Raw genomic sequence first — 288,358 nt, 5'->3', positions numbered from 1 at the left:
GCTTATTAAAGTGCTGTTGCTAACTTCAAAATTAAAAGTTCTTAAGACTGAGGCTTATAAAGTAAATGAACACATTGTTGCCTGTAGTAAATTCTAAAAGGTGAGTCGGTTTCTTGCAATTTTGTCAACATTGTGTTTCGCTGTAGTAAAAGTGAGAAAGCTGCAGTTGTGAAACGTTACATTCTCATGTTTGCTAAGTGTTTGTCTCTCTTGTGTATTAGAAGTGGATATTAATAATAATGTTATAAAGACCATTCACTTTGTGTAAACCCTGAAAGTAATAGTGTGTTTCGGTATCTGTTATAATTTTGAAAATAGTTTCTGCTGCTCTAACTGTTAGTTTCAACCTTACCGTAAACGTATGTATGTGTCAGAGTTCATTGCACTCACGTGTGACAAAGTATAGGTTGTGTTTATTCGTTAAAATTACTAATAACTATTCTCTTGAACGAGAATGTTTATCATTCTCTTGCCTAGTTAGGCTGGCGACCATTTTCTTTATTCATTAAACAGTGCAGATAGGCAAAATTCCGTTTGTTACTGTTCAAATATTTACGTAATTCTGACTTTCATTTCCGATAAGCACCTCCGTTAGGAACAACACGGTCAACATAACAAAATTCCTTTCAGAGGGTAACACTGCTCTGTTGCTTTATGCCATAATTGCTATAACAAAATAATTCTGTTTTACAAATTGCCTTTAGTTTTGAGGTTATGGTATAGCAGTAGCAGACAGGAGTGTTATACGTGGCGCCGCGTGACAGGACGTTGTTCAGCTTGCACCTACAGTTTTTTTTTCCTTTATTGTTATTTTCAAACCTGGGTACAGGCAGGCCAGCAGCAGCATGCTACGCCGCTCTTCGGCCTCAGATAGACACACAAGATATAAAGGAGGACATCGAGAGATAAAACAGGGTGGACATAGAAACGGAGACAAGCACTATATAAAACACGTGGAGCCGTTCACGGGCGTAGAGTCCAAGGTAACAGTTGTTCAAACACTTGTACAGAGACGAAAATTATCACACGTGAACAGAGGTGCACAAAAAGAATAATATATAAACACTAAAGCACAAAACGACGATACACACAGAACATGAGGCGTAGATCTCCGGCGCGCGAATGTTCACTAACCGTGTACGAGTCCGGGGACCTGCCAAGAAAGGTGGAGGGGGGGTGGGAGAGGGAGACGGAGAGGGGAGGGCAGATGCCAAGGGCAGGGTAGATGGGTGGAAGGGAGGAATGGGGAGGGGAAGCCCGGGGGATGAGGGGAGGATGGAGGAGACAGGGGAAAAGGAAAGAGAAGGGAAGGGAAGAGAAAGGAGGGGGGGTGCCGAAAGGAAAGGACACAGGAAGTGAGGGGGAGGATCAAAGTTGGTAGGAGGGGTAGATGGACGGGAGGAGGACATCATCAGGGAGGGGGAGCTGGCGGAAGCCACCTCGGGAGAGGGTAAGGAGGGTGGAGAGATGGAGACCGGGTGGGACGTAGGAATACAGGCGCGGCAGCGGGCGGGGGTGGGAGAGGATCGGGGACACAAGCGGGTGAGGAGGATCAAGTTTACGGGAGGTGTACAGGATTCGCATCCTTTCAAGGAAAAGGAGGAGGTGGGGGAAGGGGATGAGATCATACAGGATCCGCGTGGGGGAGGGGAGACGGATGCGATAGGCAAGGCGGAGAGCATGGCGTTCAAGGATTTGGAGGGATTTGTAAAAGGTAGGGGGGGCGGAGATCCAGGCCGGATGGGCGTAACAAAGGATAGGGCAGATGAGGGATTTATAGGTGTGGAGGATTGTGGAGGGGTCCAGACCCCACGTACGGTCGGAAAGGAGCTTGAGGAGACGGAGGCGGGAACGTGCCTTGGCTAGGATTGTCCGGAGGTGGGGAGTCCAGGAGAGGCGACGGTCGAGGGTGACGCCAAGGTACTTAAGGGTGGGAGTGAGGGCGATAGGACGGCCATAGATGGTGAGATAGAAATCAAGGAGGCGGAAGGAGGGGGTGGTTTTGCCTACAATGATCGCCTGGGTTTTGGAGGGATTGCACCTACAGACGGAAAAAATTATAAGTAGTTAGCATTTTACAAACATAGAGTGAACATAAAACGTCCAGCGGCACGAACCTGTACATTACTTGACAGAACTGGTAGTGAAAGTTCAGTTTAAATTAAAAATAAAAGGTATCAGTACTTAATAATAGCTAAAATGGACAGGAGACTAGAAATAAATCTAGACATGCGAGAGCAGAATGCAACCGAGAGCAGTTCAGGCAGCACACCAACAGATGGCATGACGCGCGAGTTAAATTACGTACGTTATCACGCAGACGTTAATAAACAGATCGAAGCTATGTGTGTAGCGCGTACTAAGCAGGACAATGTAGGCGATGTTGTCGAAGACAGTGGCTATGCTGATGAATCGAGGGATATGTTTGAATCACCAAAAACTGAAAGGGCTGTAGGACTTGAACACGAAAATGCAGTTGAAACACAAAGTGAAAAGACACCAGATGTGACTGATTTGTTAAAAATGTTGTATGCACAAATTACAGCACTGGGGCAATAAAATGTAGAACAAAGACAGCTAATTACAGCACTGGGGCAACAAAATGTAGAACAAAGACAGCTAATTGCAGCACAGGGGCAACAAAACACTGCACAAAATGACAATATTAATGCACAAATCGCAGCATTGGGGCAACAAAGTAAACAAATCGAAATGCAGGGTACCAGACTTAGTAAACAAATTGAAGAAGTCAACTCAAGGGTAGGAACAGTGAGTAATGAAATCAAAACTATTAAAAGCGAAATTACTGTCATCAATGGCAATATTGCCAATGTACAAGGACAAATTGATGATATTAACGAAAGATTTGACTCTGAAGTAATTAAAATTCAAGATCAAATAGAACCCTTAGTCTGTACTAAGGTTGACGAAAAGGTATTCGGTATTAAATCCGAAATACAAACCGAATGTAACGCGGAATTTGCACAGATTAAACAATCTGTAACAGAAACAAGCAGAGCTCTAACCAAACAGATTCTTACTTGCGAAAAGAAGTGTGAACATAACACTTCACAAATCCAAGGCAAAATGTATGACTTGGAAAGAAAAATACAAACCGGACCTACACATTTTACTAAAAAAATGCCTTTCAGTAAAATATTAGAGGGCGAGGAAAAATTCGACCCTGCGAAGAGACATAACGGCTGGCACCCCCTAGACTTTGTAAAGAATTGCGAAAGAAATTTTCCTGAATATTTGTCTGACCAGTAAAAAATTAATGTTGTAATTAGTGCACTAATGGGAGAAGCAAAAAGGTGGGGGTTGAATCTTGATACTAACCAGATGTCTTTTGAAACCTTTAAACAAAAATTTATTGACGAATACTGGTCAGAACAAAAACAAGACCAGTTGTGGCGTGAGTTTTTAATGGCCAGGTTGTATGACATCAGGGGTAGACAAACCATGAAAGAGTTTTGCGAATCATGGTACAGAAAACTGATAAATCTGAAGGCTAGGAGAACTGAAGCCGAGATCGTCTGGGTTCTTTGGCAGAAACTGCCTGAGGATTCGAAACGATATGTTGGGAGTACCCACAGAAGTTTTTCTGCGTTCTTGGAAAGGGTAGAGGATGAAGGTCACTGGCGAAGAAATCGCGTGCCCCGTCCCCATAATAACAACAATCATTCGCGAGAAAGTAATGACCAAGCTGAACGACATGAAAATGAAAGATATCGTGTAAACGCGATTCAAAGAGGTCGTGCGAGAGGCAGGGAAAACTATACTACGCGCGGTAGATGATACATGGCACGGAATTTCCAAAATAGAGACGAAATGGAAAACTGAAAACCGCGTGTATTACGGGCCGGATTCACGCGGAAACTGGTTTTGGGCCCAAAGAAAAGATGTCAAATAATAGATTCGAGAAGGAAAGATGCAAAATACGGGGCAGGAAGGTTAAGGACGCGCCTATGAAAGACGGGCGCGGAGTGATACATAGTGGTGTTCCCAGTGCGAAGTCACGTGACCGTTCGTGCTCGGGCCAGCGGTTGCCGGAGCAGCGTACATTGCACTTGGCAGCACACACAAATGGCAGACGTCAGAACAAGATGGCTGCCGTAGAGAGAAACAGAAGAGGCGGGATCGGACACTTCCGTTGGCCGGTTTCAGTAGTAGATGAATGTAGAAATGAAAATAAAGTTAATATGCCATAGGATAAAGATAACTCAGTATCGGAATCGTGCGAAAATACTTTATTAAAGAATGGAAGGAAGACAGAAAAGGCGAGTGAAAAGGGGAATAATGGTACTGTTAATGATGTATATGAGGTAAAAGACGTAGATGTGGGGGAGGTTATGATAAATAAAAAGGAAAGGAAGGTAGAATACGCCACGCAAAAGACGTGTGCACAATTAATAATAGGTGAAAATGTCGTAGAGGAAGACGTTAGTAAACATGGCATTATAAGCAGTGCAGACGAAATTGTTGTTGATGGAAAGGTGTTCTATGATTCTAATGCAGAAGGGTCTAGTAGGAATTTCGCACGATTGTCTGAAACTGATAGTAAGGAAGAAAATGAAATGAAGGTTATCGAAGTATATGACGATTATACTAAGTATGAAGTTAAGGCTGAAATCGTTCAAAGTGATACAACAGAAGTGCCTGAGTCTCCAAACGATATATATTGTGTAGAAAATGAGTCAAATAACGAAGTGGCTGAAGCATCTAGTGATAATCTGCCTCACTGTTTAAAAGTTGCTTTCCTGCTAGAATCTGATGACGAAAATGAAATCAGTGATAGTTCAGACGATGAAGGATATATGAATACAGATAAGCATGAATATACTAACTTCCCTTATTGTTCAAAAGTCACGTACTTAAGTGAATCTGGTGATGAGGAAGAGAGTAGTGATGACTCCAGTGAAGATGAATTTTCAGGTGTAGATGAAAGTGAGTATACTTTTACTGAAAGAGGGTATGAAAAAATTAGTAACATTTTACCAAAGCAAGATACAGAAAGTGGAACTGGGTCTAAATCGGAGAGATCACTTAGTAATGTTGCACAGGGGCATGATATGCATGTACCTCCTGATAACACTGTACTAGGGCAAACTTTAATAAATGTTTTAACTGAGTGTGAATTACAGGAACAAAAAGGACCATCTGATAAAATAATAGCAGAGCAGGAGATGTTGTACCTTGCTAAAGACTTTGAAATTCCAAAAACTAAAAAGCCACCTGATGAAACAAAACGTTGGCAAGATCTGAATAACTTAGTGAAAGATGTAGAAAATAGGAGGCCTAAAAAGCCACCAGACGTAGTAACTATTTTATGAACCATAAAAGACTGCCATGTTAATAAAGAGACTGGGGGCAGGGTGCTGTATTTGTAAATATGTTGTTAATTTAATGCATGACTTTATTATTATTATTATATCTGAGTGTTACCTGAAAAAGAATTATTGTTCTGTTGATCTTGAGGCCTGTGGGAGGTTGTTGCTTAGTTACTGTAGTGTACTGTTTGACTTTGCTTAGGAACTGTTTATTTTCAATTGAATACTTACTGTTGCCAGTCTAATTATGAAGACTGGGCCATGTAGTGTGAGAAACCTGAAAACTTCATGAATAATGATGATTATGGTAACTTAACAAGAGTGCAAACAACTCCACAAGATAATAATTTATTTCTAATATACTTAAAGACCAGAAAGGGCTTATGTTTGCACTATATTGTGTATTTAAAATTACATGTCCTCAAATGAGGTTTGTTAACCCTCAGGGGGCAATGCACTCTTTGCATTGTCAGGTGCCTGACGAGCACCAGGGACTCGAGTCGTTGCCAGCACTACTTCCGTTTCTTTTCGTGCTGCCAACCTTCCTCTTCATCATTCAGAACTTTTACTATCTTCTTTCCTTCTTCTCTATCAGAACAAATTGAATAGTGTTGAAGTAATATAAGATACTGTGTATTGTTTGTGGACAAGTAAATGAATAATTAAATTGGGTACACTAGAAAATGTCCAAGAATAATGAAAGAGAAATATGGATGAGAAAAGGTAAGAATATTGAAAAGAAAAGGTAAATGAATGCCATAATATGACTGAATGTAAATGTTTTTTTTTTCTGAAAATAGCGTTAATTATGATATTGAAAAACTGTATATGTGTTTAAAACTGAGGAGATAAACCTGACTAATGTCTGGAAAGTAGATGTGAGGTATGTGTCTAGTGCCAGCAAAAGGGTTGGCAGAAATCACTTGCAATAGGATATGAAATTATTGTCCTGATCTTGATGTATGTAATGAACTAACTGTGTGTGAAAAAGCAATGGTAAAAGAGTAGTAAGAAATTCTTAATTCTGACCTGATCCCAAGTATGACATCAAAATTTTTTCTTGATTAATGTGTGTGTTACCTGATGTTGTCATTTGAAAAGAAATGATTTTGTTGCCAGTGTCTAATTACTGTTTCAAAGTTACAAGTTTCACATTTTATACCATTAATGTAAATTTTATCAAAGATGTGACATAATGATGAAAAACTCAAAGATGATGACAATAAACTGCTCAAAAATATGTTGATGGGCAGAAAAACAAGACAAAAGAATAAAAATGTTGTGGTCCTGAAGCTAAGGACTACAAAATATGCTGTGTGAGCAGTAGCCAAAGGATTTGCCATTGTGGGGCAAGAAGTTGATATTTGGCACGAACTGCCAAACCTAGAGGATGGGGCAGTGTGTCAATTTAAAAATGTGTCTTTTAGTGTTCTTTGTCTAAATTGTGTTTTTGTGTCTAAATGTGTATGTACAAAGACTGCTAAACCAATAATGGGCAGAATGAATAATATGGACTGCTAGTGCTGAGGCAAGCAGTGAACTAAGTTAGGTTTTTTGAGCAATATGTTATGAACTGACTATTCTTATTGAAGTCAGCGAAAAGTTATTATAAAATACTCTATATATGCATTCTTATTTAAATGGATGTAGATGTTTTGATACTAGGTTTTTTGAAATAAGTTTTGGACTGTCTTGTTTTAAAACACAGCAGTGATGATTAAAGATAGGCTCTGAATATGTTAGTGTGTTTTTGTGCAACAAACATTTTGGACTGCTATTAATGAAGAGCAGCTTTAAAGTTAAAAATTTTGAGACAAAAACCTTGAGTAGGTAATTTTGTGTTTAAGGAATCAGTTGGAAAAAGTTCTCATAGCTGTTTTGTGTAAATATTTGTACATATGTGGATGCAAACTGATATTTTCAATATTTCATTAATTGCTGAACCTTGTAAAATGTACTGTGATCATAAATATGCTTGTGTGTCTGTGAATATTTACTTTCTTTAAAAACATTGAAAGACAAATTCTGCTTTGTTAAGTTAAAATGTTCTGTGCTATTGTATTTGTGTTTATTCTTTTATTTTATTTTGAAGGCTATATCTTTTCTACTAATATGCAGATTTATTTTGTGTACTGATTGCCTATTAAGTGAACTGTGTATGTATGAAATGAACATGCTTAAAGATATTTAGTGTAATGATGAAAATTAGTTTCCTTAAACCAGTGTGAAATTGAAAATTGCTTTAGATGTCTTATTTTGAAAATATTTTGGAAGAATGGTATGAAATTTCTTGTGTATATACTGTATGTTTGTAATGTGTTTTTTTTTCTCCCAACTGAAGTTGGATGGAATAATTTTTTTTGCAGCGAACACCACTTAGGTGTTATTGATGTTTCCTTGAAGTATCCCTTACTGGAAACTTCAATGAAACATGGGGCATGTGTAACACCACAGCTCTTATGCTGTATGGATTTATTTTGTTTTTTTGCTTTATTTAATGTTACATTGTTGATCGTCTGTAAATGTGTTTGAATCGATAACATAAAATTGTGTACTCTTTTCTTTGTTAAAACTTTGATGTCGTGGTTTGTTTCAATGCAAAGTAGTGTATCTGTAATTTAAAATCTTTGTCCCATTTGGAGGGAACAAAACTTTCTGTATATGATTGTAATTTTGTGTGAATAATTTTTTGTAGAAGTGTCAATATGTGAAAATGTTCTGTTTTATTTAATGTATTTGGTTGCTGTTATGTAAATTGCTGATCCTCTCTTAGGGCTCTTAGTTATTCTGTATGTAAAAGGTGTAGTGGTTCCCCTCGGGAACGGAACTGTGTAGCGTGCGCAAATTGTGGTTGGCTTAGGTAGAAAAGGTGGAACTGATAGTCAGTCGGAGACGAGCCAGCAGTCGGAGATGAGCTACGAGTCCGTGCACTGCCATTATAAAGGTGCATATTGTGCTGATTCAGAGAGAGGCTTTTCCTGCTTCTTTCCAAGGCCTCGGATGGATGGATAAATAGCTGGAACTATTCTGGAGTTTGTATCTATCATCGCCACCAAGAAATGACAGAGTCCAGCAATTCTGCCTACAATTCCACCTACCAACATGCAGTTGCTACCACATTGCGCAATCACTGTAACGTAATACTATAATGATGTACAGTGAAGGATCAGCTTAATGGATGTGTTATTGCTCAAATATGAGGTAATTTATATCTGAATTTATGCACCTATCTTGATTTCTCTCCTCATCATAACACATCTCAGGTTCCTTTCTGTTTGAGCTAAAGTGATATCTGAGTGTCCTTACTTAAAGAAATTAAAGCCTAGAGTTTTGCTAATTAATGCCTCTTGAACTTATTAAAAAGAAAGTCAAAGTTAATGTGGCAATAGAGTGAGTTAAAGTTAATGATGCTTGCTGAAACTAATTTTCCTAGTAAAACTGCTTATTAAAGTGCTGTTGCTAACTTCAAAATTAAAAGTTCTTAAGACTGAGGCTTATAAAGTAAATGAACACATTGTTGCCTGTAGTAAATTCTAAAAGGTGAGTCGGTTTCTTGCAATTTTGTCAACATTGTGTTTCGCTGTAGTAAAAGTGAGAAAGCTGCAGTTGTGAAACGTTACATTCTCATGTTTGCTAAGTGTTTGTCTCTCTTGTGTATTAGAAGTGGATATTAATAATAATGTTATAAAGACCATTCACTTTGTGTAAACCCTGAAAGTAATAGTGTGTTTCGGTATCTGTTATAATTTTGAAAATAGTTTCTGCTGCTCTAACTGTTAGTTTCAACCTTACCGTAAACGTATGTATGTGTCAGAGTTCATTGCACTCACGTGTGACAAAGTATAGGTTGTGTTTATTCGTTAAAATTACTAATAACTATTTTCTCTTGAACGAGAATGTTTATCATTCTCTTGCCTAGTTAGGCTGGCGACCATTTTCTTTATTCATTAAACAGTGCAGATAGGCAAAATTCCGTTTGCTACTGTTCAAATATTTACGTAATTCTGACTTTCATTTCCGATAAGCCACCTCCGTTAGGAACAACACGATCAACATAACAAAATTCCTTTCAGAGGGTAACACTGCTCTGTTGCTTTATGACATAATTGCTATAACAAAATAATTCTGTTTTACAAATTGCCTTTAGTTTTGAGGTTATGGTATAGCAGTAGCAGACAGGAGTGTTATACACGCCTGATTTTGAGGTAGTTACGGACGCTTATCGTAACGAGATTGTTCTAACTTCATCATTGGTTTTTATAGTATTTACGTCACGCAGTCATAATAATAAAATGGAAGGCTCAGTTCACGATTATTGAAGTAAATGTGACGAAGAATTGTTCTGTAATTTACGACGCAAACGAAAGTGCTAGGCTCAGAATCCATGCAATACCTTACGACCTAACTTCCAAATTATTTTATCCATCTTCAGCAACTGTTGTCATACACACTGAAGCGCCAAAGAAACAGGTATAGGCATGTATTTTCAAATACAGAGCTATGTAAACAGGCAGAATACGACGCTGCGATCGGCAACTCCTATACAAGAGAAAAGTGTGTGGAACAGTTGTTAGATCGGTTGCTATTACTGCAATGGCAGCTTATCAAGATTTAAGTGGGTTTCATCGTGGTGTCATAGTCGGCGCACGAGCGATGGGACGCAGCATCTCCGAGGTAACCATGAAGTGGCGACTTTCCCGTACGAGCAAATCACGAGTGTACCGTGAATATCAGGAATCCGGTAAAACATCAAATCTCCGACATCGCTGCAGCCAGAGAAAGATCCTGCAAGAGCGGGACCAACGACGACTGAAGAGAATCTTTCAACGTGACACAAGTGCTACTCTGACGCTACAACGCAGTCCTTGCTATGAATTTTTTCGCTTACCTAACACATGAAACTGATTGTATACGATGTGTTGTCTGGTGTAAAGATGTATTGTAAATACTATGTTTAAATTATGTAATATTCAACACTGGCAAGTCAGGGCGTATTTAGTTAACGTTGAAGTCAAGAGAGATTGTCTTGTCGTGCCGCTGGGTGCGGGAGCGCGCCAGCGGGCACTAGTAGCAGTGACGCCGTGCTCGGAGTAACGAGTACAGGCGAGAGCTGCTGGTCCTAGCTGTGTTACGTCTAACGGCTGGTGTGTGGATCTAAGCACGACGGGAAAGTAATGGTCGGCATATCTGGAAGCATGGCCGAGCAAGTTATGGCACAGTGCTGAAGAAACGAGGGCTTAAATGTGAAGCGCACTGTGGGCCCAAGTCGCAACAGGAAAAGCCCGCTGCCACATTGTGTCGCTGCCGTGGACTTCCGCCGATCCACCGACGACTGTGCTTTTCTCTGAAGCTGAACAATTAATAACAAGCACTTTATAATCGAAGTGTTGCAGTTACATTCCACCCGACAATAACACCAAGTAGGTTCCTTCCGATCATTACCTTACTGAACCGAGTGTGCCATGCCATTGTCAAGAGAAAATATGTTGATTATCAAATTATATGCATAGACGGTGATGAGTAAATTTCAGACTGGGTATCGTAGTTAATTGTTGCACTTAATAAGCTTACGCCGACCGTAGTAACTTAATAATAGACTGAAGTAATGAATTTGATTATTAAGATTTATTTCAATGCATATTCAGCTGAAGTTAGTTCAGGGATATTTCATAAAACTATAAAGCTTATTCCGCCTGACAGTTCCCCAATAAATGAATTATTATCATTAAAAACATAGTTAATCAATTATTGGCAATATATTTCATTATCAGTAGATTAAACTGCGCAAAGTACCCAATTTGAAAGACTGAATGACAGTCCATTATTCAAAATCTCGATAGATAATAATAATTATCTGACTTGTGAGCATTGCACTTAGCTGACAAATTATGAACAAAATAATTATCAAAATACTTATTAAAAGTTAACCATTAATGTTTAAGTGTAGTTAGATTGTTAGTGTGTAGTTAGATTGTTATGACATTATTTTATATGACTGCAGAACCTGACACAGCACTTACGTAAATGTTCCCGTTCCACCTGCTGCTCTACAAACAGGAAAACTTTACTTTTGACACATTTATTCACGTACTTAACAGTACTGTCGCTCATCGGTTGAGCTGGCGACCGATTTTTTAATTGCTTTTACAACTTAATCATTTCTTTCGGCTGAATTTCCACTGGCAAAATTTCTAAATTTATTTCCAAATTATTTCCAATATTTCATTAACCGATCGTTATTGAATGAAATTACCCATTCAATAACGCTCAAGTTATAACGTGTCCTGTTTCCCGCGGAATAATCATTATTTACTTCGGATTCGGATACCTTATCCCGACGCGGGTCAAAATTCATAATTCATGGTGATTGTCAACTTGTAATTTCGCGAATCCCGGGAAGCAGGGGGGTGTTATACGTCGCGACCGCGGGACAGGACATCTCCAATCTTGGAATTATCCAGCTGCCCGAACCTAGCAAAATTAGAATTCTTTAAAAAACTAAAAAATTATCAATGGAAAATTTGACTGAATAATATTTGAATGTTAAACTCGACAATGCAAGTGGAACGGAAACTACAAAGGCCTGAGTCAGGCTCAGCCTTGTTTGATGCTGAAATGAGTAACGATAATGGGCTTGGTAGCTCAACTAATGCAGAAGATATGAGCCATGTAGTAATAAAGCAAGAAATCAATGACTCATATCAAGAAAATTATGAAAATAAGTTTACTGAGGATAATAATATTAATGAAGTTGTGACAGGTATGAAACACGTACCAGGTGTTCAAATGGTTCAAATGGCTCTGAGCACTAAGGGTCTTAACTGCTGACGTCATCAGTCCCCTAGAACTTAGAACTACTGAAACCTAACTAACCTAAGGACATCACACACATCCATGCCCGAGGCAGGATTCGAACCTGCGACCGTAGCGGTCGCGCGGTTCCAGACTGAAGCAAGCGCCTAGAACCGCTCGGCCACTCCGGCCGGCCGTACCAGGTGTGACGGACATTGTTGCGCAACCAGTAACAAATACTGGATGTAATTTGGAATCTAATAATTGGGATAAATTATTTCAGATGATAAGTTCGATGAAATGTGAAATGCATAATAAGATGGGTTTGATGAAAACTGAAATGAAAAATGTTCTGAACGGTGTGAATAGTAATATGGGTCTGTTGAAATGTGAACTGGGTGGGCAAATTAAAACTTTGGCTACGAAAATGGACTAAAAATTAACCGAAAAAGTTAATGATTTAGAAAGTAAATTTGATAATATGATGGAAGCATTAAAGAAGGCAGTCAGCAATGAAATTAAAAAGCAAAGAGAGGAATTGTATGACGCGGTTAGCAGTAGGCTTGTGGGCGATGTCAATTCAATACGTAATGATCTGAAGGAAAAGTAAACCAGGAAATTAAAGTGGTCACTGACGAAGAAGCGAAAATCCGAAACGAACTAGATCGGTCAGTCAGTACTTTGAAGGGACAGATCGTGAAGGTTCAGGATGAAACAGAAAATAAATTAAATGAGACGGTAATCACAATTAATACAGAAATACAGGATATAACGCGATCGTTAGAGGTCGGCGTGAACCACAAACTCGTAGAGTTTAAAAATACAGAGGTAGAGAGTTTGAGGTCCGAAACCAATAGAATCAAACAGCAAGTGAAAAACATAGAAAATGTAAAAAAATTTGACGCCTACGTTTGCGTTGGGTGGGGCATACGCTAGCCATGTGACTTTTGAAATCGAGAAATTCGATCCGAAAGGAGGGGTCCACCCCGTTATATTCACGGACGCGCGCAGGAAAATAATTCCGTCCGCGTTACCAGAAGAAGACAGGATTAGAATTGCGAGAACTAAATTAATCTGAGACGCGAGTAGCTGAGTCGTCCATGTAGCGGATAATTGTGGGACATTGGAGGAATTTATAATTAAGTTCGAAGATAAATACTGGTCTGCGGATAAGCAGAACGAAGTTTTGCAACAACTTGCTTCTCCTTACCGGCTAAGCAAAGATGCAAACATGAAGTCATACCGTGAAGACGTATTCAAAAAAGTCGAGTACGTTCAGGGACGGATGTCGGAAAAATGTATGCTGACGATACTACGCGGAAAATTACCGTGGAGTGTCCGAGGCTACTTAATGAATGAAAATAGTAAAACAGCCTTTTTGAAGAAAGTTGGTGACATTGACGTGTGCTGCCGAGACGGTGACAATCTGTTCCACGGCGGTCAAAATAATCAGAGTAGGAACAATTACAACAGTCACCAAAATAACGAAAGGCGTAATGAATATGAGGTGAGATTTACTCGAGTAGAGCGAGGTAGGAGAGGAACGGGTGGAAGCCACAACGGGCAACGTTTTGGTCGCCGTTGTCCGGAAAACGAACAGCCGCAACAGTGACGGGGCAGACTGGTGCGGGTGGCGGCGCGCGGCCCCCACCCAAGAAACACTGCAACTGTTTGAGCGGCGAGAACACAGACAAACGCGAGCGAGTTTACGTTAAGAAAGCAAAAATATGGAAAACAAACAGAGGTCAGGTACGGCGCGTACGGAAAGTACGGTGGCGCCGGCGAGAGGTCAGTGCCCGGTCGGAATGGCGCATGTTGATCAAGTGGGGCAATTAGGCAATGAAGGGGGAAGGCTACTACAAATGAGCGAAATGTATGAAGGTGAAGAATGGAAAAGGGATAGAAAACGTGGAAGAAATGAAGTTAATAAGAATAAAATGGATAATAGTGATGAGACAATTTACGTTAGTAATGATGAAGGGGCACGTGGCGTGCTGGTAGGTGAAACTAGTAGGAATGCCGTTTCCGAGACAGCCGAATTCGACGGATCTGAACTTACTGCTGAGTGCCGTTCACTGAAGAGCGAAGGTGCAAGTTCTGACCGCGACATGAGTTTGGTGCGCGAAACAAGCGATTACAGCGTATACGAGGTCAAAGCTGATGTGATGAACCCAGGTAATAATATTAGTGAGAGTAAACGCGCCAAACGGTTCAATACAGATGACGTAAAGCATATTTTGCGTCAAACGAAAAAAAATAGTAGGGGAAGACCCAAAAAAATCCCAGATAAAATAATTGAGAGAAACGATGCTTCATGGAGTGATTTCGAAGTTGAAAAAAGTTTATTGTGGGAAGAGAAAAGTAAGGAAGCAAAAACTTGTGACCAGTTAATGATACCTAGTAAAGTATACGGTATGGAAGTTCAAGTTTTGATTGACAGTGGCAGCCAGATTAGTGTAATTTCGTCGTCATTTTACGAATGGAATAAGGCCGTAACGGAGGTTGTAGAAATGCCTGTTACGGGAATAAAAGTGATAGGTGCTACAGGTGTCTGTAAAAAACCAATTAAGACGCAGGTTCTGATGCAATTTCGTATTAAGGATGTTGCATGGAACATGATATTTTAGTAGTACCGCAATTAAGCACAGAGATGATTGTAGGCATGGATTGGATAACGAAGTATAAAGTGATTATAGATTGTGACAGAAAGATTATGATGTGTTTGGTAGGAGAGTTTAAATTAGAAATGAGTTTTGATGATGCTGATCAGGAAATTGACATTAACGAGACGAGATTGAACGTAATTACATTACCAATGAATGAAGGTCTGAGTGGAAGGTGAGAGTGTTATCATGTTAGGAATATAAACATGATATCGCCGTCTGACGTCGAATTTGCAGCGATCGTCGAAAATATTTCGGGTGTCACTAACGAACAGAAAATTCAGTTATATGATATTCTAATTAACAACAAAGAAGTATTCTCGGATAAACCACGTCGCGTGCGGGATTTTGAATATACGAGTAATATCGATACGATTCCCCACGAGCCGTTTTCTGGGCCGGTTTATCAGGTGCCGACAGCTCGGAGGGAAGCGGTGCGGAAAGAAATAAACCGCATGCAAGAGTGGGGCATTACTGAACGTTCTAAGAGCCAATATAATAACTCGCTCGTTTTGGTCAATAAGGAAGACAATAGCGTCAGGATTGTGATCGATGCCCGCGAACTTAACAAAGTAGTGAAGCGTGAGACGGACCGTCCGGAGAGTTTAGATGATGTGTTGCAGAAATTTCATAATCCACGGTACATGACAATCCTCGATATGACCGCTGGATACTGGCAGATAACCCCGAAGAGGAATCACGGAAATTGACACAAGTCCTATTTGCAGGAAAGTGTTATCAGTATAAAGTTATCCCCTTCGGATTGAACACGTCTGTGTCGCTGTTTATCCGAGCGCTCGACAGTGTACTGGCAAATAAAACTGAGTTACCGGATTACAATCTATGTTGACGACCTGCTGATAGCGACGTCATCATGGGAAGAACATTGCGAGCTCTTGAAGTACTTCGAGCATTAAGACGCGGATGGATGGAGTTGAAATTAAAGAAGTGCGAGTTTGTGAAGAAGGAAATTATTTTTAGGCCATATTATAACAACTTCAGGAATAACCAAAGATCCGAAAAAATTGGAGGCGATAAGAAATTGTCCACCACCGAGAACCAAAAAACAATTACAATCTTTCCTAGGTCTTTGCAATTTTTATCGTAAATATGTTGAAAGGCAAGCGTTCAATGATCCCGATTTGTGCGACTTGTTAAAGAAAAACAGTGCCTTTGTTTGGACCGAGAAGTGTCAAAGAGCTTTTGATAGATTGAAAGATGAGCTTGTGAAGGAAATAGTACTGTATCACCCGGATTTAGCAATGCCATTTCACATGGGGACAGACTCGTGTGATTATGGCATTGCGGTGCACATTTTCCAAGAAGTAGGAGAAGGCGATGGCAAGGAGTATTGCTTTTGCGAGCAGGAACTTGACTAAATACGAAAGAAATTATACCGTTTCAGAGGAAGAGGCGATAGCCATTGTTTGGGGATTTAAAAAATTTAAAGGCTTTTTATGGGGGCGCAAGGTGATTGTGCACACTGACCATAAAGCTTTGACGTTTCCAAAAACGTGTCGTTTATTACACGGCCAGTTGAAAAGATGGCCGTTGTACATCCAAAAATTTGAAGTCGAAATTTGTCATGTGAAGGGAGTAGACAATTGCGTAGCTGACGCATTGTCAAGGTTACCGTGTGATCCCGGAGAAGTAATAGATAAAGGTAGTACGGAAGGTGTGTTTCAAATTATGTATTTCAAAGACGTGGAAGGTAAAAAGATGGTAGAGAATCTCTGTAAAAATATGCGACATTATCAGAATGAAGACGAGTGTCTGAAATTGGTAAAAACAGGTTACGACGCAAAAGATGAGAAAGGTGAGAAGTTGAGGAAATATTGTAAGATATATAAGGGTATTTTATATTCACGAAAGAATACAGAAAGATAGGAGTGGCGTGTCAGATGGCCAAGTAAATAGCGGGTGATCAAAAAGTCAGTATAAATTTGAAAACTGAATAAACCACGGAATAATGTAGATAGAGAGGTACAAATTGACACACATACTTGGAATGAATGGGGTTTTATTAGAACCAAAAACATAAAAAAGTTCAAAAAATGTCCGACAGATGGCGCTTGATCTGATCAGAAGAGCAATAATTAGCATAACAAAGTAAGACAAAGCAAAGATGATGTTCTTTACAGGAAATGCTCAATATGTCCACCATCATTCCTCAACAATAGCTGTAGTCGAGGAATAATGTTGTGAACAGCACTGTAAAGCATGTCCGGAGTTATGGTGAGGCATTGGTGTCGGATGTTGTCTTTCAGCGGCCCTAGAGATGTCGGTCGATCACGATACACTTGCGACTTCAGGTAACCCCAAAGCCAATAATCGCACGGACTGAGGTCTGGGGACCTGGGAGGCCGAGCATGACGAAAGTGGTGGCTGAGCACACGATAGTCACCAAACGACACGCGCAAGAGATCTCTCACGTGTCTAGCAATATGGGGTGGTTCTAATAAATCCCCATGTCATTCCAAGAATGTGTGTCAATTTTTACCTCTCTATCTACGTTATTCCGTGGTTTATTAAGTTTTCAAATTTATACTGACTTTTTGATCACCTGGTATGTGTGCGAAGTAATTGACTATTTCCACTTAGCGTTTGGTCATTGCGGGGCAAAGAAATGTGTTGACAAAATATTAGAGTCCATTAGCTTCGATAATATGAGTAGGAAGGTGGCTGGCAGAATCCGTACTTGTGACCGATGTAGCTGCAGTTTATGGCGGGTCATGGCCCATCGAACATAGGCCGATGTGAGGTGGAGGTTACACCATTAAGTTAAGTAACGGTTTAAACTTTGTACATATGTACTGTTAGTGTTTTCCTTTTTTACGTTTATAAATGTATAGCTATAGTGTTCTTTTAATCATTGACAAAGGTCTTCTTAGGCACTTGTGGATTTTATTGTTCTGAAGAAGGTGTAGTTATCTACGCCGAAACCTAGGTTAACACTAGGTGTTTTTTTGCAATCGAGGCGGGTTTCTAGTTTTTTAATATATTAACCAACGATTGCTGATGCGCTGCGATGTTGAAGGTTCTTCGATGACAGAAGGTAAAAGTAACGAATGCAACCAGTCGCGGCGCTATGCAAAGTATTCAACCGAAGGATAATTTGGAAATTCTAGCAACGGACATTTACGGTCCTTTAACGAAGACATCTGGTAATTTAGCATACATTTTGGTCGTGTCTGGTCGTGTTAGACACGTTTTCAAAATTTGTAAATGTATATACTTTTTGTAAGGCTACGGCCAAGGCAGTATTCAGTAAATTCAGTGAGGATTATTTCGTGAAGATAGGTGTACCGAAGGCGATATTGTCCGATAACGGACTGCAATTTATTTCCAAAATTTGGAAAGAGGAGTAGAGGTTATTACCTATCGGCATATCACCCCTCCAGTAACCCTTCGAAGCGGTATATGCGAGAATTAGGACGATACTTCCGAACGTACTGCCACAACAACCACAAAGCCTGGGGCAGGTATGTAGAGGATGTTGAAAGGATTATGAATACATTATCTCATGAAAGTACAGGGTTCACACCAGAGGAAATTATGTTGGGTGTTAAATCCAAGAGTATAATAGAGGAAATATTTGATTTTACACCCAGAAAAGATGTAGACATTATTCAGAAGAAAGAAATGGCGAGAGAAAAGATGAAGAAACGTGCTGAGGCTAGGATTAAGAGGCACGATGAGAATCTGAAGCCATCAAAATTTAAAGTAGGAGACAAAGTCGTAGTGAAGACTCACGAAAAATCGAGTGAAGTCGACGATGAAATAGCGAAGTTTAAATTTGTTTATAAGGGGCGGTTAGAATTGAAGGTATTCCCCATCCTAACGCTTTCTACTTAATGTAGCCACAGTGAGGCAAAAGGTTAGGAGTGATGAACATAATAGAATTGAAGCTCTATCAGAGCAGAAATGATTAAATTTCTTGAGTTGATGTATTCATACACTGTTTGATTGAGAATGGCTGAAGTCATTGATGTGGTATGAAAAGTATGTGCGTATATAATGGACACTAATGTAAATAGTATAGTAATGAACATGATAATTAGGTTTTATTTACTAGCTATAGGATATATTTTGTGATTTGTAAAGTAAAATGAAAAATGACGTCTAAAGTAATTAATATTAAGAGTGTACACTGTGTATTGTCAGTAAATGCCAGTGGACTAAGACTGTTTATTTACGTTACAGGTTGATATATATATTAAAGTGGACAGTAATTAAAGTGCAGGAAATGATAATGGTGAAAATATTGGACGTGGATAACATGTGGGCACCCAAAAGATAAAAGTTCTGTAACAGAAGGAGTGCACAAGGCAGTGCACCAGCAATGTCATTTTCGTTGCTAACGGAGATTGAGAGAAGTGTTGGGCATACAACACCGACTAGAACAAATGTGTGTGCAAATTATACAAGTGCAAATACGTGTGTTGTAATTCTGGTTAATTTCAGGTGGACACAGTTATGTTCAGGCTGTGTGAGTTATTTAATATGTTCTTTGCTGTAGTGCTAATTTTTATCGTTGTTGAATGGATACAGGTATGCACAGGCTGTGTGAGTTAGTTAGTATGTTCTTTTGTTGTTTACGTGATAATTGGTTAAAACGGACACGGTTATGCTCAGGCTGTGTGAGCTAATTAATATGTGTTTTTGCTTAGTGCCACTATAGTTGCGTTTAGGTATGGACACAGATGGTATATGCTGTGTGAGCTAATTAGTAGGGTTTATTCTCTGGTTGTGGAACAATCTTACCATTTAATTTGTAAGTAGGCTGTTTATGTTTTCTTTATGTAAGTTTGCTGTTTATGTTTTCCTATTGGCAACGTTACATAGCGCTCTGTATGAAAATCACTGGCTGTGCTGTGTGCAGTCTGTGGCTAGTTTGCATAGTTGTCTGCCATTGTAGAGTGGCAGCTGGATGTGAACAGCGCATAGCATTGCGCAGTTGGAGGTGAGCCGCCAGCAGTGGTGGATATAGGGAGAGAGATGGCGGAATTTTGTAATTTGACATGAGCTGCTACATATATATTATGATTATTAAGGTAAATACAGTGTTTGTTCTCTATTAAAATCTTTCATTTGCTAACTATCCCTATCAGTAGTTAGTGCCTTCAGTAGTTTGAATCTTCTATTTAGCTGGCAGTAGTGGCGCTCGCTGTATTGCAGTAGTTCCAGTAACGAAGATTTTTGTGAGGTAAGTGATTTGTGAAAGGTATAGGTTAAAGTTAGTCAGGGCCATTGTTTTGTAGGGATTATTGAAAGTCAGATTGCGTTGCGCTAAAAAACATTGTGTGTCAGGTTAAGCACAGTCGTGTATAAATTGTTCTAAGGGGACGTTTCATATGTCGACCCTTAGCCTAGGATACCTCACTGGAATCTTCTGATTTTTTTCTTGCAGTTTGTGTATTTAGTGTAGCTTTTGTTTATTGCTAGTGCGTAATAGTAGAGAGAATCTCCTTTGTAGTTGCAGTCTTTCATTGTTGTACAGTAAAACAGTTGTGGCATGCATGTAGCTTTGCGCCAAGTATTTCGCTGCTGCAATTAACTAGATATTATTTTCAGTGCTACGTTAATGTGTTCTCTTATTTTTGCTATTCAAATTGTACTTTTCTGTGTTATCGTGTGAAATATTGTGACAATAATGGCGTGTGAAAAACGTAACACTCGGCTCCAAAGTAAACTAAGAAATGACAGTGAAGACGAAAGCAGTGTGTTGGCCCCACTATGTAATGAGTTAACTAATGTTCAAAGTAGTAATTTGATAACTGTGCATAGGGAAATGGAGCGGGCGTCAAACAATGGCGTAGACAGTCAAACAGGTAGTGAACAGGGAAGCATTATCGATCGATCGGTCGGCAACAGCTCGCCTCAGGAATCCGAAATGATAGGACACAATTTTGCAAATACTGTAGATTCAGGTTTTGCGTCCTCACCGTTTTCTCAAATGAGTCAAGACACATTTTCTGCTTGTCCAAATGTGAATGTTGCCGGTGAAAATGCACTGCCAAAAAGCATAGAGAAACAGATTCCAGACACTAATACATTATTATTGCAATTAATGCAACAAATGGGACAAAATCTTCAAAAGTTAGACACAATGGAACAGAATCTTCTAAAGTTAGACACAATGGAACAAAATCAGAGACAAACACAGCAAAAGCTTCAAAAGTTAGACACAATGGAACAAAATCAGAGACAAACACAGCAAAAGCTTCAAAAGTTAGACACAATGGAACAAAATCTTCGGAAGTTAGACACCACACTTGAGCAAACACGTGAAGATTTAACTACTGAGTTACATAACATTGAATCGAAATGTCAAAAGGTCTGTAATGACGTAAAAACACAAATTTGTGAGCATTTTCAGCCTATTTTTTCGCGGCATGAAAATGCATTACAGAATCACGAAGCAGCCATAAAAGAGCTGCAAACCATTGTTCATGAAAATCATGAGACCTTGTGGGCTAAATTTGACTCAGTTGCATCTACCGATTCGGTTACGCAACTTGCAAAAACTCAGGAAAACTTAAAGGACACAGTAGATTCGATTTCAACACAAATGGACACTCTGAAGCTTGGTTCAGAAAAACACACTGAGGAAATGTGTTCATTATCAGAGAAAGTAGTTGAACTTTCGGATCAGCTAAATAATTTATCTACGAAGGTAGATGATAATCTGAATGACGCAAAACCGGTAGTCTTTAATAACACAGAAGAGAGCGAACAAATTAGGAAACTGAAACAAAATCTGAATCAAATTGATACGCAACACCAAAGAGAAATCCGGGAAGTACAAGATCAGCTGACACAGGTAATACAAGAATTACGTATTTCAGAGGACACTCGCGCTCCAATACGGGAAGAGGGACATAGAAATACGGAACAGCCACAAAATAATAACACAGGGCATTTCGGAAGTTATGAAAGAAATTGGCAATGTGCACCGAATTTTGAGATCGAGCCGCCGACACGACGTAACAATGACCGACATGCTACTCGCCGACACGATGATTTTGACTATAAGCTGTTCATTACTACACGTAAATTCAAAACATTTAAGAATTCTGGCAACGACATTCATCCACAAGCATGGCTCCATCAATTCTCTCATTGTTTTCCTCCCAACTGGTCATTGGAGCACAGGTTAGAATATATGTGTGGCTACTTGGAGAATGAACCAGCTGTAAGAATGCGATCGGTCATTCACGATTGCCACAGTGAAGGAGAATTTTACCATGCCTTCCTCTCAGCATATTGGTCTCAAGCCACACAAGACCGCGTAAAACATAGCATCATAATGATGAACACTTCGAACAATCTGAATTTTCCAGTCTTGTGAAATATTTTGAAGACATGTTGCACAAGAATCAATACCTGTCAAACCCATACAGCCCCTCAGAACTCATCCGCATTTGCTTAATCAAACTGCCTGAACATTTACGGCATATTATTTTAGCAGGACGTTGCAAAGACGACATTGAAGCTTTTCAGGGACTCTTACAAGAATTAGAAATTGACACAGACAGTCGCGGGATGCGAAAACGGGAAAACAATCACTACAGGGCACATCCGTCACAATTCCGTGACGACAGAAATAATAACTGGACACGACAAGGCTATTCTCACCACACAAATCGTGACCAAAATAGACACCACCCGTATGACAACCGTTGGCAGAGTAGTAATAGTTACAGAGAAAGATCGCATTTCCGTAGTAATGAATATGACAGAGATAACCATAGAAACAGACAATATGGTAATCAGAACTATTATTATGAAGGGAGACAGAATAATTTCAGACGCAACAGTTCAGCGCGCAGTTACGATTCCGTGAGAAATTCTCCACCACATGACCGACAAACAAGAAACTATGTAAACTACCGACAAAACGACAGACGTGAATTTCATCAGAACTGGCGGGTTTCTAACAGAGCTGGGCCCTCTGGGCAAGGCGAATTTGTGGAAGTTAGGCCTCCTAATCCCAGTAACGGCGCGCGCCAACAAAGAAACAGACAATGACTCACACCGCAGGCAGCCGCGTGCGGCCGCTGGCTCAGGGAAAAATAACATTGACGCTAACCTTGAGCAAAGTTCCAGTATTCTTTACGGACGAATACCGCATGATAATTGCGTTGAAGTTGAAACTCTGCGTACTAGGAAGAGTAAAGGTTTACACCACATTTCTCATGTAAAACCATTTATTGACAGGTAATCTGCTTTTTAACTTAGTCTTTGCAATTTTCACTTCACGCTACTTGTACAATTTGTCACACTGAGAAACTGTTAACATGCAACAATGTTTGAAGTTAAATATCCAGTCGAGAACCAAGAGAAATTATTTAAACAGAAATTACGAATGCATTGTTATTGCGAACAGACGACACAGTGTAATTGTGTGTGTACATTCTTGCTTGTTAGTTGCACGATTAGAACATTTACCAGTACTGCTAATGAGATTTTAATGCAACATTTTGGTTTACTTGAAAATACATTTGGGATTTAAAGTACTTTATGTGAGATTAAAGATGACTTAGTATTTGGTTTCTTTGACAGCTACACGGTTATATTACGACACTACTAATGTGTGACACAATTTACATTGTTGCTTTTGCGGTGTTTCTGTTTTATATCTGCACAGTTTTTCTGTATTATTCTGGAAAGTAAAACATGTTTTAGTAGTAACGTTTGTGGTACAGCTACAATGAGACAGCATTTTCCGTAGGACAACAATATGTTACAGCACAGTACTTTCCTCATCACGGCAATAAGCATAATAACTAAGTTATCTATACGCAAAGCATTTCACTTTTGTGTATCATGAGGTAAGTACATTGACTTCTGCAGAACTTAGCTTTTGGAGGACAATAACTACGACACTTCCCAGAGATTATCTTACAGCAAGACGCATATTTAGCGCTACAGGACACGTATTTGAGTGATTAATTTTGTACTTAAAACATTTATTTTTAAAGATTTTTGAATTACAAAGAAAGTTTTTCGTAATACATTTCATTCCATTGCTGTAATCTGTAACACCTGAGGGTATAATTACAATAATCCTCAGGGGGGTACACGCCTACTTTGTGTATCATGTGTTTGGCAAGCACAAGGAGCCCTAGCTAATATGGTATTTGCTTATACAACTTTACACATCGGTACCATATTTCTCTAACACATAAATTACACAGCTATCTGATCATTTAACTGAGAGAGACAAACCTTTTTACTACGTCAGTGACAGATGTTTACGCAATTACACAGTTTGGTAACTTACGAAATTGTATTTTGTCTGTACTGTGTGAACTGTTCATATTTTTTCGGAACCATTGTGATACTATGAGAGCCTTGACTGATGTATTTGGTATGGGATCATGATTTTTAAAGTACGTTTGAGGTAGATGACACTAATGACATGAGTAGAGAATTTTCTTTAGGTTTTGAAATTATTGCAGAAAGCTACGACGATTTTGAGATTTGACTGAGGTGTTATGATGTTATTTTTACGACTACGATATGTATTATGCTGTTGAGGTATGTTTATGTCAATAAGATGATGCTACCATATATGAGGAAGGTGATTACCTGTTTATATGTATATGATTAATGAATAGAAGATAGGGACTCTTGACTTATGAAAAAGGATGTTGGAAACCAAGAATCGTACTTTAAGAGTTATGAAATGTGTGTAAATGCGTGAATGTATCACAATGCCGGCGAAAATTTTTTGGACACTGTTATATTCATAGGATTTTGTTTCTACACATTTGCAACGGAAATTCTCGACCTGTGAAATTTTTGTATGAGACTGTCACTGTAGCGGAAACTACTGTAGTAAATATTTCCGTAAGAAAGTTAAGTGACCACATGCACGTGCGTCGTGGGCACACAGCTGTGTCAGACACCTGGAGAACAAGCCATTAGGGTGTGCCTTTCATCGCTAATGCGACACGCTCGTTACTTGAAAACATATGATTTTTGTAATGCGTTGTGGGCACACAGCTGTGTCAAACACCTGGAGAACAAGCCATTAGGGTGTGCCTTTCATCGCTAATGCGACACGCTCGTTACTTGAAAACATATGATTACTCGCACTTTGTGCTAATTACTGAAATGCTTATGAATTGATGGGAAATATTCGTACATCTGCACACCTGATTATGACAAGTGTCTTTCTACGAGAGTTGAGAGCAATTAACTTATGAAATGAAATGTCACATGACTACTGAATGATATTTTTATGCTTTGGTTTGCGTAATTGCTTATTTCATTTGATATCTGGTTTCCAGCTGTGTTGCAGCATTGCTTTTATAAAATGAAATGCATTTGCTAATGTGAACACTTTCTGTCAACAGATCTATTAAATAATTATTTTATGATCCACATTCTTTAAAAAAGGAGCACTTGGAAAGGAAAGAACAATAAGAAGGAACTAGCAACAGTAACACATAATTTTCTTTTCTAGTACATGGTAATATTTTTTTACAATAAGTTGTTGTGGTGCACCACTTTAATTACATAGACATTAAGATGTGAATATGCATTTCCCTTGTCTGCATTGTTGTTTTTACTGTAATATTTTTTCTGCTTGAGCTATGTCACATTTAGGTATAAGTTGCTGCTGTTTGCCAGGCATAGTGTTATTGAATTTGACTTTGTATTATTCTGTTAAGCCAGTTTTACTAATGCTTTAGTTTTCTTGTTTGCTGCACAGTGCCTTATATTAGTTGTAATATTGCAATTGCTTTGCCAATTTGAATTTTTTTGTCATTGATGTTTGTGTTAATCGTTTTGCGCTGCTGCATTGCCTCGTCCCGTAGTTTAGCATCTGAGCTCTGTAGATTTAAGTTAGCTTAAGAAGGGATGTCATGTTTAGGTATAAGTTGCTGCTGTTTGCCAGGCATAGTGTTACTGAATTGGACTTCGTGTTACTCTTCTAAGCTAGTTTTTCTTGTTTCCTGCACAGTGCCTTATATTAGTTGTAATATTGCACTTGCTTTGCTAATTTATGCTGCTAGCTTTGCCAATTTGCATTTTTTGTCATTTCTGTTTGTGTTGATTTGTTGTGATGCTGCATTGCCTCGTCCCTTGGTATATATATCTGAGCTCAGTAGATTTAAGTTAGCTTAAGAGGGGGTAGACCATAAGAAACTAACTATGATGAATTGGAAGAAATGCATTAAGAAGCTATAAGAAAATAGTTTGGCCAAAAAAGTAGTGCACAGTGGAGAAAATCTATTTTTGAAAGAGGATGTGAACAGAATACAGAAAGCATGCTTGGATAGGATTTTTTTGGTGGAAACAAAGGTTGAAATAAGATGAAAGATGCACGGAATGAAGTTTTGGGGTGGACTGCAGTACCAAATGTTACACTGAAAACAAACCCTGTCCTTTCCTTTTGTGTTATCCCACTATGTGTTTATGTACCCTTGTGTAGTTGTTTTCTTCCTTTCTCTGTGTAGTTTCATAGAATTTTTCTTCTTCTAATATTCACTATGATGAGGAATACTATTATCCTCAAATATAATTGGCATTAATAGTATGTTATTTACTTTGTAAAGATCTTAGACATTATTTATTCTGTTTTGTTTTAATGCTCATGTGTAAAGTTGATGTTTCAAAAGTTATTCTGATCGTTTATGTATTTACTTATGTCATAATTCCTGTAACACTGATGTATATGTATATTTCTATTCTGTTGTAAAGCCTGTACTACAAATGTTATCTGTATTGTTATGTTTTTAATGATGTTTTCTGTATCTTTGTAATTGTATTCTCATGTTATAAAATTGTAATTGTCACCAGTTCATGATATTATTAACTTGTAAGCATTCATTTCACTGCACACATTTCTGTTGGTCGTAGTATATGGACAATATGTGAGAAGTTGGGACTGTTAGTGTTGGCACGTGTGTTAATAATTCAGCAAGGGACTGGATAACAGCATTGCTGGTTCTAAGGACAATTCCAAAAACTTTGTGAGTGCACAAGTGGTGGTTCTGGACTTGCTCTATTCTCTGCAAGACTCTTCAATGGTGATTGTGCACCTGCACAGTTGCAACAGATGGCTGCTGGCCATCTCTACAAGGACTACAGTGGGTCTGCATCTTTGATGGCCCACCAAAACCATTGTCTCTACAAGGACTACAGTGGGTCTGCATCTCTGGTGGCCCACCAATACCAATACTCTCTACCAGGACTGCAGTGGGTCTGCTCTGTGATGACCTACCTACCAATCTTCTTCAACACGTCGACTGACTCTGCTGTGGGTTTGCTCCATTGTGGCGCATTACCTGTCAGCATGTCAAGAGTCAGCACTGTCTTTCTGTTGGAAGGACAACACTACTTCTTCAAGACTGCATGGACATCCACTACTTCCGTGTGCATTGCCTTTTATTGCTCAGACTTTGATAAAAGAAACGGCAGTTTTACTGTGGTGAATGATCAGGACTGTCTCTATGGACTGTGAGAAAGTTTTAGCTTCTGACCAACATTGTATCAATAATTGTGTGCATTTGATTTCTTTGTTCTTGTAATTGTGAAAAAAATTTAACAAATATGTATTGGCCACTGCCCAAAAATATTATGTAAAATTTTTTGTGGGGAGCATGGGGGCTATGTAAGTAGGCTGTTTATGTTTTCTTTATGTAAGTTTGCTGTTTATGTTTTCCTATTGGCAACGTTACGTAGCGCTCTGTATGAAAATCACTGGCTGTGCTGTGTGCAGTCTGTGGCTAGTTTGCATTGTTGTCTGCCATTGTAGAGTGGCAGCTGGATGTGAACAGCGCATAGCATTGCGCAGTTGGAGGTGAGCCGCCAGCAGTGGTGGATATAGGGAGAGAGATGGCGGAATTTTGTAATTTGACATGAGCTGCTACATATATATTATGATTATTAAGGTAAATACAGTGTTTGTTCTCTATTAAAATCTTTCATTTGCTAACTATCCCTATCAGTAGTTAGTGCCTTCAGTAGTTTGAATCTTCTATTTAGCTGGCAGTAGTGGCGCTCGCTGTATTGCAGTAGTTCCAGTAACGAAGATTTTTGTGAGGTAAGTGATTTGTGAAAGGTATAGGTTAAAGTTAGTCAGGGCCATTGTTTTGTAGGGATTATTGAAAGTCAGATTGCGCTGCGCTAAAAAACATTGTGTGTCAGGTTAAGCACAGTCGTGTATAAATTGTTCTAAGGGGACGTTTCAAATTAATATGAAGTGATGATAAATTACTGTACCCACAATATTTACTATTGTTTATTGTACTATGCAGCTAATTGCTGTACTACAGAAATTTCAAATGGTGTACAAAATAATGTACAAGGAAAATAGTTAATGTAAAGGATGTTTTTTAATAATTATGTATACAAAGGTATTGAATGTCAAATGTGTCATAGGCTAAGTTTTACGGAAAGAGTGAGTAACTACTGTAATTTTATGTAATGTTTTGAAGTATTTTGAACGCGCAAGGGCTGGTTGTTCCGCTCTGGACGTTTCGTTGAGTCTATATCTGCTGATAAAGATCACCGAAACGTGGAGCATATCTGACGCTACAACGCTGTCCTTGCTATGAATTTTTTCGCTTACCTAACACATGAAACTGTTTGTATACGATGTGTTGTCTAGTGTAAAGATGTATTGTGAATACTATGTTTAAATTATGTAATATTCAACAGTGGCAAGTCAGGGCATATTCAGTTAACGTTGAAGTCAAGAGAGATTGTTTTGTCGTGCCGCTGGGTGCGGGAGCGCGCCAGCGGGCAGTAGTAGCAGTGACGCCGTGCTCGGAGTAACAAGTACAGCCGAGGCCTGCTGGTCCTAGCTGTGTTACGTCTAACGGCTGGTGTGTGGGTCTAAGCACGACGGGAAAGTAATGGTCGGCATATCTGGAAGCATGGCCGGGCAAGTTATTATGGATTAATGGGCACAGTGCTGAAGAAACGAGGGCTTAAATGTGAAGCGCACTGTGGGCCCGAGTCGCAACAGGAAAAGCCCGCTGCCACATTGTGTCGCCGCCGTGGACTTCCGCCGATCCACCGACAACCAGGGAAGTAAGATCTACGTAATTTTCGTAGGATAAAGTTGTAGAAGGCTTGCCAGTGACTGTGCTTTTCTCTGCAGTTGAACAACTAATAATAAGCACTTTATAATCGAAGTGTTGCAGTTACATTCCACCCGACAATAACACCAAGTAGGTTCCTTCCGATTCTTACCTTACTGAACCGAGTGTGTCATGCCATTGTCAAATGGCAATATGTTAATTATCAAATTATATGCATAGACGGTGATGAGGAAATTTCAGACTGGGTATCGTAGTTAATTGTTGCACTTACGCCAGCCGTAGTAACTTAATAATAGACTGAAGTAATAAATTTGATTATTAAGATTTATTTCAATGCATATTCAGCTGAAGTTAGTTCAAGGATATTTCATGAAACTATAAAGCTTATTCCACCTGACAGTGCCCCAATTAATGGATTATTATCGTTCAAAACATAGTTAATCAATTATTGGCAATATATTTCATTATCAGTAGATTAAACTGCGCAAAGTACCTAATTTGAAAGACAGAATGACAGTCCATTATTCAAAACCTCGATAGATAATTATCTGACTTGTCAGCATTACACTTAGCTGACAAATTATGAACAAAATAATTATCAAAATACTTATTAAAAGTTAACCATTAATGTTTAAGTGTAGTTAGATTGTTATGACATTATTTTATATGACTGCAGAGCCTGACACAGCACTTACGTAAATGTTCCCGTTCCACCTGCTGCTCTACAAACCGGTAAACTTTATTTTTGACACAATTATTCACGTACTTAACAGTACAGTCGCTCATCGGTTGAGCTGGCGACCGATTTTTTAATTGATTTTACAACTTAATCATTCCTTTCGGCAAAATTTCCACTGGTAAAATTTCTAAATTTATTTCCAAATTAATTCCATTATTTCGTTTACCGATCGTTGTTGAATGAAATTACCCATTCAATAACGCTCAAGTTATAACGTGTCCTGTTTCCCGCGGAATAATCATTATTTACTTCGGATTCGGATGCCTTATCCCGACGCGGGTCAAAATTCATAATTCACGGTCATTGTTAACTTGTAATTTCGCAAATGCCGGGAAGCAGGGGGGATGTTATAGTCTGAATCTATTTTGACGATCGGCAGTGAAGATAAATGGCAGACTTATTGCAGGAGAATATCGTTGTCTTTAGCGAAAAACGGGGTATAGTGAAAGGCTACGTGTAATTTAGAAGTGTACCCACACAGTACATATTGCCAAAGTTTTTATCCTATACCTTGGCGACTTCGAAGATCCATCCATGAAGAATTGCAACGAATATTGGATTGGAAGTTGACTGAGCCATCAACAAGCCCATACTATAGTCATTTATTCGTTGTCCCTAAACCAGACGGCAATGGAGTCAAAGTTCGACTAGTTTTGGACGCAAGACTGATAGATAAGATCATAGTTGAAACATCCTGGCAGATTAAAAATGTTTGACGGACTGAGACTAGAACTCTGGACCTGTTGTCTTTCATGGGCAAGTGCTGTACCGTCTCATCTAGCCAAGCAGGACTCACGACCCGCTCCAGAGTGAAAATCTCATTCTGGAAGATTATTGTTCCTGTCCTCAGTCATCCAGATAATATTGATGGGCTTATACAGAAGTTTCATGGCAAAAAATTATTTTCGACTGGTGATCTTAGAAGTTCTTACTGGCAGATAATGCCAAGTCCTGAATCGAGGAAGTACACAGCATTTGGTTATACAGAGAGAAGCTATCATTTTAAGGTTCTTCCATTTCGCCTGAATGTTAGCTCTGATGTGTTTATCCAGGCATTGGATGCCGCTTTAGGACCTGAACTGCAAATTCAACTTGGGAAGAACACATTAACCTCTTGGCCAGAGTCATAAATGCATTTAGTAAAGCAGGCGTGACAGCTAACCTGCGAAAATCTCATTTTGCACTCGAACGGATCTGTTTCGTCGGGCATATAACAGACAATAAGGGAACAATGCCGGATTCAGCGAAGGTGAGCGCCATCAAGGATTTTCCCACACCATAAAACAAGAAGCAGTTAAAACCTTGCATAGGAATGGCGACCTTCTATAGGCGATTTTTAAATAAACAGGTGATGAATGCAGAGCCCTTACACCAGCTTCTACGAGAAAAACGTACCGTGGAGATGGACAAATGACTCTGAAGTTCCAGCTTATCAAAGACGCTCTTGCGGATGCAAAATTGTTACACCACCCGGATATGACTTTGTAGTTTGTTTTGATGACTGATTCATAGAGCGTTGATTTAGGTTGCTGTTTGTTTCAAATCAAGGACATCAATAATCAACCAACGTTCTGTCCCATTGGTTACGCAAGTCGCTTGTTGTCATGTTGCGACCGCTCCTACACAACCACAGAATTGGAAGCTTTGGTGGCTGTGTGGGTGTTTCGAAAATTCCACTGTTACTTGTTTGGAGCACTCACTACCGTGTACTTCGATCATCAAGCTCCCACATTCTTGCAACAAGCCAAACTACATCAAGCTCGTCTATCACGCTGGACTTTACATGAATATAATGTCAGAGGTATATACATAAAAGGACAACGTAACCAGGCCGTAGACGCTTTATCTAGACTACCTGAAGATTTGGAGAACATTAGCACAGAGGAAGATGAGGAAAAGCAACATAGGAACTTGCTGATGCAAGATTTGGAATCCAGGAGGTATTATTTACACATGTGTAGTAACCTATCTGTCCTCCAGCAACGAGATGGTCATTGGCCTATAATTTTCAATAAACTGAGCCAGCCAGACCAAGGGCAGCTCCGTAGTCGATACTGTTTTGTTCTACAGGAGGTCTGATACTTCAGATAAATGGTGTGTATGTATACCAGAAGATTACGTGGAAAAGCTCACACTGCACACTCACTATGTTTGCGGACAGTTTGGTGTACTTAAATGTTCAAGCAAGATAGGTAGCTATTGTTACTTTCCGAATATTAGGAGAAGAGTTCTGCAGGTTTTGAAGAAATGCCAAGTTTGTCAGCCGACTACGCCTTATAACAACGGTACACAAGATGAGATGCACTCCATCATTCCACATAAGCCCTGAGATCTAATCTCTGAGGACATCTCTGGGCCAGTTCCGCGGGCAAGAGGAGGTAATAAATACATAGTGGGAATTTTGGATACATTTCTAAGTATGTAATGTTGTATCCAATTCGATCAGACACCACCAAATCCGTTATCAAGGAATTGTTTTCTGATTTTATTCTGTCTGTTGGGAATCCAAGAAGGATTGTAACGGGACAAAGCAACGATTTGCACGTGTTTTACTTGGAAGAAGGCTTTACAGGAAGCAGATATTACAGATGTCAAAACGTCATTTACAACCCCGGCGCAAGTCCAATCGAACGTGTATTTAGAGTGTTCAATCGTTTTATGAGAACCTACTGCTAAACGAAGCAATCCAAGTGGACTCATCTCTCGCAAGAATTCACTACAATCGTAAATAACCTACCGCATACAGCTACCGGTTATACCCCGGAAGAATTACTCGTAAATACCGAAGAAAATAATGAGTGGGTGCAAGCATTACCGAAGATACCACGAAACAGGATCTCACGAGAAGAAAGGATTAGTGATACTTACCTCAACATAAAAGAGAAAGTTGTTATGAGGAAGAAGGAACACGACGATGGAGTAAAGGGAAAACAATATTATAATGCTGGAGGTTTAGTGTACATATATATATATATATATATATATATATATATATATATATATATATATATATCCAGAAAAGAGATCTTAGAACTACTTAAACCTAACTAACCTGAGGACATCACACACATCCATGCTCGAGGCAGGATTCGAACCTGCGACCGTAGCGGTCACGCGGTTCCAGACTGAAGCGCCTAGAACCACTCGACCACAGCGGCCGGCCAGAAGCTTGCGAGAAATATATAAAACACAATACATAATGTTACAGAACAATTACATGTGTATAATAATAATAAAATTTTCAAGTTTTACCTTTGCAGTCAAACAGCAACAATGTTCCCATCTGTGAGGGCAGGTAAAACTTGAAAATATTATTAGGTACATGTACTTGTTCTGTGACATTATGTGTTGCGTATTATCGCGATTACTGTGTCTCATGCCAACTATTCACTGTTCTGGGCAGTATTCTTCGGAATTGTGTGAAATCACCTTCAGCGATATAAAGACAGTGCACTTCGCTCCTGTGAGTTGTTTGAGGCCTGTGTCTTATCTGACAATGAAGTTTCAATGGAAGTGTTGTCGATTGACAATGATGTTGCTTTTGTGGTGTTAGACAGACTTGTGTTATTATGCAAAGACAGTGATCTATCCTGCTCAGTCGCTAGCACACAAGTGACTGTTTGCACCAATCTTGTCTGAGGAGTTCTAGTGTCATTTTTGAATGTAGCTGTGGTGTGGATAACGTATCTGGTGTTGCCATGATACCTCAGTGCACATTGTTTCCACCGTGCTGTGACTTTTTTTTTGTTTTGTTACACACTCTGGAGTGCAAGTACAAATACGAACCGAAGGACTGTTTAGACACAGGAGCAAATTGGGTAGAGTTGAACGCTAACCGGTTTTCCTTCAGATATGTGCTGTAGTTAGCCGTTTTGTCCTTGCTCATTCTTTTGTGCCTTGTACGTAGTGGGAACTTCTATCTTTGCGCTGTGAGGCCTTAGTGGTTCCATCCCAGCCTCCAGTGCTTCGCAACCAACCACCTGACCAGCCATCACCACCGACCGCCAGTCCATCCCGTTGTCTTGCAGATTCCCACCATTCTTCTGTACCATCGGCATCGCACCGTCGACATCGTACCATTATCACCGCAACGTCGACATAATATCCAGAACACGATTGTCTGTTAAATAAATCTTGTATTGTGTGAGTAACTCCGTTTTCAAAAACTCTAAAGAGTTCTGGGAACATTTAAACGATTTTCTACTTTTTTTTGTTCCATACATACTGAGTAACATTTTTTCCCCAATATTCATGCTGAAAACCAATATGTTTGATTCAAAGTTCTGGTATTTTCTGCTAAATATGATAATAACTACAGATCTGGTGAGGCCCACTGGGGAGTTCTGATCTCCATCTTCCTCCGCCAACAGCACCCGGATGGGTGGGTCTCATTCCCATTGCAAAATCCATTCCCGAAAGGGTTAGTATGATTATTTATACTAGTTGGTAATGAGAGTTGACTGTGACATCACGTACGATTCAATAATTTATGTCTTATGCTCATGTTAATATTTTAGAAGAAACGTTTTCATGACCACAAGAAGGATCACGTGATGTCCATACGTAATGTAATATGACTGTAATATTCCGGCTGCGAGTACAAGTGATGACGCGCAACCATAATTGAGACGATAACGCTCTTTGCTGTGAATAAAAACCATGTGGCTTTTTGCAATGTTTGGAGATAAGAAATGCCGATTGGACACTGTGCTTTTTTTCTTTTTTTTAGGGCAGATAAGTATGCGTGTAGACGTAACTTGAAGTGCAGAGGTCAACTTGTAATCGCAATTGTCAAGAGTAAAAAAAATTCTATTATGAAGAAGAAGGTAAATACCATCATTCGGTGTTGGATCCCCGGACCTTCATAAAAACTGTTAGTGTGTTTAACAGTACAGTGTAAAGCGATTTCTTCGCAAATTAACAGTACTGGGCGAATCTGCTACTATCATGGTCCGAACGACGGGCAATATTTCGCCGCCAGGTTGTGTGTTCAAGACGTCTTCTAAGCGACCAGTTTGTTAGTCAGAAGATAACACGCTGCCACTGTTGTCCAACCTTCTCATTCTGAAAGTGTTTCCAGAAAATCTTAACGGCGGCTGTGAGTACTTTAGCTGGCAAGGGAGACGGAGTCTTCATCGCGAGTAGTAGCAGTTTTCTTCGGTTTTGTCCGGCGTACTCTGAGAACCAGAGAATCGAAAACCTCCGACCGCCAATTCGTCCTATACCTAACCCGTTTCCTCATTACAGCAGCCATGAAGAAAGCATAATCATCTAAAATCAGTTTTTTGCACAGATTTTATTCTTAGACAGATAAAAAGGTTTAGAAAGTATGCGTCTAGGCAAAAAAAAGATCTAAAAGAGTTTAAATGTAGTACCTTCCTTATCATTACATTACAGTCAAGTAACTGACGCTTGCTCCTCAAACACAGAATTAAGTTTCTTATCTCCTGAGATTAACGATTATTCTATTACATTTAATTTTTATTTGCTTTAATATTGCGGTCAGTCTAACTTTTGCAATCACATTTGCTATAGATAAAAACTTATGACCAAATACTCTTTGACATAATAAGAGGCCGTAATTGCACAAAAGGTATACTTCATTTTTTACACAGGAAATCTGTTTATCCCTCACATGCGTAACATTCTAGAAACATTGCACCTTGCCCGTACTTCAGATATCTGCAGCGTGCTGTGATAAAGGTAATGGACATCTCCTGACTTTTGGCTTGTTTATTTGCTAACTGCACAAGTCACCTGACGATTGATAAGCAACATGGTTCACAGGAAACTACGTTAATCCTATCTGTTCTACACTGAAGAACAAAAGAAACTTGGACACCTGCCTAATATTGTGTAGGGCCCCCTCGAGGATGTTAGAAGAGCCGCAACACGACGTGGCATGGACTCGACTAATGTCTGAAGTAGTGCTGGAGGGAACTGACACCATGAATCCTACAGGGCTGTCCATAAATCCGTGAGAGTACGAGGAGTGGTCATCTCTTCTGAACGGCACGATGCAAGGCTTCCAAGATATGCTCAATAATGTACACTTCTGGGGAGTTTGGTGGCCAGAGGAAGTTTTTAAAAGTCAGAAGAGTGTTCCTGGAGCCACTCTGTAGCAGTTCTGGACGTTTAGGGTTTTGCATTGTCCTGCTGGAATTGCCCAAGTCCATCAACTTGCACAATGGATGTGAACGGGTGCAGGTGACCAGACATAATGTTTTCTTACGTGGCACCTGTCACAGTCTTATCTAGTAGACATATCAGGTGTCCCATATCGCTCAAACTGCACACGCCCCACACCATTACAGAGCCTCCACCAGCTTGAACAGTCCCCTGCTGACATGCAGGCTCCATGGTTTCATATGACTGTCACCATACATGTACATGTCCATCCGCTCGATACTATTTGAAATGAGACTCGTCCGACCAGGCAACAGGTTCATAGTCATCAACAGTCCAATGTCGGTGTTGAAGGGCCGAGGCATGGTGTAAAGCTATGTGTCACGCTGTCATCCAGGGTACACGAGTGGGCCCTCGGCTTCGAAAGCCCATATCGATGATGTTTCGTCGAATGGTTCACACGCTGACACTTGTTGATGGCCCAGCATCGAAATCTGCAGCAATCTGCGGAAGGGTTGCACTCTTGTCACGTTGAACGTTACCCTTCAGTCGTCGTTCGTACCATTCTTGCAGGATATTTTCCGGCCGCAGTGACGTCAGAGAATTGAGCTTTTAGAGGATTCCTGATATTCATGGTACACTCGAGGAACGGTCATAAGGGAAAATCCCCACTTCATCGCTATCTCGAAGATGCTGTGTGTCATGGCTCGTACGCTGCACTGTTCTCCGGAAAAAGATCCTGCAAGAATGGGACCTACAGGGTAACCACTGTTACTGTCCAACTTCCACGTATGTGTCCGTGTGACAAACAGGACCTAAAACTAGTGCCACTGAGTAAGTAACCTGAACCTAAAACACCTTCTGTTCAAATGGTTCAAATGGCTCTGAGCACTATAGGACTCAACATCTTAGGTCATAAGTCCCCTAGAACTAAGAACTACTTAAACCTAACTAACCTAAGGACATCACACACACCCATGCCCGAGGCAGGATTCGAACCTGCGACCGTAGCAGTCCCGCGGTTCCGGACTGCAGTGCCAGAACCGCTAGACCACCGCAGCCGGCTAACAACTTCTCTGTCTGTTAATGGATCGTTCACATGTGCATCATCAATGTAGTGTATTTTGCAACACGTAATCTTGCAGCAGTGCAGCCCAGTAATATCTACTTACATCATGCCTTTCCTCAGACATCACGTACAAGGTGTCACGGGAGAGGTGGTCAGTATTCGAGAACGTGACAGGAACGATCACTTGAAGCAAACAAATCTAGTCAACATGGGCTATAAAATGCTTTCCTTAACAGATATTAGCAAATCTTCATCCTAGATGCTATGAATCAAATCTCTTGTAGTGCGATCTCTTAGCTTTCGGTATTTTGATCGGTGCTAGTATCGACCACATTAAGAAAAATTCTCCAGCAATCATTGGATTTAACGTGCATGCTAAGGTATGACCACTCGTCCATCTGAGCTACTGTGAAACGCACCACTTTCAACGAAGAAGTGCTCATAATTTGAACTATCCATTTCAGAGCACATGTTTATGGACTTTTGTTTGTATGCTCAATAATAAAAAAAACACCCCGTCTTCAGGCCACAAGTGGCCCATCGGGACCATCCGACCTTCAGTTGAGGATGCGGATAGGAGGGGCGTGTGGTCACCACACCGCTCTCCCCACTTTTATGGTGGTTTTCTTTCACCGGAGCCGCTACTATTCGGTCGAATAGCTCCTCAATTGGCATCACGAGGCTGAATGCACCCCGAAAAATGGCAACAGTTTATGGCATCAGGATGGTCACCCATCCATTTTCCGGCCAAGCCCGACAGCGCTTAACTTCGGCGATCTCACGGGAACCGGTGTATCCACTGCGGCAAGCCCGTTGCCTGCTAAATAATACCTCCTCCCAAAATAAGGAGGAGCAAAGAGGTCATAGTACAAGAAATTTGTTTCGCACTGTCGAGCATGTAGAAGTGCTCGTAACTCTTAGATATGCATTTTAGAAACGTTGTTTACTAGACCTGTACTTTGGATGACCGTTCCTATCATATCCGTAACAACCGGCGATTTCTCCTCGCACACGACATATATTTCGCAGCTCCGTCACTGTGAAGTTTACGAATAACTTTGTGTACCACCCAGCAACGAACAGCATATAATAATTTCTTCTGGAAGCCGAGAGAATACTGAAATGTAAATAAAGCATACTCTTTCTTCGTCGCCACAAGACCATCGACGCGCCATGTTTCGACTGAAAACTGTGTCGTCCCTCATCTACAATGCCAGTTTCAATAACCACAGTTACCCAGAATGAAGTCTTGCTCTGCAACGACATGTGCGCCGATGTGAAGCGTCCTGTCTGTCTAAAACGGTGTGCTAGACTGGGACCTGAATCTGGGACTCTTCGTTGACAGCGCCCTACCGATTTAGCTACGCAAGGGTGACTCATGACCCCTCGCCTCACCTCTACTTCCCCCCAGTACCGCAACCCCCACGTTCGAGTCTGTGTCCGGCACGCAGTTCTAAACTACCAGGACATTGCCAACTCACGACACTTCAAACATTGCGTGAACTGCTCTGTCCGTTTGCAGACTTCGTGTAGGCCATTTTTAGGTTTCTCAAAATTGAAGTTCCGCTGCCACCATTTTGACTCCTTAATTTCGCATTTATAAATGTTCTCCTCACTTTTCTGTAAGCTATGCACTGCCTAGTTTCGTGACCAAGTATCAGTGGCACACATGCTGCCACAGGATAAATAAGTATATAAATACAAGTAAGCAAATACACGGCTGCAGGGCGAATGTTGAACTGTAAAGCATCCTGTTTCAGTTCTCGCAACGTAAAAGATTCACGGTTTTCCAATTAAACAATGCAATTTACGGAGGTACTCCACTGAACCCTCACGTGTGTTCCTCAGCACCTTCCATGTGACATAAAACAACGGATCTGTTTACCACACTGTAGGTACGATAACCTTTCACGTCGGCAAAGTCCCATTCTTAACTTATAATATTACACGTTTCAAGCCTCGCCAACCTCGGATGTTTTACTGCAGAACGCATGAATGATTTCGGCCCAGTATTGTAAGGAACACTTTTACACATTAACACCTTCAGTTTGTTCTGTGATCATTGAAGTGAGCAATAAAAATAAAGACCATTCCGATTTTGTTAACACAACTGCGACAAATAATTTTCAAGGTACACCATGCCCCATTATTAATGAAAATGTTAGTCCTGACCAACATCATTATGATTATTCAGCTCGCTTACTTTGATTTACAGTAGAACCATCAGCTACCGTGCTGCAAGGAACAGTAGCCTAAAACAGTCTGCTGTGTTTGTTGAGTAAACTTTGAGTTATGTAGTGCAAACAAACCACGTTTTGCTTCAGTTCCTATATTGTCAGTGACACGTGACTTTCCAGGTGGACAATATATTCACTAATTACAGTGTTTCACTTCTCAACCTCCATGTATGTTCCTCAGCTACCTGACTATTAAAATTGTACCACCTCGCGAGAAGAAAGATGTATGGCGGGGTTAACTTAAAATAAATTCAGTTCGTTGCTAATCAAACAATGAATATTCTTCTCACTGTTCAACCCGTTTTCCACAACCATTTCTGACAGGTGCTGAACCTTTTTGGGTACCATTATAAAGGGATCAGTGACCTACTGTAAGTTGGTGTAGATAGCTAAGGGATACAGGGATACTTGAAGGGCAAAGCGAGTATGAAGCATATTGTGCTATTGTACCTGAAACTTCAGTGAACTTGACTCTAGCTGTACAATCCACCATTTATAAAGTTATTCTTCAAAATCCCGCCAAAGTTCCTCAGCGCCTGTGCTGATCTGTACAGAATCAGCATGAGGTACCAAGCTGTAGTTAAAAATAACATAGAAGAACTCTTGTTTTCTAGGAGAATATTCAATAATGGCGAAGCATAACGTTTAAGCTTAACATTGCTCCATTACTTACTCACTACTATACTCTTCTAATTTTAGTTACTATACCATGGTTAACAAGTTTTTCCAACTGAACAATGCACTGTTGATTACTTACGGTAATATTCAGCTCAGTCGTATGCCTCGTTACCCAGTTTCATTATAGTGACACACAGGTCCAGATTACAGGAGGAGGAGATTGGTGTTTAACGTCCCGTCGACAACGAGGTCATTAGAGACGGAGGGCAAGCTCGGGTGAGGGAAGGATGGGGAAGGAAATCGGCCGTGCCCTTTCAAAGGAACCATCCCGGCATTTGCCTGAAGCGATTTAGGGAAATCACGGAAAACCTAAATCAGGATGGCCGGAGACGGGATTGAACCGTCGTCCTCCCGAATGCGAGTCCAGTGTGCTAACCACTGCGCCACCTCGCTCGGTCCAGATTACAGTATCGTGTTGTAAGGAACAGTGGCCTACAACAGTCTGTGGAGTTCGTTGAGAGAATGATGACGTGAGCAGCGTGAGGAAGACCACATTGTTTCAATGTTTTCGAAATTACTGAGAGAGAATATTCCAACTGGATAATGCCCATTCCTTGCTAGTGCAGTTATTCACAACAGTCTGTCCTTACATTCCACAGTATCACTACAGTGAGACACACGTTCTGCTTTCGATGTCATGTTGACTGGAATAGTAACTTAAATATGGTTGTTCCGAGAACATTAAAGTGAACAGCGTGAACCAACCACAATATGCTTCCATTTTATAGCTTCTGCATATCTATTTGTCAGGAACATTTTAATATTTGTTACGAATTGAGGAACAGTGTGACTCTGTCTAATGTGATAACTAGTGAAACAGAAAATCAGTGGTATGGAATACAAGACTGTTATTCCTACGAACTGTTACTCTGGAGAAAACCAGTGACAATGCAGACTTGATATAATGTTCTACGAAACAGTGTATTTGTATCTGTAAGTCTTACAGTTTGGTGTATACATATAAGAGACACTGCGGCAGCGTCTCTCTCCACGACTTTCTCTCTCTGGCGCTCTTTCTCCGTCTCTGTCGTCGTATAAGATGGCTCCGCGTCTTCCAGGTCTGTACGACTGTACAGTTCGATATTAATTGTGAAATACATTTTTGACTTGAACTGCTATGTAACGCCTTCATTTCGAGGTCGTAATCGCCCTGTGTCAAATAACGAAGCGTTTGCACCACTACCAGCACGCTAGCAGTCGAGACAACGTAGCATCGTATGAGCTACCACACAGCCGCCATTACGCGGCAAATTAGAACTGTAATGCTTTTATTTACAGCTGCACAACTGCTCGCACAATTAGGGTGACATTTCTATTTCACAGGAGCCTGTGTACCTGGAGGGGATTTTATTTACATCGAAACAGCCAGATGTACACAATAAAAAGATTGTTTTTTCAGCTGGCCTGGGTACGAACCAACAAATACATAATTTAAAGTCATGTTATAAAGGAAAGGTGTGGGAATGTGCACTGGTAAACCATTATACCTAAAACCCACGCCGTCTACTGGCCCCAAGGAGCCCATCGGTACCATCCGGCCGCCGTGTCATCCTCAGCTGAGCATAGGAGGGGCGTGTGGTCAGCACACCGCTCTCCCCGCTTTGATGATGGTTTCCTTTGACCGGAGGCGCTACTGTTCGGTCGAGTAGCTCCTCAATTGGCATCACGAGGCTGAGTGCATCCCGGGAAATGGCACTGGTGCATGGCTGCCGGATGGTCACCCATCCAAGTGCCTGCCACGCCCGGCAGCGCTTAACTTCGGTGACCTGACCGGAACCTGTGTATCCACTGCGGCGAGGCCGTTGCCGGTAAACCATTACACTGAGAAGCTTTTACAGTGATAGTCATTTGCAGTGGCATAGTGGATTGTGTGATGCGAAAATAGACGTAGTTACATACGCTTTATCGTCAAGAGATTTTTTTTTCCCTTGGTCATCGCTTATAACAGTATTGACGCCACGCACTCACAACAATTTCGTGCAAGACCTAGTTCAGTATTATTAAAGTAAATGTGCCTCAGAACTGTCTGTCATTTACGCCGCAATCGAAACTGATAGGCTCAGAACCCATGCAATATTTTGCGAACTGATTTCCAAACAATACCTGCATTTATTAAAAAATATCAGCATTTAACAACAAAAAACGTAAATAATTTTCGAAATCGAGACACCACAGTTTGCAGAATATTAGTCAGACAGGATCGGCCAGTTGGATAATGCTTCAAATCGTACTTATGGTGTAATTCGACTCGTCCTCTGCTTCCTTAATGCAACACGTTGTATCACATTTGGATATCCTGCTGCTGGTAACATTTGAACGAAATAACTACATGGTAGTTGAAAAAATATTGTAGCGAGTAGCAGAAACGAAGTGCATCCCGATTTCTGATTCTGTGACGTGAGACATGATCTTCTAGCGCGAAAATGCCACTTCCTTTATATCTTCTATTAACTGAGCTCCATATTTCTCTGGGTCCCTCAGCTTCCTTATGGTGAGATTCAGTGCCCCACCTTTGTTTAATGTTGTGGGTGACAGTGGCATAAAAATACGTTTACGTCTGTTGAAGATGTGGGCGTATAAAACAAATTAATTCTGATGCCGTTCTTACAACTTGTGATATAATCTCGGAGCTTACAGTGTCCCAGTCCTTACTTACGCCAAGAATCAGGTTAGCACTTTCATCATTATCCTCAGTTCTATTACAGTGTCAATCGATAACGCAGTTGTGTACCATGTTGCGGTGAGAAGTGGCATAGAATGCTCAAAGTGTTTGTTGAGGAAACGTTGAAGTGAAGGAAATAAATCAAGCCTTCTCGGTTTGGGTTCACAGAACATTTGTTGGCCATGACCTTACAGAGGAAAAATCCCACAACCCTCACTTTCACTCTAATTTAGCTCAGTCCTTCGAAATGGTTCAAATGGCTCTGAGCACTATGGGACTTAGCAGCTGAGATCATCAGTCCCCTAGAACTTAGAACTACTTAAACCTAACTAACCTAAGGACATCACAAACATCCATGCCCGTTGCAGGATTCGAACCTGCGACCGTACCGGCCGCGCGGTTCCAGACTGCAGCGCCTAGAACCGCTTGGCCAGCTCAGTCCTTCCTTATGGTCCCCAGAATCTCTGTGTTTGTTGCAGCAAGACTGAAATCAGAAGAATATGGCAATCCCATTCTGCTTCCGATTCTACATTGTCAGTTAGATATGCTCTTCTAGCTGGACATTATCCCAATTATTAATTACGCTGCCATTGAGTCTAATCCTACCTCACAAGTTCTGCTTCCTTATAGTGATATGCAATACCATATTTTCTATAGTGTTGTGGAAAACAGTGACATAAAACATTCTCTGTGTTCAGAGAACAATGAAGTCAGCATGATGAACCAAGCCCATTCTGCTTCCACATCAACGAGTTACATGATCATTCAGTTGGAAAGTGCCACATTCCTTACCTACGTTGTAATTAAGATGAGTAGCTTCTTATGTTCCTCAGTTTGCTATCTGTGACTTACCATACCTAATTTGGGTATCGTCTTCAAGGGAAATATGGCAGAAAATAGATACAGTGTTTGTTCAGGAAACATCGAAGTGAGCTGTTTTTACATCATTAGCTAGATGTGAACTTCCAGATAGCGGTGTCCCATTCCTTATTTATGCTAAAATTTAATTCAGTACTTCATGTTCCTCAGCTTCGTAACGGTGACACACAAAATGGCATCTGAATACAGTGTTGAGAGAGCAATTCCTTGGTGTTTGTAGAGGAAGCATTAGAGTGAGCAGTATTAAACAAGAACATTCTACTTCCACTTCTATGTCAGTAGTTACACATGACCTTCCATCTGGACAATGCCCCGTTTCTTAGCTGGACTGTTATTCACCTCAGCCCCTTATGTATCTCAACAGTCTCAAGTGGCACCCTCAGTCTTCCCAAGTTACCCTCACCCATCTCACAGTGACTGTCACTCCTGCAAAGTGACCCTTAGTCCTCCCAAAGTGACCCTAACTCCTCCAAAAGTGACCCTCAACTGTCCAAAAGTGACCCTCACAACTTCTACAGCTGACACCACTCCTGCCTCAGTGACCCTCTCAAAAAGACCCCCACTATTGTCAGTGCAATTCTTACTCTTCCCAAACTGACTCTGACTCATATAAACTTACATTTATACTCTGCAAACGACTGTGAAGGGCAAGGAGTGGGTACATACACCGTACCAGTTGCTAGGACTTTCTCCAATTCCATTCACATGTGGGAGTGTGTGAAGAATGGTTGGATAAGTGCCTGTATGTGAACAGCAGTTAGTCTAAACTTGTCTGCGTCATCTCTTTGAGAGCAATACATACTGGGTTGTAACGTATCCCTAGATTCATGGTCTGAGGTTGGTTCTACAGACTTCCTAAATGTGTTGTAATGGGATATTTTGTGTCTCCTCCAAAAGTGACCCACACTCAGAGTAATCCTTAGTGCCTCACAAAGCATGCAGAATGGAAAATCTCTGGGCTGATTTAATGGGTGTGGCATTCCAATGGAGCCAATTCGACTATAAGGTTATCGCCTATGTCGAGGCTCCAAACTTTAGTGACTGTTTGCTTTCTGTATTACTGAAAAGGTTTCATGGTGCCTGTTAATTAAAAACCTCATTTGGGTCCTACGTAGAGCTGGTCCCCTCAGACTGCGCCCCCCACGCCAGCCCGCTTCTGCTGCCAGGATCGCAGCCAGTGTGAGGAGGTGGCCTGACCCCACACCAGTGTGAGGAGGTGGAAAACTGAATAAATGAGTAAACAATTGATTAGCCAATCAGTGGTTAAAACCAGTCAGGTGTACAATCTCTAGTCTTGAAGGAATACAAAAGTCTGTGGGATGCAACCTGCCTGCGATGCTGCTTTTACCAGGACATGAGTCAGATGTAGTCTTCCAACAAAACAATGCTGCGCTATTGCCAAACCTCCTTAGAGGCTCCACTCTTATAAAATATCCTAATTTTCGTTATCAGTGGCATATGGGCCCCATAATAGTTAATATATTACAAGGAAGTTTATTGTAAAATAATTACCAGTTTTTGTAATGATCTGAAACATCTTATTCTGCTTGGCTGCCAATCACCCACCTCCAGTGAGACACGGACTTTCAACACGACCACACCCCTCACTTACTTCGTTACGCAGCAATGTTCTCCAAGGCATTCCATAGCTCACCTGACAATTCTACAAAGGACGAAATTATGTTAGCTTGTTGCGGTGTACCATCACCTAAAATTTTGCTGAAATACTTCAGAGGAGACACCAATGTGTACCATTGACATAGATTGTTGCAGTGCTGCTCCCACAACACGAATGGAACACGAACATCCAACGGGACCACGAGCTATTACCAACTATTCACCTTAGAACCTCAAAAGGACCTTAAGTGTATCCACCATCGACATTGTGGTCCATAACAAGCGATATGTATCAAGGAATGATTACCAAAAATAAATTTCATTGTAGTTTAATGAACTCCCAGTTATTTAGCATACACATTACCAGTGAAACTTTCAACACGACAACACCCCTCATTCACTTACACCATTGTATAGTGTTAGTGTTCAAGGTGTTACTTACCTCAGCTCACCAAAACACAGTATACCAATGCTGCTCTTATCTTCTGGTGTACTATGACCCAAAATAATCGCTGCAGTATCTTGAAGGAATGCAGTAGTGTGTAGGGTTAGCTGATGTTCCCAGAACATGAATGGAACGTTTATTTCCTGCAGGACAACTCCCCTTTAATCTCCTTACAAACTGGATTTCCCCATATATTCCCAAGCTTCGTTACAGGTGACCTCCAGGACTCTGCTGGGTGGCAAGTTATGGGAAACTGTAACGCGTAGGTCGCCTAGTGACTGGCGTTTAAAAAATATTTTATTTTTTATTTTTTAATATCCTCCTGTAACGTTCCAGAGGAATTCACTGCGGTGCATGTGCAGTGTAGGAGAGGCACTCGTAACACTTTTGCACAATATCCATGTCTACTGTTGGTGAAAGTGATTACCGACACGACATTTGCAGCTTACAGCACCCACTAGTTTATTACTCGACCGTGCACTGTCTCTACCGTTCTACTCGCTCTCAGGTTCGCTCATGTTTTCTACTCAGTACTTTCTTGCCGCCAGAAGTATCCCCCCACAACATCGCTCTGCAAGCAGCCGCACCTTGGGCCCAGGTCAACGCCTCGCATTGCACTGTGTGATGAAATACGTGTCACATTTCTGGAGTACCTGTGACGATTAAGCAGAGTAAACAAGATATAAAATCGATCAGTACGATGAGTGACGGTTCTTAGCTTTTTGATCTCCGCCCTGACACGTCATCATTCAGTACTCGAGACGCGAGATTAAGCTGACCCACGCTGGCGCCACCAGGTAGACGGGTCGCGGCCTGTGGGGGAGCGCTACTGCAGCGGGGGCGGCGCCCGCACAGCGGCGTCCCTCCAGTGGCGCCACTTTGTTTGTGAGCCTCTAGGGCGACAGCCGCAGTTACAGGAATACTCGCACGAATATTCACAACACATGTCTATATATAATACCAGACAAATTGTCCTCACCTGCAACAACAAGCGTTTCTTCTAGTTTTGCCCAAGAAACCTGACTATTAAAATTCTGCTACTAGCATCACACCGGAAAATCTAAAATCTGGGAGACTAATTGTGTTCTTCTTAGTTTTAAATTGAGGTGTTGACACAGGAAATAATTTAAGTCTCAAAGAAATCGAAAACATCTTTATTTCCGTAAAACATGGAACACCCAAGCCACTGCCACGGTGAACCCAGTAAGCGCCTAGACGGAATACACCACTCGACATTAAAATTGCTACACTAAGAAGAAATGCAGATGGTGAAGGGGTATTCATTGGAGAAATATATTATACTAGAACTGCTATGTGATTACATTTTCACGCAATTTTGGTGCATAGATCCTGAGAAATCAGTACCCAGAACAACCACCTCTGGCCGTAATAACGGCCTTGATATGCATGGACATTGAGTCAAACAGAGCTCGGATGGCGTGTACAGGTACAGCTGCCCGTGCAGCTTCAACACGATACCACAGTTCATCGAGACTAGTGACTGGCGTATTGTGACGAGCCAGTTGCTCGGCCGCCATTGACCAGACGTTTTCAATTGGTGAGAGATCTGGAGAATATGCTGGCCAGGGCAGCAGTCGAACATTTTCTGTATCCAGAAAGGCCCGTACAGGACGTGCAACATGTGGTCACGCATTTTCCTGCTGAAATGTAGGGTTTCGCAGGGGTCAATGAAGGGTAGAGCGACTGGTCGTAACACATCTGAAATGTAACGTCCACTGTTCAAAGTGCTGTCAATGCGAACAAGAGGTGACCGAGGCGTGTAACCGATGGCACCCTATACCATCACGCAGGGTGATACGCCAATATGGCGATGATGAATACACGCTTCCAATGTGCGTTCACCGCGATGTCGCCAAACACGGATGCGACCATCACGATGCTGTAAACAGAACCTGGATTCATCCGAATACATAACGTTTTGCCATTCGTGTACCCAGGTTCGTCGTAGAGTACACCATCGCTGGCACTCCTCTCTGTGATGCAGCGTCAAGGGTAACCGCAGCCACGGTCTCCGAGCTGATAGTCCATGCTGCTGCAAACGTCGTCGAATTGTTCGTGCAAATGGTTGTTGTGTAGCAAACGTCCCCATCTGTTGACTCAGGGATCGAGACGTGGCTGCACGATCCGTTACAGCCGTGCGGATAAGATGCCTGTCATCTCGACTGCTAGTGATACGAGGCCGTTGGAATCCAACACGGCGTTCTGTATTACCCTCCTGAACCGACCGATTCCATGTTCTGCTAACAGTCACAGGATCTCGGCCAACGTGAGCAGCAATGTCGCGATATGATAAATCGTAATCGCGATAGGCTGCAGTCCGGCCTTTATCAAACTCGGAAACGTGATGGTACGCATTTCTCCTCCTTACACGAGGCATCACAACAACGTTTCACCAGGCAACGCAAGTACGTGGTATCAAGTAACATTCCACCAGTGCGGACGGTATTTGCTTCGTGATACATTACCCGTGTTACAATGAACCGTTTACCAAATAATGTGGAAAAGGCGATACCGTGTTGATCTATGGCTATTGTGATCAAAATGCCCAACCGGCGTGTGGTTTGTATGCTGCTCGGTATCCAGGACGACATCCAAGTGTCCGGACCGTTCACCGGATAGTTACGTTATTTAAGGAAACAGGAAGTGTTCAGCCACATAAGAAACGTCAACCACGACCTACAACAAATCATGATGCCCAAGTAGGTGTTTTAGCTGCTGTCGCGGCTAATCCGTACGTCAGTAGCAGACAAATTGAGACAGAATCGGGAATCTCAAAAACGTCGGTGTTGAGAATGCTGCATCAACATTGATGGCACCCGTACCTTATTTCTATGCACCACGAATTGCATGGCGACGACTTTGAACGTCGTGTACAGTTCTACCACTGGGCACAAGAGAAATTACGGGACGATGACAGATTTTTTGCACGCGTTCTATTTACCGACAAAGTGTCATTCACCAACAGCAGTAACGTAAACCGGCATAATATACACTATAGGGCAACGGAAAATTCACGATGGCTGCGACAAGTGGAACATCAGCGACCTTGGCGGGTTAATGTATAGTGCGACAATATGGGAGGAAGGATAATTGGCCTACATTTTATCGATAGGAATCAAAATGGTGCAATGTATGCTGATTTCCTACATAATGTTCTACCGATGTTACTACAAGATGTTTCACTGGATGACAGAATGGCGATGTACTCCTAACATGACGGATGTCCAGGACATAGGTCGCGTGCGGTTGAAGCGGTATTGAATAGGATACTTCATGACAGATGGGTTGGTCGTCGAAGCACCATACCGTGTCCCGCACGTTCACCGGATCTGACGTCCCAAGATTTCTTTCTGTGGGGAAAGTTGAAGGATATTTGCTATCGTGATCCACGCCTTACAATATGCGTCACCGCATTGCCAGTGCATGTGCGAACATTACGGAAGGCGAACTACTCGCTGTTGAGAGGAATGTCGTTACACGTATTGCCAAATGCATTGAGGTTGACGGACATCATTTTGAGCACTTATTGCATTAATGTGGTATTTACAGGTAATCACGCTGTAACAGCATGCGTTCTGAGAAATGATACGTTTACAAAGGTACAATAATCACATTGTAACAACCGAAATAAAATGTTCAAATGTACCTACGTTCTGTATTTTAATTTAAAAAACTTACCTGGTACCAACTGTTTGTCTAAAATTGTGAGCCACACGTTTGTGACTATTACAGCGCCATCTATCACAAAGCGAAAAGAGTGGTCCAACTAAAACATTCATATTTCTTTACGTACTACACGAATATGAAAAAAAAATGGGTGTTCCTATTTAGAAAAACGCAGTTGATATCCGTTTGACCCATGACAGCGCCATGTAGCGGGCCAACCATAGCGCCATCTGGCTTGCACTTCCAAGCTAGACGAGTTTCGCTCTTTGTAGTTTTTTCGTTTGATGCTTATTTCGTGAGATATGTGGCCCGGTCACGATCAATGGACCACCCTGTATATTGTGAATGGCAACGGTCCTACGACACTCACCTGTGGCACAGCTAAAATCACTCATACTTCGGAAGACTTCTCTCCATTGACAATGTCATGCTGCGTTTTGTCATCTAGGAACTCTTCAATCCAATCACACAATCGGTCTGATAGTCCATATTCTCTTACTTTATTCATTAAACAACTGTTTGGAACTGTATCAAACGCCTTGCAGAAGTTAAGAAACACGGCATCTACCTGGGAACCCATGTCTACAGCTCTCTGAGTCCCGTGGACGAATAGCGCGAGCTGGGTTTCACACGATCGTCTTTTTCGAAACCCATGCTGATTCCTAAAGAGTAGATTTCTAGTCTCCAAGAAAGTCATTGTACTCGAACGTAATACGTTCTGAGGTGTGGGGTTGGTCTGTTATTCTGCACAACAGATTAATCTGAGATGCACCCTTTACCCTGTGGCTCCTGCAAGATGCAATTTCCATCCCAACACCACTACAGAAGTCAGAGAGACGCTCCTAACGTCCTAAAGAGAAATGCCTGAAAAAGTTTCAGAAATAAATATCATCTGGAGTCGTCCGCTGTAAGGACATGATACAAAAATTCACAAAATTTCTTACATAACTAGTGGGATACTGGAGTAGTGCTAGTTAATGCAAGAAAAACATGAAACTAACGAATATTATTATTTATTTTTCAAAAATTCTGAACATTCACAATGGCACTTTTAGTTATTAATTGAACACCCTGGTTCTTTTCAGAATGTGAAGTTACCTCTCAAGGATAGGATTCGCTAATGAAATTTCTATACAGAGTTTAATATGGTTGTTGACTTGGCAGAATGGCTGAGAGGCGCGCCTACTCAACTTGAATAATTATCCTTTAGAATGTTGCTAGGTAGGGTCTCGGCTGTCGCGTGTGAAATGCAGTGTAGTGTACTGTTGTGGAGGAAATATGGGGCTCCCAATAGCAGTAGCGCACAATACCGTAAGCTGCGATGACTGCTGTCTGCGCCGCTCGCTGCTGACAAATAAGATAACTCTTGTTCTAAGGATTCCTATTCGCCCCTAGTCTAACTATTGGCGTGGTACACCGGTCAGATTACCAGTCCACCATGATGCCACTCAAAATTCGCTCGCAGGCATTTAACTATAACTCTGTCCGTTCACACCGCACAAGTGTGTCGGCCAATGCAGTGAACAACGCTTAATCGCAAGGACTCAATATAGAGTCGCACTTCGATTCGCTCTCGACAGAGGTGCTCTCCCAGTGAAGTACTGAGGAGAGACTTGTTCCTCGCTCCAAGAGCGACAGCGGAACAGCGCCTCTCCACGCCAGACATGAAGGGGTATATCTTTCGGTCTCTTCCATTGCTCCTGCAGCTCAAGGCATCAGAAATATCGTCTGCCAATCAGCATTGCTCTTCTAAAACGGGAGAATGACGTTTCGTTTAAGGCGACCAATCTGGAAATCTGTAGTATCGGCGTTTGGCGTTTGCTGTCTCGCTGTGAAAATCTCTGAAACTGCGTGCTATGTGTAAAGAATGCGTAGGCTGGCCGCTCCCACACAATGTAGCGGAATTTGCTTTTAAGCCGAACACGGGGTGGTTCCCCCCTTCCACTCGGGCGCTACGCGGGCGGTCACTGGCCGACATGGGCTGGGTCGTTGTCTGAAGGGACTGGCGTCCCGTTGTGCGGTTTCTCTCCTGAACTAAAAGCTTTTGTGACTGTCGTGTCTGGAATGTATGTGGAAACGCCAGCCTCGAGTATCTGAACCATTTGTTAATTGCGTATCGTTTACATGAATTCATACAACATTGACTTTATCTTATCCACTTTGGGTCCGAGTGAAGCGTCTTGATGTGCGGAATATGATTGTGAGGGCGGAATATGTAAGCAATGAGACCACGACGTCTTACAACGTGTTCCAAAATTCTACAACTGATCGATGTTAGAGATATAGGTCTATAGTTCTGCACATCTGTTCGACGTCCCGTCTTGAAAACGGGGATGACCTGTGTCCTTTTCCAATCCTTTGGAACGTTACGCTATTCTAGAGACCTACAGTACACCACTGCAGGAAGCGACAAGTTCCTTCGCGTACTCTGTGTAAAATCAAGACTGTATCCTTACCATTTAGAGCGGATTCAATACTTTCGAGAAAGAGGTGATGGTGAAAGATTGAACTTTTGTCGCTGGCTAATTGCAAATCACCGAGCAATCGGATTAACAATGTCTTCTGGTGAAGCTACCTTGAGTCGATATAGTATCAATGTCTCACATCCGTGGTCAGATGAAAACCATAACGGCTTTGTGGAGAAATATTTTGAAGTACGGTTTTCTGCAGAAGTGTGGTTTGCTGTGGTAGACAACCAGCTGACTGGCCCTGTCGTGTTGCCGCACCGTCTTAAAGGAAAATCGGCTTGCAGGAGTGTTCTGAGAGGTTGCTCCGCCTGTGAGGACGGGTGTGCTGTGCCAGCATGTCGGCACCCCTGTCTGCTGAGATGTCAGCTAAACCTGGCATTTCCTGAACAATGGATTGGTACAAATTGTCATTTTCCTCAGTCACCAAGGTTCGGAGAGCACATCCCTTTATGTTTATTGCCTATAGGGGGTGTTGAAAGGCGGAGTCTAGAGGTTTAGAATTAAGACACAACACGAGCTGATCGTTTGCTTTATCAGAAGCGCTAGCAAAGAACCCTACCAGGGTCTCAAAACAGCTATGCACACGCTATGCCGGGAGGATTCTAAATTGCTTTGAATTCAGAGGTGGAATTTGCGAATGGCAACATTGAGCTTAAACAGATGGCTTTGCTTCAGACCTTCAGTGAGTATTGCGTTGGCTTTCATTCCAATAGCTGTGGCTCTGAAACAGTAAGACTTGCAGACGCGTTATATGGAATGTTTTATTCGCAACAGTCGCTGGTAACACCTACTAAAACACTTACTATCCCCACTGAAGATCCAGTACGCATTGCACGTAAGTTTCGTGCATCTGTCCCTGACAGAGGCTGAGAAACAAGCTAGCAATGGCAACACGGTGCACTGTATTCTCGCCGCCGTTTTGATTTCCACAGTTCGTGCTTTCAGCTGACCCAGGGCAGTGAGCGGCGGGTCGTTGCTGGGACCGCCATCTGTGGCAGGGGCCACTCCCCCACACGGGAGGGGGACATCGGTGTTTATCGCCCCGTCGATAGCTAGGTCACTAGAGACGGGGCACAGGTGCGGATAGGGAAAGATGGCGAAGAAAATCAGCCATATCCTTTCAAAGGAAACATCCCGGCGTTTGTCAATAGGGAAATCACGGGAATCCTAAATTAGTATGGCCAGACACAGGTTCGAACTGTCATCCTCCAAAATGTGAGTCCAGTGTGCTAACCATTGTGCAAAGTTAAAAAGACTTCTGTAAAGCACATTTTTCACATATAGCGTAACACACGAACGAAAGTATTCGAAGACGCATTAAATTATTTAATCATGTATTGTTTCCCAGTTAAGTCTTCTCGCCTGTAATCGTTCACGGAGGACGTACAGAAATATGGAATCCTAACTATCTCGTCGCATTTCAAGGACTCTCCAGACAGCAGGTAATCTTATCGCTGGAGGCTCCAGATAGCGACAGTCCATCGGCGTCAGGTATCTGCTGACAGAACGCTTCTTTATCGAGCCGCCGGCAGTTTGCAGCCCAGCCTGTAGGACCGCCGGGCCGTTGTCCGAGTGTCGGCCTCCCCTGCAGGACTCCCCACAGTGGCTCCCCGCCGTGCCGCCTCCTGGCCACGCCCCCCTGCTGCCGGCTGTTTGTAGTTGTTTAACTAAAGACTAATGTCGAGAGCTGAATGAGTGCATGTAATAAAGATATTAAAGGACTGAGAAACTGATATCTAATTTAAACAAATTTAAATAAATTTAAACAAATTTAGAAATTTAAAGATATTTTTACAAATTTAAACAAATTTACAGAAATTACATTCGAATTAAATGAGGAGCCTCTAGTAGGGGCGACACCGTACCAACTCCGCTCAGCAAAATTTTCCAAGAGGATTGTCAACACAATTGATGGTGGTACTGCTTGTAATTGTTTAAATAAAGACTTATGTCCAGTTGCTAGGAAGAGGTGACTTAGGTTAGTGTAGGTAGCCCGAGTGCCGTTTCTTCCGCAGCGTTATCTTGCGTTGGCAGAGGTAGCCCAATTGACCTATCCCCCCATGGAAATGGTAACTCCCGGCCAGTTCCTAGGACGATGTGACTTAGGATGGTAGAGGTAGTCCAACTCCACTGTCTTCCCGCCATCTTGAATGACGTCAGTCGCGTCAGCAGCTGACGTCACGGGATGTCACGAACTTGCGTCACAGTCGCCATCTTGGATAACGGTGATGGCGGCCCTTGGGGTAACCTACTTTCTGGCGACTCTCTCCTTGTCCCATTATTCAGAATTTCTTTCGATTCGGTCTGCAGCGTTGCATTTGGTGCTGCAATATTTTACTATAAGCTGTCATATGCAGTACAAATAATGTGTTGGGTAAATTTTGTTAAAATCTCTTGAGAGCCATATACATTGCACTTGTGTCAATCCCGATGGATTTGTTATTTTAACGATTGTTTAATATATTAAAAAAATGGAAAGTTTCCACTCACCAGTAGTCACTCACGAAGAGAGCGAGCCACTGCTGTGTCTGGAGCGCCACCTGACGGCGGTCGAGTCGTTAAGCCCCTGGCCAGTGACCGCGCCGCTGCCGGTACACACCCACACCTGGAGCAGACACATGCTGTTTGACAATGCACGCTGCACTTGTATTGATGTTCTAAAGTATTTGGCACGTATTACACACGTACATTACTCTATTTGTAATATATTTAATGTTAGAACTTTTCATTTTGTGATTTAATGAAATACTGTGCATTCTATCGATATTTTCTGCTGCTCAGAAAAATATTTAGTAATATGTGAGAACAACTCTATATCCCATATCTTTACTTGTTACCTCATGACGGCTCCGATGGTAGCACTTAACCGAAACGTGTTATCGAAATAACAAATAATAAACGATGGTGAAGACATAAAAATGTTATTTATTTCTGTATGATTATGACCGATGAGTTTTGCAAAGACGTCATGTCTGCTGTTTGCATTAGCGCCTGTCACGTGACCACAGGCAGTACTTCCAACATGGCCGACATACACATTTCCTTCCCTCGTCATGCTCTTATTTACGGACTCCAGTAGATCCAGCAGTAAATCTGCTCGGGATTTAACAACAGGGATGCTAATACGGAATCGATGGCTTCAGGAGGTCTATTGTCAACGCCACGCAGGATGTAATGGCCCCATACGTCTAGCGCCTGAGAGGAGTTTGCTCTTTTCTCCAAAAGGGTACAGAAAAGTCACCAACCATGCCTGAGCTAGGAAACAGGCTAATTAGCAGCAAGCCAAGTATCCATACAGACGGCTACGTGTCAAGTGGGCGGGGCCCTACGGCCTGATCTCAAAGACTGCCTTCCCTTATCTAATTACAAAAGGTTTTAACTCGACTAGAACAATTACTACACTACAGGCATTCATTATTTACAATACCCACCATTAAAAACTACCTAAGGATAAACATACTTCATTACTTGTATGTTGACTTCGGCATATCCCTAGATTTCGCCAGATGAGCAAGACTTCCCCCTCCACCATTGCTTACATCTGTAACCTTCCTAGTCACAAACACTACTAAACCCAGACCAAAGGATGACCGACTCGAACCAGAGGCCGGCGACGTCCCCCCTGGCGTAAAACACAGGACAACGTCGCTTCCTCCTCACACACACACACACCTGGCTTTTCTCTCCCATCTGTCGCCATGCCGCAGCACTTCCCTCTGGTGCATCTGGTGATCGTGGCCTCAAATATTCTCTGTTAAATCATTCCATTAGAACTATTGACAGCCTTGGGAGAGCCAGTCCTGACAAAACTCTACCATCTGGTGAGCAAAATGTATGAGACAGGCGAAATACCCTCAGACTTCAAGACGAATATAATAATTCCAATCCCAATGAACGCAGGCGTTGACAGATGAGAAAATTACCGAACTGTCAGTTTAATAAGTCACGGCTGCAAAATACTAACGCGAATTCTGTACAGAGGAATGGAAAAACTGGTAGAAGCCGATCTCAGGGAAGATCAGTTTGGATTCCGTAGAAATATGGGAACACGTGAGGCAATACTGGCCCTACGACTTATCTTAGAAGCTAGATTAAGAAAAGGCAAACCTACGTTTCTAGCATTTGTAGACTTGGATAAAGCTTTTGACAATGTTGACTGGAATAATCTCTTTCAAATTCTAAAGGTGGCAGGGGTAAAATACAGGGAGCGAAAGGCTATTTACAATTTGTACAGAAACCAGATGGCAGTTATAAGAGTAGAGGGACATGAAAGGGAAGCAGTGGTTGGGAAGGAATTGAGACAGGGTTGTAGCCTCTCCCCGATGTTATTCAATCTGTATATTGAGCAAGCAGTAAAGGAAACGAAAGAAAAATTTGGAATAGGTATTAAAATCCATGGAGAAGAAATAAAAACTTTAAGGTTCGCAGATGACATTTTAATTCTGTCAGAGACAGCAAAGGATTTGGAAGAGCAGTTGAACGGAATGGGCAGTGTCTTGAAAGAAGGATATAAGATGAACATCAACAAAAGCAAAACGAGAATAATGGAATGTAGTCGAATTAAGTCGGGTGATGCTGAGGGAATTAGATTAGGAAATGAGACACTTAAAGTAGTAAATGAGTTTTGCTATTTGGGGAGCAAAGTAACTGATGATGGTCGAAGTAGAGAGGATATAAAATGTAGACTGGCAATGGCAAGGAAAGCGTTTCTGAAGAAGAGAAATTTGTTAACATCGAGTGTAGATTTAAATGTCTGGAAGTCGTTTCTGAAAGTATTTGTATGGAGTGTAGCCATGTATGGAAGTGAAACATGGACGATAATTAGTTTGGACAAGAAAAGAATAGAAGCTTTTGAAATGTGGTGCTGCAGAAGAATGCTGAAGATTAGATGGGTAGATCGGGTAACTAATGTGTGGAAGTACTGAATAGGATTGGGGAGAAGAGGAGTTTGTGGCACAACTTGACAAGAAGAAGGGATCGGTTGGTAGGACATGTTGTGAGGCATCAAGGGATCACCAATTTAGTGTTGGAGGACAGCGTGGAGGATAAAAATCGTAGAGGGAGACCAGGAGATGAATACACTAAACAGATTCAAAAGGAAGTAGGCTGCAGTACGTATTGGGAGATGAAGAAGCTTGCACAGGATAGAGTAGCATGGAGAGCTGCACCAAACCAGTCTCAGGACTGAAGACCACAAAAACAACAAAATCATTTACCCTCTTAATCTGTTTTTCATCACGCAAGCCTTCCTATATATCTTACCCTGTTATGATTTACCTCTCCTCGAAGACAACTTGTGTCCTGGGCGTCCCAACGTGACATGCTCAGGGATGTATATTTCTGCTCTCAGTCATTACAACTGGTATAATTGTCTCGACTCTTTTCAGCCAATATATGACCCCACGGTGGTCAAATCAACTATGCACATCATGGTTAACAAAGAAAAACACTCAACTCTAAAAATACCATACTAATTATCATAACAATTATAAAAATTTAAAAAGTCAAGAATGCTGAAATTTCTTCAAAAGCTTTATAGCTTTATGAAGGTGCTTTATTCGTAAGCACCAGTTTAACGTTAGCACGGATGCATCTTCAGCTTTACAATGGTTGTCTTATCATAATGTACATGGGCAGTTATGGGGTCCCAGCCTCCAGGAAGTTATCCATGTTAAGAGTCAAACCTCACTGAGTACACCCCATAAGATGCTTGTCAAAATATAGAAAGCGCGACAGCTGAATGAGCCAGGCCAGATAGTGTCCCACAGAATATACTAGAGGTTTTGGTACACACAGGCTGTATAACACCAATGTAACTAATAGTTTAAACCCTATGTCATACGCATACCTCCAGCGTATTGCTAATAGGACGATGTGGTAAGCAGCTCGTGGAGGCTACCGATACATGCACAGTGTCTCTGAACTGAGGTGGCCCTTCCCAGAAAGTTGTTCCTTAAGCCCATTATTACCGCGACCTGGTCTGCAGATGAGGTACCGAACGCTCCACCTGACCTGATGACAGTATCCCTGTGTCCTCAGCAACTGCTGACGGATTGACCAGTCTGAGTCTGTGGTTCTGGACTGTTATTTGGTTTATTGATGGAGAATGGAATCGTATTTTCTAATACACCAGGTGGAGTAAAAGGTTATGATCACCATTTAAATGTATTTGAAGATGAACTTTTTTTCAAACCACTTTATGCCATTCCAATAACGAAAAACGCGGAAGTTCAGAAGCATATCGTCAAAATGCTTGAGTGATGAGTAACAGAACGTAGCAATAGTCCATATAACAACTCCTTGGTTCACGTAGGTCAGAAAGACGGTAGTGTACATGTAGTTATCGACGCTAGGGCATTAAATAGGAATGTAAAAAGACAGACAGGTCGTCCTAAAGGTCTGGTCAAACTTCTCTAAAAATGTGATGAGATCAGTATGTGAGCAGTCTTGGTTTAACTGCTGGCTATTGGCAGACAGCGTTAGACGAGATGGGCACTGTACCTGCAACAATACGACGTAGAGGTCAAATACGTAAAAGGCGCTGAAAAGTGTATGCCTGGTGCATTATCACAGTTACCCGAAAATGCAGAGATACTAAATAAAGTGGTAGAGAATGATGTTACATTCAGGATTAGCTACGTCAGAGACGTGGAACGTAAAAAACTAATAAGAAATGCTTGTAAGAACAAATGTCGATCAAGCATTCAAATTGGTAAAGATCAAATTCGACGATGCTGGTGCCACTAATATTAGGACTTGATACAGAATATATAAAGAGGTATTGTACTTACAGAAGGCAGCCATCCCAGGAGTATGGCGAGTATGTTGGACTGGGCAATTTATAGAAGAAACTATAGATTACTTTCATTTGGTCTATGGACATTGCGGAGCCAAAAAGTGTGTAGAAAAATTGTTAAAATGCATCGCTTTCAATAATCTCGTAAGGAGAGTGTCACAAACAATAAATTTGTGTGATATATGGCAGAGAGCAAAAGAGACAAATGCCACAAGCAGAGGTCTTATGCCGACTATTGAACCCAATGATGTGTTGAATATAGTCGCAATATTTTGGTGGTGGTGGAACTTTTCTCAAAATTTATCAAACTGTATCCATTGACGAAGGTAACAATAAGAGCTGTATATAATATACTGTTTCTCTACTATTTTCCGAATGTAGGTAAACCGAAATTTAGTTTATGCATATAACCACATACCACGTGTGAAGTAATTCAGCGGAGAGGTATATGCGAGAGATTGGTTATTTATGTCGAACTTACTTGCACAAAAACCGCTGAGCACATCGAAAGTACGTAACTTAATCGAAGGAGATAATGAACACATTAAACGGTGAAAGTATGAGATTCACTCCTGAGGAAATTTTGAAATAAGGGAAAAAGTGATTGGTGGGAAAATTATTAGTTTCCCCCTTGTGAAGAGTTGACAATGGACAAGAAGAAAGAATTACTGAGAAACAAGACGGCAAAGTAATCTGAGAAACGATTTGTTGACATGACGAAAACTTAAAGCTTCTAAAATTTAAAGTAGGCAATTTGGTTATCATGAAAGCTTACGACAAATCTAGTGAGATTAACCATGAGATAAAAAAATTTAAGTTTGTGTATAATGAATCAAACAGGATAGCAAATATACCATACATCAATGCTTATTACTTAGAATACCTGAGATCAAAAATGTGTTTTGGTATTTGGAATGTGAGCGATTTGAAAAGGCATGAACCAAGGGATCAAAATGACAATGGTCAGATGTAAAATATGGTCTTGAAATAAAGAAGTAGAAATAGTACAAAATCAGTATACAAGGTGGTCCATTGATAGTGACCGGGTTAAATATCTCACGATATAATCGTCAAACGAAAAAAACTACAAAGAACGAAACTTGTCTAGATTGAAGGAGGAAACCAGACGGCGCTATGTTTGACCCGCTAGATGGCGCTGCCATAAGTCAAACCTATATCAACTGCGTTTTTTTAAATGGCAACCCCCATTTTTAATCACATATTCGTGAGGTACGTAAAGAAATATGAATGTTTTAGTTGGACCACTTTTTTAGCTTTGTGATAGATGGCGCTGTAATAGTCACAAACGTATAAGTACGTAGTATCACGTAACATTTCGCCAATGTGGACGGTATTTCCTTCGTGATACATTACCCGTGTATGGACTGTTTACCATTTGCCGAAAAGGTCGATATCGTGTTGATGTATGGCTATTGTGATCAAAATGCCCAACGGGCGTGTGTTATGTATGCTGCTCGGTATCCTGGACGACATCATCCAAAGGTCCGGACCGTTCTCCGAATAGTTACGTTATTTAAGGAAACAGGAAGTGTTCAGCCACATGTGAAACGTCAACCACGACCTGTAACAAATGATGATGCCCAAGTAGGTGTTTTAGCTGCTGTCGCGGCTAATCCGCACATCAGTAGCAGACAAATTGCGCGAGAATCGGGAATCTCAAAAACGTCGAAGTTGAGAATGCTACATCAACATCGATTGCACTCGTGCCATATTTCTATGCACCTGGAATTGCATGCCGACGACTTTGAACATCGTGTATAATTCTGCCACTGGGCACGATGACACACGTTTTGCACGCGTTCTATTCAGTGACAAAGCGTCATTCACCAACAGCGGTAACGTAAACCAGCATAATATGCACTATTGGGCAACGGAAAATCCACGATGGCTGCGACAAGTGGAACATCAGCGACCTTGGCGGGTTAATGTATGGTGCGGCATTATGGGAGGAAGGATAATTGGCCCCCATTTTATCGATGGCAATCTAAATGGTGCAATGTACGCTGATTTCCTACATAATGTTCTACCGATGTTACTACAAGATGTTTCACTGGATGACAGAACGGCGATGTAGTTCCCGGAATATGGATGTCCGGCACATAGCTCGCGTGCGATTGAAGCGGTATTGAATAGCGTATTTCGCGACAGGTGAATCGGTCGCCGAAGCACCATACCATGGCCCGCACGTTCACCGGATCTGACGTCCCCGGATTTCTTTCTGTGGGAAAGTTGGAGGATATTTGCTATCGTGGTCCACTGACAACGCCTGACAACATGCGGTAGCGCATTGTCAATGCATGTGCGAACATTACGGAAGGCGAACTACTCGCTGTTGAGAGGAATGTCGTTACACGTATTGGCAATTGCATTGAGGTTGACAGTCATAATTTTTAGCATTTATTGCATTAATGTGGTATTTACAGGTAAACACGCTGTAACAGCATGCGTTCTCACAAATGGTAAGTTCACAAAGATGAATGTATCACAACGGAACAACCGAAATAAAATGTAGAAACGTAGCTACGTTCTGTATTTTAATTTTAAAAAAAACTACCTGTTACTAACTGAGCGTCTACAATTGTGAAGCATATGTTTGTGACTATTACAGCATCATCTATCACAAAGCGAAACAAGTGGTCCAAGGTGAATGTATCACATTGGAACAAATTCAGGGAGACCAAATGTTATATAGTAGACATGTTTTAAGCTTCTATGATGGAGCCTTAGAAACAAAGTAAAACACTAAGCTGTAAGTTGTGAGAAAGGACTCACAATGAATTGATAAAGTGGAAGTCATGAGGAATGAAGAAGAACTCACTTAGTTGTCCATAAACGTAATGAAAGAAATGAAAATGTAGTCCGCAAGAGACGCTCCACGGCACACTGCTGTCTATGGTGCACTGACCTCTTTACTGTTCTGTTTCAATAACTTTTACACATGTATGGTGTAGTTGGTAGACGTATTAGTGCTCAGTAGTAAGTACAAAATAGTAACCTATAAATAAGTGTTGAGTCAGTGGTGAACTTGGCAAGGGTCGTTTCTGAAAGCAAATGATACACAATTTATATTGTGATAAATGTATACTATACGGCTACCAAATTTTGAATTAAAACTGAAAATGTGTTGTCGAATAGGTATGTGTTGGTTTTAATGAGAAAAATAATTTTATTATGTAAAAAGAATGGATGAAAATGGGGAAGAAATGGCTTTAAATATTTTTCTTATTTACTCTTTCAGTACGAACTTGGTTGTAGAAGCCCTTTTTTTTACGTGTGGTAATAAAAATTCATTTAGACAGAATTAAGCACATTTAAAATTACGTGAACTTTAGCAATCCTCTCATGCTGATAAATTCAAACCAACTGACTAATAACATTTATGACTTTGAAAATTATTTAAATTAATTTTTTTTACGTATTTCGGCCTTGACACATATTTTCTAGATGCAGTGGGTTTTTTAAATATCTACTGAATTCTTCCCGGCAATAGCTACGGAACACGAGACTGTCTCTGTTAGCATAAAATGGTTAAATATTGCCAAGCCGACCTGAACGTTTAATTATCATTGACAAAACACACTTCTCTATACCTTTAAGTTATTTGCTTTAGAAATTGAAAGAACCAACAGATTAACAACTTCAACTTTAATTATCCGCCTATGAATGCACAAATGTAAAACCAGTAATAAATTCAGTCAGCCTCAGGATCGCTGTAACAGCAAAATATCTCATAATTCACTTCTAATTTTACCTGCTCCCGATTTACGGATTTGGTTAATTTTATAGCAGAACAATTTTTTAAATGTGCCGCCGCTGCAAATCGTTCGGTCGCGGCACAGCCCAGAAACACCAACGATAATCGCTAAAAATGCTGAAAATTCTTTAAAGAAATATTATAGATGACATGGGAAAGCTAATTTACATAAGTAATACACAATTTTGATAAATTATAATGTATTTAGACCATAACAGTAATTAAAATTACATACCTTTATAAAACACAATTTATATTGTGATAAATGTATACTATATGGGTACCAAATTTTGAATTAAAACTGAATATGTGTTGTAGAATAGGTGTTTCCTTTATGTGTTGGTGTAAGGTAAACTTTGTTTTCCAATGTGTAGTATCCTGAAGGAAAACCTATAATTTTTTTGAAGTACATTATATGAGTTCATCCTTTTAGGACGATTCAGTGAAATGTGGTCCGTATGTGGTGCTATAGTTAAATTCAAATTTAAATATCTAAATAATTTTTATTTAAACAGTATCGAATGAAAATCGACTCTGTAAACTCATCGATTTTATATGAAAGGTCACTGTTAAGGAAACCTCTATAACTAGTCAAGATGAAAAATTGTTATTTCTGTGATAAATGTTCGTTGGAAGGAGAGTGTATTTTGTGAAAACATTAATAATTTAATGGAAAATAAAATATGGAAATTAATATAATTTATAAATAATCTAACTGTAACATTCTAAGTGTATTAAGAAATTATTTAATTCAAACAAGCTGAAATCATAAAAGTAGGAAACGCGCTGTGAGTTTTCGACCGTCAGTCTTTTGGATGACATTTGCGTGAACGGCGAAGGGGATGAACATAACGGGAAAAAAATGTTCAATTGTGTGTGTGTTCCTAAGGTACCAAACTGTTGAGGTCATCGCTCGGTACACTTACACACTGCTTGAGCTGATTCAAACTGACTTACACTAAAAACAACACACACACACACATTCCCGAGGGCGGACTGGAACCTCCGGCGGGAGGGGCCGCGCAATCCATGGCATGGCGCCTCAAACCGCGCGGCCACCCCACGCGGCAGTCGAGCCTTCGCAGCCATGTCTGGCGACGTGAGGCTTCAACAGCAAAATTCCGGTGCGAAAGTGCTTAATGTTTATTGTGGCAGTGGCCTACAGGTCCAGAAGTTGTTTCCAGTTTATTTGGTGTCGGGCAGCAAGAATATCCAGCTTGTATTATATGATGGAATATGGACTCAAAGATACAGCAAGTTAACGTGGCTACTGCATGTGCGTGGTAGTTATAAATTAATTCCATCACTGGAGACGTGAAGAGCCGATCCGAAGTTCCATTCAGCAAGCAACAGCTTCAGCACCAGTACGACTGAAGCCAGCAATGGCTCAAAAAATGGTTCGAATGGCTCTGAGCACTATGGAACTTAACTTCTGAGGTCATCAGTCCCCTAGAACTTAGAACTACTTAAACCTAACTAACCTAAGGACATCACACACATCCATGCCCGAGGCAGAAATCGAACCTGCGATCGCAGCAGTCTGTAGGGCCTAAAACCGCTCGGCCACTCCAGCCGGCAAGCCAGCAATGCAAGACATTTTCGTATTAACCGTATTTAGCAGCGTATCAGGATGTTACAGTCAAACCCATAGTTTGCCAGAGTTGTAATATAGTATTGTCAAAAGTATTTGTTAGAATCTTTGTCTCAAAGTCATATATCGATCCAAAGCTCCCTGTCCACGTTGTTACATATAAATCTTGTGCCATACTGTAAGGCCAAAAGACCGGAATTAATTAATTTTGATATTACGACAATCTTTCTGTGTCATATAAAAGTAATTTCCAATAATTATTGTTTACCTTCGTTTTGTAGAGTAGTAAGTGTGGTCGACCTGGTATGTCATTGTAAAGTTCAATTTTATGAGATTTGTTACGTTTAAATTCGCTTTAGCAGAATTTTAACTTTATGCAATTATTGAGAGTAAAGATGGCAGGCATTAAGTTGCGTGAGGTAACCTTAGTCGGTCTCCATCTTGTTTCCCTGAAAAATAGTTGCCACAAAAGTAATTAACGTGAATTAACTTTTGGCCACCCAAGAACATAAACTGAAAGAGGGTTTGTAAACTGCTCGTTCAGAGTTGGCGACCATAACGATGTTTGTACACATGGCTGTTCTTCCAGTGGACCTGTCGTATGGTAAGGCTACACAGCAGTAAGCCGCGTGCTGCGGGGGTGCCGTATAAAGGCCGTATAAAGCGTTGTGTGTGTGCTGATTGGTGTGGCGGATCAATTCTGAAAATCGAGCCCCATTGTCCACACCTCGCTTTGGAGCGAAATCATAGGTATGTGCCTTGGTAGTTATAGTGTTCTGTTAGGTGCAAATGGCTCTGAGCACTATGGGACTTAACATCAGAGGTCATCAGTCCCCTAGAACTTAGAACTACCTAAACCTAACTAACCTAAGGATATCACATACATCCATGCCCGAGGCAGGATTCGAACCTGCGACCGTACCAGTCGCTCGGTTCCGGACTGAAACGCCTAGAACCGCTCGGCCACCGGTGCCGGCAGTCCGGCAGTTACGAAACACGTGGCAAAATTTTTGTTAGAGATTGTTGTTAATGTTAGTAAAAACAATGTAACGTTGTGCAGTATTAATGAAAATGCTCTACTGGGAGAAGTAAAAGCTGTACTTTTCTGAGAAGTGACAGGCCCCGATGGGCAGCGCTTGTCGGGGGGGGAGGGGGGGGGGCAAAGTGGCGACAGGGTTCGATTTCCGTAGCGCGGTCAACGCCTTATTCTCGTTTCTGCGCATTATTAATTCCATTTTAAACAATATTAGCGGATAACATGGCTAAATATTGTCACGTTCATAGTTAGAAACTATTCCTTTCCCTGCTGCGCAAAGTTAAGAAACGCTGCGATTACAAGCGGTTCGGACATTTAAAATACAAAGGCGAATTGGTCACACGTGGAATCGGCTGGTTCGGTTACAAACTCATCAAAAGATTGAAAGCAATTAAAAATCAATTTACATTAGATATCTGTAAGGAGCGAAAATTGGCAATTGACCCTAAATAATGAAAAGTGTCAGATCATTCACATGAGTGATAAAAGGAATTCGTTAAACTTCAGTTCCACGACAAATCAGTAAAAATCTAAAGTCCGTAATTCAACTAAATACCAAGGAGATACAATTAGGAATTACTTAAATTGGAAAGACCGCATAGAAAATGTTGTGGACAAGACGAACCAAAGACTGCGTTATATTGGCAGAGTAATTAGAAGATGCAACAGATCCAGTAAAAAGACTTCCTACACACTTGTCTTGTTCGTCCTCTTTCGCAGTACTTCTGCGTGGTGTGGGATCCTTACCAGATGGGATTAACGGAGTAAGTCGAGAAAGTTGAAAGAGGGTCAGCACGTTTTGTATTATCGAGTAATACAGCAGAGAGTGTCATAGACACGAATCTGGATTTGGCGCGGACAGCAGTAAAACAAAGGCGTTTCTCGTTGCGGCGGGATCTTCTCATGGAATTTCAGTCACCAACTTTTTCCTCCAAATCCGAAAAAATTTTTGCTGGCGCCGACCTACATAGGGAGAAATGAACATTATAATAAAATAAGGGAAATCAGAGCTCACACATAAAGATGTAAGATTTCGTTTTTTCCACACACAGTTCGAGAACCGATTAATAGAGGCACTTATCTGTGATTCTCTGAGTGGCCATGTAGATGTAGATTTAGATGTAGATACTTCGTGGTGAAGAGCGTATTAGCCTTGGAGCGTAAAAGTTTTACGTTGCTAACAAGTGAACTGAAATGGCCATATCGATATTACCGCACTGTCATCGTAATGTAATCTTATTTCGTTGTACACATATAGCTATAATCTGATCTTCTTTACTGCACGACACACTGCAGACACCAGATGGCGAATTCTATATTGCTGAATAGTGGCTTATCAGATCACGTTGAGCCTTTTTTATGTATTTTCTTGATCATTATAACAAAGTTAGCTAAATCTGTCACTGTCACACTCTCACTTTTTGTGTATTTCACTGTCTTCGCTTGTGCATGAGCGTCACGTACAAGTGTGTAAAGATCTCAGTGATTCGAAATACAAGTCCAGGCAAACTGACTCTAAAGTAGTTTAGCACAAAAAAGAGCTGTTGCACCCAGACTGATGTATCGGAATAAATGGTATGGGAACGGGGAGATGGTATCAAACTGTATTCGCTACTACTAACTTAAAAAATTTCCAAGCATAAAACCTAAAATTGTTTTCCTCTTACTAAAATGAAACAAAGGACTCTTTTATTCCGGACTGTTTTCGTTATTTCCCAGACACTGATCTCTCTGACTAATTTTTCGTTTATACTGCTGATTGTTGGAAATGAACACTGCTTTGCGGGAAACTGTTTGTTACGACATAATAGGAATGGCGTTTGTTTTACGCTATTAAAATACATGTGTTCCTTTTGTGGGACTTGGGAGATCTATTTATTGTTATAAACTATAGGCCATTGGATTCCACTTCGGAATATCAGCTAATTGTGTGTACCACACACAGTCCGGTGCCCGATTTTCTGGTTGTGGCCGTCATTAACGGCAGATGTGTAGAGGTTGTAGCACAAGGGGCGACCGAGAAGTTTCCATTAGAAGGCTATACAGTCCAGAGTCGGTACGCCATTCAGGCAAAACCGCCGTGAGCACTGAGGCACCAGGTTGAAGACACCCGTCTGGTAAAACGCCAGGTCGTGCAGTCCGAAAATGCCTGCTGCACATCCTCTTGCGACAGGAATAGTCGGCCCTTCAAGGGCCTTTTTTTAAGGGACTGGCGGCGTGATGACAGCGTGGGGAGGGACCTGAACTACAGTACGGCTGCCCAACTGTCTCCCACGAGTCGTAGTGCAGGGAGCTGGCCTCCCAGATGAGACCGGAGTCTCGTGTGGAATCGCGACCACCACGGAACTTGGCGCACCATTCCACAGGGGGGTTTCCCACAGACATGCTGACCCGTACGCATTCTTCATTCTCCGACGGACGTCTACTGGCGATTCTCCTTCGGCAGCCAGGAAGAGAGAATGACAGCACGTTGGTTCTGTTTCGACGCCTTTCATAATAACATCTCCATAGTTCCCGTTTCCGCATATACAGCACGCACTTTGGAAAGACACGAATACCACATGGATCCCTTGGATATATGTCGGTGCTTACATTCCTGAAATGGAGTGTTGCGCTACGTTGCATGTACACTGCAACGGTGTTCTCACTCTGAAACTTTTGGATCGCCCCTTATAGTTTAGACGATTGTTTTCGTTGCAACATATCCTTATAGACTGAAAACAGTTCACAAGAGTTTTCTGCCGAACGATTATTTTGTAAGCCACTTCTTTCGTGTATGAACAAAGTCCATTCACATTGTTTGCACTGAAACTCAGCTAGGCATCTGCTTTCCCTACAGAACATCTTATGTCAGAATCCCATCTCTGGGTGGTTATTGCCGGCTGTTCGTCGTATTTACTCTCTCAGCCTGTGTATCGCTACTAGCGTAATCGAACACTAATTGACTTAACCACCTGCTAACGTGTAACACGTTATATTCGGCGCCAGTCCGTTCACCAGACTTCCTTAAAACAGACGACACTTGCGACGGCGTGCTGGACAGCAACCAGTCGACGAGGACGAGGGACGCCGTCTGTGTCAGTGTCATTACTGTCGGCAGTCAACAAGTTGACTTTGCTGCCACCGTAACTTGATCATAGCTGTGTGCTGCACTCGCGATTTCGCGTAATAACTTTGTGAAAAAAACGGTTTAAAAAATTGTGTCTGCAGTTTTCTAGCTTATTTCCCATTGGTTATCCATGTCCTTTGCGCCAACTGTTGATTTAGTTCACTTGTGCTTGTACGACATTGAAAAGAAAACTCAGGGGAAAGAGGGAGGGCGCAACTCGTTTGGACGTTAGTAAGTAGTGTGGTATTGTCCCGCTGGAATATGATACCTTGGCAACGATACAGAAAGAATATGAATGGGCCTCACTCCTGAACTCATGTCAAAACTTCCGCAAAGTGCCATGAACTGAGGAAAACTAGCCAGATGGAAGACCAGTTCCCTTTACTGTTCTCGGAACACAAACCTCATTGACATTATTCACAAGGTTCACTTCAGTGTTCCCTCAGTACAAGCAACGTTTCTTTTAGAACACTTTCCTTACAACGTAATATCAGAGGGCGACTATGTATGACACAGTAGGAATGGTTGAGTTGAATAATGTCGTTGGTAAGGAATGGGCCTTTGTCCAGCTGGAAGTTCATGACTTAAAAATGTTGTACGTTGTATGAACAGAGTATAAGCAATCCTTAATCATCACATTAATACTACCTGAACACTGCCATAGCACTGTTGGCAGTAAAGTGCTGTCATCAGCATGAGCCTATTTTTATGTGTGTTGTCATCTTACAGCTGACAAAACTGAGCTTGTTATATTTCGCTCACATCAGCATCAGGACCAACATGTCCTTATCTCCAGGCTAGCTCCAGGATCAGCATCGGTCCACGTGTTGACGCCGTGGAGGGGGAGAACCCTCCATCCCAGCAACCCCGCTCGCCAGCCAGTGGTGTGCAGTTTTTAACTTGCGCGCGAGTTGTCTTATGGTGTCTGGCATGAAGCAGTATAATAACGTCGTGTGACGAGGGCCTCCCGTCGGGTAGATCGTTCGCCTGGTGCAAGTCTTTCGATTTGACGCCAATTCGGCGTCTTGCGCGTCGATGGGTATGCAATGATGATGATTACCCACAGCCTTTAGTCGACTGCAGTTTACACATGCGGGACACGTCTGCACGTGCTTTTGTGTGAGTGAGAGCGGACCCTTGTTCACGAGTGCATGCTATCGCCGCTCGTTCGCACGTAATGCTTACAACTCAGGATATGATGCACCCCCCCTCTCCCCCCCCCCCCTCCTACACCCTGCTGCCTGACCCGAGCTCACCCCTGCTCAGCAGCCAACTGCACGCAAAGCGGTAGAGAATCTGTGATCTGGCGACGTCACGCACAGTTTTGTATGTAAGAGACTTGTTGCGGGACATCATAAGTAGCAAAGCATTAATGTTTAAACGATGACACTACGTCACACACATGTGCCACGTCAAAGTCCACAACTGCTCACGTAAGACGCATAATGTCGTCATTCCATTACTGCATGTACGTCTGGGTCCCACGTGTTCAATTGACGAGACACCTTCGTTGAGCAAAGAAGAATTTGACAAGACTCTTTGACGTAAACATCTGTCAGAGAAACGTACTCACAGCTTTCTGCATGAAGACTGGATGGGCACGATAGCGGAGGAGCATACGACCTAGCTATGCGCCAGAATGGCTGGAAGGTGCATCACGCGATTGATTGGTTGGGTGGTTGTTTTGGGGAAGGAGACCAGACATCGAGGTCATCGGTCTCATCGGATTAGGGAGAGAGGGGGAAGGAAGTCGGCCGTGCCCTTTGAAAGGAACCATCCCGGCATTTGCCTGGAGCTATTTAGGGAAATCACTCGATTGAGTCCACCTCAACAATATGCTGTGTGTGTTGCAATTGTTTACCATCTTGCACCACACAATATGCGTAGGCAATCACGGTAAATAGTCACTATCTTTCCTCTTTTTTTCAGTTTTATTGACCAACTACGATCACGTTAACAACTTCAGTTCCTCTCCTTCCGTTGTTGTTGTTTCCTGTTTCTCCAGTACTCCCTCATTATCTCCCCACCAAGTATCTTCCTTTCTTCTGTCCATGACGTTCCCGATTTTTTATTTCTTCTCCTTTGAAAGCCTTCCAAATTTGGTATTTTATTTTTAAAACGGTTTCTTTCTGCTATTTCTGATTCCTCGATGTTGTTTCTGTCAAGGTCTTTCCTTACTTCTGTAATCCATGCTACTGACGATTTCTTCTTCCAGAAATATAGGAGTATTTGTTTTGTTCGCCTATTTCCATCTATTAGGTAGAGATGTCCAAAAAAGGTTAATCTGCGTTTGGCCATTACAGCAGAGATTTTCTCTGCATTTTTATAGAACTGCTCATTACTTCTTACTTTACAACCATCTGCAGTTTTTATTGCACCCATCATTCTTTCCAGCACCCCTAATCTGTCCATCTTACAGTTCATCGTTAAGCATTCAAATCCATATAAACATTCTGCTCATACCACAGTGGTGTAGTGTCTTAGTTCTGTTTTTCCTAGCTATACATTTATTGTTGTAAATATTTTTGGTAAAACCATATGCTCTCTCCATTTTGCTAATTCTTACATCTACTGCACATTTTTCTAGTCCATTCTGTTTTATAGTCTCTCCAAATAATTAAATTTATTTACTTACACTATTTTATCTATTTGTGTTTCTATGAATTTGGCGCATTTTTTATATTTGTCTTGTATTTTGTTTTTTTCAACTGAAACTTTTAGACCACTTCTGTTTGCTATTTTTTCCAGAAGGTTGATCTGAATAACTGCTTCTGTCAGGTTTTCTGAAAGTATTGCTAAATCATCCGCAAAAGCCAAGCAGTTTACCTTAGTTCCATTTGTTTTCCTTCCCAGACTTATTGGTTCAATTTTGTGATTTTTTTTAGCTCCAAATTCCAGATCCTTACAATTTATTCTAGAACACAATTAAACAGTAAAGCTGATAAACCATCACCTTGCGTAACACCAGTTTTTATTTCAAATGGCTGAGACACTTCTCCCATAAATTTGCTAATTTTGATTTAACACCAAATTCTCTAATAACGTTATCTATTGTTTCTCTGTGTATACAATCAAATGCTTTCTTGAAGTCAATAAATGACACTGTTATTGGTTTCCTGGTTAACATTCTATGGCGAATTATTGACTATAACTTAAAAATTTCTTCTGCACAGGATCTTCTCTTTCGAAAATCACCCTCATATTCTGCCAGTTGTTTGTCTAAAGTATGTACCACTCTGTGTAAGAGTATTTTTGATAATATTTTGTATGCCACTGGCAGAAGTTACACTGCTCTGTAATTATTGATAGTTTGTTTGTCTTCATGTTTATCTAACGGTTGGATTAATGCTGTTTTCCATTCAACTGGAATTTTTTCTGTTTTCCATATGTTCTCAAGAAGCAGTTGCAGATCCTTTATGAGTTTTGGTTCTGACCACTTCACCCTAATTCTGCTGTAGTGGAGTCTTCACCACTTGCTTTATTGTTACTGAGTGTTTTGATGGTTTCATGAATTTCTAACTCTGTTGGTGGGAAATCATCCTCTAGATTTTGAGGTGTCACTGGAAATTCAAATTTATCTGTTGAAACTGGATAGCTTAACAGCTTTCCAAAAAATTTTGTTAAATTTCACAATTTTCTTTGTTCTTTAATCCCATTTTGCCATTTTTATCTTTGAAACAAATAGTTGGTACCTGATATCCTTGAAGTATGTGTTTAAATGTTTGGTAGAAATTTCTAGTATCATTTTTGGTGAAAGTTTCTTCTATTTCAATAAGCTGAGAATTTTCAAAGTTTCTTTTGAGTTTCCAGATTATTTTTGTTCTTTCTTTTCTTTGTTGTCTGAATTGTTCAGGGACCTCCTCTTTTTTCGTACGTCTCCATTTTTGAGTTCTTTGTATCAGTGCTTCTTCACACTCCTCATTCCACCATGTCTTCTTTTTATTATTGGCCAATCTGAAAGTTTTCTCTGCTGCTTGAGTTATTTGCATCTGGAGTTCACTCCGATCACCTTCTTCACTTGTCTCAATTTCTTCTCTAAATTTTTCTATATTTTCCTTTGTAATATTGGCTGTAGTCGTATTGTATCCCATCACTTTCTTAGTCGCTTTTTTGCATTAGATGGGAGAAATTTTATTGTAATGTTAGAGAGATAATTATCCGAGTAGAATTCGTCATTTCTGACTATTTTAACATTCATAATTTCCGTGATAAACCTTTTAGATATCGCTATCTGATCCAGTCGAAATTCTCCTAGGTTTGGATTTGGGTGTCTCCAAGTTTATGCTTCTCTTGGTAGTTTGCGGAAATGTGTGGACATGAGTTTTAACTGGAACATTTCACACATACCGATCAGTCTTTCACGATATAACTACGTTTCTATGTCCTTATACTCGGGGTTTTTTGTGCCATTGCAGCGTTAGTGTCGGTCTTCGCAGCAGAATCATGACGAATATTGTAAATAAATGCGTCCTACTCCCTTGCAGTTCTTAAACTTTAAATGTAGAGCGCCGCGCACGGCTCAAAGAATCTGGCTCTGAGGCACGCATCAGCCACGCAATGCGACATTGATTACGTCATCGTTACAGACGAGACTTCAGCACGCCGGCTAGAATACCATCCTATATGTGTTAACCACTCGTCCACCGACACAGGTAACTGTAAATTCAGTACCAAACATAATATTAATGAGAGTAAAGGTTGCGAACGTCGTAAATATTTACAGCGATCAGTAAACAGTTAACTTACTTGCGGCAGAAACGTCAAAGTGTGAGGACATCAACACGCATATCAAGACTCCCTGGTGCAAGGGGGTGTAAGTTTTAACGCTTGGGGCATAGACGAAACAAAAAGCGAGCTTAGCTAACTTGCCTCACAGATTCCAGAAGCAACCACCTGGCATGGACATAACGTTGTCCTCACACTAACAGGTGTAAGCATGTCAGTGCCGGTATGCTACCGCACTGGGAGCTCTGCCCAGTGGTAGCATTTGAAGTCCGTCGCGTTTGTAACATCGGAGCAACGTCACACGAGGACGAACGGCGCCGACTCGGCGGTACGTCAGTGCAGATTTCGGCCTCGTTCCACAGTTACGTCCACTCACTGTCGGTGGTGCTGAGTGGTCGTACGTTCCGTGTAGGGGAGTTCCCTGGAACAGTCAAGCCACGGAACAACATAGAGAGCACATATCTACATGAGCAGACTCTTAAGACTCTAACATATACGAGTTACACAATACAGCGTGAGTTAGAATATCGACTAAGGTGGCAATCATATGTTTACCGGTTCTGTCAGATATTGTGGAGCAATCTGCTATAGTTATTTCGACAAACTGTCCCGCTGTTGGAAGGAACCATAGCTCAAGTCGACGATGCATGCTGTGCATCGACGGAGGTGGAGATGTATAATTCAACTGTACCAGATGTGGGCATAGGAACGACGGTCTTATTTATGTATGTTTGTATCTCCAGCTATATGTGAGAGTATAAAAAGTTTGGGAGCCACTCATTTGTTATCTTATTCCTCTATAAAATCCCCTGCACCCTAATGTAGGCGAACAGTTACCACCATGACCGAGAGGACGTCATAAACTCAACGAAAGGCTCTTGTAGTAGGCGGCTGGTCCTGCAGTGGTGATGCTGGAAGCCGTAAGGAGAACGCAAATGGCCCATTGCTTCCCAGTAACATGGTGCTTTATTTATCAGGTCCTCAGTTGCGGGTGTTAACACATCCTGAGGGTGTCTCCTTCGAGCATGCATATATTTTTGCAGGAAATTTTGGTATAGCACTGAAGGAATAATATACCAGACGTTCAGGAAAAGCAGTAATATTACACCGTCTGAATAAGCAAAGCCAGTTAGTGAATCCGCGTTTGACGACATGGCAGAGGAAAATCAGGATGATATCCAAGGACATTTCTGCTTTGGCAGCCATATTTTATTTGAGCCAAACAATACTCAAGGATACAGGTGCAAGTGGACTGGAATAATGCAGACCTTATTGTCGCTTTCAAACAACACAATATGAATATAAATCGTATTTACCAAGCAGCCGTAGGAGCCGAATTGTCATTCAGTGAATTCGTCACCACATGTGTAGGCAGCTGGAGTTGTAGACAATAACAGGAAATTCAGTGAGAGCTGATACAGACGAAAATTCATGAGAGTGCGCACAAAAGACAGTGTATCGAAACGTGACTCTATCAGTATATTGTGGATTATGGACAAATCTGGGCGTGTTGTACACTGGTTTGGAGGATGCAAAGCACATAGTCTACATGCTGACAGAAAAATGGAAGCAGTCAGCGCTAAGTTAATGGAAATGGAAATTATCATTGAAGTTAGTGGCTAGAAGTGGCGTGGAGTTGAATTCTAGAGTACAGAAACACGAGCTACGTGTCAAAGAGAAAACTGAAGAAGTCAACGCGAAACTAACAGACACACGTGCGTGTGCCAAGGCGATAGCTAAAACTCCTGACTGCAATTATCAGCAATAATCTTAAGAATTGTGTGACATCTCAGACACAGGAATGGTTTGGCATACAGCAGCAAGTCATCAACAACGCGTAAAGTTATTGAAGTGCGTAAGGTTATTCGATGAAATTACGATTGTTGAAGTTACGACAGCTGCAACTGGATCCATCTCTCGCTGACACGTGATACTTAAGAAAGCAACCTCGTTAGAGGCACTTAAGAGTTTGATTCAAATAGGTAAGAGAAATTGTTGACTGCTTAAGTGAAGGCGTGGTTTGTCTCTTTGGACTCCGGTCGTGGATTAAGCGTTTACGTGCGCGACCTTTGTCCAGGGGGCCTGTGTAGGCACTCTCCCATTTTTGTCAGTTATAGGCGACGTATTTTACTCATCCTTCACAATTTCCTTTGTTAACAAAATGAAATGTTTAAGTTCAGTATTATTTCAATACAAAGAGGTGTCGCAGACTGTTTCGGTCTACGCAAGCCACTACAAGGTGTTGTCAGCTCTCTTCTGGGCTCTCTTGCTGCTCTTAGTGTTTCGCTCTTGTTGCTAATTTACGGTTACTGCTTTTATTTCTGGCGTTTTAATTGAGAATGCAGTAAAAGTTTTATTTATCTGTGCTGTATAAAGAAAGTATTGCAAATGCAAAAGAGTTTACTTTAAACAGTGTACTTCCTTTAACAAAAGACTTCCCCGCGCCAAGTCGGCGTTAATTACATCCTAGGAAATAATTATTTCTCAAAGTTGAAACTATGGAGAGAGAGAGAGAGAGAGAGAGAGAGAGAGAGAGAGAGAGAGAGAAATATTAATTAACTGTTTATTAAAGAAAAATCATTAAGAAGTAACTTTCAACTAAATAGCCTGTGAGTGTTCAGAATTTTTTAGTGTGAACAGTTTGCTACGAACCTCAAAGATATTAATGGTGACAGTCGGACGTTAACTTTAAAGTTCAATACCACGCAGATAACAAAATCTCTGCTCAAATTTTACGTGAGCTAAACGAAACTTTTTCTGATACTTAATTAAATCATGATTCAGGGCCTTGCATGTCAGAAAAGACTAGAGTTTGAAACCTTCCCGTCTCCTCTGTATCTCTCTTTTCTTACGCAACCTTCCCTTTTACAATAAGCTATGAAATATTCCCTTAGGATTTCTACCTCTTGTTTAGTAATAACAAATGAAATCTTCCCTTTGAAATTTATTCTCTTTCTCAATCTTCGTGTTCTAATTTAATTGCAGCTTATTAAAAGTGATTTTCTGATTATTTCGACGAAACATAGAATGTGTCGTCGTGGCCCTCAGTCGTTACCTGCAGTAACCCAAAACTGTTCCTCACCTTTTTTTACTGTTACTGGATCGCCATCTGACTGCTACATCGAACTGCGACACGAATATACTTACTCTGGTTTACTATACTCTGTTGGCTGCTGGTGGGCTGTCATAATAAGTGGCTGTATTCAATACCAAAGCTGACTTCTTTAATTAATTTGAGTGAAGTTACGTAGTTCATAATTAAACTTTTTCTTGACAACAATTAAATTTTGCGAGGTTTTACGTTGATGGTTTTTGGGATGGATTATAATCAGTTAATGCAATAGTGCTGGCAAAAATTAATTATATTCTGAATGAAATGGTTTTACAAACGTACAAATGGGACTTACTTTTTACAATAATCTTACAACTAGCACTGTGCAAACATACCTTCAGTAGTCTCGAGTTTCCCCAAAAAGTAATTCAATAATATTAGTTCCTCTTACGATAATAGTTAGTTGATGTCTCTGTACATCCGTTTATAATCCTCCTGTAAATCATAGCTGGTGGCTGGCAGGCACACTGCTCCTCTCAACCTCTCGCTTCAGACCTGCTACCGACTCGCTTCACTGCTCGCTTACTACTGACTTCCTACGAACGCTAAAGTGCGGTCTCTCCCGCCAACAATGCTTTCTGGTGCAGACAACACCTGCTACCATTACAAAATATTTCCCGCTCTTTTCTTAAAATGTATCCATCTGCGGTCTCTCCCGCGCTTTTTAAAATTATATCAATGATGTGCAGTCTCTCTTGCCAACAACACTTTGGTGCTGACATTCCCTGCTACCAAAATTATTTCCAACATGACAAATATTAATTATTCCTACTTAATCCTGTTAATAAAATATAAACATCTTTCATAAATTATGGTTTGACAATAGACAACAGAAATATACACGTCTTACATGTTTAAAATCATAAAATTATTTAACTGAATCTTCACGCACGCCATCCTGAATAATCGACGCAGTCCGTTATGCACGGTGGTCCATTGACTGTGACCGCGCCACATATCTCACGAAATAAGTATCAAACGAAAAAACTACAAAGTACGAAACTGGTCTAGCTTGAAGGGGGAAACCAGATGGCGCTATGGTTGGCTCGCTAGATGGCACTGCCATAGGTCAAACGGATATCAACCGCGTTTTTTTTAAATAGGAACCCCCATTTTTATTACATATTCGTATAGTACGTACAGAAATATGAATGTTTTAATTGTTCCACTTTTTTCGCTTTGTGGTAGATCGCGCTGTAATAGTCACAAACGTATTAGTACGTGGTATCACGTAACATTCCACCAATGCGGACGGCATTTGCTTCGTGATACATAAACCGTGTTAAAATGGACCGTTTACCAATTGCGGAAAAGGTCGATATCGTGTTGATGTATGGCTATTGTGATCAAAATGCCCAACGGGCGTGTGCTATGTATGCTGCTCGGTATCCTGGATGACATCATCCAAGTGTCCGGACCGTTCGCCGGATAGTTACGCTATTTAAGGAAACAGGAAGTGTTCAGCCACATGTGAAACGTCAACCACGACCCGCAACAAATCATGATGCCCAAGTAGATGTTTTAGCTGCTGTCGCGGCTAATCCGCACATCAGTAGCAGACAAATTGCGCGAGAATCGGGAATCTCAAAAACGTCGGCGTTGAGAATGCTCCATCAACATCGATTGCACCCGTACCATATTTCTATGCACCAGGAATTGCATGGCGACGACTTTGAACGTCGTGTACACTTCTGCCACTGGGTACAAGAGAAATTACGGGACGATGACAGGTTTTTTGCACGCGTTTTATTTAGCGACGAAGCGTCATTCACCAACAGCCGTAACGTAAACCTGCATAATATGCACTATTGGCAACGGAAAATCCACGATGGCTGCGACAAGTGGAACATCAGCGACCTTGGCGGGTTAATGTATGGTGCGGCATTATGGGAGGAAGGATAATTGCCCCCATTTTATCGATGGCAATCTAAATGGTGCAATGTATGCTGATTTCCTACATAATGTTCTACCGATGTTACTACAAGATGTTTCACTGCATGACAGAACGGCGATGTACTTCCCAGAATACGGATGTCCGACACATAGCTCGCGTGCGGTTGAAGCCGTATTGAATAGCGTATTTCGTGACAGGTGGGTTGGTCGCCGAAGCACCATACCATGGCCCGCACGTTCACCGGATCTGACGTCCCCGGATTTCTTTCTGTTGGGAAAGTTGGAGGATATTTGCTATCGTGGTCCACCGACAACGCCTGACAACATGCGTCAGCGCATTGTCAATGCATGTGCGAACATTACGGAAGGCGAACTACTCGCTGTTGAGAGGAATGTCGTTACACGTATTGCCAAATGCATTGAGGTTGACGGACATCATTTTGAGCATTTATTGCATTAATGTGGTATTTACCAGTAATCACGCTGTAACAGCATGCGTTCTCAGAAATGATAAGTTCACAAAGGTACACGTATCACATTGGAACAACCGAAAAATAATGTTCAAACGTACCTACGTTCTGTATTTTAATTTAAAAAACCTACCTGTTACCAACTGTTCGTCTAAAATTGTGAGCCATATGTTTGTGACTATTACAGCGCCATCAATCACAAAGCGAAAAAAGTGGTCCAACTAAAACATTCATATTTCTTTACGTACTACACGAATATGTAATCAAAAATGTGGGTTCCTATTTTTAAAAAAACGCAGTCGATATCCGTTTGACCTATGGCAGCGCCATCTAGCGGGCCAACCATAGTGCCATCTGGCTTCCCCCTTCGAGCTAGACAAGTTTCGTTCTTTGTAGTTTTTTCGTATGAGGCTTATTTGGTGAGATATTGGGGCCGGTCACTATCAATGGACCACCCTGTATATCGATATTTTTATGGAACAGATATGAATATATTGATATTTTATCAGCAGCCCTACCTAATACGTGCGACAGGCCACATTTCCGTGGAACGAGGTACACACCAGGGTTTCGGAGACCTACTTCGTTTCCAACATTACATTGCTGTTTAGGTAAGAACTAGTGTTCGTGTGGCACTATTACTACGCAAAGCTTTAGAAAACACTATTCAAAACAAGAATCGAAGAACAACTTAGTAGTTTTCTGACCCACGGGTTGATTCTATTAGTACTGTACATGAACACATCCTTAATTTGCTATTCTGTAAGCAATAATTTTAATTGATCAAGTTTGAAAACTTTAAAAAAAATAGATTTAAGGTCCTAAGACCTTTAATCCTTACACTCAACATTGTTAAAGAAAAGAATTGACATTTTACACTTTTTTTTTTCGAGGAAATGATTTTGTCTAGGTTTGGTACAATATTCCAGGAGACTGCGAACCTCAATGAATTAGTCAAATTTTTATCGCTAAGGACTGAACGGATCTTACCTTAACCAAGCTTTAAAAGGGAGAAAAAGCGCTCACAGATATACGTGGAACCAAAAATAGAGAGAACTTTGACCTCTTGCTTGTGCAAAATGGCATACTTCTTTCGTGGAAAAGGCTGTAAAAGTCATCCAAGGCTTTACACGGAGGAAAGGCGTCCTTCAGACGGATATCGCACTGCAGGTCAATCAGCTCTAGTTGAAACACTTGTGAGACGCCCTCTGCCCTAAGGGAAAACGGGCGAACAAATATATCTAAGCCCGGTTGAAACTCACATATCTCCAAAAATTTGTTTTCAGGCTCTTGTTGTAATTCGCAAATGATCTGAACATAATCTGAAAAATCCGCATCTTCTATAGCGCGGTCTAATGAAGGGAAATGTCCACGTCTCCTTGTGCAACTGTTTTTCCCGCAAAATAGATTTTTTCTGAAATGCTTCAATCGTCTACACTACATTAACCACAGAGTGATTTTCTCCTTGCAGTGAAATGTTCAAAGTATTTAAATGAACAGTTAGGTCGCTGAAAGAAACCAAATTCGCCACCCCCTTAGGATAACGAAGTTATTCTTCTGGACGTCCTTTCATTTCAAAAAAGGTATTGATTTTGCCCGTCAAGGAGCAAAACGGATGAACCACTTTCCCTCTGGTCAGCCATCTTACTTCGGGGTGGATATCCGGGTATCAGCCAGAAATTCTTCGAATTGGCGATGTGTGAATCCATGCGAGCGAAGATAATTAACCATCCGAACAACTGGGACCATAAGATTTTTTATGTTGACAGTCTTAGCAGAAAGTGCCTCCCGGTGTATCAGACAACAGATTGCCACGAATAAGAAACAGACGACTTCAGCCATTTTTGACCTGACGTAACCAAGGAATCCAGTGCGTATCCCTCGTAGCGCTGGGGCTTGTTGCATTGGTCAGGCGTCCCCGTTTCAAACCCATTGACTCGAACATGCTTTCCACGGCTAGAAAAATTACAAAATTCGTGGTTGTGTCTTTTAATGGAATAAGGTCGAGAAATTCTTCGGTGACACGCAGATTGTCGTCGACACCCCGAATTAATATGACGAGCGGAGATATGTCCGCAACGTCCGTAGACTCGTCAAAAGCGATAGAAAATGAAAGGAAGTTTGCCGCTCTCTCCATTAATTGCTGCTCCATATCTGAGGCCATATCTGCGACTCGGCGAGCAACAGTTTGAGGCGAGAGAGTTTTTTTTTTTTTTCAAATTATTCCGTGACGCCTGCTGGACAAATACAAGCCGCCAAGTCGACCAGGCAGTCCTTGATGACATTCCCAGCCGCAAAGGGTTTCCCTACTTTCGCAATCATCAGTGAGCACTTGTAACTTGGACGCAAACTTTGCCCACCTGTTTCCTGCTCCTACCACGGCAGAAAAAACCTTACAGTTAATTTTGTTCAATCCTGTTTTTAGAACACTTTTATCATTTTACCAATTAATTGTTTCATTCGTTGAAACCCAAATAAAAAAACTAACAAAAAGAGATTGGTTTTAGGTGCGTTTTCCCCAAGTTCCTCGGAAAAGCAGTCATAGACGCTAGCAAGGACAGCGAAATGTGATTTATCTATTGGAGTATTTGTGTTTTGATTAATTGAAAAATAGATCAGACTACAACACATGTTTTCCTATCCACGTCTGTGCTGCGCGATTGAATACAACCTAAATATAAAAATTAACCGAAAAGAAATGTTACTTGTTGCTGGTAGTCTGATATTCGACAACTGGTACATTGCTAAGTGACAATTCAGATTATAAGATGTAGTTTTATTTATCATCTTTATAAATAATAAAGAGTCATACGATAGGAAGCACTTCCTTCACTGTAATGCTGTTTTAAATTTTCTTTCAGTTCTTCGAGCTCTGGCTGGCGTTCCTCTTGCCACAAATTTTCGAACTGATCTTTCTGACAGGTATTAAAGTGCAGTTCAGTCGAGTACTTTTTTAAATACATGAGGTCTGATGACATGCTAAACATTTTGCATGGTTTTCGACAGCAGTACAGAAGAAATTAATTCCCCAGTCGGCTTTGAGTAGTGCGCACGCGCCGCTCATCACTTTTTTTGTCTGCTGCTGTCGACCACCCACCTCGACCCACTGTAGCCTTACGTCTGTTGACTAAAGGACTTGCGTCGTGTCAGTGCTTTTGACCGCTGCTGGCGCGGAGGTCTAAGAGCGCGTACAGCGGCCGCGGGCGCTAGCGCCCCAGGGCCGCAGTTTGGACGAGCCTGACTTGGAGGATCTTGCTACAAAACGTTTTCAAAAAAATTCCCTTTTCTAAATAGCTTTCAAATATCTTGATGGAACAATATTTTTGAAGAGACGTTATTTCTTGTACTGAAGAACAGCATCGAATGCCACAATTCAGTTAATCGCTATGTAAATATGTTTTTCAAAATCACAAAAAGCGCCATTGTTATTTTGTGAGTACCAGGAGCTCGATGGTTAACGAAAAAGTCCAATTTTTGAGCTCGAAGTGCTCAGTAAACCTGACAAGAAATATCTTTGAGCGCTCTGAGCTCGAAAATAACGGAAAGTTTCAGAGATGGTCTCAGGGTAAACCACTTTTCAAACTGTTCTCTGTCATTTCTCTCTATTTCTCTGAATTTCACACGCGTGTCGTGAGCCAGGATGCAGCCAGGGTATGGGGACCGCGCATGATGGGGCCCGGCTGCCACACGCCGCCTCGCCTCCAGCATACGGCCAGTCCGACCCAGGCTACACACATACGTGCATCGCTTCTGTGTCCCGGTGTCTTTGGCCATGCACGCGTGTCACATAGGAGTGGGTAACGCTTTAGCTATTCGCGATGTAACCGCACGAAAACAATTTCTCAAGTCCTGGAGTACAACCAAGACGTGCTGGAACCTGACAAATAATTATATAGATCATAAATACTATGGAAATGTGGAAAGATTTTCAAAGCTTCCCGATTGCGATGAACTGCAATGGTAAATATCCGTACAGACAAATTAAAATCGATGTCGTCTCTCTGAAATGTAACAAAAGACACTAGACTGGACTGGTTTACTTACTTCCAAGATATCGGATTATGTGAATTACCTTCCATTAGTTCTAGTCGGCCAGTGTGGCTGTGCGGTTCTAGGCGCTTCAGTCTGGAACCGCGTAACCGCTACGGTCGCAGGTTCGAATCCTGGCTCGGGCATGGATGTGTGTGATGTCCTTAGGTTAGTTAGGTGTAACTAGTTCTAAGTTGTAGCACAAAACCAGCCCGTGACGCTGCTTACACGACGACATGAGTCGGACGTAGTCTTCCAGCAAGACAACACAGCGCTGCTCCCAAACGCCCTCACACGCTCCTCTCTTATATATTATCCAAAGTTTCGTAGGCAATGACATACAGGCCACATGATAGTTAATGTGTTACAAGGAATTTTGTTCTAAAATGTTGTTGTTGTTGTGGTCTTCAGTGCTGAGACTGGTTTGATACACTTATCCATGCTACTCTATCCTGTGCAATCTTCCTACTGCAACCTACATCCTTCTGAATCTGCTTAGTGTATTCATCTCTTGGTCTCCCTCTACGATTTTTACCCTCCACACTGCCCTCCAATACTAAATTGGTGATCCCTTCATGCCTCAGAACATGTCCTACCAACCGTCCCCTTCTTCTAGTCAAGTTGTGCCACAAATTCCTCTTGTCCCCAGTTCTGTTTAGTACCTCCTCATTCGCTACTTGATCTAGCCATTTAATCTTCAGCATTCTTCTGTATGTTCTAAATAATTTCCAGTTTTCCTAATGAACATAAACGTCTCACTATGGCATATAAAATCTTCCTGCTTGGCTGCCAGTCACACACCCGCACTGAGACAGCCACTTTCAACACGTCCACGCTGAGTGGCAGAGTTGAATGACAACGTAAGCGAGAAATTACGCATTGTCCTCCTGGAATATCATGTCCCAATAATGTTGTAAAAACAAAGGGACGGTTAGCCTTATAATGCAACACACTCAAAGTGCCGTTAGTAACCACCAGAGATCACTTTAGGTTACTGTCCCCTCCTGCCTCATACCTACAGTTTGCCTTGCATGTCACAGCAAGGGAGCTGAGAAACATACGTGAGGGTTGAAGAACGGTAATTTGTAACTAAAGAATGGGTTGTAATCCTGCTTTATTATATGCTGCTGATGCTGTAGTAACTCAAAGAGAATTCGCTATACTTATATTGTTCACTGTTCACTCAGATATTTCGAAACGCTGTTTTAGATTACTGTACACAGGAGTAATGGAGGTGAGGAACACGATAACGATCGAGAATAGCTATGTGGTAAGTTACGAGTGGGGTATCGTGCAGCTGGATCCTTGTGTGGTCAGTGATGGTGTCAGAATGGAAGTAAAGTACACTTACCCTGGACACCTCATTGTCCCCTTACAGAACAGAAGACTTTGTGCCAGATTACTGTTCGCTGCAGTATGGTAACCGCAGCTGCTCCAGTGTGTCACAGCAAAGGAGGTGAGGAACAGGTGTGGGGGCTGAAAGGAGTAACGAGGGAAGCGTGGTCCAGCTGGAAGATGACGCGCCACTGACTGACGTATGGACGTCAGGTCTGCCACCACACCACGTTATGTGTGCTGCAGAATGTTTCCTCCGGACAGCTGCGCGACGTCATCAGGAGGTGGCGGCTGGCTACAGCTGGCAAGTAGCAACTGCCCACATCCACACAGCGATGGTCTGAATTGTGTGAATTCTGTACGAAAAGTGAATACAGAGACTGAGCTTTTTTTTCCAATTGATTACTACCTGCATCTGGATCCAAGGTATATCGTTCTGCATTCCGAGTCTAATGATGATTTTTGTGGTTGATGAGCTATTAATATCATCCTTATACACTACTGACCATTAAAATTGCTACACCACGAAGATGACGTGCTACAGGCGCGAAATTTAACCGACAAGAAGAAGATGCTGTGATATGCAAATGATTAGATTTTCAGAGCATTCACACAAGGTTGGCGCCGGCGGCGACACCTACAATGTGCTGACATGAGGAGAGTTTCCAACCGATTTCTCATACACAAACAGCAGCTGACCGGCGTTGCCTGGTGAAACATTGTTGCGATGCCTCGTGTAAGGAGGAGAAATGCGTACCATCACGTTTCCGACTTTGATAAAGGTGGCATTGTAGCCTATTACGATTGCGGTTTACCATACCGCGACATTGCTGCTCACGTTGGTCGAGATCCAATGACTGTTAGCAGAATATGAAATCGGTGGGTTCAGGAGGGTCATTCGGAACGCCATGCTGGATCCCAACGGCCTCGTATCACTAGCAGTCGAGATGACAGGCATCTTATCCGCACAGCTGTAACGGATCCTGCAGCCACGCCTTGATCCCTGAGTCAACACATGGGGACGCTTGCAAGACAACAACCATCTGCTCGAACAGTTCGACGACGTTTGCAGCAGCATGAACTATCAGCTCGGAGACCGTGGCTGTGGTTACCCTTGACGCTGCATCACAGACAGGAGCGCCTGCGATGGTGTACTCGACGACGAACCTGGGTGCACGAATGGCAAAACGTCATTTTTTCGGATGAATCCAGGTTCTGTTTCAGCATCACGATGGTCGCATCCGTGTTTGGCGACATCGCGGTGAACGCACATTGGAAGCGTGTATTCGTCATCGCCATACTGACGTATCACCCGGTGTGATGGTATGGGGTGTCATCGGTTACACTTCTCGGTCACCTCTAGTTCGCATTGACGGCACTTTGAACAGTGGACGTTACATTTCAGATGTGTTACGAGCCGTGGCTCTAACCTTCTTTCGATCCCTGCGACACCCTACATTTGAGCAGGATAATACACGACCGAATGTTGCAGGTTCTGTACGGGCCTTTCTGGATAAAGAAAATGTTCGACTGCTGCCCTGGTCAGCACATTCTCCAGATCTGTCACCAATTGAAAACGTCTGGTCAATGGTGGCCGAGCAAATGACTCATCACAATACGCCAGTCACTACTTTCAATGAACTGTGGTATCGTGTTGAAGCTGCATGGGCAGCTGTACCTGTACACGCCATCCAAGCTCTGTTTGACTCAATGCCCAGGCGTATCAAGGCCGTTATTAGGGACACAGGTAGTTGTTCTGGGTACTGATTTCTCAGGATCTATGCACCCAAGTTGCATGAAAATGTAATCACATGTGAGTTCTATTATATTTGTCCAATGAATACCCGTTTATCATCTGCATTTCTTCTTGGTGTAGCAATTTTAATGGCCAGTAGTGTACTTCTAAGTCTGAAAGCTTTCTATGATTTAAAGTTGAGATTGCTTCTAAGTGATCAGAGTTTCTCTCTTCAAAGATGATTAAAAGGACTAATAATTGAAATTTAAGTTTAATGTTAACAAGAACCGTTTAAAAGAACGTAATCTGGCAAAATTCATTAATTTATTCTTTTATTTAAGAATGTTAGTGAATTTCTGGCCTTGTGTATGTATATCTCTTGGCTACTGCATTGCAGCATCGAAAAAGTGTTTCATTTTCTATTTATACGCCATATTTTTACATTAAAACAATGTTGTTAATGATATTCAGGTATCTGAAAAGTGTATTAGAGATTTTAGCAGTTAGAGTGGAAACGAGGTTACACAGTTCATTATCGTGTTGTATACGTCCATTACTCTTTCGATTACCGGTCTACTAATCTCCACATAAAACGAAACGAAGTAAATGCTTCAAAGTTTTCACCTGACTGAATTTTACTATTTCACAAGAACAAAGATTTTCTCTGTACGTGTAGGGACTGACACCTTCAGAATGAGTAGGGCAGACTGTTTTGTGTACATAATTGTAATTATAGTTGATTAATTCAGAAGCAGATTATGTGCACTAGGTTTGGCGACTGTTTTGATTTATTATTTGATTTTCCATTGGAATAAGAATAATAGTCAACCTTACTTTCAGCTAATGAATAGTTATGAACCATTATCCCAGGTAACCAATCAAAGCTGAACTTAGTAATTACAGTTATTTTACCTAAGTCTCGACAAAGACAGAACAATAAATTACCATTTTGGCCATTAGTTGCGTACTTTCTGAAATCGTTTTGTTCCAAATAACTTGCAACTGCCGCCATACCGAATTACTCTGTGTACATAATCACAGCGAAACTTAAGTAGGCCTAAGTGGTCGGGCTACAGCCAGGCTGCTGTCAGGTCTGTCCCCGTGCTGGGGACTCAGCTTCCAGTTCGGCGTGCAGCAGAGCCACAGCTGGAACGCCCACGCGGCCAGAGCTCTGCTGGAGAGGGAGGCCACGCTGCTGGCCCCTCCCCCCTCCCCCTGCCCGTATTGTCTTCTGCCGTACGAGGCTTGAAAAACGGGGGCGCAGAAACTGCTTACAAGCAGCACCTGTTAACTTGTGCAGCGACGTGTCTGGCCCGGGGCGTCTTTGTAATAGAGATTACTGCTGCTCTGCTCCCATTGGCACTCGAGGATTTACACCTGCCCAAACTCGGCTATTGTGGTTATTTATTGTCTCACCTGTACGTAAACCCCTCCTCATGCAGAAATAAAATGCAAGTTGTGAACTTTCGATCTTCAGTGCTCGGTCTTAGCATCCAGTGGGAGAACTCCAATCTAGCACACCGGTCTCATCAGTCGAGAGCTCGCACATGCTGTAAGTGATACGGATCAAGTAGCTCTCTACACAGAACCGACCATCCAAGTGGGTGCATAGCTCCCTCAACAGCTCCAGTTATTCACACACTGTTTGAAGGACCATCTTCTGGTCGTTGCAACCTTCGCCATCCCCACGACCCCCTCCCCCACTACATGTGACACGTGACCTGTGCGAGGTCTACCACGATCTGTTGTCCTTGCTGCGAGTGATCTAATGTCCCAAAGTCGACAGAACAACCTGCTCAAAGCTGATGCAGTGCGGTGTTAAAAGATGTCGCTCTGCATACGTGACGACTGCCTGTCGGCTAATGCCACAGCACAGCGTCACGTCCGACATCTGCCGGGTGGGATAACAGAATCTAATTTCACTGCTTACACCGATCACACAGCACAGAATCAGCAGTCCTGTCCTGAGGCCAGCACCACCTCAGAACGGTACGTGGGGAACGACTCGTGGACGAGACACTTGTAAGTGTTGTGTCTGAGACGATGGCAGCACAGTGAGAGGGAATAGGCGCAAACAGCAGCAACAGGAGGCGGGCGACGGACGTCTACAGGGAGTCTGCCCGGACTACTGAATACTGCGTCTAAACTACAGTATGAGAAGAGGTGGGTAGTATACAGTATGTGTGAGGAGCAAGAGGGAGAGAATGAGACCATATACGAAGTGCTCCAGTTATAAAGGTAATAAGACAGGGATGTATTGTGTAGTCTTATTGTTCAGGCTACACATGAAAGAGAGATTCAGGACTGTGATCAAAATTTAGGATGAAATGGTGTCTATACCAAGATTAGCAAATGACATTGCTATCCTCAGCGATAGAAAGAATTGCAAGACATCTCATTCTGGAAACATCCCCCAGGCTGTGGCTAAGCCATGTCTCCGCAGTATCCTTTCTTTCAGGAATGCTAGTTCTGCAAGAATCGCAGGAGAGCTTCTGTAAAGTTTGGAAGGTAGGAGACGAGATACTGGCACAAGTAAAGCTGTGAGGACGGGGCGTGAGTCGTGCTTGGGTAGCTCAGTAGGTAGAGCACTTGCCCGTGAAATGCGAAGGTCCCAAGTTCGAGTCTCGGTCCTGTATACAGTTTTAATCTTCCAGGAAGTTTCAATTGCAATACACGTTAAATGGAATTAACGGTCTGCTAACCACACAGTGCGGGTTGAAAGGAAAACAGAAAAAATGCAAAAGAAATATGGTGTCTCAGTAGTGAGATTGGCGATAAACGTAATATGAAAATTGGGAGGAGTGAGATGGGACAGGCAACAAACTAGACAAAGTAAAGCAGTTTCGCTACATTAGAAGCAAACTGACAGACGACGGAAGCAGACTCACACGAAGAAAGAAGTCTACTACCGTCCAACACTGACCTTCATTTGAAGAGGAGATTTCTGTGGAAGTGAATCATGCAGTGTGGAATAAATCGGAAAAAAGAGAATGTACGCGTTTCTGGTGGGGTGCCGTAAACAAGTTCTGAAAATGGGGTGGACTTGTAAGAAAAAAGGAGGTTCTGAGTAGGAATGCTGAGAAGTGCAACAGGTGGGAAATATTGTCAAAATGAGTGGACAGGACGAGGGGACATTTGTTAAGACATCGACGAATAAAGGCCGTGACACTTGAAGGAGCTGTAGAGGGTAAAAAGTGTTGAGGAAGACCGAGATTGGAATATACCCAACGAATAACTGAGGATGTTGATCGCAAGTGCTACTCCGAGATAAAGAAGTTCCCCACAGGAGAGCATTTCGTGAAGACGCACATCGAACCAGCTGCAAGTCTCACAGGCAAAAAAAGTATAGCTACACGAAAGTAAAGATTTATATTATGCATATGCCGGCCGGGGTGGCCGAGCGGTTCTAGGCGCAACAGTCCGGAACCGCCCGACTGCTACGGTTCCTGTCTCGGGCGTGGATGTGTGTGATGTCTTTATGTTAGTTCTATGGAACTGATGACCTGAGAAGTTAAGTCTCATAGTGGTCAGAGCCATTTGAACCAACCATATTATGCATGTACAAATTTGCAAGCGTCGGTATTTGGTGCGTCACAGATTCATTTGGGCTTGTTTCAGATGATGTGCCAGTCTACTTACTGGTTTGATGCGGCCCGCCACGAATTCCTTTCCTGTGCTAACCTCTTCATCTCAGAGTAGCACTTGCAACCTACGTCCTCAATTATTTGCTTGACGTATTCCAATCTCTGTCTTCCTCTACAGTTTTTGCCCTCTACAGCTCTCTCTAATACCATGGAAGTCATTCCCTCATGTCTTAGCAGATGTCCTATCATCCTGTCCCTTCTCCTTATCAGTGTTTTCCACATATTCCTTTCCTCTCCGATTCTGCGTAGAACCTCCTCATTCCTTACCTTATCAGTCCACCTAATTTTCAACATTCGTCTATAGCACCACATCTCAAATGTTTCGATTCTCTTCTGTTCCGGTTTTCCCACAGTCCACGTTTCACTACCATACAATGCTGTACTCCAGACGTACATCCTCAGAAATTTCTTCCTCAAACTAAGGCCGGTATTTGATATTAGTAGACTTCTCTTGGCCAGAAATGCCTTTTTTGCCATAGCGAGTCTGCTTTTGATGTCCTCCTTGCTCCGTCCGTCATTGGTTATTTTACTGCCTAGGTAGCAGAATTCCTTAACTTCATTGACTTCGTGACCATCAATCCTGATGTTAAGTTTCTCGCTGTTCTCATTTCTACTACTTCTCATTACCTTCGTCTTTCTCCGATTTACTCTCAAACCATACTGTGTACTCATTAGACTGTTCATTGCGTTCAGCAGATCATTTAATTCTTCTTCACTTTCACTCAGGATAGCAATGTCATCAGCGAATCGTATCATTGATATCCTTTCACCTTGTATTTTAATTCCACTCCTGAACCTTTCTTTTATTTCCATCATTGCTTCCTCGATGTACAGATTGAAGAGTAGGGGCGAAAGGCTACAGCCTTGTCTTACACCCTTCTTAATACGAGCACTTCGTTCTTGATCGTCCACTCTTATTATTCCCTCTTGGTTGTTGTACATATTGCATATGACCCGTCTCTCCCTACAGCTTACCCCTACTTTTTTCAGAACCTCGAACAGCTTGCACCATTTTATATTGTCGAACGCTTTTTCCAGGTCGACAAATCCTATGAAAGTGTCTCGATTTTTCTTTAGCCTTGCTTCCATTATTAGCCGTAACGTCAGAATTGCCTCTCTCGTCCCTTTACTTTTCCTAAAGCCAAACTGATCGTCACCTAGCGCTATCCCGCCGTTAATTTCGTGACTGCTGTGACTTGTTACTATTATTGTTCGCTACGTTGCAGCACGGTTTATTTCGGTGTGCAGCACGTCCGACACATCCCAGTGCGACGTGGTCCAGAGACGCGTCGTCACCTCGGCGTTCACTGCGTGTGGCAGCGGCCGCCCCCCCCCCCTCCTCAGGAGCGCAGGCAGACGTGCGCGCCGCACCCCTGTCAGGACAGGTGTTGTCGCGCGTCCCCTCAGAAGCCGTGGTGCGCTAGACTCGAGCGAATGTCAGCCGGGTTCTCAGCCGCGATACTTGTCACTGCTCCAGTAATCCCTCCGAGAACTCGTACACCACGGCATTTGCTGTGAAAAAATTGTAAATTATTTAGGGAAAGGGGTGGCCCATTTTCTCTGATTGATATCAGTCTGTACTGTCGCGTTAAAACGCGTTTATCTAGAAATGTGAGTGAGCTGACAAGAAGCGATAAGCTAAAATGCGAGGCCACCTTATCAGAATTCCCGACACCTGTGAACGCCAGTCCGGCGACGTGTCGTCGTGCACGTTTTGAGGCGCGTGAAGGTCGCTTCGCACGGCGTGGGGAACTGCCGTCTACGGTAGGGTCGTCAGAGACAGAACACGGGCTACGGTCAGAGGAGTGTGGGGAAGGAAATAACACGTGCTCTTTTAAAAGGAGCTGTAGTGGCACTCACGATAATTGGTGCCATATTTCCGGATGGGCGTGTCAGAATTCGTGGCAGTATACGAGCAGGAGTCGTCAACTTGACGCGATCTGCGAGAAACCGAGGAAAGCCTGAAGATGGGAACCCGACAGGGAGTCGAACCACTGTCCTCCCGAATGTGAGTCCAGAGTGTCTCCCCGTTGCGTCCTTCATATGCGGTCCAATACCTGCACGTCACACGCGTTTCTCACTCGGTTATACGGCGCAGGTGCGTAGGAAGATTGTCTCTCCCAAATGCGCTAAAGGTATTCGAGACCATAGCTCGCTGTCGACGATCACGTTCAGTGTCTTGGGAGATTTGCCACTAGCTCGAGAAACGTTTGAGTGATCTAGTACGTTACACCGAGAAAGCTCAATGTAAACAACAGTCACACTCCGACCCTGATCTATGAAAGACAGTACATAAAAGATTTGTAAGATGCAATCATCTGTTCCTTAGACGAAGAATGTGTCGTTGCTAGAAGACTATATCGAAATGTGAACAGCAATGCAGCTTTTTTCACTTCGTTTACCGACGTGCAGTACCACTTAGATGTAGCCTAATACGGTAACAATACCTGTAAACAACAGCAAAAAGTCGTTTGTTATGCGATTAGAACGCCAGTCTCCAAAGTTTTAAGCCAATAGCATTGAGTGAATACTTGGAGTGGGGAGGCGAAAACACCACAAAGCGATGTAAAATGGAAACAAGTGTACAATTAACTAATAGGGAATAGGAAAGGAAGACTCGGGTTGGTCGGGTGGCTTCCAGAAGCCTGCAGTGCACGTGTTGGCCTGCGACCCTGCGCTGACCTCCGGCGCTACGCTCTGCACAGCACTGCCTCGGCGTCTCCATCCACGTCGAGCGGCCGCCACAGAAGCCTTGGGACGAATTCTTAGGCGCTCTGCTGACACCGTAACGGTCCGGCAGACCTCTTACGCTGGTGTAATGGAGATGCGAAGTCGGCACGTTTCGAAAAAAGTCGACGCCGTCCTCGCGAAACCCAATTGTCTGAATTTCGGAAACCAGTTTACACTGTAGGGTGTGGAACTGTTTTCTCCGTCGTTTGCCCCTCATACGACCAGGAGAGTCAAAACAGTGATGTCGGAGGTGTTACAGATCTTACTTTGGTTCAGCCGTGACGTACATGTCATCTAATAAGTATCGGAACGTTCTATGGGGCAAATAGACAATATAGACACGCCCACGCCGAAAGGAGATATGTACGAAGAGAAATATGACCGCGCATCCGTATTCTAATATTTCCCCTAAACCCGATATCAATTTTTCACTCTTCTTCGACACTTTCCCTGTGATTCTTGGCTGATGTATGTGCAGAAGTTCCACAATACATCTTCTGGAAAGGGACGCACCGTCGTTGATTTCTAAACTGCTCAGCCTGGAAATGATACCTGGGTACAGCACAGCCTTCAACTTTCGGATAAGACGGCGACATTATTCATGATTGTATTATACAGCATTCTTTTCCACCGAGATGGACGCTGCATCTTTTTCTTAAGAAATAAGACGCAAATATCAGTCTGTTCAAGGGAGAGATTCTCATCTCCTAACGGCGCCACTACTGAAATACCTTTATAGAGGCCAGGCCGAGGCGTGCAGACAGACATCTGTCCCTCGATAGCCGCACCACAGGAATAAGACAAGAAGTGGATAAGATTGGCAGAGAGCTCACACCTTCCTCCGCCAAACACCAGTCTCTGTCTTGAGGATTCTATAGGCTGTTTGAAACAGTGTTCCATAATCTTAAAAGGTTCCCTTAGAAACCCATGGAAACGAACTTATAATATAAACTGATCATTCCAAAATTAATGGTATTGAGCATTCGCATGCAAAACAACACTTCTTAGCGCGAGAGACATTTCAATGATGACCCGCTCGAGTTCTAAGTCAAGACTGACAACACGAAGGAACAAATTATCGACATAACAGCATCAAGGACACACACACTTGAATGTCGTGACGTATTGCTGTACTCCCCCCTGCTTAAAATAACTACAGCAACTTTTTCAGCTGACCAGAAAGAGTTGCAGAGCCGTTGACAGTTGGAAGTACGGGAGTTGGGATTTCAGTGCTGAACCGTAGTGGAGTAGAACAATTTTGAGATTACGATTTTGTAGTCAGAAATACGATTTTAGTTTCCCTTCACTCATAAAATAACAAGTCCTGTCAACATGCGGTATATATCTTTGACCTAAGGGTATCCAACGTTTTTTAAATACTTCCCTTTAAGACAACCATCTGTTACTCTGACAAAACTCAGTGGCATATGACCAGTCAATTTATGCAGAATATACGTCGTATATTTATTGTTAAAAAGTACCTTTGTAGAAAGTATTGAATTCTAACTGAGCTCATAACTTTAACTAAGTTCATACTCAGTGGCTCAAACAAAGGGAGAAAAAGTAAGTATTGTGAAATTATTCAAACACGATCAATCACGAACAGTTTGAGATGGATTAAGAAAAACATTTCCATAGTACAATATTGTGTTCATTATACACTTCATCACTTGGTGCCTTTGACTGTGTAGCAAGTGCAGAATGATATCCCTTCGCCAGCCAAGACTTTACATGACGCCCACGTTCGTATCTAGCTGCAGGTGGTCGCAGAAGTCTGATGCGTGAAAAAACTACAAACAGTGCTGATGTAGAGTGAAGATCTCAGTGGTGTCATAATTAAGTTCATTGCAGAAAAGCCACGCTAACACTCCGCACTCGACACTGCAATGCTGTTTATTACTGATAAGAATGTTTTGAACATTGGTGGGTGTACAAGAATAGTTGGCGTTTCTCCGCTTAGTTCTAGTTTCATACGCTGTTTGTACTCCCTGAAGTCCTTTATTATTTCACGAGGAGTATTAATCTTCAATCTTTCACACGTTCGAAAAATCTCATTTTCTCCGTAAGTGATCGATATGTTATGAGGCCATAATTTGGAATGAATGACCTTCATGTCATTCATAACAACATCGTAGCTTTCAGATGCATTCACTGTTGATAACAGCCTGTATGACAAATTATTTGCCAAGCTGCGACAAAACTGTTTATCAGAAATCTTAGAAATATTTTTTCTTTCAGGAAGTTCGACACATTGAAAGTTCATATTTTCCATTACAATGTTAGCTACATTTGCATGTTATCCCATTGCATCAACCCGACTTTCAAACACTTTTATGAAAAGTGTAATGTCGTAGTGAGCTTGAACAAGGTTTGCACTTGATCTTTGCAGCTGTAGGGATAGATCGGCGAACTCTTCAAAGACATTATACATTACAGCTAGGTTGGAGACTAAAGATGTCGATGACAATGTGTTACAAAGCCCTTTGTAAGTAGGCCGTTGTTTTGAGTCCCGTCGCGTGTCCTCTGATGCTTCTAAAAAATGATTGTACAGAGCCATGGCAATAAACGGGAGGCCACCCAACGAGTCTCAAGCACACGATCGATTTTCAAAATTTCTTGCTCCAAACCTTTAGCAACAACTGCCAGCTCCCTGCTGTTTTTCGGAGAGCAGCTGAACATATTTCTAACTTTATCGATGAATATTTTAAAGTGATTAATTCCCGCCACTTCTTCTATCCTGTCGTGCACGGCGAGTTCTATACGACGATTCAAACAATGCCAGGTGAATAATTTTGGAAACATTTCCAACACCTGCTTTGCGAAGCCAGACTTTTTTCCTAACACGACAGAAGCTCCATTGCAAGTCAAATCGATTAAATGGTCTTTCAAAAAGTCACAGCCTAGACCTATGGATTCCAACTACTTTAAAAGTTCTTTCAAGATACCAGATGCTGTTTTGTCATGTAGCTCAAAAATCGTCAAAAAATTGTCATGGGGTTTCCCATTCCTTTTAACAAGGTTCTAAGGTATACAAAGTGTTCTTGACTTCATCCAAAAGAAGTGAAAATTTGGAATCACTCTTTAATAATTTATTTATTGGATCTGATGTCATCTGGTCAGAAATATGAAGCACTATATTAGAGCAAGCAACATTTTAATGTGGTATTCGTCCCATATCCAAACCATTTTTAATTTGGAGATCAATTTCTGTCTCAAACTCATAAAACGGTCTGTTTAACTCTGCTTGCTTATAAGCTGTGCGAAATACACGCTTAGTAACTACTTGTTGTTCCTGTACCATTGAAGCAACTGGGTTCTGAATGTGACGTTTTTCTGCGTTAGTCTGGATTTTGTTCGCTAAACCGTGAGCTTGAGATGTGCGGTTATCAAATAGTTTTTTCCTAAGAGACGTTAGTCGATCTTTTTTGTTTGTTCCATATGAGCTTACAGGTCCTAAAATGCATTGCTCGCCCAGTTTTAACGCTTTCGTTTTTTGGGCACCCGGTGCAGATACATTTCCACAAACTAGCTTTTTTAATAATTAACCACGGGTTTTTAACTTTATAATCTGTACATTGTTCGATAGACCAACAATCTGGCTTTTCATCATCATTACAATTTTCATTACCGTCTATAGATGTTTTGCCCATATCCATATCCACCAACTTACAGAAATTATCATTTAGCGACGACGACGTAGGAGAAGAACCGTCTGCTTTCCTGTTTGCATCTTCTTCTCCAGCCACAGTTGAAGACGTGGCTGCCGTTTTCGTTGCTCTCACTAACTTTTTGTCTTTTAGGTTTGAAGAAGCCACTTATTTTTTGTAGAGGTACACGTAACTATTGAACTCTCGTGTCCACTCACAGTCACAATGTGTGAATAAACACTACGAACAGACCGAAACAATGCTGTCGCTTCTGAGCAGATCAGCAACTGTGCTGCAAGCGACTGACGTACGTAGAGTGAGTGAGTGATGTTGTTGAATGTGAATTCCGAAGGCAGCTGTTGGACTGTTTGTTGGCTTCTCTGTGAGGCAGCGATGGCTTACAAGGCGAACTGATTCGAACAGAAAAAGCCGTGGTCACGACCCGTCTGAATCCTGGACTACAGAGACTGAATTCACAAACAGACACACAGATGGGCCATTATAACTCGAGAACCACTTATGCGATTTACATGTTTCTTTATTTAACTGACAGATATATTATTTTACTATGTATTAGTATATATTTAGCTACTTTAGCCAGCACAAGAAATGAGCTGTGGGTATAACTGCAAGTGAGGTCGCAAGAAAGTGGGCTGCCGTAGCGCTCTCTTGCAGTACGCTGCTTGAACTATTAGAGGAAAATCATTTGATTTAGTAATGAATTGTAGACCTCAAAAAGAACCACAAAATTCGACGAGAGCATATGTTTGTCTTTGACAGTTGAGTCACAATCACACTTTTTCTGCTTTGTAGGTGCAGAAACAGGCGACTTCAGAAGACAAAAATCATCATTGTCGTTCAACCGTAATCTTTTTATTTAGATACATCTTTTTGAGCTCTACAACCTGGTACTACATAACGTGGTGCAGTTCTTATGGACTACGTAAGGTATTTCAAGAGAGCACGCTGGTGGAAAACATTTTTACTTCATGTAGCTGATGACATTCAAACGGCTGAACAGACTTTCAGAACTGTAGGTAAGAACCGTCCAGAATAAACCAGCTTTCAAATAAAAAAATCTGCTTTAAAATTGGAACTTTCATTTGAGAACTATGTAGGGGCAGACAGACAGACAGATAGACTTACGGGTCAGACATATACACCTCCGTCCTGCATTGGGAGTTCAAATTTGCACCGAGCGAGGTGGCGCAGTGGTTAGCACACTGGACTCGCATTCGGGAGGACGACGGTTCAATCCCGTCTCCGGCCATCCTGATTTAGGTTTTCCGTGATTTCCCTAAATCGCTTCAGGCAAATGCCGGGATGGTTCCTTTGAAAGGTCACGGCCGATTTCCTTCCCCATCCTTCCCCCACCCGAGCTTGGGCTCCGTCTCTAATGACCTCGTTGTCGACGGGACGTTAAACACTAATCTCCTCCTCCTCCTCCTTCAAATTTGCCCCCTGTGGGAGCTTAAAGGTCAAGAGTTCTGTGGACAAAGGGACGTATCGTCTCGAAAGGCTGCCAACTTTTAGTCATGCGTGCTCCATACGCACATTTTATTAGTAGTTATGACATAAATTACGTCACGGAATAAATTGATGTCGTGAAAGCACATTGTACAGACGTTGACATTCAAAAAGGCTTACATTATTTATTTGCCATTGACACATATAACATGAGACGTCGCCTTGCTACTACACCGCTGAGGTTGTAGGCAGTCGTAAATAAAAGGCGATATGTACCGATCACAACTTTGGAATGATACTCAACGTATCTTGGGTGTACTGTACGTGCGTACACACACACACACACACACACACACACACATACACACACACACACACACACACACACACACACGCAGTACCTCCTGCCCATCACATCACGTTGGTGTCCCATTGACACGTTCACTTGTAACTTGTATCTTATCATTACGTTGTGATTTAATACACGCGTACTATTTCAAATCTCCGGTGCTGAACTGTAAAAGGAAAAAAAAAGGTCTCTGGGAGGTGTCGGAACGCGTTCAGCTGAAATTGAGCCCTGCACCAGTGTCAAGATCCAAAAACATTACGTGTATTATTTGTGGAGAATATGCCTGCTGTGTGGATTTCACTTCCGACTATTCATTCGAATCAAAGAGAACTGACTTGCAACCATCAGAAGTACAACCGCAGCCGTCCAGCAGACAATGCGAAAATAAACTGTTTGAGTCTGTTCAGATACAGACTGTGTGGAAAGTTATCTCTTAGGAAGTCCCAAGTCTCAATCGGACAAAGAACCCGTGTCCAAATTTTCGATTTCCCAGGGTCAGGGGCGTCACTCGGCAACAGGAGGCTGACTGTACAATATAAGCCCGACGACTCGGCGCACTTTAGATTAGGGATCGCCTGATACGGGCCGTCACCAGCCGTCGGTGACGCGTGCAGCAGCAGACAGGCAGTGACGTCACCCGCCGCCGGCCATATAAGCGGCGGGCAGGCTGTCCGCCCCACACTGCTGCACCAGCGTTCTGCGTGCTGAGCCCACTCCGTGACGTCACTTCTCCCCGAGTCCCAGGTGAGTAGAGGCTGTGTTACACGACTTTTCTCTTCGACAATGTCTTTCTCCTTTAAAAATTGCAAAAAACGATTTTGCTGCCGCTGGAAGGCGTCACAGTCACAAATTGTTGCAAGAGTTATCAACATGGACAGATGCTTGAAATAAAGCATAAATCGTATACCTTTCAATCGAAAGATGTCCTTCACTTAAGTAGCAGACCCATTTGCAGTGTCTGCCGCGAGCAGGATAAGCTCAGAGGACGTTGCTGTCACTGTTACTCAGAGATCAAATAATTGCTCTCATGTTATTTACTGTGTTCCGTGCAGATTGCTCAAAGTGCATCGGAGGACAGCTCACGCGACACAACTGTGAAAAAAGCTAACAGATATTCGGTAATTCAGTTTCTCAGCTTTGCCTATGCTAACCTACCAGCGCTTCAAAAGTAGGAGTAATATATGTTGGTCTTGTTACACTGAAGACCCAGAGAAACTGGTACACCCGCCTAATATTGTGTGCCGCTTCCACAAGCACGCAGGAGTGAAGCAACAGGGTGAGGCATGGACTCGACTAATGTCTGAAGTAGTGCTGGAGAGAACTGGCACCAAGAATCGTGCAGGGCTGTCCTTAAATCTGTAAGAGTACGAGGAAGTGGAGATCTCTTCTGAACAGCACGTTGCAAGGCATCCCGAATGTCTGGGGAGTCTGGTGGCCAGTGGAAGTGTCTAAACTCGGAGGAGTTTTCCTGGAGCTACTCTGTAGCAATTCTGGACGTGTGTCAGGTCCCATTGTCCTGCTGGAATTGCTCACGTCCGTCGGAATGCACAGTGGACACGAATTGATGCAGGAGATCACAGAGGATGTTTAAGTACATGTCACCCACCAAGAGTCGCATCTCGACGTATAAGGGATCCCATATCATCCAGCTGCACTCACCCCGCAACATTACAGACCTTCCGCCAGCTTGAACAGTCCCCTGCTGCCACACATGGTATACCGATTGACGAGGTTGTCTTCGTACACATACTCGACCAACTGCGCGATACAAATTCAAACGACGCTCGTCCTACCAGACAACGTGTTTCCAGTCATCAACAGTCCGCTGTCGGTGCTGACGGGCTCAAGCGAGGCCTGAGGCTTTGTGTCGTGCAGTCACAAAAGTGGTCCGAAAGCCCGTATGGGTGATGTTTCACTGAACGTTTCACACGCTGATACTTGTTAATGCCCCAGCAATGATATCTGCTGCAATTTGCCGAAGGGTTGCTCTTCTGTCACCTTCAACGATTCTCTTCGGTCGTCGTTCGTCCCGTTCCTGCAGGATCTTTTTCCGGTGCAATAATGTCGGAGATTTGATGTTTTACTGGATTCCTAATATTCGAGGTACACTCGTGAAATGGACGTACGGCAATATTCCCACTTCACCGCCACCTCGGAGATGCTGTATTCCATTGCTCGTGCGCCGACTATAACACCACGCTCAAACACACTTAAATATTCGTAACCTGCCGTTGTAGCAACAGTAACCGATCCAACAACTGCGCCACACACTTGTGTTACATACAAGTTGCCGACCGAAGCGCCGTTTTCTGACTGCGTATCTCTGTATTTGAATACGCAAGTCTATACCAGGTTCTTTGGCGCTTCAGTGTATGATCCTAGATGGAAACATAAACCCAGAAACATAAACCTGTCCATCCCGTCAGCATTCCTAGTTTGCCCCCTTTAAGGGAATAGTACCTGATTACAGCAGCAGCTACTAACGGGGCATTCTATTGTGTGAAATGTTTTTGAGACGAATTTACATGGAAATCTGTACAGCAGTCAATAAAACATTAAGGTTTCGTGGAATAGGAGAGGCATCTTGGTTTCAAGTTTAATCAAAAATGGTTCAAATGGCTCTGAGCACTATGGGACTTGACGTCGGAGGTCATCAGTCCAATAGAACTTAGAACTACTGTAAGCAGGCTGTTTATGTTTTCTTATTGGCAACGTTACGTAGCACTCTGTATGAAAATCACTGGCTGTGCTGTGTGCAGTCTGAGGCTAGTTTGCATTGTTGTCTGCCATTGTAGTGTTGGGCAGCGGCAGCTAGAGGTGAACAGCGCGTAGCGTTGCGCAGTTGGAGGTGAGCCGCCAGCAATGGTGGATGTGGGGAGAGAGATGGCGGAGTTTTGAAATTTTTAAGACTGGATGTCATGAACTGCTATGTATATTATGATTTTTCAACACTATTAAGGTAAATATATTGTTTGTTCTCTACTAAAATCTTTCATTTCCTAACTATGCCCATCAGTAGTTAGTGCCTTCCGTAGTTTGAATCTTTTATTTAGCTGGCAGTAGTGGCGCTCGCTGTTTTGCAGTAGTTCGAGTAACGAAGATTTTTGGTGTAAGTGATTTGTGAAAGGTATAGGTTAATGTTAGTCAGGGCCATTATTTTGTAGGGATTTTTGAAAGTCAGATTGCGTTGCGCTAAAAATATTGTGTGTCAGGTTAAGGACAGTCTTGTATAATTGTTCTAAGGGGACGTTTCATATGTCGACCCTTAGCCTAGGATACCTCATTGGAATCTTCTGATTTTTTTCTTGTAGTTTGTGTAATTAGTGTAGCTATTGTTTATTGCTAGCGCGTAATTATAGAGAGAATTTCCTTTGTAGTTGCAGTCTTTCATTGTTGTACAGTAAAACAGGTGTGGCACGCATGTAGATTTGCACCAAGTATTTCGCAGCTGCAATTAACTAGATATCATTTTCAGTGCTATGTTAATGTGTTCTCTTATTTTTGCTCTTCATATTGTGCTTTTCTGTGTTGTCGTGTGAAATATTGTGACAATAATGGCGTGTGAAAAACGTAATACCAGGCTCCAAAGTAAACTGAGAAATGACAGTGAAGACGAAAGCAGTGTGTTGGCCCCACCATGTAATGAATTAACTAATATTCAAAGTCGTAATTTGGTAACTGTGGGTAGGGAAATGGAGTGGGCGTCAAATAATGGTGTAGACACTGAAACAGGTAGTGAACAGGGAAGCATTATCGATCGATCGGTCGGCAACAGCTCGCCTCAGGAATCGGAAATGACAGAACACAATATTGCAAATACTGTAGACTCAGGTTTTGGGTTCTCACCGTTTTCTCAAATGAATCAAGACACGCTTTCCGCTTGTCAAAATGTGAATGTTGCCGGTGCAAATTCACTGCCGAAAATCACTGAGGAACATGTTTCAGACACCAGTGCATTGTTATTACAATTAATGCAACAAATGGGACAAAACCTTAAAAAGTTAGACACAATGGAACAAAATCTTCAAAAGTTAGACACAATGGAACAACACCAGAGGCAAACACAGCAACAGTTAGACACAATGGAACAAAAGCTTCAAAAGTTATACTTAGTGGAACATAAGCTTGAACAAACACGTGAAGATTTAACTACTGAGTTACATAACATTGAATCGAAATGTCAAAAAGTCTGTAATGACATAAAAACACAAATTTGTGAGCATTTTCAACCTATTTTTTCGCGGCATGAAAATGCATTACAGAATCACGAAGCAGCCATAAAAGAACTGCAAACTATTGTTCATGAAAATCATGAGACCTTGCAAGCTAAAATTGACACAGTTGCATCTACCGATTTGGTTACGCAACTCTCAAAAACTCAAGAAAACTTAAAGGACACAGTAGATACTCTGAAAATTGGTTCAGAAAGGCACATGGAGGAAATTAGTTCATTATCAGAGAAAGTAGTTGAACTTTCGGATCAGCTAAATAATTTATCTATGAAGGTAGATGATAATCTGAATGACACAAAACCAGTAGTCTTTAATGACACAGAAGAGTGCGAACAAATTAGGAAATTCAAACAAAATCAGAATCAAATTAATACGCAACACCAAAGAGAAATCCGGGAAGTACAAGATCAGCTGACACAGGTAATACAAGAATTACGTATTTCAGAGGACACTCGCGCCCCAATATGGGAAGAGGGACATAGAAATACGGAAAAGCCACAAAATAATAACACAGGGCATTTCGGAAGTTATGAAAGAAATTGGCAATGTGCACCGAATTTTGAGATGGAACAGCCGACACGATGTAACAATGACCGACATGCGACTCGCCGACATGATGATTTTGACTATAAGCTGTTCATTACTACACGTAAATTTAAAACGTTTAAGAATTCTGGCAATGACATTCATCCACAAGTGTGGCTCCATCAATTCTCTCATTGTTTTCCTCCCAACTGGTCATTAGAGCACAGATTAGAATTTATGTGTGGCTATTTAGAGAATGAACCAGCTGTAAGAATGCGATCGGTCATTCACGATTGTCACAGTGAAGGAGATTTTTATCATGCCTTCCTCTCAGCATATTGGTCTCAAGCTACACAAGACCGAGTAAAACATAGCATCGTAATGATGTAACATTTCGAACAATCTGAATTTTCCAGTCTTGTGAAATATTTTGAAGACATGTTGCACAAGGATCAGTACCTGTCAAACCCATACAGCCCCTCAGAGCTCATCCACATTTGCTTAATCAAATTGCCTGAACATTTACGACATATTATTTTGGCAGGACGTTGCAAAGACGACATTGAAGCTTTTCAGGGACTCTTACAAGAATTAGAAATTGACACAGACAGTCGCAGGTTGCGAAAACAGGAACACAACAATTACAGGTCACATCCGTCGCAATTCCGTGATGAAAGAAATAATAAATGGACGCGACAAGGCTATTCTCACAACACAAATCGTGACCAAAACAGACACCACCCGTTTGACAACCGTTGGCAGAGTAGTAATAATTACATGGAAAGATCACCTCTCCGCAGTAATGACTATCACAGAGACAATCAGAGAAACAGACAATATAGGAACTAAAATAAATATTATCAGGGGAGACGAATAACTTTAGACGCAACAGTCCAGCGCGCAGTTATGATTCAGGAAGAAATTCTCCACCACATGAGCGAGAAGAAAGAAGTTATGAAATCTACCAACATGACGACAGATGAGATAATCGTAACGACAGACCTGAATTGCATCAGAACTGGCGGGATTCAAACAGAGCAGGGCACTTTCGACAACGTGAATTTGAAGAAGCTAGGTCTCCTAATCCCAGTAACGACGCGCGCCAACAAAGAAACAGACAATGACTCGCACCACAGGCAGCCACATGCGCCCACTGGCTCAGGGAAAAATAACATAGACGATAACCTTGAGAAAAATTCCAGTATTCCTTACCGACGTATACCACATGATACTAGCGTTAAAGTTGAAACTCTGCGTACTAGGAAGAGTAAAGGTTTACACCACATTTCACATGTAAAACCGTTTATTGAAAGATAATCTGCTTTTTAACTTTGTCTTTGCCATAAAACGTTTCACTTCACGTTACTAGTATGCTTTAGAAACTGTTACCATGCAACAATGTTTGAAGTTAAATATCCAGTCAAGAACCAAGAGAACTTATTTAAACAGAAATTACAAATGCATTGTTATTGCGAACAGACGACACAGTGTTATTGTGTGTGTACATTCTTCCTTGTTAGTTGCACGATTACGTAACGACTATAAGGCTCACATACTTAGAACATTTACCAGTACTGCTAATGAGATTTTAATGCAACATTTTGGTTTACTTGAAAATACATTCTGAATTAAAGTACTTTCTGAGAGATACCAGATGACACAGTGGTTAGTTTATGTGACAGCTACACGATTTTATCATGATGCTACTAATGAGTGACAATTTACAATGTTGCTTTTGCGGTGTTTCTGTTTCATATCTGCACAGTTTTTCTGAATTATTCTGGAAAGTAAAACATGTTTTAGTAGTAACTTTTGTGGTATAGCTACAATGAGACAGCCTTTTCCGTAGCACAACAATACGTTACAGCACAGTAATTTCTTCATCACAACAATAAGCGTAATAACTTAGATATCCATACGCAAAGCATTTCACTTTTGTTTATCATGAGGTAAGTACATTGACTTCTGCAGAACTTAGCTTTCGGAGGACAATAACTACGACACTTCCACAGAGATTATCTTACAGCAAGACGCACATTTAGCGCTACAGGACACGTATTTGAGTGATTAATTTTGTACTTAAATCATTTATTTTTAAAGATATTTAAAGTACAATGATACAAAGGTTTCCCGTAACACATTTCATTCCATTCTTGTAATCTGTAACACCTGAGGGTATAATTACATTAATCCTCAGGGGGGTACACTCTTGCTTTGTGTATCATGTGTTTGGCAAGCACAAGGAGCCCTAGCTAATATGGTATTTGCTTACACAACTTTACATATCGGTACCATATTTCTCTAACACATAATTACACAGCTATCCGATCATTTAACTGAGAGAGACAAACTTTTTTACTACGGCAGTGACAGATGTTTACGTAATGACACTGTTGGATAACTTCACACTTATGAAATTGTATTTTGTCTGTACTTTGTGAACTGTTCATATTTTTTCGGTCCCATGGTGATATTATGAGAACTTTGAATGATATATTTGGTATGGGATCACGATTTTTAAAGTACGTTTGAGGCAGATGACACTTTTGACATGAGCAGAGAATTTTTTTTTAATTTATTGGAGGAAGCTACGACGATTTTGAGAGTTGACTGAGGTGTTATGATGTTATTATTACGATGACTATGTGTATTATGCTGTTGCGGTATGTTTATGATCAATAAGCTGATCCTATATGAGTTATTTGATTATGCTATGTATCTGTTATGATGAAATATTGAAGAAGTGTCAACGAATAAGGTAAGGAATAATGAGTAGTGTTTAGGGACTCTGGTTTGTGAAAAAGGTTGTTGGAAACCGAGAACCGTACTTTAAGGGTTATGAAATGTATGTAAATGCGTGAATGTATTACAATGCCGACGAAAATTTTTTGGACACTGTTATATCAATAGGATTTTGTTTCTATACATTTGCAACGCAAATTCTTGACCTGTGAAATATTTTTATATGAGACTGTCACTGTATCGGAAACTGCTGTCGTAAATATTTCTGTAAGAAAGTTAAGTGACCACCTGCACGTAATGCGTCGTGGGCACCCAGCTGCGTCAGACGCCTGGAGAACAAGCCATTAGTGTGTACCTTTTCAGAGGCACAGGTAGAAAAAAAAGGGGAGGCCATTATCCTCGCCATTGACATTCCTTTAGAGAAAGCATCGCAAATACGACACGCTCATTACTTGGAAAGATACTTACATCTGCACACCTGATTATGACAAGTGTCTTTCTACGAGAGTTGAGAGAATTTCTACTAACTTATGAAATGTCACATGACTATTGAATGATATTTTTATGCTTTGCTTTTCATAGTTGCTTATTTCATTTGATATCTAGTTTCCAGCTGTGTTGCAGCATTGGTTTTATAAAATAAAATAAAATGCATTTGCTAATGTGAACACTTTCTGTCAACAGATCTATTAAATAATTATTTTATGATCCACATTCTTCGAAACAGGAGCTCTTGGAATGGAAAGCACAATAAGAAGGGACTAATAACAGTAACTGCATATATAATTTTCTTTTCGAGTAATTGGTAATTTTTTGTAGAATTAGTTTTGTGGTGCACCACTTTAATTACATAGACATTAAGATGTGAATATACATTTCCCTTGTCTGCATTATTGTCTTTAGTGTAATGTTTTTTTTTTCTGCTTGAGCTATGTCATGTTTAGATATAAGTTATGTCTGCTGCTGTTTGCCAGGCATAGTGTTACTGAATTTGACTTTGTGTTACTCTTCTAAGCCAGTTTACTACTGATTTACTTTTCTTGTTTGCTGCACATTGCCTTATATTAGTTGTAATATTGTAATTGTTTTGCTAATTTCTATAATGCTGCTTGCTTTGCAAATCTGGATTTTTTTTATTGCTGTTTGCGTTAATTATTTTGTGCTGCTGCATTGCCTCATCCCTTAGTTTAGCATCTGAGCTCAGTAGATTTAAGTTAGCTTAAGAGGGGGTAGCCTATAAGAGAATGAGTTGCAATGAATTTGAAGAAATGCACTGAGAAGTTATACGAACAAAGTATAGGTATAGGTAGAATTTTGTTGGAAATAAATAATGAGGTAAGAAATATGTGAAATAAATACAGAAAGCATTCTTGGATAGGATTTTTTTGGTGGAAGCAAAGGTTGAAATAAGACGAAAGATCTATGGAATGAAGTTTTGGGTTGGACTGCAGTATCAAATGTTACACTGAAAACAAACCCTGTCCTTTCCTTTTGGTGTTATCCCACTATGTGTTTGTGTACCCTTGTGTATTTGTTTTCTTCCTGTCTCTGTGCAGTTTCATAGAATTTTTTCTTCTTCTAATACTAAGCTACATTCACTATGATGAGGAATACTGTTATCCTCAAATATAATTGGCATTAATAATATGTTATTTACCTTGTAAATATGCTTAGACATTATTTATTCTGTTTTGTTTTAATGCTCATGTGTGAAGTTGATGTTTCAAAATTTATTCTGATCTTTTATGTATGTACTTATGTCATAATTCCTGTAACACTGATGTATATGTTTATTTCTATTCTTTTGTAAAGCCTGTACTACAAATGTTATCTGTATTGTTATGTTCTTTAATGATGTATTTTGTACCTTTGTAATTGTATTCTTATGTTATAAAATTGTAATTGACACCAGTTCATCATATTATTAACTTGTGAAACGTCCCCTAGGAACAACTTATACAAGACTGTGCTTAACCTGGCACACAATAATTTTAGCGCAACGCAATCTGACTATCAAAAATCCCTGCAAAAGAATGGCCCTGAGTAACATTAAACTACACCTTTCAGAAATCACTTACCTCACAAAAATCTTCGTTACTCGAACTACTGCAATACAGCGAGCGCCGCTACTGCCAGCTAAATAAAAGATTCAAACTACGGAAGGCACTAGCTACTGATAGAGATAGTTAGCAAATTAAAGATATTAATAGAGAACAAACAATGTATTTACCTTACTATTCATAATTGACATCCAGTCTTACAGATTATCAAAACTCCGCCATCTCTCTCCCCACATCCACCATTGCTGGCGGCTCACCTCCAACTGCGCAACGCCACGTGCTGTTCACATCCAGCTATAGCAGCTCATGACAACAATGGCAGACAACAATGCAAACCAGCCACAGGCTGCTCACAGCACAGCCAGCGACCCTCATACAGAGCGCTATGTAACGTTGCCAATAAGAAAACATAAACAGCAAACTTACATAAAGAAAACATAAACAGCCTACTTACACTTGTAAGTTACATTTCACCGCACATGTTTCTCTTGGTCATACTATATGGACAATATGTGAGAAGTAGGAACTGTTAGTGTTTGCACGTGTGTTAATAATTCAGCAAGGGACTGGATAACAGCATTGCTGGTTCTAAGGACAATTCCAAAAACTTTGTGAGTGCACAAGTGGTGGTTTATGGACTTGCTATATTGTCCGCAAGACTCTTCGATGGTGAATGTGCACCTGCACAGTCGCAACAGATGGCTGCTGGCCGTCTCTACATGGACTACAGTGGGTCTGCATCTTTGATGGCCCACCACTGCCATTATTTCTACAAGGACTGCAGTGGGTCTGCGCCTCTGGTAGCCCACCAATACCATATTCTCTATCAGGACTACAGTGGGTCTGCTCTGTGATGACCTACCTACCAATATTCTTTAAAACGTCGAATGACTCTGCTGTGGGTTTGCTCTGTTGTGGCCCATTACCCGTCAGCATGTCAAGAGTCAGCACTGTCTTTCCGTTGGAAGGACAACACTACTTCTTCAAGACTGCATGGAAATCCACTACTTCCGTGTGCATTGTCTTTTACTGCTCAGACTTTGAGAAAAGAAACGGCAGTTTTACTGTGATGAATGATCAGGACTGTCTTTATGGACTGTGAGAAAATTTTAGCTTTTGACCAACAGTGTATCAATAAGTGTGTGCATTTGATTTCTTTGTTATTATAATTATGAAAAATTTTATCAAATCATTATTGGCCACTGCCCAAAACAATTTGTAAAATTTTTTGGTGGGGAGCATGGGGGCTATGTAAGTAGGCTGTTTATGTTTTTCTTATTGGCAACGTTACATAGCGCTCTGTATGAAAATCACTGGCTGTGCTGTGTGCAGTCTGAGGCTAGTTAGCATTGTTGTCTGCCATTGTAGTGTTGGGCGGCGGCAGCTGGAGGTGAACAGCGCGTAGCGTTGCGCAGTTGGAGGTGAGCCGCCAGCAGTGGTGGATGTGGGGAGAGAGATGGCGGAGTTTTGAAATTTTTAAGACTGGATGTCATGAACTGCTATGTATATTACGATTTTTCAACACTATTAAGGTAAATACATTGTTTGTTCTCTACTAAAATCTTTCATTTCCTAACTATGCCTATCAGTAGTTAGTGCCTTCCGTAGTTTGAATCTTTTATTTAGCTGGCAGTAGTGGCGCTCGCTGTTTTGTAGTAGTTCGAGTAACGAAGATTTTTGGTGTAAGTGATTTGTGAAAGGTATAGGTTAATGTTAGTCAGGGCCATTATTTTGTAGGGATTTTTGAAAGTCAGATTGCGTTGCGCTAAAAATATTGTGTGTCAGGTTAAGGACAGTCTTGTATAATTATTCTAAGAGGACGTTTCACTACTTAAACCTAACTAACCTAAGGACATCACATACACCCATGCCCGATGCAGGATTCGAACCTGCGACCGTAGCACGTGTGCGGTTCCGGATTGAAGCGCCTAGACCCACTCGGCCAAGGCGGCCCATCAAGTTTAATCGTGCCTACCCTGAGACATTCACCGAGGAAACTGATTTCTGCATTACATGTACATTGCTTCAGATCAGGTGTCACGGATCTGAGGAACTTGAGATAAGGAGGAAGAAAATTTTTCCCAGTTAGAGGTGCCACCAACTTGGATTTATATATAAGTCGTGTAACTTTATGGCTGAAACAAGTTTGTTGCTTTGCCAATTTTTTTGCTATGACATAAATAAATTATCTTTTGACTGAGAACGATAACATTTTTAGAAGGTGAAAGCAGTCTATCATAGCACCACAGTGGTTGTTACAAACCTTAGGTGATCGCCAAGCAGTACGGATCCTTGTCATTTTTAGGAAACGGGTGACATTGCAATTGATTTAGGGTGGACAACACTTTCACAGCTGTTGTTTCATACAGGTCTGCATGCGCCTCGTACAAGTGTTGAGGGTGCAGTGCGAGGGCTGCTCAGTGGCACTGTGTTTCAGGACCACCCACCATGTCGGCAGTTACGGAGGTTCAGAACACCACAACCGAGGCCCTGGCCGCCCTGCTAGACGGGGGTGACGGCGCCCTGGTGACGCTGGTGGCGGGCGAGACGAGGGTGGCGGCTCACAGGGCCGTGTTGGCAGCCGCGAGCCCCGTGTTCGCAGCGATGTTCGCGCACGACATGCTGGAGGCCAGCTGCGGCCAGGTGAGGATCGACGACGTGGAGGGCCCGGTGCTGAGGCTCCTGGTGGCCTACACGTATACCCTGCAGGCCCCCCAGCTGCCCGACACGGCCGCCCAGCTGCTCTCGGCGGCCGACAAGTACGGCTTGTCGGCTCTGAAGGCTGCCTGCGAGCGGCAGCTGATCTCGCAGTTGGCCGTCGAGACCGCAGCGGCGACGGCCGTCAGGGCAGTGAGGCACTCGTGCCCGGACGCCACCAGGGCTGCCGTCGCCTTCATAAAGGACCACCTGCAGGTGATGGCCACGCAGGGCTGGGCAGACGCTGTGCTCGAGTACCCGCAAGAAGTCATTGAAGTCAGCAGTATGCTCGGCGAGCCACCAGCAGAAGCCAGGTAAGCACGATTCCCTTTTTGGCAGTGCTAGTGTGAATTTGACGTCGTCCTTGCTTTGTTCGTCCTTGCTTTGTTCGTCCTTGCTTTGTTCGTCCTTGCTTTGTTCGTCCCTGCTTTGTTCGTCCCTGCTTTGTTCGTCCCTGGTTTGTTTGTCCTTGCTTTGTTCGTCCCTGCTTTGTTCGTCCCTGCTTTGTTCGTCCCTGCTTTGTTCGTCGTGTGTTTCTTTGCTGCCTACATAGCATAACACCTTAATGTCATCTACTTCGCATTCGGGAGGACGACGGTTCAATCCCGTCTCCAGCCATCCTGATTTAGGTTTTCCGTGATTTCCCTAAATCGTTTCAGGCAAATGCCGGGATGGTTCCTTTGAAAGGGCACGGCCGATTTCCTTCCCCATCCTTCCCTAACCCGAGCTTGCGCTCCGTCTCTAATGACCTCGTTGTCGACGGTACGTTAAAACAACACTAACCTAACTCATCTAATTACTGATCGTCGGTCACGATGCTAAGTCTCTTGCTGTTTACACTTCTTCTGCTTCTTATCAATTTCGCCTTTCTCTGATTTACTCAGATTCCGTATTCTGTACTAATTAGACTGTTCATTCCATTCAGCAAACCCTGTAATTCTTCTTCACTGCCACTCAGGGAATCAGTCATCAGCAAATCTTACATCATTTCACCCTGAATTTTAATTCCACTCTACAATCTTTCCATTATTTCCATCATCGCGTCTTCGATGTATAGATTGAATAGTAGGGGCGAAGAATTACATCCCTGTCTGACACCCTTTTTAATCCGAATATTTCATTCTTGGTCTTCCACTCTTATTTTACCTTCTTGCCTCTTGTACATATTGCAAATTACTCGTCGTTTCCTATAGCTTACATGTATTTTTGTCAGAATTTCTAACATCTTGCACCACTTGATATTGCCGAACGCTTTCTCCAGGACCACAAATCCCATGAACGTCACGGAACTTCAATTTTCTTATCATTCTCCTGTGTATTATCCTTGTCAGAAACGTGGATACTTCAGCTGTTAAGCTGATTGTGCGATAATTCTCACGCTTCTCTGCTCTTGCAGTCTCCCAAATCGTGATGATTATATTTCTCTCAAAGTCAGATTGTATATTGCCAGACTCATACATTCTACACACCAGTGAGAATAGACCTTTTGCCACCACCCCAATGATTTTAGAACTTCTGATTGAATGTTGTCTATAGCTTATGCCTTCTTTGATCTTAAATTTTCCAAAGCGCTTTTAAATTCTGATTCTAATCACCAATATTTTCCATACCGACTCCTGCTTGTTCTTCTGTCACGCCATCGGACAAGTTGTTCCAATCAGAGAGGCCTTCAGTGTACTCCTTCCAACTATCCGATCTCGCCTCTGTATCTAACACTGGAATTCCCATTGTGCTCTTAATGTTACCACACTTGCTTTTAATTCCGTGGAAGATTTTTCTATATGCTGCGTCAGTCGTCTCAAGAATCATTTCTTCTTTGATTTCTTCACATTTTTCGTGCAGCCAATTCACCTTAGCTTCTCTGCACTTCCTATTCATTTTATCCTTCAGTGACATATTTCTCAATTACTGAATTTTCCTGAATATTTTTGTTCTTTGACTGATCAACTGAAGGATTTCTTATAGTTTCCATGATTTCTTCGCAGTTAGCTTCTTTGTACCTACGTTTTTCTTTCCAACTTTTCTTACTGTCGTTTTTAAAGATCTCCATTCCTCTTAAACTGAACTACCTTTTGAGCTGCTTATTATCGCAGTATCTGTAGCCTCAGAGAACATAAATCTCATCTCTTTTTTCCTTAGTACTACTGTATTCCACTTCTTTGTACATCGATTGCTCCTGACGAGTCTCGTAAAATTCAGCCTACTCTTCATCACAGCTAAATTGTTATGAGTCTACATGTACTCCTGGGTATGCTTTACAGTCCAGTATCTGATTTCGAAATGTTTGCCTGACAATAAAATAGTGTGACTTTAAAACTCCCATATTTCGGTCCTTTTCCAAGTATACCCCTTGTCTCAATATTCTTGACTAGCCTATAACAGCTATTACTAGGATAAATTTCCTGTAGAACTAAACTAGCCTTTCTTCTCTCCTATTCCTATTATCAAGTACATAATCTCGTGTAACCCTCTTTTCTACTCCTTCCCGTACGGTTGCGTTTCAATCCCTCCATGACTATTACATATGTACCGAATTACCTGTTCAATATCCTCATACTTTCTCTCTCTCCACCTTCAACTTGCGACGTCATCATGTATACCTGAACTATGGATGTTGTTGGTTTGCTTTCGATTCTCACGAGAACATCTATACTCATCCGTTCACAGTATCTCACTTTCTGCCCTGCCTTTCTATTGATACTGAATCCTACTCCTGTTATCTGCTGCTGTTGCTACTACCCTATTCTCATGTGGCCAGAAATCTTTTCCCCTTTCCCCTTTCCACATCACTGACACCCACTATAGCAACATATGTCCTCAGCATTTCCCTTTTCTTATTTTCTGGCTTCTCAACCATATTCGAACTCCTCACTTTCCAGCTCCCGAATCATACAATGTTGGTTACTCAACCTTTTTCTCATGGTCACCTCCCCCGTGGGCCTCCTCGCCTGGAGGTTTGAATGTGGGACTACTCTTTTGCCAATGGAGAGACCGTTATGGCTCTTATTGAATCACATGCCACATGTCATGTTGATGCACGTTACGTATCTTTTTGCAGTGGTTTCCATGACCTTCTGTATCCTCATGTTGTTGGTCATTGCCAATTCGTCCTCATTTAGGAGCAGTTTCCAGCCTCAAGGGAAAGAGTGCTCTGAACCTCTGTCGGCCCCTCCGCCCTCTTTGGAAAGGCTGTTGGCCGTAAGAGGGTGACACCTTATGCTGGAAGTCTTCAGACACCAATGCTGATTATTCTTATTCAAAATTTAAGTGACTGAGAGGTTCGAACCCGGGACTGAGGACTTTACTGATTACTAAAAAAGACGCTACTCCTGGGTGACTGGCCCCAAAGAGCAGGGTATGATTCCCTGAGATATCCAGTAAAGCAGGAGCCATGAGCACTGGGGCTAGTCGTGCACACTGGGGGCAAACAAGAAGAGAATACTCCAGCCAGCACAATAACATTGTCACACTCAATGCTGTGCCTTACAATCACATTTCCTTCTCGTCTCTGTTCAGCTATCACCCTGAATATTTTCTGTGCATTCCCTTTCACTAAACAGACAAACAATCTCTGCCCTCCTGCCTTGTTTGAAGTTCTCCGTGGCGTCACCAGAGGTCATCCAGGGAAGCCTATCAGATATCCTGCTACTGGGATACAGCAGGTGTACGACATGTCTCCCACAGCGTCAGTATTGATGTGACGTTTTCATCCAGCTATCATTTGTTGCCTCTGTCTCTTGGATACATTTACTCCATACAAGTCTATTTCGTTTCCTTTTCAACTTTTTTTAAATCCATATTCAATAGACTACAGGTTACTTCACAAGTTGGAACCATTGTACATCAGATAAAATTGCATACAGGGCCTAACCCATTTTTTTTAATGGTGGTCTGTACTGCAAACTGCTCAACAAGAAAATTGTTTAAGAAACACATCACCACTGCTGTTATTTCCAGGAATCGAATTATGAAGACGTTGGATACATTTAGTCCTATTTGCTTTACTGAAAAGCAAATTTTGAATATACTCTCTATAAATTTTATAGCATAGCTCTTGTAATTCTTGACCGTCTTCTTCATTCCCTCAGGCTCCACATCAAACAACCCCTGCATATCCATGACCATATAGTTTCAACAGTAAGTTGATGCCCCAACTTATGAGTTTGTTTCCCTATCACTGGCTCTTTCTTTCTCTCTCTCTCTCTCTCTCTCACCCTCTTCCTCCAGTGATATAATTCAGCATCCATATATCAGTTTTCAGATTACCTCACAACCGAAAGTAGCAGCCAGTTGACTTTAACTGCTTCTAAATTCTGTCTGATAGTTGTTCTGTCAGGGCAGAAAAATTTTTGGCCCTTATGTTTGGGATTTGGTTTGTGCTTCATTTTGAACAATTTGTTGTTTTGTATCTTAAGCTACGCCAGTGGGGAATATAGCAGAAGTAGTGCAGAAAAAGACCAGTTAATTGGTGATACAATCACGTTAAGTGACAGGCTGGTGTTGTTGGCACTGTGGTTCTGTTGCCCCCGTGGACAGTCCCTCAGCTGCACCGCCTGCAGTGAGCCCCTGTGTGAACGCGCCCACCCACACAGTGTTTCTCTGTGCAGCTCGCCGACCGCCACAGGGGGCGGGTCCACCCCCAACTCCGACCGTCAACCCCACAGCGGCCACAGCCGGACTCCTGCTGCAGCTGCGCCTCCCACGTCTGCCCGACACACCCCTCCACCTGATGACGCAGCCGTCTCTCGCTACCGGTGAGTTGTGTTGCCATACATGCCCAAGTCTTACCCTCACAGTACTGCTTATTTTGGCATTAACCAGCCGAGATAGTAAATAAAATAAAAAACAGATTGCTTCAACTTTTGGATAGAGGTTACAGTTGCCATTAAACATTACTCCTTTTTATGTTTTTTTGGCTATGATATTTTGAAGATCGAGCACATATGCAGAAGATTTCTCGTTCTCTGTATTTGCAGTGAGAATTACGTTCAGTTCAGAGTCACTCAACTGTAGTTACGTAGGAAGTGTCCCATTCAAATCATACCCATTCCCAAAGATTCTTTATATATTGATGTGTTGAATCTGATTTTGTTTTTAGTGACGATTGTGTGTCTTACAAATTGATTCTGAATTAAATGGGTGTGGAAACAGGATTTTTCACACAATTCCTCTCAACAAAACCTATGTGAATGGTTGTAGATATAAGTTGTTGAAGACACTGAGTAAGAAATGGCGAAAATAAGGTAAACAGAAATACAAGTAAGAATGACAAAGTTAATATTTAGTACTGGAATGAGGATACAGCTTGTTTTGGGTATGTCTTAAAATGTAATTCGAATATTCCTTAAATGGTTCCCTGGTCAGTTACGTCTGTAGTGACTATTGGAAATCTGTGCCGCTCTGTAACAGGAACCCAGATTTGCTGCTTATCGCAGGCAGTCTCCTTGAGCAGTCGGCTGCCTGAGCACACCTCCACTTCTGACTCAGCTTCTCATCGACACTTCCACTAGAGTTTATCCCGGGGGGACTTGTGGGAAGAGCAGCAAGAGGAAAATCTAATCGGTGGATGTTATCCTACTTCAGACGATGTACATGAGAATCTCTGGCGGTAGTGTTTGCAAACCATGGGTAAAAAGATCATCCACAATGGCATTTCCAGTTACGCCAGCAAATGCACTCAGCTGGTCTAATGGTTGAGGTATCTGCTCTCTAGAAGTGAGAAATGCAGTGGGTGTGGCTGAGTGGAGATGCGTACAGCACTGTATGGCTCGTCACTCGTAAACAAACTCCTGTATTCGATGGATGATGGTCACCAGGTGTGATGAGTAGTGGTTTTGATTCACCGAGGAGAAGTTTTGCATAATTCCATGGTATAGTTAACTTTTATTTTTAGAAATGAGCAACCGACGTGGGCAAAGATAGTTGGACCTACTGTATAAAACCAACAGCAGAGTTTCCACAATGATGATGGTGCCACTACAGCGGAGTTACTAAATACAGTTTTCCTTAATTCCTTCACGAAAAAAGACAAAGTAACTATTCAAGAATTCGAAAACAGAACAGCTGTTGGCATGAGTGACATAAAAGTACATATTTTACGTGTTGTGAAGCAACTCAAATCACTTAAGAAAGGCAAGTCTTCTCGTCCAGATGGAATACGAATCAGGTTCCTTTCAGAGTATGCAGACACAATAGTGCCTTTCTTAGCAATCGTATACAACCGTTCACTTGACGAAAGGTCTGTTCCTAAAGACTGGAAAGTAGCACAGGTCACACCAATACTCAAGAAAGGAAATAGGAGTAACCTATTGAATTACAGACGCATATTACTGACCTCAATTTGCAGTAGGATTTTGGAGAATATACTGTACTCGAACATTATGACTCACTTTGAAGAAAATGACTTATTGATACACAAGCAACACGGATTCAGAAAATATCGTTCTTGTGCAACACAGATTTTTATTCCCATGAAGTAATGAGTGCTGTCGACAAGGGATCTAAGATCGATTCCATATTCCTTGATTTCCAGAAGGGTTTTGATACCATTCCTCACAAGAGACTATTACGTGGTGTATACGGCCCGGATCATCCGGGAAGGCCCCAGGAATTTTTTCATCCACAAGAAAACCGGGAAAAACAGGGGAATTTTCTAGAATCCCGGGAGTTTTTCAATGATTTAGTTTTCAGTTAATTTTTTGTCATTTTGACTGGTAATAACCGATACTCTAACAAAGGACATTACTGTATCCCGCTACTGCAGAATAATACTGCAGCAACAAAATATGGACGAGGGAATGAAATTTAAATTGCAAAGGAAATGCTTCATATATAAACAAAAAACACGCAGTGCTCATACAAGCGTCTGCCAACAGCAAAATTTGTGAAAGGCTGTAGGAAGACAATGCAGTGCTTCGTAACAACAAATTACCTCCGATGAGCGTTAAGTCACAACTGTTTACATCAGATTCAATTAAGCAGTTACGAGCGGAATCACTCGCGTGTGCAGTTGAGTCGCGTCTGAGTAGTACCTTCTCTCGCATCTGGAAACAGAAATGTCGCTGTTGGTTGTGTACGCAGCAAACCGGAGTATCTGAACCAGGCGGCAATTTCGTATTGTTGAGGAAAAATAACGTTGTTTCACAAAGCACCTAGCATCTAGAGCACATTGGTCTATCGATTATTGAAAAGAGTTTGAAGCTGATCCCTGTTGCTTTTTGAACATTTTTGATCACGTGATTCTTGAGTTTCTCCCGGCGTATTTGATAATCAAAATATCCACGGGTATGCTGCCGGTCTATAGTGTCCAACGGGCACAATATTTCGGCGATCAAACATGTCGCCATCATCAGGTGAACTGACGGACTGAGCTCCTGTGAACGTACCGGCACGGAGATCCGTACGCTATGGCTGCTCAGAGGCAACTGGGTTCGGTCGCGGCGGCGGCCGATTTAAATACCCTCCGCCCGCGGCGCGCTCCCTCCGCCGTCCGCGCCCAGCGCCACGGTCGCGCGGTGGAACAGCTTGCGACGGCGTCTGAGATGACGTCGGTGTGATGGCTCTGTCCGCCGTGGTCGTCACAACTATACGTCTGCTCGATTTACTCTTGACTAACCCGATCGCTGGTTCCCAAGCCTTGCTAAGATTATAGCCACAGTCCCGGTTTATGAGGTCGTCATTGGTGCGAATTTCGATGGCCTCTCTAACAACGCTGTCCCAGTATCTCGACGTCTGTACCAGAATCCTCGTGCGGTCATACTCCATGGCGTGATTTTCCGACAAACAATGTTCAGCGACCGTCGACTTGCTCGGATACATCAGTCGAGTGTGCCTCTGGTGTTCATGGCATCGATCCTCGACGGTACGCATCGTCTGACCAATATACGACTTGCCACATTGACACGGAATCTGGTACACGCCTTGATAGCTTCAGGTTGGATGAGTCAGATATCATGGCGAGTTTTGATGTCGTTTCCTTGTTTACGAGGGTACCCCTGCGAGAGTCACTAGAATTGATTAGTCAGAAGTTTGATGAGAAGACCACTGAACTTTTTAGGCATGTCTTGACTTCCACGTATTTTCTTTTTAATGGAGAATACTACGAACAAACGGAGGGAGTCGCCATGGGTAGCCCACTCTCACCGGTGGTAGCGAATTTGTACATGGAGAACTTCGAGGAGGAAGCCCTGTCGTCATCCGTATGGAAACCTACTTGCTTTTTCCGTTACGTGGACGACACGTTCGTCATCTGGCCACATGGTATGGATAAACTCCTTGACTTCCTTACACATCTAAACTCCATACACCCCAACATCAAATTCACTATGGAGACTGAAACGGAGGGTAAATTACCTTTCCTTGACGTCTTGGTCAAGAGAAGGGCTGACGGCACCCTAGGTCATGGGGTGTATCGGAAGGCTACGCACACTGATCTGTATTTGCACGCAGACAGCTGCCACCACCCTTCACAGAGGAACGGGGTACTTAAAACTCTAGTACATAGGGCGCGCACTATCTCTGACGCAGAGAGTCTACCCCAGGAATTGGAACACCTGAGAACTGTATTTCGAAAAAATGGGTACTCAGAGTGGCAGATTCAACGTGCTCTCCGCCCAACCACTGCAGCACAACCTGTTGAGATGGATGAAGTCACGAGGGAGGAGGTAGGCACTGCATTTATTCCATACACAGGCGCACTCTCGGGGAAAATCGCCCGCATTCTGAAGAAACACCGGGTCGGAACTGTGTTTTGTCCTCCAAATAAAACTCGTGCACTGGTGGGGAGCGCCAAAGATGACCTCGGTTTGAGGAAGGCCGGCGTGTACCAGATTCCGTGTCAATGTGGCAAGTCGTATATTGGTCAGACGATGCGTACCGTCGAGGATCGATGCCGTGAACACCAGAGGCACACTCGACTGATGTATCCGAGCAAGTCGGCGGTCGCTGAACATTGTTTGTCGGAAAATCACGCCATGGAGTATGACCGCACGAGGATTCTGGTAAAGACGTCGAGATACTGGGACAGCGTTGTTAGAGAGGCCATCGAAATTCGCACCAATGACGACCTCATAAACCGGGACTGTGGCTATAATCTTAGCAAGGCTTGGGAACCAGCGATCGGGTTAGTCAAGAGTAAATCGAGCAGACGTATAGTTGTGACGACCACGGCGGACAGAGCCATCACACCGACGTCATCTCAGACGCCGTCGCAAGCTGTTCCACCGCGCGACCGTGGCGCTGGGCGCGGACGGCGGAGGGAGCGCGCCGCGGGCGGAGGGTATTTAAATCGGCCGCCGCCGCGACCGAACCCAGTTGCCTCTGAGCAGCCATAGCGTACGGATCTCCGTGCCGGTACGTTCACAGGAGCTCAGTCCGTCAGTTCACCTGATGATGGCGACATGTTTGATCGCCGAAATATTGTGCCCGTTGGACACTATAGACCGGCAGCATACCCGTGGATATTTTGATTATTTTTGATCACATTCTAAGTTGATTTCTGAATGAATCATAAGTTGATTTCTGAATGCGTGCATTGTGTACATGATGTACCTGCCAGGGGAATCCTCGTCGCACCTGGAAATAAACTTTCCTGCAGACAAGAGGGGACGGGGCTACACGAGCTGAGCGGAATAAAGCCGCACGGGTGAATGTAGTGTGTGTGTGTGTGTGTGTGACTGACTGGTATGCAGATGATGAGCGAATAGCTACGTCCATAGATTCAGACTACCAGAGTAGAAACGAACGACCAACAGGAATAACAAATACGAAATACTAACGTATTATCTTGCCGCTGCATCAAAGAAAATGAAAGTTTTGACAGAAAATTTTTGACCAGGTCGCTACACTAGAGAGGGCAAGTTGCACATTTCCTGGTTAGCAGCCGCTTAAGTTCCATTCTGGGAGTAGCGCGGAAAACGCGTTGTACGAACACGTAATAACGCCTAACCGGAGAATAATCGCTGGATAATTACTAAACCGGTGATTCTGGCAGAGTTAGTAGAGTTAACTGGAGAATGAGCTTTGACAATGATAGGAATAGTTACAGAATTAGGGAAGAGAAGATTTTTTTAGAACGAGAAAGGAGAAGAAACGGGGCGGTTCCAAATTTATACAAAAATTTCGTACTACTACTTTTCTACTTTTCGATCTCATGCTTAAGAAACGGGAGCTTACGAATGGAACATCAAACTATTTCCTGACATAAAGCCTTTTGCTTGTAGTAGGCCATACAGGCATTTCATATCGGTACTTGGCGAGTTATATTCTGCAGTATTATAAAAACGACCATTATTACCAAAACAATCTCGCTTGTTTGGTGTGTGTTACAGCTGCTGCAATATTAGAAAGGCCTATTTCCTTTCGTCCTGCAAACAGTGAAAATAGACGTAATGAGATCGAGAAACAACACCAGTCTTTGGTACTATTTGTATTAAAAGCTTTTTGAGTATTAGACAACGACATTTCGATTTTTCATGTAGCAAAATATTTGACGAATTTTGATGAGGTAACAGATTCTTTCGCAGAAAGGAAAGCACGGCATGTAAAGCTAGAGCAAGATTAGTGAGAAAAAAACGCAAGGATTGAAGAAATATGTACTGTCTTGCTTGTCTCATGTCTTACCTGGTTTTATGTATCCTGTATTTCATTTTATGTCACACAGAACAGAAAGTCATTAGCTATTAGGCAATAAAGAATCCAAATTTTCTGAAGAGTTCTTCTTCCGGTTACAAATAATTCCATCCAGTATTAATTGCGAGGTTATTTTGTTTCAAAAACAAAGGACATTTTAATTTCCGCTGCACTTCGGCACATTTAAGACCAAATAACACGTATTAAATTTCCTCGAAGTTGACTTGTAGTGGGGGGGGGGGTGATCTGTGTTCACATTTAGTGACTTTGCTGTTTCCTCTTTGTTCACTGCTGTTATGTCAAATGAAAGAGAGTGGTTTCTGTGGCTGGGAGCTATCAAGTGAATTAAAATACATTCACACAATTATGGAAGATTAAAATATGTCATTAGTTCCAGATTTTAATACAATTTCCACCTTTCTGACAGTCAAGCATTAATTAACTTGCAGAACAATTAAGTTACTTTTGTCGTTTTGCTGAAGTAATTCGGCTTTTATTTATCTTTTCCGCTGAGGCAGCCAGTTTGTTTGAAACATAGCGTTCAATTCCACACTATTGGCTTTTTTCAACTGTTCGCTGCATTTCAAGGGCACGTTTTCATCTTCTACAGGGTGTATACGTCCTGGGACAACCGGGAGATCCGGGAAAAACCCGGGAACTTTTTCATCCGGGGGAAAACCAGGAAAAACCCCGGAATTTTTTAGAATTCCGGGAATTTTTCATTGTTTTAGTTTTCAGTTAAATTTTTGTAATTTTGACTGGTAAGAACCGTTATTCTAATAAATGATATTACTGTATCCCGCAACTGCAGAATAATACTGCAACAATGAAACTTAACTAGAGAAAAAACCAAAATAACTTAAAATGCAAAGGAAATGCGCCATATACGACGACGACACAGTCCTCATGCAAGCGTCTGCCAACAGCAAAACGTGTCAAAGGCTTTAGGAAGACTGTGCAATACTTCATAACAACAAATTCCTTCCGATGACCGTGAAGTCACAACTGTTTACATTACATTCGTGTTAGCAGTTACGAGCGAGCTCATGCGCATGCGCAGCTGAGTCGCGTTTGAGAAGCAGATTCTCCCGCTTCTGGCTACAGGAATGTGGCTCTCCGCTGTGCAAGCAGTCGCAGCAAACAGCTAGATGGTACCGGGAAAAGGGGGCGCCAAATTCATATTCTCAAGGAAAAACTTGTTTCACAAAGCGCCTAGCATCCAGAACACGTTGATCTATCGATCATTTATATGATTTTGAAACGCGTCCTTGTTGGTTTCTGAACACATTTTAAGTTCATTTCTGAATGAATCGTAAGTTGATTTTTGAATGCGTGCGTAGTGTACGTGATGTCTCTGTCGGGAGAATCCTAATCGCATCTAGAAAATAATCTTTCTGCAGACAAAAGGGGATGGGGCCGTACTAGCTGAGCGGAGTAAAGCCGAACGGATAAATGCCAGTCGCTGTCTGATTATGTGGTTGATTGGGTTTTCGAATGTTCAGCTTTCTTATAATTCGTAGCGAAATCCATAGATTCCGCCTACCAGAATGGAAATAAACGACTGCAGGAATAACAAGTGGGTAAGATTACGTATTATCTTCTCGTTGTATCCAAGAAAATGAAAGTTTGACAGTAACTTTCTGGCCAGATCGCTACACTAGTAAGGACCAGTTGTACAGCCCCTGGCTAGCAGCCGCTTAAGTTGTGATTCGGAAGTAACGCAGAAAACGTTTTGTACGAATTTGTAACAACGCCTAATGGCAGAACAATCGCGGGGTAACTAAACCGGTGATTCTGGCAGTGTTACTGAAGTTGATCGGCGAACAAATTTTGACAGTGGCAGGAATGTCCACAGAATTGGTGATGACAAGATTGTTAGAACGAGGAAGCAGAATAAACGGGGACATCACACAAATTATGGAAGGACGAGACTATTCCAAATTTATATAAGAATTTAGTAATACTACTTTCCGATCTCATGCTTGAGAAACTGGTGCGTATGAGTAAAATGTGAAAGTTTTTCCTAACATTAAGCTTTTTGCTGGTTGTAAGCCTAATAGGAATTTGATATATGTACTTAGTGAATTACATTCTATCGTATTTTAAAAATGACTATCTGTGCCAAAACAGTCTCGCTAATTTGGTGTGTAAGTGTGTGTAAGTGTGTGTGTGTGTGTAAGTGTGTGTGTGTAAGTGTGTGTGTGTGTGTGTGTGTGTGTGTAAGTGTGTGTGTGTGTGTGTGTGTGTGTGTAAGTGTGTGTGTGTGTTTGTTTTACAAAATTTGCTACAATATTAGAAAGGCCTGTTTTGTTTTATTTAGCATACAGCGACAAAATAAACGTAATCAGATCCAGAAACCACAACAGTCTTGGGTATTATTTGTATTAACAGCTTTTTCAGTATTAGATAACGAAATTTCGGTTTTTCATGCAGCAAAAAGTTTGACCAACTTTGGTGAGGTAATAGATTCTTGTGCAGAAAGCAAAAGCACGCCATTTAAAGCTCTAGCAAGATTAGAGAGAAAAAATGCTAGGAGGTAAGTATTGAAATGTGTACTATCTTTCTTGTCTATATTGTTTTTATGTATCCTATATTTTGTCACACACAACAGGAAGTTATTAGCTATTAGGCAATAAAGAGTCCAAATTTTCTGAAGAGTTCTTGTTCTCCCGATCACAAATAATCCCATCCGCTATTAATGGCGAGTTTTTTAAAAAATAAAGAGGGGCAGGCTGTCAAACTGGCTGACTGGGAGCAGGAGAGGCACCACAGGACATTTCAACTTCAACTGTTCCGAATAAAGTTTGATGGCATCCAGTACAAAATATACACGTTTCAATTCCACAGAGCGAAATACAGTGACGTGCGATAGGAGAAGGCTGTATGAAGAGGCGTGGCACTGCACTTTGGCACACTTAAGGCCAAATAACATGTCTTATATTTTCTCGAACACGTATGTTTTTGTTTCAAATTTTTCAGAATGATGTGTTTTACAAGATGCACATAGGGTACTTTTGAAAATTCGAATTTTTTTTTAGCATTGACCCGGTTCGCAAATATCGTAGATGCGAGGCTGATGCGCAGAGAAGTCTGAGCTACAGTGGGCAGTCTCCACGTGGCCCGTGTTGACGTTCAGTGGTTTTGCTGTTTCTCCTTTGTTTACTCTCGCGTCAAATGAAAGCAAAACAGTTATCTTTGGCCGGGAGGTATCAAGTGAATTAAAAGACATTCACATAATTACCAAAGGCTGATATACGTTATTAGTTTCAGATTTTATTTTGTTTCCACCTTTCTGACAGTCAAGCACCAATTGCTTTGCAGAACAATGAAGTTATTTTTGTCTGTTTGCTAAAGAAATTTGGCTTTTATTAACCTTTTCCGCAGAGGCATCCAAAGTATTTTAAACGAAATTTTTAATTCCACAGTACTGGCTAGTTTCAAGTGTTCGCTGCGTTTCAGGTGGAAGTTTTTCATCTTCTATCACGTACGGCATTATGCCATAATAAAGAACCAAACATGAGATAATGCAGTACTGGTTCTCGAAGAAAATTTACATCTGAATCTGGACACACGAATGTGCGCTTTAAGTTGCAGTTTAAATGTGCACATTTTAGTACGGTTCACGAAATTACGATCTCTTGGAGTACCCTGTGACGTCTTACTGCTTTTACAATGTAATGCAAGATCTTTTAATGTTTTACATGTACGTACATACGGGCTTCCTACGTCATGTTAGCTGCGCAAGCGCGGGCGCCTCTTACCTGGCGCTCTCCGGCAGCTGCTGGAACAAACCTGTTTCCAGCAGGTCGTGGAAAAATATGCGTATGTTGGTTTGAAAAGCGTTAATTTCAAAGTAAATATCCTTTAACGTAAGTTGGACTATGCGCGAGGATGTACCATGAAATTCTTAAATCACACGGTGTTCGACTCCATTTAAAAATCAACTCTTTGATAACAAGCCATGTAGAACAATTTCGAACCCTGGAGATCAGACATTTATGTCATTATTAAAAATTTTACTGCCACATTTGTGTGATGTGTCTTAAAGTGTAACACGCGCAAAAAATCAACATTTTATCGAAAGATTAGCTTCTCTTGCAGCTTATTAACCTTTGTGACCAATATTATATGTGGAAGCTTTTCTTTTCTCGTAGCAACACTATGTATATTAATGTAAGCCCTTAACTTGTGTGTTACCGCTGCTTAACAGGGATGTTGCTATTGGCTGACTAAATCACGCGTCCTATGCTCTGAATACTCGCTGTCTTGAGCTGGCGAGATCACGTGACATGAGCTGTGACTGGCTTACAAAAGCGCATCGCTATCTCGATTTCAGTGATTCGGAAAGTAACATGCGGTGTTTGGTGGAATTCCAATGTGTGCTGTCGTAATATGGAAATACGCAACGTACGTGTTGCTGCACATCAAAGATATTTCCAAAACGTGTCTTTTTTTCCCGGAGTTTCGTTTTCTAAAGTGCCGGGAAATTCTACGCCCATGTCCAAAACCATAACCATTCAATGGATTGACAAGTTTTGCACTTCCGAGAGAAAATATACTGTCACTTAAGACGGAAAAAGTGTTTTCACGCGGGAGAAAGTGTATTTTTAAGCGGGAAATCTGGGAAAAATCCGGGAATTTTTTTCCTTGTCCACGTATACATCCAGTATTAATCAAATTTGATACGTATGAAGTATCGTCTCTGTTGTGTGACTGGATTCTTGATTTCCTCGCAGAGACGTCACAGTTCATACTCGAAGTCATATACGGCGTTCTGCAAGGTAGTGTCATAGGCCCTCTGCTGTTCCTGATTTACATAAATGGTCTAGGTGATAATCTGAGCTGCCCCCTTAGATTGTTTGCAGATGACGCTGTAATTTACCGTTTAGTAAAATCATCAGACGATCAATTCCAATTACAAAATGATCTAGAGAGAATTTCTTTATGATGCGGGAAGTGGCAATTGGCACCAAACAAAGAAAAGTGCGAGGTCATCTACATGGGTACTAACAGAAATCAGAGTAATTTTGGGTATACGATAAATCGCACAAATCTAAGGGCTGTCAATTCGACTAAATACCTAGGGATTACAATTACGAGCAACTTAAATTGGAATGACCACACAGATAATATTGTGGGAAAGGCGAAACAAAGACTGCGCTTTGTTGGCAGAAACTTGGAAGATGCGACAAACCTACCAAAGAGTGCCTACATTACACTTGTACGTCCTCTGCTGGAATATTGCTGCGCGGTGTGGGATCCTTACCAGGTACGATTGGCGGAGGACAGCTAAAAAGTGCAAAGAAGGGCAGTTCGTTTCTTGTTATCGCGCAATATGGGTGAGAGTGTCACTGATATGATACGCGTGTTGGTGTGGCAGTCACTGAAACAAAGGCGGTTTTCTTTGTGGCGAAATCTGTTTACGAAATTTCAGTTTCCAGCTTTCTCTTCTGATGGAAAATATTTTGTTGACATCCACCTATGTAGGGCGAAATGATCAAGATAATAGAATAAGAGAAATCACAGCTCCAATGGAAAGATTAAGGTGTTCCTTTTTTCTATGCGCCATTCGAGAGTGGAATGGTAGAGAAGTAGCATGAAAATGGTTCATTGAACCCTCTGCCAGGCAGTTCAGTGTGAATTGCAGAGTAACCATGTAGATGTAGATGTTGATTCCCTCCTGTATAGAGATTAAAGTACTTCCTGCTTTGATTGACCAAGATAATCTGCTGCAGATATCGACTTTGGAATCCAGTGAACATTTAAAACCCTCCTGCACCTCAGGCAGGCAACAGAAGCACACCCATTTCGACTGGCAGTCATGGAAGACGCAGAGAATTAGTGTAGAAATTACATCAGGAGCAGGCAACAAACAGAAATTTTTCACTTTTCGTGCATACAAATCATGCGGGTAATAGCGCGTAATTTGGCGCAGGAAGTACATACTTACAAGTAAAGAAAATTTTAAAAACGCTCAATATAAGATGACACACACCTACATGTGGTACATGCACACTGAAAACATCATCGATAGTGTCAAATTGTATACTTAGTGTCCAGGTTAATAGTATTATATATGCAGCACATGCTGATATCAAAATCAGTATGCTCCGTAGACAATGTGAAACAAAGCAGAAAACAATGGAACGCCAGGATGAGATGCAAGACTTGGAAAGGTAGGAAGTGGGGAAATGTTTGGGATGCAAACACAACAGGTTATGTTACAACGAAAAAAGTGAGAAACTTAACTGTTAGAGAAGGAAGCAATGGACTTAAACAGTACACACAATAACAAACTAGGACAATGACAAACAAAGAATAAAGTTTTGTGGGATGAATCGGTAGCTTTCAGAGAAGGTAGAAAAAGATCAAATAGGTAAAAAACAGGGCCAAATAGAAATCCTTGGTTAATGCAAGAGATACTGAGTTCGACTGTTAAAAGAAGAAACTATAAAAATTCAGCAAATAAAGCAGGCAAAAGGAAATATGAATGTTTAACTAATTATTGACAAGTGGAAAATGGATAAGGAGGACTGTGTAGAAGGTGTGTGTGTGTGTGTGTGTGTGTGTGTGTGTGTGTGTGTGTGTGTGTGTGTGTCAGGGAGAGTCGACCTGGTGCCCTTGTTGTATTTGAAATGTGTCGACCAACTTATTGTGTACGAAGCAGTGACTTTTATATTTTATGTCGGTATGTCAGAAAATGTCCATGTTACTGGTCTGAATCACTTAGCTGTCTGGTGAGGAAATTGTATTTCAGTACTTACAGATGTGTATGGTTTCTAGTGTTTTCTTCCTAAGTGACAGAAGGAATAGGTACCCAGAGAAGGTAGTTTTAGGGGTGTGTTTGAATGTAGATGAAGGATTGGGTGGCAACTGCATGCCGAGGTGAAAGGAAACGGATCTGTGGAGTGAACTATGAGGAAATGTGCCAAATGAATTTGTTAGGAGATGGAGTGCACCTATTTTTAATGGCAGATGGCTGAAGTTTTTGATTATGGGCTAGTGCTGTGCATCTGTCTGTAATACGCTGGTTAATCCGTATCGCAGAAGTGAGATTTCTAGATTTGTGACTTGTCGCTCGGAAGAAGTGTATTCAGAATTGTTGGCAGTTTTGCGGCTGTGACAGTTTGTTTCATTTGGTGTGTGTGTCTCGATAGTAGAGAGTAAGTGTGTCGATGTTTTGTGCAGGAGCCTTTCTGAGGAGGAGCGAGGCAGGAGGCTGAGAGAGGCGGCTAAGGAGGGGGCGGTGGAGGAGGTGCGGCTGTTGCTGGCGGCTGGGGCGGACGTGGGGACGGGGTGTACGGGGGGACCGCCCTGCACTGGGCTGCAGAGAGAGGCCACGCGGCTGTGGTGCGGCTGCTGCTCTCTGCGGCGTCCGACCCCAACGCCAGGACTCTGGGGGGGCAGACGCCGCTGCACTGGGCGGCATACTGTGGCCACGCAGAAGCGGCGGCTGCGTTGCTGCAGGCCGGAGCCGACAGGGGGGCGAGGACTGATAGTGGGAACACCCCCCTGGACTTCGCCAGGCAGCAAAACCGGCAGCAGCTCGTCGAGATGCTAACAGAGCGTTAATACGTGCCAGTAGTACTTCATTGTACATGATATTAAAATAAAAAATAGAAAAAAAAGATCACTTTCTCTATTCATTTCTACCTTTTGCAGTCCACACAATTTCTCCAGTAACACCACAACTACTGCAACAACAGGAGATATCTGTAAACCAACGTGACAAACCTTCCTTTCCAGAATTCACTCTGTAAAACATTTCACAAGCAATTTCTGCAAAAGCTCAGCAACAATTGACAAACACTCAATGATTAATAAACTCCACTTCTCTCTCCTTCTCTGTCTTGCGTTTCTCGTCCCACATACAGTATTCAAACATCTTACAAGAATACAGCCGACGTCTCTCACAACTGCCTGTATTTCGAAACGTAAACACCCAATCTCTTCCAAGAGACAAATGCGAGAATACCGGTTGTTGTGCGTTAATGTTAGTTCTTTGCACCAGTCCGCTACATTACCTAATTACTGCAAACTATTTGCTGGCAGTGTCTATGCTGCTACATTACATCACTGCAAACTGCTCCGTACTCATATTACTGCCATATAAGCTGTTCAGTTAGAATGTATCTTCACTTCCATTTCACACTGAATTCACTTCTGTGCGTGCACCGCACAAGTACTTTTCATGTTTAACTCTAATGTCACATTTGTAGCAGTGCTCACACCACATCATGCTCACACCATCTGCAGCCGTCTTGCCAGCTCACCTTCAAATAAAGACATTTGAACATCCACCTAAAATCATTAGACTCCCAAACACCTCACTTGCTGCTCTTACAGAACAAACTACCATGTCTCAAGGAATTATACTCAATCGCGTGAGACATGCAGCCATCACTGGAATTATTCGGCAGTTTCCCAAAGTACACTTTTGCGTCTCTGTACACGCTTTGGAAGCAGACACCACTTGGAACAATCATTCCCCTGTCTGCTGTGATACAATTAGACTTCACATCCCCATGCGTGCATGTGTGACCAAAGTGGCAGATTGCATTCTGAACAAGACCTTCTGTGGCCCTCATGTGGCGGCGTTACACACGGAAGCTCCTTAACATTCTCTACGAGGAAGCAGCGACGGCAGAAGGCAGTATTGACTTGGTGAGTGACCTCCACGGCATTGATGAATACTTCAGGCTCTGCCAGTTGATCCTCAACGTAAATAAATGTAATATACTGCGCATACACAGGAAAAGAAATCCACTACTGTACAATTACACTGCTGATCACAAATTGCTGGAAACAGTAAGTTACGTAGGAGTAACTATTCAGAGGCACCCTACGTGGAATGACAATACTTACTAAGAAACTGCGGCACGTCTTTTCTCAGCGATTCCATAATCAGATGCTTTGGGCTCCTAAATCCAAATTTAGTCCTTCCTGCCTTGTAGTATGTCGGCTTTACAACAAATGCCTCAAAATTTTCAGACTTTTCACACATTTTCCTTTCTTTGACAAAGACTATGTGTTTGTCAAAGATGAAAGCCCTACACAAAATTAAATTGGACAAACTCCTCTACAAAATGCAGCACTCAGGCGGTGACGGCGCTACATCCTGCTGGGAAACGGCGACTCCCCAAAATTCGGAACGCGCCTAACGCCATTCATCTGTCGCACTCAATTATGACACACTGGAATGGTATGGCAGTCTTCAGCACAGGGAAAACAGCGCAGAACTCCATCTGCGTTCTTCGCATCATCAAACACAGCGGCATATATTTGAAACGTGTTCGTATTTATTTGAAACGTCTTCGTATTTCTTTAAACTCGTTGTTTTAAGTGTGTGGTTGGTATCTGAGAAATGGCTAAAATTTATTTTGATATCGAAATACGTAAATCTCAGTCCAGTGCGACAGAAAAGTCTAAAAACTAAATTTTGTTCTGAAGTATTCGAAGCACACGCTACACGATGCGAAATCCAGGCTAGCCGGTACATCAAACAATTCGCCTGCGAGAGAGGAGGTCGTTTTCAATGTAATTTATACATACCATTTATCTGCAAAACAGATAACTCAATTTAAAATATTGGTCCTGAATATTGTAAATCTTTATCTTCAGACTTGTAAACAATAACTGCACCAGATCTGCTATCGTATTTATAGTGCAAATGAAGATAAAATGCAATGCATCCCGTTTTGTGTCAAAACTGGTTGAGAATTCACAAGATAACGCCTTTCTGAAATAACTTACCGATTTGGAAAGTCTGAAATGATAATTTCTCAGATACATTCTGGTGTGTGCCGGAGGACAGTTTGAGTACCACAGCTGTTTCGGCCTTTTCCTGTTGCAGTCGCGGTGTGAAACACTGCCGGTAAGCCACCGTGCGACCTCCGTTCTCCTTAATTTTTACTTTCACGCTACTTCTACCGAGACGTGCGTAGCAGGTAGCAATATATCGGTTGAGTCAGGTGTAGAGAAACTGAAATAGAGCTCAAGTCTTCTTCATGTCCCTGTTGTACTCTCATAAAAATGTTTGCAATCGACTGAAAAATTTCACGTCGACAAGAATGAACAGTTTTGATGTGTCTTTGCTCAACTTATCAGTTCCCGTTAAGACTAGCAGAAGGGCAGAGTACGTTTTTCAAACACTGACTGTGAAGTTGCATTGTCCTGCTTTTCCTAAAAGCTGCCTCAGAACAGTAGCAGACAGGGTCCTTTCGCACACTAGGCTTACTGTAACTCAGCCACCAATCAAGAACCGAGCAGAAATTTGGCCATTTGTATTGACATGGTTCCCAGATATCAGTGATTTCGGAATGGAGGATTGTAGAATATTAACTAAGAGACCGGGTCAGGTTAGTCCCCACTGACGATGCGAGAGACATATCGTCTATGAAGAGCTCTGAATAGAAAGTAAGAAACCTGGAGAACATCTGGCATGCATTTCCTCGCCATGTTACAGTTTTAGGTGGAACCTTTAACCTGCCACCTCTGCAGTGGGCGACATAGGTGGCTGAGACTGACGGCAGGGCCAGGGAATCGTGAGAAACTGATCCAAGTGCCTCACTCTGAAACTACCTCGGGCCATTAATCTGAGAAACGGGTCGTGAAGACAGCATCTTAGGCTTGCAAGTGACAAATAGACCCGAACTTTTCGAATCTGTAGGGGTAGAACGGGGAATCAGCTATGACAGGAGCGTTACAGTGTCACTGAATACGACCGTAACCATAAATAGAAAATAAGTAGGGAATGTTATTGTGCTTAGCAAGAGCGACGAGAAACAGGCTTCAGCTTTCCTTTCCTCTGCAGCAGCAACAGCGCGGGTATCAGTGGAAGCAGTGGAAGAGCATTGTGAAATACGCTTCAGGCAGGTGTGTACCGACCAAATGCGTCTCAGTCCTGGTTTGACAGACATGAGTTCGTGCCACTTGTTTGCATTTGAGTGCGCGTCTCCGCACCCCAGATCACGACATAACAAAGGAATTTCCGAGATCCGAATTTCATCGATAAAAATGACGCCAAAGAAAGTTATTTCCGGAAAGAGCAACGTATCTGTAAGATGTTGCATTACTCTCTACGTAACGAAAGCCTGTGTAAACATTCTGTCTTGTCTCTTAGGCAAATGAAACTTGAGTCTTGCGTTCTGCTTCTCGCTCGGGTGGCCACCGGCCGAGTGCAGAGCTTCGTAATGCAGATTTTGCGCCTTTTTCACTGAGTAACTCATCACGAACACAGTAACTGAATGATGTAGAAAAAGAGCCGGGAGGACGCATTGTGACAGGCGTTGTGAATGTCGTCACCTCTCTAAACTTCCTCTCTAAACCTCTGCACTCCCTCCGCGTCAAACAAGAGAGCTGCTAGGGAAAGATTTTTCAGCGATCGACTCAGAAGGCGCGACACCCTTCTGTGGCGCCCTGCAAAATCTGACTGCAGGTCTGGACACGGGAGCCGCAGCTGAGCGGCGCGCCGCCACACGCACTCACTGCACGCACGCCTCGCCAGTGTCAGCTTCGAGGCCTGGCAGACTCCACACCACAGCGGGCTGTGAGTGACTGTCCAGGATTACGACGCAGCCCCTGTCAGCTTCTCCGACCGTGACACTGTAATTGTGGAAGCAAAAGGTCTACCTCGTCCCAAAATAATTCGCAGAGGATACTGGAAATTAAATTCTAACCTGCTGCACATAATATGGATGAATATGATTTTCATTGCTCTCTACAAATTGTGGGTTAACTGGAAACGTTTCTTCCGTAAAGCAATTGAGTGGTGGGTGAATCTCTTAAAACCCGGTATTCGGAAATTAGTTACAAATGTCGCCTACAGGATTGAAGTAAAGCGTGAATTTCATTTTGAATTATTTGAAACTCGTAAGAATAATTAGTAATTCTCACTACATCATTGAAAAAAATAATTCGTTCACGTGACATGTCAGACTGTAAATAATACAAAACGTGTTGGCAAGTCCTTTGCACGACTCACTTATCTACAGAATTTTCATTTGGGGAATAGTAAAGTTACATTATGTATAAAATGCTACACAGGAAACCATGTGCTCCAGATAAACCCGTGTGTTCACTGGAGAAACACTGGCCACGGTGGCTGGAAAGGAACAAGTAGGGGCGAAGCCTTCGACTGCAGGCGACAGACTAACTGGGCGACATTTTGGAAGAAAATTTCCTCCAACTGAGAGCAAAGCGAGGCCGTGAAGATGGTGTAAAGCGTGTGCTGACAGTTAAAAAAGAAACTGCAGAGTGGAAAAGGGAAGAATCAACACACTGTTGTCCAGTGTGTGATGTTGCGCTCTGCATGCCAGAATGCTTTGAACCATTTCACACGAAAGCCAATTACGTATACAAATTATTTATAAAAAATTGTAATTTAATTTAGTTGTGTATTAAGATATTTTTTAGTAAATGCCTTTCAGTTTGTTTTCATAAAACATAAACAAGTGCAATATTCATTCTACCTATAATAAACCCTACTGTAAAAACTTTATTTTCTTTGTTTCAGCTACAAACTTGCGACAACAGCGTAAATTTAAGTGGAGTTGGTAACTATAATGTGTTACTACGTTTTAAAGTTCGATGTACAGGGGTAAAACGGAACAAGTGCAACGATTTATCTGTAACCGTTCGTGAATTGTGATTTTTTTCGAAAACGACAGAAGACCCCAGTCTGGCGTGCTAGTGTGTCATACTGAGTCCCAGACTTAAAAGTGTTGACTTGTTGTTCCGGGGAGAGGCAACAAGGCCAGGCTGACTCGATGACGGGGCCAGCGTGTGTGGCGGTGGTGTTGTGACGTCACCACAGTGTGTCGGCAAGAGGCGCCTGCCGCGGCCTTCAGTTGATGACAGACTGAGGCAAAGAAACTGCAGGGACACTCACTGAGGTCTTGGTGACGCGACACAAAATAACAACTTTTTTCTTTTCCAGTATCGTCACAATTATTGTAACATTTTCAATATGTGGAACGTAGTATTGACAGTCTAAACCAGATGTAATCGCTTACCAAATAAAACAAGGAGGTACTGGTTTCTGGACGTTTAAAAGCGTGCTTTTTGGCAGGGCATCTCCACTTGGCATATAAAACACCGTTGTTGACAGAGGAAATGGTGGCAGCCAAAAGACATTCATGACATGCTCGAAAAGAACAGTGCTATTACTACAATTCATGTGGGTCTCTGTAGAAAACATTTGAGGCAGCAGAATGTAATGTTTAAAACGTTAACCAGATGTTATTTGTTATAAAATAAAAGTAAGAAGTACTCATGATCCCTACTTCTCAAAGAGATTGTTCGAGTAGGGCATTTTCCATTTGCAGATAAAATGTAGTCATCGGCAGAGTAGACTAAAAGACGTCCGTTAAACGCTGATAAAGAACAGCAGAATACCCCACTGTTACTTCAAAATAGGAAGCTATAGATAATAGCCTTTCACTTTGCAGAGGGTAATATTAAAAAATGTTAACCACATGTAATTACTTACCCAGTGCTAGAAGGAAGCGCTTATTTCTCTTCATTTAAAAGCCTCCTTTCGAGCAGGGGAGGACATTTTTCCTTGGCAAAAAGATAAAAAAAATGCAGTCGATATCAGAATAAATGGCGGCAGCGACGTGGCGCTCATTAACCTGCTGGTAAGGAACAGGAGACAGCATTTGAGGCAGCAGGGTCCCATATGAACAGTGTCTAACCAGGTCTGTTTACCTACCAAGCGGAAGAAGGGAGGAGCAGCTGCGTCGCTGGAGGTTGTCCAAGTGTTTGTCGTCGCTGCCGGGGAGAGAGAAGGGCGCTGGAGTTCCAGCGCCAGGGGGGCAGTTGTGAGTTGAGACGCCGAGCAGGGAACTCTGGGCAGTGCAGGCGTGAAGTTACGAGCGCCTGCGTTTAAGTAAAGTGCTTTGTGTTTGAATGCTGTGAAACAGAGGAGAGAGATACGATTAACGGTTCAGAATGAAATGAGGTGTAAGGATCTCAGAAAAGAGTATGAAGAGGAATGAAGGGAACATTTTTTTTATTTAATGGCACTGCGGTCGCGCTAGTTACATTAGTTTCATTGTTAAATTAGACAGCCATATGAACGAAATTGAGATTTTTGATTAAAGAGTCTTTAATTTTCACTGTGAGGGTTTTTTCATGTCTGTCAATTATTTCACTGACGTTTGTGAGAGTAAGATTTTGGTATCGCTGTCTTCCTTTGACAATGTTGATAAATGTTGTAATATGAAGTGCATACAGGTATTAATATATCCGATAATGTAAAAACATTTTGCTAAAGGCGTATTTCACCACATCCTCGGTCCAAGCCATTTTTATTCAAAGCAGTGTCTCACTCAGTGGTGTGTGTAAAACAGTTTGCTCGCTGGCTGGAGCATTGCACTGGGCCCTCAGCAACTGGAGTCAGAAATTTGCGACTGGAGCGCAGAGAGCAGCCAAGCACTGTGCTTCCAAGCAATTACATTACGAGGTGAGATGTTTCCATTTCAGGATCTGTTTGCTACGAAAATTATCAACGGACAGGGAACATTTCACGAACAGCATTACTTGCAGACCGTTAACACACGGTGACCAGTTTGTTTTTATTAAAGAGATTAATAGTAAACTTCAGGATTTAATCAGTTTACACTTTTTACGGTATCAGTACAGTAAGACAACATATTATCACGTCGGAAGACATAAGAGTCACGTTATTGCAGGGAAAAGAACAGCCACAAAAGAATGTGCATCATGCGATTAGAAGCACACCAACTGACTGACATAATTTCACCGCTCTGACTGACTACGGATCTCCAGTTACATCGTATAGTGATGCAGCGGGCAATAAACGCAATGCGAATAATTCTTGCTCTACAATCCCATTACAAAGGACTAAAGTTAGAGGAGCAGTTTCAGGAAAAAGAATAGATGTAAAAACCACTCACACACGCTTAAAATTTGTCGTTCACAGCCACACAATTTATGCAGATTTTTGGATCGTCCAACTTTTTAAAAACTGAAGCTAAGCTGCGTCTGGGTTTTTTAACAGAACATGATGCCATTTCGGACTATGAAGATGCATTACACTTTCAGCAGAGCATTTCAGTACACAAATGGGAAATTAACAGATTAGAGCTTTCTTCATACACAAAAAATAGCCAATGGTACACATCATTTTTAACTGACACGTATTTTGCCACAGTCAATGCAGATTAAGGATTAAATTTCGACGTTTCGCAGTCAGTCAGACCCAAGGAAGACAGTCGTGAAGCAGCAACAGACGAACCAAACAACACACTCCATTGGACAGATTTTTCAGACCACCACTAATTCAACTGCTACTGATACAACTTTGCTCTCGCCACATTTAATTTTGAAGAATAAAAATCAGCCAGACAAAATAATAGAACTTGTGACTTTCCCCAAGTCACAGCGTCTACGTCATCGTTGACAGACAGACACTGCAACAGTTAATACAAAAGAGGCAGCTGAGAAGAGGAAAACGCTACAACAGAAGGTAAGTCACACTAAAAAATCTGAAGTTGGACAGTAAGTTTTAGTTCAAACATGCCCATCGTCTTAGTAAAGCAAAGAACAGATGTCAGAAATTTGCATTGCCTTATAACGGACCATTTCGGAATCGATGAATCCCACTTCGGAACGTAGGACATCTTGAAACACTCAGAACGAAAGCTTCGACAGGTCTTCATCACATCACCAATACAAAACCATTCACTATGCAATTGTTTGAATTTGTACTCCTCATGAAGACACAACCATACCGATATACTACTACACTTCGTTTCCTTATAACACCAACCGTTTGTACGTAGTAGTTAAACTTTTTCTACAAATTTTCTTTCATTGACATGTATGAGTACATGACAATAACATTTTTATCTCATACAGCACAAGCCATTTCGGATGTTTATTTTCACTGTGTCATGATTGTTACAGAGTATATACCATTCCGTGTTGTAACATAACTGACCTCGATCTTTATAATACATCATTATAAAAGCAAAAGTTACGTAAAAGAAGACAGTAACGACTCCTTCGCCAAAGACAAACGCATCACAAAAGATAAAAGCAACATGTGAAACAGTAACATAGAATTCCGCCCGAGCTAATACATTTTCTCTTACAGGTTAAGGTACAGAAGTATGCAATAACGGATTCCAGATAGTACTGATAAAACAGGTAGACAATGTATATTTGCACAGGTATGACACGTACTGTCAACTATCGCAGAAGATATTAAATTTCTTCGTCTTCCACTGGGATGCTCTAATCCTGAGCTATAACCAGGGTTTCTTCATTGACTGTAAGAATTTTACTCTGTGTCGTATGTGAAGACTTAAGGATTAATTATAGATGGAGCATGTGCAGCAACGACTTACGGATTTTTACAACAAAGGTATGGTGAGACAACAGGAAGTGAGGATAGCGAACTTTTCATGATTATTATGCAGACGTTTATGATTTATAATATGAAGTGTGGCACACTGATGTTTGGGAGTGTTAGGTATTACGAGATGATTTAACCTTTGGAGCATTTTTTGTTGATTGTGTTTTCGTGTGTTTCTCTGATGAATAGAATTTCTAATGAAACTTCCGAGCAGATAAAAACTGTGTGCCTGACCGAGACTCGAACTCGGGACCTTTGTCTTTGGCAGGAGAGCTTCTGTGAAGTTTGGAAAGTAGGAGACGAGGTACTGGCGGAAGTAAAGCTGTGAGGACGGGGCGTGAGTCGTGCTTGGGTAGCTCAGATGGTAGAGCACTTGCACGCGAAAGGCAAAGGTCCCGAGTTGGAGTCTCGGTCTGGCACACAGTTTTACTCTGCCAGGAAGTTTGATATCAGCGCACACTCCGCTGAAGAGTGAAACTCTCATTCTGGAATTTCTAATGGTTTGCGATCAGGTGTTACAAAGCGGTAAGACAAAACTATGAATTTACTTAAAGATAAACACTTTCTTTCAAACATATGCCTTTTTTTTCTTTGGGAATAACAACCTGAAGGTTTGAAGACGCTTATTACGATTTATTTGCTTTGATGAAATTTGTGACTTTGCTTCCACTAATCGATTTTCTTCTCATTCAGAGAATAGTATCTTTTATCATTCTTTTTCGCCCATATTTAATCGACTTCATCGGGAAGAGATAATTTCTTAATTATTTTTGTTCTGCACGTTGACTTTAGTTGTTCATAGGTATTAAGTACTCTTCTTGATAACACTTAAATTTCGCGTTTGGGGTAATTATAAGTAACTGGCACGTGCATAGGTTAAGGTTTTGTGGACACATTTTCATTTGCTTTATCTTTTTTTGTGACTGACAGACTACAGAGAAATGTAATAATTTATTTTTTTTCCTCTAATGCAGCAAAACATTGTTCCTTTCCTTTAGCCTGTATACTTACGTGCATTTACTCGAGTACATAGAAACACACACTGCAGAAATCACTATTGTACTCTTGCATAACAACACAATGTTTACCTATTGATATTTTGATAATGCATTATACATGTAATGATTACTGTATTTTAATGTTTCTTTTCTAGCACAGTGTAAAACCAATTTCGATTATGATTTTTCAGTTTGACATGTTACTACCGACACATCTGTGTAAATTGTAATGTCGATATTCGTGAGACATGTGTGTTAGTCTTTGTCATTTAATCCGACAATCTACCATACGTAGTTTTAGATGAACGTCTTGACTTTATTTTCTTTCACTGTATCGTAACAGAATATACGTACTTTGTGCAAGCAGCACATTCGTGGACTCGAGTATAGTTATTATCTGGACTGTGAGAAAGTTGGAGGTATTATTAACCTTTCCTTTACCACGACATGCCGCATCGATTATCGTGATTTTAGGTGACTTCACAGATATTTTGTTAAAAGTGACATGGTGGTACCTTCTGTGAGCGGTCTGGCTCTGAGTTGTCACTGGATTTGTCTCTGACACGTACGGAGTGCACCAAGTCTGCTCTCAGCCGCCTCCCAGACAGTCACGATACGACGCTTTCACCTGGTGAGGTGTTACAACGTCACGAGTGCTGGAAGACACTTCAACATGTGCTGCATAGCGTGCTGCGTACTCTCAGGCCAACAGCTGCGTGTGTGAAAACCACGAAAAGACATTGCTTCGATACATACTTGCTACGACTAAAAGACGACGTAATCACAATTAGTCTCACGAGATTTTGTGCAGAATAACGATAAAAAATGAAGCCATGAATGTAATTTTTTGCCTCAATTGATGACTTTATAGCTAGTGCACAATACTAGAGTGGACCATTTTCTTAACTTGTGCACAATTCTTTCAAACGAAACGTAACGTATTGTGAGTACACCTGAGCACCAATGTAAACAACATTTGTAACTCGACTTGGCGTTCACCTGAGCATGAAATGGATGAAGCTTTCTGCAAAATAATTTATGAGCGAGTAGGTGCCACTACTTGCAAAACAAGTACGTTACGAGGTTCCAGGATCTGTTTGCTACGAAAATCATCAATGGACAGGGATCATTTCAACAACAGGAGCATTAACACATGAGGACCACTTTGTTTTTATTAAGTAGATCAATAGTAAAGTTCAGGATTTAATCAATTTGCACATTTTTACAATATTAACACAGTAACTGAACGTTTATCACGTTGGAAGATATAAGAGACACGTTATTGCAGGGAAAAGAACAGCCACAAAGGAATGTGTATCTTGCGATTATAAAGATACCAACTGACACACATAATTTTACCGCGGGAATTGACTAAGGATTTCCAGTTACATTGATTACTTATGCAGCATGTAATAAACTCAGTCCGAATAATTCTTGCCCTACAGTCGCATTAGAAAAGACTAAAGAAAGAGGAGCAGTTTCAGGAAAAGGAGTAGATGTAACCCTAAAGACACGCACCTATAATCTGCTGTTCAAGTCCACATATTTTATGCAGAAGTGCCGCAACACGACGTGGTATGGACTCGCCTAATGTCTGAAGTAGTGCTGGAGGGAACTGACACCGTGAATCCTGCAGGGCTGTCCGTAAATCCGTAAGAGTACGAGGGGGCGGAGATCTCCTCTGAACAGTAAGCTGCAAGTTTGACAGCCGGCGGAAGTGTTTAAAATCAGAAGAGCGTTCCTGGAGCCACTCTGTAGCAGTTCTGGACTTGCGGAATGTCGCATTGTCCTGCTGGAATTGCCCAAGTCCGTCGTTATGCACAACGGGCGTGAATGGACGCACGTGATGAGACAGGATGGTTACGTACTTGTCACCTGTCAGGGTCGTATCTAGACGTGTCACGGGTCCCATATCACGCCAGCTACATCAGTACAGCGCCTCCACCAGTTTGAACAGTCCCCTGCTGAAATTCGGGGTCCATAGATTCATGTGGTTGTATCCATACCCGTACACGTCCATCCACTCGATACAATGTGGAAGGAGATTCGTCCGACCAGCCAACGTGTTTCCAATCATCAACAGTCCAGTGATGGTGTTGACGGGCGTAAAGCTTTGTGTCGTGCAGTCATCAAGGGTACACGAGTGGGCCTTCGGATCCGAAACCCCTTTTCGATGATTTTTCGATGAGTGATTGGCACGCCGACACTTGTCGATGGCCCAGCATTGCAATCTGCAGAAATTTGTGGAAGGGTTGCACTTCTGTCACGTTGAACGATTCTCTTCAGTCGCTGATGCGCCTGTTCTTGCAGGATGTTTTCCTGTATTCTGATATTGTAGGTACACCATTGAAATGGTCGTCCCGGAAAATCCCCACTTCATCGCCACCTCGGAGTTGCTGTGTCCCATCGCTGGTGCGCCGACTGTAACACCGCGTTAAGACTCACTTAAATCTTGATAAGCTGCCATCGTAGCAGCAGTAACCCATCTGTGTAGACGAACTACATTTCGTATAGGAATTTGTAGATATCATTTTTATCAAATTAAAGAAAGAAAGACACATCCCTACATCTCAAAGGCAGCTTTCGAGCAGGGCATGTTCTGTTTTCAGATGAAAGGCAGTCGACTGCAGAGTTAGTGGTGGCAGGCAGGCGGTACTCGTTATGCTGCTGATGAAGACCAGGACATAAGCGTCTTACTACATGACGTATATGAATCTGTAATGAGTGTGTGAGATAATGGCATTTAATTTGTAAAAAATTAGTCATGTAATTACTTACCAAGTAACAGAAAGTGGTTTTCAGTTATCCACATGTTAAAGACAACGTTGGTGTAGTTTATCTTCTCTTCGCAGAATAGTAGTAGCGAGGTCTCTAGAGTTGTGGTACCCGTTGTGGATGTCCTGCAATGTAAGTCGGTGGGTGAACACACGGTATGGGTTATCGACCATCTGAGTGCAGACCTAAGTGGACGAGACACGATGAGTGTGGAATTACTTGTAGAAGCACAGGCTGGTCCTGCAGGGGGACCGGAGGTGGAAATTATATTTTGACTTTTCGCTCGGTAGTAAAAATGCGAAAGAAAATGTTTGACATAAAATGAAAGGAAGTGCTGATGACGTTCGGTCGTATTACCGTGTATCGAATCACTCCCGTCTCCGTTAAGTATTCAATTTCCCCTGAAAGTATTCCAGCGCTTGCTCTGAACAAGCTACATCCTCTGAGTATGTGCAGAAGTAGCGCACTGAACTTCCATAAAAACACCGAGTTGTTTTAAAAGCTTCACGGTTTTAAGGCCATTGCCATTCAGCTGCACCCGCAGTACAACTGATCGAGGAGAAAGTGTGTCTCTGACTCTAAATTAAGTGGTTTGTAGGTCGTTCCTCTGTTTGACTATGGCAAGAACCTTTTCTCTAGCATTATACAAGTACTAAATATTTTGAGTACTATTCCACGGAAACGGTGACTATGGAACGATCCATCAATACTCTACGAACAGCAAAGACTTGGCTTACAACCGAATCGAGACAGACGAGGGAGACTGGCTGCGTTGTTCCTGCTGAGCGAACACCGAATCTGCGTGAAAGAATACGGCGAGATTTAAGAAAAGGAAGTATCAGAAACATCTGAGTCCAATCCAAGAACTTAAATTATTATATTGTTTCGGGAGTGCATTCTTATGTTTAAAATGTTTATTAAAAGCAGTTTCTCAACTCCTGTTTTATTTATGAAGAAATGATGCCTGGTTTGCCTACTCCCAATTCTTTGCGAATAGCATGACCTGCCCCCTCCCGCCACAATTGCTCTAGTTTATGTCGTGGGTACTCCCTTCGATTTCGCATTCATGGGGAGAAATCGTGAGGATAAGGAGTCGTATACATAAAAAGATATCTTTGTCCGGAGAAGATTATCAGAGCTAAAGAATATTCTCTCAGAAAGTTTTCAGTTTCGCATGAATGAAAAATCGGAAGCGTATTCTGTGGCGAGAGAGTTTCCTTCCCACTGCCTCCCCACCTCCCTGAGAAGGTTCTCTGTGTGTGTCGTCCGCCGTGTGACGCACAGAACGCACGCGTAACGTCAGACTTCATTCAGCTCGCTCAAACAGGCAAACTGTTCAGTGTACAAAGATGAAACTGGCGTCAGTGTGTTGTGGAAGAGCTGCACTACGTTTAGATTTCAGCTTTATGTGCGGCAACAAATTGTTAAGACGATTAAAGACAATTTGGAAAAATGCATTTTCTGCGAACGTATTGAATTTACATGTGGGAACCTTTTCTGTTACTGAAGTTAGTTCAACACAGTATGTGAATGAAATCTTAAACTTACATAATTTTTCATCGACTCCAAACCGGGTCTATGGCCGAGTTTTCTAAGAAGAGATAATTTTGATTCACTACGACGCAGAATGGTGCGCTCGCGTGTCAAGGACGCAAGCGATCGCCCGTGGGGTTCGTTACGAGGAGCAGATCGCTAGGTTTGTAATCAACCAGCTGTTAATTTTTCTGATTCGTCTATATTTCGAACTTAACGAAGTGTAAGATTTATGGTGTGAGAAGATATGATGATGAATATTCGGAAACGAAAGCGGCACAGGTGTTGTGTGTATACCAAAGTCTTCTCGTACATCAGTGTGAATACTTGGGTCTGCTAAATAGCAACAAAAATATTTCAATTTTCACTTCGTTTGAAAGGTCGCTCATCTCTTCTTAATGATTTTTTGGAAGGAAATTCTCCATGCAAATAATGTTTTTATTGTAAAACTCGTAGAAGTTTCTACGGTTCCTCTCTTCTGTATTTCTTCGGGTACGTATACCTTCTTGCCTTCCAGGCAATATAAACTCTGCCTTTAATACCAAAAAGTCTGCAAAAGCTATGTAAGTAGGCTGTTTAGGTTTTTTATATTGGTAACGCCACGTAGCGTTCTGTATGAAAATCACTGGCTGTGCTGTGCGCAGTCTGTGGCTAGTTTGCATTGTTGTCTGCCATTGTAGTGGTGGGCAGCTGGATGTGAACAGCGCGTAGCGTTGCGCAGTTGGAGGTGAGCCGCCAGCAGTGGTGGATGTGAGGAGAGAGATGGCGGAGTTTTGAAATTTGCAATACTGGATATCATGAACTTCTATATACATTATGACTTTTGAACACTATTGAGGTAAATACATTGTTTGTTCTCTATTAAAGTCTTTCATTTGCTAACTATGCCTATCAGTAGTTAGTCCCTTCAGTAGTTTGAATCTTTTGTTTAGCTGGCAGTAGTGGCGCTCGCTGTATTGCAGTAGTTCGAGTAACGAAGATTTTTGGTGAGGTAAGTGATTTGTGAAACGTATAGGTTAATGTTAGTCAGGGCCATTCTTTTGTAGGGATTTTTGACACTCAGATTGCGTTGCGCTAAAAATATTGTGTGTCAGTTTAAGCACAGTCACGTATATAATTTTTCAAAGGGGACGTTTCAGCTAACGTCATCAAAACTTAATCATTTCGATGTATGCCACAGAGCACACTTCAAAAAACGGAGAATGTTCTCGGTTCGTGATTCGCCCCTATAGCTTTATTCATACGAAAAAGGAGCATGTTCTTTGTTTTTAGCGGCTTCTTCCACTTACTCACTTCCATTTACTCAAGCTGAGAAATTTCTCCGGTGAAGTATATTTTCCGGCTCGCTTTATTCGCTCGAACCTGAGAATGTTCTCCACAATTTCGAGTATAAAGTACATTCTCCGTTTTATTCATACAACCGAAGGTCGCGATTGTGAAAGTTGCACCAAACAATGATGACGCACACTTAGAGAGGTAATTCGGATCAGAAAGTCTTCACTCTGGTAGGCGGCAAGTACTGGGTGTCCAGCAGGTTGTTTCAGAAACTGTTACATTATTCAATCTGAAGCTGCAAATCGAAATGTACAATTCTGTCCCAAACACAGCAATACTACTTGTGACGAACGTTTACCGCACAGGAGGCAATGTACTGTTTTTCTCCGACGTTAATACCACATACCTGTCAATTTCTGCGGGTTTTCGGCAGAATCGGGTCGGGCCAAATTGGGTTGCCAATCGCCAGAAACGTTGTATTAGATAGTGTTTCCGCGTTTATTTCTGTTTCCTTTCTCTTTAATCTTCTCTCCTCCCACTTTGGGATTCCGAGATGAACCCCTTTTCCTCTTCCACTTCCACTCTCCTCAGCAGCGACGTCCCTGCAACAGTGCCGCTCTCACTCCAGCCTAGCGACTGGAGAACTGAAGTCGGCGTCTGAGCGAGATCTCTGTCGCTGCTGGAGTTTAGCGTGGAATACGACTGAGTAAGTGCTGCCAAGCTTAGCCCGAATTATGTACAACTTTTCTCCTGTTTTTTTTAATTACGATTTCCCAAGACCATTTGAAATTTAATTTTCAAGCTTACTGCGACCCCAAGTGGTGATTAAAGTACTTTAAAGAGAAAGCGTGTAATCCATTTGGAGTTGTGGGTGATAACAAATCGAACACCACATTGCATTCCAGCATTGCTGACGGCGGGGCGCCACGAACTTGTAAGTCATTTTCCGCCAGGTATCGCGATACTTTTGACCACAAAGTGTATGTGAAGGCATCGTCAAGATCTAAAATGGATGTTTGAGCATCAAGAAAGTGCTTAATGGTCTAAGTCAACGACAGACAGGTAGCAAATATGGTTTCCAGTCATTAAACAATCGAGCCACAGAATGAACATCAGTACAGTAGTTACATGTGTAATGAATCTGATCTGAAATTATACTATGGAAGATACTGGTTGACATGCCCAAAAATGAATAACAAGTCTATGTTGGACAATCCATGTTCACAGGAAGATCATGATATATAAAATCAAACATCTTTGGAAGAACTATGTTATCTGTGAATACATTTATAAATAAATACATCTTTGGAAGAAAAGTGTTATCTGTGACCACAAGGTGTAAACATTATGGTTATAGCACAAAAATATGACATCATGGCGAAGGAAATACCCACATCATATACTGGTTTGAATGAGAAGCATGTCCATGTGCCATACATAAGCACGGTACAGAAAATTGCGAAAGTTTGTAATTAAAATATTTTGCGTGGTAACAAATATGTTGCAGACCACTACAGTGTAATGTCTATGGCCAGAATGCCAAAGTTAACAGCGAAACGGATCAACATATCAGGAGATCGAATTCGCGCAGTGTCTATAATTCAGTCCTAGAGAGATGAGAAGCCAAGGTAACGTGGCAGTACTGCACTGGTGTTAAGGATGCGAATTACATTGGCACAAGGATTATAAGGACGCCTCATTTAATGATAAATAAACAGAAAAAAAACAATGAACATATTCTAGTGCCCGATTTCACCCTCCGCTTTGACCATAGAGTGAGGATTCACATGCACAGAATTTATTTTCTGTTGTCGACACACATTGCCACATTGGTTGTGTATTCTTGGGTTGGCATAGGTGTGTGCGTAAAACGTCCTATAAATTTTGAATGTCGCCAAATTGTTAGTTCAGATAGATTCCAATCGTATGTGCTGTGTATTAGGGACAGGCGTTTTGCAGACACCATAACAACTTGCATTTGATACCTGCAATAAATTGATCTCATAGTTTTTATGAGCAAAATGAGCAGACATCACGTCGCAGCACCGCCACGTCAGCGTGTATTCACACTGTCTGTCACGTCATGTAACGTCAATTCGCTTAGTCCGTGTCAGAGTACAGTATTTGAATTGAGCAACTAAGGTTATGAATGGCCAAAGCAAACCTCATAACTTGTGTTCTTGATCAGTCTTGTTTGCTGAAGTGCTGAGGCGTGAAGCAACACCTCAAAACATCGACATTTCTGTGCTTTGGGAAAGTGGGCGTCTCTTCTGTTATTGCCAAACCTAAATAATTTTTCGCTTTCAGATATCTCACAAAGCTTGTGTGAGAACATCCAGTGCAAAAGACCTCCAAGTCGGCATCGAACATTTACAATTTTCCACGAAATCAAAGCACAATAAGAAAATGAAGAGTAAAAATTAAAAAAGCACAATATCCACTACTATACAACGAATTAACTTACGCTGATAGCAGATGATGATACCGTCGACACTTCATTCCCTGGAAACCTTGACCTGCCGTGACGTGACGTGAGGTGACATGACGGTCTGTTGACGACTTGTCTGAATGCCGCCATTTGAAATGCATTGTGGAATGTTTCCACAGGACGAGACTTGACGGCATCCCGAGATCATGCAACAATTTCAGCTTAATGTTGACAACATGCACACCACGCAATGCTCACACCAGACATTTTTCTACTCTATGGCTTTGATCGACGTCATATCTGACTCACAGATGCTACTTAGAGGCGACATCTAAAGGCAATGAGGTTCAATCCTAAACCAATGAATGTATCACAAAAAAGACAGATAATATACATACATACAATAAAATTCGATTGCAGTTCATGCGATTAATTGCATAGGTATAAGCTATATTGTAAATAAATTGAGGTAACAAAAAAGAAACTAACAACATAAAAAAACACACATGCGTGAAACAAATTATCACAGTTCACGCGTGCAAGTGAAAGCACTATGCATGTCCTTTAAAGTCCACTACAATATCACTCGTAGTAAACTCGTAATTTACATCTACATGGAGAGTTTGCAAATCACACTTACGTGCTTGGCAAAGTGTTCATCGAACCATTTTTCAGAATAATCCTCTATTATTCCAGTCTGAAACAGAATGCGGAAGAAACGAACAGATGTATCTTTCCGAGCGAGACCTGATTTCCTTAGTTTGCAAATCACACTTACGTGCTTGGCAAAGTGTTCATCGAACCATTTTTCAGAATAATCCTCTATTATTCCAGTCTGAAACAGAATGCGGAAGAAACGAACAGACGTATCTTTCCGAGCTAGACCTGATTTCCTTATTTTATGATGATGATCGTTTCTCCCTGTGGATGTTGGTGAAAAAAAAATGCTTTCGCATTCGGAGGATAAAGTTAGTAATCGAAATTTCGTGGTAAGGTTCTGCCGCAACGAAACATGCCTTTGTTTTAAATATGGCCGCCCCAAATTCTGTATCATGTCAGTGACACTCCCTCCCCTATTTCTCGATAATACAAAATGTGCTGCTTTTCCCTGAACATTCTCGATGAAGTCCGTTAATTCTACCTGGTAATGATCCCACACTCCACAACAGTATTCTACAAGAGGACGGACAACCGTAGTGTAGGCAGTCTCTCTAGTAGATCTGTTGCATCTTCAGGCAATAAAGCGCAGTCTTTGGTTCTCCTTCCCCACAATATTTCCTACGCGTTCTTTCCAATTTATGTTGTTCGTAACGGTGATTCCTAGGTATTTAGTTCAATTTCCGGCCTTTAGATTTGACTGATTTAGCGTCTAACGGAAGTCTAACCGATTGCGTTTAGCACTCATGTGGATGACCTCACACTTTTCATTATTTAGGATCAATTGCCAATTAATACGAATTGTGAACTCTGTGACAGGAAATCACGAATCAAGTCACTGGCCAGCCTGTGACGATATTCCATAACCACGCAATTTGACTACAAGCCGCTTGTGAGATACAGTGTCAGATGTCTTCTGGAACTCTAGAAAGACGAAATCAATCGGAAATCCCTTGTCAATGCCACTCAATACTTCGTGTGAATAAAAGCTAGTTGTGTTGACTGTGTGTTAATAAACCGTTCTCTTCGAGGTAATTCATAATGTTCGAACACGATATATGTTCCAAAATCCTGCTGCAATTAGACGTTGGTAATATGGCCATGTAAACTGATGGATTACTCCTACTGCGTTTCTTAAGTATAGGTGTGACCTGTACAAGTTTCCGGTCTTTGGGTTACGAATCTTTTGTCACGGAATTACAACACTCAGTTTCGCTACGACAATCCTGTGTTCACTGATCTCAGTATATGTTTTGGTGCTCGTTATGGGAAAGTGGGTGTATCGGGCAGGGACAATTTAAAATCAAACACAACAATGGCAAAATGACATAATTACGAACATATGGGAAACGGAAAGATACAGACTTCAGACAGAACAACGCAAGGGAATTCTAAAAAGTTTTCAAAGCAGAAATAACAGGGTACAAGCAGTTGTACTTCAAAGATTCAAAAGGCAAACTGACTACCAACAACAAACACAATTCTGTATTACTAGCAAAATACTTCAACAATCTTCTAAACTGCGAGGAACGGACAAGAAGACAATCTTTCAGACAGCCTCTAAAGGAAATCCCGCCTTGAGAGCGATATAACTGCATTAGACTCAACAATACAGTGGCCAGCCGAAAAACAACAGGGCGTCAAGAGAAGACGGGGTATTGGCTGAGATGTGAAAACTAGGAGGGAGGGGGCAGCTGAAACCTTTTACGAGGTTATGAAGTACTGCTGGGAGAAAGGAGGAGTACCGGACGCCTGGAAACAAGCCACAATCCATCCGCCACGTAAGAAGGGAGACAGGACAGGCACACACATGTATCCAATTTCATTGTAGGACCTCTACTGGGTAAGGCAGAAGACCAATCAGAACGCACAACTGGGGTGTACCAAGCGGGATTGAGGAAAAATAGTTTTTGCCCAGAGAAAATTTCTAACTTGAAAAGAATCATCAGGATCAGAACAATGTAGACCCACAACACAGTCGTTACATTCACTGATTTCAAAAAATAGCCTACGGTTCTGTAAACGGTCAGACAGTGTCCTTAACAGAGGACAATTAGTCAAACAGGCACTTACAGACGCAAGTTCAAAAGTTGAATTCGTAGGAGAAGTTTTTGAAGCCTTCACAACTGACACAGGGTTGGGCAGCGCCATGGGCTCTCACCGGTTCTCTTCAGTTTGACCTCAGACAAGGACATGGCAGGGAGGGACAGAGAACTACAAGAGGAAAACGTCGAAGGAATCCATCTAGAACAAGAAAGAGCACGATCTGACTTGAAATATCTTGTTTTTTCTGACAATATTTCTATGATTTGTAAGGACAAAACAGATGAAAAGATAACGATAGAAACACTGTACAAAATTGCAGGTACAACATGATTACAAATGTCGGAAGCGAAAACGGAATACGTTGAACATATACATAATAGAGAAAAATATATACAAACACAAAATGGAAACGTCAAAAGAGTTGATAAGCTTATGTGGGAGAATGGATACAATCAAATGGTTAGACAACATCACAAGTAAAGAAAGATCGAGGGAAATTGAATTAGCAAACAAACTCACCCAAAACCGATATAATAAAAAATCAGTATCGTTCCAGGCAAAAGTTTAACACCACGCAACAGTAATTACACCGAATGCAGCATGCAGATCTAAATGCCTAACACCGAGTACAAGAGGTGAAGGAGAAGAACTGGAAATGCAGAAAGACTTCAGGGCCACTAAAGAACTAAACTAATAGCTTGACGAAGAGGAGAAATGAAGAGCTATAGGGAAATACAGGAACAGTCGCAGACACAATAAGAAAGAGGAGATGAAAGTTTTACGGTCATTGTACGAATGACTACTGGCTACTGGGTAAAAATTTTAATCTCGTCTTTCCAAATTAAGAAACATCCCGAGGTGGCTGGAACAGCCAAGAAAGGATATGACAAAACCGAACGTCACAGAAGACACCAGACAAGACAGGGAAAATTTCAGGCTACAGGTCAGTAGTGCAACATCACTTGTCCGACAACAAAACTCACAACCTAGGAGGCTGATGTCAAATGAACAGAGCCAGGCCATCAGCCAATGCATAAAGAGATTCTGGGAAGAAGAGAAACGACGTACCATTGTCTTAGGTTCTAAGCTATCTATAGTTGATCAAATTCAATTATAAAAAAATTGAAAACTTAAAGAGGTCATAAGCAGGAAATAAGGAGAAATAAACACAAAAATCCTGCAGAGGTCAGGAAAATTCACAAAAAGTGACAAATGTTCGAACCAGTCACGAGAATTGAGCTACATATTTCAGTTCAACATATCGAGTCCACGTTTCATTATTTTCAGCGTTTTTGCAATTGGTTAGTGCTGTTCTTTGTCACTGTATTTCTGTTGCTGTTGCCGCATTTCTCTGTTTCTGCAGACTCTGCTGGCAACGGGGACAGCAACAGCCGCCTTGCTCGCCTTTCGGCTCAAACCGTTGCTGGGATACGGCGTGGGCCGATGACGAGAGCCGTGTATTGTTGACAACTCCGTCACGTCTTCAATTGTCTCGTTTACTGTAAGGGGGTACAGTTGACTGAACAATCATTTTTGAAAGGACCATAGTACAAATTTTGACAAAATGAGTTAAGCACGGTCACAGATCCTATACACACAGATAGATATTTTTGTATGAAAATGGCTTTATTCCAGATATTGTAAATGTGTTCCTGCGACTCGTTACAGCGGCATCATTTATGAAATGGCTTTACTCCTGGAATAGTGCCCTTTCAATGGCGATCATACTGGCATACCATCTACCGAATACTTAATGCTCTATATCTTTTCGTTTCTCTTTCCGTAGTTGAATCTTTGCTATTTCTGAAGAAGTGTTGTGATATGTAAAATGACTCCAAGTATTGTGTTAGAACGTAGTGGGAGTACCAAGAAAAGAAATAAAGAAAGAAACAAAAACGTATTGTTGGAAAAGGTGAGCAGAACGCTGTAAGAACAGCCACAGTAATTTGTCATGAGTACAGTAACCCTTTCAGCCATGTTCCTCTATACATTTTGAACACAGTAGTTACAATCAGATGTGGCTTCTAAACACACACATTCACGTCCGATTCCAAAGTTGAGGAATGTTTGAAGCCTGTCGCCCTGTTTTCTGTATCTTTTTGTTTTTCGTATTGTGTGCTGTACTCTACGATAATTCATCATTACTTGGGCACGAATCAGGGTTGCACAGTCTCCTCAGACATGCAGATAGCGGTTGCACAGAATGTATTGTTGTAGTACAGCTATGCATGGCCGATGCGAGTCGACTACTTAAGTCGCATACGTGACGGCGCAGCAATAAATGCGCCGTGAGTGGCAGCGTTAGGCTTGGCGCAAATTGAGACGCGTGTGGCGCGACGCAGCGCAGCGCGCGTTTCTGTAGCATCACAGGTTCACATGGGACCGCGGAGCAAACGGCGGCGCGACGCGACGCGACTGGGACGCGACACGCGCCTGCGCCAGGTCGCGCGGCGTTGTGGTTGAGGCACAGTTTCTCGCCTCACTAGCAGCGTGGGAAATTTGAGGCGGGGAGCGAGAAAGTAGCCCGGCCATGTGCTCACATCGGAACGGCGCATATGAGCGTGGTGGTACTGCCCATACGATAAATTTTGCCTACTGTGTACTAAATTTTATAGCCCTTGCGTAGTGTTTCGTTTTTCGCCATTTAAACGCTCCAGCTATCTTCGTTAGTACATTATACTTTACTGTTATTTATATCTGTGTAGTTTTGTTTTGTTGCGCTTTTCTACTGTCAAGAAAAATGCAGACTTCAGTAACTGATGAGCCATTGGCCGCTGGAATTGAATCATATGCCTCCGCGATGGTTTCAGACCGCAAGAAGAGGCAGTGGGTAGTGAATACGGAGGCAAGGAATATTATAAAATCATATGATTAAGAATCAAGGCAGGAAAGTAAAACAAGGTTATCTTCTCGCTGCCTAGTATGCTGGCGTATCCGTAGGATCTGTTACAAAAATGTAGAAGGATAATCTCCACAGGTGTGCTCCCTTTGTGCATCTGGTAAAAAGCGTCCAAGATCTGAAGCATAGAAGTCTCTCTGTGATTACTTAGATATGGATGTAATAATGTAATACGACACACTGTATTACATGCATGTGAACATCACATTTCCACTGCAAGCTAGAAACATTCGAAAAGCAGTCACAAATAACAATGTTTTAATTGGTTCGCCGTGATGAGAAAAAGCATTTCAATTGTCGCATGCACATTATCAGCATTAATAAACTAATTATACAACAGGCTACACAAATGAAGAAAATGGTCGGTATTATTACGGAAGTAGGAATATCCTAAAAGAGTGTTATGATTAGGTATATTTCACTTGTGGAAATGAACTGCTGACAAAGGCAGATCTACTTTCATGACAATGTTTTCCGAACTCCAACTCACAAGGCACACATGGCTAACTTGTGCATTCCTGTCGCGCGCATTATCCTCCGCTGCTGACAATACACTGACCATTGCGTTGTGCGACAGATCAATTGTTTATTTTTCTCAATAACGACTATTTTATTCGCGATCACGCATTGTCAGTTTGGTAAGCCGTAGGTGAGTAACCAGTATCTGGCATGTCCCTATCATTCCGCCTGAAGGAACGCTAGTCATTATTTTAATACTGCTCAGATCAAGAGAAGGAATAAAATCATTTGGTAAGGTTCCATTCCAGTCGCTCAGTTTTAAAAATACGATGGGTTACGTGGATTTCACCAAAATTCCGACGGAATTTGCAATCTATTTTTCTGTGACTTGTTAATCTTTTCTCATTCGAAGAAGCATCACCGTTTCTGAATTGTTGTTGTGGCCTTCAGTCCTGAGACTGGTTTGATGCAGCCCTCCATGCTACTCTATCCTGTGCAAGCTTCTTCATCTCCCAGTGCCTACTGCAACCTACATCCATCTGAATCTGCTTAGTGTATTCATCTCTTGGTCTCCCTCTACGATTTTTACCCTCCACGCTGCCCTCCAGTGCTAAATTGGTAATCCCTTGATGCCTCAGAACATGTCCTACCAACCGATCCCTTCTTCTAGTCAAGTTGCGCCACAAACTGCTCTTCTCCCCAATCCTATTCAATACTTCCTCATTAGTTATGTGATCTACCCACCTAATCTTCAGCATTCTTCTGTGGCACCACATTTCGAAAGCTTCTATTCTCTTCTTGTCCAAACTATTTATCGTCCATGTTTCACTTCCATAAATGGCTACACTCCATACACATATTTTCAGAAACGACTTCCTGACACTCAAATCTATACTCGATGTTAACAAATTTCTCTTCTTCAGAAACGCTTTCCTTGTCATTGCTAGTCTACATTTAATATCCTCTCTACTTCGACCATCATCAGTTATTTTGCTCCCCAAATAGCAAAACTACTTCACTACTTTAACTGTCTCATTTCCTAATCTAATTCCCTCAGCATCACCAGACTTAATTCGACTCCATTCCAATATCCTCGTTTTGCTTTTGTTGATGTTCATCTTATATCCTCATTTCAAGACACTATCCATTCCGTTCAACTGCTCTTCCAAGTCTTTTGCTGTCTCTGACAGAATTACAATGTCATCGGCGAACCTCAAAGTTTTTATTTCTTTTCCATGGATTTTAATGCCTACTCCGAATTTTTCTTTTGTTTCCTTTACTGCTTGCACAATATACAGATTGAATAGCATCGGGGAGAGGCTACAACCCTGTCTTACTCCCTTCCCATACACTGCTTCCCTTTCATGCCCTTCGACTGTTATAACTGCCATCTGGTTTCTGTACAAATTGTAAATAGCCTTTCGCTCCCTGTATTTTACCCCTGTCACTTTTAGAATTTGAAAGAGAGCATTCCAGTCAACATTGTCAAAAGCTTTCTCTAAGTCTACAAATGCTAGGAATGTAGGTTTGCCTTTCCTTAATCTTTCTTCTAAGATACGTCGTAGGGTCAGTATTGCCTCACGTGTTCCAACATTTCTACGGAATCCAAACTGATCTTCCCCGAGGTCCGCTTCTGCCAGTTTTTCCATTCGTCTGTAAAGAATTCGCGTTAGTATTTTGCAGCTGTGACTTATTAAACTGATAGTTCGGTAATTTTCACATCGGTCAACACTTGCTTTCTTTGGAATTGGAATTATTATATTCTTCTTGAAGTCTGAGGGTATTTCACCTGTCTCATACATCTTGCTCACCAGATGATAGTGTTTTTTCAGGACTGGCTCTCCCAAGGCCGTCAGTAGTTCCAATGGAATGTTGTCTACTCCAGGGGCCTTATTTCTACTCATGTCTTTCAGTCCTCTGTCAAACTCTTCAGGCAATATGGTATCTCCCATTTCATCTTCATCTACATCCTCTTCCATCTCCATAGTATTGTCCTGAAGTACGACGCCATTGTATAGACCCTCTAAATACTCCTTCCACCTTTCTGCTTTCCCTTCTTTGCTAAGAACTGGGTTTCCATCTGAGCTCTTGATATTCATACAAGTGGTTCTCTTTTCTCCAAAGGTCTCATTAATTTTCCTGTAGGCTGTATCTATCTTACCCCTAGTGAGATAATCCTCTACATCGTTACATTTGTCCTCTACCCATCCCAGCTTAGCCATTTTGCACTTCCTGTCGACGTCATTTTTGATATGTTTGTATTCCTTTTTGCCTGCTTCATTTACTGCATTTTTATATTTCTCCTTTCATCAATTAAATTCAATATTTCTTCTGTTACCTAAGCGTTTCTACTAGCACTCGTCTTTTTACCTATTTGATCTGTTTTAGCTGAACGTGCGAGTTCCCACTATGACTGGAAGAAGGACTGAACACGTCACTGAAACACTGAGTGTGGGATTCGAGTTCCCAGAGAGCCGCCTCGGGACAGTAGCGGATGGGGCCCTGTCTTCCGCATGCCGGGCCCTGTGTGACTCGCCCACCCGTCAACAACTCGAGTTAAATGTTGCCGTTTGTGTTGACACATTTCCCAGGCTTCAGTGGTATGGGAACGGGGGTGCTGAAGACGAGGATAACTTGTACTGAATTTTCAGAAGAGACGGATGCCTGTCTGTGGTGATATTCGGTAATTTGTTGTCCACTGGAAGCCGCGAGCCGCCCGGAGTGGCCTCGCCGCTAGAGGAGCCATGTCGCGGGCTGCGCGGCCCCTCCCGCCCCAGGTCCGAGTCCTCCCTGGGGCGTGGGTGTGAGTGTTGTTCTCAGCATGAGTTAGTTTAAGTAGTGTGTGAGTCTAGGGACCGGTGACCTCAGCAGTTTGGTCCCTTAGGAATTTGGACATTTGAACATTGGAAGCCGCAGTGCTCCGTAAAATACAGAGACGAATATTTGTTTTGTAAATAAAAAACGCCTTCCCTTGCTCCCAGACACGTTTCGCCCTTTTTTTAGTTTAAGGGATCTTCAGGATCAATAATGATGCCGTTATGCTACACTTCTGATTTGATATGTATCATTCTTAAACAACAAAATTAAAAGTAAAATAAAAGCAGAAACTACGAAACCAATGACAACATCACAACAGAACCAAACAGAATCACTACACTCAGTACCATAACAACTACACAGAATAATCGGGAAAGTATATGAGAAAACACTAGTTGGCGCACAGTGATATAGAATCACAAACTCACACATAAAACCACCGACATTTTGAAAAGTCAGAAAATTAACATCGCAAACATAAAAGATAATTCTACCAAAAAATGCACCTTGAAGCTGACAAAAAACAGACATATATATACCAGAAAGCAGGTATGTATCAATTACAGTGTAACACTTGTGCTGGCAGATACATAGGATAAACAGGCAGAACAGCTGATGTCAGTTACAAAGAAGGCATCAGAGCTGGGAAGCATGGGACACATCACTCCACATTTCCAGAATACCTGAGAGAACACAATCTCAAACGAACCACTAGAGAAGAAGACATGAAAATAATTAGAATCAACAATAGAAGCAGATATCCTAACCCTGGAAGAAAATTACCACACACAGAAAATCAAAGCAGAAAAGAAAGTCCGGTTGATTGATCAAGTCCATATGCAAAACAACTCATTGTGTGCATTAACAGATAAAATAATAGAGTAAAACTGCACTAGAGGACTCTAATAGCAATAATAATGATAACAATGCAATACATTGACCCAAAACTCAGCTCAACTGAACACAAAAACTTTAAACTATTCTTTGACAGCTATTACATTCATATTCAAAATTCTACAGACGAAAATCATTGCATGTATACTCTGTCTCTCTCTCTCTCTCTCTCTCTCTCTCTCACACACACACACACACACAGATAGACAATAGTTTTCGGTATACACTTCATTAAGTTGGCCAGATGCATGTAAAAAAACAAACTCCGAGATACACAGTGAACTCAAAGCAGTTACGTCTTGAAGTCACAGTTTGCCATCAAATATCTGCATTAGTGACAGAAGACTGACACTACATCACAACAACGGCGAACAAAATGAAAAGTTTGAAGAAAAATGTTCGAAACATAAAAACGTGTCCATGTTTCGTGATTAGAGCGGCAGTGCGGCCTCCAGCATGTGACCAGGTGAGAGGGGACGCAGATGCCAACCAAAAACACGCAGAACTGCAATTATATAAAACCAGAAGTAAATCTGTTTTGTAATATACGAATAGTACAGAGCAAAACAAACATGTACGATAACTGCTTCATTACAGATCCTAATGATGATGCCTTACAGTGAGAAAAGGCGAAACGCGTCTGGGAGAATAAGACAGTGTCAAGAGAAGTCTGTTTTACTTACAAATGAAATATATCTGTGCTTGCTGCGAAGGATGGCCTTGCAAACAAACTCGTAGAACAGCCTGTATTTCGACATGAATTATATAACCGTTCAGACAAAACGTAAATGTAACGTCTTCTGCCCCTCAACTTAAATTTGAAGTATCACACAGATAATGTTGAGGGGGAAAGCAAACCAAAGACTGCGTTGTATGGGCACAAAGCGTGCCAGATGCAACAGGTGTCTACCAGACAGACAGCCCACGCTGCGCCCGCCTGCACTCTGCCCGAGAGTCGGTGTCCGGTGTGTTATGCTCACCAGGTGGCACTGACGCAGGACTCTGGGAAGTTCCAGAGAGGGGCGGGAAACAGGGCGGAGGGCGCCACAGGGGTGGTCCTGAGCCTCCAGCGCTTCCCCGCTGTTGACGGAGGGTGCTAAGTTCACCGGACTTGGATACGATGTGACGTCATTATGACGTATACACGCTACATCGAAAACGATAGAAACCGTATATCGACTATTCGACTTTTGTGAACTTTCGAGAGGTTGTGACAGGGTAGCGCTGTACTCTGCGCCATTCGTTTAAATGTGTTTTGCGTTCCTTGCGTTTAAATCGTGTATTGCACTGTGTTTGTGTCCTGTGCGTTGTTTTTCGTTTGCTCGTCTCTAGTTATGTCTTCAGCATTCGAGAGACTAATGAGAGAAAAGCTGAAAGAGTTCAGCATCGATGACGACGGGCAATTGCGTGGTTATTGTGAATCTCAAGCAGAAATTGATGTACTTCTGACCCAGCTGAAGTGCGACGGTTATTCGTACTCGGTGAGAAGAAGCACTCGGCAGCCAAAATCTTTAGATGCGTCAAGACACAAACCTTTGGTTAAGATTACATTGAGAAATCCACTTCCCCTCGTATTTCATCTCCGGTCGACGATTTTTCTTCAACAATGCCTCATATTTTTCTTTTTAAGTTCGAAATTCAATCATTCTACACACCAGTCATTACTGGACACTAAGGTACCTGTCTCTGCGGTCCGAGTGTAAAATTACTTGGAATTATGGTTGATAAAAGACTATCTTGGGATGGACATATAAATTACTTAGCTAACAAACTTGCACTCGTTCTCTTTGAGCTATATAAATTAAGAAAAAAATTCAGCAAGAGTATGCTGCTACAATCTAATATGTACTGACAAGACCAATTGTATGAAACCATACTAAAATATTGATAATAAATAAATATTATTTTCTTCGTAAGCGCTCAATACAACAATCACACAATCTAATCTGGTCGGGACATAAGAAGACTTCACTTTTTTACGAAACGTGTTGTCCGTGGTGTTTTCAAGGCTACGGTCAGGAATATTTCTATTAATATCCAGCTCTTTTACTTTTATTTTGGTGAAATACATATACGCTGCCACACTGAGCTGTTATCTGAATCGCACGTGCCAAAACAAACCAGTAACCACTATCTGACGACAGTTTAGAATCTCGAACGTTCGCAAAAGTCGGTAGGTGTGTTAATCGACTAAAGCGTATACACGTCATAATGACGTCACATCATATCCAGGTTGGGTGAATTTAGCATCCTCCGCTGTTGACAAGGCGCCGGCAGCTGCTGGCCGCTGTCTGTGGGCAGCGTGTCTCACCGGCGATGGAGACGTCCCCTGCCGTGGTGTGGCCGCTGGCGGGATGCGCAACACTGCCACGCAAACTTTTATTCGCAAATCTGGAAAAGTTACACTGCTGCAAAATTGTGGTATCTCAGGCAATAGCTGCCCATTCGTACAGTTGTGTTAATTACAAAGTCTTTTTCTCAGGTTTCGCTCTCGCATTGAATTAATTAATCTTGTTTTTGATGAGTCTTACACTAAGTGAAATTTCTTCCGTCAGCACGACAGTATGAAGGTAGGGGAGGTGAAGGGGAGGGACAAAGGCAGGAAAAATGAAGGGAGACATAAGCACCTTAATTTTTAAGTATATATATAACTTTACTACAGTTATGAAGTATAATTTGCAAAAGAACACATTTTAACCGGAATACCTTTTTAAGATTTTGTGAACAGACGACGCCCACTTCCATCTGACAAATTATGTCAATACACGGAATTGTCGAATATGGGCAACGGAAAATCCACACACAAATCAACCAGTGATTACTACACTCCTGGAAATTGAAATAAGAACACCGTGAATTCATTGTCCCAGGAAGGGGAAACTTTATTGACACATTCCTGGGGTCAGATACATCACATGATCACACTGACAGAACCACAGGCACATAGACACAGGCAACAGAGCATGCACAATGTCGGCACTAGTACAGTGTATATCCACCTTTCGCAGCAATGCAGGCTGCTATTCTCCCATGGAGACGATCGTAGAGATGCTGGATGTAGTCCTGTGGAACGGCTTGCCATGCCATTTCCACCTGGCGCCTCAGTTGGACCAGCGTTCGTGCTGGACGTGCAGACCGCGTGAGACGACGCTTCATCCAGTCCCAAACATGCTCAATGGGGGACACATCCGGAGATCTTGCTGGCCAGGGTAGTTGACTTACACCTTCTAGAGCACGTTGGGTGGCACGGGATACATGCGCACGTGCATTGTCCTGTTGGAACAGCAAGTTCGCTTGCCGGTCTAAGAATGGTAGAACGATGGGTTCGATGACGGTTTGGATGTACCGTGCACTATTCAGTGTCCCCTCGACGAACACCAGTGGTGTACGGCCAGTGTAGGAGATCGCTCCCCACACCATGATGCCGGGTGTTGGCCCTGTGTGCCTCGGTCGTATGCAGTCCTGATTGTGGCGCTCACCTGCACGGCGCCAAACACGCATACGACCATCATTGGCACCAAGGCAGAAGCGACTCTCATCGCTGAAGACGACACGTCTCCATTCGTCCCTCCATTCACGCCTGTCGCGACACCACTGGAGGCGGGCTGCACGATGTTAGGGCGTGGGTGGAAGACGGCCTAACGGTGTGCGGGACCGTAGCCCAGCTTCATGGAGACGGTTGCGAATGGTCATCGCCGATACCCCAGGAGCAACAGTGTCCCTAATTTGCTGGGAAGTGGCGGTGCGGTCCCCTACGGCACTGCGTAGGATCCTACGGTCTTGGCGTGCATCCGTGCGTCGCTGCGGTCCGGTCCCAGGTCGACGGGCACGTGCACCTTCCGCCGACCACTGGCGACAACATCGATGTACTGTGGAGACCTCACGCCCCACGTGTTGAGCGATTCGGCGGTACGTCCACCCGACCTCCCGCATGCCCACTATGCGCCCTCGCTCAAAGTCCGTCAACTGCACATACGGTTCACGTCCACGCTGTCGCGGCATGCTACCAGTGTTAAAGACTGCGATGGAGCTCCATATGCCACGGCAAACTGGCTGACACTGACGGCGGCGGTGCACAAATGCTGCGCAGCTAGCGCCATTCGACGGCCAACACCGCGGTTCCTGGGGTGTCCGCTGTGCCGTGCGTGTGATCATTGCTTGTACAGCCCTCTCGCAGTGTCCGGAGCAAGTATGGTGGGTCTGACACACCGGTGTCAATGTGTTCTTTTTTCCATTTCCAGGAGTGTATATTTTAATGCTTCTTTTCTCTCACAGTGTAAAACAGATTTCGATTATGATGATTTTGTTTGAGATGTCACTACCGACATATCTGCAATTTCGATATTGGTAAGAAATGTCCGTTATTTTTTGTCATTTAATCTGAGAATTCACCATATGTAGTTTTAGATAAATCTATATGCTTTATTTTCTTTAACTGTATTGTAACAGAATATAAGTACTTTGTGAAAACATCACATTTATGGACTTGAGTAGAGTTATTCTCTGCACTGTGAGAAAGTTCGAAATATTATAAATCTTTTCCTTACCACGACATGCCAAGTCGATTATCGTGATTTTAGATGACTTCATAGACATTTTATTAAATTGACATGTAAATACGTTTTGTCAGCGGTGTGGCTCTGAGTTGTCACTGGATTTATTATAGACACGTACTGCGCCCACATAGTGTGCTCTCAGCCGCCTCCCAAACAATCACGATACGACGCTTTCACATGATGGGATATTACAGCGTCATAAGTGGTGGAAGACTCTCCAACATGTGTCACTTCGTTTACTGTGCACACTCATGTCAACAGCTTCGTGTATGAAAACCACGAAAAGTTATTGCTTCAATACATATTTGCTACGACTAAAAGACAATGTAATCACAATCAGTTACACGAGATTTTGTGCAAAATAACGACAAAGAAAAATGCCATGAATGTCATTTTTTCCCACAATTAATGACTTTGCCACTAGTGCACACTAATGTAGTGGACAATTTTTTTTTAACATGTGCAAATTTCTTTCAAACGGAATGTAATGTATACTAAGTACATCTGAGCACCAATATAAACAACATTTGTAACTTTACTTTGAGTGTACCTGAGCACAAAATGTACAAACATTTTTGTAAATTAATTTATAAGCGACTTAGCACCACTACTTTTTATCACTTGTTTACAGTGAATATGTGCACGTCACATGTATATATTGTATATTCCATAATCTTTTTTATATTTCTTTACAAAATACAGTACTACTTCGTGGCGTACTACTATTTTCGTATAATATGACACAGGCGAATGTTTCAGTACAATCTTTGCCATATGTAAAAATCCTCCTGCAAAATTCTGGCCGGAGAGGCTGTGGAATAGTGAAAGAGATCTACTAGGAGTTTGTTATTGGCATTTCAGAAATGTATACGTACTACGCAAGTCTCAGACGCTAAACTATCTGGGATCTCTTAGTATTGGCGCGCAGCCTGTGGTCAGAGCAGCCGAGTCGCTGGGAGATGTGTTTGTCCTGCCGTGGCTGCCTGGCAGCGAGGAGCGGGGGAATTGTGACGTCAGAGGAGCAGCGAGGCGGGCATCGACCAGGGGACTCGTGGCAGAGCAGCCGTGGAGGTGGCTACGTCTGTGTTCAAGGAAAAAGTATTGGTGTCTGAATGTTGTGAAACAGAGCAGAAAGAATTGATCAGTGTTTAGAATGAAAAGAGATGTAATGAGATTAGAAAAGAGTATGAATGAACGGAACATTTCTTATTTAGTGACACCGCAGTCGCACGTAATTAGATTCACTGTTGAAAGAGACACCCATATAAGAGAACTTTAGATTTTTCATCTAAGATGGAGTAATTTTCTCTGTGAGGGGTTTTTCACGTTTATCAGTTATTTGTGTAACGTTCGTGAGAGTAAGAGTTTGGTACCGGTCTCGTCCTTCGTGAATGTTAATAAATGTTGTAACATGAACTGCATACAAGTAATAATTTATCACATAATTTTGAAAAGAGGTGGTTAAACGGATATTTCACCTATGGGCATTGTCCACAACCTCGATCCAAGTGATTTTCATTTAAAAAGTGCCTCACCCAGTGATGTGTGTAAAATAGTTTACTTGCTGTCTGGAGCATTCCACTGGGCTGTCAGCGACTGCAGTTAGAAATGTGCAACTGGCGAGCACAGAGCAGCAAGCACCGTGTTTCCAAGCAATTACATTACGAGGTGAGGTATTTTCATATCAGTAGCCGTTCGCTATGGAAGTTATCAACGGACACTGACCATTAAACGAACAACATTATTTACAGACCATTAACGCGTGAGGACCACTTTCTTTCATAAAAGAGATTAATAGTAACGTTCACATTTTTTTAGAACGTTGATACAACAGGGCCAGAATCATGTCGCGTTCTGGCAAACAGTTATATTACGTTTCTTTCGCAGTAGAACAGATCACCCGAAGCTAAACAACAGCAAACTAGCACCAAATCTCAAATCAAATGAAAGGAATCATTTTAATACTACATTTCATATAGCAATCTGCAAATAGTACTTGACGTAGCAGAATGTAATATTAAAAATGTTATGCGGATGTAATTACTTAACAAGCAAAACAAGGAACTACTCTTTTTCTACATTTGAAAGCCAGATATCGAGTAGGGCATCTTATAAATAAAATAATAAGAAAACGCTGTCGATCGCATAGTAAGTAAATGTTGGCAATCAGAAGAAGCTCGTTAACCTGCTGATAAAGAACAGGAGAACAACCCTATCACTACGTTTCATATAGGAATCTGTTGACAGCATTAATGCAATTTTGTAAATGTTAACCAGACGTAATTACTCACAAAACGAACCAGGGAAGTACTCATTTCCCTACGTCTCAAAGCTACCTTTTGAGTAGGGCATGTTCACTTTCCAAATAAAACGCACTCGATGGAATAGTTCTTTTCGAGAAACACTACTGGGAAAATTTAGAAAACAGGCAATTGATACTGACAGCCGAACGATTCTACTGCCACCAACATACGTTGTGTGTAAGATCCACGAAGAGAAGATACGAGAAGTTAGGGCTCATACAGAGGCATATGGAGAGTCGTTTTTGTCTCGCTCTCTTTGCGAGTGGAACAGAAAGGGAAATATCAAGTAGTGGTACAGAGTACCCTCAGCTACGCACCGTCCGGTGGTTTGCCGAGTCTCCGTGTACAAGTAGATATAGATGTACTACATTTCATGTAGGAATCTATAGATGGCACTTGAGGTGGCAGAATGTAATAGTGATAATGTTAACTAGACGTAATTACTTATCAAACGAATGGAAGAAGTGCTAGTTTCCCTACAATTGAAAGCCAGCTATCGAGTAGGACGCCATCCGTTTGCAAATAAAATGCAGTGGACGGCAGAGTTAATGGTGGCGGACAGGTGATACTCTTTATGCTGCTGATGAAGAACAGGAGAATAAGCGTATTACTACATGGCGTGTATGAACCTGTAATGAGTGAGTGAGATGATGGAAACTAATTTGTAAAAAGTTAATCAGATATAATTACTTACCAAGTAACAGAACGTGGTATTCCGTCATCCACATTTCAAAGGCAACATTGGTGTAGTTTATCTTTTCCTTGCAGAACTGCAGTAGCGATGTCTCTAGAGTCTTGGTACACGTTGTTCATGTCCTGCAATTTAAGTCGGTGTGTGAACACACGCCATGGGTTTTTGAACTTCTGAGTGCACACCTAAGTGAAGGAGACACGATGAGTGTGGAATTACTTGTTCTACAGGCTGCTCCTGCAGGGGGACCGTAGGAGTCGTGTGAAGTTAGCACCCCTTTTTCGAGAAATGTACACTTTTTTCATAGTTATTGATAGATGTGCCATAGTTCTAGAGTTCTTTGAACAAAATTTCAATAGTTCTGTAGAATGTAACGAAGAAAACAACAATACTGGAAAAATTTTCATATCGAAAACATTCTTTGTCAATTTCCGAATAACGTAAATAAGTACAAGAGTTCTGAACACAGTTCTGAACAGAACTCCAAGAGTTCTATCAAAAATCCCACTAACATTTTTTTTGTGCAGCTAATAGTTTACGAGAAAATTATAATTTAAGGAGAAAATCTTTTCAATTACTGTGAAGTTGGCACCCTTTTTTTCAGAAATGAATATTTTTCTCAGATTTCTTGATAGATATGAAATAGTTCTAGAGTTCTTTGTACAAAGTTTGAATAGTTCTGCAAAATTTAGCGAAGATATCAACAGTATTCGAAAAACTTTTCGTACTGAGCGTACTCTTTGTCAATTTTCGCAAATTGTAAATAAGTACAACAGTTCTAAGCACAGTTCTGAAGAGAACTCCAAGAGTTCCATCGAAAATCCAAGTAATATTTTTTTGTGCAGCTAATAGTTTACGAGATAGTTGCAATTTAAGGAGAAAATCTTTTCACTGACTGTGAAGTTGGCACCATTTTTTTCAGAAATGTATATTTTTTTCAGAGTTCTTGATAGATATACCATAGTTTTAGAGTTCTTTGTACAAAATTTGAATAGTTCTGCAGAATTTAGCGAAGAAAACAACAATACTCGAAAAAATTTTCTTATCGAAAACATTCTTTGTCAATTTTTATCAAAAATTAAACTCGTACAGCAGTTCTGAGGACAGTTCTGAACGTAACCCCAAGAGCTCTATCGAAAATGCCAGTAACATTTTTCTATGGCGATAATAGTTTATGAGATAAATTGATTTAAGGTGGGACACACTTTCTCTACAGAAATGTATATTGATCCGCGCCTAATGACTAAACGTAACAATACTGCTCACTCTCATGCGAATAATCATTGTGCTCGTTCAGTCAGAGCTCTTGTGCAGTCGGTGCCTGTTCTGCAGTCGGTGCTGTTGCGTAAGTGATATTTATGGATCATAATACCCATAAAAATGTACAATTTACCAGAATTGAAACGTCTTCTCAGCATGGAGGAATTCAAAGTAATCGATGATAGAGGCATTCAATTCACTCCGTCTCATCCGGTCTTCCAAAAAGCGGTCCGATGCCATGACCGACATCGGCTCAAAAATGTCTTCAAAACATATTTACACAACAATTAAAGAATATCATCATGATCTGCTTACTTTTGTTAGAAACACCTTCAGGCTGGAATGTTTCGTTGAAGAAAAAGACGACGACAGCAAAGATGGGTCGTGGAATGTTTTTGGTTCTACGTGCAACAAGGACATGATAAAGCAATTTGACTTACTACTGTCAGCAGAAAAATTGTCTACCATAAAACCAACAAAGAGAAAAGTTGGAAAGCCTTCAAGACTGGAAATAGGGAAATGGACCGATTTGATGGCTGATAAAATTTATGAACATCACAAAATTCCATGTGCCTTTTCTTTCAAATACACGAAAGGCGTGAAAGTTCAAGTTCAAAGTACTTCTTGAAGATCAAAGAAAGATGTACAGAATGCGAGCCACTTTCGAAGGTATTGCTCTGAAGAAGCCGAAAAAGGACAACGATATTATTCTGAACTGCAGACTTTCAAACTTTTCAGACGATAGTAATCACCTGAAAAGAAGACAACTTCGTGGCACGAGAAGACAACAGGTAGCTGCTAAATTGGTTGATAACAGGATGCCTGCAGCTCTTTGGCGAAATGATGAAGCGAAAAATATGTCTTTCGGAGACATGATTCGTCCAAATTTACCAAATGCTGATGTCTTGAGAAAGGCTAAAGAAGAGGAAAGGGACAAACGATTTGGTATAACAACTAGTAAGCCTGTTGAAAAGCTGCAAATCGCAAAACATACAACCCATCGGGACGAAATTCACGCAATTGGATTGGACCCATTCTTCTGTATATATTGGCTGAAAGATCAAAGTCAGTTGCACAAATATTGTCATCAAATCAATAGCAGTGTATACGATTCATGTTTCAGATGATGTGTACCAGCTGGGAGTCACATTTAAATTGCATGTTCTTCCAGCTGATCTTCCATTTGGAGCAACTGTTTATTTAGCGTCATTCTCAATGTTTTTCCTGGTATGTGTCAGCTGGGAATCACATTTAAATTGCTTGCCTTCCCAGCTTTGCTTGTATTTTGGGGGATTGTGAATTTTATTGTTGCAGGTGGCGTTGCATTTCGAGTTATTTCACGATTTGGGGATCTGTAAGACAGGGCTGACTGTGTGGAAATTAAGTCAAAGTATATATACCTGTATCAGTACATGGGCATCTGCTAAGTAAAGGTCACTTGTAAAGATCCAAATATCATCAATCGATCATCAATCAGTTGCCCAACTTATCAGATGATATCCTCTAGGCATGACGCATCATTCTTGTCATTTCTCGCTATGGAAATCGTCAGATCTGGAGCTCCCAGACCAAAAGTCATGGTAACTGATTTTGGTAAGGCTTTGTTGGTTGCCATTTCTAGACCAATAGCCAATTGTTCGGACTTAACAGATTATTTGAATAGGTGTTATAGTCATATTGTTTTGCATGAAAGAGTAATTCTACCCTCGTGCTGTTTGAGAATAGATTTAAACCATTTTAAGGTCATATTTTCGAGGTGGAAATGCTTCTCAAGAGGTAAATCACAAGTAAAACAACTTTATCTTCAAGTTTTGGCCCATATTTACATGATGACAGATTTTCATGATATTGAAAGTGCTTTGCGTTCACTTTTGGTTGTTGCAATGAGTGAACATCTCGGTATTGATGAGTGCAGTCAAGAATCAATGGAACAGCAGCGCCACCTTGATAACATTATCAGAGGTGGTCCACGTCATTCATATATTGATGAAAAGAAAGATGATGACAAGAAAAGTGATGATGTTGAAAACAATGATGACTGTCTTTTGGAGTCAATTTTGAACTCAGGAATCTACTGTAAACGCGTGGATCAATATCTACAATGAAGCTGAAGTCATCGCGAATCAGACTAAGGATGACAATCTCTTACATGTGAATCCGTACAACATTCCTAATGCTCAGAGATGCTGAAAGAGTTGATGTACTATATACCACTGTGGACAGCTGTTATGTATCCTTCTTTCCATATTCCTTTATCTATTCGTTCGTCAGCAGTGACTGAAGGACAGTTTTCAAAATTAAAGACAATGGGCTTTGACAAGCTGCCTTTACGAGTAGACAAATTCATTTTTCAACATTTGAAGTGGCTGCGTGAGGAAACAAAACTGTTAGCGCCACTTATGATGGAAAAACAAGATTCAAAGCAAGCTGTGAAGCACAAACCAACTGAAGCATCATTGCCTTACCGTGAAGAAGAAAACTGGAGAGGAAAAAATAAGAAGCTGAAGATAACAAACCCCAAAAGCAATCATATACTCGATAATTCTGAGAGCACACTGAACAATACCTTATGATGTGAGACCCAACACGAAGATGGCAATGAGACACAGATTTTCTCCTACTTCGAACTCACTTGTTATGAATGCGGAGAACAACAGTCTCTCAGTCAAGAGTGATAGTGTGTGCTTTCAGCGCTCTTCAGATAATAATTTACTGCCGAATTTGGACTCTAAAGAGATATTTCATTCCACAAAAGACTATCCAGAATCATACTTCACAAGGGATATCACTGAAATTTCATCCTATGGTTAGAAAACAGAAGAAAACCGAGAGACCTGTAACAATAAAATGGAGGAGAGTGCAATGCTGAAAAAACTTCAAAATGAAATCACTGTCACATCGAGCATGCAAACTAAGAGCAAAAAAAACTACTTAGATGATTGCCCAAACTGGAATTCGACTAAGAAATTCATAGACATTAATTTGCCACTTTTCCCAAATGGGTCCTCAAGCAAATTCAAATCTGCTACCTACAACTTGAAGGGAACGTGCGGTTTCGATTCTTTGATGACCTTATTCATGCAAGCAATATCACTCAGTGATGATTTCAAAAGTACCATTCAAATGGTGAGCCATCGATTTTTGGATCTGGCTTTCGATGTTTTGGACAAAAAAATTATAACCTCCCAGCATTTTAAGCAGAGATTTGATATATTATATGTGATACCGTTCCTAAAAAAAGGAGTAATCTCTCGAAGAATATTGTCTCTGAATGCAGAGTCGAATGTTGGGGAATTATACGAGACAATATTAGAAGATATCCCAATTTGAAACAAAAAGATATCGTGTCTGACGTGCCTAAATTCACGCTATGTGAAACAACACTATATTTCCGTTGATATGTATGTGATTTTCAGACTTGGTTATAATTTCATGCAAGAGGCTGTAGATGCCACAAATGGAGGTCTAAAGACTATCATAAAATGCAAGAAATGTAAAGGAGAAGCAGTCGAAGAAAAGAAATTTGGATGCCATTTGATGATGGATATTAGTATAACAACTTGTCCGCTAACTGAACATCAATTTTCTCCGAATCAGAGGAAGAAATGTATGTTGCAAACGATCACGAAAGACATCTTAGTCAACAATCAAGAGTACACTCTTGTTGGTGCCATTCATTATAATAGCTCCATCAAACACTACACGGCATATGTCTTCGATGGAACCTACTGGAAGCAGTATGATAACCTGTATAAATATGTACAGAGAATTTCAATAGAAACGATAATTTCTCCACACCTGTTCATGTATGTCAAGACAGGAAAATGTTCAAATGGCAGCTACAAGACCGACGAGAGGAAACAAGTAGTTTTTACATAGGAACTTTGCTTTATAAGGTAAGCAATTGTTAAAAGTTGATATCTAAATATTACTGATACAGCTCTTATGTCAATTCTTATTATCTTTGTTTCTGGAACCACAGCCCTCCTTTTTTTAGTTACTAGAATAAGAGCATTTTATGCACTAAATTACATGTATATATTTTTGTACTTATTTTTCTTAGTTGTTTCACACCTCATAAATTCGATGCTTATTTATTACTGAATTCCCTACATATGTATTTCCATCTGAGTTTTAGTGTATCCTGAAGAAGAGCTGTTAAGGGGACCTGTACATCATGGCCTGTAGTTTTTACTGGTACTTTGAAATTTAGTAATGCAAGACTGTCAATAGATTCAGGAATGATATCAAACAATTGGTATATTGTGAACTCTAGGTGAAAAAAATTGTAAATCTGTGGAATACATTGAGTAGTGAATACTGATGTTTTTCTTACATACTGAATTACACGTAATTGCTATTTTAGGTTCAATGTACTTAAACGCTATTCCAAATAAAAGATAAAAACAAATTTTATTCTTTGAATTATTACCTTGTTGAAACAGCAAACCAGTAATATTTACCAGGTTCATGTTTTGATTATTTAAAAAAAATGTATTTTAAGTATCAATTTTTTCTCCTAATAATTTAAGAACATAACATGACATACTGCAGTTAAAATATTTAATCCATTGTTAAATAATGTGGTTCAGTGTGTAGGCAAGCACTATATTATTATTCACCCATAGCTTTGTTTATGTAGCTTTAATAGTGGATGAGATACCGGTAACAGTATCTCTGTAAGCAAACATGTTGATTACAGAAAATTGAAACTAAAGATTTGTATGTCATTTTCTTCTCAATGACGACATTGCATACCATTCCTGCTCCATAATCTTGTTGATACCTTTCGTGTTCTTTTCATTTTCTTTAGTTTTACTTCTTTTCTTTGTTATTCTGGCCTCCTTTTTCATGCTTTGAGCAGCTTTTTCAGTTTATGTGACATGTTGCCGGTGCGCCCATACCAGCACAATTTTGATGTTGTTCCTAGTTTTGATGCCTGTTCTGCTCATTGTTTTTAATCCTTACTCCATCAGGCTGCCCGGAGTGGCTGTCCAGTTCCAGGCGCTACAGTCTGGAACCGCATGACCGCTCCGGTCGCAGGTTCGAATCCTGCCTTGGGCATGAATGAGTGTGATGTCATTAGATTAGTTAGGTTTAAGTAGTTCTAAGTTCAAGGGGACTTATGCCCTCAGAAGTTAAGTCCCATAGTGCTCAGAGCCATTTGAACCATTTTTACTCCAACATTAAAACATATTGCAACTGCTGAAACGCATTCTGATTTTATTTTATGCCATGTAAACATTTTTCCTGCACATACGACAGTCGACAGGTTCTTCAAAGATATTACATAAACGAGGTTCTACGGAAACTGCGGCGCCCATATTAAACGAAATGACATTTAAGCACGAGAATGACGAGGTAGTCTACTGTACATGAAGTGCATATTTTTAGAATCAGGAAGAACCAGAAGAATTTTATTGCATAAAACAGTAATTGTTTTGACATCTCATGACATCCAGAACCCAATAACAGCTAAAAATATGCCCAAGACCCTCATGGATGAAAGTTAGGTGGTAACAGCATCAGACGCTAGATTACATAAAAACATGTGCTGTGTGTAACGAATATATTTGAAATTGCAATAATTAATATTGTTGCAAACATTTGTTCTAGTTAGAAAGGAAGTCTGGAAGTTTGATGAGTTACACTACAACTAGAGTCAAAAGTCTTTACAATGTATAGAAATGTAAGTATATTTAAATGAATATATTGTACAAACGAACTAAGTAGTATGTTTAAATCCTAATTCAGTACATGACGGATAGAGATATTATTATGTTGAGGGGATACAGTATTAACGTTAATAAGGTGTTCGAAATTTGTCAAGAAGAACCTCGTTTATTTGGTCCTCATTAATCCGGTTTTCCGGTTTATCCGGAGTCATATGTTGTGTACCTTGGTATTTTTCTCTTTTTTTCTTATACCACGAAGATATGTAGTCGGTGAGGTACATAGACTGCTTATCAATAGGCCGGTAATTTAGTCTAGTACTGAGTAATTAAGGATCTCAGAGTGTGTGAATGACATTGTCTGTCAAGTGCTGTACATTAATATAACAGTATATTGGTGCCCATCAAGTAAGTTGCATAGTAACCACGCCAACAAAGCTGCACCATATGTCATTGTACCTCTGGTGCGCTTTTCGACAGGTGTGCCACCATCTGGTTAGTGGCGTGTGTGAATGTATCTGCTCTCTCAGCCGTCTGTTTGTTTTGCACTGACGAGCCTTCTCTCTTTGAATCACCTAAGCGTGCACATCCCACGCTTCCATCTACAGTTACTACAGTCAGTCTTAAGAAGGTGTACCGACATTTGTACAGTGCTGAACATTTAAACTTTTTGTATTTATTAGAATATATATCCGGATTTTCGGTCATCTGGATTACTTCCGGTCCCACCTAGTCCAGATAAAAGAGCTTCTAGTGTACTGCACTGCACACTGTAACATTGTTTATGTCTCACACAATTCCAAAATAAAAGTGAGAATTTACGATCCGTCCTCATAGCTGAGCTTCCAGTAGTACCTCATCTCCTGCGTCCCCAATTTCGCAGAAGTTGTCCTACGAAAATTGCAGAAGTAGCACTCCTGGAAGAAAGGATATTGTGACGATATTGCTTCATCACAGTCTGGGGTTAGAGACCTGTTCCGACACACAGTTTTTATCTGCCAGTAAGTTTCACATCGGCGCACACCCACTGCAGAGTGTACACACAATCTATTTCATAATCTATTGGCACCATAAAAATGTTATGACAGTTTTTAAAAGAACCCTTTCGTGCTATCCAGAACTGTCAGCAAAAGGATTCTGCCAATTTATTATAATGTAGACCAAGTGGGTCTCTCGTAAATGATATTATCTCATTAACTGTTATCCCCACAAAAAATGTTATTACAGTTTTCGGTAGAACTCTTAGGGTCCTATTAAGAAATACCATCAGGCCTTATGTACGAATTTATTACTTTTACATGACAAAAGTGAGTCCCACATTAATTCTCTCATATAATGTCATCGTCACAAAAAAAGTTATTATAGTTTTTGGTAGAACTCTGTGGGTGCTATTCAGAACTGTCATCAGAACTATTCTACGAATTTTGTTTTCGTACAGAAAGTATCAGATTAAAACAATTATCATATAAACTATTATCGCCACAAAAATGTTCTTATCATTTTCAATACAACTCTTCGGGTGCTATCCAGAACTGCCAACTGAACTGTTATACAAATTTATTTTTTCCAAACTGACAATTTTTAACTATATCAAAATTTTGCCGAGTTGGTTTCTTCCCGAAAATCTGCAGAAATATTCATTTTTCGAGCAGGGAATTCTAGAACTATTGCATACATATGAAGAACTATGAAAAAATGTATATTTCTCGTAAAAGGGGTGCAAACTTCACGGGAAAGGCTCATAAGCATTCCTTATTAAATGCAGTTACTACGTAAACAATTAGCTGCACAGAATATGTTACTAGTGTTTTGGATAGAACTCTTACAATGCTATCTAGAGCTGTCATCAGAACCTATGACTGGACATAATTTGTTTGTAGAGCAAGTGAGACCCACAGTAAATCAGTTAACTTACGATCTATTATAACTACAAAAAATGTTATTATGATTATCGATAGAAGTCTTGGGGTGTTATCTAGAACTGTTCATCAAAACTGTTGTACGAATCTATTTTTTTCTGTGGAGACAGTGGGTCTAACATCAAAGCAGTTACCGTATAAACTATCATCGCCACAAACAGATGTTATTAGGATTTTCAATAAAGCTCCTGGTGTTCTGTTCATAACTGTTGCACGAATTTACTTTTTGCGAAAATTGACAAAAAATGTTTCCGATATTAAAGTTTTTCTGGTATTGTTGTTTTCTTCGCTAAATTCTGCAGGACTATTCAAATTTTGTACAAAGAACTCTAGAACTATGACGTACCTATCAAGAACTCTGTAAAAAATATACATTTCTGAAAAAAAAAGGGTGCCAACTTCACAGTAAGTGAAAAGATTTTCTCCTTAAATTGCAATTATCTCGCAAACTAATAGCTGCCCAAACAATGTTATTTGGATTTTCGATAGAACTATTGGGTCTCTGTTCAAAACTGTCCTCAGAACTGTTGTACGAATTTACTTTTTGCGAAAATCAACAAAAAATGGTTTCGACACCCCAATTTTTACGAGTATTGTTGTATTCTTCGGTAAATTCTGCAGAACTATTCAAATTTTGTACAAAGAACTCTAGAACTATGGCATTTCTATCAAGAACTCTGAAAAAATGTATATTTCTAAAAAAAAGGGTGCCAACTTCACAGTAAGTGAAGATGTTTCCTCCTTAATTTGCAATTATCTCATAACGTATTAGCTGCACAAAAAACTGTTATTACGATATTCGATAGAACTATTGGGGTTCTGTTCAGAACTGTGTTCAGAACTGTTGTACGAATTTACTTTTTGCGAAAATCAACAAAATATGGTTTCGACACCACAATTTTTACGAGTATTGTTGTTTTCTTCGGTAAATTCTGCAGAACTATTCAAATTTTGTACAAAGAACTCTAGAACTATGGCTTATCTATAAAGAACTCTGAAAAAATATATATTTCTGAAAAAAAGTGTGCCAGCTTCACAGTAGGAGCTCTTATGGAGTTGTTAATTAAGTTGCAATTACCTCTTAAACTATTACCTGCACAAACAAATGCTACTAGAACTCTTCATGTGGTGTCCACAACTGTCATCAGAACTGTTGTACGAATATATATATTTTCTGTAGAGAAAGTGTGTCCGACATTAAATCAATTTATCTCAACTATTATCGCCATAGAAAAATGTTATTGGGATTTTCGATAGAGCTCTTGGGGTTATGTTCAGAACTGTCCTCAGAAGTGCTGTACGAGTTTAATTTTTGCGAAAATTGACAAAGAATATTTTCGATACGAAAATTTTTTCGAGTATTGTTGTTTTCTTCTCTAAATTCTGCAGAACTATTCAAATTTTGTACAAAGAACTCTAGAACTATGGTACATCTATCAAGAACTCTGAAAAAAATATACATTTCTGAAAAAAAGGGTGCCAACTTCACAGTCAGTGAAAAGAGTTTCTCCTTAAATTGCAATTATCTCGTAAACGATTAGCTGCACAAAAAAATGTTACTGGGATTTTCGATAGAACTCTTGGAGCTCTGTTCAAAACTGTGCTCAGAACTCTTGTACTTATTTACATTTTGCGGAAATTAACAAAGAATGTTTTCGACACGAACATTTTTTCGAGTATTGTTGTTTTCTTCGTTAAATTCTGCAGAACTATGCAAATTTTGTATAAAGAACTCTAGAACTATGGCACATCTATCAAGAACTATGAAAAAAATGTACATTTCTCGTAAAAGGGCTGCTAATTTCACACGACTGACTGGAGGTGGAAATTAAGTTTTGACTTTTGGTTTGTAAATAGAAATTCGAAAGAAAATGTTTGACATAAAGTGAGAGGAAGTGCTGATGACGTTCGGTCGTATTACCATACATCGAATCACTCCCGTCTCCATTAAGAATTCAATTTTCCCTGACAGTATTCCGGCGATTGCTCTGAGCAACATACATCCACTCAATATGGGCAGAAGTAGTACAGCGCACTTCCATAAAAACGCAGAGTTGTTTTAAGAGTTTTACAGTTTTAACGTTAATGCCGTTGAAATGCACCTGCAGTATCTCTGAATCCAAATTAGGTGATTAGTAGATTGCTGCTCTGTTCAAATAGCGCACGAATCTTTTCTCTACCATTATAAAAGCACTAAATATTTTGAGTACTATTCCATGGCAACGGTGACTATGGAACGATCCTTCAATACCCTACGAACAGTAAAGACTTCGCTTAGAACCGAATCGCTACAGGGAAGGGAGTCTGGCTGCGTTGAGCGAACACCAAAACTATGTAAGAGAATACGGCGAGGTGTTAAAAAAGAAAGTATCAGAAAAATCTGAGTCCGATCCAAGAATTCAAATTATTGTCTTGTTATGCGAATGCATGTTTAAAGTGTTTATTAAAAGCATTTTGTCACCAGTTTCCTGTTTTATTTATCAAGAAATGGTGCTTGTTTTGCCTACTCCCTATTCTTTGAGAATAGTATGACCTGAACCTACTTTGACAATGACGACACTTTTGATTTGTCGTGAGCAGTTCTTTCCCAGGGAAATTTAGAGAAAAATTAACTGACAACCATGTCATACACCATGAAATATGCCATAAAGACATATAAGCTCCAATGGCGTAATCCTGAGCCCTTGTTAGGAATGCCGAAACTGCCTTTGTCACCCACCAGTCACTCCAAAAATTAGGGGAGGGAAAAAGGTTGGCAACAGGAAGGAGCATCCCGCGACCCTAAACCACTGGCAGATTAACGTACTGACGCCGAGGTAAGGAAAAAAGAAAAAGAGCAGACAGTTTAAATCTCAACACCGTTTTAGTTGATATGTTACAGTGTCCAGTCGGTAACATCCCAAAACTACTGCAATGCATTTCAACTCTTGTTTTCTGCGAGTATTAACCGACATACGAAATTTTGTTAATCGCTGCAGATAATTTTTGATAGCAGGTGTTCCATACGTAGTGACGTTCGAATTACTGATTAAAATTGCTATATAAAAGACTGCTGTGTTTTGTGACCAATTTCTAGCGACATTGCTAGCGATATATCGCTCGCGTGTGTGCTGCTAGATGAACTCGTCGTCGGTGAACCTGTCACATCATGGGATACACAATTGTGCAAATGACGCTGACTGCTATAAGTTACGTATCACCGAAATGAAACACAGCATTAAACAATGACGAGCATAGCGTTTGAATGATATTTCCATCTTCTGACTGTATAAAACTTCCTTATTCTATATTAATATCATGATTTTATATTGAGCAAGCAGTAAAAGACCCAAAGGAAAATTTCGGAGTAGGTATTAAAATCCACGGAGAAGAAATAAAAACTTTGAGGTTCGCTGATGACATTGTAATTCTGTCAGAGACAGCAAAGGACTAGGAAGAGCAGTAGAACGGAATGGATGGTGTCTTGAAGGGAGGATATAAGATGAACATCAACAAAAGCAAAACGAGGATAATGGAATGTAGTCGAATTAAGTCGGGTGATGTTGAGGGTATTAGATTAGGAAATGAGACACTTAAAGTAGTAAAGGAGTTTTGCTATTTGGGGAGCAAAATAACTGATGATGGTCGAAGTAGAGAGGATATAAAATGTAGACTGGCAATGGCGAGGAAAGCGTTTCTGAAGAAGAGAAATTTGTTAACATCGAGTATAGATTGAAGTGTCAGAAAGTCATTTCTGAAAGTATTTGTATGGAATGTAGCCATGTATGGAAGTGAAACATGGACGGTAAATAGTTTGGACAAGAAGAGAATAGAAGCTTTCGAAATGTGGTGCTACAGAAGAATGCTGAAGATAAGATGGGTAGATCACATAACTAATGAGGAAGTATTGAATAGGATTGGGAAGAAGAGAAGTTTGTGGCACAACTTGACTAGAAGAAGGGATCTGTTGGTAGGACATGTTTTGAGGCATCAAGGGATCACCAATTTAGTATTGGAGGGCAGCGTGGAGGGTAAAAATCGTAGGGGTAGACCAAGAGATGAATACACTAAGCAGATTCAGAAGGATGTAGGATGCAGTAGGTACTCGGAGATGAAGAAGCTTGCACAGGATAGAGTAGCATGGAGAGCTGCATGAAACCAGTCTCATGGCTGAAGACCACAACAACAACTGTAAGTAGGCTGTTTATGTTTTCTTATTGGCAACGTTATGTAGCGCTCTCTGTATGAAAATCACTGGCTGTGCTGTGTGCAGTCTGTGGCTAGTTTGCATTGTTGTCTGCCATTGTAGTGTTGGGCAGCTGGATGTGAACAGCGCGTAGCGTTGCGCAGTTGGAGGTGAGCCACCAGCAGTGGTGGATGTGGGGAGAGAGATGGCGGAGTTTTAATAATTTGTAATACTGGATATTAGGAACTACTATATATATTATGACTGTCAAGGTAAATACATTGATTGTTCTCTATTATCATCTTTCAATTGCTAGCTATGCCTATCAGTAGTTAGTGCCTTCTGTAGTTTGAATCTTTTATTTAGCTGGCAATAGTGGCGCTCGCTGTATTGCAGTAGTTCGAGTAACGAAGATTTTTGTGAGGTAAGTGATTTGTGAAAGGTATAGTTTAATGTTTGTCAGGGCCATTCTTTTGTTGGGATTTTTGATAGTCACATTGCGTTGCGCTAAAATTATTGTGTGTCAGTTTAAGCACAGTCAGGTATAATTTTTCTAAGGGGACGTTTCACAACAACATCATGATTTTGGCTGTAAGTCAAGAATGTTAGGTAAAATTAGATATTGTTAAGTGATGTCATTGCCAAGATCTATTGTAATGGATGTCCCAGCGTGCAGAAAGTGCAGAATCGTATAGATCTATGGCAGACTGGTAGCAAATATGTTTTGCAGTCATTAAACAATCGAGCCACAGAATGAACATCAGTACAGCAGTTACATGTGTAGTGAGTTTGATCTGAAAATATACTATGGAAAATGATGGTTGACATGCCCAAATATGAACAGCATAGGTTGTAAGTCCATGTTGGACAATCCATGTTCACAGGAATATCATAGGTACATCTAATCATCTGTTATCTGTGACCACAAGGTGCAAACTGGATGTTCATAGCACAAAAGTATGACAGCATGCCGAAAGAAACACTCACATCATACACTGGTTTAAATGAAAAAATGTCCATGTGCCATATATAACCATGGTACAGACAATGGCGAAAGTTTACAATTACAATATTTTACGTTGTAAGCGATATGTTGCAGACCACTATAGGTGTCAGGTCCATGGCCTGAATGGCAAAGCTGACAGAGAAATGAATATCAGCAGCTGGAATTGGCGCAGTCTCTACTGATTCAATTCTAGGGAGGTGAGAGGCCAAGATCATGCGACAGTACTGCACTGGTGTTAAGGATACGAATTACACTGGCACCAGGACGATAAAGACGCCTCATTTAATGATACACAAACAGAAAGAAACAATGAACAAATTCTAGTGTCCGATTACACCGTCGGCTTTAATCACAGAGTGAGCATTCAGATGCACAGAACTGATTTTCTGTTGCCGACACACTTTGCCACCGTGGGCACGTGATCTGAGGGCGGCGTAGGTTTGCCCATAAAACGCCCCATAAATTTTGAATGCCGCCATATCGTCAGTACAGATAGATTCCCTTCATATGTGCTGTGTATTTGGGACAGGCGTTTTGTAGACACCATAACAATTGGCATTTGATACCTAGAATAAATTGTTCTCTTAGCTTTGATCAGCAAAATTAGCGGACACCACGGCATGGCACCGTCACGTCATTCCGCTTAGTCCGCGTCAGAGTACAGTACTGCAGCTGAGGAACTAAGGTGATTAATGGGTAAAGCAAACCCCATAACTTGCGTTCTTCATCAGTTTTGTTTTTTGCAGTACTGAGATGTGACACAACATTTCAAAACATCGACATTTCTGTGCTTTGGGAAATTGGGCATTTGTTCAGTTATCGTGAAACGTAAATAATTTTTCGCCTTCAGATATCTCACGTTGCTTGTGTAACAATATCCAATGCAATAAACATCCACGTCGTCATGGTACACCCACAATTTGCCACGAAAACAAAACAGAATAACGAAATATAGATTAAGAAGTTACAAAAGCACACAATCCACTACTATACCACGAGTGAGCGCGGCAAAATAGGTTAACTTACGATGTTAGCAGACGGTGATGCCGTCGATACTTCCTTCCCGAGAAACCTTGAGCTGCCGTGACGTGACGTGACGGTCTGTTGACGACTTGTCTGAATGCCGCCGTTTGAAGTGCATTGTGGAATCTATGGATTTGACGTGACGGAACCTGACGGCCAAGGTTAACTGGTCTTAAAAAGAGTCATCCCGAGATCACGCGACAATCTCAGCTTAATGCTGGCAACTAGCGCAGCACGAAATGTTTACTCCAGAAATTTTTCTACTTTATGGCTTTGACCGACGTCATATCTGAGTCACAGATGCTACTTAGAGGCAATATCTGAAGGCAGAGGGGTTTATTCCTAAACCAAAGAATGTACGGCAGAAAAGAAAGATAATAAACATACATATAATAAAATTCCATTGCAGCTCACGTGATTAATTGCATAGCCACAAGTTATATCGCAAAAGATATTGGGGTAACAAAAAAGAAAGTAACAACATAAAAAAACACACATGCATTAAATGAATTATTACCACAGTTTATGCGATCAAGTGAAAGAACAATAAACGGCCTTTCAAGTCCACTATAATATGACTCGTAGTAAACTAGTAATCTACATCTATGTCTACATGGATTTACAAATCACACTTCCGTACTTGGCAAAGGGTTCATCGATCCACTTTCACAATAATCCTCTGTTATTTCAATCTCAAACAGCGCGAGAAAAAAACGAACACCTACATCTTCCCGAGCGAGTTTTGATTCCCTTATTTTATTATGATGATCATTTCTCCGTACGGAGGTCGGCGTCAACAAAATATTTTCGCATTCGGAGGAGAAAGTTGGTGATCGAAATTTCTTGAGTAGTTTCTGCCACAACGAAAAACGCCTTTGTTTTAATGATGTCCGCCCCAAATTCTGTATCACGTCAGAGACACTCTCTCCCCTATTTCTCGACAATACAAAATGTGCTGCCCTCCTTTGAACATTCTGGATGTACTCTGTTAATTCTATGTGGTAGGGATCCCACACCGAGGAGAAATGCTCCAAAACAGGACGGACAAGCATAGTGTAGGCAGTCTCTCTAGCAGATCTGTTGCATCTCCAGCCAATAAATCGCTGTCTTTGGTTCGCCTTCCCCACAACATTTCTTATGTGTTATTTCCATTTTGTGTTCTTCGTAATTATGATTACTAGGTATTTAGTTCAATTTACTGCCCTGACTGATCTAACCACAGTTTAACAGATTCCTTATAGCACTCATGTGGATGAACTCACACTTTTCATTATTTACGTTCAACTGCCAACTTTTGCACCATACAGGTATCTTTTCTAAATAGTTTTGCAATTTGTTTTGATATTCTGATTACTTTACTAGAAGGTAAATGACAGCATCATCTGCAAACAACGTCAGACGCTTCCTCCATTCTCTCAGAAATCGTTTATATAGATAAGGAACAGCATTACTTGGGAAACGCTGGAAATCACTTATGTTTCCTTCGATGATTTTCGTCAATTACTACGACCTGTGAACAATGTGACATGAATCTTTGTAATAGCTCTGCATCAACTGACAAATAGTCCATTGCTAAGAAACACAACTCCTCTCTCTGTCGAGCTTGTGTTTCTCATGGAATATAAAGTATTCATACTACTTACAAGAATGCAGCCAACATCTTTCACAATCTCGTGTATTTAAAAACTAAAAGCCCAATCTCTTTGAAGGCCAAACGCCGGAATATCAGTGGTTGTCTAGCGCATCACCCAACTCCATTAGCGTTTGTTCATTGAACCAGTCCCCTACATTACCTGATTACTGGAACCTATTTGCTGGCAGCATGTGTGGTCCTGCCTTAGATTAGTGTAAACTGCACCATACTCAAATTACTGCCATATAAGCTGTGCCAGGGCTAGCAGCGTGTTTAGCACTAAATTCAGCTATAATTTGCACATGGAAATGATGCTCTAAGACCCCCTTTCCTAACTCCGACTTTTTCTGTCGCACATGGATTAAAAAAAGAAATGCAAACTGATTGTTATCGACCCTGCAAGTGGAGTAGAAAAGAATTTGGCACCTGCAATAATTTAATTTGATAAAAATTAATTTGACAGTGGAAAGTTTAATTAATGTCATGACAGTTGAAAGGATTGCTCTACCTAACTACAGAATGTAAGTTCTGTTCAAGATAACAATTGGATTTATTCTGACAAAATTCAGAATGAAAAACACATGAAACAATCACAATACGTCGATTTAATAGGCTTCGGTAGAGTGGCCTTTACTGTGGGAGACCTGCTGTACATGTACCTCTGGTACTTCTCCACAGGAGGAGTGCCTACAGTGGAGCTGTCAACATTCCACCTGGAGTGTCTAGAGTGGAGCTGTCAACATGCAACCTGGGCGGTCGAACAGTTGGGCCGACGTTCTTTTCCCAGATGAGTCCCCATTTGGTCTGCAGAGTGATCCTCGTCGCATTCGCATCTAGAGGGAACGTGGAACACGATTTCTCAATCCAAACACTGTGCAAGGAGACTGATATCGAGGATCCCGGGCAGAGATTCTGGCGACCACTCGAACACCTCTTCATGTAATTGTACCAGTGAATTGGCGAGGTTTAACCGCTGCCAGGTATCGAGGCGAGATCTCGGGACCTGATTTGCGGTTGATGCGAGGAGAGATGGACCAGACTTTGTTCTGATGGACGACAGTGCTCGACCTCATAGAGCAGAGGTGTTTCACGTTTTCTTGGTAATCGGAGACCGTGCATGGCGTGGCCTGCTCATTCTCCCGATTTGAATCCCATAGAGCGTGTCTGGGACGCACTGGGGAGACGGGTTGCATCGCGTCATCATCCACGAACCACTCTGCAAGACTTGCGAGCAGCTCTGCAGGAACTGTGGGCGTTATCGCCTCAACAAGAGATTGATAACATCACTCACAGCACGCCCCGCCGTTGTCGGGGCTGTACTGCTGCCAGAGGTGGTCACACCCCGTGCTGAGCACAGTAACCAGTCGTCGCAATGCGTGTGTGGAGATACATTGAGTTGTAAGAAAAGGAACAACGGTTATGCATGGTCCAGTTGTTTACATTCTGTGTTCTTTACATTGTTTCCATTTTACTAACGCCCGTTTACACTATTTTGTGGCAAAATAGATGCAACCTCGCTAAATACCCAACTGTTGCTTCACTTTTGGCCAGCAGTGTATTTGCAGTTTGTACTATCACATTGTGAAGTGTGGTGTTCAGTTGTGACAGTCAGAGAGCAGACATGTTTACACTGAGTGGGCCTCGTGGCTTGATGAGTGGTACCCTGAGGAGCTGCTGTGTGATGGACTGAAGTGGATGTAGCTCTTAGAGCGAATTTTTCAGGCTGCAGTGGAGTGTGCGCTGATTTGGAACTTTGTGGCAGATTAAAAAACTGTGTGCAGAGTGGGACGTCGGCATTTCTCTGGCAAATGCTCTACAAACTGAGCTACCCGGCCACGTCTTGTGACCCGTGTTCAGGGCCTAGCGCGCCCCCTGATTTCCAAACACTCCACTGCCAACTGAAAAATTCATTCCCGAAATGATCTCCAGCCTTGGCTGAGCTGAGTCTCCGCAATCTTTCAGGAGTGCTAGTCCTGCAAGTTTCACATGAGGATATATGTGGAGTTTGAATGGTAGGAGATTTACTGGTGAAAGTAAGGCTGTGACGACTGGCTGTGAGCCATTCTTGGATAGCTCAGTAGGTAGAACACCTGTCTGTGAACGGCATAGCTCCCTGGATTGAGTCCCAGTTCGGCACATTATTTTACTGATTTCTGAGAACATTTCTCGTGGAGAACAGTGGTCTGGCAGAAAGTAAAACTGACACGGAAGACAGCAGTCTTTCGCGGTGGGGAAACTTCCAGAACACCTCTAACCTCTATGGATTAGTATTGTAAGGTGGTGAATAGCACAGTTAAACCTAAATTCAATCTTGTTATTAGCGAGAGATATCATTAAGGAATGTATCTATTGGCATGGATGTGTAAAAGTCGCTAGGTCCTCAATGAAGGTTGTGTCAAATGTTTGATTATCCAGCCAAATGCAAAATATACTTCAAAGTACTTAACAACAACTTATCTTTTCCTGCATCAAAAAACCTTTATATCAAATTACATGTTGTACCACCGTTACTAATCTGTTCATGTACATTGTACATATGTGTTTAATGTAACAAACTTGCAGGAGGATGATACAGTTATTTAAAAATCAATTTTAGTGGGAGATCGATATGCCATTTTCTTCATTTATTGTAATGTATGAAAATGTGTTTCTTTGCTTAAGTGTGAGTATATTGTGTGTGTGTGTGTGTGTGTGTGTGTGTGTGTGCATGAGAGAGAGAGAGAGAGAGAGACAGACAGACAGAGAGAGAGAGAGACAGAGAGGGCGAGAGACAGAGATGTAGGGAAGCAGCCTACTCACGTCGTAATAAATTCGCATCATTCTTTCCATTGTGTGCCAGCCAGTCCGCTGTAACTAGCTCTGACGTCATAAATGTTGCGCAATACTTTAAAAATCAAGTAAATAAACTAAAATGTTTCTAGCATGTCAGGAGTAATACCAAGTTAATATGTGTTGAATATCAGTTCGATAACTTTAACCACTTTCGAAATTTGGACATTTTTCTGTAAAAATCATTGGCGCAACAGAAAAGAGCTAGAGACTTAAAAATTTATATTTACATTCCTTTTTCATAATTATTTAATAGAAACAGTCTTCTGGATCTCAGAAATTAATATTTTAGTTGAAATTCATGATTTTCTGGTTTTTGTCTTAAAAATTAAGGAAGCAAGATAGATTAAGTAGGCTAATAAATAAGGCTAGGATGTTTATATTTAAGTAGAATGGAGATCCGCTATAACCATAAAGATGTGAGAAGTTTCATTTGAATAACTATAAAACTATAGCGATAGCGTATCTCCGAAGGGCAAGTTCAGAGCTCGTCTACTGCGTGTAGTGTAATTAAATTAATACTCTCGCCCAAAATATTTTACTTAGCCACGTCATACTTTTATTATAATTACTTACCTGTGTGCTGATTGCACATTTAAATTGAGAGCTTCATCGGCCATCAGCAAAAGAAGCTATGATTTATTCAATGACTTAAAGTGGTGCGTTACTAGCCCAGCGGCTAGTTGGGAGAGCCGATTTGATCAGGCGTTCCCTTAGCCGTCCGCACCGCGGCTTTATATATAAGAACGCTGCGCGAGAAAAGGAAGGCCCCAGTTCTCTCCAGACGCTGAATAGCACAACATCTGTGCCGGGAGTCGCGTCGCGTCGCGTCGCATCGGTATCACTGCTACAAACAGCCTCGGATGCCGTACTAAGTTACTCGGGATACGCGTAACCATGAAATCATTTTCGAGTGACGTGTTAATTCGGGGATGACTTTAATAATCTATCTTCAGTTTACGTATGTCGTATTTTCACGTGCCGTCGCGGGACAGACATTCTACCATTATTTAGCGTGGCGTTTGATGAACATTATCATCAAATTATGGCGAGCATTCATTTAAACATTTAATTTGGACAGTTATAGTTGCATCAGCGTATTAGACTCTGAACTGCTCTGTTAGTCAGGTTGTGTGGATTCTTTTCTTTTCATCTGTGACTTTCAGAATACAGAAAACATTTTTTTTCACAATCGTTTTTGATTATGAATCCCAGACAATATCGTAATTCCTCAGAGCTATAAGCTGTGCTATAAGTGTATTTCTCAGATGTGGGCACTAGGAATTCTAATTACAGGCTTCACGTTTTGTTAATCACTTTCTGGTTGCCAAAACTGTAGTTAGAGAGCAAGTGTTGAGAACGGCAAAATTAATAGGAACATTCAAATAACGATAAAGAATCCTACCCGCCGCCCCACATATGGTGCATCGGCCGGGAAAGAAGTGGAACAAACTGAGTAAAGTGAAAGTGATTTTAACTACTCGGTTTCGCGAGTGAAATGCGACACGTAACTGAGCAATAGAACAGTGAATGTGCTACGAGTGTATGTGGACAACGCAATTGGATTAACAACGCATCTGGATTAACGGAGCTGGCACTGAGTTTAGCGGTGCTGCCGGCATCGCCTCACCGCAGTCGTCCGCCGGAGCAACCTGAGCTGCGCCTGCCGTTGCGGGCCACACAGCAGCCGTCAGAGTGCCGTTTGCAGTTCAGCGCGCCACGTCGCATCAGTATTCCTGGTACGCCGCGCCGGCAACGCCATACGTTGTGCAGAAGGAAATAAGTTAAGTGACAAGCTGTTAAAAATTTTACTAACCTGCACTAAAAGACTGTCGGCGATGGAACCGCCATAAGAAACTGAGGTTAAACTTAAATCAGAACCTATGTCTGTTGAAGGAACTGCCAATCCAGACAACGGTTCAAGTGTAAATATGCATGAAAGTAGTAATGTTAAAGTAAAATATGAAGTACTGTCTCCTGACAGTAGTGTAAAAAGGGGCAATGATTCAATAATAGAGACCCCTGTAGTAAAGCAGAAAGCAGAAATTGTTGATTTATTGGATGATAGTTTCTCTGATGAATTAAAAATGGAACAGTCATCAGAGGTGGTAGAGTTTAAACAGGAGAAGTTAGATATGACTGATCAAACAGAAATTTCATTTAGTTTTGATGATTCTGGTGTTGGAGCTAGTTTTTCGTCACCTGAGTGTGATAAAAAGCCAGCTAGTGAGCAACCCAAAGATACTGGGGCTATTGATTTAAATGTTATATTACAAGCAATAGCTGCCAGTAATGCAAAAATGACAGCTGAATTAAAGTCTGAAATAACTGAGGTCAAAAGCAGTAATGCAAAAATGACAGCTGAATTAAAGTCTGAAATAACTGAGGTCAAAAGCAGTAATGCTGAATTAAGGTATGAGATTGTGGCCAGCCAAAATAATTTTAATAAACGATTGGAGGTAATGGACGATACCTTCAAGGCTGGTTGCAATAAGTTGAAAGAGGATCTGGACAGCTTGAATTATAAAATTGATTACAACCATGAGGATATTAAGAAAAAGGTTGCTCAACAATTTTCTGAAGTGTATAAAACAGTAAAATCCGAAGTTTCTGAGGTTTGCAAGGACTTCCAAATGGAAGATGCGAAGCTGGAGCACAAGTTAACAGAAAAGATCGAGGCGGAATCTGAACTGTGCTCAGATAGGTTTAAAGATGTTAACATAAAAGTAAACATATGTCAAGCAGAAGTAGATGCAATCAAAACTGATACTACTCATATTGTGCAAAGAGTAGATAATGTTGAAATGAGAGTAGAAAATATTAGTACTAACATTGCTAACATTGAGAGTAAAGTAGCTTCAGTAACTTCTGGTAATGGTAGTGTACAACAAGTTGTAGCTGCAAACGCCGCTTTTATTGGGTGTCGGCAGTTCTTGCGGTTCGATCCAGATAAAAATATCCACCCGCTAGATTTCTGGAACGATTTTGAAGATGTGATTCCACCAACTTGGTCTGAACGAGAGAAAATCTCATTTATTAGAAGCCATTTAGCAGGTGACGCCATGCGTTGGTCAGCTGATGCTATGTTGAAGTGTAAAACATTAGCGGATTTTAAAACAGCTTTCATCAATGAGTATTGGTCTAGTAATAAGCAAAATGAAGTATTGAGAGAATTTTGGAGTGGAAAACGCTTCAATGCAGGCAAGGAATCTATTAAAGAGTTTGCCAGGTCATGGATCTCACGTTTGTCACATTTGGACGAAAAGCTAAAACCTGAAATGATAATACTAGTTCTTGAAGCCAAACTGCCATGGTATTGGCAAACTAGAATTATATCTGCCCCTAGAGACAATCTGGATCGTTTCATTGAGTATTTGGAACGTGTAGAACGTGTTGCTGGCAATGAGGAGCAAGCACATAATAACAGAAATGCTAATAACAATAGTAGTAATTTTAAGAACGAGCAGAATGGCAACGTAAACATCAGAACAGTAGGTGTGCGCCATCCTAAGAGAGGTAGGAATTGGAGAAATAATTATCAGAACCAACATTGGCATCCAAATGATAGTAATTTTGTTCCAAACAAAATTATGCAGGTAAACAACAGTACGGAAAGCAATGCTGTACCAGTTAACTATAATGGAAATAAAGGAAACAGTAGTAGGCCGAGGCAGGAAAACTAGTTCCCGTCTATGAGGACACTGGCGCTCACCAGGCGGTTACTTTTCCTAAGCCAGTAGTTACGGTAATTGGTAAGACAGATCAGAATACTCAGACTGAACATGTGGATGAAGAGTCGGTAGCATCTAAGGATACAACAGAAATATTAGATCACTCACAGTATTTGATAGATACCGTGTTAGAGACGCTTTCTAAGTGGGAAGAGAAAGAGAAGGCGCAGCAGTGTAACGATAAGGAGGAGCTACAAAATACTGATTTATCAGGTGAAGAAGCAGAAGAAATTCATGCTTATATTTACGATGAGGATGATGTGCTCTTATCTAAAGTGCCTGTGCAAGATGTTGATACTGTACTAATAGATTTAGGAAAGGAGGTAAGTGAGAATGTAGAGGGTAGCCTGTTGGGGGTCGATGAACCCAGTAGCTGTGACCAGTTGTCACTTGAGAAGGAACCCGACGATAATAGTAAAAGTGGTTTGGCTGGAACTAGTATTATGCCCGGTCTAGAGGCGCAGAATCGCTCAGACTACAGTAATTTGGGTCATGTTCAGCAAACTAAATGTAATGAAGTCGTGCGGTGTTTCGATTTGAAATTAATAGACCGACTGGAAAAGGCAGCTGAAAATGTAATTCAGGAAACCCCTACACACTGTGACCTAAATGTAATGAAGACAGATGTCGATCACATTAGTTGGAGACAAATACAAAAGGAACTATTGGATGAGTTTGAGGAACCATCTGTACAACCTAGAATAAGCCACCCTATAATAATAGTAAATATATTGGGTATCAATGTACGTTGTCTCTTAGACAGTGGAAGTGAGGTGAGTGCAATATCTCAGTCCTTCTTTGATGCATTACCTGGTAAAGACAAGCTTACAGTAATGAGGATATCAGGACTAAGAATAATTGGTGCTACTGGCAAGGTGTCAAAAACGGTAAAGCTAGAAGCTTCGCTGCCCTTGAACATTAATGGTAATTTAATTGACCATCCATGCTTAACTGTAAACAATCTCAGTATTGAGGTTTTAATTGGCATAGATTTCTTGTCAAAATATCAGAGTGTTGTTGACTTTGAAAGAAGCCAGTTAAAAATGGTCTTGCCGATAACCGGAGTAATTACAGTACCTTTTAGTGATAAACATGTAGTAACTAATGATGAAACGTGGGAACTGCCTATACGAGTTCTGAAAAATAGGAGCTATTGGGACGAAGGTGTCAATCTTAGTAAAAGTAAGCTAAACATAGAAGAAGAAGAAGCAATTATTTTGGACAAAATAGAAGCTAAATTGCAGGAAATCGATAAAATTTCAGCTAATCAGAAGTAAGAACTGAGAGAGGTTGTAAAAAGACATCATAAGGTATTTTCAAATCGACCTGGCGTGGTCAAAGGTTATGAATGAATACTGTAGGGAGGAGGTTGTTCTGTAACCTCTACACAGTGTGGCGACTGTGCAGTCCCAGCTGTGTGAGCTCTTCTTTCCCATTTCAGATCTCACTCACTCTCTTCATCTTTCCTATCTACCGAAGTTTCGACCCTGTCTTTGCAATACAATAATTTTCCGTCATGGCTATCAAGCCATGAGTTCTGTAACCATTCTATCTACCGATTAGCGAAAAAAAAACCTAATGTGACAAACCTAACTGTGACATAAACAACAGAGAAGTATGATGTAATTAAGATACAAATGTATTTGAGTAACAAGTATGTATAGAACCCTGGTAATATTGTAAGTATAAAGTGTTGTTTTATTGGAAATGGTCCTACAATAATATTTAAAAAAATTATACGAATTCGTGTACAAGCAGGAACTGAAGTGGCAATGAAACCTACTGTATGCTGTAGAGCTAACTAATTAATAGTAAAAGAGATTGCTTAGTGTTATGAAAAATAGACAGATAAGTTGTAAGATTGAACTCACCTTGTGTAGCAAGGAATGGCAGTGTAGTAGAATTGAACAGTGTTTGTGGTTGAGACGTGAAGGACACGTCCCTGAAGTATTTATAAGGTTGGAGCTGGCCGTTATTTGGTGTAGTGTGTGACAGGAAACACCTACACGTATTGAGGTTATGAGTTGGAGGCGTGAATGCGACCATAGTACCCTTATGTTAGATGAGACAGAGCAGCTCATGGTGTCCTATAGGTTTAAGGAATTTAGCATTACGCTCGTCCATAATTACTTAATGCACTTTAATGGTAGGTCGAGAGAGATTACCTGTGGTTTCAGCGTCCGATCGAAAGGAAATGGATTGCCAAGTGAGCAAACTGATCAGCTGCAATACACTATAGGTATGAAATAAATGTGCTATCCTATGCTTTAAATTTTAATGGGGTGAGTATTACTTAAGTTCATACACTTTGATAAAGTAAGTACATAATGGCAGACGTGAAAGATTATTTATAGCTCAGCATAAATACACTTCGATGAAGTATGTACATAATTGCAGATGTGGAACTGACACAGCAGCAGAGGACCAATAAGTGGAGTTAGTAATTAACTAAATGTAGTGTGTTTTGAACACTCAGAACTGTACTATTACCACAAGTTACTCACATGTACAAAGAAACTGAGAAGATAACTACTAATCAAATATACTCATACTATCTCTAAGAATAAGATAATCAAAGACGAGGCAGCTAAGTGAATAAAATACAAATGAATCGGGAATGTACCGAGCATTGGTTCAGTGTTCCGGCCCAGAAATAATATATTGAAATTAAATAGGATTCATGATTGAATGCCTTGAGCATGAATTTTCTCTAGTACGTGACTAACGGCGTTTTGAGCCATTTGTTTATCGATTTTGACAATTACGTAACCGCGAGAGTAAAACCGAAAACGTTCTGTTAACTTTGTTCTAGTAACATATTGGAAGATAAAATGTATATATCCCCATTTCATTGTGACCCACCCTTAGATAATAAGTGAACAGAGTCTGAGGCACTCTTTTTGTTTGTTCTGCAGGACAAACCAGATAATGGCAGCCTGGTAGCTGCGTGAAAGCGTGGAGTGACTTGGACACAACTCACAGTGACGCCTCCCCTTTCCTCATGTAATTTAGAGTGAACGTGAAGGACGCACACCATAGCAACTTCCCCTCCTCTACCCTTGTGAATGGAAGTGTAGAACGCCAACCAAAGCGGCTACAACCACGTGTGTAAAAATGATTTGTGAAATTTTCTTTCAGGTTTAGAAAAGACTGCTAAGATATAATCATCTGTTTATGTATCATAAATAACTGTTATTTTCTTTGAATTTGTGTATGTAAAAATGTATTTAATGGATTTAAGATTTTCATAATTTCACATATTTTTATGTGTTTGTTTGTCTAAGGCAATATGTATGCCAAAGAGTTTCATTGATTTTGCTTAAATTTTGAGAGATAATATTGCTTAAGGGGCAGTGAACATGCCACCAATTTAAATAATTAAAGTAGGTAATCAGTTATTCTTTTAATATTTCTATATGTTTACAATTTTAAATTTTCATAGGAAGTTAAGCTGTACTCTTGCTTCCCTTTTTGTAATTAATTTTTTTTTCATTCATTAACATTCAAAAAAAAATTAAGTAGAGAGTGATGTAGGGAAGCAGCCTACTCACGTCGTAATAAATTCGCATCATTCTTTCCATTGTGTGCCAGCCAGTCCGCTGTAACTAGCTCTGACGTCATAAATGTTGCGCAATACTTTAAAAATCAAGTAAATAAACTAAAATGTTTCTAGCATGTCAGGAGTAATACCAAGTTAATATGTGTTGAATATCAGTTCGATAACTTTAACCACTTTCGAAATTTGGACATTTTTCTGTAAAAATCATTGGCGCAACAGAAAAGAGCTAGAGACTTAAAAATTTATATTTACATTCCTTTTTCATAATTATTTAATAGAAACAGTCTTCTGGATCTCAGAAATTAATATTTTAGTTGAAATTCATGATTTTCTGGTTTTTGTCTTAAAAATTAAGGAAGCAAGATAGATTAAGTAGGCTAATAAATAAGGCTAGGATGTTTATATTTAAGTAGAATGGAGATCCGCTATAACCATAAAGATGTGAGAAGTTTCATTTGAATAACTATAAAACTATAGCGATAGCGTATCTCCGAAGGGCAAGTTCAGAGCTCGTCTACTGCGTGTAGTGTAATTAAATTAATACTCTCGCCCAAAATATTTTACTTAGCCACGTCATACTTTTATTATAATTACTTACCTGTGTGCTGATTGCACATTTAAATTGAGAGCTTCATCGGCCATCAGCAAAAGAAGCTATGATTTATTCAATGACTTAAAGTGGTGCGTTACTAGCCCAGCGGCTAGTTGGGAGAGCCGATTTGATCAGGCGTTCCCTTAGCCGTCCGCACCGCGGCTTTATATATAAGAACGCTGCGCGAGAAAAGGAAGGCCCCAGTTCTCTCCAGACGCTGAATAGCACAACATCTGTGCCGGGAGTCGCGTCGCGTCGCGTCGCATCGGTATCACTGCTACAAACAGCCTCGGATGCCGTACTAAGTTACTCGGGATACGCGTAACCATGAAATCATTTTCGAGTGACGTGTTAATTCGGGGATGACTTTAATAATCTATCTTCAGTTTACGTATGTCGTATTTTCACGTGCCGTCGCGGGACAGATATTCTACCATTATTTAGCGTGGCGTTTGATGAACATTATCATCAAATTATGGCGAGCATTCATTTAAACATTTAATTTGGACAGTTATAGTTGCATCAGCGTATTAGACTCTGAACTGCTCTGTTAGTCAGGTTGTGTGGATTCTTTTCTTTTCATCTGTGACTTTCAGAATACAGAAAACATTTTTTTTCACAATCGTTTTTGATTATGAATCCCAGACAATATCGTAATTCCTCAGAGCTATAAGCTGTGCTATAAGTGTATTTCTCAGATGAAGTGGGCACTAGGAATTCTAATTACAGGCTTCACGTTTTGTTAATCACTTTCTGGTTGCCAAAACTGTAGTTAGAGAGCAAGTGTTGAGAACGGCAAAGCAACAGCATAATTAATAGGAACATTCAAATAACGATAAAGAATCCTACCCGCCGCCCCACAGAGAGAGACAGACAGAGAGGGAGAAAGAGACAGACACAGAGAGAGAGAGAGAGAGAGAGAGAGAGAGACATAGACAGAGAGAGAGATAGACAGAGAGAGATAGACAGAGTGAGAGATATATAGATAGAGAGAGAGAGAGAGAGATAGAGAGTTAGACAGTAATGGTACTAATACAATGTTTCCCATTTTGCTCTAATTTTTAATGATCAGTTTTTTTCTGAGCATGTAAATGTTTATACCTGTTTGAGTTGCACTTTCTACTTCTGTAAGCATTGCTTCTACAGCTGCCTCACGGTCACTGCGACCAGCTCAGGTGTGGATGTCCTCAGAGAGGACAGCTCTTTTTGTTCCCATTAGATCCAAAATATTTGCAGACTGTCTGTTCTCAGGATAACGGGAACTGTGAGGACTTTTGTATGTTGTTGATGCCCAGAGTGCACTGGCTTCACCCCCACCCACACTCAGCACCCACGGCGTCCCCATCAGCGGGTCTCCAAACCCAGTCAAGTTTTTACAAACGTCCACTAGATGGCGCTGTTGAGATTTGATTTCACTACTGTTTTAAAAACAAAAATTTGGCATAGTTAAAACAATGACAGTTTAGAAACTAGCCAACTATATAGTCCACATGGAGTGTTTAAAGAAACAGTCCACAGAAATATCGAATAGATTTGTTCACCTTTGGTAATGAGGCACTTTCAGAAAAGACTGCTCACAATTGGTTTGCAGAATCGGATTGTCGTCGTGGTTACCGGTGTATTTCACGAAGGCTGACCAAAATCAGTTGTTACAGAAAACATGTGTGCTGTGCACAACACTATTGGAGATGGTCAGAATTGGCGTACTGTGAGTCAGAGTCATCCTTGGGCATATTCGATTTAGCATCAGCGTGTAGTAGCTATGAATAAGGTATGTTCCCACTGGCTTCCACACAATCTGACCAAAGTCAGAAAACGAGCTCGTGTCACTTTGAGTAAGAAATGCCTGAGGAAATTCAACCGAGGAAAACGAAATCCTTTTACAGCATTGTAACAGGAGACGAAAACTGGATATATTTGTACGAATCGGAAACTTAGCAACTGTCATCTTTTTGGATGTTCCGAGGTGAACCAAAACCGACAGAGGACATTCACCGGTGAAGCATTTTGCTTTCCACATTGGTTTCACTCGGCACATTGTAACCTTTGCTGTAAGAGGACTGAAGAACAGTTAATGCCGAGTGGTACACAACAATTTGTTTGGCACAAATCGTTAATGAAATCGTGGCAAAAACAACTGAAAACGTGACATCATTCTTCGTCACTCATTGTCAGTTGTCGCACATCACATGAATTATTTACTGGAGCACAGTCGATCGTGTTAACGTGTCGTTGCCCATACTCACGTGATTTATTGCCTGACAGTTTCTTTTTGTTACCATACGTCAAACAAAAAAACGTCGGACAGTGATTTTGAAGTGCCAACACTAGAGTGGAAAACAGCGTTTCAGATTTGGTTCAAGTACGTGGAGAGGTGAATACATTTAAATGCAACTGTTCTAAGAGACCATAAAACCATTTTTACAAAAAGGTGTTTTTCTGTAGTTGTTTTTGCAAAAACTTGGAAAGGCAGCTCCAGTACGACGTTTTCGTACTTTAGGATACTGATAAGTGACTAAGTGTCGCCAGAAAGCCACTACTTTTTCTGGTTTTATTATTTTCAGAGCAACGCGCAGGACATACTGTAGCATTGTAAAATAGCTTCAGAGGGCAGAAGAGACAGTTCTAGGAAGGAACCCTCAACTTCTGAAGCAGGAAGAACGAGTTCAAAATGGTTCAAATGGCTCTAAGCACTATGGGACTTAACATCTGAGGTCATCAGTCCCCTAGACCTAGAACTACCTAAACCTAACTATCCTAAGGACATCAGACACATCCATGCCCGAGGCAGGATTCGAACCTGCGACCGCAGCAGCAGCGCGGTTCCGGACTGAAGAGCCTAGAACCGCTCGGCCACAGCGGCCGGCGAAGAACGAATAACAGATAGCATCAGCTTGCGTATGGAGAGGCAGAAGACATATGTAGACAGTGACAAGTTATGTGGCTTTAAAGGTAAAATTGTCGATGGTATTAAAAATATAAATAATGGAACATAATAATAATAAAGTGTTGCTTACTTTGTGGCAATGTGTGTTACTCATCACGTTGACATCAGTCGTTCCATCCGTTGCAGGTGGGTCCAGAATGGAGCCATCGAGTAATTCTGATGCCCGCTGTATCTAAAAAAGTGTTCTGTCATCAGTTACAACATTGCTCCTCGTCGTCATTTACACATTTATACTCTGCCAATTGCGTCTTCTTATGCGCCACTTACACCGGATCGTAAGAAAGCAAATACGAACGTAAAAGCATCTGCTGACAGTTCACCATTGTTTGCTTGTATCCGTGAACGTTTGTATACACTCAAGGCAATAGAAGAGAATACGATAAAATAAGCATATATATACATTTTCACATAGGTTTGACTCAATTGTTACAGCTCTGGTATAAAACTCTGGTATTCACGTAGGATTATTCCGCATGCTGAATGTGTTGTTCTACGTCAAGCAAGCTAAATGTAACAGGAAAATAAAAATGTATTATTGGATGTCTCAATTTTTATGCAAGTGTGCAGCACTTGTCACTAAACTGCAGCTCCCTTCTTCCTTCGCACTAACCCAAGGTCTTGCAGCTACGTCAGTTGACACTTTAGCTTCTCGTTACAACTAATGAGAACATTTGAAAGTGGAACACTAACTTCTGCTGAGCGACATAGCCTGAAGAACAGATAGAATTTACACACTGCAACTGGAGAAATTTATGCCAGCTTCTGTGCCTCAAATAGTTCCTGATGTCTACAGTGACATATGCAAAGCACAGATTTTATTAAGGTACGCTTAAGGAAGATAATGCCAGTAAAGTACAGTCACTTAAATGTGAAATGCACATACAACCTCTCAATAAGGCTATTTGACAAAATTTACCGCACTGTCGATGGAGCATGAGGTGTAAAACGTCATCCATAGAATGATGCCGATACTGTGCTGCCAGCGATGCGGGCCGCGGATGGCTCTTCTACCTGCTGGGCGGAGTCGTTTGCCGTGTGAGGCTGTGAGGAAAAGCCGTGGGGTGCACGTGAGCTCCGTGGTGCTGGAGGAACTGTCGTGGCACTCGTGTCCTGTTTTTGTTACACTATTGTTTTGGGTCTCGTGTGAGACTGATGCATGAGAGCGTCCAGCTGGAATATAACGTGTAGGCGATTCATTAAGAGAAGTTAGAGCTGTACGTTGTAGGAAATACACTGAGATGAACTTCTGTGAGAGTGTTATTCCAACGGAACGAGAAAAGTCTCTTTTGGGGTCTTCAGTACAGTGGATTGAAGTTCACAGGGGAGAAGCTGTGCCACGGTTCGCGGGTGCTGAGCAGCAGCACCACTGCAGCGTCGGTGTTACACGGCGACACCGAGACGAGCACGACACCCAGTCAGGCACGGAGACTGCGGGTCTACGACTTGTGGACTGTTTCAGTGGCCTGTTCCTAACACCACCATTAGGGACATAAGAACCAAGCAAACATTCAAAGCAGGGATAACATGACAGAAGGAAAAAATATTTTGAGGTATTTGGTTACGACATCAAAAGCGTATAAGACCGGTGACACACCCATTATGTAACTACAGCTGATTTGAACATAGGCCACGAGACTGATAAGCTTCTTCACAAATTTTCAATTTTGAATTACTCAGCACTACACATTTTTGTTTTTGTAGACTTGCAGGAAAATTTATTGTGCTGTTCCTCTTTAATAAAAAAAAAATACGAAAGCTTGTGGTTCTTCAGACTGTTCTCTCCTAACAGGATGCATCTAATGAATTTATAATCTTTCTTATGTCTCTGCTTGGACTTTTTAGTGTTCCGACAGTTTTCTGTTGAGCATGTTTCCCTTATACAGTAGTGTTACATTATCGTCTGACCACTCGACAGCTCACACTAGAAATGCTCAACAATAAAAGTAGTTTCTGTGGAAAACAGCACGCAAACGCAAGTGCAAGTCAAACAATGGTATGAAACTTGCGTGGCAGATTAAAACCTTGTGCTGGACCGAGAGTTGAACGTGGGTGCTCTGCCTTCCTCAGGCGGGTTCTCCATTAACTGAACTACCCAAGCATGACGCGTGATCCGTCCTCACAGCTTTACTTCCACCAGTGCCTCATCTCCTACCTTCCAAACTCAACAGCTCTGCTGTGAAACTTGCATGACTAGCTCTCCTAGGAGAAACGATATTGCACAGACATGGCTTAGCTACAGTGTGGAGGAAGTAGTCAGAATGAATCTTCACTCTGCAGTGGAGTACGCCATGTTCAACCCGCCAGGGCAGCCGGGAGCGCTGACGCTCTGCTTCCTAGGCTCGGGTAGGCCCGCCGGCCCCGGACCGAATCCGGCCGGCGGATTAACAACGAGGACCAGTGTGCTGGGCGGCCTGGATTTGGTTTTAGGCGGTTTTCCACATCCCACTAGGTGAATACCGGGCTGGTCCCCACGTTCCGCCTCAGTTACACGGTTCGCAGACATCTCAACACGTTTGCACTTTTCCACGGATTACACTAGTACGCTAATTCCTCCCGGGGGGGGGGGGGGGGGGGGGACGGAACGAAGGGCATCTGGCCAACTCTTGAAATTAACATGCCACATCTGATTAACCAGCAGACCCCGCCAGTCGGGATTAATGCTTGGAAAAAGAGAGAGTGGATTACGCTGTGTTACACTACACCTTACCTATTGTACATATGATTAGCACTGCAGTTCACTAAAATTATACACAACGTACAAGAAAGATGCAACAGAAAGACTTTATCCGTACAAGTGTTTGATATAGTGCTACCTTACTGCATGTTGCAGCCCCAGACTCGGCGTTTTTGGAGTCGCATTCAGTGTGTTGCACTGGGAAGTAATGTCACAATATGACTGTAGCATAATCTTTATTCAAACAGAGAAGCGGAAGTCTGATCATGAGCATTATAAATTATAAAAATAGCGGTGGCTATCCCTATTTTTCCTGTAGCGAAAAGATGGACGACATATGAGCTGCGACAAGCGAAGTGGCCTTCCATTTATCCCTACGCAGAATTAACCCAGATACTTTCTGTGCATCAAATGGAGGTTGTTAACCTCCATTTGACAAGCCTGTACAAAATCTGCCAAACTTCAGAACGGGATTCGACTCTTCTAGCGACGTGATGACATTAAGAATCTGCAGAGGTCTTACTAGTAAACGACACATAGCACCTCAGTATCACTCTCCGTGTGATTCCTGTATTGTGTATCTGAATGCTGGCTTCTTAGGCATTGCTGTCCTGCGATTATACCTTTACACAGAACCCTGCCTCCCTCCAGTAGCCAACGCACATCACCTGTCTCCTAACTGCAGATGTGTGAGTACTGCCACCATACAAACTTCGCGTATGTTGTACGAAAACACATAACAATGCAAGCTGGCTGATACAGACACCAATGACGAGAAACCACGAGGAAAGAGAATACATATATGCCTTTCTCCATACCAACTCCCAAATATAAATAAAGAATTCGAACTCAGGATTGCAAACATAAACGAACTCAGTCGGAGAGCCTTGGTGCAGACGCATTCCCAGCTGCTGATTCTCAAACACATCGCTGTGGCAGAACCGACTGGCCAGATGTGTACAGTCATCGTTTCCTGCGAAATACATTAATAGTTTCTCCGTGAATTCGTCGGAAGTCTACGGAACTGATGAATAAACCCTCCACTTGTTTACTCAATGCCGATATTCAGCTTGCGTAATTAAACGATTTACAAGTAGGATCTGAAGAGAGTATTGAGGTGAAGCAAAGTCAGAGCACAGTTTTCAGATTACACTACGAATCGAGTGGGTATTTTTTTTAAAAAAAGAAATAGACTGTGGACTATGCATCTGACTGTAGTTTGTTTACAGGCTGACGAATCCATATCAGGTGAGCGAAGTAAGTTAGTCGACCAGAGTGGCCGAGCGGTTCTAGGCGCTACAGTCTGGAACCGCGCGACCGCTACGGTCGCAGGTTCGAATCCTGCCTCGGGCATGGATGTGTGTGGTGTCCTTAGGTTAGTTAGGTTTAAGTAGTTCTAAGTTCTAAGGGACTGATGACCTCAGAAGTTACGTCCCATAGTGCTCAGAGCCATTTGAACCATTTTTGAAGTAAGTTATTTTTTCCCATAGCTGACCAGAAGACATGGCAGTACTTCTTAATTGCTGAATATGAGTAGGAATTTGATGTATAACCTAAATTCCTTCGCCTCTTCTCTCTGTCCATCTCCTACTCCCTCTCTCTTTGTCCATCTTCCACTCCTCCCCCCCCTCTCTGTGCATGACCTCCTCCCCACCTCCTCCTCCGCCCTCTATGTCTATTTCCACTTCTCTGTCCTCTTACCCCTCTCTCTGAGCTCAAGCCTTGTTTATTGTTATTGAGAACAAAACCTCGATTAGGAACTGAAGCCACTGATTTTTGTCTTAGAAATTAAGGAAGCAAGATAGATTAAGCAGGCAAATAAATAAAGCTAGGATGTTTTAAGTAGAAGGGAGATCCGCTATAATCATATAAATGTGAGAAGTTTCAACAGAATAACTATAAAACTATAGCTATAGCGTATCTCCAAAGAGCGAGTTCAGAGCTCGTCTACTGCGTGTAGTGTAATTAAATTAATTATCTCGCCCAAAATATTTGACTTAGCCACGTCAGACTTTTATTATGATTACTTACTTGTGCGCTGATTGCACAATTAAATTGGAAGGTTCATCGGCCATCAGCAAAGGAAGCGATGATTTATTCGATAACTTAAAGTGGTGCATTACTAGCCCAGCGGCTAGTCGGGAGAGCGGAATTGATCAGGCGTTCCCTTAGCCGTCCGCACTGCGGCTTTATATATAAGAACGCTGCACGAGAGAAGGAGGCCCCAGTTCTCTCCAGATGCTGATTAGCGCACCACCTGTGCCGGGAGTCGCGTCGCGTCGGTATCATTGCTATAAACAGCCTCGGATGCCGTAATAAGTTACTCGGGATACGCGTAACCATGAAATCGTTTTCGAGTGAAGTGTTAATTCTGGGATGACATTAATGATCTATCTTCAGTTTGCGTATGTCGTATTTTCACGTGCCGTCGCGGGACACACATTCTACCATTATTTAGCGTGGCGTTTGATGAACATTATCATCAAATTATGGCGAGCATTCACTTAAACATTTAATTTGAACAGTTATAGTAGCATTAGACGGTGAACTGCTCTGGTAGTTGGATTGTGTGGATTCTTTTTGGTCTGTGACTTTCAGAATATAGTGAACATTTGAGAGAGAATGGTTTTTCAGAATGGTTTTTGATTATCAATCCCAGACAGTATCCTAATTCCTCAGAGCTATAAGCTGTAGCTATAAATGTATTTCTCAGCTGAAGTGGGCACTAGGAATTCTAATTACAGGCTTCACTTTCTGGTTACCAATATTGTAGTTAGAGAGCCAGTGTTGAGAACGGCAAACAACAGCATTAAATAAATAATAGGAACATTAACAATTATTCCACCCTCTGCCCCACAGTCTGGTAGTGGCATTTTAATCTTCTTCAAACCTTGTTTGACAGCTTTAACTCAGAACAAGTTTTCTACATGCATGTAATCAATAAACTGCATGTGCGTTGTCAGACTGTTAGAGATAACATCAGAGAATTCGCATATATCGTTGATGATGAATTTCTCTCTTATGTTTAGTATTGTTTTAACAACACTAAAAGAAACCTTACGAAAATTGTGCACTGTATTATAAGAAATCAAATAAAACTACCCCCGATCCCCTACGATGATAGTCTGTTTTGATAAAACTGAGTATCTGTACACAAGCGTGTCTCTGTCGGCACGAATTAATAAAACACTACTCACTTTGAATTCGATTAGGTCCGTGTTTAATTGTTATGCTGTGTCATACTCAACAGGTATGCAAATGTGGCATTTCATAAATAAAGCTATGTATTCCTAGGGACCCAAAATTTGTTTGTCAGCAGCGGAAAGAGGCGTTACCTGTTGTGCAGCATTGTGCGTTTTTCACCATTGCACTATTAGCTGAAAATATTTTCTTGTGATTTCCTTATCGATGTTTGAGCTGACTGCTTGTAGCTCTTTCACAGAAGGTATAAAAACGTTACATTCAGCGAGACTGGAACCGTCAACCATAACAGCCACTTTTTCATACGTCAGCGCGTCACCACAGAGCTAGCAAAGAGGTGTGTGTTGCACATTATTCTTACGAGGCCAGTGGTGGCTAGAACTCGTAAACCGCTATTTAAAGGACGAGTTTAGTTGCGATTTCCACATGCAACGACTTTCTTGGGCTGAAAACCGTGAATTTACAATCTTTTGTTACACCTCAAGCGATAATAACTCAGCTGATAATAACTCAGATTATTCAATGGAAATGACAGGAAAAATCAAGTGAAATTTGAGGCTTAATTCCGTGCACACCAGAGTTGCCAAATATACCTCGCCTTGTTGCCAAATCCCAGTTACGGTACCAGCAGGAAGAAGATGAACTGATGTGATCCGACAGCGGGCTGGGAAGTGACCATAGCTGGCGTCTCTATGGCGTCTCTAAGACGCGGCTGCTACGGCCTGGAATACGTAATGCGTCTGATTCACATTTCTGTAACTAGGATTAGGGACTGGAGTGTAGTTACTAATAATAATCAGAACTGACTGCCAACTAAGCATCATAAATCAGTAATTCTCCTAGTTGTTTTTATATTTCTTGCGTAACTGTACTCAAAACTAAGAAACTCATTCACGGACGTTTTCGTGCCTCGCCGATAGTCGAGCACACCAAACAAATAAAAACAGAAAAAGAACGTGTGTAGGTGTGTGTGTGTGTGTGTGTGTGTGTGTGTGTGTGTGTGTGTGTGTGTGTCTGAGAGAGAGAGAGAGAGAGAGAGAGAGAGAGAGAGAGAGAGAGAGAGAGAATAAAGATAAAAAAGAATGAGAGAGAGGGTAAAAAATTGTTGTAAAGAAATTGAATGCTGGTATGTAAAGATCTTTCATTAAAATAACACGTTCCACATCGTTACGAAGTGTCGTATTCATGATCTATGGAACAAGTATTAATCTACTCTAATCTAATCTAATCATATCATTTTGCTGACTAGCCGTGAAGAGTCATGAATTAACGAAATTTTTGCCAATACTAGTGACCAAATCTAAACTTGAAAATAAAAGACGATAGTTTTTGTAATAAACCGGGACTCCTATAAAGACCCTTTCATCCCTGTTAACTAACCACGAAAATTGTCTGATATGCCTGCATTCCGAAGTAACAGAGTGTGTATGCATTTAAAGATGAAGTGCACGATGTGAAGTTCTGTGACGGGGGTACGAACCCAAAAAGTAATCGGATTGTTAGCTAAGTAAAATCAAATGTAACGTATCGCTTTTTCTCACCAGCTGCTAGGTGTTTGAATCTAAAATAAGGATACAAATTTTTGTGCCTGAGCGACAATCGAAATGCACTCCTATCGTTCTTCTTTAACGTGCACGAATGTAGCTTAAGTATCAATTGCTTACTCACGAACAGTAAGATGTGTGCGTGTTTGACCATAAATTGTTGCAACATATGAACAGACATTAAAAGTACACGTTAATTTTCACTAGCAGGCCGGTGTGCACGTGATAGGGCTTGAAATGAAATTATGAATATTTTTGTAGTAGATCAGGAATCGGACCCACATTCTTACCTTTGGAGGAGACCTATAGAAGATTGCAGTCTTGAAAAAAGGAACGAAATTATTGAACTATACTGTTCCGAGAGATTCAGATCCTCGAAAGAGGAGATACAAATTCGAATCACAGTCCAGCACCAAATTTTTCAACGTCTCTAGTTCAATAAAATACAAGTAAAATAAGAACCCTGTTCCTTTAAATGGCTATCGGTTCATCAAATCAAATAAAATTATTTAGTGCAAGTAACTTTACTGGCGACAGTATTACTGTTTACATTGACCTCCGCCTATGTCATTTCCCAAAGCAAACCGTCTCTGTCCAGTTGGGAATGAAGGAACGTGATGTTTAATGCGGATTCTGGATTATAATGTCTTTCTCTTGAGGTTACGAGAGGTAAAGTAAATCTGTTGGCGCCTATTAAAAGTAAATGTCTGAATCCATGCATTTCACTTGTGATAGTTCGTTCCACCAGACCATTGTGGCCACATTTCCCAGCGCCAGGAGTGTGCTGTAACAGATGATGTGCTTAGCTTACAAAATTAGTCACGGTGGAAAAAATGCGAGTCTATTAAATGTTAGATGGGTAAGTAGAAGCAAGCTTCTGACGCGGAGATTATGCTATTCTCGCGTCGGCAGGATGTAAAGACTCTTCTAGGCACCATAGCCTCGATGTGAAGCCATTTTGAAATTTTCACTAATTCAGGAGATTTCGTAGTTCGAGAAAATCCATTCTGAAGTGTGAAGTTACCGGATTATTCGATTATTACCGTCATTATTACTATCATTTTCTTCATACCGCTGCTGGAACACATATGCTTGAAGCTCATTTAATGCCTTTTGGTCATTATGGAAGTAGTTGCCCAAGAACAGGATCTTTCCCTGTCTACGGAATCCCTTTCATGTTAATATCAAACATCAGCAATTACTCGTAGATTACATTGAAACTAAAGTAATTGATGAGGACGTTACTTGATAACAAAAACGTGCTGCCTTTCTTAATTTACTTGCGCCTAGAAATGGCTGTCGAATACTGCCAAACCAAAAGCCAAGGGATCTTACTGCGTTCCAATATATGTCGCTGTCAGTTCTTCCATATGATTTGGTCAATGTGACCTGTTTCAAGTTGTGTATGACAGAGAATGTTTTAGAAAATTAATTGCTTTCCTTTCTAATAAACAGAAAGATTTTCATTCGAAGCTATCCAAGTTCAAAATTTTCGTAATATTAGTTCAAATTTAATATTCGCTTCTATAATGTAGGAAAGTATTTCACAGTTGCAAAACCCGCATCCGACTAATTGTCCTTACACTTAGTCGCTGGCCATAAATTCGAGCTCAGAGTGACACCAGTTTAAGTAACCTAATGTAGAGAAGACTGTTTGCCAGTGCTCTTTCTCACTGGAAAATACGCAATTAACTCATTGGGCTCCATAAGTACACTGTAACAGTAATTTCTGTGTGTAAGCAATGCATTCGGATTGCAGAATTTAGTGGTGCTCTCTCTTCCACTTCTGTATACAATATGACTGACCTAAACGGGCCCTTTATTATTACAGGCCCTGGGCGCTGCAACATCGTACTGACAACTGTAATGTGCTTATACTGACAACCTCACTGTTCGTTTTACCTGATTTCGTAAACATTTAAATAAAACATGACCTTCCAGTGGGAGACATTTCGTACCCCTTTTCCTCGTGTGAAATTTGTCAGTAAGCATTTTGCCTTCCAACCAGCGAAATGCGGCAGAGTACGGCCGGTAAACGATTCACAAACCACGAGTTAATGCCGTTAAGGCGATTTCTTTAAACATTGGCGTAGCTGAATGAGTTTAGTTTCTTCTTAAATCGTCTTATGCAGCAACGTTCACAGATATCTCAAATAGGAAAAGCTCTTTATCCAGGTACGAAGGTTGTAAAACAAACTTCCCACAGTTTGTGTCAGGTTGATCTTTTCGTCTGATAGCACTGCGTAAGTATTTTGTCTAAGAGGTATCACAAGTAGTGTTCCTGTAGCTGTGGGAATAATCGGTTGAAAACGAGTTTAACACCAGTGGGTACAGCACTGCTAAATATTCAAAATAGTTATCAATCTAAGTCTGAGTTCATCCACAAACTGAGGCGTATTTATAATATTGAAGCTAGACTGTGTATCCTTGTCTTCCTTGACTTGAGTTGTCATTGGATGGCGTTGACAAACACGTATAGAATACAATGAATACTTCGAACGCTATCGTTAACGTTGCTCTCATAAACTAATTTAGTTTTTTTTAAAGTCTTCTGGTTCTTAAACGTGCAATATGTGTTGTAGATACAGTCTTAGAGAAGAAAACTGACCGCCGATTGATTCATGTAAGGTGGACAATACAGTCGTGCTCCCCTGAGAATTCTATGTTCGGCAATATTCTCGAATGGCAACCTTGTAGACTGCTATACTTTCCGGAGGAGCTCTTGACTGCAGTCAGAGTACATCACCCTTGTCTACGACTGTAGTCTTGAGGTAAAACGCGAGACTAGCTAATACGACGTCTGGTAACCAAAAGCACATGCCGACAAACTTTTTATCGCCCCTTTCCTCACGGTGCTGAAGCCATGAGTATAATTCAACCGAACCTACAATATATTTCGCTTTGTGTCACATTGGTAATAACAGTTTGATTCAACAATATTTTAGCGAGAGATTTCTTGGCCGACCACCTGCTTCTGAACACCGCATGCGTCTGAGTTCTCTGGGACCCGTTTGCCGCCCACCGGCGGTGGCTGAGGCACTGCGCTGCCTCGCCTTCTGCCGACAGCGTCTGCTCCACTCCTCACTCTCGACGGTGTAAAAGCTTTACTCTTGTTGAGTGGTGACCCATAAAATCTGTCGACGATTTGTGTTTCACACTCGACAGCAATGGAGGCACAAAACCGTTCTTATTTGATGAGCATTTTATTACACTAGTATGCATTACATCAAAGTGGCATGGAATTAATTTCATTGTTTCTGATCCAGTGCACTATAATTAAAGCATCACATCCTGTTCTTTTTCTTTTCACAGGAGATTTTTCAAGTAATTTATTTTTGTCATGGATTCATATGTCTTAGTCAAGGCACAGAGAGTAAATGCAATGTAATGTGTTTGGTTTCTTTCTTTGATTCCCTATGGTAAATGGATGCGAAACACTGTGTCAATACCTTTCAGAACCTGCTCTACAGCTACTAAGGTAAATTGCTTGTTTTGAGGTCCATATGTTAAATAATGGAGAAGTGAACGCTGTCCAAAAGTGATATTTAAAATATTTAATTGGATTTAAGGAGACAAAATTGCCCATATTTGAAGTTACCCAGAGAAAAAGAAAGTAGCTAGAACCACTGTTAGCAAATGTCTGCAGAGAGTTTGTAACCTCCCAACAGTAAAAATAATTATTTATCATTGACATTCAGTGTAACCTCACAACAGGAAAAATATGTATAACATTCCGTAACCTGGAATGAGATTTTCACTCTGCAGCGGAGTGTGCGCTGATATGAAACTTCCTGGCAGATTAAAACTGTGTGCCCGACCGAGACTCGAACTCGGGACCTCTGCCTTTCGCGGGCAAGCGCTCTACCATCTGAGCTACCGAAGCACGACTCACGCCCGGACCTTACAGCTTTAATTCTGCCAGTATCTCGTCTCCTACCTTCCAAACTTTACAGAAGCTCTCCTGCGAACCTTGCAGAACTAGCACTCCAGAAAGAAAGGATATTGCGGAGACATGGCTTAGCCACAGCCTGGGGGATGTTTCCAGAATGAGATTTTCACTCATAGGAGGAGAATCCCGTGCTCGTGTCATAGGAGGCTACAGAGAGGAGGCGCGGGGTTTGGATAATATGCAGCGTTTTCTCCTACCTGTTGTGTCACACATTCAGGTGTGCAATCTTCCATCACGATTACAGTTTCCCACAAAATATATACAAATAAAACACCTTCCTTGTTACTTTGTGACAAAAGATTATTTCAGTACAATAAAAAGTCTTTGGAAATCAACTTTGCCCACCTGTCACGAAAAGTAAGATAACAAACACTTTGCACCTCTATATCGATTGCATTTTCCAAGCTGTAAGAAACACAGTTAACTAATTATTCTGTACCACGTAATAATCAATTCATTTGAAAATTCAGAAGAGAATAAAACAAAAATTATGCCCATTAAGACAGAAACTAAAGTGAAAATGCGGGCACTGTGCAGATTTGCGATGTTTCATCTTCAGATCTATACAAATAATATATACTAACCAGGGTATTCATTGCTTTCGTAATGTTTCCCCCTTGTTTAGTCTTCTAGTGATGAACTGGATCCTCACCCATCAGTCTGATTGTTTCTTTGTATCCTTCCGTCTACTACCATTGTGTGTTATTGATCAGTGTTCAAAAAGCAAAATATTATGCCTGCTCCCACGAGGTATTAAAACGAGGTCGCAAGATGGCTAAAGAATTATAATCAAAATACAGTGACACGCCAATTTGTCTGTCGTCATGGTGTTAAGTCGACCGAAATAGTTGGGCGTTATTGCCTGCATGACCGTCATCCCGTTGCCGTCTTCTCTTATTGAGATTTTCATGTTACCCTGAACACAAGACCCCGAGGTAAATGTGTATATTCTCCATGACGAAACATTCCATATTCCATTCATCCTGATCCATTCGTTACATGCATCGGCAGCAATGAGTGATAAGAAAGCTGCTCTGAGGTGACGAAGAATAATAAAAATGGTAATAATAACGAATCAGTAATCAAGGATGTTACTGCATTACAGACGATTAACAAAATAACAAAGAAAAGCTGCGAGTTTAATTGGCCCACTGCATAGGTGTTCTTACCACTTAGTTACAGAATTCTGTTTTGGTTGCTTGCAGAGAGAAAAGAAAGAACCCCGTACTCATACATATCGCTAGTACAACGAGATATTACCTATCAACTATCCTTGCTTTACATCACGAGACGAACATGGCGTCATCGAGATGATATTTGAAATACATTTCTATTTTCTCTCTCTCTTTTTATTTTTATTTTTATTTTTTGAGGAAAGCATCAAGAAGCGCGAATAATAAGCAAGTAGGCATATAATCTGTTTACAGTTATTTTCATCGGGATACATAATCCAAAAATACAACTTTTAAGTGTATTATTGCGTAATTCCAGTTATTGACAGTCTATTCGTGAGCTTGCTTGCATTCAGTGGGGTGAAACCTATCACAGAAGGAAGCAAAACACAAATATTTCTTGCACCATGCGCAACACACAAACGAAATCTCGCTGCACTTACATGTTGTCCGATATATTGCACGGAAAACATATATGATTCATGGTGCTAAATACAGCTCTATCAGATATCAATTTGGATGCGTACGAAGTGTATAAAAGTATATCTTGAAATACGCAGAAAGGGACATACAGGTATTCGACTGAAACATAGCCATTACCGAGATTGTAAATGGGGTCGACAGCATCGTCGTCTGCCACCTTGACAGCTCGAACGGTGACAGCGCTCGGCCGTTTACTTACGTTTACTGGTATCCAAGCTACAGCATGCAAGCACAAAGATGTTAACAACCCGAAGATCATTAACTTTGGAACCCATAGAAAGTAAAGCAGTCATCAGTCGGAAGAGTGGTTTGAACACCACAGTGCTTTAGTAGGCACGGTCCTGTTGCGGGTGGTGTGGCGTTGCTTTCCTCCGACCTTTGAGTTGACTTACCTAGCCAGTTAATAGGTAAACCTACAGTTGAACGTGGCTTTCGGACCACAGTTCAACTTGGCATGTTTGACAACTACAAATACTGCCTGACGGGAAATAAGTGTAAAAAGGCACATAACAATCGTGGGCCTAACAAGGGGCTGAACCTTTGTATCCGTTCTCTTGCTCTTTATCACTTTGCCGCCATGCAGCTACTACTATGGTTTCTGCTTAGCATTAAAATTAAGGATCTCTCGTTTTTGCCTGCGTTGGCTTATACGTGTCTCTTAGGAGACCTTACTTTTGGGATTACCCTCTGCTGGTAAGAAAATGCGATACGTTAAATTTGATTTTACTTAGTTAACAACCCGATTACGTGTTGGGTTCGTACCTCCGTCACAGAACTTCACATCATACTCTTCATCTTTAAATGCATACACACTTTGTTACTTCTGAATGGAGGTGGTTAGCTAACAGGGATGAAAGGGTCTTCATAGGAGTCCCGGATTATTATATAAACTGTCGTCTTTTATTTTCAAGTTTAGATTTGGTTACTAATATTGGCGAAAATTTCGGTAATTCATGACTCTTCACGGCTAGTCAGCAAAAGATATGATTAGATTAGATTAGATTAGATTAATACTTGTTCCATAGACCATGAATACGACACTTCGTAACGATGTGGAATGTGTTATTTTAATGAAAGATCTTTACATACCAGCATTCAATTTCTTTACAACAATTTCTTACCCTCTCTCTCATTCTTTTTCATCTTTATTTCTCTCTCTCTCTCTCTCTCTCTCTCTCTCTCTCTCTCTCAGACACACACACACACACACACACACACACACACACACCTACACACGTTCTTTTTCTGTTTTTATTTGTTTGGTGTGCTCGACTATCGGCGAGGCACGAAAACGTCCGTGAATGAGTTTCTTAGTTTTGAGTACAGTTACGCAAGAAATATAAAAACAACTAGGAGAATTACTGATTTATGATGCTTAGTTGGCAGTCAGTTCTGATTATTATTAGTAACTACACTCCAGTCCCTAATCCTAGTTACAGAAATGTGAATCAGACGCATTACGTATTCCAGGTCGTAGCAGCCGCGTCTTAGAGACGCCATAGAGACGCCAGCTATGGTCACTTCCCAGCCCGCTGTCGGATCACATCAGTTCATCTTCTTCCTGCTGGTACCGTAACTGGGATTTGGCAACAAGGCAAGGTATATTTGGCAACTCTGTGATCGACGAGTTACTTCCTGGTGTGCACGGAATTAAGCCTCAAATTTCACTTGACTTTTCCTGTCATTTCCATTGAATAATCTGAGTTATTATCGCTTGAGGTGTAACAGAAGATTGTAAATTCACGGTTTTCAGCTCAGCAAAGTCGTTGCATGTGGAAATCGCAACTAAACTCGTCCTTTAAATAGCGGTTTACGAGTTCTAGCCACCATTGGCCTCGTAAGAATAATGCGCAACACACACCTCTTCGCTAGCTCTGTGGTGACGCGCTGACCTATGAAAAAGTGGTTGTTATGGTTGACGGTTCCAGTCCTGCTGAATGTAACGTTTTTATACCTTCTGTGAAAGAGCTACAAGCAGTCAACTCAAACATCGATAAGGAAATCACAAGAAAATATTTTCAGCTAATAGTGCAATGGTGAAAAACTCACAATGCTGCACAACAGGTAACGCCTCTTTCCGCTGCTGACAAATAATTTTGGGTCTCTAGGAATACATAACTTTATTTATGAAATGCCACATGTGCGTAACTGTTGAATATGACACAGACCCAGTCGAAATCAAAGTGAGTAGTATTTTACTAATTCGTGCCGACAGAGACACGCTTGTGTACAGATACTCAGTTTTATCAAAACAGACTTTCGTCGTAAGGTTATCGTGGGTAGTTTTATTTGATTTCTTATAATACAGTGCACAATTTTCGTAAGATTTCTATTAGTGTTGTTAAAACAATACTAAACATAAGAGAGAAATTCATCATCAACGATATATGCGACTTCTCTGATCTTATCTCTAATAGTCTGACAATGCACATGCAGTTTATTGATTACATGCATGTAGAAAACTTTTTCTGAGTTTAAGCTATCAAACAAGGTCGGAAGAAGAATAAAATGCCACTACCAGACGACAGTTAATGTAGAAAATACTTTTGTGACTATTTTGGCATGATGCGCTCTCCCCATACATAATACAAAAGCTTCGAGATGCATCAGCTGCCTGGTTGCCTATTAAACCTGAAAAGAACAAAATGTCACAGAAGTTAGCCCTTTTTCCACATGCGGTTATTTTGGGTTGAGAAGTGAAGGGAATTATGTTCAAAGTTTCATTAAATTGGTAACTTTAGCAGACAGCAGAATTGCGTTGTAAAAGATGTAGCAGCGAATGTAATAGAACTCGCGACAGTTTATCTACAGTGTGCGACACTTACCGTGACGCTACTAGCTGTCACCTAGCTACAGCACCTCCAGAAGTCAACAGCAGTTCCTCCGGACTTCCGCATTCCACAGTGCTGTGAGATAATGTATATGGTCGCATCTAGACTTCTGAGAGACAGACAGTTACAGTTTTTCTTTTGCATTGCAGGACGTTTTCAACAAACAGATAGCGCAATAGATGAGCTCAGATGGAAAGGAACACTTAGTATTTAAATTTCTGTATCCTACACTGTTAGCAGTTCTGTGTAGGTGGCAGTTACGTGATTGTATTTCGGTGATTCCAAAATAGAGTCGAATGTATGCACTGGGTAGCTGAGGCAGCTAGTTCATGGTGATTCGGTCAACCAAGTAAATGAATGTACTGAACATGCTGCAAACCACTACAGGGCGCCTGTGTGTGAGAATTCTCATCGAGTGTGCCGCAACGGTGTTAGGATAGAAAAATGACTCATACAGAAGAGGATTTGGCGGTCCGTTGGATTGATGCTAGGTTCCTATGGTGATGGTCTGAGTTTGATTCCAATTTCTGCCGATGATTTTTAATAGGGACAGACAGATTCTATTCTCTTCTGGCTACGCAAAGTGAAGAAGATAAAATGGCATTGTGATATGAAATTCGCTTTAAACATGATATTCCTTCTCTACGAAGTAGATGTTAGGTTGAACCAAAATAAAGTCAGGAGTGGAAACTCTATCACCAGTAACCTTTCTCATACTAGTTATTTATTTCTAATGACGAAACAAACGCTATGGAGGGTCACAGGACCCTTATTCCATCTTTTATTTGAGGTTCGGTATGTCGATAAAATTGGTTCTGAACTTGGAATGCAACTCAGACCGCCCTTAACGCAGAATTTGATCCCTTCGTGACACTACAGCTCGACTACAATTTGTTGTTCGTTCAAAACTGCAGATTCCTCAACATCTCCACATATTGCTCGTGAGTGGGTTCGAATGCTGGCCCGACACAAAATTTTCATTATGTATTATTAAGCTCTAGCATGAGAAGACCTATCTGCTGGTGGATAATAATTTTGATTTTTAATGCATTTTCATTCGTTGTCAACACTAACGGTATCTGACGTTTTGACTCCCAGTGAGACACAGAACTATTTGAGAGATCACTGTAAGTTCAAGGATGTTCTTCCAAACTGCTGGTGGAGAAAAAATTCAGTAGCTGACGTCTCTTTGTGTGTAGTCAACAATGGTATTATGGGGTTCGATTCCCAGTCAGCACTGAACTCTTCGTCATATTATTTCTAGTTCAAACATGCTCACATGTCGCTGCTGATGTAACAAACCCATATTTAACGTTCGTTTTCTCTAGAATATAACAGCGATAGGTTCCGGGTTGGAGTCCTGCGAAGGAAAAAAATGAGGTTTCGTCTCGTCATTTCAGTAAAAACATCTAGCTACCGCCGAGAAATTGCGATATGTCACAGTTGATTGTGCTTCGATAACAATCCGATTAGGTTCTGGGTTCGAATTCCTGTCTAACACAAAGCTTTACCTCACGGCATTTCAAGTAAGTTACTTGTGAAGAAGCACTGTTTAACATCTCTCGTAGTTCGTTAACAGGGACAATAGATGCTGGGTAGGAATTCGCGTCTGTTATAAATGTTTACGTTATGTAATTTAAAGTTGATATTTGCTAACTGATACTGCCTAAAATCGAGGTATATCACTCTCTGTATGCCTTGTCAGGAATGACTGTTAGTTTCCGTCAGTCACGAAATCTTAGTCTGCATGACCTGGGTGTCAATCCAGATGCAGAACGAGACGGTTCGTCGTGTCAGTTGAAGTTCATTCATATTCGCAACTAGCTGCTCGTGAATTACTTAATTTTTAATGTCATTTTGTGTTAAATAGCAAGTACAGTATGTTACTTCGAAGAGGAAATTATGAATACGACGAACTTACTCCGTGCATTACCTATCTGACGTAATAATGAGAGTGGTAACATTTCAGGTATGTCATTTATTGCAATAAATGTGAGCTTAGAAGCCTTAAGGGCAGTCTTATCTGTGATAAGGTGTTCCCTGATATTTGCAGTATCGTGGCATTACTTTACATCTTGAGCTATTGCGATACAGAGCAGAGTTTTCTAATGGTGACTTGTTGGAACCATTTTCAATAGTCAAACAACTGTATCAAGGAGCGATTAGAGGACCTGCTAGACAATTGCGTTATGTGGGTTGCATGCAAATCAGGCGAAATGCAATTCAGGTCGTTTGGATACTTTTGAGCACGACTGTACCTATGATATTACTTTGAATATGGATTGTCCAACATGGGCTTACAACCTACGCTATTCATCTTTGGCCATGTCAACCAGTATCTTAATAGTATATTTTCAGATCAAACCCACCACATATGTAACTATTGCACTAATGTTCGTTCTGTGACTCGATTGTTTAACGACTGGAAAACATATTTGCTACTTGTCTGTCATAGATATAGATGATTTTGCACTTTCTGCACGCTGGGGCATCCATTTCAATAGATCCTGACGATGACATCACTTAAAAGTGTCTAATTATATCAAAAATTGTAAACTTGTTAATGACTTAAGGCCAAAATCACGATATTAATATAAAATAAGGAAGTTTCTACAGTCCGATGGCGGAAATATCAACCCAAAAGCTATGCTCATCATTGGTTAATGCTGTGTTTCATTTCGGTTATATGTAACTTACAGCAGTGACCATCGCTTACGCAGTGTATATGCCATGATCTGTCAGGTTCGCTGACAATGAGTTCGTCTAGCAGCCCACACATGAGGGATATATCGCTGACAATGTCGTGAGCAATAATTGCTGGCCATTGCTTACAAAACACACCAGCCATTTATATAGGAATTTTAATCAGTAATTCGAACGCCACTACGGTTGGAATACCTGCTATCGAAAATTATCTGCAGGGATTAGTATAACTTCATATGTCGATTAATACAAGAGCTGATATGTATTACAGCTTTTTGGTACGTTTCCGACTGCAAACTGTAACATATCAGCAAGGTCTTGTTCAGATTTAAATTATCTGCTCTTCTTCCTTTTTCCTTATCTCGGGGTCAGTACGTTAATCTGTCACAGGCATAGGGTCGCGGGATGCCCCTTCCTATTGCCAACCGTTCACCCTCCCCTAATTCTTTTGGAGTGAGTGGTGGGGGCTAAGGCAGTTTCGGCATTTCTAACAAGGGCTCAGGATTGCGCCATTGCAACTTATATGTCTTTATAGCATATTTCATGGTGTAAGATATTGCTGTCAGTTAATTTTTCTCAAAATTGCCTGGTAAAGAACTACTCACGACAACTCAAATTGGTGTGGCCGAGCGGTTCTAGACGCTTCAGTCTGGAACCGCACGACCGCTACGGTCGCAGGTTCGAATCCTGCCTCGGGCATGGATGTGTGAGATGTCCTTAGGTTAGTTAGGTTTAAGTAGTTCCAAGTTCCAGGGGACTGGTGACCTCAAATGTTCCCATAGTGCTCAGAGCCATTTGAAACTTTGACAACTCAAATCTATTCGTGATAAATGTATGTTTTTACTAACTCATGCTAACTTTTAAGGTATAATATCTAGGAAACTATAAGGGAGAGAAAAAAAAATCGTAGGTGCAAGTTTGTAGAAAATTTTATGCTCTACAAAATTTATTCAGGCTACTTCAACCGATATTTCCACTGGAAAGTAGGTAGACGGGGAAAACGATTTTGTCGTGATATCAGCTGGTTTTTTGAATGTGGCCACATGAACACGAGTGCTCCAATGTCGAGACCTTTAATTTTACATCAGGGGGGGAGGGGGGGAGGGGGGTGGAGTTCACGTAACATAAAAAACTGGGACCTCAGAAATATTTGCGAGCGCGGATTTATAGTTGCACTGTACTACAGGGTGTTCGGAAATTCCCAATAAAAGCTCCAAGGAGTTGTAGAGGGGACTGAGTATACAATATTTTGAGTAGGAAACCATGTGCGAGAACGTTCCCTTTCCGTTCTATGACGGTTTCAGTACAGCTGTTTAACCCACCCACCTCTGCTTGAGGAACTGAATTAGGCGTGACGCAGGACAGTTATTAATTAACAGTTCGAAAGGAAATACAACGAAACATCCCCTGATCACTTCAACATATCTGTATTAACACATTACACCTTGCCTGCACGTCGGTGATTATATATCAACGTCGGAGTCATGCTGGGTTGCATATGCGTTGCAGCAACAATCTTATGCTGAAACTTTTTGATCGTTATTTACACCGCCTCTCAAAATATGCAATGTAAAGTACTTGCAGTAGAAGCAATTTGCTCCACAGTATCGAAGATGAAGAAGCGGTCAAAGGTTTCAAGGTATGCGTTTTAGAGCACGCCTTTGCTGAGGCTTTTTTGCTTCGAATGATCGTTGCTGTAATATCCGTGAATATGGAACATTCCTCCTGAGACACCCTGTGCATTTGCTTCCGTCAGGTACATTGTAGCGCAATGATCCAACGCAAACAGCAACCTGGTGGAGTCATTTCAGGGCTTAGAATGCGGTTCGCGGTTCTGTTGCACCCACTGGTAGTCACCAACCCGACACAACAGCACCACAGCTATCGTTTCGTTCGCTTAGTCTTCTCGAAACCAGATCGTTAGTGTGTCACACAGTGTAAGATGAATATAAAACTGTTGTGAGTGTCAAAGTAGATGCCATCAAATTCGTACCACGTATTTTCTGATTCGCCCATCGGAAAAACCCAAGCCACAGAAGGTATTCGAATTACTAGAAAGCCACGCTGTTCTGGCATTGACGGTAACAGATCTCACTTTTCTACTTGTTGCGAATGGTTACTCTATCGGTTCTGCCTGTGAGTGATTGTAATGGATAGCAAGTCTTGTGGAAGACGGAGTAAGAGAGAGAGAGACAGAACGCTAAAAACTACCTGCTTTTCGAGCACATACGTAGTTCATACAAGTTAACTGGCACAAGACAAATGTCACGAACAACATACGAACATTTCAGCACATTTCCCAGCTGATGTGGAAGCGAATAACTCATAGCGCAAAAATTCACAACTGCGACTGGTCACCATCACAACTCTCTACGCTCTCCTACTGACTGGTGAATTATTCTTACCTTTGCGCCGAGAAAACACTGAGAACTGAAATTCCAATCTCGTGTTACTGATCTCTTTAAAAGAAAACTGGTAACTTCGAATCCTCTTTTTCTGCAGGTGTCCATAACTGTACAACCATGATAAATGCTGGAAAGGAGTAGTTAGATTTACTATGTGTCAGAGCCGCGTTTCTCGACCTTTCCGACTCTGGGCCACACCAACTTAGGTTTCAAACTTTCGTGACACCCCTGGTTACGACCTTTTTTCCTAGATGCAGAAAAAAGGCTATTCCAGGAAATGATTTTGCGATAAATTTTTTATAGTCTAGATGTTTTATCTGCCGAAGATGGGAACAAAAAAATCTCCGCCCAAACACACCCTGCAGGCCCAACCGTTCCGACCGGCCACCGTGTCATCGTCAACACACAGGCATTACTGGACGCAGATACGGAAATGCATATTGTGAGCACACCACTCTCCTGGCTGTTGTCAGTTTTGGTGACCGGAGCCGCTACTTCTTAGTCAAGTTGCTCCTCAAATGGTTCAAATGACTCTGAGCAACATGGGACTTAACTGCTGAGGTCATCACTCCCCTAGAACTTAGAACTATTTAAACCTAACTAACCTAAGGACATCACACACATCCATGCCCGAGACAGGATTCGAACCTGCGACCGTTGCGGTCGCGTGGTTCCAGACTGTAGCGCCTAGAACCGCTCGGCCACTCGAGCCGGCAAGTTGCTCCTCAGTTTTGCCTCACAGGGGCTGAGTGCCCCCCACTTGCCAACAGCACTCGGCAGACCCGGAGAGCGACCCATCCAAGTGCTAGCCAAGCCCGACAGCGCTTAATTTACGTGATCTGATGGGAACCGGTATTACCACTGTGGCAAGTCCGTTTGCCGGGAGATTAGAAGGCATTAAGAATCCTACAAACACACCTGACGTGTTTTTGTGTAGATCGCGTCGCAGCGGCTGAGACACGCTGTGCAGTCTGACCACAGTCTAGGGCAGTGGTTTTCAAACTTTTTGAACTTCGGGCGCAGTTAAAAGGTAGCAAATATTTGTGGGCGCACTATACACACATTTCTGAGGAATATTTTACAATAGTGAATACAGGATAATAACAATTACGTCATTTTATTTTGGATTTCGCGTCCAGACTACAGAAAATCCAACTTATTTTAATAAAAAACATACATTATCACAATATGAAGAAACGATTTTTGTATAAAAAATGTCAGAAATTCATGAAGTAAGATTGTCACCCAAATCCGACGGCCGAGCGCCGTGTTGCCTCCTACCCTGCCAGGGCGAAAGGCAACGGAAACTATTAAGTGAAACGTATTGAAATGAAATAATGGATTAAAACTAACGATTAATTCAAATTATAGAGAAAAGTAATAATGCAATACAAATGAAACGAACCTTACGTCAATTCTTTCTAGTGTTAATGAGAAACATGAGCCTGATGTGTCCTCGCGATTTCTTCAATGTTTGGAGATATATCTGAAAGACAAACTCTTATTTCCTGGTCAATACATTGAAGACTTCCTCTCTTTTTACATAATGATGTACTACTATTGCAAGAATTTTATTTACACACGTACTCCTTACCAACCGGAGCATTTCCAAGTTACCTTGAACAGTTTTTCTTTTCCATATTAGTAGTTTCCTGTTAAACGCTATAATTTTGTCGGTGGATCTGAGGATATTTTCTTCTTTCCCTTGCATGCTAGTGTTCAAAATATTTAACTGCTGAAATATATCGGCCGAATACTGCGATTTGTCAATCGAAAACTGACTCCGAAGGAGGTTGCAAAAATGTAAATATTTCATTTCTCTGAAGAACATGAGAAACTCTTGACGTAGCTCATGCACACGGGTAAGTACTTTCCCCCTCGACAACCACCTTACCTCTGTGTGTAAAAGCAACCGTCTCTGATCTGACTCCGTATCGATAAAAAGTGTTTCAAATGACCAGGTTTTGACAGGTCTTGTTTTAATAAAATTTACCATCTGAACAACTTCGTCTAAGACTTACGTCAAGCGGACAGTAAGCTGCACTCCTGAATACGATAAGGGCTGAGTGCGGGTAGTGTCGTGTGTGTTGACTTACAACGTAGCCTCAACGAGACCGAGTATGTTTAGTGCAGTAAAAATCAACATTAACTAAGAAATTACACGGCATTTGTCTCCCTTTAGCTTGCTAAGTATGTTGGGGGGGTACGGAATGCTACATTAAGCGGAGTTAACACGGGCACGCATTGGTCGTGCATGTTGACTCACACGTGTAAAGACGTGCGTGTAATCACCCAAAATAGTACGTTGTCGCAACTGGCGCACACGTAGAAGCGAAAGCTGCAAACGGGTGTACCTACTTGCGCACGTTGGCTCGTCCGCCCCCCCCCCCCGTCCCTCCCCCCTCCCCTCTCCGTCATCTTCACGAGATGGCGCGTCCTGCTGAATTCCACACAGCCTGTTTTTGACCTTTCGAGAGTTAACTTCGTGCAAATTTCGTTTACGCAGTCTGTTATGCAATGACAGTGACTGAGACCTGGTCGTTACAGTGTGCTGTGCGATTTCTGGAACTCTACATGGATCTACGGTGTTTGTGGAACATTAATCTTGGTACTTATAAAGACAGAAAGATGAAGGAAGAAGCAATAAGTGACACTGTAAACGGAATAAGGGAAACCTACCACACAGTGATGAAAATGTATAGTACTGTATACCATCCCAAAGGCCTCGCCGCTGTGGTAACACCGGCTTCCGTCAGATCACTCAGCCCTTGTCAGGCAAAACTGAGGAGCTGCTTGACCGAGGAGTAGCGGCTCCAGTCTCGTAAACTGACAACAGCCAGGACAGAGGTGTGCTCACCACATGGCCCTCTGTATCCGCATCCTGTGTCGCCTAAGGGGTCAGGATGACATGGCGGCCGGTCGGGGCCGTTGGGCCTTCAGAACCTGTTCGGGTGGTGTTTGTTTCTGTGCCATGGATCAGTTCTGCAAACATTACAAAAGAACCAATCAGACATTTTCTTTGGCCGGCCGCGGTGGGCGAGCGGTTCTAGCCGCTCCAGTGCGGAACCGCGCGACTGCTACGGTCGCAGGTTCGAATCCTGCCTCGGGCATGGATGTGTGTGATGTCCTTAGGTTAGTTAGGTTTAAGTAGTTCTAAGTTCTAGAGAACTGATGACCTCAGATGTTAAGTCCCATAGTGCTCAAAGCCATTTGAACCATTTTCTTTGATAATTTCGGTACGTGAAAGTACCATATATTTTAGTATAATATGTACTAGGCATGTGGCCTTTCTTTGTTAAGACAGCAATGCAATTATATTTATTTAAGCAAATTTAAGTGCTGCATGTTACAACAGTCCCCCACGTGTGTGATTTTATATTCTGTAACACATCTGGTACACGAAGAAAGCACTGCAATGTACAGCAGCAGTCCTTCCAAATTTTAATTGTGCAATGCAAGACCATATGACGCAGTTTGTTGCAAATTTAGATTCCTCGTTTTAAACAAGATACCTAAAATAGAGCGGTTCGACCTTTCTATGCACGGAGTTGTGCTTTTCTCTTCTGATACAGTCTGTATTGCAAGTATATTGGAATGAGGTAAATGAATGGCCTGAAGCAAGATACGTCGCGGCAGCTTTCAACTTTAGACGAGCAGGAATTGTATCCACATTAGATAATCTTTTCTCTGAATGGAAGTGCTCAAAAAATGTTCAAATGTGTGTGAAGTCTTATGGGACTTAACTGCTAAGGTCATCAGTCCCTAAGCTTACACACTACCTAACCTAACTCATCCTAAGGACAAACACACACGCCCATGCCCGAGGGAGAACTGGAACCTCCGCCGGGACCAGCCGCACAGTCCATGACTGCAGCGCCTGAGACCGCTCGGCTAACCCCGCGCAGCAATGAGAGTGCCTGAGAGTCTCAGTAAATGATGGAAACTACATCTGTTCATTCGCCAATGGTTTTCGAAGGATGTTTCGTCCTCAATTCCCCAACTGCCTCATTAGCTTCTAGACACTCCCATCTGTTCTTTCCTAGCAATCTACTTTCGAACACTTACCCTGTTCGACCGGTCGGTAACTTCGATCGTTTTAATTCAGTGTGCGCCACGTTGAAAAGCTAAGCTGGATCTGCTCGGACTGAAAATTCTCACACTCGCACGCAAGGTGACAGGCTCACGTAAACATGCTCGAGCAAACGCCATTTCACAGGACACTTTGTTTACGATTCTCTCGCAACGTGCAGTCGCCATCTCGTGATCTGACGGCGTGGTTAATGACTCTCGATCACGGGACGCCGGGTTCGATTCCCCTGCCGGGTGGCGGATTTCCTCCTCTCGGTACTGGCTGTGTGTGCATCAGCGACGCGTCAGCTGAAGAAAGTTGCACGAGACGGTCCAGCCTCCCGGAAGAGGTCCGCTGGCCAGTAACGCTAGACGCGCATTTCATTCTGTTGAAAATTGCAGGTATTTACTGAAGAGTGTCGATTTAGTTTACGATCAAAAACTCACTAGTAACGAGCAAAGGACTTGGCCTTTTGCAGAATGTAGCGTTGCTCTTGGGAAACGAAAATAAAAAGAACTGTTACTTTTTTTTTTAAATGTCGAAAAAGTGAATATTTTGGTGGGCCACTTGGCAACAGAATCAGGGATTGATTACACTATTATAATAACATACGTTGAGCATTAAATACCTGAATAAGAGCAGCATATTGATATATATATATGAGATCGTTCGGAAGAAACATTATCATTTCTATGCATTTTTATAGTCGCGATGTAGTCATACCCGGATCAACACTAAGGGACCAGAAGATTTATAGACTTTAAAAGAAATGCAACACTACATAATTAAAAAAAGGAGTTGGTTCAGAAATAATAGGAAAACGATAATGTTCCTTCTGCCTCATGCTGCATTCGGCCCATCAGCGTGATCGTATTTCTGGTGATGAAGTAACACAAAAATAATTATCATACAGGTAAATAAGGAGATGGAATCATCAAGGTTAATTTACGAAAATAAGCACACTTATCTTTAACACACGTTTTTTAATGCTACGTACCTTTTTATATTAAATTACAATAGATGACCATTGTGGTTAGATACTTTATACATAACAGTCAAAATGTCCTCTTGACTCTGTCTGTTCGATATCAGTTACAAGAAACTACATGTTTTCTGATTGGAAAAAATAACAATTAGCATATTCACTCAATACTTTCACTTAGAATATAAAATACAGTTGCGGAACGCAGCAAGTCCGCGTCCGCCTCTCATGGAATACAAACAGTAAAAGGTGAGGCGCCAAAAGCCTCATTTGTCTTGAAACAACAGAATTCTTTTTTTTTTTACACCATTAATCGATACATGTACATAGAGATTTACTGGCACCGCGCAAGAACGGCAAAGATAAAGAATAATAGATTCTGTCACTGCTATGCGATGGTTCATTTCTTTTACTTTACAATTGTTCGATAACTTTAGGCCATCAGGCGTTTACTATTGAGCGTATATTAATGTTTGTGAGGCGAAAATTACTAATATTACACTGCCTCCCATGAGGAGGGAAGGAATACCGAAGGTATTACTTTCATCCTCATGCCCATTGGAATATTTGTAATTTTCGGGTGTGACATACAGGTTATTAAAAATTTCATTTCACATTCAGTCCATAATAAAAGAATTAACGCTTAAATTTGTAATTACTGACGATGGATCATTGTGAATTTGTTCTATGTGTCTATCAGTGTTTGCATGGATTCAGTCTTTCTTGATGATTCTTAAAATTAAGGCTATAAGTACACATATTTACAAACTTTATAAGGAAATAGAGTCACACTTCATTTTTCAACGTTGCAAAAGTAATTTGACTATCACAACTGGTACACAACTTTCTGTTTTGACTGTATTCATTTTATTGTCATCGTCTTGTCGATTGACTGCCTTGTCCGTTGTCGCACTTAATTATACATTTATTTTCGTCCCACATACACTATTTATGATAGACTTGGATTGTAGAGCGGCCACTGGTGATGGCTTCGACAAGGAAGTCCATATCTTTCACTTCCAGGGCTCGAGTGTGGCTCTCCGAATTATTTCACATATGAAACAGATAAAATATCTTATATTAGAATAGCTTACAAAACTAATTTTATATACATATGGGATGGGATTTAGGAAGGATCGGATCCTTTGACGTATTTTCGTGTGCTTATTTTCATTCGTATCGTGACCTTTCGTTAAAGTTTACATTTCAACAGTGTTCAGAGGTGACCTTGTGACTTGTCTCTGTGTACAATCAGTCATTATACTAATTACGCTAACTTCTCTATCTTAGAGTCTCTCAGAAGGTTTATGATACATACAAAATGCTTTCAGTACTGGGTGTGAATGTTTTTGCTACAGAATGTAGCGCACAGCAACTGTGTTGGCGGTTGAACGTTTACATTATTTCGTCACGTGGTGGCTGTCCGCCTCCACTGTTGCGAGCAATCTTGAAATTCAGTCTGTGCGCGCGCACGTGACCGGAGCTTTCTTGCAGAGCGTTGATTTCGCGCTTGAGGTGCCGTGCGTCGCTTTTGTTCGGCGGATCGTGGTTTTGTGCTTTTTAGATTGCTGGAGGGAGCTTCTGCCACCGAAACTGCCTCATATCACTTCCTGTCCACTATCCAGTTACGGATTCACAGGTAAGTGGTAGCTACCGCTGCAACTGCACGTGTGGAATGACACTGATTATTACACACTGCACACATCAATGAATTTTTTTTACACATATGGTGCAGTAGAATACTGCCACTGAAAATCGTCGAACTTTAAAACTTCACTTGCACTGTGGTGAGCGTCTGCGTGAACGGTGTATTAAAAGAAATTCTCGCTTCATAACATCACACGGTGTTTACAAGTTGATTTACATACTAATATTTACAAGAGTTCATTTAAATCGAGAATTAATCTAATTGACCACTTTGAATCAGAACAATTGTTTCTTAATTAGTCTTTTTTTTTATTTATGCCTACGGTCACAGGTAGGCTATTATAAGTCCTTTTTCTTTGACCAAATCCATTCCAATCTCCTTTACAAATTAATTTCATTCATAGTAATCTTTATCACGCTTGCTTATTCATTTTGTAGGCCCAATGCATTTTTTTTAAATTGCTCGTCTTATTTAGTGACTTGTGAGGGGAGCTTCATTTATGTCAAAATTTCTCTCGAATGTGCTTGTCTTTAAAGAAAGTTCGAGGACAGATTTGAAAATAGCAATTCCGCCTCGGGATTTCGTGTAGAAATACAAACAGTCGTAAAAGAAAAGTGGGCAAAGCGGGCCTACTCACAGATCGTCGACAGAATTTAAATTACTCCTCAACCAGGTCGAAAATTTAATTTACATTGCGCATTACAAAAGCAATATGCGCGTCGCGAACCTACTCATTTTTATATGTAGTGCCTCACTTCCTAAGCACACGTGCATCTTTACAAGTTGATCCTGAGGAGTGGATAGGATCAAGGATCTTAAAGGATTTGCACTTAGGAAAGGGATTCAATAATCACATAATCACAGAGAAAACAATAAATATTGCAGTGCGCACTTAAAATAAAATCTATCACTTCAAGCATGTATATCTAATATGTATCTTGCTGCAGCTTGCTTACTACTCTTTGCTCATTTCTTAGACTAAGTCAAGTTTATGCATTACGCTCTTGGGTATTAATTATCATTTGTATATATAAGCCTCTCACTAGAGTGTTGTTGTTTGCTGCTGTCGCGACCTGTGAAGCTTGGGCGAGATTCTTATTCTATTTGCTGCTAGCTTGTGAATTTCCAGTATCGCTAATGCTCAATAGTACCGTGAAGTTGGCATAATAAATCATGTTACTCATATGTTCTTTTACTCAGCTTGTTTATAGTCTGGACTCATCTTACTTTGCGTTATATAATAAACTTCCTTTTTATTCCATCACGCTTTTACTTAAGGTTAACGTCAGGCCTTTTTTAGAACAATTGCACTGCGTTATCAATCTGTTCATGCTTAATCCTAGGTATCTGTTTACTTCAAAGAGATGTTATTTCATCGCTGGCACAGCACTGTGCTGGAAGTTACAAGTTAAATCTACCGGCTGTTTTGCGCTAACAGGTGGTGTCTTATTTACGTCACATTTGAAAATAGGGAATAACCTCATGGAATCGAATCTTTTCACATAACTTTCCTCTTTTGTCTGGACGTTTAAGTATTTCCTTTTAAAAACAGGTCATTAACTTGTCCTCGATTAAATTTCACTTACAAATACTAAGCACATATAATCATCATTTTCATATTACTATTTAGCGAGAGAAGTGCATTATTCGCTCCTTCCTGCTCATTTTCAAATTACTATGTACCGAGAGAAGTGCATAATTCGCTCCTTCCTCTTTCCTCATTTTAGTACCTCGGGGCTACTTAATACCTCTCGAGTACATCATTTTTCTTACATACTAACTTATAACTAAAATTGAAAATCGCCTCTAGACATGTCCTCCTGTTTACATAAAGATTATTCACGTTAATACTTGTCTACAACTTATTCTGTATTTTATTTTCCAGACACGTTGTTTTGATACATAAGGTTTCCTTTTAGCACCGGTTAACGTCCGTAGTCAGTTCAGTTCAGTTCAATTCTTGTTACTCATTGGTTAATCCTGATCTCCAATACCTTAGAATTTTCATACAGCTTAAATTAACTTAATTCCTGGCGTTATAAAATTTTCTTAAATCATGATGGTGGAACAATCCTTTGATTTTATTCGTGGCAGGGTCAGATAACAAATAGCTACCAATGTGTGGTTTCCTCATTATCACAAAGGGACCTTCATAAATGTGTTGCCACTTACGATTCCTCTTTAACAACAGGGATGGTTTAAAGTGAGTCCTGACTAATACCTTTTCTCCTTCTTTGAAATCTATAACTCTGTTTACCTTCTTATCAAATGCCTTTTTTCGGAGGTTAGCATACGTTGTCAATGATATGAGAGCTTGCCTGATTTTTGCGTCTAGGTCCAATTCGTTGTCTTGTAACTTTGGAAGGGGGTCTATCCATTCATTCCTTTCTTTTGATCTTGACATTAACTCATGTGGCGTGAATCCGGTCGACAGATGAGGAAGGTGGTTTACAATCTGTTCGAAAGGTGTTACGAAGTCTACCCACTTAGATTGCTTATTCGGAATGTACGTCCTTATAAATCTGTTAAATTCTTTGAAGATTCTTTCTGTCGGATTCGATTGCGGTCGAAACAGGGATATCAAAATTTGTTTGATTCCATGGCGAGCAAGAAATGCACGCCACGGGCGTGATGTGAAATTTGAAGCATTATCAGACAAGATTGATTCTGGAACCCCGAATCGTGGGAAATAGTCATTTTCAATGCGACGAATTATTGGATTTGCACAAGAAGATTTTACTGCGTACAGTTTTATGTGCTTAGAAAAATTATCCAGGATTGCTACTAAGTATTTAGCGCCTCCCCTACCGGTGGGTAGTGGACCTGCCAAATCAATACAAAGAAGCTGGTTTGGCCTTTCAGCAATTATTGGATTTAGTGGGATTGAAGTGGAAACGTTTAAGGATTTTGCCTTTTGACAGATGACACAGTTTCTCAATAATTTATGGATTCTCTGGTGTAGATTCGGAACATAACAGTAAGTCGAGATTTTCCTTTTACATTTTTCTGGTCCGTAGTGACCCCATGAAATGTGAGTGTACCACAGAAGATGTTCAATGAAATTTCGAGGGATGCAAACACACCACCTCTCAGATGACTCAGACGTCTTATGAAATAGCACTTGGTTATGAACTTTATAAAACTTGGACAACTTGTGGGCTGGATTTTCGTGAAGAATTTGTATAACCTTTTTCCACTTTGGATCTGTATTTTGAAGAATCTGAATCTGCCTACATAACTGAAGAAAATACTTTCTGTGAATTGGATCTTTCATTAACAAAACTTTATAATTAGACATTTGTTCCACCAGTTCGCTGGTTTCTGGTAAGCCCTCAGGTGAGCGAGAAAGTGCGTCTGCTATAACATTATCTTTACCTTTAATATATACAATGTCAAAGTCATATTCCTGCAGGAATAAGCACCATCGAGTAAGACGAGGGTGTTGCAACTTGCATGTAAGGAGGAATGATAAGGCTTGATGGTCTGAATAGACTTTAATTTTTCTTCCATAGATATAATAGTTAAATCGCCTAAAAGCCCATATTACGGCAAGTGCCTCCAACTCCGTAACCGAATAAGACTTCTCACACTCTGATAACACTCGACTCGCAAAGCTAATCACTTGGATTTGCTCGTGTCCATTTACTAATTGAATCTGAAAAAGACAAGCGCCGATACCCACAAAGGAAGCGTCTGCAGTAATACAAAATTCCTTATCCATCTGAGGATGATGGAGAATGTTACTGTTAACCAGACTGTCTTTAATTTTCTTAAATACGTCTTGGCATTCCGGCGTCCAATTCCAATGTGAATTCTTTTTTAAAAGGTTGTGAAGAGCGGGATTGTTCAGTACCTGATTGGGAACAAAACGTCTGAAAAATGACGTAAGACCGATAAATCCTCTCAGTTGCCTTTTTGTAACAGGGGTTGGAAAGTTTTTTATAGCAGACAATTTTTCCGGGTCGGGTTTAATTCCTTCAGGGGTGATGATGTGTCCTAAAAATTTAATTTCACTTTTTCCAAACTTGGATTTCTTAAGATTTGCTGTAACACCATACTCTCTGAATCGTTGAAATATCTTCTGCAGAAGGGCCACATGATCTTCCCAATTTCTCGATGCTACAAGAACGTCATCCACATAGACTGTTACCTCGTCTAAAAGTTCAGGACCCAGTACATAGTCAAGGGCAGAAATAAAAATTCCGGAACTCACATTTAGTCCAAACGGTACAACTTTGAAATGGTAAGATCTACCTGCAAATATAAACGCAGTGTACTTCCTAGACTCCTGCGCAAGTTTTACTTGCCAGTAACTGCTTTTCAAATCAAGGGTGCTCAAATACTTAACTCCGTGAAATTTCTGCAGATGCTCTTCAAGAGCCTCTGGTCTCGTTCTTATGGGTACTATAATTTTATTGATTAATCTTGCATCTAGGACTAGCCTTACGCTACCATCTGATTTTAGTACAGACAATAAAGGACTCGAATAAGGTGAATGAGATACTTCTATCACATTCCAGCGTAACATTTTCCTGATCTCGCACTTGACAGCTTCTCGTCTCGCATATGGAATGGAATAGCTTGTTCTACAGTAGGTTGAATGGGGCAGGACATCCATTCGATATTCAAAGCCTTTTATTAGTCCAGGTTTCTTAGAAAATACTTGAACGTAATCTGTTAACAAATTGTAAAGCTCATTCTTCTGTTGTTTGGATAATTCAGTGGACTCACTAGCTTTACCGTATAATTCATTCTGACCGGGAATTAGGTCTTTATACTCATCGTCATTAACACTTTCAGGATCTGTCACGTCTTCTGTCTGACTGTACTGTTGTCTTTTAGTCCATGGCCGTACAGCTATTCGAAGCACCCCAAAGTTTGTCTTCACCTTACTTCTTAACAAATTTACAGTTACTTGTTGCTGACTCGCTACTAGAGTACAGATTCCACACTCGATGTCAATTTTAGCCTTCGTATGCCTCAAGAATTCCATACCCAGGATACATGGCACTGATAGGTTTTTAACAATAAGAAAAATGCACGTTACTGAAATAGACTCTATCTGGATTTGAAGCTGAGTCTGAAGATTTACACGTTGTGTTAGTGGACCAATTGCTCCCGATACGGTGCAACCTTGAATTGGAAATGATAAAACTTTGCATACAGAGGATATTTGCTTAAATAAACATAAAGATAAGACATTTATATTAGCTCCTGTATCTACAATGGCTGTTACTGGTATGTTGGCAATTGATACTCTTATGGAAGCTTGAACTTGTTCGTCCCATACGTCATCATTGTCTTTCGTCTCAGTGTCTGCTACTAGATCATCCCGTAAGTTTGTCTCTTTGTCATACCTAATTGCTTTAATTTCGTGTGGACTAAGGGACAGGGTGCCCCCATTCAAACCTGCAGCATCCTCTAGGAGGCTAAAAGGTGCTGCTTTTAATTTTCCGCTCGACGCTTACTTTCCTGCTGATTTATATTTCTTAAAGTTACTTCCGTCTGGAACTGGTGTTGGTTTTGTGGTACGAACTCGGTTGGAAATGGATCTTGTTGTCCTGGCGTATTCGCTTGCGCATAATAAATTTGCGTATTATGCGGGCGTTTAGGCTTCAGACTTCCCGAAGGTCCGTTCGCTTGTTGCGTGAAGTGTATATTTTGTGGCTGAAAGGTATTTTGCTGTGGCTTGTGTTGATTGTAACCGTTACTGAAAGGTGTACGTTGGTCTCCACCTTGATTATGCCATTTATTTCTTTTCCACTGACGATTTGCATCGTAAGACTGATCGTTTTGATAATTACCGTTGATCGGTTGCGTGTTTCCATATTGCTGGGGCTGTGTGTTATAATGTGCATTTTCGTACTGAGGTGGTGACGAATTATATATTGGATTGTATCTCTGGCCGTTATTGTACTTATTTTTGTATTTGCTGTTGGAGTACGTAGTGTGTTTATTTTTGAAACCGTTGTGGGGTTGGTACTGGCTGTCGCTGTGACGCGCTTTCGCTCGGCCACCATTGTTGTCTGCATATTCTGTATTGTGCTGGCCGCCTGCACTGAAGTGAGCGTTGCCAACATCAACTCTAGCGTCCTCGTAAATCAGATCTAACGAGTCTAACACAGATAGGAAAGTGTCCGTATCGTCCTCAGACACGTTTACTAACTTTTCTCTGATCGCAATAGGTAGCTTAGTTTTTAGAATCATAATAACGTCTTTGGCGGTGATCGGCGAATCCCAGAACTTGATTTTCGCTAAATATTTTTCAAAATACCTTCTCAAACTACCGCGCTTACTGTTAAACACTTCGGCGTTGTAAACCTCTTTTCTCAGGCGCTGCTGCACACCAGAACTCCAGAATTTAGCTAAAAACATCTGTTCAAACTCTTTGTAACTCTTACAAGAGTCGACCATTTCGGTTCCCCATAAGGCAGCATCGCCTACGATAAATCCACTAACGAATTGAATTCGCTGGCGGTCACTCCAGCTATTCGGGAAAATTCCTGAAAAATTTCGGAGTAACACTATAGGATGAATTTCTCTTTTGTTTGGGTGAAAGGTCGGAAAAATACGATGTTTGATCACGCTTTCCTCCTGCATCAAACTGACGAAAGTGGGTGGGCTGGTACTCTGGTTAACTTGTGCTTCTACAGAACTATGAGTTTGAGCGTTATCAAATGGTGAACGGTAATGTACCTGCTGTTGTTCATTACTTCGTGGTGAATTATTCCAGTCTCCTGACACGGGAGGTGGGGAATTTTCAACTTGACATTTTAGTGTACGAACTTCATCAACTATCTGTTGACGCCATTCAGGTAAATCTTGAGCTAACGTTCGTCTTATCTGGCCTAATTCTGACATCACCGTGTCTCCTGTTTTTCCAGGGGCCGCCAATATTTCAAAGGTCACGTTTTTGACAGTTTCCCTGAGTTCGTTCTTGACCTTGTTTTCTATGAATCCGTCTTTGTTTTTAATCCACTCTTGGTAGTGGTCGGACAATGCTTCAGCATGTGCCTTAACAGTATTCTTTATTTGATCCTCTACATGAAGAGTCTCAATCTGTTTAGAAAGATCATCAACAACATTCTCGATCGTGTCTACTGCGGTTTTAACTCCTTTGACCTCATCAGAGATTGCAGTATAATCTTCTTTTAAGGTCGCAGCTTGTTTTTGATATTCCATCACTTTTGAATTTATCTCTCCCTTGGCTGCTTCGATTTTTTCATCTAATCGTTTTGAAATATCCTCTATTTTTGACTCTACTTGTGTGTCAATTTCTAGCCTCATAGTCGTGATCTGACTACTGATTTGGCTTTGGACATTACCCAACAGAGTTTTTAAATCAGATGTTATGTCTGCCTTTAGTTCGGCCTTTACCGAATTTAACCGTGTATTTAGGTCATTTATCTCCGTTTGCAGATCTGTTTTTACTGAATTTATGTCTGTTTTTACTGAATTTATGTCTGTTTTTACCGAATTTATTTCTGTTTTTACCGAATTTATTTCTGTTTTTACCGAATCTATTTCTGTTTTTACTGAATTTATGTCTGCTTTTACTGAGTTACACAGATTTGTAAGGACCTGATTTTTATTATGCCGTCTTTCGACCTTCTCTTTTTCTTCGCAAGCCTTTTCATCTAATCTTTCCTGTTTTTGGCTTTCGAACTTGCGTTCCATTATTGCTTCGATCATTGCAGCCAAGTCATTTTTTTCAAAAGCGGGAATAGTTTGCACACTAGGACCAGCTTCTAAAACTTCGGTCGAGGCTGTTTCTGTCTCCGCTCGTGTACCTATCGCGCGTGATCGTAATGGATAGTGAGGTCCATTCGCATCACCGCTGTCGTCTGGTTTTGTTTGTGTCCGCTGTTTACCGTCAGCCATGTTCATGAATTATTTGTCAAACGTCAAAATGCTACAGATATTGTTTGTCACTGCCGTCAGTCGTTTGTCTGTGACGTAGTGCTATGGCTTACTGGGACCTAAGATGAAATTTAAACTCTAGGTAACAACTGACGTTCATTTACGCCAAGAAGACAAGATGGTTCCTACTATTTACAAACAAATGAAATATCACACGTTTTACCAGTTTTGAGCGTTGTTATCCGCCATATCGTAATTTTTTTATGCACTGACAACAATGGTACACTTTCACTGAATTTAACTACATAAGAATGGACTATGGACAAATTGAAGTAAAGCTGTTTCAAGGCAAGGAAAGACAGGTTTACGTTCTGATCAACTCGAAAGATGCTACGTCACTACGAAAGCTTGGCTACTGCGTATAAAAATTTCACTTACTATGGCTGTCTTGATGGTGATACAGATGAATACTCGCGTTTTTTGGTAATTTCATCAATCTTTATTCTGAATTAATTAAAAGGTTTTCCCACTTCTCTTTCTCGGTTGAATTGCATCCACATGAAAAAAATGAAACAATTATTAGAACAAGCACTGAAAATTTTTTAAACACATACATGAAATGATTTTTGATCAAGTCCCTGTTCGGGCGCCAAATGTAGCGTTGCTCTTGGGGAACGAAAATAAAAAGAACTGTTACTTTTTTTTTTAAATGTCGAAAAAGTGAATATTTTGGTGGGCCACTTGGCAACAGAATCAGGGATTGATTACACTATTATAATAACATACGTTGAGCATTAAATACCTGAATAAGAGCAGCATATTGATATATATATATTTGAGATCGTTCGGAAGAAACATTATCATTTCTATGCATTTTTATAGTCGCGATGTAGTCATACCCGGATCAACACTAAGGGACCAGAAGATTTATAGACTTTAAAAGAAATGCAACACTACACAATTAAAAAAAAAAAAGGAGTTGGTTCAGAAATAATAGGAAAACGATAATGTTCCTTCTGCCTCATGCTGCATTCGGCCCATCAGCGTGATCGTATTTCTGGTGATGAAGTAACACAAAAATAATTATCATACAGGTAAATAAGGAGATGGAATCATCAAGGTTAATTTACGAAAATAAGCACACTTATCTTTAACACACGTTTTTTAATGCTACGTACCTTTTTATATTAAATTACAATAGATGACCATTGTGGTTAGATACTTTATACATAACAGTCAAAATGTCCTCTTGACTCTGTCTGTTCGATATCAGTTACAAGAAACTACATGTTTTCTGATTGGAAAAAATAACAATTAGCATATTCACTCAATACTTTCACTTAGAATATAAAATACAGTTGCGGAACGCAGCAAGTCCGCGTCCGCCTCTCATGGAATACAAACAGTAAAAGGTGAGGCGCCAAAAGCCTCATTTGTCTTGAAACAACAGAATTCTTTTTTTTTTTTACACCATTAATCGATACATGTACATAGAGATTTACTGGCACCGCGCAAGAACGGCAAAGATAAAGAATAATAGATTCTGTCACTGCTATGCGATGGTTCATTTCTTTTACTTTACAATTGTTCGATAACTTTAGGCCATCAGGCGTTTACTATTGAGCGTATATTAATGTTTGTGAGGCGAAAATTACTAATATTACAAGAACGACCTCTTATAGTAATTACCCAATAACGTGGGCTTCCGTTCGGTGCACTTTGCAAGGTCGCTGTTACTGTGTGCTCATTCTACATAAATAACGTTGACTCAGCTCGCGGTGACTTCCCCCTCTGCAGTCAGCCCCACACGCCTCCCCTGTCAGAACAGAAGGATGTTCCTCCGCTGGAGGGGCTGCAGCACAGCCAGTGGCGTTACACCAACACGACGGCCGCAGCGATTGTGTTTCAGTTTAACTGAGCGACTGATTGAAACTCAATTTAGGAGCGGAAACGTCGATATACTGGCACATGTCTGATACAAAAACACTGCCTATCCCGTGCTAATCTCAAGTTCTTACATCGACGCTCGCACGCAGTCGCTCTTAATAGCCGGCTTGTGGTAGCTAACCGAACTAGTTACCAACAGGATTACCAAACGGATTATCTGTAACAGAACGCTCTCTCAAATATTACACAATTTAGCCAATACAAATGTTCAGTTTGCGGTCACTGCTGGTATGACATGCCACGCCCATCTTGTTTATACAAAAGTCACTGTTTGCGTACTAAAATCGATATTTCCGTTTTCGTTTTTGCCACAAGTTCGCATGCACTTTGCGGCACTCCACGTTCAAGTTTTATTCATTATTGTGCAAAATTACCACATCTACTCAGAGGTCCTTATATTCGCATCCGAAAATAATGACAGCTAAGCTCCCAACTTCACAGAGCCGTTATGTAGCTCACCAAATACGCGTGACCGTACTACCCTCTGAATGGATGGTGCGCACCGTAGCCAATGCGCTACTAGTATTGAGCTGCGAAATTCCGCGTATTTCATATATGACTAGTCACAACCTAACAGTTTATATGAACAATTTACTAAATGAACAAATTTAGAAACTCCACAAGCATCCAAATAACCCCGCTTCAAACAACAGAATTATCGTAAAATGTTTATAGTTTTTCGAGTCCCATAAGCTGATTAGTTCTCATTACAATATTCCCCTGAGAGTATAATTCACTTCCTCTGTACCATCACAACTGTCACACCAACGTGTTCTCAGTTAATGGACATAACAATATACATTTACTATCTTACGTTTCATTCACTCCATCATTCGCATTAACAGACAATCTAGCGATAACTAAAGACCATCATAATAATCACAATACCTTCAGTTTTGTTTCCAAAATCTGTTCTGACTTCTTGATAGTTTCGTAGTACGTGAGAATCTGACACCTTCCGATGGCAGCCGTAGCTACCTGCAAGCAGTCAGCGCACCACGACTCGTTGCCTGAAGCTGTCTGATCGCTACAGTCTGTTACTTCACACAGGTGCGATGGGAAGCGCTACGTCTCAACTTCCAGACAAATCAGTCAATGTGGAACATGGGAAACCTGTGGGAAATGCAATATTTACATTATTTGACGTACCAGATAATCCTCCACAACTCTGGATGAAGAGAAAACCACACAGACGTGACAACAAAACGTCAAAAGAACAAAAGAGTTTTCTGACACCAAGAAACCAATGGCCAACGGCTTTCACTTAACGACCAAGAGCAGCAGTACTTGTGTGGAGTTGTCAGTGGTAATAGACGAGCAACACTGCGTGAAATAAACGGAGAAATCAATGTGGGACTTTATATATATATATATATATATATATATATATATATATATATATATATATAATCCATCGAAATGAAAACCAGTGACTATGACCTACAGCTCGATATCCAGCAATTGCAAGCTTAAATTCGGCCCGCATCTCGTGGTCGTGCGGTAGCGTTCTCGCTTCCCACGCCCGGGTTCCCGGGTTCGATTCCCGGCGGGGTCAGGTATTTTCTCTGCCTCGTGATGGCTGGGTGTTGTGTGCTGTCCTTAGGTTAGTTAGGTTTAAGTCGTTCTAAGTTCTAGGGGACTTATGACCTAAGATATTGAGTCACATAGTGCTCAGAGCCATTTGAACCAGCTTAAATTCGGCATACCGGACATGAAATCAAAGTATGTTCATGAATAGCGATAATGTAACCATGAGTGACGTCGCAGCCGGCAGCTGGGTTGTGTAATGGTGTACGAGGAGCCCACCAGCAGTCACTCCACTTGACAGTGACTGAGAAGCACTTGGTCGAAAGCTCACGCCACTTCAGTCCCTTGAAGCAACTCGAAACCCGAGAACATTTTATTCTGTAGGCAGAAACTGCTGAAATAAACAGCACTTTCCACCATTTACACATTTCCATAGCTACACTCTGCAGAACTGTGTTCACAATCGTAGTGTTAAGTGAAATACTGATAATGGTTAAGTGCTTGTAAATTATGACTTTGTCAAAAAATTGTAGCTATTGTAGTTCTTAAAAGGAACATAATATTTCAGTTTACTGGGATAATCCTTATCTACTATATAATTTTCAAAAGTGCTGTACCTTAGAACTTACATAGTGATGTGCTATGCGCAGATCTAAACAAATTATCACTGAAATCATAGACATCTGTTACAGTGTTAAAAGTGAGGATGACAAATTGTGTTCGGGTGGAGGGAGTGCGACAGCCAATAACAAGCTGTGAACACCCTCTCCCCACCCCCAAAACCAAACCACAGATGCGGACCTTCAGTTACACTGCACTCTCTCACTCTATGTTTGTCATCTAAGGAATGTTACATATGTAGTATAGCTTTTCTGTGAGTAATATGCTCTTCATACAAGGAACATAAGGCAAAATTAATTCCTTTCTTCCCCACATTTATGTAGTCTCGATTAAAGTTCTCACTGCAGTCAACAAAGAAAGCACTCATATGTATACAGAAAGTGTTCAGCTATCTGTTATGTATGAAATTGAATTGTTAAATTTTCTTCTATTTGAAATTAATGTCCATAATAAACATCACTAAAAACTGTGACAGCCTCTAAATTTCATCTTTAAGATTTTCTTGTCACATCAGAATGACATGCTGTTTCAGATGATGATGGTTGCTGTATTTGGTGATTTTTTGGGGGGTATTGGGGGTGGTGATGGTTTGGATGTATACACCTTCCCATTGCAGCCCAGAGAGAAATAAGTAGACTGTACTAGTTGGCCAAGGATCCATACATTTCTTAAGGCGCTTGTAATGTGAACTGTGGTGGGGCATCTTGCATTATACTGCTGGAATATTGAATTTGGTACCATAGTCATGGGAGTGACAAGAGGATTTACCATATGTCTCACATATTGGCAGCTATTCAGCGTTTCTTCAACAATTACGAAGCCAGGCCAATTATCATATCCAGTACCTCCCCACAACATGGTTCCAGGAATTGGAGTATGTGTCTGCAGAACTGCTGCTTCCTGCGACCTGTCACCACGTCATCTACAGGCATGTGGATGACAATCTGAGTGCTACATACAGAAGCAGGGCTCGCCGTTGAAGAGCAGAGAATTCCAGTCAGCGTTCCAGTTGACTATGGATGTACACCATACAAGTCTTTGTTGTCTGTGGTATGGAGACAACAGGAGATGACCCACGTCAACTTGAGATCTCAACCCAGCTTCCAGTAATCTGATGCTGGCACACTGCCCATCAAATCAGCTCAGAATTAAATTTTCACTCAGCAGTAGAGTGCGTACAGATATGAAACTCGCTGGCAGATTAAAACTGTTTGCTGAACCGAGACTCGAACTCAGGACTTTTTCCTGCTGCGGGCAAGTGCTCTACTGACTGAACTACCCAAGCACAAATCACGACCTGTCCCACAACTTTTCCTTTGCCAGCACCTTGTGAAGTATCTTCCAAACTTCCTAGAACACTCCTGGAAGGAAGAACATGGCGGAGAATTGCCTTAAACACGACATTGAGGATGTTTCCAGAATGAAATTTTCACTCTGCACTGGAGTGCGTGTTGATATGAAACTTCCTGACAGATTAAAACTGCGACTGGAACTAAGGTTCTTTGCTTTTCATAGGTAAGTGCTCTGCTGACTGAGATACACAAGCATGACTCCCGAGCCATCCTCACAGCTTTACTTCCCCCAATACAGAAAGATACCGAACTCAAGTCTCGGTCCAGTAGGCAGTTATAATCTGCCAGGAAGTTTCGCCTCTGCTCAGGTTTCAGCTGTTGCCTATATGAAAAAGCTAGTCGTTCCATTTTAAACTCTGTTTGTAGTGCAGTTCTTCTGGATGGACATGTGCCTATCCTTCTTGCCACACTGTTGTCCTGCAACCCCATCGTCGTCATTCATCCATTGCACTTCAGACTGTGATCACTGTGTGACCTGCCAGTATGCTGCTCCCACCTCCATCAAGCCAGTGACTCAAGACTTCTCAAAGCCATCTCATGCACATTCTCTAGGCATACCGTTTCGCAGACTCCTTTAGATAAGCGCCAGTGACACCCAGTATCTATTGTAAAACTAAAACTAAACTCATCCCGACCAGGCCATAAAAGCCCAACAGTACCGACTAGCTGCCATGTCATCCTCAGCTCACAGGTGTCACTAGATGCGGATATGGAGGGGAATAGCTATCATGCACTCACATAATTCTTCATCTACAAGAATGACTTTTTTTCTTTGGTGACAATAAGCTAAATGCTAAAATTTTAACCAACTTATCCAATGGGCTTTAAATTACTTGAGTACCTATATGACTGATTTCAAACAAGGTTTTCACAGAGTAACATTTTGGATCTACGACCACCCCTCTCTCTGTGTGAGTGTGAGAGAGAGAGAGAGAGAGAGAGAGAGAGAGTGTGTGTGTGTGTGTGTGTGTGTGTGTGTGTGTGTTTTAGGTACGTTGTGAAAGTCATGTTCATGTGACTGCTGCTATACTAAAACTGATGTAAATCATAATGTGATTTACAGGATCCTGACTGAGGAGCAGAAGCAGACGCTGGCTGGGAGGCTGATCATTGCTGCGCCACAGGGTCAGACCGGCCAAGTGCGGGCACTCCTGGATGCGGGGTCGCCAGTCAACGTGACAGACGCCAGTGGCGACGCTGCCCTGCATGAAGCAGTGGTGAATGGCCACGAAGAAACTGTCAAGTGCCTGATTGATGCCGGGGCAGGTGTCGACGTCAGGGACTCGGATGGGATGACGCCACTGCACTGGGCTGCATGTGGAGGTGGCGAGCAGCACGTTGTGTGGATGCTACTGGCGGCATCAGCGTGTGTGGATGTCCATCTGTTTTGTTGGTATAGTCTCTGATGTCCTGTTTCTTTTATGACACTGTGACATCTCTTAATGATGTGTAAGTACGAACACACGTGAATATTCACTTGAAGCTGACGAAGCAGGCAGATTTCGTCAGCAGTTTTGAATTCAATATTTCGTTTTAAATGTATTCACAGTTTTAGTAGAAATTTACAAATCTGCTTTCCGTGAAACAATGTTTTTCGATCACAAGACACTTATCTAGTTCTTCCTCTAGCCTTTACGTTATTTCTTAATTTGTGTTGTATACATCTTAAATTTGTGGAATTCCATTCTGCGCTAAATTGTACACTGGCAGCATACCGTGTTTTATCGTGTTAACTCCCCACATGGCTTTAGATTTTTATTCCTAGAGTAGAATACAAACTGTCAGTTGTACAGTTTTTTTGCCTCACAGACAACCTTGTGATTTTTACACGTTTTGAAATAGTAATGAAATAATTTATTGTCCTTAATTCTGGTGTAAGCTACACAAGGAACTGTTTCTTTAATTTTTGCAAGAAATTTGTATTCCTTGTCACTAGGTTTTTGCAGTGCTGTGTAGATGTAAACCTGATTGGAAATGCGGCATAACAGTATTGCAGAGTACAAATTTTTAAAAAAATCTACGTTAGAGTCACCACATAGCAAAATATTAGGGTACTTTGAGCTGTACAGTACGGTTTTGAAGTGAATATTACATCAAGAACTGCTTCCTTATTTGCGTGCCTTATCTGGGTGGAATTGACAAAAAAATTGCTCTAGGTACAACTCCCTAGGTCCTCTCAACAACATGCAGCAGGGCTCCACATGGCCATAGGATGCCTGACCAGGCCCGAAACTCCGCACAGAAATGTGACGAAAGGCGTATGAGCAGAGCAAGCACCAAGCACGGGCTGCCTACGTCGTCGTAGCCGCGCATTCGCAGTACAGCCTGTTTTCTGGCGGTCCCGGGCAGTTGCTCAAACGAGCCTCACGGCTCTTGTCCGCTGTATTACAATCCGTTCATCATAAGAATGAACCTGATGTAAGCAAACACAAACGCGACGATTGGTCAGAAAACGTACACTAGTGTTGTTACGCTCCTGGAAATAGGTCCTATTTATCTAAACGTTAATATATTCAAATGTATTAGCAGCCGGCAACGTTTTTCTGAATCACGCTTTCGCTACACAGTGTTTATTTCAAACATCGTGTACAGTCACAGCCTCTGCAGCACGGTCAACGCGCAGTATGAAAGTGGCTGAGGCTGCTTTCTTCTCCGTAGTGAAACGCGCGTGTGGAATACGGTCAAAAAGTGCCGAGAAATAGGCTTTTCTTGATTTTTTCATAACTTTACGGAGATAATCCCCAGGGACTCACACCTAGTGAGTACGTGGCTGGGGACCGCGGTGTCCCGAGCTGAGTCCTGGCATTGCCTCCACTTACTTATGCCAGGCTCCTCACTTTTATCTTTCCCATTTGGCCAACTCTTGTTCTTTTCCGGCCCTGACGCTGTTACGTTTCGAGGGCGAGGGGTCTCCCACTTCCAACCCACACTTCTACTGAGCCGAATATCTCCTGGGGTAAGGAGGCTGCCTTCTGCAAAGTGCCAACGGCCTTCTAGGAGGGCGGATCAGCGACTAGAAGGAAGGGTACTCTCTTGCCCTTGGGGTGGGAAACTGCTCCTAAAGGCGGAGGAGCCACAAGGCGGCCAACGGCATAGAGTGGAGAAGGCAACGGGAAACCACTCCACTAAAGACCCGGGCGGGTAGCCCAAGTATCAGCAGCTTACGATGGAAAGCTCTCCGGTTAAATTCTCCGGAGGTAAAATAGGCCCCCATTCGGATCTCCGGGCGGGGGCAACTAACGAGATACCGAAATCCAAAAGCATTAATGTAAGAAGGATAGCAACTTAGAACGTCAACTCACTTCTTAAATGTGGTAAACTGGAAAACTTGGAAATGGAAATGAAACGAATGGATATTGATGTACAGCGAGTCTCAGAAATGAGATGGCCAAACGCTGGCGACTTTTGGTCAGGGGATTACAGAATCAGAGACCCTGGAACAGCACAAGACAACCCCAGGATTGCAAGAGTGGGAATTATCCTCAATGAAGAGACGGGGTTAAGAGTAAAAGGATTTGTTCAGCATAGTGAGAGGATAATTTATGTCAGGTTGGAAACTAAACCAACAGACACAATCATAATCCAAGTATACATGCCAACTACAGGCCACGAGGATCATGAAATCGACATGATGTATGACCACCTTGAGGAAGTAATTGGCAGAATTAAAGGAGCTGAAAACCTTGTCATAATGGGAGATATGAAGGTAAAGAAGAGAGTGTGGCAGTGAATTTTGGATTAGCACTAAGAAATGAAAGAAGGGATAAACTTGTAGAATTCTGCCAAAGAAATAAACTTTTCATTACAAATACCTTCTTCAATCATCATCCAAGAAGAAGATATACTTGGAAAATGCCTGGTGACGTCAACAGATATCAAATTGACTTCATATTAGTGAAGCAAAGGTTTAAAAACCAAGTTAAGGACAGCAGAAAATATCCAGGCTATGATGTGGAAAGTGGCCACATACTCGTTATGATGACGACTGAACTAAAATTCAAGAACATTTAAAAAAGAAGTATATGTAAATCGGATTTGACAAACCTGAAAAATGAAAATACACTGAAGCACTACCAACTAGAAACAGACAAGAAAACAAATACAGAAGGCTGCAATGGCATCCAAAGCAGCTGGGAAAAAATAAAAACTGGTATTTTAGAAGCAGCAGAAGAAGTAATAGGAAAAGAAAGGACAGAGAAAAGGAAGGAATGAATCACTAACGACCTACTAAATATGGTGGAAGAAAGAAGGAAATTAAAAAATTCCTTGAAGAGGGAAGACGAAGAGAAATACAAGCGTCTAAAAAACAGAATCAGCAGAGAGGCAAAACAAGCAAGAGAAAAATACCTTGATGACCTCTGTATTTCAGTTGAGGACAACATCAGTAAGGGAAATATTGACAAGGCCTATGAATGTGTGAGACATTTCTTTGGAGACAGAAGAAACAATTGTAGGGCTGTGACGGATGAAAATGGCAATATGTTGGATGACGATGATGAAGTTGCAAGAAGATGGAAACAATATATAGGAAAACTGTACAGCGGACCAGAACTGTCTGAAAACATCATGGAAGAAGAAACAGAAGTAGATGCACACAACATAGGTGAACCTATATTAAAGGAAGAGTTTGAACTAGCTCTGAAAAAACTGAAAAACAACAAATCGCCTGGTAGAGACAATATCCCAGCTTAACTTTTGAAATCTGGAGGAGCAAAACTGAATCAGGAGTTGTATAATCTTGTCTTCAACATGTACGAGCAGGGTAAAATTCCTACTTTGAGAAAAAACATTATGATCCCCATTCCAAAGAAGGCAAATGCTACAAGATGTGAATATTATAGGACGCTCAGCCTAGGTACTCACGCCTCTAAAATAGTAACGTTAATTATCCTAAAACGCATAGAACAAAAAGTCGAACTCTCTGAAGACCAGTTTGGATTTCGGAAAGATAGAGGAACCAGAGAAGCAATATTTGCTCTAAAACTAATAATAGAGAAACGACTAGATAAGTACCTGACAACATACATAGCTTTCGTGGACGTAGAGAAAGCCTTTGATAATGTTAAATGGGATGAGATGTTTGAGGTACTCAAAAAAGTAGGGATGGACTATAAAGATAGAAAAATGATATGGAACCTGTACAAAAACGAGACAGCAGTTATCCATGGACGGACAAAACAAGATGAGGTGCACATACGGAGAGGTGTCCGACAAGGTTGCGCACTATCCCCTGTTATCTTTAACGTATACATTGAAGAGGCGCTGAAAAAAGTAAGGGCTGTCCTAGCTGAAAGTGAAGAAGACCTTGTAGTCCTACTGAATAGAATGGATAAAGTTATCGGGGAAGAATATAATATGAGAATTAATAAAGCAAAAACAAAAGTAATGGCATGTGAGAAAAAAGATCAAGTGAAAGTCCAAGTTCATGTAGGCAATGAACTGCTTGAACAAGTTGATAAATCTACTTATCTGGGCAGTAATATTACCAGGGATGGAAGGAGCAAGGCAGAAGTGAGAAGTAGAATTGCTCAAGCAAAGGCTACTTTTAACAAGAAGAATAACATCTTTAACATCTAAGAGCATCAGCCTTGAAATCAGGAAAAGGTTTTTGAAATCGTATGTGTGGAGTGTGCCATGCTACGGGCGTGAAACATGGACTCTCGGGACAGAGGAAGACCAGAAGCTAAATTCTTTTGAAATGTGGTGCTATAGACGCATGCTCAAAATAAAATGTATCGACAAGGTCACAAACGAAGTGGTTCTGGAAAGAGCAGGTGAGAAGAGAAGCTTCTGGAGTTTCATTGTTAAAAGAAGAGTGCAATTTACAGGCCAGCTACTAAGACATAAAGGGCTCCTGAACACATTCATAGAGGGATATGACGAGGGAAAAAGACAAAGAGGAAGACCACGGCGGAGGTACATGCATCAAATCGTGAAAGGCGTGGGATGTAACACCTATAAAGAAATGAAGAGAAAAGCTGAAAGACGCACAGAATGGAGACAAGCTGCCATTGTAGCTGTTGCAAACCAATCCTTGGATTGACCACTACAGAAGAAAGAATCGGCTTTGAAGTTTTCCCAGCGACTGTATGTACTACAGCTGAATTGAAAATCCATATCGTATGTGTAGCGCAGTCGGCAGCATAACAGACTATATACAGTTATTGGTTCGTTGGTTCAGATCTTCTCAGTATCCTTTATTTCCTTGTTCAATTTCATTACCTAAATGTAGTAATTATAAAACTCATCATCATTTTTTATGAATAATGCACGTCTTCTTGTTTCTAATTACATATTCGATGCGAAATTCCTGTTTTCATTTCAAGTGCAAGTTCTTAATTATCGATGTTTTATGAAAGACTGTTCATAAAAGTTGCTTAAATTAAGAAAACATAACAATTTAATCTTTTGAAGCAAAAATGAAACACCAAATCCTGTGTATCTGAACTATGTCCATAGTTTTTATACCACAGAGGTAGATAAGTATCGTAGAAGCACGAGAAACAGTCATTTTCACTGCACTGAGCACATCATACAGATGCTCCCTTTTTACACTTGCTACTGCGCCATTACAATATGAACTCAACAGAACTGATCTGGAGCCAAGCTGCGGGATTTGGCCCGAGTGTTAAGCTGCAGACGTACTGCAACTAACGCACGCAGCTTTCTCACGTATCGGTGCCGAACGCTGGCGGGATATAGAACGGTTCGTCATAAAAGAAAATGAGAAAATGCTTCGCCTGGTTGGTTTAGTGGATTCTGTTGTTGATAGGCTCGTAATCAACGTAGCAGGTAACACTTCCAGAACTGAAATGTATTTCTCGGATTCGGATAAGGAAGGAGCTAAGAGATTACCAGACGACCGACTGTAATAATATATTCTGTGGCTTCCGTATTCAGCAGTACGGTGAAATTCCTGCAGTATGCTTCTGAATTACATTGAAGTCGCTCAGAAAAATTACCCTACGTAATAGTTTGCAATTTTCATCACTCTTGTTTGTAATTACAATACTATGTCAGGTGAGAACGAGCAAATTTCATGCTTTCCGTCTGGTCACCTAAGAAGTGCGCTGTAGTGCTCGAGTTTCTCCGAATACTATTTCATTCTCTTAAAAAATTAAATGACATTCGAAGCTATACTGTTTCTTTGCTCGTCCCTTTTATACGTCTGAACCGCAACTACTCACATCAGTCCGTACACGTCCCTCCATTCGATACAATTTGAAACGAGACTCGTCCGAAGAGGCAACATCTTTCCTATCATCAACAGTCCAAAGTCGGTGTTGACGGGCCCATGGCAGGTCTAAAGCTTTGTGTCGTGGGCGGTCGTCAAGGGTACACGAGTGGGCCTTCGGCTCCGAAAGCCCACATCGATGACCTTTCGTCGGGTGGTTCGAACGCCGACACTTGTTGATAGCCCCGCACTGAAATCTGCAGCAATTTGCGGAAGGGCTGCACTTCTGTCACGTTGAACGATTCTCTTCAGCCGTCGTTGGTCCCGTTCTTGCAGGATCTTTTTCCAGCCGCAGTAATGTCGGAGGTTTGATGTTTTACCAGATTCCTGACATTCAGGGTACACTCGTGAAATGGTCATACGGGAAAATCCGCACTTCATCGCTGCCTCGGAGATGCTATGTGCCATCGCTGGTGCGCCGACTGTAACACCACGTTCAAACTCACTTAAGTCTTGGTAAGCTGCCATTGTAGCAGCAGTAACCGATCTAACAACTGCGCCAAAGACTTGTCGACCGCAGCGCCGTCTTCTGCCTCTTTACATATCTCTGTATTTGAATAGGCGTGGCTATACCAGTTTCTTTGGCGCTCAGTGTATAATTATTTCATCGTTTTGTTTTCTTGCTTGTCTCATTATAAATCCTCGCAGTATGTGGCCGGGCATTGTCCTGTTGAAATGTGGCCTGTGGAGATGTCTCATGCACACAACCTCATGAATCCATAGACCCTGCATGTTCAGGCTGGTGGAACCTCTGTAATGGTGTGGGGCGTGTGCAGTTGGAGTGGTATGAGGACCCTGATATGCCTAGGTACGACTGTGACAGGTGACACGTACGTAAGCGTCCTGTCTGATCACCTGCATCCGTTCATCTCCATTGTGCATTCTGACGGGCATGGGCGATTCCAGCAGAACAATGCGACACGCCAGACGTCCAGAATTGCTACAGAGTGGCTCCAGGAACACTCTTCTGAGTTTAAACACTTCCGCTGGCTGCCAAACTCCCCAGACAAGAACCTTACCGAGCACACCTGGGATGCCTTGCAACGCGCTGTTCAGAAGTGATCTCCAGCCCCTCGTATTCTTACGGATTTATGGACAGCCCTGCTGGATTCTAGGTCTCAGTTGCCTCCAGCACTACTTCGACGTTAGTCGAGTCCGTACAGCAGATGCACAAGTTTGTTTGGCTATTCAGAGTATGTGACTTCCTCTCATTGATTTCTGTGTGTGTGTTATTGACCTCTCGCTGTTTGCACTGCTTAATTTGTAAAGTTAGGACGCTTCTCTGGTTAGTAACGGTTACAAACTGTTGCCCACGGCTGAATCAGCGTTTGCAAACCACAGACGGTATCAAATCAGGTCGCCCTTACTAGCGACACGATGAAGCGATTTGACCGACCCGTTTAAATGTTCTGGTTTTTACTTTCATTACTTAGTGAAACACATTCAAATTGCTTAGTGTGGTTTCACTTAATTCACACAAGACACAAAAGAAATGTTACGTTATTCCGGTTAAACTACAGCAAAGAAAAGGCCTCCATCTCGTCATCGTAATAGCAATTTCTTTTCGGTTCACCGGCCTGTAATTCGCCAGTATCAGATAAACGAACAGTTAAAATGACGCGTTGCTCATAAATTGCCGCGAAAACAGCAACAGCTCGAAAATTCCGTTACAGCTGGGAAGGAGTTGCTCGCAAGGCATTCTTGCGTCAGACGCTGTCCGTATTCTTGCCGAGTTAAACTTCAGTAACAGTTGAAAATTATTCTGAACATGTCCATCGCTTTGTTTTCGGGAGCGTATCACCGTCGTCGTGCTCCCAGGAAGGGGTCGATGTCTGTGACGCTGGTTCCCCACGTGGAGACGGAAAAGTTTGGCTAATTGCTCTGTAGTCACACGAAGCTAAGACAATACCGTACCTAGAAACTGTTGCGAAATCTCACCTGTGCCGGCTTTCAGATGACGAAAAATGTAAAGCCCTTTTATTATTTAGAAGAATGTCTGTATACCTCGCCTTTGCGTTTAACATTAAATATTTTGCTTAAAACACTAGTTAGGAATATTATACATGGATAAGCGACGTAGAAAACTACGCAAAATGTTATAAATATGGCGCGCTTCCCAGAATTAAACGCTTCAGTTGCGTTACATATATTCTGGTCTCGGGGGCGTCTCTTGCTGATGCACTATGGTGACGTCATAACATCGAGACTCGCGACTCATTCGTTACGAACGATCCTGCACTGCCGCATATGCTACCCTTGTAATCGAACGTGCCTTACATTCTCCTCGTTAAGGTAATAGAGTGACTAGATTCGTGAGTTAGTGGCCGGCCGCGGTGGCCGTGCGGTTCTAGGCGCTCCAGTCCGGAGCCGCGCTGCTGCTACGGTCGCAGGTTCGAATCCTGCCTCGGGCATGGGTGTGTGTGATGTCCTTAGGTTAGTTAAGTTTAAGTAGTTCAAAGTTCTAGGGGACTGATGACCACAGCAGTTGAGTTCCATAGTGCTCAGAGCCATTTGAACCATTTTTTTGAGTTAGTGAAGTAGCGATTTTTTTTAAGTTTCAATGATTCTCATTTTTGTTCTAATATAGGCGAAACACACCTTGAAAGGTAAAGAGCTGACATCTGTCCGATCTATTTTAGCTCTCTTTGTTATGGTTGCCAAGTATATAATTATTAATCGCGTAATCTCTGATTCAACAAAAGGATCACACGAGCCGTGCGGACGACATGTTTCCACTGCTACGTCATCTTCTTTCACAAAATGGTGCTGTGGTCTCCTCCACATTGCAGTCGTATATAAAAACAGACACATACTCGTTTCGTTGATAAGGGGGAAACAAGTAAAGTTATCATTTTCATAACCTCTTGTCAAATATGCTGTCCATTCTCCAATGTGTCTGAATAGTTGATACCACGAAGCTGTACCAAAAATTGGTGCGCAACCTGTATCAGCACTTGTTTCAATAGCCGAGCGGAATGGTCTAAGGTGCTGCAGTCGTGGAGGTTCGAGTCCTCCCTCGGGCATGGGTGTGTGTGTTTGTTCTAAGGATAATTTAGGTTAAGTAGTGTGTAAGCTTAGGGACTGATGACCTTAGCAGTTAAGTCCCATAAGATTTCACACACATTTGAACTTGTTTCAAAACCATGACCCAGTAAGGCTCAAACACGTCTGCCATGCTAGAATTATTTCTTACCTCTTGAATCCTTAACAACAGGCTAATGTACATAAGGGTATCTGATTCTGAAATCGTTCCTCTGAACGACGCACTCCACGGTTTGTTCAGAGCGCCCTACGAGCGGCTACCGAAGGCAGTTTCCGTAAACCGATCTCCCGAAGCTGCTTCTAGCCGGTCGTGTGAACAATGGTCCATCGATTCTCGAAATGCGGCCACCGATAAAAGACTGGCACCTCCGCAATCGATATGCGCTGCCTCGTTAACGCTCAACCGTTTTAAGAAATGGTTACTTCTTCAAGTTCCTCTTTGCTTCCAAAAATGTTGGTTAATGTGGACAAAGTTGTTTCATACCGTGTGAAGGTATGTGACTGTTGCAATGGGCAGGAACTTATTTGCTGCTTACATTTAATTGAAAAATTGCACCTAATTTTTAATTAAAGTGGAAGATGATGAAACTGTTATATTTCTGTTGCATTACGGAACTAGACGTGTTACGCGGCAGCCACCGCTGGCTAATTTCTGAACTGCGGCGACCACACCCACTGCCTCAGCCAGCGGCAAAGGCTCTCGCGCACGACCGGTGGCTGGTGGCAAAGCAAACGCCGACTGAGTGTACGGGAATGTGGGTGCGCCTGCACCCAGTCGGAGGTTTCGCTGCCATTCCTAGATTCGGAAACTTCGTGTCGAATGATCTTCCACCAGTGGCCAGTTGGGTGTAATTAGGGTGCGCTGGTGTCGGGGGGTTAATAAAGCGACGTCGAACGCATCTGCTGATGGAGTCTTGAGTTTCGGACGCTCCTCGTCTGCCCCAGCCCCGTAATAATGCACTGTCGTAAAAAAGGAAATCACACTCGCCTTCTCCAAAAAAATATTGCGAAAGTACTGCTAAGTTCGCACCAACCAGGGCAACTGTTTTCCACAGACCAAGCGTGTAAAACAACTGACACTAGTAATATCGCTATAAATAAAATCGATCGGGTGTAACATGGAAACACTACAACAAAAAAGTATATATATATACTAAGATGGTATCTGTCCGAAAGAACAGATACCATCTTAGTATATGTATAGTTAAGGCTCACCGGCCACTGGACCATCTTCTTCTTCTGTGCGGAGGCACAAACAGTGCCCGAACTCTTACGGGAATCGGCAACGCGCCGCGAGTAATGAGTATGATGGGTGGGGGCACTACGAATCTAGTGCGGGACAATACGTTGAGAATGTGGGTTTCGCTGGAGGCGAGCCGGAGATAAATTCCTGCAGTCGCGCTATCCTCTGCGTCCTCGGTGGCTCAGATGGGTAGAGCATCTGACATGTAAGCAGGAGATCCCGGGTTTGAGTCCTGGTCGGGGCACACATTTTCATCTGTCCCCGTTGACGTATGTCAACGCCTGTAAGCAGCTAAGGGTGTTCATTTCATTGTAAAAAAAAAAAAAAGTATTTCGAAGTTTTCATCTTGACAGTTTCGTGCCTCACGTAAACGCCGTGTTTGTTGTATTGTCCGTATTCGTGCCTCAATTTAAACGTGGAAACTTGCAGCAGCCAGTCTATTGAATTCTGGTAGTTGGCCTACATGGAGAACTTCAGGCAGTATAGCCAAAACTGTAAATACATGTTACCAAGCGTTAACCTCTGACCAGGTGAAAAACATGACGGCTATTTGTTTCGGTTTTTATTGTTATTCTTGTGCAATACACGTATAAGAAGATACCGAGAGGACTCCGTATCACTGTGTTTGCCACTCTGCTTCAGATTCATCTACGAGAGCATGCTGAAAAGTAATGCCTTCGAATTTTTTATCTGAAAACATGTAAAGACCGGTAAATAAAATAAACGCTATGAACATTCTATGTGTTTGTTCTTCACGCCTACAAATTCGCAGCTCTCTGCCACATGAGTGCTCCGAGTGGTACCGTGTAACATGGCGGTGAGAAATGTTGCTGTGTCGGTGTGTGAGAAACAGTTGGGAAAACTGAAAGCTATATCCACAGCCAGCCACCCACTCAGTGGCAAAGCCTTCCACACTCTAGCAGTGCCTGGTGACAAAAGATCCCCCAACTCTGCCATCAGCGGTCTGAACGTGTCTACTCGATCGGAGGTTTTCCTGGCCATCCCTAAACGCCTAAACTTTTGGGTAGAATACCATAATTTCGGTCGCTTAATAAGTACCTTCGAACGCTTTAACGGACGTGGACAATACTTTTGAACGTCCCTTCATGTACATTCTTCTCCCCCATCTCACTATTTCACTGGCGTCCGTAAGAAATGCATACTCTCCATTGTTTGCCAATGTCCGCTGTCCGCATTAGAAAAACGCTGACAAGTTCGCTGCACCAACGACAGCTGCCCTCCAGGGACGCTGCGTGTAAAAATTACCAAGCTCGCAGCATGGATGCTTGCTAGGACGAGCAAAACTGATTAAATCATAATGTGTGAACAAAATTAGAGGAAAACTATTTCCGAAATTTCCGCCATCTGATTGTTGTGTCGCGTTTAAACGACGTATCGTCCACCTTTCCATCTCAGTAAACAGACTAATTAGGCCACATGGAAACTCGCAGCAAGTATTACATTCTAGTAGTCCATGTTGATGAAGGCGTTGACGAAATATTTATCGCCTTTCAGTACAGTGAAAACCATTAATAAACAGAAGAATGTTTGCCTCTGGTCGGGAGTAAAAGCGTGGACCACATGGGTCTATAGATTATTGTGACGTAGAGAGAGGAGTTAAGATCACCGCATTTAAGAGTCTCTGAGTCGTCACCACAAACGCTATAGAAGTACTTAGTCATTACTCACTATGCTAGGAACAATGCGACCAACGCAGTTAAAAGTTTTCTTTCATTTTCAGTACACTGGCAGCCGACCATCGGTGCATGGTCCTTGATTTCATTCATAACGATCCTGTAGGGTGACGCATGGTGCCCTATAATAGCGTGACACACACTTCTGTCACGACATTTTACATATTTAGTGCTTTACTGCAGGACTTTTGTAATCAAGAAATACATTTTATACCTTCTGTCGCAGCGCCTTGGTCACGCGTATCTCATTTTCTTTTGCGTACGTGTGTCTACCACCGAATTATGCCGTTTTTAGCACATCACTCTGTCACGTCACGGTAGGCATATAACGCTACTGCGTGGAAAACCTCGCCCAACCAACCCTCACTGCTTGAGTTACGCCTCTTCTTTTTAAGTGCGTTACAGATAAATCCCCAGACGACTCCGGTCGAGTCGTCCGCTTGTGCTCCGCCACGTCACAGCAAGCGACGCACAGTGGCCAAAGCAGCTTCAGATGCGCGTAATGACACTGTACTGGTTTGAGCACATTCAGACGTAAATGCAGATCGTAGTAATGTAGAATTCCGAATTTATTTTTCCACCAATTCTCTGTTTCCCGCAGCCGATAGAAGTAGGTCTCGCCATAGCGACTGATTGTTGTTGCTAGGGCTCCGACATGCCGCCAGGTTAACTCTTTCGCGAGTAATAGCGGTTTTGTGACGTAAATGAAAATGGGAAAGTATCGCGTAGCCCGCCATTCACGAGATGCGTGTCCATTCCCACGTATGAATCACACTCCTAGTCGCCGGCCAGCTGCACCATGTAACGCACCCGGACAGTGCTGCTTCACACTCCGCGCGTTCGCGGCTGCCCTTCTGCCACAGATGGCATCAGCTGATGTTAGCCTCAACTCGTGACTAGAAGGAGGCCGTGTGAGGAGACTGTCCAGTGAACACGTACAGAAATCGACGGTGGACACATTTTCACCCGAGCCAGTTAAAGCGTGTTATAGTTTTATTATGCTCACCTGGGTCACGCATGCTGCGCGTTAGGGAGTGTAACGTATTTACACTCCCTTGTTTTGAAGACCTGTATAACGGCTAGAAAGATTCCTCCTCAGTCAAGGCGAAATCTTAATTATATACGGAGAACTGGCGCATATATTGCCATCAGCCATCGTTTGTGAGGCTGTAATAAAAAAGTTGTCAGCATCGTCTATTTTATATTGAAGCGGAATTTAAACGCAATGTGTGAGAAACCGTTTTACTTCGTGGCAATGCGTGCAGGTCTAGTTTCTCTCTTTCTACAGACAAAGAAAAATCTCTCCAGGACCCTTGCACACTGCGTACGTGAGGACAAAGACTATATTCAAGTCAGACATTAATTCGTTCTTATGGCGGCAGAAGATTAAAACAAAAAACTGCTGTCATCCACATTCTTTCTCCGTGTTGCTGGGCAGAGCCGGTCGCGAGAACGAAGGCAACCAAAGCTTTAGTCGGCGGTGCCTGACTGCGTTATACCCCGCTCGTTGGGCTGCGTAAAACCCCACGCTTCATACCCTCAACCACAGGGATACACATATAGACGGCGCATGCCATTCTCCCTGCCGTGTGGACGTCTGAAACGGAGTGAATTAGACACTTACAGTTGTATCTCATCTATAGCTGGAACCAAGCACAGATTTCGGCAGCTGATCTGCTTGTTGTATTGGCGTTACACGTGTAGTAATTCAGTTACACTAATTTCCCCAAAACTCGCAATCTTAACGCGATTTATATCTTTCTTACGTTTGGCCATGTTGAACGACAGTAAACGTTTCAAACACTGTGCTAACAAATCTTAATTTTCACAAACGACCGAATTACAGTTATTCGATGAACTCCTGTTCATGGTGGACTATGATTCATTTATTTGAACGCTCCCATACGATGAGAAGAACAAATATCGGTTTGGCGGGAAGCATATAGTTTTCGAGAGGTTCCCTCAGCAATTCGTGTGATATGTTTTATTATGCTTTAAGGAATAACACATTAAGAGGCTATGACTTCTGCTTAATCCGATACAGATACCGACACAATATCGAGGTATGAAGCGTGATATGGCAGAAAACCTTAATAGTGGAGGAAACTCGCATTGTAAGTTAGAGATTAATGTCCGGTCGTCTGAAAATGTTCGCGATTGGTAGAGTTTTAGATCTGAGTATCGACGTACATCCCTACTATCAACCCGTGCAAGGCTAATGAAACACTTTTGCTGCGTAACTTGTGCAGCCATTTGGCTTAAAATTCTCTCTTTTGGAAGAGAATGTCCAAATATTCGTTAATGTTTCGTCACTGGGAAACTGTAACGACTTTTGTTTCACGTGTGTTCGTGATGGTTGGTAAGCACTTGCATCTTATGCAGTGCCGACAACATACCGCTGTCAAAGATCACTGGAGACCTACTTCACACAGTTAACTCATATAATTCTATACACATCGCGGTGGGCCTCGTTCCATGATACAGAACCGTGACGTCATCTCTTGTAGTCAGAAAAGTTCTGTGAATAACGCATACTACAAATCTTGTTTGATGTAAGCATCGAAACTTCCGGTTACTATTAAAGTTCTGGAAGTTATCCACATATCTTTCTGGAGATAATTCTTAGGAGCTTTCATTGTAGTTAAGGTTGGTAATATGTGAAGCTACGTTGTCTTCTGGTCGTAAAAAACTCATAGCACTTGTTTGTTACAAAAGATTGTGCTTAACCGCTCTTGCACGTACACCACAACGCGTTACTCTTTTGCCGTAGGCATGTATTGAGACGAGAAAGAAAAAAATGCTTGATGTCACCCTATTTAAAGACGCCTCGTTCTTTTTTTATGTATGTCATTCAGCTCTCGCTGTGTGTACTGCTATTTCTGGGAACTAAGGACGCATCTGTAGTCAGTAACGGCAGCAAACTCTGCCAACGGCTGATCTCCGTTTCCAAACCAGAGATGTTATTAAATGAGGTCGCCCTTACTAACGAGGCGATGAAGCGAGCTGACCAGCGCGTTTAAATGTTCTGTTTTTAAATTTCAGTGCTTCCGGAATAGACTGAAAGCGCATTGTTTTCTCTCCCTGTAGCCACAGAAAAAACAATTTCCTGATCTGACAATAGAAAAGAAGAAGCGTTTACCAAATGAACATGGAAATGACAGTTCTTTCCAGTTCACTGGTGTGTAATTTGTCACTAACAGATAAACGAGCACTTAAAACGAGGCTGTGTTTTGTTTATAAATTGGAGCGAAAACAGCTGTGTGTTGAGAATTCCGTTACAACTGGGAACGGAGTTGCTCGCGACGACATTTCTTGCGCCAAACGCTGTCCGTGTTCTTGCCGGGTCACACTTGAGTAACAAATCCATATTAGGGCGAAAAAGTCCACCGCCGTTCTTTTTCGGGACTGTATTAATGCTGTCGTGCTGCCAGAGAGGGTGTCGATGTCTGCGACATTCTTTCCACACATGGAGCCGTAATGAATTTGGCAAATTTCTATGTACTCCGTCGACGCTAAGACAATAGCTGATGCCTAGGGTGAAACTATTGTTGCGAAATCTGTTCTGTGTGGCATCTCAGATGACAGAAAATGTAAAGCCTTTTTGTTAGTTATGCCTCGGTATTCCATTGATAACAGTACTGTAAATGACTTTGTCTTAAACACTAGTACTAATTGTTGGTATTAGTTAAGTCAAATAGAAAATGTAGGAAAACGTCAGAAGTATGTCGCTCTTGCGAACATTAACTGTTCACTACGCTTTAGTTGTGTTGCACGTATTCACGTGTTGTAGTATTCCTTAGTATATTCACATTTGCTTACGTGTGTCGTCCAGCAGTTACTTTACACACGATGCCAGCAACTGAAACGATCCGCAGACGACAAAAAGTTGGTCTACAAAAGCCCTATGCGGGCTGTTCTGCAGATCGCTGCGTGCCTCCCGACATTGTAGATATTTGTGATGTCAGGACAGCGACAAACTTGAGATATTAACACCGAGTGTTCACCATCACATCTGTATCTGTATCGATGTACAAACCCTGGAAACCACTGAGAAGAGCATGGTAGAGGGTCCTTTGCACTGTAACACCTCTCAGAATTTTTTCCCGTTCCAGTCGCGTGTGCTGGATGGAGTGCAGGCAGAGTGTTTGCTTAGACGCCCCTGTGCTGCAGCGCTATGCTCAGCCTGATTCTGTACCGACAGCCCTTACGGCAGCGGCGTGTAATGGCCGAATAGTGTCTCTGCAATTGTCACTTGACAGTCGTCTGTGAAATTCTGGAAACAGGCTCTCGCGGGACTGTTGGCGTGTGTCTTCAAGAGTTGAGAAGTGGCATGCCTTTACGATGCACACAGTGACCTGCCCCCTCTCATCTCTATATCTTACTCTGAGTAATTCGATTTGGGGAAGAGCCGAGTATGGTCATTACGAGGCTAGTATTGAGAACGCAGAGGATATGAATATCTTCCTTGCTAATTGCATGCAGTAAAAAGTTGCTATTCCTTCCCACACGGATTTCCCACACAGCGTCTCTGGTCACCCGGGTGGTCCGGTGACAGGCGGGTTCTGCTGATCTTGACAGGGTTATGCCGACAGGTGTGAGGGAGCCGAGTGGATGCTGTCCAGACGCCGACATTGCCCTAAGAGCGGCAGCGACAAGCCCACAGGGGCCTGAAGGAGTGGCTGGGGTCAGAGATTCCGTAACATTGCAGAAACTTAGTGAAGGGCTACGAGCGAGGCGCGGGAATGACTCGTGTTCCCAGGCAGTCTTGGCGGGCAAATTCCCGCGTTTTCTGCTAAATCATAACTGCGATTGGCTTGATCAGGGGATAGCTCCATAACGTAGCAAAATCGGCGCCAAGATTCTCCGTTGGTGGAATAGCAGTGCTTCGGCAATAGAGTGGAATTTTACACAGGTTTTCGAGTTGTTGATTGGCACGTTTACCCACGGCCACTGTGATGGGGGCGGTAATGTTCTGTGCTCGGTTTGTACTGGTGCTCTTGGCAGGGTAGAGTCTCGCCTTTTGGTCTGAGTAGGTTACAAGGCTGAGCTCTCGCTGCTCTGGACAACCTGACCCACCCGTTGGGTGTCTAATATACTTTCATTTAATTGTACCTGTTTGACGAAGTTACAGAAGTTTCGACTTCAACATAACTTTCCGAGTACAGTTGGCAATTGAGCATTCTGCGTTAGTGGCCTATGTGGTCAGTCTTGAGCAGTTTTGGCTAAAGTTGACTGTATCGGAGTTACTGTGTGACTTTGCTTGTTAAAATCAATCACTGTACCATCAGTGATTGTGTGGCGAGCCTTCTTTGTCTCCCTGAGAGACGCATTTAAACTGCTAGCAAGTCTTTAGTCTGGAACAACCAGGCCAAGCTAACCATGACAGGACGTCGAAGCAACCAGCCATCGCCTCCGGTACGCCAGATCGTGTTCTTGCAGTGAAGAAGACAGCCTGGTGATGTATTTCTGCAGCCCCAGCAGATTAGGGAATTTTGCTACGTGATTATCAGAGCTCAGCGGAGAGCGCCTGTTTCCGTTCTTTCTATCTTGGTTCTGTCTTGGGTTTTCATTGCCTGAGTTCTCACTACTGGTGTAGTGCAATTAAAGTTCTGCTTACTGGGTGTTTTTCTTAAGATTTGAGTTGCATGTTATTGGCTCCGCATACCACTTGATCATAAATGTCACAAGCTAGTTTATGGAGAACTTCACCTTCACAGCAATTATCTGTCTATCAAATTGACGTATTGTAAATGTTTCATATGTTTTTCATTTTGAATTTAGTCAGAATAAATCCAATTGCTATCTTGAACAGAACTTTCATTCTGTAGTTAGGTAGAGCAACCCTTTCATCTGTCATGACATTAATTAAACTTTACACTGTCAAATTAATTTTTATCAAATTAAATTATTGCAGGTGCCAATTCTTCTCTACTCCACTCGCAGGGTCGATAACAATCAGTTTGCGTTTCTTTTTTTAATCCATGTGCGACAGAAAAAGTCGGAGTTAGGAAAGGGGGTCTTAGAGCATTTCGATAAGCAAATTCTAGCTGAATTTAATGCTAAATACGCTGCTAGCTGCGGCACAGCTTATATGGCAGTAATTTGAGTATGGTGCAATTTACACTAATCGAAGATAGGACCACACATGCTGCCAGCAACGATTTTCCAGTAATCAGATAATGTTGAAGACTGGTTCAAACAACAAACGCTAATGGAGTTGGGTTATGTGCTAGACAACCATCGATATTCCGGCGTTTGGCCTTCAAAGAGATTGGGCTTTTAGTTTTGAAATACACAAGATTGTGAAAGATGTCGGCTGCATTCTTGTAAGTTGTATGAATACTTCATATTTCATGAGAAACACAAGCTCGACAGAGAGAGAAGTTGTGTTTCTTAGCAATGGACTGTTTGTCAGTAGATGCAGAGCTTTTACAAAGATTCCTGTCACACTGTTCACAGTTCGTACTAATTCAGGAAAATCATCGAGTGAAACGGAAGTCATTTCCAGCGTTTCCCAAGGTAATGCTGTTCCTTATTTATATAAACGACTTCAGAGAGAATGGAGGAACCGTCTGAGGTCGTCTACAGATGATGCTGTCATTTACCGTCTAGTAAAGTAATCAGAATATCAAAACAAATTGCAAAAGAATTTAGAAAAGATACCTGTATGGTGCAAAAGTTGGCAGTTGAACCTAAATAATGAAAAGTATGAGTTCATCCACATGAGTGCTATAAGGAATCTGTTAAACTTTGGTTAGATCAGTCAAGGCAGCAGATTGAACTAAATACCTAGTAATCACAATTACGAACAACATGAAATGGAAAGAACACATAGGAAATGTTGTGGGGAAGGCGAACGAAAGACAACGTTTTATTGGCTGAAGATGCAACAGATCTGCTAGATTGACTGCCTACACTACGTTTGTCCGTCCTGTTTTGGAGTATTTCTGCGTGGTGTGGGATCCCAAACACATAGAATTAAAGGAGTACATCTAGAATGTTCAAAGAAGAGCAGCACCTTTTGTATTATCGAGAAATAGGGGAGAGAGTGTCACTGACGTGATACAGAATTTGGGGCGGACATCAATAAAACAAAGGTGTTTTTCGTTGCATCAGAAACTTCTCACGAAATTTCGATCACCAACTTTCTCCTCCAAATGCGAAAATATTTTGTCGACGCCGACCTCCACAGGGAGAAAAGAACATCACAATAAAATAAGGAAATCAGAACTAGCTCGGAAAGATATAAGTGTTCGTTTTTTCGAGCGCTTTTTGACATTGGAATGATAGAGGATTATTGTGAAGGTGGTTCAATGAACCCTTTGCCAAGTACGTAAGTGTGATTTGTAAAGTATCCATGTAGACGTAGATGTAGATTACGAGCTTACTACGAGTGATATTGTAGTGGACTTTAAAGACCGTTTATGGTTCTTTCACTTGCTTGCATAAACTGTGGTAATTATTCACTTAATGCCTGTATTTTTTTTATGTTCTTACTTTCATTTTTGTTACCCCAATTTCTTTTGCGGTATAACTTGTGGCTATGTAATTAACCGCGTGAGCTGCAATGCAATTTTATTGTATGTATGTGTATTATCTTTCTTTTCTGTGATACATTCTTTGGTTTAGAAATAAACCCCACTGCCTTCAGATGTCGCCTCTAAGTAGCATCTGTGACTCAGATATGACGTCGGTCAAAGCCATAGAGTACAAAAATTCCTGGAGTGAGAATTGCGTGCTGCGCACTTTGTCACCATTAAGCTGAAATTGTCAAATGATCTCGGGATGACTCTTTTTAAGACCAGTTCACCTTGGGCGTCAGGTTCCGTCACGTCAAATCCAAACATTCCACAATGCACTTCAAATGGCAGCATTCAGACAAGTCGTCAACAGACCGTCACGTCACGTCACGGCAGCTCAAGGTTTCTCGGGAAGGAAGTATCGACGGCATCATCGCCTGCTAACATCGTAAGTTAACCTATTTTGCCGCGCTCACTCGTGGTACAGTAGTGGATTGTGTGCTTTTGTAACTTCTTAATCTATATTTCGTTATTGTGTTTTGTTTTCGTGGCAAATTGTAGATGTACCATGACGACTTGGATGTTTATTGCATTGGATATAGTTACACAAGCAACGTGAGATATCTGAAGACGAAAAATTATTTACGTTTCACGATAACGGAACAAATACCCACTTTCCCAAAGCACAGAAATGTCGATGTTTTGAAATGTTGTGTCACATCTCAGTACTGCAAAAAACAAAACTGATCAAGAACGCAAGTTATGAGGTTTGCTTTACCCATTAATCACCTTAGTTCCTCAACTGCAGTACTATACTCTGACACGGACTAAGCGAATTCATGTGACGGTGCCATGACGTGATGCCCGCTAATTTCGCTCATCAAAGCTAAGAGAACAATTTATTCTAGGTATCAAATTCAAATTGTTATGGTGTCCACAAAACGCCTGTCCCAAATACACAGCACATATGAAGGGAATCTATCTGCACTGACGATATGTCGGCATTCAAAATTTATGGGGCGTTTTACGGGCAAACCTACGCCGTCCCCAGATCACGTGCCCACGGTGGCAAAGTGTGTCGACAACAGAAAATCAGTTCTGTGCATCTGAATGCGCACTCTGTGATTAAAGCCGACGGTGAAATCGTACACTAGAATTTGTTCATTGTTTCTTTCTGTTTGTTTATCATTAAATGAGGCGTCTTTATCGTCCTCGTACCAGTGTAATTGGTATCCTTAACACCAGTGCAGCACTGTCGCACGATGTTGGCTTATCATCTCCCTAGAACTGAATTTGTAGAGACTGGTCGAATTCGAGCTGCTGATATGTTGGTTTATTTCGCTGTCAGCTTTGCCATTCAGGCCATAGACCTGACACTATAGTGGTGTGCAACATGTTGCTTACAATGCAAAATATTGCAATCGCAAAACTTTGCCATTGTCTGTACCATGGTGATATATAGTACATGCACATTTTTTTCATTTAAACCAGTGTATGATGTGGGTATTTCTTTCGGCATGCTGTCATATTTTGTGCTATGAACATCCTGTTTGCACCTTGTGGGCACAGATAACAGATGATTATATGTACCTATGATATTCCTGTAAACATGGATTGTCTAACATGGACTTACAAGCTATGCTGTTCATATTTTGCCACGTCAACCATCATTTTCCGTAGTATATTTTCAGATCAAACTCACTACACATGTAACTTCTGTACTAATGTTCATTGTGTGTCTCGATTGTTTAATGACTGCAAAACATATTTGCTACCAGTCTGCCATAGATTTATACGATTCTGCACTTTCTGCACGCTGGGACATCCATTTCTATAGATCTTGACAATGACATCACTTAACAATATCTAATTTTACCTAACATTGTTGACTTAAAGCCACAATCATGATATTAATATAGAATAAGGACGTTTTATACAGTCATAAGGTGGAAATATCATTCTAAAGCTATGCTCGCCATTGTTTAATGCTGTGTTTCATTTCGGTGATACGTAACTTATAACACTGAGCATCATTTGCACAGTTGTGTATCCCACGATGTGACAGGTTCGCGGACGACGAGTTCATCTAGCAGCACACACGCGAGCGATATATCGCTAGCAATGTCGCTAGAAATTGGTCACAAAACACACCAGCGATTTATACAGCAATTTTAATCAGTAATTCGAACGTCACTACGTCTGGAACACCTGTTATCGAAAATTATCTGCAGTGATTAGCAAAAATTCGTACGTCGGTTAATATTCGCAGAAAAACATGAGTTGAAATGCATTACAGATATTTTGGGATGTTACCGACCGGAAACTGTATGATATCAACTACAATGGTGTTGAGATTTAAACTGTCTGCTCTTTTTCTTCTTTCCCTACCTCGGCGTCAGTACGTTAATCTGTCAGTGGTATAGGGTCGCGGGATGCTCCTTCCTGTTGCCAACCTTTTACCCTCCCCTAATTTTTGGAGTGACTGGTGGGGGACAGGGCAGTTTCGGCATTCCTAACAAGGGCTCAGGATTAGGCCATTGGAGCTTATATGTCTTTATAGGATATTTTATGGTGTATGACATAGTTGTCAGTTAATTTTTCTCACAATTTCCCTGGGAAAGAACTACTCACGACAAATCAAAACCGTCGTCAGCGTCAAAGTAGGTGCAGGTTATACTATTCTCAAAGAACAGGGAGTAGGCAAACGAAGCACCATTTCTTGATAAATAAAACAGAAAACTGGTGACAAACTGCTTTTAATAAACACTTTAAACATGGAGTCACATAACAGTACAACAGTTTAAATTCTTGGATCGGACTCAGATTTTTCTGATACTTTCTTTTCTACCACTTCGCTGTATCCTTTCACGTAGTTTCGGTGTTTGCTCAACAGGAACAACGTAACCAGTCTCCCTTCCCTGTAGCGATTCGGTTCTAAGCAAAGTCTTTACTGTTCGTAGGGTATTGAAGGATCGTTCCATAGTCACCGTTTCCATGGAAGTCTACTCAAAATATTTTGTACTTTTATAATGGTAGAGAAAAGATTCTTGAGCTAGTTGAACAGAGCAGCAACCTATAAATCACCTAATTTATAGTCAGAGATACATTTTCTCCTCCATCAGTTGTACTGCAGGTGCAGTGCAACGGCAGTGACACTAAAACCGTGAAACTTTTAAAACAACTCCGCGTTTTTATGGAAGTGCGCTGTGCTACTTTTGCCCATATTCAGCGGATGTACGTTGTTCAGAGCAAACGCCGGAATACTTTCAGGAAAAATTGAATTCTTAATGGAGACGGGAGTGATTCGATATATGGTAATACGACCGAACGTCATCAGCAATTCCTCTCACTTTATGTCAAACATTTTCTTTCGAATTTCTGTTTACAAACCAAAAGTCAAAATTTAATTTCCACCTCCGGTCCCCCTGCAGGAGCAGCCTGTGCTTCTACAATTAATTCCACACTCATCGTGTCTCCTTCACTTAGGTCTGCACTCAGAAGTTCAAGAAGCCATGCTGTGTGTTGACCCACGGACTTACATTGCAGGACATCCACAATGGGTACCACAACTCTGGAGACCTCGCTACTACAATTCTGCAAAGAAAAGATAAACTACACCAACGTTCCCTTTGAAAGGTGGATGACGGAATACCACGTTCTGTTACTTCGTAAGTAATTATATCTCATTAAATTTTTACAAATTAATTTCCGACATCTCACTCACTCATTACAGGTTCATATACGTCATGTAGTAATACGCTTATTCTCCTGTTCTTCATCAGCAACATAACGAGTACCATCTGCGTGCCACCATTAACTCTGCCGTCGACTGAATTTTATTTGCAAACGGATGACGTCCTACTAGAAAGCTGGCTTTCAATTGTAGGGAAACTAGCACTTCTTCCATTCGTTTGATAAGTAATTACATTTGGTGAACATTATTAATATTACATTCTTCTACCTCACGTGCTATCTATAGATTCCTATATGAAATGTAGTACATCTATATTTACATGTACACAGAGAATCCGTAAGCCACAGTACGGTGCGTGGCCGAGGGTACTCTGTACCACTACTTGTTGTTTCCCTTTCTGTTCCACTCGCAAAGAGAGCGAGACAAAAACGACTCTCCATATGCCTCTGTATGAGCCCTAACTTCTCGTATCTTCTCTTCGTGAATCTTACACACAACGTATGTTGGTGGCAGTAGAATCGTTCGGCTGTCAGCATCAATTGCCTGTTTTCAAAATTTTCCCAGTAGTGTTTCTCGAAAAGAACTATACCATCGAGTGCGTTTTATTTGGAAAGTGAACATGCCCTACTCAAAAGATAGCTTTGAGACGTAGGGAAATGAGTACTTCCCTGATTCGTTTGGTAAGTAATTACGTCTGGTTAACATTTACAAAATTGCATTAATGCAATCAACAGATTCCTATACGGAACATAGTAATAGGGTTGTTCTCCTGTTCTTTATCAGCAGGTTAACGAGCTTCTTTTGATTGTAAATATTTACTTACTATGCAATCGACAGCGTTTTTCTTATTACTTTATTTATAAGATGCCCTACTCGATATCTGGCTTTCAAATGTAGAAAAAGAGTAGTTCCTTCTTTCCCTTGTTAAGTAATTACGTCCGGATAACATTTTTAATATTACATTCTGCTACGTCAAATAGTATTTGCAGATTGCTATACGAAATGTAGTATTAAAATGATTCCTTTCATTTGATTTGAGATTTCGTACTAGTCTGCTGTTGTTTAGCTTCGGGTGATCTGTTCTACTGCGGAAGAAACGTAATAAAACTGATTGCCAGAACGCGACATGATTCTGGCCCTGTTGTATAAACGTTCTAAAAAAATGTGAACGTTATTATTAACCTCTTTTATGAAAGAAAGTGGTCCCTGTGCGTTAATGGTCTGCAAATAATGTTGTTCGTGAAATGGTCAGTCTCCGCTGATAACTTCCATAGCGAACGGCTCCTGATATGAAAATACCTCACCTCGTAATGTAATTGTTTGGAAATGCGGTGCTTGCTGCTCTGTGCTCGTCAGTTGCAAATTTCTGACTGCAGTCGCTGAGAGCCCAGTGCAATGCTCCAGACAGCAAGTAAGCTGTGTTATACACATCACTGTGTGAGGCACTTCTTAAATGAAAATCACTTGGATCGAGGTTGTGGACAATGCCCATAGGTGAAATATCCCTTTAACCACCTTTTTTCAAAATTATGTGATAAATTATTACTTGTATGCAGTTCATGTTACAACGTTTATTAACATTCACGAAGGACGACACCGGTACCAAACTCTTACTCTCACGAACGTTACACAAATAATTAATAAACGTGAAAAACACCTCACAGAGAAAATTACACCATCTTTGATGAAAAATCTAAAGTTCTCTTATATGGGTGTCTCATTCACAGTGAATCTAAATACGTGCGACTGCGGTGTCACTAAATAAGAAATGCTGCTTTCATTCCTCTTCATACTATTTTCTAATCTCATTACATCTCTTTCCGTTCTAAACACTGATCAATTCTTTCTCCTCTGTTTCACAACATTTAAACTCAGACCTTTTCCCTTGAACACAGACGTAGCCACCTCCACGGCTTCTCTGCCACGAGTCCCCTGCTCGGCGCCCGCCTCGCTACTCCTCTGACGTCACAACTCCGCCGCTCCTCGCTGCCAGCCAGCCACGGCAGGACAAACACATATCCCAGCGACTCGGCTGCTTTGACCACAGGCTGCGCGCGAATAGTAAGAGATCCAAGATTGTCGTTTAGCGTCTGAGACTTACATAGTACGTATACATTTCTGAAATGCCAATAACAAACTCCCAGTAGATCTCTTTCACTGTACCACAGCCTCTCCGGCCAGAATTATGCAGGAGGATTTTTACATATGGCAAAGATTGTACTAAAACATTCGCCTGTGTCATATTATACGAAAATAGTAGTAAGCCTCGCAGTAGTATTGTATTTTGTAAAGAAATATAAAAAAGATTATGGAATATACAAAATATACATGTCACGTGCACATAGTCACTGTAAACAAGTGATAAAAAGTAGTGGTGCTAAGCCGCTTATAAATTAATTTGGAAAAACCTTTGTACATTTCGTTCTCAGGTACACTCCAAACAAAGTTACAGATGTTGTTTATATTGGTGTTCAGGTTTACTTACAAAACTTTACATTCAGTTTGAAAGAAGTGTGCACAGGGTAAAAAAAAAATTGTGCACTACATTAGTGTGCACTAGTGGCAAAGTCAATAATTGTGAGAAAAAATGACATTCATGGCATTTTTCTTTGTCGTTATTTTGCACAAAATCTCGTGTAATTGATTGTGATTACATTGTCTTTTAGCCATAGCAAACATGTATCGAAACAATAAGTTTTCGTGGCTTTCACACACGAAGCTGTTGACACGAGTGTGCACAGTAAACGAAGTGACACATGTTGAAGTGTCTTCCAGCACTCATGACGCTGTAATATCCCATCGTGTGAAAGCGTCGTATCGCGATTGTTTGGGAGGCGGCTGAGAGCACACTTAGTGGGTGCAGTACGTGTCTATAATAAATCCAGTGACAACTCAGAGCCATACCGCTCACAAAAGGTATTTACATGTCATTTTAATAAAATGTCTGTGCAGTCATCTAAAATCACGATAATCGATTTGGCATGTCATGGCAAAGAAAAGATTTATAATATTTCGAACTTTCTCACAGTGCAGAGAATAACTCTACTCAAGTCCATAAATGTGCTGTTTTCACAAAGTACTTATATTCTGTTACAAGACAGTGAAAGAAATTAAAGCATATAGATTTATGTAAAACTACATATGGTCAATTCTCAGATTAAATGACAAAAAATAACAAACATTTCTTACGATTATCGAAATTACAGATATGTCGGTAGTGACATCTCAAACAGAATCATCATAATCGAAATCTGTTTTACACTGTGAGAGAAAAGTAACATTAAAATATAGTAATCACCACATGTACAACTCGTTGTGACAATATCAACAGGCAAACACTGTTATCAGTCTTCTTACTTTTTACGTGACCACGAGTCGACAACTGGTATTGTTATGCAAGAGTACAATAGTGATTTCTGCAGAGTGTATGTTTTTATATACTCCAGTAAATGCGCATAAGAATACAGGCTAAAGGGAAGGACAGGGAGCGAGTGTGAATAACATTTCATTGCTGTAGAGAAAAATAGGAATTATTACATTTATATGTTGTCTGTCAGTCACCAAAGAAAATAAAATAAAAATGTGTTTACAAAACCTTAACCTACGCACGTGCCAGTTACTTATAATTACCCCAAATGCAAAATTTTAATATTATCAAGACGAGTACTTAGTAACTATGAACAAGTAAAGTGAATGTACAGAATGAAAATAATTAAGAAATTTTGTCTTTCCAATGAAATCGGTTAACTACAGCTGAAAAGTTATGAGAAACGGTATTATCCTGTGAATTAGAAAAGATTCATTAGCACAAGCAAAGTGACAAATTCATCAAAGCAAGTACATGGCAATAACAGTCTTCAATCCTTCACATTGTTGTTCACAAACAAAAAAACTCATATTTTTGAAAGAAAGTTTTATATTCCTGTAACTTCATAGCCTTGTGTTATCGTTTGGCAACACCTTATCAGAAGCCATTAGAAATAGTACTTATCAGAGATACACACCAAAACACAATCAACAAAGGACGCACCAAGGGTAAAATCATCATGTAATCCCTGACAATCCCTAAGATCACTATGCCACCCTTCATATCATAAATCATAAACGTCTGCATAATTATCATAACAAGTTTGCTATCCTCCCTTTCTATTATCTCACCATATCCTCATTATAAAAATCCATAAATCATTGCTACACATACTTCACCCACAATTAATCTATAAGTCTTCACTTCACATACGACACCTACAGCAAAATCCTTACAGTCAATGAAGAAACCCTGATTCTACCACGGTGTTAGAGTATCTCGGTGCAAGACAATGAAATTAAATATCTCCTCCGATTGTTGACAGTACATGTTACACCTGTGCAAATATATACTGTCTACATGTTTTATCAGTACTATCTGGAATCCGTTATTGCATACTTTTGTACGTTAGCCTATAAGAGAAAGTGCATTATGACGCACAAAATTCGATGTTATTGTTTCTCATGTTTATTTTATCTTCTGTGATGCCTTTGTATTTGACGAAAAATCATTGCTGTCTTCTTTTACATAGCATTGGCTTGTAAAACGCTGGACTGTAAAGATCTGGGTTAATTATCTTAGAACATCATGTGGTGTATGCTCTGTAACAATCGTTGTATCTATTTACATAAGAAGTCATTACACAGTTGTAACTTCCCCACACGAATTAATTTTAAATATTATTTGGTTAATGATTCTAATTTTTGTGTAACCTTACAAAAAAACTTAATTAACAATAATAATAATATGATTCTATTTTTTGTGTAACCTCTGAACAAAATTGGTTCCCATTTAATGTACCCACAAAATTATTTTCTCATTTAATATAAGCTCGAAACAGAAAAATTCCTAAACCTCGTAATAAAAGATAAATTCAGTAACCTAGGAAAATTTGGACGACAGCAGTGCTGCGTCATGGACCTGTAAGATCATTCTGAATAAAAAGCAAAAATTCTCACCTCGATAAAGTCGGCAACAATCTGCTCTTACAATAGCTCTTTTCCAGCACAGCTCTGTGCAATGCTGGCCTATAAATTTGTTATTTATGAAAGGAAGCAAATGATTTTTCTTTTGCAACAATCGCAATGATCACGCATTAAAAAAATATTAAATTCTTTGAATTGAAATGAATGCTTGTTAGAAAATAGACAAAGATTATTATTAGGACATTTTTAAAAGATTTACATGTGAGTTTACATAATATTACTAGATATGCGCGACACTGCATTTTTACCTTATACAACAATACTCAGGCTCCGTCATCAGTGCACCGCGACCGGCCCAGCCAACATGATACACCAGACAGGACTGAGAAGTGCAGACAGGCGACTGCTCGCTAGCAACAACTTACTGCTACTGCTACACAGTTTGTACTGCAGTCAACACTGCTCTTTGGTCTCAGATTCTCTTATAGCTTACATATCTCAGGCAGCACATACCTCTTACATAGCCCTCCACTGGGGGGGCAAAAATTTGGCAACGATGGTGAGTCAATTGGACTTGCCATGAGCAACAAATTTTTCTAAAATCTACTTAATTAACTAAGTTGACAGTCACAGAGTATATACATATATATAAGTGCATAACATGAAATGAAATATAGTGCAGATGCACTGAGTACAGAACGTATCAAGCAATGACAAAATGTATACGCAATGAGTACAAATCATATTAACCAATGACATAAAGGGCATACACACTGTAGTACAGAACATATCAAGCAATGACAAAATGTATACGCAATGAGTAAAAATCATATTAACAAATGACATAAAGGGCATACACACTGTAGTATTTTTTGTTACCATTTTACTAGAACTAGGATAGGAAAGGGAAGGATTGCATCATGGTTGTAGCACATTAGGTTGCACGTAGCTGCACTGAAAGTCCATATCTTTCTACAGAAGCACAACACCAAGTGAGACAATCTGAAGTTGTCCTCCCTGAAGTATTAATCAGTGTAGCCAAGACACTGAAATGTCATATTAATATTCCATGTTATCATTTTGGTAGTACATTACGTACACCAAACAGTGGAGCCATAGTAACATCTCCATTGTTCAAGGTGGTGGACACCATGATGTGTCAACACCATACTCATTCACCAACGTAGAATTAGTGCAGAAACCAAACATAGTGCTCCATGATCATAAGGATAGACAGGACAAACGTATATTACAGTAATTTCTGGTAATTAGGTCAGAAGGTGAAGGACATTAAGTCTCATGTTAGTCATCATTGAGAATTACACTAGTCTATCAACCGATTTGTCTAATTGTTGGCACTCATCGCCTTGTTACTGAACACTTCTGTTCTATGTATGAAGTATTACAGAATAATGTTCATAAATCATCTCATTACAGAGAACATTGGCACTCATTGGCCAGTTACAAACCATTTTTATACATTATTTAAAAGTGATCATTCAAAGCAAGAGTTAATTATTGGCATACCATTTACATAATTTATCTAGTTATAGTAATCGTTGGCACTCATTGGCCAGTTACAAACCATCAGAAGTCATCATTCAAAACAGGAGCTAATGAATGGCATAGAATTAACATAACTCACTTAATTACAGCAATCATTGGCACTCATTGGCCAGTTACAAACCATCAGAAGTCATCATTCAAAACAGGAGCTAATGAATGGCATAGTATTAACATAATTCACCTAGTTATAGTAATCATTGGAACTCATAGGCCAGTTACAAACCATCAGAAGTCATAATTCAAAACAGGATCTAATAAATGTAGCATCAAGCTACTGGTATTCATAAATAATAGCACGTAGGTGACATAATACAAAATTAAAATAAGAAACAGGACATTCATTGGCCAGTTACTAAACATATAACAAGTATTGAATAGTACAAAACATTTTTCATCATTCAAGTGACATACGACATATTTAAAAATAATTATTGTCACTCATTGTCCTGTTACAAAGTATTCTTATATTTTTATAAAACCCTATTCAGTATTATTCAGAAGTTATCATTCAAAATGACAGTTAATTATTGACATAGCATTTATAGAGTATAACAAAAATATTCTTTACAAAAATTATTGATATAGTATTTGTGCATTATTACAAAGCATCATTCAGTATTACTTAGAACTCATCATTCAAGTGACATAGGACATATTGAAAATGTAACATACTGTAACTATTATTCAAGGTATGTGACTAGAAAACATCATTCAGTATTACTCAGAACTGATCATACCAGTGACAAAGGACATATTGAAAATGTAACATACTGTAACTATTATTCAAGGTCTGTGACTAGAAAACATCATTCAGTATTACTCAGAACTGATCGTACCAGTCACATAGGACATTTGAAAATGTGACATACTGTAACTATTATTCAAGGTCTGTGACTAGAAAACATCATTCAGTATTACTCAGAACTCTCTTAAACTGGTAGCATTATTTGGGACTGGTAATACATTTTTGCTTTTTTTTTGCTATCAGTGCATTGCATTGGGATCGATAATTAATTGCTGGGGCATGAAAATATTTGCTTTTGACTTATTGCTGCAAATGAGGATAGGTAACATCATTCGTCATGTGTCAGCTGTAGCAAGGTTATGAAACAAGTAGAGTATATGTGATCACATTCATGAATGACACACACAAATGGGTATAAAAAATGCAAGTACTAGAACAGGTTTAATGATTAACTGCTTATGGCATATTAATTTCATGAATAGCTTCTCCTAGAAAAAATACAAAATGGATTATTAAGCTGAAAGAAGAAACACATATTTTGCTGAAAAATAGTGAACTTCGAATTAACAGGTAATGAAATGTGTATTCAATATATATGTACTCTAGCTGCCCTTTCCAAAACCTTCAGTCAGTATACCATGCGACATAAAGACATACTGTCAAAATGAACTGCAACAAATACTTAAATAACTACACAGTATTTCTTAACTAACAGTCATCATTTATTCTCATCTGCAAAGAAAAACTTAAAAGTGGTGCGTTTAGTGGCCATATAAAATTTATCACTATCATCACCTGCAAACAAAAAACTTCATTATTCATATCACCATAACTTCATTATTATCATCACCTGCTAAGAAAAACTTCATTATTCATATTACCGTATTCTTCATCACTATTCATCATCATTCATTATCATCTGCAAAAAGACACTTCATTATTCATTATTCATATTACCATTTACTTCATACAACTATTCATAGTATAGAGTTCCTTATTTCTAGCATATTTCATCACTAAAACTAAGATGTGTAGTTCTTTCTGACAGCCTGCATCAATCGGCTCGTATTCTGAAAGAAAAAATTAGTTAAGACTGCTATCATACGATGTGTATAGTATTTTCTCGTTAGTGTTTGTTAATTCTGATCCATTTACTCTTCGTGACGAGGTATTGCATCTTCTTTCGTTCATTCAGAAGGTGAAATTCCCATTTCATAGTAATCCACTGTGGTTTCTTTAATTTATTTCTTTTACACATTATTGCTTTCTGAAAATGATGAACAATGATTAACGTCTTGCATTTAAATCATATATCCATTAAATAAAAACTGGTTTCTAGTGATATAATTAAGCATACAGCATAGCATGACAGAAAACGTAATATGTCAAAAACATAGACAGTGTGCAGGTGCAAAAATGTACACAGAGTATTACAATGTAGCAACAAAAAAAATGTAAAATAGTCACGATGTTGAGATGTCATAAGGCAAAAATGTCAAAGTCAACTGATGTTTGTTATATCTTAAACATTTCATAGTGCATACAAACAAAACAGGAAAACAATCATACATTCATGAAGAGTGGAAAATGTGCACGGTCTGAGGTGTAACGACGAGAAAAGCGACCTGCTAACCTTACCTTGCCGGGCACTTGCCAAAACAAATACGATAATCATCAGTAAGTAGTCACATAAATATAATTGCATAAGTGGTCATAAAATGTGTAAGTTTATCCGGAAAATGTGCACGGTCTGAGGTGTAACGACAAGAAAAGCGACCTGCTAACCTTACCTTGCCGGGCACTTGCCAAAAAAAAAAAAAAAATACGATAATCATCAGTAAGTGTTCATGTAAATATAATTGCATAAGTGGTTATATAAAAAATCAGGAAATGGCATTACAGTGTGATAAATCATAAAGTATGTTCATTCAATTAAGGGTTTGATGTTGGAGACATGGTGATTGCCCTTGCTTTTCCTGGTTCTCAAAGTCGATATGGACCTGCGAATAGATGCTCAAATTTACTACATCTACCTTTTCCTCTGTTAGATAAATAATGTGTGCATACTAATATCTTCTATCCAATGCGAAAGTCACGGCGTGTACAAAACTGTTTTTGCTGTCTTCTCCGGCGCTCTGCGGCAGGTTTGATGTTGTTCAGCGCAATGTCAATTATTTCATGGTGTCGTAGTCGACGAGATGTAGGAAAGGTTACTAATTCTTTAATTTTGTTAGGTGGTGCAACATTTTTCAGTATAACAGTCGGAGATAGCATAGTAGATTCATTTGGTATGGAATTAATTACATCTTGGAATGAGAGTATGTGTGTGTCCCAATCAATATGTCTTTTATGGCAGTATATCCTACATAGTTTACCAATTTCTTTCATTAGTCGTTCACAAGGGTTCGAAGAAGCATGGTACCTGGATATATAGATCGGAGAAATGTTTCTAGCTCGTAACATACGTGTCCATATAGAGATCGAAACTGTGGTCCATTGTCGGAAATTACTTTCAACACATGCCATACATGGAATAGAAAATGTTTTACAAATGCTTTCGAAACAGTTTTAGCGGTAGCTTTGCGTAACGGAGCGAAGGTAACAAATTTTGAAGTGAGTTCAACAGCGACAAAGATATAGCAAAAACCTCTATTAGTTCTGGAAATCGGACCAAAAATGTCTACAGCGGCCATGTGTCTCAATTTAACAGGTACAATCGGATGTAATGGAGGAATACTTGAAGTCGTATCTGACTTAGCTTTCTGGCAGATTTTACATGACGCTAAAACTCGTCGAATACGGTTCTCCATGTTGGTAAAATAACAGTTCTGTCTCAGTATAAGAAAACATTTTCTGGCTCCGTAATGTGCGTAACTTAAATGAGTATACCAGATTAATTTGTTAATAAGCTCGCCAGGAATGCATGATAACCAATTGTTGCTGTCAGGGTGAGAGCGGTGAAACACAATGTTATTGCGTACAGTGTAATGGTTTCTAATGGTAACATTATTCCTATCTTGCCAAAGGTGTTTAATTTCTTTCCATACGTTGTCTTTACTCAGCTCTTGTGCTATGTCTTGTAATGACGACGAAATTAAATTCTCAAATGCAACTTGTTGAATGTACATGACGCTGAAATTTGCTTTGCAGAAGTTGGTTGCGATGTCTTGCTGATTGTTGCTGAGAGAACGGGATAGTGCGTTTGCTAGAATATTTTGTGTACCGCGAATGTGAACAATTGTAAAATTAAATTCCTGCAAATAAAGTTTCCATCTGCTTAATCTGTCGTGTGTAAATTTAGCGGAAAGTAAAAACTGTATAACTCTATGATCTGTGTAAACGTCGTATGTCTTCCACAAAGAAAATGCCGATATCTCGTAAATGCCCATACAACACATAATGTTTCAAGTTCTGTAACAGAATAATTGCGTTCAGTAGGTGACAGAATGCGACTCGCAAAGGCTATGTTTTTAATTACTGTAGTGCCATCTTCTTCAATTTCCTGAAAAATGTGTACGCCTAAAGCGGTGTTAGAACTGTCGGTGACAATAGAAAAATTTCTGGTAAGATCTGGATGTGATAAAAGTGGTGCATTCAACAAAGCATGTTTCAGGATCACAAATTCAGAATGTGCTTGGCTATCCCAGGACCAAAGAGTGTTTTTACCTGTCAATTGACATAATCTAAGGGTGTCTAAAGCAGAGTAATGAATAAATTTACGAAAAAAGTTAATTAAACCCAAAAAGCTGCGTAGTTGTTTCTTCGTCGTAGGAACAGTAATGTCACGTAAAGCTCGAAGTTTTTCCGGGTCAGGCGCAATGCCCTCTGCTGAAATTACATGTCCAAGAAATTTTATAGAAGTTTTCCGAAAGTGCGATTTACTGAGATTAACTGTGAGTCCTTGTGCACGAAAAGTTCGTAACAGTTGTTCAAGAATCTGATTGTGTTCAGACCAGTTAACTTCTGCAATAAGAATGTCGTCTACATACGTTGTGATCCTGTCTTTAAGTTCTGTCGGAAGTATTGTATTCAAACCGCGAATAAATGCTGCTGAAGAAATAGTTAAACCGAACGGTAATTTACAAAATTGACAACAGTCACCAAAACAGAGAAAAGCCGTGTACTTTCTGCAGTCCGGATGGAGTTGAATTTGCCAAAATCCCGATTTCAAATCTAATGTGGAATAAATAGCAGTACCATAAAATTTCTGTAGAAGTTCTTCTAGTGTCTGTGGGCGATCCGTTTCATTAATAATAATGTCGTTGATGTGACGCGAATCAAGTACGAGGCGAAGTGAACCATCCTTTTTTTAACGATATGGAGCGGGTTTATGTACGGACTAACTGCCGGTTCAATAATTCCTTGGTCAAGCATATCCTGCAATTCTTTTTTAACCTGTTCTCTGTGAATATACGGAATGGGATAATGCTTGGCTTTAAATGTGTCGTGCTGTTTAACTTGAAATTCATACATAAAACCGGACATAGTACCAGGGACGTTGTCAAAAACTGGAGCTTGCTGTAAAAGAATTTTGCGTAGTTGCGTGCGTTCGTCGTCTGTATTTGCAATGCTCTGTTTAACTTTATCAGAAATCATCTCTATAACGTCATAGTCAGCTTCGTCTAGAGTATTATAGTTGTGTACGTACGTATCTGTTAACAATGTCGAATGACAGTCTATGTTACGTGATGCGGAAATGACTTATGTACGATTAATTGTTTGTTCTTCTGCAGATAGAGAGTGCTGAAATTCTAAAGCCAGTTGTACATTTTCATCCTTTAACATTAAATACGAGTTTTGAAAATTAATAATTGCGTCGTGTTGTACCAGAAAATTCGTACCTAAAATAACGTCTGTCGTCAATAAGGGAACAATCCAAAAATTTGAGTGAAATGTATGACCTGCAATACAAAATGATAAATGTGTGTGTAATTTTACATCTACTCCTTTACCAGATACTGTTCCTTTTACTTTAGTTTTGCCTAATGGTAACGTAGGATAGGTATTCTCTTTGTTACATTCGTTGAAAGTTTCTTCATTTATGACTGACATAGGAGATCCAGAATCGATTACTGCTGAAAATTTGGATGATCCAATTTTTACTTCGATGACAGGGTGTGAAATGGTTTTTTGAATAACTGGTTTTTACTGCAAAAGAGTGTCTCGGATGTCGTCAAAAGTAATAACATTTTCGTGAACAAGATTCTGCGTGTCAAAAGTATTGCTTGCGTTGCTGGAAGATGCAACCTGTACTGTATCTAGTCAAATTCTGACGTGCTATTATTTTCGGGATGATGCTGTGGCATTTCAACTATTTGTACGGTTCTGTTATTTCTTCCTGAGATATTGCGTTCGGGATGATATCTACTGTCTGGTTAATTCATGATAATCTGTTGCTGTGGATGATTCTGCTGCTGATAAGACCGACTGTTATTAAACGTACGCTGAAAATTGTGCTCGATACTTTTACGTCTGTCATGATAGTCATTTCTATACGGTGCATAGCGATAGGAGTTTAAATGGTGTGTTTTCTGTACGTAGATATTTCCTTGCTGTGCGTTGGTATTTGTTGGAGCTGACGCTATACGTGCAGGCGGCGAAACATTAAAGCTTGGTTGACCTTGTGCATTACATTGTTGGTTAGGTACGCTAACCGGCTGGTTTTGTTGCTGTTGTTGGGAAAAACCTCTATTGTTACCAAAATGTGTTTGCGACTGCTGAAAATTTTGTACATACTGATGATTAAATTTTTGTCCGGTATTAAAGTTCTCGTGGTTGTCATTTCTGGAGCGTCTAATGAAAACTGTCACTTTCGGTATAACTTGTCGTATCAGGTTTTCTTTACTCATTCTTAATCATAGATAGATCGATAGTTGAAGAGCTGTTTTAATAGATGTAAAGGATAGTAGAAGAGAAGGCAGCAGTGCAGAAAACTAAAGATGAAATAGCACTACTACGGCTCGGGGCCGTGTGCACGCTACGGCACATATTCATTAAAGCGTAATGAATCCCCTGAGGTGTACTACGCGCTACAAATAAATTTTAGTTTCTGCGTTACAGGCAATGCCGGTGAAAATTCAAAAGCAAATTGTCGTATCCAGTCCAAAGCTTGTTTCTGCGTTACAGGCCAAGCTGGTGAAAGTACAAAAATAAATCGACGTATCCAGTGCTCTGTCATTTTTAAATACCTTAGATTTTTTTACGGATAAAAATTGCTTATAATCAACGTTATCGTCTCTGAGTTTGTGATCAGGTTCAGGTCTGTGTGAGAATCTGTTTGTCTGTGTCACTTCGTAATCAAAGTCACGTAGTCTCTGTAAATTACCTAAGTTACACCGGCTGTGTGAGTGTGACAAATGTTCGGAATGTGCCGTATGCTGTGATGTGTTAAAGGTTGAAACATTTTTCATTTCTATCACTTTAAAACGTTCGTCAATTTGGCTGTTCTGTTGCTCAAATTTCTTATCGACTTTCGTATCCAGAGTGCGTGAAACTTCTGCTGACACTAATTTAAACTCGTCGCGTACCTGTGTTGCGTTTTCTGAATATTGTTCAGTAACTGCATTAATTTCATCTCTAAGTGATTCTGTTGTGGCTGCATGTGTATTACTTAATTCTTCATATCTAATTTCTTCATTACTGTTACTAGCACAAACCTTAATTTCCTCACGTAATTGTTCTTTAGTATCGTGATATTGCACGGTAACGGCTGTAATCTGTTCACTAAGTTGTTTGTTCTGTTCATTAAGGTTGTCGTGTTTTTCGTTCGACTGTTTGAAACTTTCATTAAATTGTTTGCACGATTCATTAAATTGTTTAAAATGGTTGTCGTGTTTTTCATTCAACTGTTTGGAATTGTTGTCTTGTTTTTCATTAAGTTGTTTGAAATTGTTGTTTAGTTTTTCATTCCACTGTTTGAGAGTTTCATTAAGTTGTTTGAAATGGTTTTTTTGTTTTTCACTCCACTGTTTGACATCTTCATTCAATTGTAGCAATAATTTTTACGAAAAATCGCGATATTTGTCATTTTCCTCGTTCGAGCGCAAAATCTTATAAATCGGATGCCAGTAGTTTAGAGACTTTGTAAACTGGTAGTCATTTAATGTCGACGTTAGACCTGGATTTTTGTCCTGAAGACTGAGATGCTGACGCCGCCCTTTCGCGGAGGAGCCCGCGGTCGGCGGGCAGCACAGGCGCTGCCAGGGCGGCCACGCCCCACTCCAGGGTGGGCCGCACGTGTGGTTCGTGAACCAGGCTCGGACCGGCTGCACTCCCTCTGTATCCTACCAACAAATCGACGCCCACCACCCTCTCCACTCACTGCACAGCCTGTGTGCTTATTCCATTCCGTGTCCCTACAACGTGTGACACGCAGCCATTTGTAAACGATTCCAGCTGTGACTCATCGATAACACAGCCACAGGATACTACGCTTTTTCGTTTTGTGAAGTGCACAATACTACATATCCCAACATTTAAAGCAAGTTACCGATCTTTGTACACCTTGAAATCTTTTAAAAACCTGACTGAGTATTTTATGCATCTTTTGTCAAACACTAGTTCCATACAGAGAATTGCATCATCTGCAAAATCTTTGAGCTTACTATTAATACTGTCTGCACGGTCATTAATGGGACATCACGAACACGAACAGCTACGATCTCAACACAGTTCCCTAAGGCAAGAAGTTACTTCTACATCCGCCGATGAATCTCCGATGCTTGACAATTTTCTTCGTCTTCGCTAACAAATAATGCTCGATCCAGTCACAAATTTCGCTCGATACACCGTACAATTGTACTTTTGATAATAAGAGTAGACGTGGTACTGATTCAAATGACTTTCGGAAATCGAGAAGTACTGGGTCTGCCTGACTGCCTCCACTCGTGGCTTTTATTATGACGTGAGAGAAATAAGTGAGATGGGTTTCACGCGATTGACGTTTCCGAAATGCGTGCTACTTGACATAGAAGACCTCATTCTGTTCGAGGCACCTCACTATGTTTTAACTCAGATTATCTGCTAAAATAGCACAACAAATCGATGTCGGGGATAGTTGGCGGCAGTTTTATGAATCGCTTCTGCTGCCCACCTTACCTGCGCTCTCTTCCGACAACTGGGGACGGTTTTCTGTTTGAGACATTATAATTAACACATTACACCTTATAAAAGAAAAGATTACGAAATGCGTCAATGCATACCAGACGTGACAGAAAAGTCGATAGCGACCCGCTAAAACGTCCAGGTGCGGACTTTTCGCTCATTTTTCTCGACAATAATAGTAAGCAGTGCACACAACACAGCACGTTAGTCAACAATGTCTACTTTATTGCTACAAGACTGTTGCATATTTAAAATTGAGAGCGAGTCTAAACGTTCCGTAGTGGTCCCACGTCATCCGAATTTGATGGATCATAAGACAAACACTTTAAATTTTGCGATTAAAGTGATTTTCATTTTCTGTTTAAAAAAGCGATGTGGCGACAACTGCGGAACAAACTTTCCGCACCCTACTGTACGACAAATCGCAGAAGAAACGTCACGTTCTGGACAGGTCTCTAGTGCGGTGCATTAAGTAAACTGCATATTTTCGTAGTATGCAAGTATATATCCACCAAATAAGGTACTTTAGCTTTGCAAACACGTAAACAAACGTGGCGGCGCGTCGCTTTGCTTCTTTCAGCCAGCCGCGGTTTCCCACACATCAGGCCGTCACCAGAAACTTCATTTGACAGAACTGTGAAAATAACACCGCACGAATACTGCGGTCAGCGCCCTCGGTGCTGCGTCGTACCGCCAGAAGCACGTCCGTGTGGCGTCACGTGTCCCGTGCTGTGACCGGCCGACAGGAGAACAGGAAGCGGCTGCCGTGTCGATTTCAGATCCGCGCACTTATTTGTCAATCGTGAACCGACGAGTCTGTTAATTTAATCTCGCTTTTGGAGTAGACGCTGTTTGTCTATGCTCCAAATGCAGTTAAAACATTTCTAACATACTCTGGCACTGTCTTTAAAGAAGAAGAAAACAAGATGCTGGTCGAGAGGTGATTTAGAATGAGAAATACACGAGCTGTAACCTGTTAAAGGGAAATGTTACACTCGGAACGTGACGGCTACGTCAGCTTTCTGCGAATGGAGAGGGAAACTTCGAATAACTTGTTTGGGGCACCTTCCCGCTCACATTGAAAAACAAGACACAAGTATGAGAAAATTTATTCTCTTCTACTTGGTATTCTATGACAGATTATTAAGGTACCACAATGTGGGAACATGAAGCCTACATCGCCCTTGGAAGAATTTCGACTTTTTATTTTACTGCGTGTTGTGCGTAGAATGCTGATTTTCTTCTTAACCTTATCCTGCGTAAACTATGGCTGGGAAAGATGCGACAAGTCTACTATTTTGGTAAGTGCCAGTGCTATTTTACTTTCTTGCTTGATCGTAGCTTGCACTGGTTGTGGTGACTCACGATACGCTCATATATAAATTGTAACAAAAGTATTTCACTAAGCATGTGCGTCAAAACACCAGCACACAAGTCAGCCACGTTTTCAAATTTTCCATCAATCAAAATTTCGCTCAAACACGTCAAACAAGCCCCGTGTCAAACAAAACCCTACACGTTCAAATATTTGGCACACAGAGTAAAATTGGGTGCCACTATTTGATTCTGTAGCGGGCCTTTAGGTGTTTTTAAGGATGAATTGCGTATCTGACAGTCTCAGCAGTTATACGTACGCCATACGAAAATGTGCAGCGTAACTCACGGGCAGAATTAGAGATCTCCCCAAAGTGTACAGATTTGGCCACGATTTGTTGTGTAAAAGTTTCGGGAAATATAACTTGCAAGTAAAACTCTTTTAAGATGGGTTCATTATTACGGGGAAAGCAATTTTTAATTATAAAACTAGCAAACTTTCAAAACTATGGAGAGAAGCACTACCGCAGAAGAGGTGAAGGGAAGGCCAGAAGAGATAGAAGGGGGGAGGGGGGGACAGGGTGTGGGCTAGAATACAAAGCTGGCAAATATGAGGCTGCTTTTGTAAAATAATTTCTTTATCTTGCACCTGCATAGCCAATCCGGCTCTTTGTTGTCACTTTTACCATTCTTACAGGTGAATTGCACGCAATTCTATTTCTTGCTTGACTTGAAAGCACGACTTTTTCTTTAGACACTATACATTGAAACCGCATTACTTGTGATGGAATCTGAAGTGTGCTTCCTTTAAATGCTGCCGGAAAAACTGACAAAGCATGTGTGTAACAAATGTACACAGCAACAGCTGTAGAATGTCGCTATGATCTGTTACGATTGCCAGCAACATTAAAATCTAAAGTAATCTGATTGCATCACAAGGTGATTTTACACGAAATATGCAGAAAATATTTTCATTCGAAAGTGGACACAAAATAAAATACAGTAAAATTTGATCAATGCAGAACGTGTATAAGTCGGAAATCTGCCCAAAGCGTAGAAGTATTTCAGTTCCGACACATTCAATACACTTTAACAAGCTAACTTTTTTTAAAATATATAAGCGGAACGTGTCTAAAACGGATCGCAAATTCTACGACTTTATTAAGAATTTACTGTGTAATGCCGAAAGTTAATTTTGACACAAAGACTATATATTCCTGACTATCTGCTGAGCGGCGCAAAACCGAGAAAAGAGCATATGTGCTGCGGGTGTGGACATCAGACTGCACCGCTCTGTGCAACAACGAACAGGTTAGCGAGTAGTGTCGGTGCATCAAAGGAAATGGTTCGCTCGTGAGCGCTCGGTTTGGCGGGGTCTCTGGTTTTCCATTATTATTGACGCATAGGGGGGTGGAGGGGGGGAGGGGGAGCGCACGCTGGAACACTGTAGCGCAACTGTGGACGCTGCTGCAGTCGGTGCAGTGAAGGAGACGAGTGTTGTTCCGATGACGCACTAACAGCATTATTTTCTGTCCGTTTGATTTGACTAGTAGCGCCTTAAGTGATAAAATGATTCGAAGGAAAAGTACAAGTCGCAAACACTTTCACTTAATGAAAACATTAAGATCATCGAGGCGAGTGAGAAAGACCAACTCTCTGTACACGAAATAATGCTGCGTTTCAAATGCGGTAAAAAACAAATTCACGGTGCTTTAAGAAACAAGAAGAAGATACTGGATGAAATGATGATTGGGATGGGGCAAATGAAAAGAAAGGCGAAGAAGACGGGAGATGAAGAAACTAACGGAATAATGTGGGAATGGTTCGTAAGTGCGTGGGAAAATAACTTACCTTTTTCTGGACCCACGTTGCATAGTGAGCCAAAGAGCTTGGAAACACCGGGTTTATGCATACACGGGAAGGCTGTACAGTTTCAGAGCCAGGCACAACATCGTGTGGAATGAAGTGTGTGGGGAAGATAAGGGGGTGCAGCAAAGTGTAGCAACAGAACGGAAAACAATATCGTGCGACCTAACTGCGGATTATGATCCGAAAGACGCGTTCAGAACCGATAAAACGGGTCTGTTTCGTCGCGCACTGTCTTCAGAATCTCTAGCAATTCGAGGTGAAAATACTCTTTCCACAACGGCAGTTGTGACTGGTACAGCAAGAGCAAAACTCACAAGCGTCTCTCTATTTTTGCATGAAGTACCTGTACTTTTAAGAGGATAGAATACATCACACTATCTCTTAGCTGTTTCCAAATTAGCTGCTTCCCATTCACACATCCGATCTGAAATGTTGCACATCAGTCTACTGTCTTCAGAATTATCAGAAAATTTAAAAATTCAGCCCAAGAAACAGAATTTTTTAGCGTTGTACAATGAAATGATTTCAGAGGTTGAAGTGGAGAACTCCATTTTTCCAAATAAGTCAGATGAGTTTCTTAAAATAATTTGATAACAGGGTCGTATTTTGACTGAGTAAAAATACTTCCTTTCCCAAGTTAAATAAAAATGAAAAAAATTATTGAAGTTTGAAATTTACCAAACTTTCTGTTAATGGTTTTTTTCTTTAAGCACGCTGAAATCGTGGTTATTTGCAACTTTTGGATTGAATTTAAAAACATTTTGAATTGACATTGTGTGAAATGAAGCCAAATAAGTGACTGTGGGTTTTCGAAAAATTGTTTCAGCAACGTAGGACACCTGCCCTGAGATAGAAAATAATATTTCCAAGGTTCATACATATCAACTCCTCTTAAAAACTCCTCTGAACAATGTCAACAATCTAGTTTTAATACTACCTATAACTTTTTTGTATTCAGTATCAACGAAATCACAGAATGATTTCAGTTCACCCATGTCACAATACTGAAGAAATTAATTCACTGTTGTTTCTGTGTCAGTGGGAAGAACTTATTTCTGCACTTGATCTCCAGTGTGTAGCACATGGACTGCACAATGGGTGCCTTCCATGCTCACCTCGAGAACACTGTTCAGTTAGGAACAGACAATGTTTACTCCACGTATCTTGTGGCACCAAAGGTGGAATCACAATTACCTGACAAAACGTGACAATCGTGTCAACTATATTTTTAATTTTTAAAATATGCAGCTAATAATCCTGCTGTTTCTCCACCGGTGCTCGGAAGACAAATTACTTTGCACTGCACACCTTTCGCAGTAATAACTTTAAGCTTTCGTGATTTCGTGCATCCAACATAACAGACACACACTTAGCATTTTTAAAACGTTCACTAAAATCGACTCCTACTTTCTCTCAGAACATTCAAATTTCTTCTGAAACAGCCCTCTGACGAGAACAGTGGTGCTGTCCATTGAACGGAAAGAACAATTGTGCTTTGTGGTATGGAAGCCAAGCAGGACTTCTTCGGCAGCGATACGTTTCTGTTCCTCTATTTGCAGTATGTGACATAAATTTCAGTTTGATACGTCAAACTGTCCCACAGAAAAAGACTCTGCAAAGAGCGAAATGAAAAACGACTAACGGATAAAAGAAAAACCAAAGTACTTTTTCGGGCTATGTAATTACAGATTAAAAACTCTCCGTTACTTTCCTTTAATGGCACCGTGAAGCACTGTTTCTTTCCACGTCTCATGTTTTGATTGTTATAGGTCAACACAAAGAACGCTACTTCTCTTGGCTGTGCGTCATTTCGACTGTCAAAACGTGTCACATAAGTGGCCGTAAGTTTTCCTTGGCTTCACCTACAAGCACACAACTTTTCCACCGCTAACATTTTCAACCTGATACGCCAAAGTCTTCCTCTGTTTGTAGTTTATCCGTACTTAAAAAGAAAGTTATGCTACCAGAAATTCTCGCAGAAACGGCGATCAGTCGCTTCTTTTTCTTTATGTGTTGCGTTTTGTCGACACGTCCCCCATGTTCAATGAAAAATACTGAACGACACAGCGTACATTGTACCTTCGTGTAGTCGTGGTTTACTTCGACTGGGAACTCTCCTTTCATGGCTTTAGAGGAAGAACACTGTCTTCTCCTCGTATTAACGGGCACGAGTTTCCCTCACATGCAACAAACAACAGACAATGGAGGGCACTAAAGCGAGCCTGCCGAACCCTGTGTTGGAACTGCCGGCTATTTCTAACTGTTGTCCCTAACAGTCTGAGGACATAGTGTCGGTTGCATCTGCGCGCCTCCCCCCGTCGGAGGTTCGAGTCCTGCCACGGGCATGGGTGTGTGTGTCGTCCTTGGCGTAACTTACAAGGAAACCTCCCCATCGCACCCCCCTCAGATTTAGATATAAGTTGGCACAGTGGATAGGCCTTGAAAAACTGAACACAGATCAATTGAGAAAACAGGAAGAAGTTGTGTGGAACTATGAAAAAAATAAGCAAAATATACAAACTGACAATGGGAATGCAGGCGCGCCGTGGTCTCGTGGTAACGCGAGCAGGTGCAGAACGAAAGGTCCTTGGTTCAAATCTTCCATCAAGTAAAAAATTTAGTTTTTTATTTTCAGTTTATGTGACAAACTCTTATGTTTTCATCACTTTTTTGGGAGTGATTATCACATCCACAAGAAAACCTAAATCGGGCAAGGTAGAAGAATCTTTTTACCCATTCGCCAAGTGTACAAGTTAGGTGGGTCCACAACATATTCCTGTCATGTGACGCACATGCCGTCACCAGTGTCGTATAGAATATATCAGATGTGTTTTCCTGTGGAGGAATCGGTTGACTTATGACCTTGCGATCAAATGTTTTCGGTTCCCATTGGAGAGGCACGTCCTTTCGTCTACTAATCGCACGGTTTTGCGGTGCGGTCTCAAAACACAGACACTAAACTTATTACAGTGAACAGAGACGTCAATGCACGAACGGACAGATAATAACTTTGCGAAAATAAGAAATTAAAATTTTCAATCCCAGGAAGACTTGAACCAACCACGGGACCACGGCGCTCGTAAGCTTACATTCTCCATGATGTTGCCTATATATCCCATGGACTGCTCAGTTTGTACATTTTGTTTATTTTTTCACAGTTCCATACAACTTCTTCCTGTTTTCTCAATTGATCTGTGTTCAGTTTATCAAGGCCTATCCACTGTGCCAACTTATAACTAAATCTGAAGGGGGTGCGATGTGGAGGTTCCCTTGTTAGTGTAAGGTGGATTAAGTAGTGTGTAAGCTTAGGGACCGATGAGCTCAGCAGTTTGGTCCGATAGGAACTTAACGCCACCACCTCGGTTGCATCTACTACAAATTTGTCACACAACAGTGAATAGCTAATCCGTAACTATGAATACAATTGAACATTGATAGCACTTTAACGACAACTTGTTGCATCCGTCCTTCACTTCCGGGGTAGCAAATGATTGAGACGAATACCGACGGAAAATCATCTGTTCACACCCGTCCTCATCCCGTGACCAAAATACAGCGTCTTCTTTCATCTTTGCGTTCACAGGAAGCGGTATTTGGTAATCGGTTTCCAAAATGTGGTTTTGGGTGCCTCATGTAGGAGGGGGTGTGTGTTACCGGCTGTATAGCGCGGGACGAGATGAACGGCCTGTGGCGTGGATGGGACGCAGGCTGCTCGGCCGTGCCGACACCGACGTCGACGCCTCGCCCGCCCTGCCGCAGCCGTTCCCTCGCCTGCCTGGCAACGCCGCCCCGTGACGTCAGAGCTGGGTGGGGGCAGCCGCGCGCCCCGGCTGTCGCTGCGGCCCAGTTCACAGTTGACTGTTGAGGGAGCGGCCGAGAGGACAGGAGCGTGCGACCTGACAAAGGTAAGGCGGCCAGCTGGCTACTGGAATTTCTGGACGCTGCCGATGTTCTGCACGCTTTTGTGTGGTTTGTCGCGTAACGGACGAAGGCAACGTCAAGGAACTGCTCTTGTCTAATATATTGTCTTACTTTTAAAAATCACGATGGCTACGAACAAAGGGGTCGCGAACAGGGTGTTACATTTCTGCTTTGAGTGTTCAGTAATTTATTGCTCGTCATTTATCGCCTTGCTCGAGCCTTTTAACCGGTGAAAACTTGAGCAAGAATAAGGTAGAACGGATGGAAAATACCGCCACATTCAGTCGGCTAGTATTTCGATGGCAGTGTAGATTTCTCCAGAATTCTCGTACCAAAGGTATTTATTATGAAAACCTCGCGTTCTTGATTATGTTCGTAGGACGCAAGTTTCCGAAAACCATTAAACTCGGCACTTGTGACTGGGTGAGTTCTATGGCGACACGGCGTCTGCTGCCACTGATTCCAGCAGCCGTGGTTGTCTGTAACACTGGACCGCTAGCCTGGAACTGGAGGTCGGCTACAGGTTGCCTATCTAGCGGTTTGCAGGGATGACAAAAATTTGTTTTTCAATATTTCGCTTACTTTTGCCGACATTAAACATCTACAATGTTGTCCTACCGTACTCATTCAGAGGTATAATCTGACATTACGGGGTCCACACAGTAACATAACTATCACAGTTGGTAACTTGGCGTGTCTCGAAATGACGTATTTCATGGCGCTGAAGTACGCGGACGTTATTCAGCCAGTCTTCCAGAATGACGGCAGTTAGCGATTTGCAATAAACTCCGGACGACATTTAAAACAGTTCAGGTATTTTTCGGTAATCCCCCCCACACATATACGTGAAGTAGCACATATTCGCCGCTCATGCGGTCACCTTCCGCATCAGACTTAACGTTTTAGTTCATTACTTCATTGCAACTGACTCTATATTGCCGACAGTTTGCAGACTGTATCCACGCACCCCATACGAAGTGTTGGCATAATTAACATCGTCGTACAGTTACGACGTCACACGTTTAGCCGTGCGAAAAACTGGCTTTTGTTTTGGCGACTTCGAAAGCACGATAGGAATAATTTCAAACCGTCCCTAACTTTCTCTCGCCTACAGGCTTAACATTAAGTATTGCACACGTTAAATCGTCTGGAAAGTAATCAGACGTCGGAAGTTGTTTTGTGCATGGGCATTCCGAATACCGTGTAGTCCACTCGCGCACCACAACACGTGGCGCCTTGCCGACGTGCTTCTGGCCATGAAACGCAGCACTAGCGTTCATTTCACTACTTTCACGATTCTCTGGAGTTGAGGTTGCGATGCGCGAGCGATCTGTTGCTTTGCTTAATATCCTGGTTAGACTGAGGCGAAGATTTGATTGGCGAATTCTTGAGAATTTATCGTAATGTTTGTGCCTCTTGAAGTAAACCTTTCGTATTGTTGTTTATCGTTCTGTGACGTCACGTCTCCTAGTTTGAGATTACTGATGAAAGGGAAGCGACAACACACCACAATTTTTCTGCACTACACGACGCTGCAGCGCTTCGTCTGTCCGTTCTCGTGTTAATATTTGTCTGGTAAGGCAGCCTGGTGTGTCGAGAAAGCAACGCATCGGCGATCTCTCCGAGACGCGTCGTGTTCTGCGTGGCTTGTCGTGCTTGCGCATCAGTCGCATCGTAAGTGACGAAAGAACGAATATTACCGATTGTGAAACTGTCACCAACTTCTGTACTAGAGGTTCAAATGACACGATTTAAAGTGCAGTGTAAATTTTTGTGTGCAGGCTATTGTCGACGGTAGAGTAGAGATTTAATTTCTCATTTCCAGTGCAATAGTATCGAACGTGGAGGTAGGTTTATGCTGTCACTTTCCGTCAGAGGAGTGAATCACGTCAGAATGGTAACATTTGTAGAGAGATTCGCTAATTATATTTGACTGAAACCTATAGTAAATACTTCGTTTAGCCACTTACTGTTAATGAAGCCTTACCCATTAACGATGTTAAGTCTGTTTCCGAATTACGGGCTGGCACTAACGTCTTACTGACGCAGTGCGGAAAATGTGTATCAATTAGAGTGCACATCGCCATAAAACGCAAATTTGAGTACCACAACTATATAATTTTCAATTTGGACAATCGGTGTGTTGATGTACCGGTTTTCGAAGTTAGGTTTTCTTCCCTGTCGCAGGGACAGGATGATTTGATAAAAGTCGCACGAATTCTGTGAATAATAATTACCCCGATATCGGTGCTCCAAATTGCTTTCACTCTTTTGACGTTGAAGTTTGTGTGGTGGTTTTCGTATTTATACTGGTCTATCAGAAAATATGCAACGCAATTGATGCACACCGTAATAAAGAGCTCTCCAAAACATCTCGTGTGTAGCGAGCTTAGCCGTGTCGAAGTGTGGGGAAATGTGACGTTGACGGATGAACAGTAGCCGCAGCAGAAAAACAGTTTCATAAAAAGGCCGCCAGTTACTCGCGAATGTGTGGAATCCACGCTTTGAGTCACACATCGATTGTCCATAATAGGGGACTAAGATCACTTACGTCTTACGAGTGTGTACAGTGTTTCTTGGTGCTTTTAATTCTTTAGGTGTTTTGTCCACGGGCAAAGTGTGTGACAGTTGCGTAACTTTCCTCAGTGCGGTGCTTGACACGGTACTTGGGCCGGCAGTGGAGACGGTGGCGAGGCAGCGCCCTGACGCGAGGCTGAGGCAGTGGCGGGGCTCCCCCACAGGGAGTGGCGGGGCTCCCCCACTGGGTGGCCCCACACACACACACGTTCAGACACTCGGCGGAGGTCCGGCATGGGCCGTCAGCTGTCGTATGGCCGCGAAGCTCGGTAGCTATACTGATGCGTCAATGGGGAACGGATTTACACTGGAGAGGAAGTATTTCCAATTTTGGAAATGTTTCTATAAGTAATGGATTGGGAACGGAACGTGGGCAGCAAGGGCGAAACAAGTTGAGGAACGCTTGATTTTATTACTAACCGCCATTTGCACAATTCGTTCAGTGTGAGCACCGGAGACTTCGGCGAGGTGTTGCACAGCGAGAGATTCGCACCTGGTAACCAAAATTGGAACTAATTTTTTCCAGTGCAGACTGGTATCGCATTAACGCGTTAGCATATTAACGCGTTAGCATATCTACCAAGTTGCGTTGCCATACGATAATTACAGACCACAGTGGACATCGGCGAGTAGGTGCAGTTTACTTCCGACCAGCCGCCTCTGTGGAAGAAAAAAGGGATTGGCGAAAATTTCGCTGTCGCCTGTGTGGCCCGTTTGGTCATAAACCACTCAATAGTCAGTCAGTTACAAGGAATCTACAGTTGTCTGACTTCCGTCGTGTGTTTCATTTCTGTTAGAGCACCAACTCTCGGTACGTTCTGTAAATACCCGTGTCTTCAGTACAGGCGGCTGTCTGAACTGGAGTAGGTCGCAGCTGCCGATACCTGACTTCGACATTGACTCGTGGCGTAATGATGTGATGTGTGACGTCACACACACTTACGGCCACAACAGAACGCAGTGATGTTCTCATGGCTGCCGTATTATTTTTTGTAATGTATGCTGTGGTGGAAAAGTCATCTGTTGCATAGCCCGAGGTCTAGGCTAGCCCGACAGGTTACAGTATCGTTTAAGTTACGGGAGCCAAAGAAATGCAATGTTATAGTAACAAGAAATTTTGCTGTGGCACGTATTTTACTCATGTTTGATTTCGAAGAGTGTTCTATGTCCATTTTGATGTCATGGGTCGAGATAAGTTGGAATCGCCACTATTTTTCACTAGTGGGCGCCGTTCGTCCCTAGTGTAAAGGCACGCCGGCAGGTGTGGCCGTGCGGTTCTGGGCGCTTCACTCTGCAACCGCGTGACCGCTACGGTCGCAGGTTCGAATCCTGCCTCGGGCACGGACGTGTGTGCTGTCCTTAGGTTAGTTAGGTTTAAGTAGTTCTAAGTTCTAGGGGACTGATGACCTAAGCTGTCAAGTCCTACAGTGCTCAGAGCCGTTTAATTTTGGACAAGACGCGCGCAGCCTCTGCACGAAGAGGCGTCGGTGCAGCCAGCCAGCCCCGCACGCGTCCGACACGTGAGCACGGCGCCCCGGGGGAGTCCCCACGTCCCAGGCGAGTACAGCAGAGGTGGGCGGACTGAAACGCGTACCTGTTTCGAAACAAATAAAACAATACAATGTAATGTTTCGATACGCAGTTTCGAAACAGTTTGTGTTTTGTAGACGTGCAGACCTAACATTATGTCATCTTGAATGTGTACTGTATAAATATTTTCGTATAAACACAAATCAGATGTGAGAGTGCTAATTAATTCGCAGAAAATATGAAACTTTCACTTAGGTGTCTTGACAGTTTTATATTTCCTGCAGCAAATGCGCTGCTTTCGTGTCGTGTGAAATTTATACATTCCAACTGGCTGAGGACAGAGTCGGTATGTTTGACATAGCAGATTTTCCCAAACTCGTTTCCCTGTATTGCAGCTCCTAATTTTGATAGTTTTAAGAGTGAAAATCCGTATGGGCTCTTGAAAAGGCATATCATGAGATGTAATTTATTGAGATAGCGTTCTGGGAAGCGAGGCACTGAAACATGTATGAGTGTGCCACTCACTCTTTTCTTACAGTTAAATTTACCATTGTTTGTCTCACAGAGCAGGCCTTCAAAGTAACTGATTCACACAGATCAAAAAATTGCCATAACAGACTGGAGCATATAACGCAGTGGTCAAATATGGCAGTTTTTCATCAAACATTAGTCAGCTGGGTACAGCTCATAATATGTAACCTGATAGAACTGGAAAACATGTTAAAACATTTCAAGGTAACTGAAATGCAGAGATCGGTATGTTTCCTTGAAGTATAAAATCCAGACTTAGATTTAAATAATTTCTACAGGCAGGTACAGATTCCATCCTCAAGTTTAGCAGTTCCTGTATTAATGGCCTCATTGCTCTAATCTGAGTTTTTAAGGCTGACAGTGACTTTGTAAACCTTTGCTTAATAAGACAACTTTTGGCAAGGTTACATTTCTTTCGCTGCTAATTTCTGTTGGGACTTGCACAAAAGGACATAGTATTTCACAAGATTTTTCAATACCTGACCGTTGGACAGTTTTGTTTGTAAATCCGCACTGAAGATGGCGAGGGTGTAAAGGCTATTTGATTTTCAAAAGCCTGTCAAACATTTCATACAAGGAATTCCATCTCGAGGGGCAATCTTTGAGGACTTATTTTGAAAAATTCCGTTACTGACTTTACTTTTGCTCTTGTCTCAGTAATTGGTTCAAGGCTTACTTCCACAGTTTAATTCAGTGTATGTGCAAAACAAGGTACATGCCACCATTTGCACATCACTGCCTCCATCAAATTAGATGAACTATCTGTAGTGCAAGCTATAATTTTATTGGTGATACCCGAAGCTGATATCACATTTTGTAATTCACTGGAAATGTTTTTAGCTGTATGTTTGTTATGGAATTTAAAACTAGATATCAAATATGACTTTAAGATTGCAGTTTTCATTAATGAAGTGAGCAGTCACTGCAGTATAATTCTCATTGCTCACAGACGTCCATCTATCAGTCGTAATGCAGATGTAGGATGTGGCTTGCACTGCAGCTCGTACTCCCGTGTTAGGGTGTTGTCGAACACTTGAGAGGGTAAACTGTTGGAGACGGTTTTTCTACTGGGGGGTAAATAGTTTTCATTTATAAAAAAATCACTTTTCTAAACTCTTCACTCTCAACTATTCTTTAACAACACGTCTCAACATCTATTCGTCTATTTTGCCTCATTAGGATGAAGCTACTGCTCTTATTGCAAATCCAGCCATCTCTGTGTACCACACCTACCCAGAACTGAATCGATAGATTCCTGAACAATTGCTGTGGAAGTTTAACTGGCTTCGTCACTTTCATTAAAACTGGTTTCGACCGAGTTTCACTTAAAATGACTGTTGGATGCTAATGTCCCGAAAGTCTGTTTAAGCAAGAGGTTGAACTATTCAAAAAGACAACACTGCCGAACGTTTCCTCAGGATTCATCCTCTTAAAATAATCCCCCACAGTGCTTCATAACGCCATAGCTGAAGACAGTAGAACCACCACGAACGGAACTGGAGGCGGGAGCAAACTGCAGAAAAAACGGATATGCTACTGGGATTCCCACATTCCGTTAGTACGGGTAATATACCCGTCCAGCCAGTTTCCATGCACACAAAGGAAATCATTGTGGAGAATAGGCACATTAACTATACTCACAAATAACGCCACGTAATTCGAATATATAACGGGAAAATTTTTTGTCCCTCAAGGTGTTTTGAACCATTACTATATAAATTCACCTCGCTTCCCAGCCCTTCCCGTTCACCAGTACACCACCAGTGATACATCAAGCAGCTTGCTTGCAATTATACCTACATCTAATTTACATATACGTCTTAAAACTGCCACTCCGCGCCTTTTTTATTCAAGATATTGTAGGCTTACTTGCGTTTTTCGATATCATTACTGTACATGAAAAGAGAAGCGTATGTTATTAAAGATGTCTAATTTAAGTGAATGATTTTCACACATTTATTATTTTGAATGTGAATAGTGTGCGTTATTTTATTGTTTGGTTAGTGTTTATAAAGTAGATATTCCGCCATTTCGGAATCGGGCAGTCAGCTAGAAACGAAGTTTTATTTTCGGAAGTCTTAAACTTCATGCTGTTGTTCGTGAAAAAGATTTCGACACTCTTGAAAGTGTTTCATGAAGTGATATGCAATATGTGTCTTAGTATCTGTGCCCGAATCTCATCCGACACAGAGCGGAATGAAACATCACTGTTTCTATACAATTAGTCCGTTCCACGCTTAAGTGGAGGGAAACAGCGTTATTCTGAAACAACGATACAGTTTTTGTCTGGCTCGAGATCGAATCTGGTTCCGTTGTTCGGGACAGGGCAGAATGAAACACCACTGTTTGGAAACACAGAACCACAACCGTTTCGAAACACTGAAACAGTTCCACGCATCGATACACTGTACCGAAACATAGAAACAGCGGCCAAGTCTACAGTGCAGATGGGGCTGTTCCGTCCACGGCTTTGTTTCGTTTGCTCTGTTTTATTGCGTCTCACTATTAAGTTACCCTTTTTCGTGTGGTTTCAAATTGTCGTTAGCTCATTGGCCGAGTGGTCTAAAAAGAAACAAAATGGATCTGAAGAATATTCCCGCGCATACTTACGACGCGAGTTATCGGTAACGATCAGTATGGCTTCTGAATAATACAATAAATAATCGAGTTGAACTTTTCACTGCCGATGTTACGACGAAACGTGCTTTCCAATATGCAGTGGCAACACACATTGATTACTAATGGCCTTCAGTATAATAGTCATGTTGATTCTAGAAACAATATAGTGGAAATAATAGTGCACTGAAGCTCTCTTTCTATCGCTACATTCCGGACAACAAACATTGTTAGAAACTGTAGTTCAATTCTTTTATCTTGGCGGCTCGCGCATGCCCGCCCAGACGTGGGAGATTGCTGCGTTGCCAGTTGCAAACGACGCACGCGCCAAGAGAAGCAGCGCCATAGTATAGTTTAGTTCGCAAACTTACGTTTAAGGGGGAGCGCGCAGTTTATGAAGTAAAGCC

At 41.4% G+C, this 288,358-nt stretch overlaps 1 protein-coding gene across 1 annotated transcript; it reads left to right on the top strand.

The window, feature by feature from the left end:
* The first annotated feature begins 97,593 nt into the window (after positions 1 to 97,593).
* Positions 97,594 to 280,641, top strand: LOC126108258 (uncharacterized). Its single transcript, XM_049913486.1, has 6 exons — positions 97,594 to 97,642; positions 108,895 to 109,468; positions 113,762 to 113,908; positions 126,972 to 127,133; positions 234,863 to 235,136; positions 280,414 to 280,641. The coding sequence occupies exons 2-6, from the start codon at positions 108,906 to 108,908 to the stop codon at positions 280,639 to 280,641; spliced, it is 1,374 nt and encodes a 457-aa protein (XP_049769443.1). The 5' UTR covers positions 97,594 to 97,642; positions 108,895 to 108,905.
* Positions 280,642 to 288,358: the final 7,717 nt, after the last annotated feature.

Source organism: Schistocerca cancellata, chromosome 11 (assembly GCF_023864275.1).
Source record: "Schistocerca cancellata isolate TAMUIC-IGC-003103 chromosome 11, iqSchCanc2.1, whole genome shotgun sequence".
NCBI lineage: Eukaryota > Metazoa > Arthropoda > Insecta > Orthoptera > Acrididae > Schistocerca > Schistocerca cancellata.
Note: the sequence above shows the minus strand (reverse complement) of the source record. Positions and strands in the feature narration are given on the sequence as shown.

Excerpts from the sequence above, each read along its gene's own strand:
- LOC126108258 (XM_049913486.1), top strand. The coding sequence starts at position 108,906 with ATGTCGGCAGTTACGGAGGTTCAGAACACCACAACCGAGGCCCTGGCC. Across the intron at positions 127,134-234,862 it reads AGAGAGGCCACGCGGCTGTG|GATCCTGACTGAGGAGCAGA; the intron begins GTGCGGCTGCTG and ends TGTGATTTACAG. Across the intron at positions 235,137-280,413 it reads GTGGAGGTGGCGAGCAGCAC|GAGGGGGTGTGTGTTACCGG; the intron begins GTTGTGTGGATG and ends TGCCTCATGTAG.